We start from the raw sequence: 248099 nt of genomic DNA, 5'->3' as shown, positions 1-248099 counted from the left end.
ATATAGTTGGGTAATGTTAGTGTAGTGATGATACTGCTGTACCCAAAGACTTTGGATGACTTCTCCCACTAGTTTCATACAAACCTTAAGAGAGTAGGAGAGAGACCAACCCCCTATAGAATCTGACATTGCAGAAACCACTACAATTCCCCTCCTTCCCCCACCATAAACTAAAATCACCCAGTGAAGAAGGAGCAGTTTATATTGTAAAACAGTATTGGAAACTCTTTTATTCCATTTATTTTCTTTTCAGGGTAGGTTTTTAATCAGTTTCCCTGAACAGAAATATCTATTTCTTGTAAATAAACTCAGATGTGCATGTCACAGTTAAAACCAGAATATTAAAAAAAAGTCTTTCTATAGAATGAGAACTGTAAAAACAACTAACCCAAAGAACCCCTTCATACCGTCTTTCAGATAATAGTTTTTCTTTTGTGTTTTTTCAGATGCTTTGTTTGATAGAACCTTTCCATTGTTCAGATTTTGTCTTGATAACCTTTCAGATTCTACTATACAGAATCAGCTTACTACGTAGTCTCTCCTAAAGATAAGACATGTAATTTCAGAATCATACTTTAAGCATGCTTTCTCACAGTAAAGTTTATACCAAAAGTAACATCGCTGAGAAAATGAGAACAAAAGAGCGAATTTTACAAAATCCCCATCAAGAAGGTTACATCTTTTTTTTTAAATGAAGGCTCAACTGTGTATAACTGAATAATCTTTGAATAATCAGCTATGAATAACTTTTAAGACACCATCGAACCCACCAGCAACCTTCTTTGAGGGCATGGCTCAATACTCCTGATCTTCGGTTGACTTTCATAGCAGGAACATTCACTCCAGGTTAGGAAAAAGGTTCATAAAGCTGTTGGCATATTTTTGTCCTTTCTTATCCTTGTTCATTCTTTCTATTTTTATAAACTTTAGGCGTTGCCAGATTTTGTTTGGATTTTTAATTGGTGCCTCTGCTATTTATCCTTTGGGACAATCCTCTTCTCCCATCTACCCCCTTTCCTAGTTAGTTCTGTTTAAGAATAGTCATAGTTTGTATTTTGAGACACAATTATTTGGTGGATTATTTGGTTTCATCAGATTTTTGGCGGTTGCTGTTACTGATATAACTGCATTTAGATTTTTTCCCTAATTTCCGCATACTTTTTATTTCCTTGACTGTATTACACCCAATGAAGGTCTCACCACAAGCTGTTTTCATTATTATTGTTTTCACTGCAAGAAGTATAGGACTGAATAACAAATAGAAAATAGTAAAAAGAAAAATGGAAAATTGATCATTTATAAAATGGTTACTCATTGAAATATAATTTCAGTAATAGTAATTTTTACTGATTTTAGACATCATCTGTGCATTTGCAAAAATAATATCCACAAGCTTTTTTCATATCTATTTAATATATAGTATATATATAATCATATATCCTAAGCAATATCCCAATTGAACAGAGATGAAATTAAGCTTGCGTGATTGTCTTAGACACATTTCACAGGGTTCAATCCTTCACACTGTTAGTGAGTTAGATCACTATCCTGCCAATTATGGTTCTCCACACTCAAGGGAAACCACAGCTTTAGCATTGCGTATATTTGTATTATGCATTTGGTGCAAACACTACTTTAAATTACATCCGCATGCATTTGCCATCATATCTTTACCTTTTTGTCATACTTTTGATTTAGTGAAATACTAAAGAAGATCTCACTTCAGCAGAGCTTGTATTCAGTTTATATAAACACTTGTATAAGTATAAAAGCAATTTGTAGAGTTTTCAGGGACTTCCAAGGTAAGGAAGTCCTTCACAGATGAAGACATGAACTCAATACAATTTTAAAAAATTAAGTTGGGTGAAATGAAAAAAACTCTTTTCTGCCAACCTTTAATTTGTACATTTCAAGGTAGAGTACATAATGTTTTCCCCCATAACAACCACCCTATGAGGTGGGACTGGGCTGAGAGAAAGTGGCTGGCAAAGTCCGAAGCTAGCTTTCATGCCTGAAGGAGGGCAAGAGGTCCTGGTCTCCAGATTTAAGTGCTGCACCCAATTGGCTCTTGTATATGAGGGTTATATGAGATGAACAGGCCCCATCCTCTTAGTTTTTCCCTCCCAAAGTTCTTTTAGTTCAAGATTCCTTCAAGGCAACTGCAATTTTGAGGTAACATTTTGGCTATTCCATCACAGCCAACAGCGTTCCATTACAGATTGAAATGGAAAGAAGAATAATACAGGTAGTCCTCAACGTACGACAGCAATTGAACCCAAAATATATGTTGCTAAGTGAGAAGTTTGTTAAGTGACTTTTTCCCCATTTTACGACATTTTTTGCCACATTTTACCAAATTTCTTGCCATATTTGATAAGTGAATCACTGCAGTTGTTAAATTAGTAATATGGTTGTTAAATTAATCTGGTTTCCCTATTGACTTTGCTTGTCGGAAGGCCCCCAAAAGGGGATCACATGACCTTGGGACACTGCAACCGTCATAAATGTGAGTCAGTTGTCAAGCATCTGAATGTAAATCGCATGACCATGGGGGATGCTGCAACAGTCATAAATGTGAAAAATTGTCATAAGTTTTTTTTCAGTGCCATTGTAACGGTCACTAAATGACCTGTTGTAAGTTGAGGACTACCTGTATTGGCTTGTATGACAGAAATGTTTTAAATATAGAGAAACAAAGCTCAATAAAGACATCATGTTGATCTTGAACTAAAAACTTCAGGCCGTGCCGGAGGTTTTTCTTTTAGAGTTAAAGATGCCTGAAAACCAGATTATGATACTGGAAAATCCTACTGATAAATTGCTCTCTGTAGCAGAAAGTGCCTCCGTGTGTGCACAAAAAGCTAACCTGCACCCTCTGCAGGCCATCCTTGTCCAGATCGTATTAAGTTGGTAGTTATTTATGTTGGACTTTTGCTTTGTGCTCATACAACAAAACTATATACCCTGGAACCTAATTGGAAGATGAACTCCAAAACCCTTCCAGTTGCATTCTCTTTGCCTGCTCCTACACTTTCTTCTGCATAGCCCCATTTAGGAGTGCTGCTCCTTTGTCAATCAAAGCAGGAACAACTGGTAGGAGGAATTCAACCTTGTGTATGCCCACCAGGGCAAGCATTTTCAGAGTTGGTGAATTCAGGCTGCCTTAGAATATGCTTGTATGTATCTGAACAGAATGGAATTCTACATTTGGAGATTGGCAAGGTTTCCTTTGATTGTCAGGATCCAGTGGAATTGTCAATGAAAGATGAGATTCAAGCTACATGGGGAAATTCCCAATAATATGTGAGTCATGAGCAAGAAGAAATAACAGGCTATATACGGGGATTTCCTGGAGAGCCAGTCCTATTTTGAGTCAAAGCTTATAGCTTGAATTTGGCTATGAAGTTATGAGAGTTCTCTATGTTTGGCTACTGTGCTGTGGAAAAGGAAAGGGCATAAACTCCATCTAGATTCTCATTTTTATCTCGACTATAATTGTTCTGAGTTATTGTTATTTAGTTAGCTTTATATATCATCCATCTCTTAGGACAGCGGTCCCCAACCTTTGCAGCTTAGTGGCCCGGGGGCGGGGGGGGGAGAAGAGAACTGAGTTCTGTGTGTAGCGGGCCGGTGCACACAACTCAACTTGCATGAGGGCTGGGCCGGTGTGTACATGCATGTGCCTGCAGCTCCACTTGTGCAAATTGAGCAAGCCGGCTCGCCACTCACACGTTAAGCTGTGCACGCACCAGCCTGCCACTCACAGGGCCTGGTTCCAAACAGGCCACAGCCAGTGGTGGTATTCAGCCAGTTTGCACCACGTCGGGAGAACCAGTTGTTAACTTTCTGAGCAGTTTGGCAAACTGGTTGTTGGAAGAAATCATTAGGGTAGAAAACCGGTTATTGAATTATTTTAATCCCACCACTGGCCACAGCCCAGTGGTTCGGGACCCCTGTTTTATGAGACTGAGAATCCCCACTGTTGCTATTAACTGAAAGCAACACAAAGTTACATTATATAAACTATCCCCAGTATTTTTCCAAAAGTAATATGGTCAAAGTATTTTATGAGAGTTAGTACTAAAAGGAAAAGTTAGAGTCCAGCAGGAGGTTGAAATAAATCAGCATTTAGACAGCCAGTCTAAAGATAAAAAGATAAAGTAAAAGTTCAAAAAGTGAAGTTAAAGCCCAGGCATGCTTAAAAAACCCGAAATGTCGAAAAAAAGATAGATGCCCATGATTTTCTGACTGCTCCCAAAGAGAACTGATATCTTCAAGACTTCCCTTCCCAGTGATCCACGTCTGTCCAAAAGTCATCACAGATCATTCCTAAATGCTCCCATTCAAATACAGGAAGCAGTATTGCCAGAAAACCAGCTTTGGCAGCAAAATCAGCAGATTGTTAAGCAAGAGAGAAAAAGCCTCTTACCATTCACCACTCCACTTGGGGAGGAGTTTCCAATAGGCTTTTTTTTTTTTTTTTGGCCAGAAACTGGAAGTAAATGCTGAAAACCAGCAAAATAAATAAATAAATAAATAAATAAATTGAACATCGCAGCCAGGTGACTATAGGATGTTACAAATGGCTGTTTAGGTGATCCTCTTGCCAAACACCCAAAATGTAATCATGTCACTGAGGAAGATTGGGGCATGAATTTATTACACTTAATTGGAAACCACTTCTACCTGGACTTTGCTGGGAAGATAGACTGATTGTGGAGATTGAATGTATTATATTTAACTAGACAATAATTGATAAGAGGCATGAAGAAACAAACATCGATATTTGATCCAGGACGAATAACTCTTAAAACTCTTGGGATGATTTGGGATAGATAAGAAGCTGTGGCAAACTTCCTACAAATTGATTATAAAAGAATTTAACAGAGGGTTTTGAAAATTTAATTTTGTCCTTTTTATTATTATTGTTCTTCCTGTTAACTATTTTGTCATTAATATAGCGTATAGATGACAGGTCAATAATTTGCAAATAGATTTACTAGTTTAAAACATTGGGGAGGGCTGTTTGGCAGTGGGTGAGAACCAATATTGCAGTACTGTAATGTATTAATCAGTGTTCAGCTAGGGGGGATAATATGTGTATATGTACTGGGTTTTTTCTTTTTAATGCTCTTTTTTAATGTCTTGTTTGTTTTATATTTTTTCTCTGTTCTTGTTTTGGGGTGTGGAGTTTTTTGAGGTTTGTACCTTAACCTTTTTTCCAAATAAAATAAAAATGCCTGGATAAAATGGACTTGCTTAAGGACTGTTGTGTTCACTTAACAAATGCTGCAGAAAAGGTCATAAAATCAGATGCAGACAAATGGTGATCTGCTTAACAATCACAACAACTTACGATTGTAATTCCAGTTGTAAGTTGAGGACTGCCTGTAGTGATTTACAAAATAGTGGTGACATTAACCCAATAAGCTAAGCCAACACCAAGCTATTTATATTATGGCTTAGCACAATTCTATTTATTTGTTATTTGAAATTTGTGTTATTTATCTGTTAATGTCCAACAGCTTGAGCCAGTTTTTGTGAAGTTCTCCCTTAATTTGATCTGCAGAACAATTGAGTGAGAGAGAACATCCCAATGCTGAGGCAGCCGCAAGTTAAAAACCAGAGTTTCAATTGCACCACTGCAGTCACCATTCTGACTTTTGAAACCACAGTTTGTGGACACCCTGACTCAAAGTTACTTAGTGAATTTCCATTTCTGAACCCCGTCCTAGTTCAGCCCTTAAATAGTACACCACAAATATGTAGTGAATGAAGCCAGTATTTCAATAAAATCTATTTCCTCAAGCAAGAATTAGTTGATATAATAGAAATCTGCTAAATTACTGGCTAAAGAGCTTTCTCAGACATAATCCAGCAAACAAGACCTCTTTATGTGATAGCCTTTAAAACATGAGGCGCCCTTCTCCCTCTGTGAACCTCTCTGATTCACAGGAAAGATGCTTGCATTGCCTCCTGGGTGAATCCCTGGCTCTGGAATTAATTTCCTAAAAAAATTTAAAGCATGCCAAACATTTGCGAAGATGGTTAGAAACCACCCCCTTCATCAAGTTTTTTAATGGTTAATTATTTAATACTGATTGTAATTTCTCTTTTAACTGTATTAATGCTTTGCTGCAAATGGCTATGGATTTTAAATAAACAGAAAAGTGCAACTTTTATTCAATAAGGCAATAACAAATGAGTATGCCGATCATAAACCATGGCGGGATTTATACACAACTCCTACATCAGAAGCAAACTATGTTTTGGATTTGTGTGATGTGTAATCCCCAGCTCAATGTCACAGAAGGTTTTGTTCATTTCAGAAAGCTGAAGATGCTGCATCTCTCAGATTAAATAGGCTTATGAAACAATATAAAAGCCTATTAAATTTGGGAGGTGAGGAATAGGGTGTTGTATTTAATCTACAGACGATCCTGTCTCAATCTTCTGTTCTGAGAAAGCTGTTTAGTATAAGAAAGGCAGAGATGAAAGAGACAATTGTTTAAACATGAGCCAGTAGTGTGCAGCAGGAGCCAAAAAAGCCAATACAATCCTTGGTTGTATAAACAGATGCATAGAATCAAAATCATGTGAAGGATTAATAACGCTTTATAAATCCTTACTGCATACAGTTTTGGTCACCACATTACAAAAAAGATGTTGAGACTTTGGAAAAAGTGCAAAGAAGAGCAACTAAGATGATTAAAAGCATATGAAGAACGGATGCAATTCTTTTCTTTAGTCTAAAGAAAAGAAAGATTAGGGGTGACATGATAACAGTATTCCAATATTTGAGGGACTGCCACAAAAAAATAGGTCAACTTATTTTCCAAAGCACCAGAAGGCAAAACAAGAAACAATGGATGGAAACTAATTGAGGAGAGAAGCATCCTGGAATTAAGGAGAAACTTCCTAGTGAGAACGATTAACCAGTGGAACAGTTTGCCTTCAGCAGTTGTAGGTACTTCATCACTGGACATTTTAAAGAAAAGACTAGATACCACCTATCTGAAATGATACTGCTTGAGCAGAGGGTTGGACTAGAAGATCTCCAAGATCCCTTCCTTCTCTATTCTGATTTAAGTGTGGCATGGAAAGAAGTAAAGATTAAAAGGGGAGAATTTATAAAGCAAGCAGCAATACAGTTTTGCATAGAGATCAAAAGGAAGGTTAATATAAAAGTTTATATAGACATCGTGAGAAGAAAGTTCGAATCGAGATAGGTCATCTAAAGAAAACATAGGGCGCGTTTCTTGGAGCAAAAGCAGAGCTTATTTCAACAGCATAATGTGCAGTACAGCAACTGAAGGTTGCAACAGAGCAGGGGTGAAATCCAGCAGGTTCTGACAGGTTCTGGAGAACTGGTAGCGGAAATTTTGAGTAGTTCGGAGAACCGGCAAATACCTCTGGCTGGCCCCAGAGTGGGGTGGGAATGGAGATTTTGCAATATCCTTACCCTGGAGTGGGGTGGGAGTGGAGATTTTGCCACACCCACAAAACCGGTAATAAAAAATTTTGGATTTCACCACTGCAACAGAGTTACGGTTTTCAAGTAATTACTTTTATACAGTACCTTTCCTCTCAAGAGGTAGAGCTGTCCTTTAGGAATTATTGGAAACTTTAACTAGCTGAATGGCCAAAGTGGGGCAGTTAGCGGTTAGGCACCCTGCTGAGAGGGAGGGGCTTTTCCACTCATTTACCGTATTAACTGGTTTCCTGCTTAATTAGAACTGCAGCTGGAAGAGGCAATCACATAGAGGAAAGGATTTTTTTTTTCTTTATTAAGAGGCATGCTATGTGGTATTTACCTGAATGGCCTTGCAACCCTGGGCCAACATCTTTGTGTGTGTAAAGGATTTCCATGTCCTGACAGATGAAAAACAACAAAAGAGCCATAACAGATCATGCTCCTTTTTAATTTTCTTTTCGAAAGATGTCTGCATCTATCTGCATTACTGCAATGCAGTCTATGCCTTTGAAAAGCCGTCAAATACTGCCATTGATACCAAATTAGGCAGCTCGTTCATTAAAGTTGCTCTAATGATGTAACCACAGTTTGATGGGTGCTGCAGAAATGACCAAGAGCCTTCTAGGTATAATTCAAAAGGCTGGATTTGGCCTATCAAGTCCTAAATGGCTTGATGCTGAGACTGTTTTCTCCCCATCCAAGGCACACTTGCTATCAACAACTTTTAACAGTGAAGGTGAACACTATTTGCAGGACATGATGTTCAATTTGAACATACAGGTAGTCCTTAGTTAACAAACATAACTGTGTGAGAAGCCCCCCCCCAAAGAATGAAATATTTTGGGGAATACAGTATTAAAAGAGGTAGAATATTATATTTTCTCAAAGGCGAAATGAAGAAACATGCTCTTAGAGGCAGTCTTTTTTAATAGCCTATAGCAGATGCCCATAAAGAAATCCTGGACCAGCCTATTCCCAAACAAAATACCTTCACCTCCAGTGATGGGATTAAAATTTACATACTTCTTCGCCCAAATTCTGAGAACAGGACATGACCTTTAGGACATAATAGGACCTTGCGGTTTTAATTTGTAATTGGTTTTAATTGGGTTATTTTAAATTGATGGCCAAAATTATTTAATGTCTTTTAAACTGTTTTTAAATTTTATATGTTGTGTTTTACTGTGGCTGTTCACCGCCCTGTGTCCTGTTGGAGAAGGGCGGCATATAAATTAAATAAATAAATTATTAATAATAATAATAATAATAATCCTTTAGGATTAACCCACCACCATTAGAATAGCAAAAGACACAGAGCTCACTACATTGCACAAACTCTAGGGGCATTTCAGATATTGCACAACCCCCAGCACCATTTCAGAAACTGTATAAAAATCCTTGCACTCATCAAGCTAATTTGTCAGCTGTCCCAGAACTGCACACTGTGGTTCCTTTATCAATAAATGGACCTTCGTTCCAATCAGCCTCCATTTTATTTCCAGCACCTTTCTCCCAGCTTGGAATGAACCAGATGGATTTTTCTACCATCACTAAATAATGTGGTCATAAAGTGAAAAATTACATGACTGCAGCAATTTATGACAGCAATTTTGGCAGTTCTTCTTGCAGTTATTAAGCTAATTGCACATAGTTATTAAGTACAATATCATGTGACTGTGACTTTCGATTTTCTGCTGGCTTCCCCACTGACTTTGCTTGTTGGAAGCCAGTTGTGAAGGTTGCAAATGCTGATCATGTGACTGAGGAGATGCTGCAACACAATTTCAAGGGCTGACATCTCCTTGTTCTGCACTGTCATAACTTTGAACAGTTGCTGGACAAATGGTCATTAAGCGAGAACTACCTATGTTATATATAGTCTCTGGAAATTAAGAGTGGCAACTTCACTGTTGGCCTTTCAGAAGTTATTGAAGGCAGACCTATTCTGGAGGGCTCTTGGGAATGTCCTTATTATATTATAGTAATTTGTGCTTTTATTGGTTTGTATGGTTTCTGATCAAAATAATGATGTATAGGTAGTCCTCGACTCACAACAGTTCATTTAGTGACCTTTCAACGTTACAATGGTACTGAAAAAAGTGACATGACCATTTTTCACACATGACCATTGCAGCATCCCCATGGTCATGTGATTTACATTCAGATGCTTGACAACTGGTTTATAGTTATGATGCTTCCAGTGTCCCAGGGTCATATGATCACATTTACGATCTTCTGACAAGCAAAATCAATGGGGAAGCCAGATTCACTTAACAACTGCATTACTAATTTAACAACAGCACTGATTCACTTAAGAAATGTGACAAGAAAAGTCATAAAATGGAGAAAACTCACTTAACAAATGTTTCACTTAGCAACAGAAATTCTGGGCTCACTTTTGGTCACAAGTTGAGGATTACCTGTAGTTTTAAAATTTCTGGGAGTTGTTCTTGGAATCTGGAAGTATATAAACACAAATAAATAAATAGTTCTGATGCTTGTATTTGACAGCCAGTTTGGTGTGGAAGTGGTTAAGGCTAAAAATCTGGAGACCATACATGTATAAATATATGTGTATATGTTTTATATGTATATAAAAAAGCAGGAGAGTATATATTGATGATTTGTGAAAAATAAACAATTATTTATTATTATTATTATAGGGAGTAACTTTTTCTTTCCCTTTTAACCCCTATGAAAACCTGTACATTCTCTTCTTTTGTCTTATTAAAGAGTTTTTGCAAATACTTAGATATTGGTTCTAATATCTAGTGGCTAACCCTGAATCAGGAAATTGAAAAATTGGTTTATAGTTTATTTACTTTTGACAAGTCATCACTGTGTAGTTTCATGCTTATGAGTGTTCAAAGTTGATGTGGATAATTTTATCCAATGTCTTTAAGCAGCTTCCATTTGCATTAGCAAATACTTTCTGCTTATTATGACTCAAATTTCATTATCCTGTTGAGGGCAGTTGGAAAATAAACTAAGTAGAACTTATTGTAAATTCTTGTAACTGGAATGCAGAGATGTGATGTACATTTTAAAAATATGCCTGCTGATGTTTTCTTCATCTCATCCTCAGTCTGCCATAAAGTCAGCTTTAGGTGATATTTCATGTTCAAGTTTTAAAGTTGAGCTCTTCCTCTTCTCCCAAAATATTTTTAGCTGTGAATATGACTAAGACACTTCCCCAAAACAGTGGTGATAAAGCTAGCAGTGGCAGCAATCTGTCACCATATTTTGGACCAGCTTTAGTTTCTGAGTGGTTTCCAAAGGCAGCCCCATACAGAGTACATTGCAGTAGTCCATTTGAGAGGTGATGTTTAGGATATCGGTGTCTGAAGGGTTTCTCCATAACCTGAAGTTCTGAGGATGTTGGGAGGCAGCCTCCAAGCAGTCGTTTTTCTCCCTGGATTTTTGTCTTTGATAGTGCTTTGTTTCCCAAGTTTCTTTGAAAAACCTGTTTTTCAAAACTGAACTCTTTCCAAGCTTTCAACAAGTTGGATAACAGCAGATCTAGTTTTAGTTATGGGAGAAAAGAATGGATGGATGGATGGATGGATGGATGGATAGATGTGTGAGTGTGTAAATGAGTTTACACACAGACAGGTATATATGCATGTAAACTCATTTACACTTTAAAACTGTCAGTATTGAGAAGAACTATATCACCTACATGATCAGTCCTATCTTCTTATGCCACTGAGACTATTTATATTTGGTACAAGCAGCCTGGTTTTTTAAATGTTTGTGCACACCTTTTTTTCAATTATTAAATAGGTACTGTAGTTTGTTAACCATGAGTTATTGATTCAAAGGTCAATTGTATGCTTTAAGTGATTGGCCTCAAAATATCTGCAACCTTCTGGCAGGGCACAATGTGAGAATCAGTAACAAATCACTTGCATGAACCACAATTAACCCAACAGATCAACCTAGCATATTACAGTTAGCATTTCTTCAATTAAATCCTCATAGTTTTGCAACCATTGTCCATTTAGGAATGAAAATCAGTCTCATTAACCATGTTTCCTGGTTAAGCTGGTAGATCCACACAGCTGGGGTCCAACTGAGTATAATGTAAATCCTCTGGGATCTGTAAGCAGAATTAAAAATGTTTAGCCTGGTGAAAGGTCACTTCTAAAGGGATAGACATAAGACAGTTTTCTGCATGATAGTGTCATTCTCTCTCCAAGAAAAACCTGCTTAATTTTGATTACTGCATGTTTAAACATTTATTGAAGACAGCCCTCTGAGTGGTGCAGTGGCCTAACCTCACAATCAGGAGGCTATGGGTTCGATCCTAGGTAGAGGCAGATATTTCTCTCTCTGGGCACCATGAGAATTGAATATATAATATAATATGCTGAATATAACTCCGCATTGGCGACAGGAAGGGAATCCGGCCAGTAAACACTCAGTTCCATTCACTTACCCAGACTCCATCCCGCAAGGGATTATGGGATGATGATTGAAGCCAGCCCTCTAAAACTAGATACCCTCTTAGGTGCCACATCCATCATCCTCAGTCAGGAGAATGACAGTCCAACACCTCTGGAGGAGGACACCACACTAGGTAAGGCAAATCTATGCTATTCCTTTCCATTATTTTATTATATTGCTTCCAGGTAGTGTTTGCTGTTGTTATTCCAGGGTTGTCTACTATTTTAATAAAGATGGATATTGTCGTCATCATCATCATGTTTCAGTTGCTGCTGGACGATCTTCCAAAATTAAAAGGGATGAATACACACCTGGGACCAAATCTTTCCGAGCTGTTATTCCTCCATTTAAATCTCAGCTGGTGATTTTTATTTAAACTAACGCTTTCAACAATTTGGCAACTTTTAAGAAGTGTGGATTTCAACTTCCAGAATTCCCCAGTATCACGACGTCGGCCGGGGAACTCTGGGAGTTGAAGTCCTGGCTTCTTCAAACCGCTGTAGAGTAGACGTTGAACTTCGGAGCTGCGCCTTCACTGGACCACGCCTTCCTTAGCCCCGCCCAGTCCCGCTGTAACCATGGCAGTCAAGAAACATCCCCCACCCACTCACCCAACCTGCCTGTCCTCTAAGGCTAAGCGGAAGTGACTCTTCATGCACTTCCTGCGAACACCGGTTGACGTGTCTGGAGAAGCCGGAAGTAGCCGCCGAGGAGGCTCGGAGCGTCGGGGGGCCGCGGGGTTTTGTTTTGTTTTGGCTTCCTCTCCGTCCTCGTCTGGGTCGCCATGGCGGTCGCGCGGCTGTTGCTGCTTTCCGCACTCCAGGCGGTTCTTCCGCCCTTCGCCTCCTCTTTCTACCTGCCCGGCCTGGCTCCCGTTAACTTTTGCGAGAAGTCGAATACGATCTCGGAATGCAAGGTCTGTGGCTGAGGAGGAGGAGGAGGAGGAGGGTCCCTTGGCTGGGAGAGGGGCGGGTCGGGACGGGGCTGGGAGGATCGGGACGGGCGAGCTATCCTCCCCAAGTTCTCTGCCTCTGGGGCGGTTGCTGGTGATAATAGAAGGTCGGCTTGGCGGGTGGCTCCCTTCCTTAGCCATTATCCTCAAGGGCTTTGCAGTCCTGGGATTTTTTTTCCCAATCAACAACACTGTCAAATAATTTACTAAGATTATTACTATTGTATTACTGTATTATTATTATTACTAATAATTATTACTATTATTATTCTCTTCCTTACTAGTATCTATCTCTTCCCACTTACTACTATGACTATGTTGCTTGTATCTTTCAATTTATATATATATATACATACATACATACATACATATTTATATATTTTGCTTTAATTTATATGCTGCACTTCTCCGGAGACTCAGGGCAGCTTACAATGCGTTAAACAATAGCCTTCATACTTTTGTATATTTATACAAAGTCAGCTTATTGCCCCCACAATCTGGGTCCTCATTTTACCTACCTTCGAAAGGATGGAAGGCTGAGTCAACCTTGAGCCTGGTGAGAGTTGAACTTGCAGTAATTGCAAGCAGCAGATGTTAATAACAGTGCTTTAGTCCACTGTACTATCAGGCTCTTACATATTGTTTGTATTGTTATTTATTTATATTGTTATTTATATTTATATTGATAGCTTATTAGTAACCTTGACTATCACTAAGTGTTGTATCTTTTTATTCTCGATGAGTGTATTTTATTCTCCTTATGTACACTGAGAGCATATACACCAAAGACAAATTCCTCGTGTGTCCAATCACACTTGGCCAATAAAGAATTCTATCTCATAGTGTCTGCTAAGATCTGTTCATCTGCCATCCAGATAGACAGACCGACTGACAGATCAGGTCTCAGCCTACTTAGCATCATCTTTTCCTTCTCCTCCTGCCAAAGGCGACTAAAAGGGCTATTCCCTGTTGCAAAAATCAAAAAGTTAAAACGCCCTCCCCCTCTTCATTGACTTCTTGAATGGGTCACATTGTTTTCTTTGACCACAATTACCAAAGTGTGATTTGCCATTTGCTGCTTCTGGTTTGTTTGGTTGGGCTTTTGACCTTCCTGACCTTGGCCATCGACCTGGCACTTCTCTCAAGTGTCTACTGTCCTTTAGAATTCGAATAGTTGAAGAGGAAGTTTTTTTAAAAAAAGTTTATTATCCAGTCTTAATTTGTATTTTGCCAACATGAAGGCGAACACAAGGGAGTAGCCACCCCACCCCCTTTCCAATTTGAATGGGTGGATGGGCTTTTTAAAGAAAGAAATCTGGTTTTGATTTGAGAGTGATGTTTCAAACACAAATGTATTGTGGCTCATCTGTTCTCTGATCTCACCTGTAATTGCCACTTGTCATTATCTTGAGAATTGATCCACCAGTAAGGTTTTTTTCTGAACCAATTTCATTGATGTCCTGCTGTTTGAATCACCAAATGACTGTGGTAGACAATGCATATTGAAGCTTCATGGAAAAAGAGTGTTTTTCTTAAAATTTTGCTATTGATGATTAGTAAAGCTTAATTATGGTTTAGAATTATGTGCATAGCTGTAGATATTTAATAAATGGTTAGAGGAACCAAGGCTTAGCACATTCTGTAAACTTAACCATTATTTACATTAAATAAATTTTAAGTTCCTTCTGGAGCCTTCTAGATGAATGGAAAATTTATTAGTGCGTGATTTGAGAAGAGGAAAAGCATCTTAATTAGTCCAGTTTTCCTTTCTGTTCCTAGAGATGTCTTTTACATATTTTATATATTGCCAGGATATGTGAATCCAGCCACTGATATTTATTTTTCAAAGTATGGTTTATGACAGGGGTGGGCAAATGTGGCCCTTTTACAACCTGTGGACTTCAAGGAATTCTGGGAGTTAAAATCCACAGGTTGTAAAAGGGCCACATTTGCCCACCCCTGGTTTATGGCTTAGCTCTTGGTGAATCATGTGTTTGACATCATGGCATGTGGAATAAATTAATTAAATTTCAATTAAAGTAAGTTAAGTTAAATTACTATAGTATATTAGTAAAAGTAAAAGTAAAGTAAAGTTAAGAAATGCCATTCTCAGACTGGCATTTTCCTCACATTCCTTTGTGGCAATTGTACTATTTTGACAGTCCTAAATAAATAAATATAAATCTATCCATTAATTGTCATTTATCTCCAGAATGCAGATAAATGAAATCACTTTTGTATACATTGGATAATCAATATAATTATTACAAAAATTAATTATGGCCCCCTGTTTTTTGTGCCTTTAGAAAAGATCACTTAGAACTCTAGAAATAGATGTCTGTCTGGTGCCATCTGCCATTATAATCATCATATTCAGGGCCAGAATGCTGAGGAGAGGGAATAAGAAACCTATTGAATTTGTGTTTTATCTGTTTGCATAGAGCTATTTGGAAGGTCATTGTCAGATACAAAAAATTAAAGAATCTGATCTCATTGGAAAAACTATAATAATACATCATGTTAATTAATTATTTTTAATGATATGTGTTTTCCATGTTGGGAAGTTTATTTTATACTATCAATCCTACTATATATATTTCTTCCCATGGGCTACATGCATTGAAAGTTGTAACCTTGTGTACCAACTTCCTAATTTGTTTTAGGAGCTGTCAGCATCCACATGCATCAGATGTAGGAAACATGATTTTCCTAAAGAGAGTGAAAAATTCCTATTACTAACTAGATCTATTTGCCGTTGGAAAACAGAATTCAATAAAAGCACATTTACTTTAGACTTTAGTTGTTCTAAATAAAGTACTATGTTCAAAATACTTTAATTACATTGTCTATAGCTAAGAAAATCAATATGGGTTAATTTAATTATCTCTAATAATGTTTTCTTGCTGTTTGCAGTCTGCGATAGAACTATTTGTGAATAGACTGGATTCTGTGGAATCAGTCCTTCCTTACGAATATACTGCGTAAGTATATTAAATCTTATTCCTAATTCGGTTTGTAACATTGAACTACTAGTACTATAGCTATCCCAATTCAGCCACGGTGGAAAATTACCTTTGCCCTTTGGATTAGTTGCTTGGTGCAATATGTGACTTGCTAAATCCTATTCTAAGCATTTGTCCTGAGGACAGTATTGCATTGATTTGCTAAGTTGTAGAAATTAATTTTATAATTTATCTCTACTATTCTAAATAAACATGGGGCATCATTTTCTTCCATAGTATAGATGTGATCATAATGCATATCTAATAAAGGTTATTTTAGTTGTGTTCTATTGTATTTTAGAATCTCATAACTAAAAATGTTCAAATTGCTAAAGTAATTAATTTTAAATATCAGTATTTATTAATTTCCTGTACATCTTAATGCACAAATACAATTCTTTTGGAAAATATAATATTTTTTCCCAAGCATAAATTTTAAACATTAAAGATGGAAAAATTATGAGATCTTACACAAGAATGCAGATCTCATAAGATATGACACTCATAATATTTTGGGTTATTTTTACATTTAAAAAGCTTAAAATGTTTTTCCTTTTGTCTTATTATTTTTTTTGAACAAAGGTTGTCATTTAGTATTATGTGAGGTAACATGGTGCTTGATAATGTTGTAACCCTAACCCTAAACTCTTAGCAACCACATAAATAGAACTTCTCCATGACAAACATTTCTTATCTTGTCCTTTAAGTCTTCCAATGGTGCACCCTTCACCAGTACATCTACCAAGCTACCCACCATCTTTTTCTCTTCCACCTTTTCCCAAATTAGATCCTTTTCCAGAGAACTAGGCCTTTGCATAATGCGTCTGAAATATAGTAACCTAAGCTTGGTGTTTCTTAAGTGAAAAATTGGGTTGATTTATTCAGTGATCCATTTGTTTATTTTTTGCCTGTCCATGGTATTCTCAAGATTTTTCATCAACAGCAAAGTTCAAAAATGTCAAAACTTTATCCTGTTTCTTTTAAATCCAACTTTCATTTTGATAGAGTATCAGAGGGAATATAATTAGTGTTTTGCTAGTGGCCCTCAATGTAAGGCTGGGAGAATATTAGGTATAACCACACTAGATTTGAAGGCTTGATTCCTCTGACATTAGTAGATAATTGCAATGCGAGATGGAAGAGTCTGAATATTAATAGAGAAGTTCCATTTTTATTATTTTCTAAGGCCATTTTTTTCTGGGCATGGAAAGGCAGTCAGACCAAAATATATTTTAAGTATTTGATTCATGCTTCTTTAGGTCTGAAGATACTTAAATTTTATCCCAATTTCCAAGCTAAGAAGTTCTCTAACATTAGCTTGGTCTACTGTCCTACCATTGACTGTATTTGGAAGGCAGATATAAGAAAATACCCTATACTTTCTAACTGTGCCCCTGCAACACAGGCATTATAAAATCCACTGCCCATCTCTTACGCATTCATTAAATTTGAATGGATGCCAATTTCACAAAAAGCAACTCTGGGCAATGTCAACAATCCAATAAGTACATACATATAAGTATGAAATCTATAAAAATATAAAAATGCACATTAAAAGATAAATATTATAAAAATAAATATGTAAACCCTATGCAAAGAGAGGATAAGAATAGCTACCTCAGCAATGGAGCCATCTAAGCATGTCTCCAGGTCCCTGGGACCCCGGGCCTGATAACATAACCAGGTCTTGAGGGGCTTCCAGTATATCAAAAGGGATGAATAAATCCCTTATTATATTAGAGGATTTATAGAGAGTCTGGAACTTGCTCTATCTATCACGTAGAAAAATATCCAAGGATATTGATTCTTTCTGCGTGCAGTTTCTTCCATCTGACTAGTTGAACTCTTGTTTCTTTGAATCTTGCCAAGTTTGGTTATACTACCATCAAAATAAAGTGGGAATGGACATATTCACAGACTGAAAAACATAAACAAATGGATGATAAGGAATTCTGTTGCTATGTAACCTAGAGGGTGTACGCTTCCTCCTTGACTACAGGCAATAGTTTTAAATTCAGAACTTTGGTGACATCAATATATTTTCTCAGATTCCAATTTTTAGCTTTTGTTAACTGTATAGTTTTAAACAATATGTTTTTAGCTTTACGATATCAGCTTTGGTATTAACATGTTAAAATATTAATATACATTAATCATATATTTGTGTATAGGATGTCACCTAAGATGATATTCTCTGATGTATTATTTTATGTCTTCTTTGCTTGACTGCCTCTGTTTTATTTGGGTCGTTGACTAAAATGAAGGATTGACTTTCTGACTAGTTCTTGTTGGTGAGATATATTAAAATAAAACAATCCCAAAATATGATTGAAAGTGTTAATTTCTGAAAACTTATAAACTACTTAAAATTAATTTAAGTAAAAAGTGATGTGCAGAGGGATATAAATAAAGTAAAATAAAATATTTTAACTCATATTGAGATGTTGGAATTTTATAAATCTGTATTCTTCCATAGATTTGATTTTTGCCAAGCAGAGGGAGGAAAACGACCTTCTGAAAACCTTGGTCAAGTATTGTTTGGTGAGAGGATTGAACCATCTCCCTACAAGGTATAATCCTCATTTGAACAACTGAACAAATGTAAAATTGCAAAACAGAAAGCATGAATCTCACCAAGATGAAAACCCGAGTGGAATTGTTGCATGGGAAGTACCAGTATGTAGCATTCTTGGGCCAATTTTAGAGACTTGGGAGGAACCTACAGATGCTAAAGCCTGCTCTGATTTTTTTTCTTTTTCTTTTTTTCTTGCTGCTGCTAGAATTCTAATCTAAACAACATTCTAATTCAGTTTAATGATATGGCCTCATTTTGCATTTTTCACAGTACAAATTCCTGATGGAGATATTGCATTAAAACTAATTTTCTGGTATCGTTATGGTCATTGTCATGTTGCAAGGTTTACTTTTATTTAAGCTTCACTCCTCCACTCTTCCAATGGTCTCATATTGTCCTCAAGCACCTTCTGGTACAATGAAGAATTCCTAATTGATTCTATGATGCTGAGCTTCCAGACCCTGATGCAGCAAAGTAGCCCCAAATCATAACATTTCCAACACTAGTTGGTATCTGATGAATGTTTCTTCTGGTGAAATGTTTCAATAAACATGTCTTCTAGTACTGTGGCCAAATAATCCTATATTTGTCTTATTTATTCAGAGCACATTATTCCAGAAGTCCTGGTTTTGCTTTGCTGATAATGAGCAAACTTTAATCTTGCCCTGGTGTTTTGTTTTTTTGGATGGCAAAGGTATCCTTCTGACATACCTCTTATTTAGATTTAATTTGTGCAGCTCTTCTCTAAAAGGTAGATTCATCCATTTTGACTCAGGTATGGTGAGAACTACCTATAGGTCACATGATGAAATTCTGAGTTCTTAAAGAGACTTGTTTCAGCATCTGCTCTGAGATTGAAGTTGCCTGGCCTAGGCAAGTTGGCAGTTGAAATCTTCACCATTTGTAGGTGAAACAATGGGCTACAAAATAGAAGTGATGCATTATATTTGTTATATCCCATTTATCAATATTATTGACGTGAAGATCAAATATCTGTATGTTGAAATATATTGAACACTTTTCAGTGAGGATATATATCTCTTCAGTGTCCAATTTATGTTTTATGGCTGTAAGCTGCTCAAATAGTGAGAGAACAGTTTGTGCTGTGAGGAGACATTGTTTTGCCATAAACTCAGTTGAACTTTCCCTTGGTACCTCTCTATGTTCTGATTTTTCTCATTATTTTTGGACTTTGTTTCAGCTCCCTGAAGCAGATACCTAAATTGGTTATTTGTAAAGGTGACTGGCTATCATTTTGCTCTTCCCCAAGAAATGAGGAAAGGCCTAATAGTTATTGTTTTGCCAGCTCTGTTTGATGGTCCCATTCCAGTGCTGCAAATTTGTTAGATTTGGGGGTGGATGGGATTTGTTTTACTTGCAGTTCTCTGTCCTGCGAAGTGCTCCTCAATTCTTGGCTGTTTTACAGATTTCAAAGGAGGGAGATGTCCTGGGCTAATACCATGGGGTTTCTTTCTTTTCCCCATAACTATCAATTCTGGGCAAAATCTGTTATCTTTGTATTTGTCTTCACTATCGTCTCATCCAAACAAAGTTAGTTAAGTAAAAAAATAAGTCCAGCAAAAGTACTAAAAAATTAATTATATAATAAAACTGAGCAGAGCTGCTGTAAATGTTTGTTGCAGTTCAGATTCCTCTCCCAGTAGGGTTATATTTTTTTCGCACGACTAGCTATGCTGCTGAATCCATTTCCATCAGTCATCACTTGTCTTATCAGCATACTGAACTGTTGTATGCCTTTGGTCAGCCCTGGTACTGCTTATTGCCTGACTCAGTCTGTTTCTGTTTTTTTTAGGCATATAATTTATCTGGGCAGACACTGCTTTCTGTGATTAGCCAGAAGGCAACATGCAGCACAAGCAGATCCGAGGAGAGGTGGTTTTAGGCAATAAAGTGGAAAAAGCCCAACTTTTAAAACAGCCAAGTTTTCAAAAAAACTTTTTTCCATCTTAACAAAGTTGTTTGGCTGCATAAGAATTGTAGATTGGAGTTATAGGCTAATTTATTAATTTAGGAATGCTTGGAGGTTACCGGTAGTTTGTCTTCTTGTATATGTATATCATATACAAGAAGATTCTTGTTAAGTTAGATTGTTTTTTTTTCATTGGGCAATTTTAGGCCACAACTGCCACATGAATTACCAGGGCAGTTTTGCAGACTCAGTGTGGAGTTACGTTTTTAGCATAATTTAAAATATAATGAGTGTTTCTTTTCATTGAGGTATAGTGTTTCTTTTTGCAAAACTTTCTCACTAAAATGCTCCTGACAGATACAGCAGATGTATTATTGTGTTAAGGCTGATCATATAACATTTATGTGTTCACCTAGACCAGCTGTTCTCAACCTGGGGGTCACGACCCCTTTGGGGGTCGAACGGCCATTTCACAGGGGTCGCCAAAGCCCTCTCTCGACCCCCCCACGCCTTCACTCACCCTCACCCTCTGCCTCTGTTGGATCGCCGTTCGCCGTTCGCTTACCCCGCCCACTCCCAATCTATTGCTGCCTCCGGAGTCCCAGCTGATGGCTAGAGGGAAACAAACCGTTTAAATTCTTGCCGCGGAGCTTCAAAGGGCCCTACAGCTAATCAGTGTTAAAAGAAAACAAATGAGAAGACCAGTGCCTGCAAAAATAGAAAAAAACAGCCCTTTTCAGCTTCAGCATAGGTTAATTACCATAAGTTGATTTGCTCAGCCTCCGGACTCTCAGCTGATTTGCTCTCAGCTGTTTTGCGGAAGGGCTCCGTTGCTAGCTGCAAAGAGAGGAGCAGATTTTTTTCCCCTATGCTGAAAAACGAAACTGAAAGTAAAACAGGGTCTTTGCTGCAACGTGACAAAATGAGGCAGAGAGAGATTTCTTTTTCTTTTTCTTTTTCCTCTCCAAAAAAGGTAGGTGCAAAACTGCAAACAATGGGAAATTTAGGGCAAAAGAGGAGGTTCAAGATTTTAAAACACAAAAGAAAAAAAGCTCTATTTAACTAGGGAATTGTAATAATTGAGATACTATTAATTGTATATTGTGTTGAAAGCAGAAATGGTTAAGTTGTGGTTTGGAGGAATATATGGGGGAAATTATTTGGTTTATTATTATTGGTAAATATAATTAATTGATTTGTAAGAAATTGGATTGCATGGAAATAATTGGAATATTCATGTTCATATTGATTGATATACAAAAAAGATAGTTATATAATTAATTGATTTATATTAAAATGTTGAATTTGTATTAAACAACTGTATTACATAATTACATAATTAACCAATGTGAGGATGGATATAAAAATAGATGACAATGGGAAGGGGTATAATATAGAATAGAAGGGAAAAATTGAATTTGATTAAGATTAGAGATGAGGATGAAGGGTAATATTGGTTTTTTAAAAAAAATAGATGAGGAATAAATATGGCAAAAAGAAAATATAGAAATTGTAAATATAATTGAAATGACTAAACACTGGTTAAATTTGTGAACCGGCCAAATACTCTGTTCAAAGAAAATACATTGTATGTTTGTATGTGTGCTTCTAATTATTGCTATTTATTCATATTTGTTCTCTTTTATTCTTTAAAGTTTAACAATTCATCTTAATATCTTTATATTTGTTTGGGGTTGGTTTTCTTCCCTTTCATCTTTTTTATTGTACAGCAATCTTTCTCCTCAAATCTACCACCTCTCTCTTTTCTTTCTTTCTTACTTTCTCTTTCCGCCCTCTTCTTCCCCTCCCTACTTCCTCTTCCTTTCTCCTCCTCCTCCTCTCTTCCTCCCTCTCTTACCCTCACTCCTACTCTAATTTCCCTTCCCTTCCTTCATCCCTCTCTATTGCTGTATCCTTTTATGCATCTGGACTACTCAGAGGGCTGAAAAAGTTATTTTTGACTGGTCCTCGCACTTTTGACCAGTCCTCGAACTTACGACTGTCCTCACATTTTACGTTTTTGCCCTAGCTTGTCACCATGGTGAAGAGAAGCAGTTGTGAAATGAGTGACACGGTTGTTAAGAATGCTACAATGGGCATAAATGATGACCAGTCATAAGTGCGAAGTCCGGTCAAAAGTGCAAGGACCTGTCAGAAATCACATTTTTCAGCCCTCTGGGTAGTCCTTTTGTGCACATGGACTACTCAGAGGGCTGAAAAAGTTATTTTTGACTGGTCCTCGCACTTTTGACCAGTCCTCGAATTTACAACTGTTCTCACATTTTACGTTTTTTGCCCTATCTTATCACCATGGTGAAGAGAAGCAGTTGTGAAATGAGTGACATGGTTATTAAGAATGCTACACGGGCATAAATGTGAGGATGGTCATAAGTGTGAGGACCAGTCAAAAGTGCGAGGATCTGTCAGAAATGACTTTTTTCAGCCCTCTGAGTAGTCCCTATACACATAGCCATGGCCACCCGGTCACATGACCAGCTAGCCACGCCCACCCAGTCACATGACCTCCAAGCCACACCCACATAATAAGCCACGCCCACAGAACCAATAGTAAAAAAATTTAGAACCCACCCCTTATTGGGGGTCACCACAACATGAGGAACTGTATTAATGGGTCGCAGCATTAAGAAGGTTGAGAACCACTGACCTAGACCTTTCTTTTGCAGACTCTATGTCACTGAGTACATTTTTTTCCTCTAACCTGATGCTTTCTAGATACGGTGAAATACAATTTCTATTATCTCAAGTAGCCCTTCTGATAGGAATCATGATGCAATATGTCTGAAAGGTTGTGCTAGAATTACTCTGTACAGCCATCCTGATATTACCTTCTGTTTTTAACATTGATTTTATTATCTGACTTTTGCTTTGGTCTTGATGGGACAACAGATTTCATTAAATGTCAACTGATATTTGGTGCTTACTGCGGCCCTTCCAAAATAGAGAAGCCTAGGTATGAAAATGCTCCTCAGGTTTCATTATTGTCATGTGTTTGCAATTCTATCAGCCTGTTTTTGGAGGAATCTACCTTATAGAAATAGGGACGCGGTAGCTCAGTGGCTAAGACACTAAGCTTGTCGATCGAAAGGTCGGCAGTTCAGCGGTTTGAATCCCTAGTGCCGTGTAACGGGGTGAGCTCCTGTTAGTTGTCCCAGTTTCTGCCAACCTAGCAGTTCGAAAGCACATAAAAAATGCAAGTAGAAAAATAGGGACCACCTTTGGTGGGAAGGTAACAGCGTTCCATGCGCCTTTGGCATTTAGTCATGCTGGCCACGTGACCACAGAGACATCTTCGGACAGCACTGGCTCTTCGGCTTTGAAACGGAGATGAGCACTGCCCCCTAGAATTGGGAACGACTAGCACATATGTGCGAGGGGAACCTTTACCTTTACCCTATAGAAAAGTGTAACTTAGCTGTTAAACTGTAAAATGAATCCTTCTGAATTGGAAATCTGATTTCTTTTTCCATATAGATTCAAGAAAGGTTCATATTCTTGTTTAAGAGAAACAAATGGTCATAGAATAGTTGGACTACAGTCTTATTTGGCTTAAACTAACAATTGCATTAGAAATATGAATTTATACAGAAGAGATAATGCCACTTTTAATGATACTTTGATTACATGCATTGATTCAACAATAGTATGAATCCGCAGCTGTCAACTAGTCTATTTGTATAAAGTTTCTGTCTTAACTTTGCTATAGATTTTAAGATAGAATTCCTCATAACCTGAATATTTTTCATTTTTCACAGTTCATCTTTAACCACAAAGATACTTGCAGACATGTTTGTACAAAAGAATATGATCTTAATAAACCTGAACAAAGGCAAAAATTACAATTTCTGAAAAAAAGTATGTTGTTAAACTATCAGCATCATTGGTGAGTTTACAATTTTAATGTATGTGGTTTAAATTTTAGCAGAAATGAAATTATTTTATGGTAAATGGCAGTTAAAATAGAAGCAGTGTTTTTTTTATGTTAAATGCTGTGGATTGACACACAACTGTCAATCCACAGTTAAAACCTTACTTAGCTAAAATAAAAGACCACTGTATAAACAACTCTTACGGCACTCTAAAGAATAATTTTTATAATGTAAATGCATCAGAAATTCATGCATATTTTTTTTTGTTAAACAGCCAGAAGATTCTTCATTGGGTTTTTTGGCTACAAAGTTCTATTTGGTTAATCCCCTGAATTATTTAAAATATGCAATTTGATATATTGACAATCAAAATACAAGTAAAAAATAAATAAAATTTATATTATTTGTTCACCTCAAACTGCAAACTGCTTAGTTTGGGAGCCCGCCCTACCCCACCTCGGTGTTTCCTAGTTAGGAATGTCCTCTATTGGTCTGGAGTCTAGTTTGTAATATTTTTCAATGTGAATTTTTTGCCTTGGACCTTTAAATATTTATATTTATATTTATATTTAAATATTTATTATTTAGCTTTAATGTTGTTTCCTGAAGCATTTCCTGAAGTACTTTTATTTTTTTTATAGGATTGTGGATAATATGCCAGTAACATGGTGTTACGAGGTTGAGGACAATCAGAAATTTTGCAATCCTGGATTTCCCATTGGTTGCTATGTTACAAAAGATGGACATGCCAGAGGTGCCTGTGTGATAAGTGTAAGTTCCTTGAAAGTTCACCTTGAGCCATGCCAATCTGTCTACATTTTGACACCACAATCTGCAAACGTTTGAACTGTGACTAAGTTGCTTATTTTTGTCTCTAATTGAGTGAAGACTTTATCAGGGCCTTTATTAATAGGTTACTGTTTGGTTTAAACAGCTGACATTAAACTTATCAATGTAAGGATTGCCCCACATATCTTTTAAACATAATAGGTTTTTATTTCACGTGTTTGGTTTTTCTTACATAAGAAGGCATCTTGTGTGCTTTGATTTAATTCTGAGTCTTTACAGATGAGTAGAGCAGGATGAGGAAGGCATTCAAAGAATAGTTCTAATCACAGCAAGGCAGTCAGTTTAGAATTATGTCAGTTAGTCTGATAGTTATCTGTGGCCTGCTAAGATTGCACAGTATAACTAAACATTGAATTATTTTTTGTATTTTACACCTATTATCACAGTTAATTTATAAGTAAAATGATAAGGAGAACTTGGGTTTTCAGAGGAAGAAAACTTGCTTTTAAAACATGAGATATAATTCATCTTTACAATTTATTTTGCCTGATTTTGAAACAATTTTGTTTAGCACCATAATTATTTCCTTGTTCTAGAAAACAAGACTTTTAAATGTTCCTAGCAATTTTAATAATTTGTATCAAAATAAATGCAATTAGATACTGGTAGTTAATTGTACAGATATTCCTTGCTTAATGTCTACTCATTTAGCAACTGTTTGAAGTTACAATGGCGCTAAACAAGGACAATTTACAATGGATCCTCATAGTTCTGGATGTTTCAGCATCCGTACAGTCATATTATCATATTTCAGGCACTCAGCAACTGACTCGAAATTACAGTGTCACAATGTCAGTCATGTGGTTGCCATTTGCAATTTTCATTGCTGGCTTCCGACAAGCAATGGGGAAGCTTTCATGAAATCACAAATGGTAATCACACGACTCTGTGGGCTTTGCCTAACAATGACAAGTGGAACTGCCAGAGCTGCTGTTGTAAGTCAGCATAGTTATATAAAGTTACTCCTTAAACCAGCATTGCTCAGTGATGGAGTTCCCAGTCCCACTTATCCTTGGTAAGTGAGGATTACCTCTAATTTAAACATTTAAAATTGATTTTATTTGATAAGGGTACTTTGTTTAAGATGTATCCTAAATTTGTAAGTAATTTAGCTTGATTTTTTAATTCTTTATTAACAGTAAAATGTAGCTCTAGACTTTCCTATTGATGACATGCTATGTATTTTATGCTCTAATTTATTTTATGCATTAAAAAGCAGCACTGACAAACAGTACCTGAACAGTTTATGAGCTAAGAGTGAAACTGTGAATTAGAAAGCACCTTATTACTTGACTTTATTCAATTATAATAGTAAACAATACAGTTAGTTCACATATCGGGCACAGACTTAATACTGATAATAAATTTATGCCCTTGTGGTTCCATCTGCGAGTAGGTGTATAACTGGTAGCTAACAAATCATCTGCAGCTTGGATAGCAAACTTGTTAACATGACATATGAAGATGGGAATGAAGTGAACAAAGCCAGAATCTTGCCTCTCTATTAACAAGAGATTTGTGAGTGGGCCTGTTCATAGCACTTACAGCTTAGTGTTAGGAATTGTGGTAAGCACTGGGTTTGTGTTTTCCTTTCCTTTGAAGGTAGAGAGTTTTCCAGTTTTCCTTTCTGTTGACCAGTCCTCAGGAATGATACATTATTAAATTATTGGAAAGTTGCTAACAGTACTTAAGAATGATTCTCAGCAAGAAATCCAAACATCTGAATCAGACCCAGTCTGATTTGATAGTAGTTCTTCAGTTTGTCATCTTAAGAAATCTTCAAGTCTTGCTTTTGGTAATGGTTTAACTGGAAACAGATGTGAAGCCCATTATGGTGGTATTTGCATGTAGGAGATAGCACATAATCTAGAACAGGCCTAGTTTCTTCAATTTAAAAATAATATCCACATTCTAATTTACTTGTTCATTTTTTTCTTTAGTCAGAATTCCATGATGCAGATACTTTCTATATATTCAACCATGTGGATATTAAAATAGTCTATCATGTTGTGGAAAATGAAGCACCAAGGGCAAGACTTGTTGCTGCTAAACTTGAACCAAAAAGGTGAATATTGAGTTTTATGTAAGAGAACGCAAGATTATGTGGGATGCATGATGCAAATGAGATTTTTGATAATTAAAACAAACTAAGGAAACTTAATGTGCCATCCATTTTTTTATAACTTGGCCAGATAGCTGAAGCCAAAGAAAATGTGTACATAAACAAAAAAATATATAATATTTATTGTTGCATTTATGCTCAAGTTTTGTCAGAGAGTTTGAGGTGATTTAATGGGTCTCCTTCCATTAATTTGATTCCCATCGTAACAGTTCTATGAGGTACAGTTATGATTGTGAGAGAGTGACTGGCCCAAAATCTCTTGGGAAGTCATTCATTCATTCATTCGTTCGTTTGTTCATTCATTCATTCATTCGTTTTGATTTGGCATCTCCTGACTCCAGAGTGGCTCTGGACAGACCACAGTAAAATTTAACAGAATCAACAATAATACAGTAAAAACCTCTTCAGCCACATGAGGACTTGAACCTGGTTTTCACCATTCAAATCAACATCTTGATTACTGTGTTACAGTAGAAATAAAATACAGTATATATTGGTGAACTCTGTGATTGCATCTTTATTCTGCTAAATCCTTATATATTGTATGCCGCCTTTTAAAGAAATGTTCTTAGGAGTTAGTAGCCATAATGGATTGAGTAGAATCTTACATTGTAACAGTGATTCTGCTTGAACGATGATAGTTTTGACTTTGTAGTGTATCCATTCTTTCTTATTTTTATTTAACTATTTCAGGCTGTTTGAAGTTTTATTTTTTCTCTGGACAAATGTATATAAATCCATGGCCAAGACTTCCCATCTAGGTCTTTTACTTTCTATGTAGTCATGCTCTCTTCTACCTTTCTTTTGTTGATATAATTAAAGTTGTCTCTTCATAAGTTAGGTTTCTAATGTTATGATTACAAAATATTCTATTTTGGGCTTTGATGTTAAAACATGGTTAAGATTGAACGTGCATATTGTGATTCTACCTATAATTTGCTTCTTTTTTTCTTAGTTTCAGGCACACAAATATTGACAAACCAGACTGCTCAGGACTACCTATGGACTTAAAGAACACTGTTAATGATGGAATTGTCAAAATTGCTTATACATATTCAATTAGTTTTGAGGTTAGTACAGATACATCTTTCCTCTTGTGGCAGGGAAATCAAATTATGAGTATGTGGTCACAACATATTTAAGTGAAATAAGATGTTAACTCTGATTAAGCTGTTTATTCATCCAAGGCATCAAACAGCATGGCAAACTAATCAGCTGTGATTTGATGGCTATACTCTGTTGGGGGTGCTCTATTGTTGGAAATCTTCCACAGATTGGACAGTCATTTGTCTGGGATGGCATAAAGTCTACTGATCTAGGCAAGGGGTTGGATACCTTCAAGGTCCCTTTCAGCCCTGTGATTCTATGTCTATGTCTATTTAGTCAGCAGGCTAAATAACAGTAGAATAGAGTTGAACCTTCCCCTGTCATATTTGGGTCCCCTTTTCACTTTCTCTAAGAGGGGGCAGTGGAGTTGGAACAGCCTCAGATGCTGGAATGGGAAAAAGTACAAGTTGGCTCCCATTCATTCTTGGATATCACATATCATGATCCACATAAGTTACTGTAGAATAACTCATGAAAAGAAATCGTGGTTACGGTGCTCAGCCATAATTAATTATGGTTTTGGTCCAGATAGTACACCAGCCTAGCCACATTATGACTTAGGAGACAATATATTTTATCCTTGAATTTTGTACATACTCTGTTTCTGTCTTAATTTATATACAGGTAATTCTCGATTTATGAGCACAATTGAGGCCAAAATGTCATTGCTAAGTGAGATAGTTGTTAAATGAATTTTGCTCCATTTTACGACCTTTCTTGCCATGGTTGTTCAGTGACTCACTTAAGATGTTAAGTTAGTAACACAGTTGTCAAATGAATCTGGCTTCACCGTTGACTTTGCTTGTCAGAAGGTTCCAAAATGTGATCACATGACCCTGGGACAACCATCTATATAAATATAACCAGTTGCCAAGCATCTGAATTTTGATCACATGACCGTGGGAATCCTGCAATGGTCATAAGTGTGAAAAACAGTCACACAGTACTGTTTTTCAGTGCTGTTGTAACTTCAAACAGTCACTAAACAAATGATTGTAAGTCGAGGACTACCTGTAGTTTATTTATGTGGTCACCAAACTCGCAAATTGTGACTCCGGATGCTAAGATTAGACTGAAATCAAAACCAACCAGCAATGTAAAATCAATAGAGAAAAAATACAAGGCATAAACATTTTAGCTGTTGCAAGCAGGCTCACCCAGTGAATTGGCTCAATAGCTGGAGGAAAAGTCGGATCTTCAAGACTATATAAAAGGCCAGCAGGATTAGAACATTCAACATCTCTAGGGTATTCTGCACTATGACACTTCCTGGGATTCTCCAAGTAAATAGTTTTATACAAGGGGCCCAGAGCATACCCATCCAGTCAAATCTTATGGGATGGGCAGAAATAGTAAGCAATACATGTGCCATGAAAGGCTTTATATATGGTAACCAGCACTTTGAATTGCAACTAAAAGCTTTCTAGGGGGTAGGCAGCTCACAAAGTAGTGGTGTGCCTATTAATTGGCTGCACTGCTGCATTCTCAGCTATTTGCAGCTTCCAATGATCTTCAAGAGCATCCCTGTGTAGAGCATTTTATAGTAGTCAAACCAGGGAGTGACCAAGGTATGAATGACCGTGAGTAGGACTGCCTGATCCAGGATTAGTTTACAAGATGGATTTGTATAAATAAGGGAGATCAAACAGGAGAAGAGACGCCTGAAGGGCAGTGAATGGTTTATCTGATTAAGTGCCATTCATTCATTCACTCACTGGTGGCTCAGCAGACTAAAAAGCATTGTGATTAACACCAGCTGTCTGCAATTACTGTAAGTTCGAATCTCACCAGGCTCAAGGTTGACTCAGCCTTCCATCCTTTCTAAGGTAGGTTAAATGAGGACCCAGTTTGTGGGGGCAATAAGCTGACATTGTATAAATATACAAAAGTATGAAGGCTATTGCTTAACGCATTGTAAGCCGTCCTGAGTCTCCGGAGAAGGGCGGCATATAAATCAAATTAAAAAAAATATTCATTCATTCATTCATCCATCAGTTTGTTCATTCACTCAATCGATCTCTATGGCTGCCCATCTCAGAAATTAGAACCATAACCCTATTTTGTGATAATAAGGACAATAAAACCTCAATATTTTTCTGTCTTTGTGTCCTTGATACATCCACATTATATTTTGCTTTGCAAATTGTGCTGCTTCCAATGTACTTCTGGAACAATTTAAGATACTGGCTGTTATCTATAAAACCTTTTATGGCACCGGCTGGTCTGTTTAGAAATGGGTCTTTAATGGTTTGGACCAGCATGAATTCTGACAGAATTTTGGGAGTGACAAAGATTAAAACCTACTAGTAGGTAAAGTTTTTGAAATCCTGAAAAAAATGATTTTCATTTGTTCTTTTGCTATGTCCAATATTTTCTATTCTCTGAAAACCCGGAAATCTATTTCTAAAATTTTAAGATGGATAACTTATTTTTTCAGGAAAATAAGGAAATCAGGTGGGCATCCAGATGGGATTACATTTTAGAATCCATGTCCCACACGCACATACAGTGGTTCAGGTACGGCCTACTTTAATTTAGGTAATTTAAAAAAAAATTATAATTCAAAACAATTTTATAGATAGATATAAAAATGAAGAATTCTAATAGCAGGTTGCCTTGTTTTCCAGTATAATGAATTCACTGGTGATTGTCCTTTTCCTCTCTGGAATGGTAGCTATGATTATGCTAAGAACTCTGCATAAGGACATTGCAAGATATAACCAAATGGATTCTACAGTAAGTATACAATTGTTTTGAAAAATTCCTTCCTTCCTTCCTTCCTTCCTTCCTTCCTTCCTTCCTTCCTTCCTTCCTTCCTTCCTTCCTTCCCTCCCTCCCTCCCTCCCTCCCTCCATCTCTTTGTGAGAAATTTTAAAGCAGCAAGGTCTCACATTGTATATTAGGTATTTAATTTATTTTCATAGCTGAAGGACAAATGACGACTTGTTGAAATAATCCAAGTGGATGCAACCACATTTTTTTACAGGGATTACCAAGTGTTGTTGTTATTGTTAGTTGCGAAGTTGAGTCCAACCCATCGCGACCCATGGGCAACATTCCTCCAGGCCTTCCTGTCTACCATCCTCTGGAGTCCATTTAAGCTCACGCCTATTGCTTCAGTGACTCCATCCAGCCATTTCATTCTCTGATGTTCCGTTCTTCTTTTGCCCTCAATCTTTCCCAGCATTAGGCTCTTCTCCAGTGAATCAAAGTGTACAAAGTCTACAAAGTGTAGCATTAAATCAGATTAGTGTTTTTTTCAGAGATGGGTGTCTGCTTTGGTGTGTAAGGCTTAAACAAAAGCTTTTTGTTTTTCTACCCCAAACACCAGGAAATTGTATTACTGTTTCTCAGTTATTTATTGTTGAAATTTAATGATGTGCTTTCTGAAAGCTGCAAAAAAGGGGCTTTAGGGTTAACCACCCTGATAGATTAGATGACATACAATAGCATGTTATACATTTAATACTCCTAATTAATAGTTCTAACATAATATGAGTGCTTTTTCCTCGGTGAGACTCTGTTCTTCATAAATATATTTGCAATCACACTGTTATGTGGACTATGTCCAATTAACTTCATTTTAGGTCAGCTCAGTTGTATAGAGGCAAATAATGTTGATTGTATTGTAGCTGTTCTCAAATTGCATAAATGCACTTGTTTAAAGTAAACTTTAGTAATAGAATTTTGTGTAATATTTAATTCTTAAAGAAAAATAGTAATACAGATTCTTCCGTGGGTGTGATTCAGTTTCAAAACTTATTAATAGCAGATATTAATAGAGAATATATTGTTTGTTGCACCATCATCCCCTTCAGCTGTGAAAAAAACACGGCAGGATGTGTCAGTTGGAAACATCTTTCTTCTCTCCTGTACCTTTTGGTTACTTTTTGTCATAGATATAATTTTTAAGAAATGAAATTAGTCATTTGAAGAACAATCTTCTTTTTTGCTATGCTTATTAAATAATATCTGAGAGTTAGTTTATGGTTATGTTGTGTCCACAATTTAGGGAAACTGGTGGGCCCATTTGAAAGGTTGAAATTCAACCACCATGGAGAATGTGACCAGTTTACCAGAAGACAAACTCAAATGAAGCTAACAATTTCCCAATTGTTAACGATTTCTGCTTGTAAGGAAATAGAAATGAGGTCTGGGCTCCGAAAATCAAATCTCATATTTGTGCATATATAAGCAGACATATTCCTAAATGAAACAGGTTTCTTGACTGTTGTTTGAGTATAAAACCAGATACAAATGGAATATTTAACAGTAAGAATGCAACCTGGATATACTCATAGAAGCGCATCTCCTCCCAAACACAAGCAAAAGTGTAAATCTTGCATGCTGGAAACAAACAGTCTGTAATGGTATGTGGGAATGATTCTGGGAGACTGAAGAAATGTTGCCTAGTGAATGGTCAGATACAAGAGAGCATAGCCCAGCGGTCCCCAACCTTTGCAGCCCAGCAGAGGGGGGCGAGGAGGGAACTGGGCCACGCAAGCAGCGGGCTGGTGCATGCACCCAGCTCTTGCGTGAGTGGTGGGCCAGCACACAGGTGCACAGCTTGACTTGAATGAGTGGCAGGCTGCCACACACATGTGCAATTGCCTGCCAGCTAGCAAAGCAACTCAACACAAGTTGTGCATGCATGCAGATGTGCTCAGCTAACCACACATGCGGCCCAATTCCAAATGGGCATGGCTTGGTAGTGGGCCATGGCCTAGTGTTGGGAACCCCTGGCGTAGTCCACAGTTGTATAGTGGGTGAGTGGCTTAGAAGGGACCTCCCTAAGTTATTTGAGCTGCAAATGTGAGAGCAGGAGAATTGTACTTGATAGAATTGTACAAATCAGATTTCATATGCAAATCAGGAAAAAGGAGAAAAAGTACATGGAATAGGATTCCTGTGTGGGCTGAAGAACATATTTGCAGATACACAGAAGTCCACCATCCTTGGGCACCTCAAATTGTTTATTTATTGATTTGATTGATTGCTATAACCACTCATCTCAACAAGTGACTCAGGGTGGCGTACATCATTAAAAATTGTGATTCTGGAATGAGGCCAAACACATGCTGAGTATCAGTGCTAGGGGAAAGTACAGTGATTTGTGTCCCAGGTTTAGCTGTTTACTGTGGAAAGTCACATTCTTGCTTGTAGGACAAGTTGAAAATTTTTATCTTTACAGGTTAATAGAAAAGAAGTCTGAGATTCATATATGATAGGTTTCTGATGCATGCTTTTGAATGCTTGGAGAAGCTTGTATTTCCCATCATTTTGGAAGATTATGTGAAATGATTAGGATGGTTTTATTTATAGCACTCATTGAATAAATTGAAACATTATTGAGACTGAATAAATAAAATATTGCATATCTGAAAAGGATAGATTAATAAAGTATAATAAATAACAGAGTTGGGAAACCTATAATTACATGAATCAGCTAGATCATTGTCATATGCTAATCTCATTATTTCCTTTTCAGGAAGATGCTCAGGAGGAATTTGGCTGGAAATTGGTTCACGGTGACATATTTAGACCCCCACGAAAAGGAATGCTGCTTTCTGTCTTTCTGGGTTCTGGAACTCAGATTTTAATTATGACATTTGTTACATTATGTAAGTGCAGTATGAATACTGTTAAAATATAGATTCATTTCTGAAATCTAAATTTTTTAAGCAGGATTTCAAGAATGCTCTCTGTTCTTAAGCTCTTCTTTCTCCTTGAAAGTAGACGTTTTCTACTATCACCCTTCCACCAATTTTAAAAACAACTACATTTAGAACTGTAAAAAAAAATCATGTCATCTTTTTCCCCAAATAATTGCTTTCAACTAATTTGCAAAGCTAGCAATCTCTCTTTGGTGCTAAGGATTACTAGTAACACTCCTTGTGCCACGAAAGACCTGGTCTTGTGCAGAAGGCCGAGGTGGGGGAATTGTAGGTGCTTCCATATATTTGCTAATATTTAGAAACCAGATCCTTTTGTCTCTTATTCCTGAATTTTGTACAAGTCAGCTAATCATTCTGAGAATGTAACAAAACACTATAACCTTTTAAAATACTTAACTTGTGTGCCACCCATCTTGCCCTTTTTCCTTGCCATCTCTCCTCCCTTTTTTTTCTTGATATGTGTGCTAAGCTGTAGTCACATAAGCAATGTTTCTTAACATGGACATCTTTTAAATTTATGAACTTCAATTCCAGAATTCTCAGCAATTGCTGTGCTAGGTAGTTGCCAGGGTTAAAAAAACAACACTGTTTTATGGACTGATTATCTTTCTGGGAGGTTTTTAGCTGTAGATCTGGAAAAAATTCTGTTTTACAAATGGTTCCATTACGTGCAGCCATTCTGCCCAGTAGGTGTGGTTCAGGAAACTGGGCTGAATATTCCAATTTTAATCACCTTTCAAATGTATGTCTACTTTTAACAGTTTTTGCTTGTCTGGGATTTTTATCCCCTGCAAATCGGGGTGCATTAATGACTTGTGCCGTGGTCTTGTGGGTGCTTCTTGGAACTCCGGCAGGTTATGTTGCTGCCAGGTTCTACAAATGTAAGTTTAAAATTTTATTTAATCTGACAGCGCTTAAATTCATTAATATAAATTATCATCACAGCAGCAGCGTTTTCTTCTCTAATGTTTGCCTTCTGGCAAGATGGAGAAATGTTTAAGACTGAAGGCTGTATGCCACTTTACATCGTTCTGCTAGCAAACTTTCAGGTTGGCTGGTTATTTTGTAGAAATTCTCTGTCAGTTGTTCTCATTTTGATGTATTTGAAAGGAAGGGAAAGCTGTGGAAAGTGACCACTATTAGGTATGAAAATGAAGTTGTTGATGGTTTTTGAAGTTGCACTATGTTTGACACGCGATGCTTACATTGTTCTGTTGTTTTCTTTAGTGTGGTGTCACTTGAAAAGAAGCAAAATACCATATTCACTTTATACTTTATGACACTTTGCTGAGGTTCTTGATCAGTGATTATTTTTATTTTAGTAGATACGCTATGGAAGGAGTACATTGTGCTTGTAAGCCATTTTATTGAAAACAGTTGAGACTGAATTTCACTATCCACAAATAAAAAATTAAGAGTTATTTAAATTATTTATTTATTCATTCATTCAATTTCTATAGCTGCCCAACACAACCAAGTGACTTTGGGTGGCTTACAATTATAAAATTATAAAACAATAAAAACATCCATAAAATAAATAAGTACAAACAGCAGCTGTGATGATTAACCAACTAATAGAAATAAAGTTTAATAATTTTAAGTAGAAATATTAAATACTGGATGTGATGTTGAAATTTTCTTCTTTCTCTTTCTTGCTATGTTATAAGCTGGGCTTTAAAATATAATTTTCTCTGGCAAGTAAATTAGCCCTTTGAATTGCTAAAATTGGAGAATAGGATAAGAAAATGATTCTTTCCTTAAAGTCATAATAATTCAATTTTTAATTAACGTATTCAGATGTATTTGAGCATACCTCCAAACTAGGTTTAACTGGTATTTCTCCTTGTTGGCTTCATTTTTGTATAGCTTTTGGGGGAGAGAAATGGAAGACAAACGTTCTCCTAACAGCTTTCCTTTGTCCTGGGTAAGCAAATGCCAATCATTAATGTTAAATTATACATAAAATAAGCTCACCTTAAATGTGTCAGTCCTCAAAAACATAAACAATATATCTGCATATCATAATACACCAGAGCTGTGTATATTTTTTTTCTTTTCTAAAAAAGTCTTGTTTAGTTTGTACCAGGGAAATGTTGATTAACAATATCAACCTGGAGAAATACTTTATAAGACAATCTTGTTCCTCACTGACCCTTGGTTCTACTCCTTAGGCTGCTTTTCAGATCTCAGGATAGTTGGCCTTATGTATTGTCATACACTATACAGCTCCTATATTCCATCTTTTGGCTTAATCACAGCAAGCAGTTGTCCCCTGAAGTGCAGAGATGACAGACAGACATTTGAAGCTATTTAGCTGAAATGTCAACTCCTGCTGGAGTTCAGTTCTATTCCATTAAGAGAAGTAGACTTTCTTGACCTATTTGCCTGATCTGTTCTGCCTGTGAATGTGGCTTAACATTACATTAGACAAACTGTAATATGATTTCAGTAACATAGAACTCCCATCAGCTTTAAAATCTTCTCTCTTTTAGCATTGTGTTTGCAGATTTCTTCATCATGAATCTCATTCTTTGGGGAGAAGGGTCCTCAGCCGCCATTCCATTTGGCACTTTGGTTGCTGTTCTGGCACTTTGGTTTTGCATATCAGTACCACTGACTTTCATTGGGGCTTACTTTGGTTTTACAAAGAATGTAAGTGGCTTTACCCGAGTACATTTTGTATCTTTGACTTGTTTGCAAATTAAGTGCTGAGCCTCATCTCTCAAGAACATGTTGCCTCTAAATGAAAGGCTTTAATATATAATAGACACACACACACACACACACACCCCAGTACATACACACACACACACACACACACACACACACACATACACACGTGTGTGTGTGTGTGTGTGTGTATGCAGGGTTTCTTCAGGAGTGATCTCACCTCAATGGGACTGAGACCAATTGTTCCAGCGGAAGAGGCCTACTTTACATCCTTTCTGCCAAAGAATTTGGGCTGGCAATATCCAGGAAAAGAGCCTTTTCTACTGTTGCCTCGGCCCCTGGAATATTCTCCCACTGGAGGTGAGGTCCACCCCCACACTCCTGGCCTTCTAGAAGAGCCTGAAAACGTGGCTCTGCTACATGGCCTGGACCCTGACACGGGTGTGTTATGTTGAGGTTGGCTGACAGGGTGGAGAAGATCCCCATGCTCAGACCACCCATTGTCTTGCTTTTAAGTTTTCTATTTATCTGTCACCCAGAGCCACTGAATCAGTGAGATTGGTGGCATAAAAAATTAATAAAATAAATAAATATAAAGCATGATCAGATTTCAGATTTCTGTGACAGATACTTAGATTTCACTTGACAAGGCTATTTTGAACATGATCAATTTTATTACATAAATTGTGTTGGAATTCTGGTTTCAATTTACTTTCTATTGTATTTTGAATGTATACAATTGTAACTAGCTTTAAACAGATTGTTGCTCTAGATCAGGGTTGTCAAACTCCTGGCCCGATGTGTCGTGTGCTGGCATGCCCACACCTGGTTTAGCGAAGGGGGGGAAAGTCCCAATACATCACGTGATGCCGCTGTGATAACGTGTTCTGCCCCAGCTATGGATCCCAAAGAACACAGCACACACAAACTCTGAACAAAACTTAGTTTACTCAAATAATACAGTTTTAGCAAATGCTGGCTGTTATTAAGCATTCTTAGCAGCCTGCCAGAATTCCACAGATAAGATAGTCAGAGTCTTACTGGAGTTGGCAGAAAGCCCAGGAGCAAAGTTGCAGAGAAATCCCAATGCGATGATTAGTGAACTAAAGTTGTTTCTTGCAGCTTGTTGCAAGCTGTGTTCTTTCTCAAGTAGGCTAAGGGAGTGGCCAATTAGCCCCAAGCCTTACTCTCGAGGAGACCTCCTCCTGAGAAACCACTCCTGCCTTTTGGCAGCTCTGCGTGCCTGTGCATTGAGAAGAGGCTCCTCCTCTTCATCTTCTTCACTTAAAGGAGCCTCTGAAGGTTCTGAAGGCCCTGACTGAATCCCTGCCTCTGGCACCATATCTTCTTCAGCCTCCTCACTGTCTGACTCGAGTGCCAGCTGCACAGGCTGCTGGCGCAGCACCACACCAGCCTCCTCGTCGTCAGGATCAGCAACAATCCGCGCAGGCCGCTGGCGGGCCACAACATAACATGAGTTTGACACCCCTGCTCTAAGATCAATCTTTCTCAAGCTTAGTGATTTGAAAATGAATGAACTTCAACTTCCAGAATTCCCCAGCCAGCATACTAGTTGGAGATTTCTGGCAGTTGAACTCCACATATCTTCAAACTGTTGAGGCTGAGAAACATTACTTTAGATTGTGTGAAATACAGCTGAAATTATTGAAAACCAATTCCTCCCCCCCCCCTTTTTTTTTTTAAATACCTCTAAAGGCCATAGAACATCCAGTCCGTACGAATCAGATTCCTCGCCAGATTCCAGAACAATCATTTTATACAAAACCACTTCCTGGGATTGTTATGGGAGGCATTCTGCCCTTTGGATGCATCTTCATTCAGCTTTTTTTCATTCTTAATAGCATATGGTGAGTTTTGAATACATTGTAGTGCATAACTATTTTTTTTGTTTGTTTTAGGTTTGCACCTCTCTCTTGCAATTTTCTGTTGGGTCTGGTGGGCAAAGAAAACTGTTGTGAACATGTTACTCATACAGATATGTTTGCTATATAGTGATAACTTGAAGGACTGATTCATATAAAAGAATCTGTTGGAGACCCTGAATGTTACAATACACCTGGTTCCCAGTGGTTTGAATGTTCTGATGTGATGCAAATCTAACTTATCTGAGTGTTTTTATATTTGTGCATTTTAAAATTCGTAGACATTTACTTAATTTACAAATCAGTGCCATTTTAATGGATGCAGATAATTAGAGCAGCGGTAGATGATCTTCCTAGAACCGAATAAATGAGGCTTGTTCCTTGTTTTTGCAGCACTTTAAATAGAGTGGCATTGTAGGAATTAGTATAAACTGATTTTCTTATGAATTGCCCATCAGCTATGGTCTTAGTCAGAACCACCATCACAGGATCAAGTGCTATCAGAGCAGTGGTGGCGCAGTGGTTAGAATGCAGTACTGCAGGCTATTTCTGCTGACTGCCAGCTGCCAGCAGTTCAATAATTTGATTCCCACTGGCTCAAGGTTGACTCAGCCTTCCATCCTTCCGAGGTTGGTAAAATGAGGACCCAGTGAAGCAGTGTATAAGTCTAAGTGCTATTGCTATCGCTATCAACATTTGTTGAATGTTGATACGTTTAACTACACATACCCCAAAACAATGCATGTTACTTTATTAAAACAATCTAGAAAAACTTATTCTAAGGCTTTAAGGTCTCTGCAGGATGATGTTCTGCCTTCTTCTAAACAGAAAAAGAAATAAATTGGTGTCTTTGAATCTTTGTCCAGTAACTGCTTAGACAAGTGTTTTTGTTTTTTTTTTGGAATGGTTTGCTATTGCCTGCTTCCTAAGGCTGAAAGAGAATGTCTGGCCTAAAGTCACCCAGCTGGCTTTGTGCCTAGAGTAGGATTAGACCTTATGATCCCCAGTTTCTAGTCCAGTTTAACCATGAAATAGTTACAATGATCATGGGGAAGATTCTTCCAGTCAGAATCCCTAGACCAGTAAATTGCAAGTAAGTTTCAAAAAGTGCTTATATAATCAGAAACAACCTGTTGAAATGCTTTTCACCCAACAGCAGGTGTCCATAATATATATAATAAATTTATATATTTACAAGGCTATAACTAATATCAGTCCCCACCCCTTGTTGCATAATATCATTTATTATTAGTTTGATTTATATGCCGCCCTTCTCCGGAGACTCAGGGCGGCTTACAATGCATTAAGCAATAGCCTTCATACTTTTGTATATACCTGCTTAGTAGGGCTTTTTTGGGCCCCCCCTAAGCGGTGTTCTATTTTATACAAAGTCAGCTTATTGCCCCCACAAACCGGGCCCTCATTTTACCTTCCTTGGATGGAAGGCTGAGTCAACCTTGAGCCTGGTGAGAATTGAACTCGCAGTAATTGCAGGCAGCTGGCAGCTAAATGCTACTTTTAACAGTAGTTTAGTCTGCTGCGCCACCAGGCTCCTATCATGATGTAACGATATTCTAATCAGTTTGAAATAATAATGGATGTGATTATAACTTTGAACATACAGGGAAATAAGTGAACCAGTTTGACAAACAGAACTTGTTCACCCAAAGTAGATACTGGAATGTATCACATCCACAAGAAAGAGAAAACATAGGGGCATAGGTATACCCCAAAGAGGTAAAATGTAAGAAAGATAAATGAAAATCAAAAGAAATACGGAATAAAACAAAAAGTTACTGTTAGTTGGATAAAATATCATGTAGCATGTAAATCTAATAAAGCAAAGCATGATTGAAAGTCCAAGCTTTACAGATGGAAACTGGGAAAAATGGCAAAGCTCCCAAGCAGAAAGAGCATGTGGCTACTCTTTGTGAGGCTTGTATACCTTAATGGTTAGGCTTGTGGGTTGCTAGCCACAAGAGATAAAGGAAAAACTATACTTCAACCAACCACTTAAATCAGCATAGCTCAAAAAGAACAGAGAAAGCAAACACAAGACACCAGAAACAAGAATGACAGCATTCTGTAGAATCAAATGTGATAATATTGTACAAAAAACAACAACAACAAAGGCAAGTCAGCTAAGGAACTGAATACAAAGCAAAGTCAAAGCTATAACAGATTAAACAACAACCAGATCACCTGGATGAAACGCCTGTTATCTCATCAGGAGAGGCCAAAAGCAAAGTCACATTCATCAGGAAGTTCAGATGTCAAAGGCCAAGAGCTTGCCTGTCACAGTATGGATCCTATTTAATTTAAACTTCTGTTTTCCAGGTCTCATCAGATGTATTACATGTTTGGCTTCTTGTTTCTGGTGTTCATTATTTTGGTTATTACATGTTCTGAAGCTACTATTCTACTTTGCTATTTCCATTTATGTGCAGAGGTAAGTTTCCCAAATAGGTTGTCACAAGGTAATCTATGTTTTGCTGTGTTTAATTAAAATAAGATAAGAAAAGAGGACGCATTTTCTACTGATTGTCTCCCAGAAGGAGAATTTAAAGACTTACCATAGGGACAGTGTTGTGGGGTTAGAAAAAATTAACAAGGATTGATTGATTGATTGATTGATTGATTGATTGATTGGATTTGTATGCCACCCTTCTCCCAAAGGACTTAGGGCAGCTCTCACCAATAAGAAACAGAAAATACAAAAGTTAAAAGACAAATTAAAGCAGAATATCCAATAAATAGGATTAAACGTTGGAATACAAATTCAAATTTAAGATTTAAGAATTTTAAAAGCTACAAAATCAGTTTAGAGATGGGGGGAAGGGAAAAATATTTCCCAAGTACCAAGAAGTTTGTTCTTAGCAGCTGGAAAAAATATCTGCAGAATGAATGCTTAATCACTGAACTTGAATACTGTATTCCACGGATATAAAAGAATCGTTTTAGTTTGGCTTTGTTCAAACATCCTAAACCAGATTTTATTACGGCTTGGTGAGATTAATACAATCTGGTTTGCACATAACACTAAAACACTCCTAGATTCACATATCAAACCAGAAACAAACCACATTAGATTTGTAAACCAGATTTAGATTTGTGTATGAACCATACCTTTTATGATCTTACTAGAACAGAAGAACAGAGAATCAGAAATTGTCTGTCATAGTTGAAACTGTTTAATAAATAACATCCAAGATATATTTTGTTTTGTTTTGCCAATTAAACCAAGAACCCCAAATACAGATTAGCAAAGTATTATATAGAAGAGGATATATTCTCAATCATGGATTACATTTTCACAGGCAGGAAAAGCTTCTAACTCTATGTCATGAATAATCACTCATTCTTGCTTTCATCTCTGATCAACATTCCTTCACTGTTATAGAAGTATTCTAAAATGTTCACCCCTTTAATGCTACATTTAGCTATAACGGAGAACGTGTCTTAACACGATAATTGCAGATGGTGGTGTCCTCTTAAAAAGTTCTAAACAGAGGCGTATTCAGCATAACATGAAATGGAATGTGATATATAAAATAGATTTAACTGCACCCGAGAGCTCTGTATTTTTAGAAGCATTTCTAACCTGTTTCCCTCTTTATTGTAGGACTACCACTGGCAGTGGCGCTCCTTTCTTACGAGTGGTTTTACTGCTGTTTATTTTCTAATATATGCAGTGCATTACTTCTTTTCTAAGCTTCAGATTACGGGTACAGCAAGCACCATTTTGTACTTTGGCTACACCATGATAATGGTCCTGATCTTCTTCCTTTTTACAGGTAATGTTGCTTGATATACAAAATGCCTGCAGAAACACTAAACTGGTAACTAATTTGAAACGAAGGATGTGATGAAGCCAGACACTGTGTATCAAACATTTTTATTTCATTTAAAGCCCTATGTGTAATCTAGAAATTCTGCATACTTGTGCTGGGGATCACATCTTCTGAAATCAGGCCAGGGATAAATTAGTATTTATGTTTTTAAGTTTAGATTCTCAAGATTTTTAATTTGGCTGTCAAATAGCCACTTTTCATTTTTGTTCTTGTTTTACAGTCTGGGCTGTATCACACAATACATGTAATAGCTGTCATGTCTAAAGTTATGAAATATTTTAAATAATTTTTGTTCCATTAAAGAAGAACCCCTAAAAACACAATAGCTTGATAATTTCTGTGTGGGAATGGTTCCTCAAATCTCCTGCAATACAGGTAGTCCTCGAATTACGACCCCAGTTGAGCCCAACATTTCTGTTGCTAAACAAAACATTTGTTAAGTGATTTCCTCCCCCCTCCCCCATTTTACGACCTTTCTTGCAACAGTTAAGTAAATCACTGCAGTTGTTAAGTTACTAATACAGTTAAGTGAATCTGGCTTCCCCAATGACTTTCCTTAAAAGAAGGTCGCAAAAGGGAATCACATGACTCCAGGATCCTACAACCATCATAAACGAGTGAGTTGCCAAGTGGCCGAATTTTGATCACATGACCATGGAGATCCTCAAATGGTTGTAACTGTGAATAAGTCATAACTATTTTTAGTGCCATTGTAACTTTGAACAGTCACTAAATGAACTGTTGTAAGTTGAGGACTACCTGTAGTGTTAGGATATCTTCCATTGTAGTTAATATGCTTTAGTGTTCATACCTTGACTTGCTTCTGTACTGTATTGCATCTGCTCTGTTAGTTGCTATGTGCAGGCAATTCTTGAAAGGTAAGTTAATGCTATCGCTTTAACTTTTGACTTGGTAAATGTAAATTCCTTTTCTCTTACAGTGTAGCATACTCCCAAACTTTATTTTTAGAGTTACGAATACTTGAAAGTAAACTGATAATATGTCCTGTATTTAAATGGATACACACTGCTTTACAAAAGGCATTATTAAAATGTAATTTTGCCAGCAAATGTAATGTAATAATAATGTAAAAGAAGCTAATTTGACTCCCTTAGAAGGGGGAAAAAATCTTTTTTTCAGATTTTATGTTGAGTCTTTGCTCAAGCTAAGGGTATCTGTAGAGTATGGTAAACTAAAAAGTCAAGATGGCAATATGGCGGTGTGATTGAAGCTTTGCCTGTTTTCTATGGGTGATGCACATAAAAAATGGGCCAAATTTTGATTACATTATGGGGTTGCTTTTTGCCTCTTTCGATTACACCTGTGGACACCCTTTTGCTTTTGTACCACAAGAGACTTGGCAACAGTGAATCTTCTGCTATTTCACCATACTGAATTAAATACCAATTCATATAATGGAATTTTTGCTCCCACAACCCACCTGCAATTGTTCATGAGGAAAAAAGGTTGTATATCAAAAAGCACATCATAAATTTCACAAGGCTAAAATGAAACATCCTAGGATATTCAGTCCTAGAGGCATTTTAAGTTCCTGTCAAGTTGATATAAAAGCCAAACCGAGGACCTCCTAATTGCTGTATCCAAATGATTATATTGCTGCTTACTCATCTGTTTAAAATGGTCAGCCTCAAGAAGGGTTTTGATGGTGCCCTGCTGTCACGGCAGTAGAGCACATGCTTGGGGCATTTGCTTCTCATATGGCATTCTGGGTCATTGATCTGACACAGCAAGCAAGTTGCTGGAAGCTACGCGACAAATCCGATTCACAGCTAGGTCCACAACTGTGTCTTTGACATAGTAAATGAATCTGTTCAACATCAGTGGCTGAGCTAATATGAAAAAAAAAATCAATGCGATATCATTCAGTTTTTGGTGAAATATTTATAATGCGTAAAACTATTGTGAATTTTCAAACCCTCCAAACTGCCGTTAAACGTATATGACACATGAGGCCTTTCAGGAACAAAAGGAAATGGTGCTTGTCCTTAATCATCTTATTCTGAAATTAATAATTTACTCATTATTCTCTGCTATATGAAACAGGATTTAGAATTTGTACATATTCTGCGAAGGAGATCTGAAATGCACAGAAATGTATATTGGCATCTTTTAACTATTTAGCAGCTTGTATTTCAAAGAGTTCTTTGATACTTTAAACCAGTAGTAGTTTACCTGAGCAGCTGGTTATTTTTTCAACCATGAACAGCTATCAAATGTTGTTTCTCTCTAGAATAGCTTTTTGTTTCAAGAACTGGTCAGTGATATGCATTATAGTAGATTTAAAATCAGCCAAAAATTGTGAAATCAGGAACCAAACCATGCATATATTTATCCACAATTCTTTTAAAAGCCAGGACCATCTCTTTGCCTCTTTTCCAAATTTCATTTTCTCTGCAGAGATGATCTTATTTCATTAGGGTTTTTGTCAGTGGTGGGATTCAGTCAGTTTGCACCACTTCGGGAGACCCGGTTGTTAACTTTCTGAGCAGTTGGGCAAACTGGTTGTTGGAAGAAATCATTAGGGCAGAGAACTGGTTGTTAAATTACTTGAATCCCACCACTGGTTTTTGTACCAGAGATGAAATAGTTCTATTTTTGTATGTTACGTTTTTTTTCAGGCAAGCTGACTCTAAGCAAGGCCGTTCCACCCTTCTGAGTATTTGGGCTAGCTTTTCTGTGGTGCTTTACCAATTTTACAGAATTTTGCACAGCAACATAAATTTTCTTTCATTTTTTTTGAATACATGACAAATGGCTTCTTCCCAAATTCAGTGGGTGCTGATACTTTAAAACAGTAACCAAGGACACATTGGATGCAAGCACCTGTAAATTTAGGAGATCTTAATTCTGAAGAAATAGGGATAGATTGACACTTTGGGGTGTGGTTATGACAACAACTATATATTGCACTTTCCAACTTCAAAAGTTAAAATGTAAGAAGGTAGCTTTAGTAAAGATAAATCAGGACCCGAGGATAAAGCTGCCAAGTTACAAGAATATTTACAAAAGAAAGTATGATGCTTCTAACTAACAATAAGAGATGCAATTTAATATTTCAGGCTATAAATAATATGAAAACCTGCCTATAGATAGCTTTTTTTTCTTTTTACTATTTTCTCTTTTTTCCTCTTGTTCTGTTAAATGAACATTTTTTTAAAAAAGAGTGGAAAAAGGATTGTTTTCATGCTCAGGCAGAAGAATGTATGGAAAGCTGAGGGTACATATTCAGTTTTCTAATCTATACATGGAAATGCACCACAGAAAGAAGAAAAGTCATTAATGCACATTCCTATCTATATGGTTATTTTTTTCCAAAGCAAAAATCCCTGTGCTATCTTTACCTCGTCCTTCTCCAGATGTGAGGAGAGGTTTAACTTTAATGACAGATGGTCTGCATTCTTGCTCCACAAAACTTTCTCTTTCAGGAAATGCAGATAGAGCTCAGCTTATATGGCAGGGGTGTCAAACTCACGGCCCGCAGACCGGTTGCATCATGTGCTCCGCCTGGTTTAGCGAAGGGGGAAAAAGTCCCGATACGTCACGTGACACCGCAAGTTTGACACCTCTGCTATATGGCAAGCAAGCTGTCTTTGGCACTGTGCCAATTTAATGTTGTGGCTCTAAATATGATTCCTGAAAAAGTAATTACGATGTACTGTAAGAGAGAAAGCATTAAAATAGACACACTAATGTGCAAAATTATAGATTTTTGTGGCCTATTTTATTAATGTAAGATGACCAGGTATGAATATTGATGCAGTTTTGTGTTTATTTGCAGGAACAATTGGATTTTTCGCTTGCTTTTGGTTTGTGACCAAGATATACAGTGTGGTAAAAGTTGATTGAAGATACTCAATGCAGACACTATCAAATTAATTTAAGTACATGATTTTGGAAAAGAATGTAAGCTTTATCGAAAGTACTTAGTACTTTCTGAATGATAAATATACATTTTCTCTCATTCAAATATTTGTATTTTGCAATCTGTTTTCACTTCGTATTCTTAATGAAGACTGAATATAAATGTATGCATTTGTAAATATTGTTATATTGGGACTTTTAAATTCTAATGACTGGTTATAAGTGCTGCCTTGCAGGATTTAATAATTCTTCTGAAAGAATAGTTGTAAATAAAGTTTTCTAGGTTTGCTGAATGGGATTGATTATTTTTTCAAAGTAAAGAACTTATTTCTATCATGCTTCTGAAGATTGACTCAGTGTATTGCTTGTAATTTGAATGTTTTTGTTTCATATGAAGCCATGGCCATAAATCCATCTCCCCCCCTCTCCCCCCCCCCCCCCCCGTGATTCTGTTTGGTTCTAGTGGTGTTGGCCTTTGAGATTCTGTGCCTCCTAAGTTATGCAACCTAAACAATTCATAATAAATGAGCTATGTTCAGTTGATTATTACCCATTATAAATAAATAAATAAAACCCTGTAAATAGAAATATATTGATAAGTTTTAAATATGTAGATTGGGTTATGTTTTTTGAGTAAATCATGCTACATAAATGTAATATTCATGCACTACTTAAAAATGACATTTCATAACTATACTATAGTCTCTCTCTTAATCCACTACATAACTAAATTAAGAGTGGATAATATGATGGAAAAATCTGCAAGATGTATTACCAATTGTGTTCCCTGCAGATTTTAATGATACATATTATGCAGAATGGACTATGGATTTTTTTTAAAAAATAGAACTATTTGCTTCAATTAAAGAAGTAAATTTGTTAGATGAATTAAAATTAATCCACTTGCATCTCTGAAAATTGCAGTGGAAACTTGTTTACTGTGTTGAGTTGTCTGAGTTGAGCAATTTACCTGTTAATAATCTCTGCATGTTTTCTAGAAGAGCACACCTGTTGCCATGTAATTGCATGTTTCAACAGATCACTCTAAGTTTTTTTTTCTAGTATTTCTAAAGAGTATAAACTGATGTGTGAATATTAAAATCCAATAAAATATCTTTTGTTAATAACCTGAATTTTTAATTTGGTCCTGTAAGCTTCCATTTACACAAATGTTCAATCCAGAATACCTTACAGATTTTAACAAGCCATGCCAACGTTCCTCAGATTTTTTAACAGCCAGTCTAAATATTTGCTAAATAATTGTTATTGCAGCTTGGGTCCTCTTTTAGTAAAATTATTTGTGTAGTTATACCAGGGCTGGATGTTGGTTTTAGCTGCTATAAAAGTGAAGCAGCATCCTTGATTGAGAATGCTAGCATAAAGTATCTGGCTTAAAGAATTCCTTTAATATATTCAAATTTGTATGTCAGGTTTCCGTGGAGTCAGAGAATAATTTTAAATGGAAGACTCCTCTGGCAGAATAGATCTCTTGACTACAGGTAGTCCTTGATTTACAACAGTTCATTTAGTGACCATTTAAATTTACAATGGCATTGAAAAAAGTGATATGACCATTTTTCAGTTACAACTGTTGCAGCATCTCGATGGTCACATGATCAAAATACACATGCTTGGCAATTGACTCACATTTATGACGGTTGCAGTGTCCTTGGTCATGTGATCACCTTTTGCAACCTCCTGACAAGCAAAGTCAATGAGGAAGCCAGATTCACTTAACTGCGTTACTAACTTAATAACTACAGCAATTCACTTAACAAATGTGGCAAGATCGTAAAATGGGGCAAAATTCACTTAGTCTCACTTAGCAACAAAAAATTTGGGCTCAATTATGGTCGTAAGTTGAGGACTACCTGTGCTTGTTTTTTGTTCTTGTTTTGATTTTTTATTTTATTTTTTATTTTTTGCTTACCCTCCCTCAAACTCTTTATATGAATGAGTGAGTGAAGCAAAGGGAAATGCAGGAAGCTATTGTAGTTGGAGGCCCTTGAACAAGGGAAGGTCCTTTTATATTTATGCAGGACTTAAGATATTTCTTTCATTTCTCAAGGAGGCTTCCAGTAAAAATGCTATGCAGGAGAAAAAAAAGAGACATGCAAAGCATCTCTATCAAGCACGAAGTGCCTCAGTTTGAATTTCAAGTAGGCTGTTCCAGCCGTGTTGAAAGCATGCAAATTTTTGAAACAGGGCCGATCTTGTATCTTAAAAAGCAGCAGTTCTCAACCAGGAGATATGGTTCCTTGTGTACTCTAGAAAATTTCAAGAGGGTAGCAGGTGAAACGTGGGCCCTAGCATGTGCCAGGAAGCCACAGAAAAGTCATCTTCTTGTGCCATATCCGTCATTGGAGGTTGGTGATCATGTTGGCAATCCTATTTTTGTCAACAGCCGCATGAAAAAGTGCTGCTGAGTTTTGTCCAAACCAGTCCCTTAGGTTTTGAAGCCATGATGTTCTTCTTCTGCCTGGACCTCATTTGCCTTCAATCTTTCCCTGGAGGATTAAGTGAAGGATGCCGTATTTTTCTGGGTGTTGCAACACATGTCCAAAATATTTTTTAACTTTCGCTTTTTAATGGCTGATGATTTCCCTTTGCTTTCTCAGGTGGCTTATTACCTCATTTGTGATTTTGTCAACCCAGCTTATACGTAACAGCCGTCTGTAAATCCACATTTCAAATGCTTCTAGTTTCTTCAAGTGGTTTTCTGTCAGAGACCAACTCATTACTCTGTAGAGCAGGATAGAAAAGATGTCTTAAAAGACAGAAAATCTGACAAGCCTGATTTTCACTCTTAGGCTTATGTCGTGACTGCAGAAGACCTTTTTCATTTTGAAGAATGCTGTTCGAGCTTTCTCTATCCTTGTCTTTACTTCACTGAACATGTCCCAGCTGAAAAGAAGTATACTGCATTGCAAAAAAGAGCCTGGTGGCGCAGCAGACTAATAGCCTGTTATTATCATTCAGCTGCCTGCAATTACTGCTGGTTCGAATCTCCCCAGGCTCAAGGTTGACTCAGCCTTCCATCCTTTCTAAGGTAGGTAAATTGAGGACCCAGTTTGTGGGGGCAATAAGCTGACTTTGTATAAATATACAAAAGTATGAAGGCTATTGCTTAACGCATTGTAAGCTGCCCTGAGTCTCCGGAGAAGGGCGGCATATAAATCAAATCAAATCAAATCAAAATACTATTTTGCCAATACCAGATAACGCACTAGTTACTGTTCTATATCTGTATCTGGTAATGGAACCTACAGATGGGCCACAGGAGAAAAACAAGTTTGGAAGAGCAGCATGGGCAAAAAACCTTGAACGCTGTACAGGTAGTCCTTGACTTACAACAGTTTGTTTAGTGACCATTCAAAGTTACAACAGCACTGAAAAAAGTGACTTATGACTATTTTTCACACTTATGACCATTGCAGCATCCCCACGGTCACATGATCAAAATTCAGGTGCTTGGCAACTGGTTCATATTTACGACGGTTGCGGTGTCCTGGAGTAATGTGATCCCCTTTTGTGACCTTCTGACAAGGAAAGTCAATGGTGAAGCCAGATTCACTTAACCACCAAATTACTAACTTAGCAACTGCAGTGATTCACTTAAAAACTGTGGCAAGAAAGGTCGTAAAATCAGGCAAAACTTACTTAACAAATGTGTCACTTAACAACAGAAATTTTGGGCTCAATTGTAGTCTTAAGTCGAGAACTACCTGTATTATATCATATGGCAAGGGAGATGGAAATGAAGGAAAATACTTGAAAACCTTATTCTAAAGGAACTTGTTTCATTTTAAAGTATTTGTACTCTTCCTGATAAAATACAAAAAATATTTGATGAAAAAATGTACGTTTTTCAGATCTGAAAGAAAAATAGTTCTTTCCCTTTATCATTTGGTAGACATGTTAGAAATTTATAAAATTTATATAACTGCCCATTTCAATACTTGCCATCCACAACAGCTTACAAAGTTAACAGCAAAAACAATACAAAAACCAAAATAAGCGCCATCAAAACAATAACTATTAAAAAACCATAAAACCTGCTGACATTTCTTTCCTAACATGCAATCAATTTGCAGGCTTTCCACCAACGTCACCAGATCTCCAAGGTAAGATAGCAAGACCACATCTTCAAGTGCCAATAAAGCCAACATGGTTAGTGCAAGTCTACCCTGGAGTGGGTGGGAATGATGTTACAAAAAGCAGGCACTGCAGCACGAAAAACTGGGTGTTAGGAGCAGAGAGTGTATTTAAAGTCTGTGGCACCCTACATAGTAGGGACTGAGGGTGGGATCTCTCCTGTCTCAACACCAACTGAAACTGGTCACAAATCAATTTAAGATAGGGCTGAAGTTGTAAAGGATGTGGATTTGTTTAGCTATAAATTGTAATAGTATGTGGGAGTAACCTTGGGAGTTTCTGCCAAGGGAATAGTTAAGTGGCAGAATAGCTTAAAGGCAGATAGTGGGTCTAAGCAGTTGTGGGATTCAGCCAGTTCGCACCACTTCAGGAGAACCGGTTGTTAACTTTCTGAGCAGTTTCCAACTGGTTGTTGGAAGAAATCATTAGGGTAGAGAACTGATTGTTAAATTACTTGAATCCCACCACTGGGTCTAAGGTTGTAAAAGGGAGGGAACTGAACTTTTGTCTCATAAGATTTTGCCACTTTAGCTTTACAATGAAGTTGTACAATTAGTTGATCTGGTTGTGTTTCTTACCTGGAATGCTCTGCAAGGCCAACAAACATTTTCCACACAATTTAGTGACATCTGCTTTTGAACCATCAAGTTTAGGAATTACCAAATCCTTAAGTATCTGTTAACCTACAAGAATGTCCTTCGCTCAATATCTTAGTTAAGATTTAATGGCAGATTTCCTACTCTCCCTGCAATCATGATTATGGGATAAGGCTGCTACCTTTATGGCTAGTTTGCACACTGGTAAACTGGGGCTTAAATGCTTTGGATGAATGCCATAGTGTGGTCAGTGAACAGTTCCAGGCACGAGTTAATTCAGTCAACCACAATATGAGATGCGTTTCTGCAAATGCAACCTGCGGGATTAAGGCATCAGATTCGATCGTGAGTTCTAATCCCACTTTAGTATATAAAGCCAGCCAGGTGACCATGGGTTAGTTACTCAACCCGAGAAAGTAGACTCTGGCAAACCGCTTCTGGGGGTGGGGGTGTGTGTGTGTGACGACATTGCCAAGAAAAACTGCAGGGTTTTGTCCCGATAGCCTCGAGAACGGGACATAATTGAATTGGTGGAAAGGAAAAGCCAGGACGATCCTCCTTCCCTATCCAACAACGAAAAGATTAAAGAGAAAATAATCTGTTTTATTTTTACTCCTAACGTCACCGCCCCAGCCAGGCCCTCTTTTAATTTTGCAAAAAAAAAAAAAAAAATTAATTAGTAATTGATTAGTAATTATCAGAAAGGGAGCTCCTTTTGATGTTTTTTTTTCTTCCTTTTTATGCGCCGCAAATACTCATTGCTTAGTTCTCGCTTTTTTTCACGCCTTTCCCTAATGCATTTTTTGCAGTTATTCTCGCAGGGGTTAAGTACTTAGGAGATAACCTCGGGCGTTGCCGTGCATCTTTATCACGGAATAAGCCTCGTTGACCTCGTTGATGGTTTCTATTAAAACTTGCCCGCAATTCTTATTCTCCCCTGCAACTCTTCTGCAATGCACGCAGTTGCGAGTTTATTCAGAGCAAACAAATTCCCTTTTGTTTAGCACGGCCGAGTCACTATCAGGATCTGTCCCGCGGCTGTTCTGGCACGGAAGATTCACGTGCAGACGAGCTTCGGCGACACGCCTCCTTCCTTAGTTCCTCGAAGGGGCGGGGCAAACAAAAGGGGCCGGATTTTCCGCGCCTGCGTATCTCACAGGTGGCGACAGAACTTCTCCACCAATAGGAGAAGACGAGGGCGGGGCCAGGGCGAGACGAAGGACGGGAATGATGGCGTCTGCGGGAATGGGACTACGGCGGCTCCTGGTGGCCGGTTCGAAAGCGAGCAGGAGGCGAGTGTGAGTGTCGCGATGGAGGGGATTGCGCGTGCGCTTTCCGAGAACGGCACGGGAGGTGGCGGGCTTTTCCCCCCCGTTGTCCTCTTTTCCGTTGCCACTTCTTAAAGCCGTCTCCAAGGCAGCTGATTCCTGATGTTGCGGAGCTGCTCGGGATAGTTTTGCTACCCCTTTAAACTGTGGGAATGCACAACGCCTTTAAACTGGGTGGACTTCGACTCCCAGAATTCCCCAGAGCCAGCATGAGAGTTAAAGTCCACCCAACTTAAAGGGGCTGGGACTGAGAAAGCCTCAAATGTAATTACGGTGCATATGTTCCAGAGAGTCGATCTTGACTGATTTTGCAATAGCTGAGCAGCATCCAGCCTGGTTTGTCCTTGGAGGGGAAACCCATCTGGAAGCCCCTGGTTTTACAATTAGATTGGGAAGTCACACTGGAAGAAGATGGTGGCGGATGACTTGCATACTGCTGCCAAGAAAACAAGATGGACAACAGTCCTTTCATGCTGCATATCCTTGGATCACCAGGAACTGAGTTCAACTAGTGGGGACACTTTATCTTATCATCATTGTGTGGAGATTATTTAAAAACGGTCACCTGGTCCCTCTAGTTTTCTTCGGTTTTTATTATTATTATTATTGTGCCTTGGAGTCAGTGTTGACTTCTGACAACTTCGTAAACAAATTCCCTACAATTTCTTGGCAAGGTTTTCTGGAAGTGGCTTGCCATTGCTTCTTTCTTAGGGCTGAGAGAGATTGACTGGTCCAAGGCCACCCATCTGGCTTAGTGCCTAAAGTGGGACTGGAACTCATGATCTCCCAGGCTCAAGCCCGGTACTTTAACCACTCTACCGGTCTGGCTCTGCAATTCTTAGGATTCTAGATCCCATAATCTTCAAACAGCATAGTCTAAGCTTGAGGAAGGTGGGGTGAAGAATGACAAGAGCTGTCCATGCTTACTTAGAAGTGAGGCCATGAATTCAAAACACCACACTGTGATACAGATCAGAGGAATAATAATAGTAATGAAAGTACATGCCGCCTGATTCCCAATGACTCTGGGCAGTTTACAATTGCTAAAAACATTTAAAAGCAAAGAGCAGCTGGCCATAAAAGGCAGGGAATTGGATTTCTAGGGAATAGAGAAGCAGAGAGGAATGCATTATTAGGGCAGATCTTGACAAAATCAGTGGCTTGCTCAGTGAGATAGGACTTTTGACAAACTAAGTAGTGGCATTTACACCCCTCTGTCCTTCCTGGTGTGTTAATGTGAGAAAGAATTATTTTTTCTTCCATGAATGTCCTTCGTTTAAATTAAGGCAGTCCTATATCATGGGTATTTAGCATGAGCGTGCTGGTTGGGGAGTTCTAGAAGTTGAAGCCCATACAGCTTGCCGAAGCTGAGAAACACTATAGTGGAGAGTCCAGCTGTCTTGGAATCTGCTGGTTGCTGAACTATTTTACACAGATTTTGCTGATGTGACACCTGACTTCAGCCTTTTTTCAGTGGAGACATTCTGTCTAATGTCCGTCAGGCTGGTCTTTACAGTTGGAAATAAGCATTTTTGACAGACTTCATTTTGCTCTTTTGTAATTTGTGTTATAGGCAAAGATAAATGGTGGGGACAAAAAATATTTCAACTTTAGCCAAATTTCTCCTTATCTTAATTAATAGACTGGCCCTGAAAAAACTTTTTACATTGATTACCACTTATCTATGAGTTGCTTTTTCTGAACACTAGATGGAGCTAATGTAATGAATGCTGAAAAAATATTATGACCAGTTAATCAGACTGAGAAAAAAATTCTTGTCTTACAATATTTTAGCAAACACAATTTTTAACAAATCTAAAATATAAATGACCAATAATATTGTATCTTTCAAAATGTTGCCAATTGCTTTTTAATATGTAAATTGAGTAATCTCTTGCTTTTTTGTTTTAATTGGAAAATTAATTGAAAAAAATATTTCTAATTGGAAAAATGGAATCTTAATACACCAAAAATTATTTGAGTAAAATGTTGTTTCTATAAGATTTGAGGTTTTTGAAGTTTTCATCTAAGTTGCTTTTATCCATGCCTGTGTCAAATGTTTTTGAATGTTTTGCTTTTGTATTATTCGTATTGCTTTGCTTAAACTTTTAATTAAAATGCTTGTATTTGCTGAAAATGATAACGATACTTAGTTGCTAATTGGATTTTGGCATCACCCAAATCTTAGCACAAACCAAATTCGGTCTTAAGAAAATTGGTTTTACAGAATGAACTCAATTGTCAGTTTCTTAAGTATCTTGCTTGTTAATGAATTGGGACTGGCTTGGACATAAAACCAGAAATTAGAATCAGTTTCTGCCATTTGCACTGAGTGCTAGAAGATATATGGTTGATTGTTATGCTGTGATATCATATTGGAAAGTGGTGGGAATGGGAAGACAATATAATTATAAAATTATACTGTAAAAGTTATGAGGTAGATGCTCCAGTTCCTGGCTTACCTGAACGAGGATGAGCCTGTTCTTCTGTGGCTTGCAGTGTTGGGTGTGCTTATTTAAATGCTACAAAAAAGCATTCTTAGCCCGCTCATAAAGTTCTGAGGATTTTTATGGGGGGTAATTTGATGGTTGAGGGTTGATGGAAAGCTAGTTGCGTTTTAACACTAAAAAAATCTTTTCTTAGATTGTGAAAGGCTTTCCTTAAGATTGAAGATAGTGAAGTTCTTTTGTTGCAAATTGAGAATTTATTTATGTATTTATTATTTTTATAAACAGCTCAAGGCGGTGAACATATCTAATATTCCTTCCCCCTCCTATTTTCCCCACAACAACAACAACCCTGTGAGGTCAGCTGAACTGTGTTGGCTTTCATGCCTAAGGTGGTAGTACTAGACCATGTAAATTTAACAAATAAATAAATAACCTTCTTGGTGCCTTAATAGCAATAGCAGTTAGACTTATATACCGCTTTACAGTGCTTTACAGCCCTCTCTAAGCTGCTTTATGGAGTCAGCCTCTTGCCCCCAACAATTTGGCTCCTCATTTTACCCACCTCGAAAGGATGGAAGGCTGAGTCAACCTTAAGCCTGGTGAGATTTGAACTGCCAAATTGCAGGAGCCGGCAAGCAGCAGAAGTAGTCTGCAGTACTGCACTCTTAACCACTGCACCACCATGGCTCAACCACTAGACCAGCTACAGGTAATTTTTGGTTAAGGAATGCCCTCTTTAACAACCATTCAACATTATGACCATGCTGTAAAAATAGTTTTAGTGGTCCTCACATTTAAAACCTTCACAATGTCCTGTGATTGTCGTTTGCAAGATTCACAGCTGGCTTCTGAAAACAAAAATCAATGGAAAAGCTGACGGTTGCAATCCCATGATGTCTCACTTATGACGAGTGGAACTGATGTAAGTCTAGCACAGTTACATGTTTTGCTTAATGACTGTTGTTTAGTGACAGATTTGCCCATCTCAATTGTGGTCATTTAGTAAGGACTACCTGTATTCTGATAAGCAGATAGTCTGCTTTTTAAGTGATTCTCATTAAATCTGATTCTGGAATATAGTCTTTGAATAATTTCTATAATGGTTGGTGGGGGAGGGTAGATAGAAACAAGTGATAAAGCATGGTTACGACATCATGGAGCGAAACCTGTGATTTGTGTCAGATGCTGGGATGTAAGTACATAAGCAGACACGACATCTGTATCCCCAGGCCACTGTTTTGATGTAATCAAAGTTTGCAGCAGATGGTTTGACTGGGGTGGGTGGAACGTAAATCTGACCATTCTTCTTTCTCCCTCTGCCCCACTTACTAACTTTCTTCAACCTGGTGCTCTTCACTTGAGAGTACATTACAGTGCTCATCATTTTCAGGACACTGTCTCCTTCCTCCTAAGAAGTAGGAGAATGGAGTTAAGGGAAGCGTTTCTTGAACAAAAATAGGATACCACATAGTTATATCTATGAGATTTATTTTCATAATCCTGGAAGGCCTTTTTGAGGTCTTTATTTCTGCTTCCTTTTTTTATATGAATTGATTGTTATAGAAATAAGTGTCTTGCTTCTTGGTAAAATGACTGTTCACTTTTGTATAAGTATATTGTATAAGTCTCTTATACAATAAAAAAAAAACAAGAGAAGAAACTCAGAAGCCTACGACAGGCCAAGCCTGCTTTATAAAATATAGGATCCCGATTGTAGTTAAACATTTTAAGAGAGACATTTTATCCTGAGCTTTCAGGTGAGCTAATTTCCCCAGGTACTGTAAATTTAGTTTTTTTACATCTGCACCTAATTTGTAAAACAGACTTAATGAGAAACTTCAAATAGTTTAAACATCAGTTACAATGATGGCAAGGTTTTAGAGGTCCAGTAATCTGTCCATGTTGGTCATTGAAATGTGATCCCAGCTGGATATAATTAAGGACAGATGTCATTCCAAGACTTGAAAATGAGGGCTTTACAGTTGATGCTAGGAAGCTACTAGGCTGATTGTTATTACTCTTCATTTGCTGTGCAAGAGTACAGTTATTAATTTCACATAACGTGGATAAAGTTTTCAAACAATGATACATCTGCATCTCCTCAAAATGGCTTATAAAAGGTTTAGTATTGTTATTAATTGCCATTATTCACAGTGAACGTAAAAAGATGATTTTATGGATTGTTGGAATGTCGAATAAAGTTACTAGAACGGAAAAAAGGGAATGGGCAGCATATCATGCAAATACAGGTAATTCTAAACTGATAGCCACAATTGAGCCCAAAGTTTCTGTTGCTAAGCAAGACAGTTGTTAAGTAAGTTTACCTCATTTTTACAACCTTTCTTGCCACAGTTGTTAAGCAAATCATTTTATTTAACCCGGTTTGTTAAATGGATCTGGCTTCCTCCTTGACTTTGCTTGTCAGAAGGTTGCAAACGATGACCACACGACCCCAGAACACGGCTACTGATTTGAATTTTGATCATGTGACCATGGGGATGCTGCATTGGTTGTAACTGTGAAAAACCGTCATAAGTCGCTTTTTTCAATGCTATTATAACTTTGAACAGTCATTAAATGAACTATTGTAAATCGAGGACTAACTGTGTTTAACATTTCTACCGGCTTCTCTTTTTATTTGAGCATGTGTAGTTGCTGATTTTTAACTAAAACAAAAGCTCATTAGCAGTATTATGGGCATGTTACAAGTCATTAGATTTGAAATATGTATAGTCCACAAAGAGTTTTGCGATGAAGAACATTGTTCTGAAGAGCTCTTCACCTAAATGAAAGATTTCAAGGGTTGCTTGTACAGAGCAATTGAAACGATTGCATTTGTTCTTTATGTTTTTAGTATTATGCACATATGAGAGGGCAAATATCTTTTGTGTTGTAACATTTCCCCTCAGTTTTAGGCAAGTAGACCTGAAAAAAAGGGGGGAAACACCTTATTTTGTGCTGAATAGTTTAATGAGTTCTTTCCTTGAAGATGACAGCATGTCCTGATCTGTTTTCACTTCTGGATAATTTTGCTATTTGATGTAGTCCTATTCTAGTGATTTTGGGGCTCAGGACTTTATTTTGAGAAAATTTGATGCAGTACTGAAGAAGCAGATAGGAAAATTCCGCCATCCAGAGGTGGGATTCTACTAGTGGTGGGTTTCAAAATTTTTTACTACCGGTCCTGTGGGTATGGCTTGGTGGGCATGGCTTGGTGGGCATGGCAGGCGAAGGATACTGTAAAATCTCCATTCCCACCTCACTCCAGGGGAAAGATACTGTAAAATCTCCATTCCCTCCCACCCCACTCCAGGGGAGAAGGATACTGTAAAATCTCCATTCCCACCCCACTACAGAGGAAGGATACTGCAAAATCCCCATTTCCTCCCAATCAGCTGGGAATTGTGAGGAAGAGAATAGATGGGGGTGGGGCCAGTCAGAATTTTTACTACCGGTTCTCCAAACTACTCAAAATTTCTGCTACTGGTCTCCAGAACTGGTCAGAATCTGCTGGAACTCACCTCTGGATTTTACCGGTTCGGACTGGTTCGGGCAAACCGGTAGCTCCGACGATCAGCTGGGAGTGAACTGGTTCATTCCGATGATCGGCTGGGCCCGCCTCCCCGCCCCTGTGCTTTACTTTTATCTTCGCAGCTGAGTAGCATGGCAGAGTAGATTGCTGCACCTCAACTGTTTTAATTCCCTAGCAGTAATGCAGAAGGTGATTTTTCATTCAATTATGCACATGCGTGCAGCAAAGCGTTCGATCACCAAACCGGTTGTTAAACCGGAAGGATCCCACCACTATCCCCATTCCCGGGAAGCTCAAAAGAACAAAGTTGAATTTCCCTACTGCTTCGCCGGGGAGCTTGTTTCAGGATGATATTAAAAATATAGTGGGATTCTTTTTATATGAGCTGAGCCCTTTAGGGACATTGAGAATTTGGTTTAGCGGTTCCCAATTCTATCAGATGTTGAAAGGTGCTATTTACAACCCAAGACTGTCTACCAGAAAGCAATTCAGGTTTGCAGATTTAAATTCTATCCCTGCGGGAGTCCAAACTTGTATAGCTTTTATCAGCTATAAATGATGCAGTGTGCAGTTTTTAAGGCAAATAGGAGAAGCTGGGAAACATCTGCCTGGTTAAAGTAAACAGCATTTCCCTTTATTCCACTGTCTTTGATGATACAACAGTGTCTTTCATGAAAAATGCATACAAAACTCTGAGCTGCAATTTTGTGAGGTATTTTAGCATGATCTTGTTCCAGTGGAGTTAAATAATATTTCCTTGAAAGTTTTCCAGGTAATTCAACAATAAGATATATTTTGTTCACAAGGGAAAGCGGGGTATAAATTAGTTGCAGTAATAAAGAACCCATAGTCATGGCTTACAAACATTTGCTTTGGAATCACAAAGAGGAAGATGTTATTTCTAGAATAGTTTTCCACATTCCAATTTGACCTTATTTCCTTCATCTTCTCAAGAAGGCATTATAGTCTGAGAAGTACTAAAGTGTTTTTAGTAACAGATTTCTGATCCAGTAAACAGGAATATGAACCTAATGTCCAAGCCATAATTCATCTGCTGGTCTCTCTCTCTCTCCTTCTCCCTCTCCCCCTCCCTCCCTCTCTCTCCCCCTCCCTCCCTCTCTCCCTCCCTCCCTCCTTCTCTCTCCCTCTCTTTCTCTCCCTCCCACTCTCTTAATATTTTTATTCAACATTTTTAACCTTTAAAATCACAATTACACTATTACAGCTTTCCGTTATCGGAATTTTTTCTTAATTTCAATTTATTTACAGACCTATTGTTTTATACGTATACATTCTTATTTCATAGTTTCTCTCTCTCTCTCTCTCTCACTCACACACACACACACACACACACACACACACACAGAGAGAGAGAGAGAGAGAGAGAGAGAGAGAGAGAGAGAGAGAGAGAGACACCAAGCAGCAATATAATTATTAGGGAGTAAAATTACATGAAACTTTCCATCTTATTCCCAATATCACATGGTCCTACAAATGGTTTGGCTTTCACAACTTTTTCAAGAACAGTCCTCAACTTACTACAGCAGCACTGAAAAAAGTGACTTATGACCGTTTTTCACACTTATGATCCTTGCAGCATCCCCAAGGTCGCATGATCAAAATTCAGACACTTGGAAGCTGACTCATATTTATGACGGTTGTAGTGTTCTGGGGTCATGTGATCATCTTTTGTGACCTTCTGACAAGCAAAGTAAATGGGGAAGCCAGATTCACTTAACAACTGTGTTACACAGTTAGTAACTTAACAACTGCAAGATTCGCTTAACAACCATGGCAAGACTGGTTGTAAAATGGGGCAAAATTCCTGGAACAAATGTATCACTGAGCAGAAATGTTGGACTCAATTATGGTCGTACGTTGAGGACTAACTTCCTGAGCTCATGGCTACAATGGAGCCTGCCTGTTGTGATCAGAAGTCATGCCAGCTCTTAAGTAACCACCTCACTTATGACCCCTGCATCCCTGCTCTCCCCAATGTGGTTGTTAAACAAAGCACGAGGTACCTCAAGGGCCCCGGGGGACACCTTGGGAGGTCTAGCACAGGCCCTGCCTCATTCTTTCCCCGCCCACCCCCGAGGCACCCCATCTCCACTTCCTGCCCCTCGAGGCAGTCACTCAGAAAATGGTAGCCACTTCCGGAATTGCACCATGCAGCCCAGCAACCGTGTAACCTGTCCTCATTCCCTAATCTGAGCTCTAGAGAGCTTTGAAGGGTAAGTGCGCAATGGGTGACACAGGGTGAGGAGGAAGGTACGGGGTCTGCTGCATGGGAAGGCAGCCCAAAGCCTGCGGGACCCAGTGGGGGATGAGTAAGCGGAAGGCACCACAGTGTTCCTGCATTCAGTCCTAGAGATGAACATCTACAAGGCGCTGCAGCGGCATAACTTTGGCACCGTGTTGTAAGAAGCTTTGGGGGGGAGGACCTTTTATGAAGTTTCTGTAATTTCCCGAAGGTAGGACTGAATGAGTGGTTGTGTTCAATTACCTGAGCAATGCTATGGTGCAGAAATGACTAATATCAGGCTTTATTTTTCATGACCTGCGGAAATGCATTTCTAACCTTGAAATTCTCAGCTTCTGCGTTCGACAGATATATAATTTTAGTCTTCATGAGTTGTCAGCCTAAATTTAATAATCTGGTGGCAATGTGCAAGAATAGAGCAGAATAGTCAGTTATTTAAAAAAAAAAATTCATATTTGCCCTTTAATCCTGTTACTTCATAACATAGCCATATTGATTGTTTGTGACTTCATCTGTGAGACCTGCATACAGGCCCAAATTAAGTAGCTAGCAAAATACATACAGAGATTACTTTGTATTGTGTAATGTTCATGCAAATTGCACCTATGTTTTGTATGTACAGTAACAGGAAACTGAAAAATACATATTTGACACAGCTTTCAGATTTGTGATTTTCCTGACGTTCGCCTGTTTCTGAAGTAAGAGCAAATATGAAAATTTCAAAATTTCCTTCAATCTCTTTTTTTTTAATTTTTAAAAGAATGGAAATATTTGTGCATCGGTAATCTAATAATAATAACAGAATAGCAGAGTTTGAAGGTCTCCTAGTCCAGCCCTGTGCTCAAGCAGGAGGGCCTAAGCAGGCATAATGTGGTCCAAACTTTCCCATTCTGGGACCTCCAGAGGTCTGTGGCTTTGACTCCCACATTTCCCAGATGGTCAGGAAATGACATTTGATATGTCTCTGGATCTCTGGGGATTCTTCGAGACTCTTTCTGATACCCATAAAATGCAAGTTATTTGCCCGCCTGTGTTGAAAATTAATATTAAATCCTATCAAACAATTGTGAGAAGTAATTGTGGAATTGTTGCTGTATGAGTTGTTGCTGAAATCTTTGTCTAGTGCAGGGGTCAGCAACCTGCGGCTCTGGAGCCGCATGTGGCTCTTTCACCCCTCTGCTGCAGCTCTCTGTCACTCAAAATATGCGTCACAATCACCAATGTGTGACACCCGTCAGCACACAATTTATTGAGCTTTTCAACCGCCAGTAGGCCAACCATGGATAAATTCAAGAAAAGAAAAGTTTCAGAAGAAAACTGAATGTTTAATTCAACTACATATGCTAGTTTTGTGGCTGCTCAAGAAATAGTCAGGCACGGGAAGGGTTTTGTGCAGGGGTGAAATTCAATTTTTTTTCCTACCGGTTCTGGGGGCGTGGCTTGGGTGTGGCAGGGGAAGGATATTGCAAAATCTCCATTCCCACCCCACTCTGGATCCAACCAGAGGTGGTATTTGCCGGTTCTCTGAACTACTCAAAATTTCCACTACCGGTTCTCCAGAACCTGTTAGAACCTGCTGGATTTCACCCCTGGTTTTGTGGCTCCCGGTGTTTTCTTTTCTGTGGGAAACAGGTCCAAAAGGCTCTTTTGAGTATTTAAGGTTGCAGACCCCTGGTCTAGTGCCACCTTTAAAGATAGTCCTTGACTTATGACTGAAATGGACTTGCCCATTACAGTCATGAGTTGTGTTGGTTATAAAGTGAATCATCCATGTGACCAGTCTAATTTTACAAACTTTTTTGTGATGGTCATTAAGCAAATGCCATGGTTGATTAGTGAACACCACACCACAGTTGTGAAGCGAAACCATTGTTCACTGTGGGGCAGTTTTCAGCAAAAAAGTCACAAATTGTAATTATGTGACCGCGGGATGCTCCAGACAGCCATAAATGCAGGTCAGTTTCCGAGTGTTCAAAATACAGTCACATGACCATAGGGGGAGGAGCAGCCATCAGAATTTCAGAACCAGGTGGTAAGTATCTTTTGAGGAGTCCATCATAAATTCGAATGATTGGTAAGTGATTGGTTGTAAGTCAAGGACTTTCTATACACACAGCAGCAAATCTGAAGACTGACACGGCATTAAGCATTTCATTTCTGGCTTTACATATTCACAACATTCTCAGTCTGCCATGTTGGGACATGAATATTTAAAGAGTAGCTGAATTTTCATAATGGAGTCAAGGCTGGAGTTGGTGTGTTGCATGAAAGCAAAGGACCAAGAATTTTAGTTTTAACCTGAAACACTGTAGATTTAAAGTAACCCATAGTGGTCAACCATGTCATGTGAATGCCGAATGATGATGATTGTGTAATTGTATAATTTCATTATGAGAATGCTTTTATTGTTTTGAGCACCCAAAGTCATGTGCAATATTGTCCCTTATTATGGATCTAAATAGTTAAATGAGTAAACTAAATAAATTGCTTATTGACTAAGTCATGGCTTGTACAGTTCTGTCCCCTTATGAAGTTATATTGATTATTACTGAACAATTAATTTTTTTAAAAAATGTAGTTCAGTCCTTTGACAGATACTTTCAGAGTTAGGGTTAGGGTTAGGGTTAGGGTCATCTAACTGGCTTTCATGCCTAAGGCAAGACTAGAACTCACCGTCTCCTCGTTCTCCACTACACCAAATTGGCTGTTTTGATCTGTTTTCCAAAATGTATCTTCCAAATTGTATTGGCTTCATTCCCTTTTTTTTCCCTTTGGTTCCTGCACCCAACATTTATCTCTTAATGAATATGTCGCCTTTTTATAAATGTTTGTGCATGCAATTATAAATGAATACTTTGTTAGATACATTGCTCTGCATAGTTGGGATTGTTCGATATCCACAAACAATTCTTGAAACAGCTTGGTTTGTCTTTGATGCTCAGCACTTGTAATGAGAAGTCATTTACTATAGGTGAGGGGTGTCAAACTCAATGCCCACTGGCCAAATGCAGCCTGCAATATGGTCGGATCCATCCTGCAGGGCCATCCTGGTCTACCCAATGCAAAGAGGAAAGATCAGGCCAGCATGGCTTCGGCCCAGTCTACCCAATACGAAGATGAAACATGCCAGCAGTTTAGGGAGTGGTGTCAATCTGGCCATGCCCACCCAATTGGCCACACCCACCCATTTGGCCACATCCACTCAGTTGCCCAAGGTCAATCACAGCCCTGATGCAGCCCTCAATGAAATTGAGTTTGACACCCCTGCTGTAGGTGAATATAATGCAAACTTGTCAGAGTTTCTTGCAAAAATCAAATCCAGAAACACACACAGATAAACTGATTCAGCAGGATTCATTAACTTCTTTATATTCCCAATAATATATGAAGTAAATTTACAATACCAATAGTTGATTCTTCTTCAACATACTACCAGTTACAACACAAGGCAGGAGAGAACAGTTAGTTTCATTTTCATCAGAGCATGCACACACACGGTTTCAGTTTTGTTTCTCTGCACAGAATCAGAAGCTGCAGACTAAGACACGCCCTGGCTCCAGTCTGTCTCAGCTCCCAATCGGCTGATTTAGCCCTATTTAGTGGCTGACCTTGTTACCATGTCTTCCCTGTCATGAATATTCTGACAAAACTGGAAAGCATATTCCCTGAACCTATAATTAGTTTATAAATTATTGCTTCATTCCTACAACCAGCTCTGCATGCGAAGCCTTTGTATCATTCCAAATGTTTGGTGTTTGCTTTTAGAGTCAAAGTGATGCTTGGAGTTGCAGTACAGAAATGTTTTTCTTCCAGTAAGATATGGATAGAGACTTTTCAGCCTGAGCTGCTTCCCATAGTTGGCTTTTGGGCTCTCAAATAAATGTGAACTTCTCCAATTGAATTTGACTCCAGTTGAATATGGTGGACAATTTATGGATAGCCAAACAGGAGGTGGGGTTGCCTTTGCTTTACCATTTTCCAGAATGCTTTAAATAATAACCACACCCTTACCCAAGTACTTGACCTTCTACATCCTGAAATGCTTGAGGAACTACCGTACTTACTTTGTAGTAAGCCTAAAGATGGTTTGTTTGATTCTGGCCTAAAGTATTTTGCAGACCGACTTGTGTCAACCATGCTTTATCCTTAGCATCCATACTGTCAGCTTCAGCTGTTGTTGGTTTTTTTGTGTGTGTGTTATTTTTATTATTCTCATTCTGTAGGCATCATTAATGTAGCCGATTTTATATTTTATTCTTAGAGACACAAGAGTGCATGAATCTCTTACGAAGTATAAAGAAAACAGACATATAATTTGGCTTGCATTTCAAATGTTTTAACATTTCTCAATAGTGCAGTACCTACTGTACATGTTGTATTTTATATACCAGGTCCTCATAAATTGAGTTAGAGGTCTGATAATATTATTCTCTAGGTCCCCAGACAAAGAAAGCAAGAAAGAAAATTAATCTTGGGAAGGATTTGAAACATACTGTTTCTGCTTTACTTCCATCTGGAATATAAAAAATATTCCTTTCTCCGTAAGACTTTGGTGCAAAGACAGAAGCCTCTTTTTATGTTGAAAGTTATTAGAGGCCTTTTGATGTGCACTGTGTGAATACACACATATACTCACATGAGTGTAATTTTTTTTTTTTTTTGGAGAACTACCTGTTTGGTTCAGCCTGTGATAGCAAAATCTGTCTGAGCTCTTTTCTATACCCAAAAACAGCAAATCTGAAGACTGGCATGGCATAATGCATGTAGTTTCTGGCTTTACTTAGAAGCAAAATCAAAGGATTTCTGAATAATGGCATTTAAAATTGAAGTGCACGGGAGTATTTCTCTTATTTTTTTTTCCCCCTTAACTTTTTAAAGGCAGCAAGTAAGAGCTCTCCATTCTGTTGTTTGTGTGCTGTGCTGTCGCCCAATTATCCATTTCCTTGCAGAAAAGGTTTCATAGACTTGCTGCCTTTGGTGAGGTCTATGGACGCTATTCTTTCATGAGAAGCTAACAGGCCTGAACTTTCCATACAGGATTGAGACGATCATCGGCCTCTGCGGTAGGAAGGGCTGTCCAATTACCAAGTATCATTAATAGGCTTTGACACAGAGTAGGTGGCATTAGAGTGGACACAAAAGTTCTGGGCGGCCAGAGTCATTTTCCACAGGTATGGATAAAACAAGACTGCATCGTAGTGTTGGGAGCAGTTGTATCTGCAATATCACTGAAAGCCGAAAGCTTGAAACGGTTGGAAGCTGATCATCACTCCCTTTGTGTCATCTGAAACCCAGCGCCATTTAAATTCATTGGGAGTCTTCCTGCTAGACAGAGTGCCGATATTGCAATGCTTGGCTATACAGGGTACATTTTTAATAGTCAATGGAAATGCCAACTTGCACCCCATTCACAACAAACATGAAAGTCTAAAACGTGATGCCAACCCCTAATTGGCAAGAAGTTCAATATGTTTAAGGGGCCTTTGTTTTTCCTATTTGCTTTTGGAAAAACATGGGCCTAATAACGAGAGGCGTAAACCAGTCTGTGATTTTCTTACAGAACATTAAGCCTCTCTCCCCCCCCCCCCCAATCCCCCAATACATTCACTGGTTGTTGAGCTCTTTGAGAGTCTTTTATCTTTTGAAGTTCAGATGTATCCAAAAAATATTCTTGCTGGGGGGGAAAAACAGCAAAGCAAAAGACTGATTACCATTAATTACCACCAAGCATTAATTCTGCGGGACTTAATTCAGTATTAAACTAAAGAGGGAAGTGATGTTAGTGATATGAACCATTTATGGGAAAAAAAGGTTATCATTATTATATTCCTTTCAGATTAGGTAAAAATGGAAATTCAGGAGGGTAGGCCTATCAATAAACATGGTGCCTCTTGTAGCCTTTGTATTCAAAAAGCCACTTTGATTTTCCAAGCCTCACTTTCTTCTCTAGCAGTCTTGAAAAGAGACAGTTTGGGATTTAGTAAAACATTTGGTATTCTGTTTGGTGTAGTGGTTAAGCCATCAGGTTAGAAACCTGGCAACCACGAGTGCCTTGGGCACAAAGCCAGCTGGGTGACTTTGGGCCAATCAATTTCTCTCAGCCCTAGGAAGGAGGCAATGGCAAACCACTTCCGAAAAACCTTGCCAAGAAAACTGCAGGACTTTCTAGGGAGTCTTTGGGAATTAAACACAGTTGAATAGAAGAAAGAAAAAGAAAAATGAGTATATTTTTAAATTCTTGATGTAGTTTTAAAAAATAAGGATGAAATAGAGGAAGTCTACCAAATTGTAGCAAATGGCTATGTCCTAGTTCTGGATTTTGCAAGATTGATCATGAAATGTCACGTTGCTTTTTCATACCTACCCTTAAGCAACCTTGAATAAGCTTTCCATCTGATGCATTTTCGATGGGTGGACTTAAACTCCTATAATTCCTAGAAAGCATAAGGAAAAGACTTTTTGATTAGTATTTGCCTAAGATGCATATTTTGTTCTAGTTCTTATATTGGCACATATACATTTTATCCAGACTCAATAGTCTACTGATACTTTGTGTGATTTGATTTCTTTACACACACACACACACACACACACACACACACACACACACACACAGTCCACAATTAACATACCGGTAGTTTATGACACTTTTCCATGCTGATTTTCTAGGCAATTGTGATTAGGTTGTACATTATGTCAGTTCTTGGATCTATATATAATTGATCTTGTCGTTTTGACTAATAAAATACTATAATAAAGTACTTTTTCAAAGAAGCCTTTAGAAAGTCTGCTAGTAATTGCACCGGGTGCCAGATTTTAATTACTGTTGGCATTTCTGTGTGTATTGCTGGCAATGGAACCAGTCTTACTGAAAAAAGGCATAAATTTTGACACTGGCAATATGGGAGCTCAGCGTAAGAGACTGTAAGCCGGGTACTGTTCTGCTTTAATGTACCGATTAAAATATTCAGTGTTAAGTGCAAAACTGTGCTAATCTCAGGCTTCAGTTGTGTAATGATTCAGATTGTTAGAAAGCAGCATATGTAATAGCTTCAAATAAGGATTTTAAGAGGAGAAAAATAGGATGCTACATCGTAAGAAATATGGTTGGCATCTACCAGGTTTTCCATTAAGTTCCAGGTCACAGACAAATAAAGGAAGCATGTTAAGGGAGGGGGGAAAATCCCCTTTTAAAAAATAATTAGGGAGATGTCTGTTTTGTTCACCAGATGGAAAATCAGTACTTGTGGGTGGTCTGTGCTGGATGGGGCATCTCACAATTGGCAGAAGTATGCCTTTAACTTTTAAAGTCCTGGGACAAAATGGAAAAGTAATTGACTGCTGGAAACACTCCTTTTCTGGATACATTTCGGTCTTTTTATACTTGAAGGCTGATGGAGTTTCTGTCATTTCTCATATGAATTCCCTGACTTCCAGTTCTTTCATTCACGCCTGGCTTTTATTTCGTGGGATTGATTAGGAAGCAGTTTGGCTCAAGTCTTTCAGATCCAAAAGCTTTATAATGGCTGCCCACACATTCATCTTGGTCCTCTTTGAAGCAGCTTTACAAGCCTCCACTCTAGGTTATAGTTTTTAAACTTTAAAAACTGAAAGACTTTTCTCAATCACAAATGTTATCAAGTATTTCAGAAAGCATAACTTGTCTTATATTCTTATGAGGAATAAAACAATATTTAAGTAAATGTATAATTATAAAATTATGGAAATAGACCTGTGTTAATCAAAATTTAGAATAAAGCTATGGATTCCAGTGAGTGTTAAAGCTGTGCTTGTTTAATGAAAAGCTTCTGTATATGTGAGTTTTATATATTTGAAAAAGATATTGCCTTTTTTCCCATTAAAGAATGGCCAATCAAGTGAAGAGCCAGTGATCTTAAGTATACTTGAAGTCTGCAGGATCTAATCTGATCTAGTCAGTCACCAGGACCAGAGGTTTTAGCCTCCCAAGCTTTCAGTCTTGTGCTAGAGTCCATTCTCGGAGAACTTCTCTTTCACCAGAATGTTCACCATGTTTGAAGTCTCTTTTGCCTTGTCTTCTCCAGTTGGAAATTCTAATTATTTATTCCATAAGATTGAATTTAGAAAGTAAGACAGTTGAACAATTGTCAACAGTTTTCTCATTCAAACTGCTTCCAGGACTAAACAAAAATAACTAGTTTCTCCCACACTTCATCATATCAGTGTGGAGAACTATGAACAAATCAGCAATATTAAAGTAGTCCTGGGATCAAGAATAATAATAACCAGTAAAGCAATGTTTTCAAACTTTATACCCTCTATGAGTATCAAACTCCCATAAGTACAACTCCCATAAGATTTGGACATTATAAACATGGTAATCCACAACATCTGTCTGACAGAGGATGACTGCCCTAAGGGAAATTCTTCATGGGGCTGACTTGTCCTATAAATCAGTGCTGCCATCCTGGATTGCATTGATTATACATTGCCCTGAGGCTGGAGAATCAGTGATCCTCTCTATATTCCTAAACTACAAATCCCAGCATTCCTCTCCATTGTTGGACCTGCTTGATGTGATGATTCATGTCAGACTTGATGATAAAAAAGACAATAAAACAAAGATAAAAGATAGCATTTTCTTAAACATCTAGAAAAAAAAAGTCATAACTACTGTAGAAGCCAGCATGGGTTTGTTAAAAACCAATCATGTCAATCAATCTTATTTGGCACTTTGGCAAAGTGACTAAATTAGTAGACCAGTGAAATGCTGTGGCCATGGTATATTTATATTTCAGTAAAGCATTTGACAAAATAGGCCACAACCTACTTCTTGGTAAACTAGAAAAATGTGGGATAGACAGAATCACCACCAGATGGATTTGTAAGTGGCTGACAAACTATACTCAACAAGTAGTCCTTAATGGTACTACATTGAGGGAATTAAGCAGTGGGGTACCACAAGGTTCCATCTTAGGCCCAGTACTCTTCAATATCTTCATAAAAAATTAAATAAGGTAATAGAAGGGAACCTCATCAAATTTGCAGAAGACACTAAGCTGGCAGGAGTAGCCAACATCCCAGAAGACAAGCTCAGGATCCAAAAGTATGTTGACAGACTTGAACACTGGGCCCTATCCAATAAAATAAAATTTAATGTAGAGAAAAGCAAGGTTTTACACTTAGGCAGGAAAAACCAAAAGTACAGATTAGGAAAAACCTGGCTCAAAAAATGTAAATATGAGAGGGACCTTGGAGTTCTAGTGGATAATCACTTAAATATGAGTCAGCAGTGTGGTAATACAATCCTTGGTTGAATAAACAAAGGCATAGAATCTTAGTGAACCATACCTGTAATATTGCATCCAATTTTGGTCCCCACATTACAAAAAAGATGTTGAGACTTTGGAAAAAGTGCAAAGAATGGCAACTAAGACAATTAAGGGTATGGAAATAAAAATATATGAAGAATTTGTGCTTGGCTAGTTTGGGGGGGGGAAGGAGTAGAGTTGATATGATAGCAGTATTTCAGTATTTGAGGGGCTGCCACAAAGAAGAGGGGATCATCTTATTTTCCAAAGCACCAGAGGTCAAGAAACAATGGATGGAAACTAATCAAGGAGAGAAACAACCTGGAATTGAGGAGAAACTTCCTAACAGTGAGAACAATTCACCAGTAGAGCAGCTTGCCTTCAGAAGCTGTGGGTGCTTCATCACTGGAAGTTTTTAAGAGCCACTTGTTTGAAATGGTATAGGGCTCTGATAACTGAAAACATGAGGGTTTTTTTGTCACTGCCTTCTTCCTAGATGGTTCTCCTCCCTTTTTTTTTTTTTTTTAACTTCTCAGACTGGTCCATATCTCTGGAATTTCGAGATGATTTTCATCTAAGAACTAAGATGTGTTGAAACCCTGCTTAGTTTCCAAGATGCAATGAGTTTAGATCAAGTTGATGGTGCCATAGGCATAATATGTGCATATCCCTACATTGTTGACATCTTTGACTGAAAGCGCCCCTCCCCTCAACGGATAAACTCAGCATCTCCAAATCTGATGCTCTCTAGAGGTATTGGACCAAGGACTCCCAGAATTTGCAGTCTTTGGCCCCTAATCTGAAGATCTCTTTATTGCCTTAGCTGGAGAAAGTTATCTTAACCTTTTCAACCATGAAACAGACCAAGGATTGTCTTGTAAGGTAGGTGTTAATATATTTGTTTATGGTCGCTGTGTTTAATGTAGTCATTGAAATTTGAATTTTTAATCAAAATTAGGCTGTGCTGAAATACTTTGGCAATAAAATTAAATAATAAAAATGTTTAATTTGTTACTCTGTGCCATTCTAAAAGTGTAATTGATCTTATTACCAAATAAAAATAACCAGTAACAAAAATACTAGGGAAACTATTTCTGTTATGTGGAAGAAAAATGTTAATTAACAAAGCATTCATAAGTGTTCTTAGAACAGATCTATTGAAATTATTTCCACCAATCGTAAGTCATAATATTTTTGCTAGAAATAGCTAATATCTTTCAAGATCTGCCCTAATATTTTTATAAGATAATCATACAATGGAGAGGAGGGGAAAAGATTTGCAAATTGGTAGCTGATTCATATTTAACTTTTGATCTTTATTTATGTAATTGTATTTACTAAAGGTTTCTTGTATTAATATATACAAAAACTTACTTAATTTTTAATTTTTATGCCAAAGCACTATGTATTAAAAAATAAAATAGCTAATATTTTATTTCTGTTTGAACTGAAGTCTTCAAATCAAGAAAGAATATAATGTAGTATCCAGGTCAAGGAGCAATATTTCTGATTCCTTCCATCTCAACTATACTTCATTTATTAAAAATGCAATTATTTGACGGTTCCATATTCTCTCACTCTTTCCCTGTTTTCTCCCCTTCCATTCCCCCTCCCAATATCACAGATGCTTCACAGTCTGTCCTCCTTCCTTCTGGGCACAGCATACGGATTTTTTCAAAATAAAACTCAATTTTTTGATGTGTGTGTTGTACTATTAAAAGCATAATTTAGACACTCATGATGGTTCACTACCAGCAAAAGACAATGGTGTGCTTGGAAGTAACCAAGACTGTGAAAATGTTATTTAACAACTTTTACAAGATACGGAACAAAAAAAAAACATTTTGTGCTTTTTTTTAAAAAAAAACAAGAAGCAACTCTGGATTTACTGTTACAATACCTTCCCCCTCCCCCCAAAAAAGTAGGTATGAATATATTTAAATTAAAATAGAGATTAGATTTAATTGAAAATCTGTGGTCTCCGTGCCCCCTTGGAAGCTTGGGAGAAGGAAAACTAGTAAAATGTAAAAACATAAGGCATAAAATGCAAGCAACAATTCTCAGAAAAAGTAGACTATAGGTGAAATGGATAAATAATTCACCAAACCTCAAAAACAGAAGAAAATGGAATATTAAAGAAACACTGAACTGATTGGTTCAGACTGTCATTCTGGTAGTGGAAGGTATTTCTTGCATACACTTTCTTTGTGTTACCTTGTTAATTCCTTTGTGTACTGTATTCTGTAAGACAGGAAGTCTTCAATTAATGGTCCTCTGTTACATCTCCACTGAAAAACTATGTGATTAGATTTAGGACAGGGAGGATCCTAAACCATAATTTGATTTCTGAAGGCTCTAACTTGTTCCAAGTATGATAGATCTTGGAGGTCTTCTAGTCCAACCTTATGATCAGAGCATATCAATCCAAACAAATGGCTGCCCAAATTTTGCTTGAAAATCTTGAATTATATAACAGCCACAACCCTAGGCTATTCTACTGCTTAATAGCATTTATGTTCAGGATATCCTCCTCAATTTGAGGACGGATTTCTCTGTAATGCTTCTACCCACTGGTTTTTGTCCTACATTTGGGCACTATGGAGAATAATTCACATTCTCTTCTCTGTGACAACCCTTCAACTATTGTAAGGCTACTATCTGTTCTTTCCTTAATGGAATAGTTTAATCATGACCAATCCCTTTCCAAGCAAATCCAATCCACAGCTTGCATTGTTGAAAGATGGACATATAGTTCTAGCTAAATTCTGTTTTCCATATGAACACAAATGTAGCATGCAATCCTTTGGCTTTTGTATTCTTTAAAACTGGCAAAGTTTGTTCTAAATAAAGTAAATATTCTTTAATTTGGTATTAGTAACACTGCAACATGTATAATTTACTTCTGTGATTCAACATTGCAAACTGAACTCATTTTCATATAACCTAACGCCTTTTGAAAGCACTGGTTTCTACAACTGAGTAAGATCATAAAACGACAGAAACCACAGTAATTAAATGCATGTGTAAATTGACCCTGTTTATTGGTATTAATGGGATTTGCTGGGCTTAAATCCAATTCTACGGCTTTTAATGAGCTGGAAGCCAGTCATATACACACTTGTTCAGAAATAGCAAAATATCCATAGTTTTAGAATAGATGGTTAGTGCTGTTTCACTTTCTGCAATATATGCATTTTCATCAGTATACTTGTGTGTGCAAGAAAGTCATTTATTAACAAAAAAAAAAAAACCCATGTACTTTTCAACACTTGCCCATATGCACTGTGTAGTCTATTGAATTTCTGAAGAAAGGGATACTGACAGAAAATCTTGGAATATACAGTTATTGACTTTGCTTATGTGTTACTTGAACTATACCTGCCTTTTCAAAGATAGCAAGATAGTTTTATTCTATTCAGTGAGACTGTCTCAAACATTAAGCTGGTCCAGTCCTCTGGTTGTTTGTTAAGTGCAAGAACATTCATTGGATGACTTGATCACAAATAAGGTGTAATTTGCTCTTCAATGTAAAGGAGATGTAAAGTGACAGCAGCAGTTTCAATTTCTACTGTTGGGAGTACTTGGAAACATGAATCTGACTGGTCTTTCATTGATTTATCTGATACAGGAAGACAAAGGTTCTATGATTATCCTTTACTGCTATGCTGAAATGTTGGGAATAAGTAGGGGAAAGGTTCAGATTAAACCCTAACTAGGCAGAATTCATTTCAGTTATAGAACTGTGCTACTAATGAGTCAAATATAGATGAGTTACTTCTGTTACCAGGATCATTCTAGATATGGTGATGACCTATATCACACATGGATGATGATGAGTTTCATTATCTCTTGACACAAGAGAGAAAGAAGTTGATCAGTGTCCATCCATCTGAAGAATTCCCAATTCGGAGATGTTTTTAGCTCATCAGGTGCACTTGTCTAGATCTAATGCACAATTAATTCCAAGTCCACACAACCTCATCTTAACTCAAGATTATTTGATTTTGACAGTCTTCGTTCAAGAAAACAACATTCAGGCCCGGCAGATAGTGTTTAGTCTTTCCTATGATTCAAAGAAAACAAATGAGAAAAAGCTTTTATAATCTCTTTTAAGGAGACTTAGTAGAAGAGATATCATCAGCCTACTCAAGCCGCATGCTGAGGATGACTCTAAAGGATGTGAGAACCAGCCAGCATCCGTTCTGCATCCACAGGGGGACAGAGTTAGGCTCCTTTCCCCAACTAAAGCCAGATAATGTATCACCCTTCTGTTCTGATATTGATAGTTCTTTTTCCCTCCTAGAAGATTCACTTTAATACTTGTACAAATGTGTCTTTGGAATAATATAAACTTGTGTAGATCCTTCAAAATAACTAGGGCTGTATTATGTGAAACTAAGATGCAATCTTAAAAAGGGATGTGGTGGCTCAGTGGCTAAGACGCTGAGCTTGTCGATTGAAAGGTTGACAGTTCAGCGGTTCGAATCCCTAGTGCCACGTAACAGGGTGAGCTCCCGTTACTTGTCCCAGCTTCTGCCAACCTAGCAGTTCGAAAGCACGTAAAAACTGCAAGTAGAAAAATAGGGACCACCTTTGGTGGGAAGGTAACAGCGTTCCGTGCCCCTTTGGCATTTAGTCATGCCAGCCACATGCCCATGGAGACGTCTTCAGACAGCGCTGGCTCTTTGGCTTTGAAACGGAGATGAGCACCACCCCCTAGAGTCAGGAACGACTAGCACATATGTGCGAGGGGAACCTTTACCTAAGATGCAATATTATCAATTTGATGAAAGGGCACTATATTATAATGTGTAAACATGAAACATATCTAGCTAATGTAAAAATGAATTGTATAGCAAATAAGTAGCTAATACTGTTTAACCTGAAAGGAATTCCACTTCTTTTTCCTTTGACAGTTACTGTATGTTTAGGTTGCCACTAAGACTGGAAGACTTCCAAACAATTCTTATAAAATGAACAAAACAACAGGAATCAACCGGAACAATAATTGCAAGAACATCCAGCAACTCAACAATAGTGTTTTGATTTGTTTTTAAACATGAATAAAGGTACTTAGGTCTTTGCTAACGACCTGCAAAAAAGAAACTCTTCTAAACTCTTGATGGAGCTTTATCCTTGTAATGAGTTCTTAAGAAAGTCTGTCAAAGACATGCATTTGAGAAGAAACGCTGGCAGCAATATAGAGATATTTTAGAATGGCCTCATTTTTGGGCAAAGCATTTTTCTCACAAAGAAAATCCAAAGAGTTTGTTGATCATCTAAATCAGATTTGGGACATTGGTGGAACCGAAAGATAATGCAAACTGATAGGGATGTCTACAAAAAAGGGGAAGGAAAAAAATCAAGATGGAGGCCGAACCACATGATGAAATTCTGCCCCATTTTTAATGTGCATTTTAGTCTCAGATGAAGCCTTTTGAAAGAAATGTAATTGGTAGGTTTACAAAATTAGCAGTAATCATAATTTTATAAGTATCCACTAGATGGCAGTCACACCTTTTCATAAAAGCTGGATTGGAAACCAAAAATTCTGGGAAAGCTTTGATGCTTTTGGTCTTTAACAACAACTATCCATTGACTTTTACTACACATTGACTTTTTTTTAAAAAAAATCTATTTTTTCCCTTTGAATAAATGGAATGCAAAAATAACAAAACATTCTTTCTCACTGTGTTAGTGTGAAAAATCGTATTTTGAATAAAAGTGAATATTTTGATGCAATTATTCAGTAGTTGATATAGGCAAAGAATCATTTGCTTCCTTTTCGATATCAGTAAATTAGAAATAAACAAATAAAGAGGTGTCAGTGAAGAGTAAATTTACTTTCTATTATTTAGCATACGTATTTTGCAATGAAATGTAAAATGGGAATCTTAACAATCAGGTACATGATTAATTGCTGAAGTGGTGTTACCATTCATGCATATTAGTACCAAATTGAGAAGTCTTATGAAGATTCTCTGGTATTTGTATGGTTAAGGATAGTTCAGATATGTAAAGAATTAGAAACCCCTCTGTGATTGTTGAATATTGTGTTTCTGCAAAGGATTTTAGAGATATTTGCTTCTTCCTAGTCCAGCACCACCCAGACATCAGATAGGATTTCACAGCATGTTGTTTCATCATGTTTATTTGAGAAAGTGATGCCAAAATAAAGCAAGCCTTAATTTATCATAAAAGGAAAATGTTGTTTGTGATATCCGTATCCTTCATAGCATATTGGCTTTTATAAATGCTAAAATAAGACTGTCTCTGTACAGGCTGCGAGCAATGGGGCAAATTTCCCTACTGTTGCAATTATTGTAATTCATTTCTACTTGTATCAAATGAGTTGAACTTCTCTATTGCCCACTAACATATTCATAACCCTGCAAGAGAACCGACTTTCTCCTGGAGTTCTTGCTGTAATAAGGAAATCAAATATAATTTGATTGTTGTAATTTCATATTTTATTAAGAAAGCCTGAGAATGAAATTTTGGCCTCTAGTTACTTGAGAATAAACTTGATTAATAAAAGATGGTCTTTGCCTCCTCCTCCTCCTCTTCCTCTTGTGAAACACAGCATATATATAAACCTAATTCAGTTCTGTGTTTCTTAGCTGTGATAGCAGCCTTCCATGCCCGATTGCAAAGGTTAACCTGTGCACTGCATAAGGATAACAGATGGAAATGTTCTGCCATTGTGTGTACGTTGTCTCTCTCCCTCCCTGCCACACACACTCACTCTCTCTCACACACACACACCCTCATTCCAAAGGGAAAAAGGATCTTGTACTTCTGTGTTTAAACCTTTGATCTTCTTTCACATTTAAGGGGAAGAGTCCTCCTTTTCACAGGAGACACATGGCCATACATCTGTAAAAACACAGCTGTGTGTAGCAAAACAACAAACCTAGCTTTTAAAAGAAAAGACAAAGGCTTTGCTCTGCCAATTCAAGTATTCATATTAGAACTTTTTTTTTTTATATAGCAGTGTGTTGGTCCTTTGGATTTACACCAGGATTTGCTACCACTCCCTAAAGCAGGTTTTAAAAATCATAGCATTGGTTAACATGGGGTTCAGCTGCTGTTGTGTGGTTTTTTTAAACTAGGTGGGCAGGTAAAACTAACTCTTCCTAAATGAGTGGAGTGAAGCCACACAAGCATGGTCAAAAACTCTGACAAAGGAGTAAGATTGTGACTGTGTTTTGTTTTTGTTTTTTTTATCCTCAGAGGATTTTTGGGATCTTTCCAGAAGATCCTTGTAATCTCATTAGGCCTATATACTGCACATAGGGCTTTCTTATGCATGCACTTCTCCTCTGCTTTTGAGACATCTCCATCTTCCTTGATCACTTTTGGCTTACTTTCCTTTCGGGGGCAGTTGTACTTTTCGCTATGGCTTTAGATGGAATCTGGTCAGTGCTCAGTGGCAGAGCAGATTCTTTGCACCCAGCAGATCTTGGGAGTAGATCCTTCTGTATTCAGGTCGGGTCTTGATGGATCAAGGACTCAAGCTCAATTCAGCACAGCTTCATATGATCATATACCTGCTGTATTTGTTTCTTAGGGCAAGATCGGTATGCCATTATTTTGTTTCCGCAAGGCACCACTCTTACTCTTCCTTTTTAAAAAGGCTGGCATTTCATGAATAACTCATATTTTGTCCTTGATTGTAATTTCGGCTTCTGTCTGTTTCCTTCTGCATTCTTGTGAGACTGTTTCCCAATACGTATTGTTCCGCCTCAATCCATGGCAGTAAAGAGCCTTACAATATTATCCCTTTATATTTTTTAGATACATAATTTTATCCTTATCTTGTATGAATCAATATTTTATTCAATGTCCATCATAACTTGTCGTGCCCATTATTTGATTTGTTCTCTTATAATCAGATGATTAGTTGTTTGATTTACAAATTTTTTTTGTTTTAATTTGCATTTTTATGTTTTTGATTTTATCTGTCATTACCAGATAACAAGTAAGCCCAAAAGGTATCTAACATGCTTTTTACAAAGACAGGCATAAATTTCTAAAAACGGTTTTTCATTAGAGCTGCTTCAGACTGCTGCTGTTGAAAATATTTAATTTTGAATTTTCGTTCGATATTTTGTATGGTCCTTGGGAAATCATCTATATTATTCTTTCCCAATTATTAATCTTTAAAATAGAAAATACTGTTTTTATTGGCCTCACTGAGTTGCATATTTCCTATATTTCCTCACACAGGGTGTATGTGTATGCCTGTGTGTAAGGTACTTGTGTATTTGTGTGTTGTAGAGCCTTACAGATGGGAGTTGGTTTGACAGAAAACATTTTGATATTGAATAAATCCAGCCAGAATTTTATAATGTGCACAAACCGCAGGGTAGGAAATGAAAAGGGAGACAGCAGAAGGCTGTTCATTGTAATCTTGCGTGCTATAGATATTTTTAATTTTCTCAGAAGAAAACAAATTGGGGAGGGGGCTGCTAGCATGTGAATTCCTCCTCCCACCACCTACTGCCTCCTACGTCTCTCCAGTAATAATGGCAGCTTCATTAGCAAGCTGGCAAAAAAAAAAAAAAAAGAGGGAGAGGGGATTTTATTCATAATAATCCAAATAAGTAAATAAAGAAACGAAGGCAGCAGGACAACAAGTTGGGTCTTTGCATCAAGCAGAAAGTTTCTCCTTTGAAGTGGCTTATTTCTCTCCTCACCCTCTGGGATGGAAGGGGGAAAAACAACAACCGTAAAGATCTAAAGCAACCCGAGGAATGCTGAAGTGATGCCGCCTCCCCGCCCCCTCCCCTTCCCCCACTCCCAAGCATTGAGATGAGAAGAAGGCTTAAGGGACTTTGGAGAGCAAGAGTGCCCTTGGGCTGCAGTCTCTGAGGATGGCCAGTAGGTGGCAGTATTGACACAGAAACTAGCCAAGGAGATGTTTATGAATTGCCAGAGAGAGAGAGAAAAAAAATGCACCCGAGATCCAGAGTTGGTCCCTATGCATTTTGTTCTAGGAACAGTCACCCTTCAGCCCCTGTTGGGAGGACCATGCAAAGCTTTCAGAGCAGGGGCTCTTCTTCTTCTTTTTTAATCAGGTGGACCCTGAAATAAAGCTTCCATTTAGAAATGGGGAAAAAAATGAGGGGTGTATGCAAAGTGTAGTCAAAAAGATCAAAATGGTGGCCACTGCATCACCGTTCTATCCATTTTCATATACATTGCACATTAAAAAAAAAAAAGTGTAGAGCATCATTTGCCCTCATGGACTCCATCCTGACTTTCGTGACTATGCCCTGTGGAAAATGCCGTTCATATTTCATGAAGAAGAAGAAGAAAAAGATTCACAGTTTTCACTTCATTAAGTTTTGAGAGTTAAATGTTTGGCGCTTTTTAAAAAAAAAATTCAAAAGAGAGTTCTTGTGGAAAAAAGAGCCTGTTTCCATATGTAACATAGTCCTATTTTAATGGATTTTTTTTAAAAAAGTATATTTTTTGCTCTCATCTTCTTTAAAGAAAATATTTGTGCGGTTCATTACTGGCTTTGTGCTTAATCTTGTGTAGCTTTCGCAATATATATACATACTGTCTCCCCTCACAATGCTCTTTTGATCTATTTTTCTGTAACAATCGACCCAGAGTTTGTATGATCACACTGTAGTTTGGGAGCTTCCAAAGGGTTCTGCTTTGACTGGATTGTGTCCGTTGTCATTCTGGGATAATTAGCTGCCAAGAATTACAGCCCAATCCTGTACCTTTTTTTCCCTCAAAAAGAAGTCCCACTGTGTTCTGTGGCACTGAGTACCAAGTAAACGTTCATAAAATATGTGTCGCTTTTCTTTCTCATCCCATACTAAATGTTTATCTCCGTTCGCTTTTCCCATGAAGTGGGAATTTTGCAAGGTTTCAAATAAAACCCACTGCCCCTTTCTCCCCCACCCGCTCCCCAAAAACCTCATTGAGATGCACAGCTATGTTAAGAAGTAAGAAGACTCTTCAGTTTCACTGGATATGTTAAAAGCACAGCTTGACTTTCTCCACCGTTTGTTAATCGCATCCTGTTCTCCACTGTTTTGTTGTTTGGTGGTGAGGAATGTTAATTTATTTGAAGTGAAGAGTGCTGATGTTTCCCTTTTTTTTTTTTTAGAATGAAGCATGGCCCCCTTTTAAACATACCTGGTCTACCTATGGATCTTTATTGCAACAACCTGCATGAATACAAATGCTTAGCAAACAGTTATTATCACATGACAACTGAAAGATCAACTCCTCTTCAGTGTACGGTAGTGGAAATCTAGAGAGTATAATTGGGAGCTTGTATATGAAGCATTTTATTACTCTGCCCTTTGTCTTTTGTAGAGGGGGGGAAAAAAGACAGAAGAATAACAAGTTCCCATAAATCACATATTCTTTATAAACCTGAAATTAACACAGAGACGGTTGAGCATAATCGGCGTGCTTTGAATGAGAAGTGGGAGGTGATTCCTCTAGTTTGAGAATACGAGACTTCTGAAAACTAAATTATTTATAAAAGTGTACTAGCTGTAAGAAATGATTTTATGAAAGAAGAATGGAGAACAGAACTTATGAGGTTGTTATGGCAACTGAACTACTTACCCTGGGATGTGTACATCTTGAATATAACAAATCAGTACAAAGTCACTGCATTTTCTAGTTTGAGGGAAATAAATTAGAATGGGGAAGCCTGCCCCTTTTGGTCATTTTATTTATGATTACTGCATCATTAATCTGTGTTTTCATGGAGGAAAACTATGAGGTTGCTAAGAGTCAACAACTATTTGATAGTTAATAAAAATAGTATAAATAATATTCATAATATGTTTTGTAGCATCTGTCTTAAATCCAACTTTATGGAAGCAGTACCTTATATATTTTTCTGCTATCATTTGTATGATAGCATAATCCTAGAGGTTTTAACTTGGATTATTATTCAAGATTTTTGTTTATTATGGAAAATTGAAGACAGATTACACTGTTAAAAGCTCCAACAATGTTTGAATTATAACTCTCAATTTTGCTTACAAAATCAGGTTTAATTTTATGAATTAAATCCATAGAACTGTCAACTACCTAAGATTTTGTACCTTGATTTGAGAGTAAGTTCTTTTACTTAGTGGTTCTTCCATGTAATATGATTTATGAGGACATTCATCTATATAAAAGGCAGTATCATCCGTGGGACCGAAATCCATGGGATTAAAAGGCACCTTTTCAGTCAGATGATTATTTATTTAAAAATACCAATTCAATATTTAGAAAACAGCAGAGTTCTCTAACAAAAATAATTCATTGCCCCAATCCATAAGAAATGTATTTGCAAATGGTTGAGTTCCCAAATGTCATTCAAGTTCTATTTGTATCTATGTAAATGAGGTATTTATATTCATGCAGTGTGTGTGTGTGAGAGAGAGAGATTATTTTCTCTTATCATGAGTTTTAAAACATTTAGTACTAAAACTTTGTGATTAGGAACAGTAAGCTTTTTTTCCACACAGTGAACTTATTTTCTTGACACATAGTTGAAAGTTTTCCTACTTTATTGCACAAAATTACTTGATATTATTTAATTGGACATGAGGGTGTATTGCAGGAATTTCCTCTTTTTGATGGATTAATTGTTTTCCTAATACTTAAAAGGCTGAGATCCAAATATTTTCCTTTCTGTTGCAAAATTAACTGCAATAAATCTGTCAGACCCAATTTATTCATGGAGCATTTCCCTTTGATTAAGTCTGCACATTTGTGTGTGTCTGAAAGAAGCTGTGAAAGGGAAGGAGAGAAGTAGAGGAGCATAGACAGGCTCAATCATATTTACATTTATTTGGGCATTGTAAAGTGATATAGGAGTCCAAAAATATATGGCTGAAAGGGTCAAAGACAGAGTAGAGATGGCTTCAGCCCACCTTGTAGCTAAAACAAAGTTCATGAGTTTACGAGGGTGATCCTTTTGTGCTTGTGCACGTACAATTTTTATTTTTGCAGGGTCTTCTAGTAGATTGTTAATGTTTTCAAGGTCCCTAAACAAAGTCATATGTGTTAACAGTCTTATTAACAATGTTAAAATGGAATTAACAGCTTGTGGATACCCCTAGAGTACAATAGCATGTCAGCCTTCGCTGCCCCCTTATAAATTGTGTCCTGCTGTTTTTCCTTTTGTTTCTTGTCCAATCAGCAAACTCAACTCCTGTTGAAGCCTCCAGCAATTCAAGTGTGTTTTGCTCCATGCAAAGGGTGGAGCTAATGTGGAATTGATCACGGAGTCCATCCCAACACGCAGGTTAAGAGATGACCTCCACCTTCTGAAGAGCAGCGCTCTTGTTCTGCTGGCTGTCTGACCTCTGCCTTGCCACTTGGTCAGTTTTAAAAGGCTTTTTCCTCTGTTGTAGTTTACTTTTGTAGTTCTTTCAGCGAAGGAACAAAAAGGTTTTCTTTATTCCGAGATGCGTTTTAATTTAAATTTCTATTAATCTTCATGATTTCAGAAAGCCTACTCTCCTGATATGAGCTTGATAACTCAGCTGGAAAAAAGAGCACTGTTAAAGAAAGAATTGTTTTGAAAGAAAGGGTTTCTCCCTTTTCTTTAACTTTAACAAGTTGTTAAAACACACACCAATCTTGAATTGATTTTGCTGTCCCCCACCCATTTCAGAGGGAAGAAATTCCTGCTTCCAAGGTTGTTTTGTGTTTCAGCATTTCAAGCTATATTGGGATACAAGATGAGGAAAAAAATGTATATGAAAGAGAATGTGTACGAGTGTGCATCTCTGTGTGTGTTTTAATATTTTTTCTCACTTTTGTTGTTGAGATCTCAAGGAAATGCCGCCAAACCCCCCCCCCCATGAAAGAGTTTAAAATTTTATTCTGTTTTGTTAGCAAAAGCTGATATTAGTCATTTGAGTAAGTCACTAACATTGTACATACAGTTGAAGATCCTTACCTTGATCTTAAAAATAAACATTGCTTGTGGAATTATGTATTTTAATGAATTTGGAGCAGCTTTGGTGCAATATTCTGTGCAATTTTTCACTTGTCAGTAAAGTTCTATGGCACTTACTATAATAAAACTTATCAAGCTCTAAAATGCAAAGAAACATTAGACACTTTCAATAAGAGATATGCAAGAAGGAAAGGGAGAATTTGCTACCTTTAAGGAGTCTGGCTCCCCCCCCCCCCGGCCTTTTAATTGAAATGATTCTGAAATGTTGCAGAACTTTTATATGAAAGTTACACCTTTATCAGCTCCTTGGAATCTGTCTTATTCGAAAGCAATTGTTCTTAACAAAACAGTGCTAAACTAAACTTGCATGCATTTTACCCTGCATGGGCTGAGAGCACAAATTTTTAAGTATCTTTTCTCTCACATGAGAACATTTTTCACCCCCTAGTTTTTTAAAAATTTTAGTTGGAAGACATTGTCTTTGTTCTCTCTGCGGAAAGGTTAAGTTTTTGCAGCAGCGGAAGCTTTCTACAGAGACTCTTCTTTTGGAGGGTGCCCCGCAGTCAGGAAATTCTCTTCCAAAGAAGACAATTTTATCATCGTTTTCTATTTTCTATAAACCTTTATGATTTTTAGTACACAATTTTCATTTGGCTACCTTTGAAGCTTTGCTCTAGAAATGCCTAATTTCAAAATTGTGCTCTCGGAGACCAACAAGACATTTTTTCTGATTAAGCATCGGGAGGACTAACTCAGTTTTGTGGTTTCTTATTAGATGCCTAAGTGACTTTGAATAGAAAGATAAACTAAGACTCCTCCCTCAAAAAAGTCCATAAAATAAATATTTTTTGTTAATAATATGTATTTATTGAAGGCATCAAGTGTATATTGATATCCTGAATATTCAAGATAAGTATATACTGATAACTGCAGTGTATATCTTGTGACTATTTTATTTAATATGACTGTGTTTATTGTTTTACACTTTTGTCATTGTTGCTATTGTTGTATGTGCCCAGAGTCACTTAGTGTGATATGGAGAGCCATATAAATTTGATAAACAAATAAACAAACAAAATATTCATGTCATTTAAAATATAAGGGGTTCCACTGAGAAGGAAGTTAGACATATTAAAAATAGTGAGAAATAAATCACTATTGAGTAACTTGTTGATATTTTAAAGAGACTAAACCATAAATAACTTCTGCTGGATCTAAACTAGTATAATTTTAAAATAATTTTTAACATGTAAATTCAGGTTGTTATAGAATGGAGACATTTGTATGGAATTAAACATATTGCAAAAAAAAGAGGCAACAGCTTTTAAAAGCCAGTGAACAGAGATGAGATTTATTAACGTAAGTGGCTTAAATGTAGAGCTTGGATGTGCTCTAAAAATGCATAGCCTATGAATTAAAAGACAAAGACATCTCTACACAAAATGAGAGATTTATTTTGATGAAATGATTGCTCTGTGCATACATACACAACTATTTTTAAATGAAATATTTTTGCCTGCTTTTCTTAATGATTCATTATGTAGAATAGTAAAACATGTATTGTGAAATTCAGACATTTATATGATTGTGTGGGTGTTTTATGGGTGTGCTTCTGAGAGTTTCTTTTTTATCCTGCATAAAAGTCAAGCAAACAAACAAACGAATAAATATTCTATTGCAAAATAACTCTGTGGCTATAAAACTCTTTATTTCTGAGTGGGAGTAGGCCACACATTATTTATTGTTGTTATTTATTTATATACTGCCTAATTCCCAAGATGTTGTTAGCCAGCTTAATCTTTGAGTAGAGAGCACGGCTTAACTTTTCTCATTTTCTATGTACATACAAAGTAAATCTATTTCTCTTTTAATGTTTGATTAATGAAACTGTTTTTATACATAGCAGATCACATTTTCATTTGTATGACAGTTGTATACCATTCAAGGATGGTACACCCCAAAACCATATTTAGCTGGGCACTTTTTAATTTTATTGATTTATTAATCAAATTTATATGGCTGCCCAACTCATACATAGGTGACTCCGGGCAGCTTACAACATTAAAACTCCACAACTTAAAAACCCATAAAACTCTGCACCGTTTTTTTTTTTTTTTTTTTTGCATGTTGTATTGCTGCTGTTTTTTAAACGTTCATTAATCCTGAGACTAATTCTGAAGGTTTTCTCTGAAGATTTTCATAATTTAAATGTTTGGTCGCCACTTTCAACATGAAACCTGCCTTTTGGAATCACTGGCTCTCAATGGGCTTCGACATTAATTGCATGTAGCCTGGTGGGAATTGTAAACTTCTTTTGGCAAAATGTTGAAATTTGCATCCAGTAAACCATAACTGAATAGCAATGAATTATCTGTTTTCCTGCACTTCTCTTATTGCTGTGCAGCATGGAAAAGCAGATAACAGAAAAAGCTTGATATCTTTGCATTGATGAGAATGTTTTGTGGGTACAGCTGAAGAGTACAGCTGTTGAGGGAGTCAAACTATTCTCCAAAGCGCCTGAGGGCCGGACAAAAAGCAACGGATGGAAACTAATCAAGGAGAGAAGCAATGTAGAACTAAGGAGAAGTTTCCTTACAATAAATCAGTGGAACAACTTGCCTCCAGAGGTTGTGAATGCTCCAGCACTGGAAGTTTTTAAGAAGAGATTGGATAACCATTTATCTGAAATAGTATAGGGTTTCCTGCCTAAGCAAGGGTTTGGACTAAAAGATCTCCAAGGTCCCTTCCAACTCTGTTATTCTAAACTCACCAGGGCAGAGAAAGGAGGATATATTATTGGGGCATGTGTTTGAACCAGTGGTGAAATGTAAAATTAGTTACTACCGGTTCTGTGGGCGTGGCTTGGGGGGGTAATATGACTGAGTGGGTGTGGCCAACCTTTTTTTTTTTAACTTTTAAAACCATTTTTTCTACAACCTCTTCGGCCGAAGAGGTTGTTTAAAAATGCTTTTAAAGCCTCTGACAATCCCAGCTGACTTGCCTGATCGGCAGAGGCTTTCTTTTTTTTTAAAAAAAAAGCCTCTGACGATCCCAACTGACTTGCCTGATTGGCAGAGGCTTTTTTTTTTAAAGCCTCTGACGATCCCAGCTGACTTGCCTGATCGGCAGAGGCTTTTTTTTTTAAAGCCTCTGACGATCCCAACTGACTTGCCTGATCAGCAGAGGCTCTTTTTTTTTTTTAAGCCTCTGACGATCCCAGCTGACTTGCCTGCCTGCGCAGCCATGAAGCAGGATCTGCCTGGCCGGTTCTTGCCTGCAGCATTCCAGCGAGGATCAGATCAGAGCTGCTGCCACTGCCGCCCAAGATCAGCAGACCAGATTCAGTGAGCTGGACGCATCACTGCCACTCGGGAGAAGAGAGAGAGGAGGCGCTGCGAGAAAGCCCATTTCTGCTGTTCTTCTCCTCCTGAGCGGCAGCAGCATGTTCATCTCCCCGAATCAGGGTTGGTGATCTCGGCCCATGAGGGGTAGTGGCAGGGGTGGAGGGGTGGGGAGGTGGAGAAGTGAGAATTCTGCGTCTCGCCAAAACCCCAGATCTCCTGTTTGCCCTGCAGGCTCTTCAAGAGGAAGGCAATCGAGCTTTTGCAATCCAAGGCAGCGCTTCTTCTTCTGCTCCCCTTTCCTCCCCTCTGGAGCCGAAGCAGAGAACAAAAGGATGGCTGGGAAGAGTTTAAAAGAGAAAATCCAAGGTGCTGGTTCTCAAGTTACATACTGCTGGGGGAAGGGAGGAAAGGGGAGCAGGAAAAGAAGCCCTAGCCCCCCACCCAGCGGTGTGTAACTTGAGAACTAGCACCTTGGATTCTCTCTTTTAAACTCTTCACAACCATCCTTTTGTTCTCATGCAGCGCCTCCTCTCTCTTCTCCCGAGTGGCAGTGATGTGTCTGGCTCACCCAATCTGGCCTGCTGATCTCGGATGGCGGCGGCAGCGGCTCTGACCTGATTCTCGCTGGCAATGCTGCAGGCAAGAACTGGCCATACGGATCCTGCTTCATGGTTGCGCAGACAGCCCACACCGGCCACTACTTGGAGCTCTGGCGCCAGTACTCCTCCCCCCAGGTCGACAGGGCTAGGGCTGGCAAGAGCTTGTTTGCGGCCGCCACTAAGAGAAGGGGCACACAAGCTACAATTTGCGGGAGCGGCCTCCGCAAGACCGTTCCGGGTGGATGGCAGGTGTGTTTGGGGCATGTTCCCCCACCGTTGGCCCCCCGCCTCACCTCACCTCGTGCTGTTTGCACAGGAAGCAAATTAAAAGCTGCCACGATTGCTGGAGGCAGCGGCCTGAGCGGAACCGGCAAAGCAGCTGGTCGGCGCTCCAGTACCAGTCTCTCTGCAGCGGGCCTATGTTTAGGGGCCTCCTGCACCTGAAAAATAATAAGATCCTCCCCTCCCCCCCCGATAATAAGGCCAAGGCCATATTTCGGGAGTCAAAAGAAAATAAGACCCTGTCTTATTTTGGGGGAAACACGGTACTAGATCTTTCTTAATGGTGCACTAACATTGATATTTCACTACCACTATATCCCAAAGGTGCTTTTTCAAGAGGCAACTGGACTTTCTGGTTTTTCTTCGAAGGCATTTCACTTCTCATCCAAGAAGCTTTTTCCAGTTGCCTCTTGAAAAAGCACTTTTGGGACAACCGTGACCTGGATGACTGAGAATCTCCATAGCCATTACCACTATAATTTCAGCCAATATGCTGCACATAATTCATATAGCAACAAAATAATAACACGGGCAGAATCTTCTGGATAGGTAGTGTTGCACCTTTTAAAACTTGATAAATTGATTATGGGATGGATACCAATATTAGCACATAACCAAATAAATAAAATAACTCAGCATGCTACCATGTAAATTAGAAATCAGCCCTCTGGGGACTCATTTCTTGTTCTCATCTGTGCATGTACCTACAGTTGCTATTCATGGCCAACAGAACATTGGACGCACTGAAAGAATTAGGCCTTTACCATTTTAGATGGAGTCAAAACTACCCAAATCATGGCTAGATGGTGGGTAATATTCGGGAGAAAATCGGAAACATGGACCTGGGAACCATGATCAATGCCCAATAGGAATCCACAGCCAGCTAGGATTGGTTGACTATAAGTACAATGCCAGTTTATGTCCTCAAGTTCCTAATTTAATTCCTGATATTTTATTTTCTTGATGTAACTTCATTAACGGTGGTTCTAATGCCAAAAATAAAATAAAATAATAAAATAAAATAAAATAAAATAAAATAATAAAGTTTTATTGTGTCCTTCAGCATAGTGCATTGTTGTAACAAAAAGCATTTACTATTATTTCGGCTTTTTATTCTATATAAATATTCTGTATTCTTGAAAAAAAATGAGACACAACTCATCTTTTTCTAAACGAATAAAGGGACATTCCAGATCAGGGGTGTCAAACTCACGTCGTCATGGCGGCATGTGACATATCAGGACTTTTCCCCCTTTCGCTAAACTGGGCGTGGGCATGGCCAGTGCGTGATGCATCTGGCCCACGAGCTGGGAGTTTGACAGCTCTTTTCTAGATTGTAAAAAGGCTTTTCCTTTATCAAGAAAGATCAGAGCTGCTTTTTTGTTGTTTGATTTCCCTTATTGATAATACTTGATTTTTTTTTCCAAAAGTTTTGCTTCCTGAAAAACTTTTGGTGATTATGATAGACCCCTTCAAACTGAACACAAATATAATTTCAGAATGACTGTATTATGTAGGAAACTTGAGAAATGTGAAATATTGATTTGTAATAACAATAGTGCATTTAATCGTAAATGTTTCTGACACACTGCATTAGTTCAGCAAGGCTAAAAGTACAACAGTACTTGGTATATCCAAGCTGCATTCCAAACCCACAGAGCCATTCCAATTGCACTTGGCATACTAGATGTGTTTCAGCATCAGTTCCATGTTTTTGTATATTTTTTTCATGTGTGCAGCATAGTCAACAGGTACTGAAAGGTATACAATGCAGTAGTGGCCAAAATTGTGGAAACCTTTTTGGAAAAGGGTATTTTCTAAAACTAGTTAATAACACCACTTTTTTTTTTTTTTGGAGTAGTACCATAAAATTATATATCAATGGAAAGATAATTTAATCAAGAATGTAATACAATAACTTTTATGAAGGATTTGCTATTAGAATAGCAGTTATAATATAAAGAAGAAAAGTGAAACACGTAGAAAAAAAATGAGATATACAAAAATTATCACCCTAGAAAAAATGAGATATACAAAAATTATCACGTCAATTAATACTTAGTTGGGTAGCCTTTAGCATGAATTACGGCCTTACAATGTTTTCCCATGGAATGAACCAAGTCTTTTAGTTCTGCAGCTGTTATAATGTGAAAACAAGATTGAATGATTGCTTCTATTAACTGGGTTTTATTGCTGGCTCGCTTCTGACTAACAAATTTCTTTAGTCGGTTCCATAGACTTTCAATTGGGTTAAGGTCTAGGCTATTCCCAGGCCATTCCAGCAGTGGAATATGATTATCTTGAAACTCCCCCCACCCAAAAAAAAGTGGTGTTATTAGCCATCAAACCTCAAAAATACACTTTTCCCAAAAGGTTTCCACTACTGTACATTACCTTTGTGTAACAAGACAGCCACGAGGCTTAGCACTGATGAATGAACAAAAAATATGCCATTCTAATGGGTCATACTCACAACCCAAAGCTGTGAACAAACTATAAATGTCTGCACAGAAAATGAAGTTGTCAACCTATGCAAAGAAATTTGTTAAATCATCTTTGCAATTTCAAACGTTAGAAATATTTGTATTTGATATTCGTTTTTGATTTTGAGAAACTTAAATCCCTCACTAGTCATTTAATTCTGACTGTGTTATGAGATGAAGTTTACCAGATATACACAGTTCAAAATCTGGATTATTGTCACTGTCCATGCCTGTCTGGTGCACTGCAAGCATCTTCATTTGTTTCATCTAAACTCCATTTCTCTGGTGGCTTCATTATTGGCAGATTGTCATCATGTGAGCTGGTCTCATGGCTAAAATCAGATCAGGTTATTTAATTGAATTTGTTGTGGCTCCGATCCCCGAGCCCATCTTATCGGAGGAAGAAGGCTCCGAACATGAAGGAGAGGAGCCGGCCAGGCCTCCCTCTTCAGGCCCCTCCTCTCTGGCAATGCTTCAGGTGTCTGCCGAGGGAGAGGAGATTGACCAGGAGCCAGGTGTCTCCGATGACAGCGATGAGGGGGATAAGTCGTTCCTGGATCCACGCCAATGAAGGCGAGATAAACGTTTGCAGCAGATGAGGAGGCATGCCAGGGATTAAGCTGAGTCACTGGACCACACCCCACAGGCTATATAAGAGAGTGTGGTGGCCATTTAGACTCTGTGACGGACAAAGCTAACTTCTGGCTAGTCACTTTGTACAACACCTGATCTGCTGAAGGTTTCATGTTTGAGCTGGACTGTTTTGAAAACTGTGTGTATTAGTTGGTGATATCTGGTGGAGGAACACTCCCTCTTCTTGAAGTAAAGCACTTGGCAGATGGTTATCGTATTGCTGCCAAGTTCCTGATAACGAACCTTGTGTGTGCCGAGTACTTCTTTAACCCCCGGCTGGCTATTTGTGTGTGTGTGTGGGGACGGGGACAGAACAGAATTCCTATTTTTAACAGAGAAACGAGCAAAATTAATCAGAACTAACAGTATGTCACACAATCATTCTGTTCTCGCCATATCATTGGGACAACAAATGGCATTGACTTCCTAGTTCCTCTGAGCCAAACTCTAAGTTCAATAGCTCATCTTGCACAACAAATATGAGGAGCCCAGGCGTTGCCTTGATCAGCAGTCCTAAGTACAGCTCATACACTTTCTTAACAAGCCCAACCATGGTGAGTCTTTGAGGCTTAAGCGTGTACTTGCACATATGTAGCAGAACATATCAGGCTGTTCTGACATTGGCAAGACATTTCTGCTGTCACCAATCATCCTATAGCAAGTCTAAAACTTACTTACTTGCTATATAAATTTCATGTACACAGGCAATACTATGCCTTGAAACAATTGCATCAGAATACATAGAAACTGATATTAATGAAATGAAAGGCATCTGTGCATGTAAGCTGCTTTTATAGCCTTTCCAGGCAGCATCCACCTAGCCTAAACATGCCTTTTTGTTGTTGTTGTTAGTTGTGAAGTCGTGTCTGACCCATCACGACCCCATGGGCAACATTCCTCCAGGCCTTCCTTTCCTCTACCATTCTCTGGAGTTCATTTAAGCTCAGGCCTACTGCTTCAGTGACTCCATTCAGCCACCTCATTCTCTGTCATCTCATTCTTCTTTTGCCCTCAATCTTTACCAGCATTAGGCTCTTCTCCAGTGAGTCCTTCTCATTAGGTGGCCAAAGTATTTGAGTTTCATCTTCAGGATCTGGCCTTCTAAAGAGCAGTCAGAGTTGATCTCCTCTAGGACTGACCAGTTGGATTGCCTTGCAGTCCAAGGGACTCGCAGGAGTCTTCTCCAGCACCATAGTTCAAAGACCTCAATTCTTTGGCACTCAGCCTTTTTTATGGTCCAACTTTCACAGCCAAGTCTAAACTGTACCAGTTCCATCAACTTTTCAATCCTGATGTCAGCAAAAAGTCCATAAACAGTTGCTAGAACATTGTGTAAAAACAAATTTATTTTCATTTTGATCAAATATACCAACTTTATATTTCTTCCTTTTATTGTTAATGGTCTTAATATTTTATTCAATCAAATATTATAATAGAATTTGATTTTTCATCAATTCTGTATCCTGTCACATAGGTTTCTTAAAGAGATTAACAAATCTCTTTTGTAGGTTCAATAAAAAACATTTCCCACGTCATTCTCGCAGCTTACCATTTATATTTTATTTTTAATTTTTAAAACTTTAGCCAATTTCTTTTGTATATCCAAAAAAGCATCCTTTTCAAATCATTCTCTTGGTCTGTCATTTCTGGTACCATATTCTACACTTTCTTTATCTTGTCAGATTTTTTCACCCATGTCTACCATTTCTTCATTAACATTTTTTGATGTGATCTGTCCATAGAAGTGGACTTCATTACTGACATTGATATTGTAGTTACTCGTTTGTTGCCATTCTGCAAAGATCTCCTTTAATATTTCCAATCTCATAAGATCTTGTGTCATTTTGTAAGTTCTAGTATTAATTGACATCAAAAACAGGCTTGTATTTTTTTCTTCCGCCTAAAATCTTTCATCCCCCTTTAATATCCAGTTTCTTAAATTATCACTTACCTTTTTTATTACTTGCAAGAACCAGGAGAGGTAACATAAGTTTGTTTCCCATGAGAAGTTCTTAACTTTTTATAGTTGATTCCAAAATCTTACAGCAAAAATAAGATTTTAATCCATTTATAACTTTCTTAGATCAAATCTTATTAAGCTTTTTGTTGTTTATTTCAATTTTTTAACATTCTTAAGCTTATAATTAATTTTGTTCAAAGTTGAACATAAACTCACCCGATGAAGACTTTTCAAACTGGTTGTTCTGAAGATCTCTAATAGCTTTAAGATGGTTAATAGGCAATTTCAGAAAATCATTAGAAAGTGAGATTTGCGAACTTAGTGTCTTTTAAAAAGCTCCACCACTGTTGTGAGCAAGATGGCTTTCCTTAGATCCCATTATCTCCTGGGATTCAAACCTACAATAAACCACTGTCTTGCAGTCTCCTTGCGCAGAGTAGCTATTTGGACCACATGTCACCAATCTCTCATCCTCTCCTTAACTGCAGAGATTCCAAGAAACCAAGCTACTCATTGGTTCCTTAGTCTGCCACCGTAGTCAGCTCTGCTTTCTCAGAGCAACTTCAATTCACCATACCTCTCCCAGGAAAATATTTATGTCAATGTGTCTAATGTCTCTTGAATATCTCCTCAGAGCATATTCAATCTGATCAGAATGTATCATTTCAATTTTTAAAAAATATCTCTCTGTATTTCTGTGAAAAGCTTATAAAATATATGGCTTCTATGGTGAGTTGGATTGTTTTTCTTCTTTATTAATTAAAGAGAGAAAGCTGTTTTCTTTGTTGAAGGAAGTTGTTTGTGTTCCTGACTCTTATTCACTACTTAAATTAAAGGTTTAAACACATTTCTCGGAAAGTGTTATGGTATGTTGCAGAAATGGTGTCAAATTTTAGAGCTTTATTTAATTTCAGTTTTTTTTATTGCCTTGTTAGTTTCATCTTTGATTATGGGTTGATAACAACTTTTTATTGATCTGTGAATTTAGTACTTAAGTAATATGGGATTCAAATGTTTAAAAATCTTTTCTGGAACAGATGGCTGTTTAGAATTAGTCTAAATTATTATTCTAATTTAAAATAATAGTTAACAAATTGCTCCATTATCTCTTTCATTGTAAAAGCATGTTTTGTTGTATCCCAAATAGATATAATAAATCTTTTATGCTGTTCCTTATGGAATTGATAAGCCAACAATCTGTTAAATAAATTTCAGTTTCTAATACCTCTGATTAACTACCAATAAAGCTAGTTGATTCCATATTGCTCTAATCTGTTGTTCTGTATCTATACCTGGATTAAGTTTATGCCTTGATTCTAATTCTGTTTCAGATCAGGTAGCAATATATTTTTCTGTTTCTGTATTGATTTCTTTCTAATTGATGACAAAGAGATGAATAAACCTCTCTTTAAATATTTTGCTAGCATTCCATACTTATAATTATTCAACCAGTGTAACAACCGGTTCTCTGGGCGCTCGCTTTGCACACAGGCAGTGCAATTAAAAAAAGCTCTAAAACATGACTTCTACTTCAGCCCTGATGAGTGAAATAGCTGAGGCACAGCAATCCGCTCTACCATGCCGATCAGCTGGGTTTCAAACACAGGAAATAAAGGTCAGTATAGAACAGGGACGGGCGGGCCCACTTGATCATCGAAGAGAATTGGTTCGCTCTCAGCTGATCATCGGAGCTACCAGTACGCCCGAACCGGTGCGAACCGGTAGAATCCCACCACTGGGTTGGGTATGTTATTGGGTGGTGGTTTTAAAGTATTAATTACTATTAGCATTGTTGGCATGTGATTGCCTCTGAAGGGAGGCAAGTGAGCTTCTTCGTACAATTGATTGGCCACTTTGAAAAGAGGCTCCTGGACTAGATGGGCCAAGGGTCCAATCCAGCAGGGCTTAATGTTCTTATCCTAAGTTGCTTAGGTCTTTATAGACCAGTGTTAGTATACTGAGTTTGTCTTGGGAGTTCACTGGCAACAAATACAATGCTTTATGAATCAGTAATATACATTTTCCAGAATGAGGGAGACTGGTATAAATGAAAAAGCAGCAGTTTAAAGATATCTAACAACATCTAGTTTCTATCCAAGTGTTAAAATAATTATGACGATCATGTTAAAACAAATCTAAAGAAAGCGAAATGAAAGAAAGAAAAAAAATTTAAAAAACGGTTTGTGAAAATTCAGATTGGATTTATGGAAACTTGTCAATGAGGAGATGGACTTTTCCCCTCCTGTTATATAAAATGGCTAAAGTGTCTGATTGATTCATTTTTAGATAAAACAGATGGGACTCTCAGATCATGCACTGTTAAGCCTTTCTTTGGAATTGGTGCCACTGTGACCAGAAAGTCCAGATGGTGCTTAAATCTGTTGTTTTTTAACAACCCTACTTTTTTTATTGTTATACCCAAACACATTGAGCAATTCTTAGTCATGAATTACTGATCCAGTTCTGTCGGTTGGTACTATGGCTTACCAAAACGCACCCCAAAGAAACGAAGCAATGTGAGAAGCTTGGGAACATGAATCAAAGCCAGGGGGGGGGGGCAAAAATGCTTCACACCTAATAACACTTCCTAAGAGCTGTTTCAACTTTGCAGACTGCATTAGAACAATAGTGGCCTCATCGGAACCAGAAAGTACAGCACATGTCACAAGAACTTTATAAAATGCAATTTGTGGGAACAAGAGAGAGCAGCAGGTAACGAAGGACACGAAATGGATTTACGTTGCAGCTAAAATATTTCAGGGGTTTTAATCTGCTGTTTTCTGTGCCAGACTGTGGTCTAATCAGTGTCATTGTGGCTTGTGAAGTCAGTGCTTGCTCAGTTGATTTCTGTCTTGGAAGATCAACCCGACCGAGCAAAGAATAAAAGTGGTGCATAATTCTTATGAGAGGCCACAGCAGATTGCAGGTTATGACTTGTCAAATCAAAATCAACTACACTCTGACTTGAAACTATTTATGTTTCCATGGGTTAGCCACAATTTTGTTTTTTTTTCTAAATATTCGAATTTAAATTACCAGCTTCTGGATGGAAAATCCAATTTCCTATATTATACCCTGTTTTCCTGAAAATAAGACATCCCCTGATAATAAGCCCAATTGGGCTTTTGAGCGCATGCGCTAAAATAAGCCCCCCCCTGAAAATATGCCCTCCCCGAAAATATTTAAACGCATGCGCAGCCAATCCCTGCCATTTCCTCTGGTTTCCTCCATGCACCCCAAAATAATGACCTCCCTGAAAATAAGGCCAAACGCTTATTTTGGGGTTCAAAAAAATATAAGATAGGGTCCTATTTTCAGGGAAACACGGTATTAATTTTAAAACATTGTGGGCATTGAAGGAACCAGAAATTATAATAAATATTATGGCTTGTAATACCAGGCTTTGAATGATGTATAATGATATAAATAAATAATAGGGCCTGGGCGCTACTATTTTCATTGATGCTTCTCTTAGTGTGAAGTTGCACTAAAATATTTCTCCTATACCAGCCAGTCGCCAGAACAACAGTTCACAATGTCAGCTATTTTTCTGGCTTTTGCTTAATTTAAAAGACTATTAAAGAGAACTTAATAAGATGCACTGCGCTGAAACTTTTTCTGCTTGGTTCCACAGAGAAAGGCTACAGTATATCATGGAGGAAGGAGAAAACAAGCTACATCAAAGCTGTTTTCAATAAAACTATGGCTTGTGATCTTACATATCAATTAATACTTTTCTTGTTGATTCTATACAGGTAATCCTTGACTGACAGCCACAATTGAGGCCAAAATTTTTATTGTTAAGTGAGACATTTGTTAACTGAGTTTTGTCCCATTTTACGACCTTTATTCAGTGGTAAAATTCAAAAATTTCCCGTACTGGTTCTGTGGGCTTGGTGGGTGTGGCTTGGGGGTCATGTGACCAGGTGGGCGTGGCTGCAAAGCTGACTCACACACAATGCAAAAGCAGCTGGACTTCACACAAAATGGCCCCTGCAACAAGCAGGAACCTCACAGAGTCACAGAGAGCTCAAAAATCAACTATCACACTTTACACACAAAAAAAAATTATTATTATTTTTATCTTGATTTATATGCCGCCCTTCTCCAGAGACTCAGGGCGGCTTACAAGGCGTTAAGCAATAGCCTTCATACTTTCGTATATTTTATACAAAGTCAGCTTATTGCCCCCACAAACCGGGTCCTCATTTTACCTACCTTAGAAAGGATGGAAGGCTGAGTCAACCTTGAGCCTGGTGAGAATTGAACTCGCAGTAATTGCAGGCAGCTGGAAGCTAAATACTACCTTTAACAGTAGTATTAGTCTGCATTAGTCTGCTGCGCCACTCAGGCTCTTTCCATAAATTATTTTTCCACAAAAATAACACAAAAGCTACCCAACTGACTCACACACAATGCAAAAGCAGCTGGACTTCACACAAAATGGCCCCTGTAACAAGCAGGAACCTCACAGATAATCAGGCACAGCTGATTTTCTCACAGCTGATTGGTAGTAAAAAAATGCTAAAAAAAAAAGTTTTAAAAAAAGAGTCCTGACATTGTCCAGCACAGCTGATTGTCACACAGCTGATTTTTGGAACCTTTTAAAAACTTTTTTTAGCATTTTTTACTACGGTTTGGGCGAATAGGTAGTAAAAAAAATGCTAAAAAAAAGTTTTAAAAAAAGTTCCAAAGATTGCGCGTCACAGCTGATTGTTGTACTTTTTAAAGCATTTTTTTACTACCAGTTCGGGCAAATGGTAGCAATTATTACTACTGGTTCGGGAAAACCGGCCCGAACCAGTAGCATTTCACCCCTGCCTTTATTGCCATAATTGTTAAGTGAATCACCACAGTTGATAAGTTAGTAACCTGGTTGTTAAGTGAATCTGGCTTTCCCATTGAGTTTGTTTGCGAGAAGGTCGCAATAATATGACGTAATATTTACAGTCATAAATATGAACCAGTTTTCAAGCATCTGAATTTTGACCACACATGATCATGGGGATGCTACAAAAGTCGTAACTGTGAAAAACAATCATAAGTCACATTCTTCAGTGCCATTGTAACTTTGGTCACTGAACAAACTGTTGAAAGGTGAGGACTATCTGTAGCTTTGCTCCACAGTAAGGAACCTATTTTCTGGACTGAGCCTGTGTTCAGAAGGACCTTTTCTTTGCAAGGGTATCTTCCCACAGCACACCCCAGATTTTCACTATTGGAGTAAGTCCTCATGCCTGCACTTTCCATGGCTTCCTAAGGAACTCTTTGTATTGCATGGGGAAACTCAATAGCAATGTTTGGGTTTCTGTGGAAACTTTACAGATCCACCAGGAAAGCAGAGGTGGTTGATTAATTAAGAGGTAATCCCACCTCTCTCTCTCCCCGTGTATCTGGCTTTCTTCTTTCCCATCTTGGGACCATGATTTTATTTTTTATTGTATTGTTATTTTACTAGGTTAGCAATATTTATTTCTGATGCTTTTATTGTTTTTATGCGGTAAGAGCTGCTTTGAAATGAAATGGGCAGCAAATAAATTTAATAAATGAAAATAGCATTGAATGCTACTTTCAATGAGCGTTCAAAGTAGCATCGAATGATATGGTTGCTTCAGTGAAGAAGCCACTGGGGAAGATACAGTTGGTGTTGTTTTCCATCATACTATAAATTATGAATAGCAAATGGTGTGTTAATCAAGACTAGCTTGTCCTGAAAAAAACCTTTAACTTTAACATTGAGGAGAAAAACAAATATGAAGGAAGAAATAATCATTGCATACCAAAGATCAATGTGCCTATTCGAGACACCCTTCCAGTTTCAATTTACAACTCCTTACAAAATCTGGCTTTTGTAAGATTTTGGTCATCTTTTCCTTTCTATAATTCCACTCACATCTCCTTCCTCAATTTTTCTCCCTTCAGGATGCTGTGATCATAACTGAAAGGAAACAATTTTATCCTGAATTGGTCTGTAAACTCTCCCATAATATATTTCCAAGCGAGTTTTTTTGGTTATAGATATTAATGCTTGTGTATTTGCAATTTCTTTGGCAAACTGCCTTGAGGAGGGAAGATAGAGGATTTTCTTGGAACATTGCCCAGTGTAATTTCACAAAAAGATTGCACCTATATTTGTTGGAGAGTTGTAGTTGATGTAACGGCGTTGATTCATATTCTGATTTATGGTAGTTTTTCACATATTCCTTTGATGAGGAGCTTTGATGAATGAACTATGGTACTGACTCTCTGAAAAAGAAGAAAGACCCTAAAATAGGTCACTTACCCACAATCCATAGAATACACCCAAATATCTTGCTGTTGTGAATGATATTGGGTAACCTTTAGTCACTCAACCTGGATGTCTTCCAGACAGGTTGTCTGAAGGTCTCAGAATTCTCTAAGGGCTATGATGAACTGACACCTCTATAAGGGAGATTAATCCAATGCCATATAGACCTGATCTACTTTTATGGTAACAGCTATGATAACAGAATCTTGCAAGTTTGAATGTGGTCCCCACCTCCCTCACTTTATCTTCATGTGAAGTAGAGAGAGGCCAAGAGATTTTCTCAAATTACTTCCTTGGAATGATCTCAAACAAATTTTTGAAGTGGTATTTTTAAGAAAATAAGGAAGCGAATCTTTAAGATCGTGGGCATTTATAATCTCCAAATTATGTCTGAATTTATGCCTGAAATTCTGCACAGTTTAGGATTCCTATTTTTTCAAGACTCGCCAATGCCCAAAAAAATTAAGCTATCAGTCCAGAAACCAAATAAGAATAATTCTTTGCTTAGTTCTTGAAAATGGAAATGATAGAATTCCTGTTCTTGCTTGTTTTTTTGTATTTGCAGTAAGAAAGCTGAGCCTTTGTGTGACATCCCTAATAATGCATCCTAACCTTAAACCTTATATTCCCATTTCTTGCCCTTCCGGATATTAAGACAACACAACAGCTTTAACTTAAACTGTATTAAACTGCAAATATATTTAACTCATAGTCTTGATATTCTGATATAGAAACAAGTTGATTTGTCACACCTTTGATTATTCTATCCTTTAACTATGCGTAGGAATTAGGATGGTAACAGCTATCAATGACTACCAAGCTTGTTTCTTTTTCACTTGATCAAAAGATGTGGACCTTAGAAACTGCTCTGCAAAGTTTAGTTCTAGGAGATCTTTGACAGATTTCTAGTGCACAGATACTTTTTTCCTGTGTCAAAAGATTGTACAAAGATGCTGCTCACTGCATTTTAACAAGATATGGTGCCATCTACAAAACGGTTTTCTCTCCATATAACCACCATAGAAATAGTACATTTTTGGTTCTTAAAGTCAGAAATTCTTATTTTAAAAGTTTAATTATGGAGGAAACTTCAACATATTGCTGAGAAGATTAGATTGCATCCCCAGAGGTGAGATAAAAGACATTTTAATTTTAATCTAATTCACACCAATTAAAAGATGCAAAAGAATGTTGTACCAATCAGTTGTTAATTATGCATCACTTTTACTTTCCCTGGGAGAAAAAAATAAGCAACTTTTGTTTAGGATATAAACAAGTAATTACATACTAATAATTATTGGGGCAACACCTCCCCCGCATGTTACTATAAATATCCCAGATGGAGGAATGGGGTTCAAGAGGTATTTGCTATAGAGTAAGTTTCTTCCTTGAGTTCTTGTTGCTCTCTTCAATCTTTTTTCCAGCAAGAAACCCCAGTTTTATCACTTCAGAAAGGCTTATTCCTGAATCTTGGGGGAAAAATGTCAGAAGTGTAACTTAGCACCAAAAAATTCAATTTATAAAGTACCCAATACGCTACAAGGCGCTACAAACATAAGAAACAAGAAACAATAATATGTATAGTTCATATGCTTACGTATAATTAGCAATTACTAACTGTGGACATTGAATAACACATTTGTTTAAAGATAACACTCTCAGAAGATCAAAAATTAGATTTATGGATAGGAGTGTCTGGATTGTATGAAAGATGAGTGAAATGAGAATTAATTACAAAGGCTGTGAATTAAGATGACCGGGATGTTTTTCTGATTTATAAAAAGTGAGGATGTTAATGATAAATAGTGGCAAAGTTACCAAAAGATGTAAAATAAACAAAGACTTTATGCTAATTTTAAGAAGGGGGGGGGAAAGATCTATACATTTTTAAGACTTCCGTATTTATATTATATTGCACATCAGATAAAAATACAAACCAGAAAAAGAAGAAACACAGAGGCTTCGGTTTTATTTTATTTTTTTAAGAAGGGCAGTGCTGGCATATGGTTAACTTTCTCAACTAAATCAGTTGATTATTTTTTCTAGTTTCTAGACAGATTTTTCTCCCTGGCGATCCGAGAAGAACTTGGGTGGCTGTGTACATACTGTATTCTGTAGAATCAAGTTAAAATCAGAGCATTATCTATCTAGAATTCCCTTGGGGTCACTAGTGAGTATATATTCTGCAATTTGGCTTATGCTGTGCTCTATCTTTTGCCTAAGGTTCTTTCAAATTCGCCATTGATTAAAATGATAGGAAAGGAGAAACTCAATTTTTCCACCAAGAAAGGAAGAATATGGAGATTCTGTTGCTTTGAAATCCCAATATAAAGAAGACCAGTCAATCAATCAATCAATCAATCAATCAATCAATCAATCAATCAGAATAGAGCTGGAAGGAATCTTGGAGCCTTCTAGTCCAACCCCCTGCTCAGGCAGGAGACTTTATACCATTCCAGACAAGCAACTGTCTAGTCTCTTCTTAAAACCTCCAGTGATGAAGCACCCACAAGTTCTGACGGCAAACTGTTCCACTGATTAATTGTCCTCGCTATTAGGAAGCTTCTCCTTAATTTCAGGTTGCTTCTCTCCTTGATTAGTTTCCATCCATTGTTTCTTGACTTGCCTTCTGGTGTTTTGAAAAAGAAATTGTAATAACTTCTTTTGTGGTAGCCTCTCAAATACTGGAATACTGCTATCATGTCCCGTCCCATCCACCCCAGTTCTTCTTTTCTTTAGACTAGCCAAATCCAATTCCTGCAACCATTATTCGTATCTTTTAATCTCCAGGCCTGTGATCATCTTACTTGCTCTTCTTTGCACTTTTTCCAAAGTCTCAACATCTTTTTTGTAATGTGACCCAAACTGGATGCAGTATTGCAGGTGTGGTCTTACTAAGGAAGCGGTAGTAATACTTCCTGTGATTTTGATTCTATGCTTCTGTTTATACAACCGAGGATTGTATTAGCTTTTTTGGCTGCTGCCACACACTGCTGGCTCATGTTTAAGTGATTGTCCACTAAGACTCCAATGTCCCTCTCACAGTTACTGTTTTTGAGCCAGGTTTTTGCCTAATTTGTACTTGTGCCTTTGGTTTTTCCTGCCTAAGTATAAGTTTTTCTCCGCACTAAATTTCATTGTTTTGGATAGGGCCCATTGTTCAAGTCTGTCAAGATCTTTTTGGATCCTGAGCTTGTCTTCTGGTGTATTGGCTATTCGTGCCAGCTTAATGTCATCTGCAAATTTGATGAGTTCCCCTTAGTTGAATGAAAAGTAATGCATATGACATTACAAGTCACCAACAGAAGAAAATACTGATATGCTAGAAGTTCTGACATATTCTTTAGCATCTATTCTTTCACTTCATTTGGAAGGGAGTTGCTGTGAAAAAAAGTTTGGATTACTATTGTTTGTGGAATAGAAATCTGCAGTGAGTACTCATCAGTGTGCTTTTACCAAAATCCCGTGATTGAATTTTTGACTTTCAGAAGAGTTCAAAGCACACTTGAAATCCACTGCTGAATATAAGTTGTTTAAGAAAGAATTGGTTGATGTGAATACTGTGCATTGCTGGGCCAAAAAATGTAAAAGGGTGTGATCAAAAGCAAAATGGATGGTTTTTGACAACAACTAATCACAGGAAAAAGCTTGGTAAGTTAATTAGAGATTGTCAGGTCACTCAATGGGAAATTGCTGTCAAGGTTGGCATTTCACAGGAATACACTGTGTGCACAATTATTAAGCAAGCTGTATTCTGGAGGATTAATTTTATTATTGAACAACTACAGTGCTCTCGGTCAATCCAAAATGTTAATAAACCTCAAACCTGAGTATTTAAGGAAGAAAAAGTGAGGTTATGGCTTTCTTAGGAGAATATCTATGTGTGCACAATTATCTGGCAACTATTAGTGTGCAACTGAATGAAAAATGAAAATTTTCCAATCTCATTTATTCATCTGTTAAAGTGAGAATAATAAACAAACAACTCAATATTTACAAATAAACATTTCTGACAGTTCAAAAAAAAAAATCAGTGACCAAAATAGCCACCCTTCTTTTCAATAACAGTCATAAGCCTTCCAATCATGGAGTCTGTCAGTTTCTTGATCTGTTGACGATCAACTTTTTGTGCAGCAGCAACCACAGCCTCCCAGACACTGTTCAGAGAGGTGTACTGTTTTCCTTCACCATAAATCTCCCATTTAAGAAGGGCCCACAAGTTCTCAATAGGGTTTAGGTCAGGTGAAGAAGGAGGCCATGTCATTATTCTTTCATCTTTAAGGCCTTTACTGGCTAGCCACACAGTGGAGTACTTTCATGCATGTGATGGAGCATTGTCCTGCATAAAAATAATGGTCTTCTTGAAAGATGCAGACGTTTTGCTGTACCACTGCTTGAAGAAAGTGTCTTCTAAAAACTGTCAGTAGGTATGAGAGGTGATTTTGAGTCCATCTTCAACCCAAAGAGGTCCAACTAGCTCATCTTTCATAATACCAGACGAAAGCAGTACCCTACCTCCACTTTGCTGGTGTCTGAGTCGAAGTGGAGTTCTGTGCCTGTTACTGATCCAGCCACGGCCCCATCCATCTGGTCCATCAAGAGTCACTCTCATCTCATCAATCCATACAACCTTTGAAAAATCTGTCTTCAGATATTTCTTGGCCCAGTCTTGCCGTTTCAACTTATGTGTCTTGTTCAGTGGTGGTCGGATTTCAGTCTTCATTACCTTGGCCATGTCTCTGAGCAATGGACACCTTGTACTTCTGGGCACTCCAGGTAGGTTGCAGTTCTGAAATATGACAGCACTGGAAGATAATGGGATTGTTGTGACCCAGGCCCATGTAGTTGATATTAAATGCAAAACAGTTCCAAAAAAACAAACAGATTTTATTAAAACAGCTGAGAATTAACTCATTCTCAGCGTATTCTAAATTAAATGAAAGCAAAGTCCTCAAAACACCAGTCTTTAGTTTATCTCTGACCTTGGGATAATTAGGCAAACTGCCAAAGACTTTTCTTGGCAACAGTTCAGGAATAGAAGAAATAACTACAGCCAAACAAGAAGCAATTATCTCAACGGTTGTTTTCCTGCAAAGAGGCCAAGAGCCGTTGCTGGTCTTTTAGCCTTATGGGAGGGGCCAATCATCTCTTGGCCCTACTCCGAGTTGTCCTCTCTGCTTTAGCTGCTTCTGCCTTCTGGCAGCTCTTCTCATACATGCACTAGGAACAGGCTCCTCCTGTTCCTCTGCCTCTCTACTGTCAGCCTCTGGAGGCTCCGAAGTCCCTGATGGCCTTGGCCCCATCTCTGCCTCCGACGCAGAGCCCTCATCCGGGCCTTCCCAGCCTCCACGACTGGCCCATGTTCTTCCTCAGCCTCATCGCTGTCCGACTCCGCTGCCAGCTCCACAGGCTGCTGGCGGACCACAATAGTGCATCTTTTTTTCTCAACACGTTTCTTGCAACCCTGTTGACTATTTGTAACAAAACATTTGATGGTTCTGTGATCACGCCCCAATATAATAGCAATTTCAAGAGTTTTGCATCGCTGTGAAATACTTTTTACAATTTTTGACTTTTCAGAGTCAGTTAAATCTCTTTTTTAGCCCGTTTTGCCTGAGGAAAAGGAGCTGTCTAATAATTATGCACACCTTGATATAGGATGTTGATCTCCTTAGGCCACATCCTCCCTCATTACACAAATACACATCACCTGATCTGCTTATATCCACTAAGTATTTAAGTTTATACAGCTTGGAGGTGGAAAATATGCATACAAAGGATGATATGGTCAAAACTCTCAGTTGTCTAATAATTGTGCACATGGTGTATATTGACATGTTTGATGGCAGAGATGAAAACTTCAAGGGTTAAAATTTACCAAGCAATTGTCACACCACCGGAATGAAAATGAAAAATTTCTTCATAGCATTAGGACAGCCAGTGAAACATGGGTTCATCATAATGACTCAGAAACAAAGGGTCTATCTATGAAATATTATTACAATGCTTCACCTACAGGGAAAAAAATTAGAATCCAGGTTTTGGCAGGAAATCTCATAGTGGTAGTTATTCATATAGCCTTAGGACCACTATCAGCTAAGCAACATGCATTGCAACACCGAAAACTTTGAAAAAGTAATTAAGTAGAGTTCAGGCGTACAAGAAGGAAATTTTGCTGCAGCACAAAAACTAAGTCTCACACTTCATAAGCCGCTCAAGAGGCAGTTGTGAACTTGGATCTTATAATTTAGATTTGTGCCATGTGATTTCTACCTTTTTCCAAAACTAAAGAAATATTTTCATGAGCATCTGTTTGATTGAAATGAAAAGGTGGAAAGGACTCTCAGAACCTGACTGAGGAGTTGTTTAGATCTTTTGTGACAATGGATGGTGGTGACAATGTGGAAAATTAAATGTAGGTAACAAAAGAGCTCATTTCAAGAATTATTTTCCATCTATTTTCATCTATGTATTAAAATATTTATAAGTAAAGTTACAGAGGTGGAGGCAATATTTTTCATAACAATTCTTGTGGAAGCTTGACTGATCTTGAAAAATTTGAATGGCTTGGATGAGAAACCACTAGGACAAGGCTGTCAAACTTGTGGCCCGTGGGCCAGATGGGTCACACGTTGGCCAAGCCCACACCTGGTTTAGCGAAGGGGGAAAAAGTCGCGATACGACACATGATGATGCCATGATGACGCGACTTTGACACCCCTGCACTAGGAGATCCCAGAGTTGTAGGCTAGATTGGAAGTTGAAAAAGCCTCCCAGAAGAAAGCAATACCAAATTACTTCTGTATTATTATTTTAATTACCTTTTAATTTGGAAGCACAAAAATCTAGTTGTCTAGTTGGTTTTGTATATATTATATATATAAAAAATGCAGATTTACAATTTTAAATAGATTTTGATTCTTGTACCACCCTAAAGAAAATATATTCTTTTTCATCTCTGATCTACAAACTATTTTTAAGCGAAAACAGGTTTTCGCTTGAACTTGTCATTCTGGGGAACTTGTGGCTCTGTTGATGTTGATGATCTTCAATTTGCACAATGTCTCTCACTCTCCCTGATTGGTTCGGGCTGCTGGAAGTTGTAGCTCAGCAACATCTGGAGAATCACAAGATCCCTATTCCTCGTCTAAAGATAATCTCAAGTGGCTCCATTACTTTTTATTCCTTGAAGCATTTTTTGATAATTTGATAATCCAAGGGAAGAGTACAAGACATTTACAAAGTCATTAACATGTAAACAAAGAATTCTCTTTTCAACCTGTATCATAAGGATTCTCTTGAATGAGCTCTTTTCTCCCCTATTTTATCCATTTTCTATTTGGAAAGCAATTTTAGGGGGTCGGGTCATAGTTCACATTAAGTTATACTTTACCACTCCCTGTTCTAGACCCCGGCCATGACTAATGGAGTCCCACAGAGAGGTTAGATGAAGAATATTGCTGACATATTCTTTTCAGCAGGCATTTTAATGATAAATTTAATTTGCATCTCAGTGTACGTGTCTAACCTGCTTTACAGCCTCAGTGGAAGACAGAATTGTACTCAGTATCCCAGTTTTTTTTTTTTTTAAATTGATTTATATGCCGCCCTTCTCCGGAGACTCAGGGCGGCTTACAATGCATTAAGCAATAGCCTTCATACTTTTGTATATTTATACAAAGTCAGCTTATTGCCCCCACAAACTGGGTCCTCAATTTACCTACCTTAGAAAGGATGGAAGGCTGAGTCAACCTTGAGCCTGGTGAGATTCGAACTTACAGTAATTGCAGACAGCTGGTGTTAATCACAATGCTTTTAGTCTGCTGAGCCACCAGGCCCTTGAAACAGATATGGCACTACCCAGTAAACACTGTATAGGAAGCAGACTAGGATTGTTCTTTGCTTTGCCCTATATTCCTTGTCTCTTTTAAGGTTTTTTTCCCCAGTCCATTTTTCCATTCATTGTGTTACAATGCAAGAAGATTGAAACACTCACAAATAATCTGGTTCATCTCAGATCACAATTGCATAACTGAATTCCAGCTTTGCCTACAAAAGTTTCCAGGTCCAGTCCCTGCATTTTCAGGTAGACTAGAAAAAATGCATTTTTGAAATGCCAGAAGCCTGTGGCTATTCCTTACAACAAAGCTAAAGTATTCATATGTGTGAAGGGGCAGAAAACCCTTGTCCCAAACAAGATCTAATTAGACACAGGTCCAGAACTGTTCCAGAAATGCACTACAGCTGTTTTTAAAAATGAAAATCTCTAGGGAATTGTTTGTTGAAATAGCCAAAGCAGAGAGAGTCTTCTCTAGTTCATGTGTTACTATATAGCCCCCAGAGTTGGAAAACAGCTTAGCATGGTTTGGTGTGTACAAGAAAAGAAACTAACCTGAAGTACCAGATACTCCTACTGCTCAAGATAGAATGGCCCCAGGAGACAATTGCAGAGAGGCTGGAAGTGTGGGACACTTCATTCACTTCAGTCCAAAGTGATGGTCAGGCCAGTTAATGCCAGGCCAGCCTCACTCCACATGGGGGCACCTGATTACATCACTGAATGGTTGATGGAGCATGTGAAGTTGCACCCAGGGTAAGACTACTATGGTTGTTGCCTGCTTAAAGTTAGCATTCTACTTTAATGCTCTAATGCAGGGGTGTCAACCTCGATTTCATTTGAGGGCCGGATCAGGGTTGTCTTTGACCTCGGAGGGCCGGGGTTGGGGGTAGGCATGATCACAGTGGGCATGTCCATGGTGGATATGGCTGGGGTGGGCATGTCCATGGTGGGTGTGATACCGGACTCATGTCGGGGGCACCTGTGTTGGCCAAGTGCTAATGCAGGACTTCCCTGAGACCCTCCCTCACTCTTATTATAATCTCCTTCCTTCCTTCCTTCCTTCCTTCCTTCCTTCCTTCCTTCCTTCCTTCCTTCCTTCCTTCCTCCCTTCCTCCCTTCCTTCCTTCCCTTTCCTTTCCTTTCCTTTCCTTTCCTTCCTTCGTTCTCCCCACAAGCCCCGTTTTCAGTGGCAGAAGGCTGCAGGAAGCCATCACGGCCAAAAATGGGGCACGGCCCATGCCCCGTTTTCACTGGCAAAGGTCTACAGAAGGCCCCCCCTCCCCAAGCTCCATTCTCGCTGGCAGAGGCACCGCAGACCGGTCCTTTGCTGTTTCCAGGCTGACCCCGCAGGCTGGATCAAAGCACCCAACGGGCTGGATCCAGCCCATGGGCCTTCAGTTTGATAACCCTGCTCTAATGGCTACAGATGCCTTTAAAGCCTATCAAGGTAGTAAGGAGAGAAGAGAAAGGCATTGTGTGGACATGTTTATGTTGTGGGTAGCACAAGAGGGAAAAGGTAAAGAATTGCTTGACAGAGAGATGGGTAGCAGATACATTTAATGAATAAATAATAAAAGGCTCACTATTGCTTTAGGGTAAAAGTACTGGCTCAGTTTAAAAGGCATTGATTGGGAGCATTTTTCAACTGTGAACCAACTGCAAAGACTGAGTCTTAAACCATTTCCTTAGTCAAAAGGCATAAGGATCAATTTGGGAGGTATTCTTTGTTTATCTTGATTGAGAACTTTAAAAACTGAGATTGTTTTGCAGGACAGAAAATGATAGCTGAATTATCATATGTGTTACTTATCATACTGTACGTATCCTTGTTCATCCCATGTTGTTGATGTGCTGAAAAAAGTGCCTGAGGTTTTTAACCATGGAAAACTAGCTTGGCATTGTGTTCATTAGCATGCATTGTAGACATTTGATCAATCATTCTTGAAAAGCAGATGCAATCACGTACATATAATCTACCCTCCTTCGTTTAGTTCTTCAACCTCTCTTGACCCTCTTATTGAAGCAGAGATTTATTCTGAAGTGTCAAAATGATGCATGGAGATTTAGCTGTGTGATGCCCATTAAAGTCAGTAGGAGCTGCGTATGTAAAGCTGAATACAACCTGCAAAACTTATTCCTGGTGTGGTTGTAAGAAGTGGTTTAATTTTCCAGACTTGGCAGTAGAATGCTGTGTTTATCTATACGAATGAATTTTAGACATGACTATGGATTAATAATATAAATCCCAAGTTCTTCGGGAGAAGGGCGGTATATAAATATTATATATATATATATATATATATCCACTACTTTGGTAGAAAAAGTGTTGTGGCCCCGCCCTCTGAGCCTATCTCATCAGAGGAAGAAGGCTCCGTACATGAGGGAGAGGAGTCAGCCAGACCTCCCTCTCCAGGCCCCTCCCCTCTGGGGAGATTAGCCAGGAGCCAGGTGTCTCTGATGAGAGCGAGGAAGGAGAGCTGTCGTTCCTGGATGCACGCCAATGAAGGCATGATAAACGGTTGCAGCAGTTAAGGAGGCGTGCTAGGGATTATAACTGAGTCACTGGACCACACCCCAGAGACTATATAAGAGAGGGTGGTGGCTGGTAAAACTCTGTGACGAACAAAAACTAACTCTGGCTAGTCACTTGAACAACGGCTGAAGCTGCCGAAGGGATATTGTTTTGCTGGACTATTTACACTGCGTCTGTAATTTTATGTTATCTGTTGAAGTAAAGCTCTTGGCAGACGGTGCTTATATTGTTGCCAAGTTTGATATAACGATCTGTGTGCGTGCCAAGTGCTTGTGTGTGTGTGGAGACGAGGACAGAACAAAAAGAGAATTGATCTTAAAATTGATTAATCAAGCCAATATATTTAAAAACATACATAAAACGATAGAGAATCCAGACTATTTTCAAGCCAGAAATAGATACCGTGTTTCCCTGAAAATAAGACCCTGTCTTATAGTTTTTTGAACCCTGAAATAAGTGCTTGGCCTTAATGCCATATTGTCAGGGAATGTCTTATTTTGGGGGAAACAGGGTATAATAGATTAGCATCATAATACTAGATAGCATAATAGATAGCATCATTAATACATGTAAAAAAACAAAGTTATCTGTGTCTCTCTGCCTCTTACCCTACCATTCCTTTCCCAAATTCCTTGCCAGGACAGAATAAATCTAGCATTGGGTATCACAACAACCCTGTGTTGCTGATCTTTTTCCTACTCAGTTTCCTTCATTGCATTTCCCTTAGAATATGACAGATAGGAAGCTGTTATAACAGTGTAAGATATGTACAAATGGAGCAGTATTTATCTTTAATGCCCTATCTGGCTTGCAACTGAATATCTGAAAGCGGGCCTCTCCCAGTTGCAAGCTGTCTGGTTCTTAAGATCATGATTGGAGAATCCTGTCCAATAAAGAGAAGGAGATAAGAAAGACCATTTGTTGGCAAAGGAAGATCATACTCACTAGGTATCACAGCCCATTTCTCTGGGTTCTGGATGCTGCAGTACAAGGGAAGCATCTATGTGCTGATTGGTGAAATAGTATGAGAGAAAGACCTTGGGAGATGGATGAAGAGATGCTGCCTAGGGAATGGTCAGATTACAGGAACTGGGTATATCTAATCTAGAGGAAAAAAAGGACTTGGTGTGACATGACAGTAGTGCTCCCATATTTGAGGGGCTTCCGCAAAGAAGAGGGAGTCAACTGTTTTCCAAAGCACCTGAAGGCAAGATAAGAAACAGTGGCGGGAAACTAACTAAGGAGAGAAGCAACCTAGAGCTAAGGAGAATTTTCCAAACAGTGAGAGCAATTAGCCAGTGGAATGGCTTGCCTCCAGAAGTTGTGGGTGCTCCATCACTGGAGGCTTTTAAGATGACACTGGACACCCATATGTCTGGGACGGTATAGGGTCTCCTGCTTAAGCAGGAGGTTGGACTAGAAGATTCCCAAAGTCCCTTCTGTTACTCTGTTATCCTCAGTGCCTACATTTCTCTAAGTACTTTTGGTGCATAATATTTCAACTAAGAAAGGTGCTTTCTCTGTTGAAGTATCCTGTTCATAAACCCTTTATCATTGGTAGCTGGTGAAGCCGAGATAAAGATAGCAACCTCAGAGAAGCCACACAGGATATGTATGTATGAAAGTCAAGATGGTAGGTATGATCATGTCTACTTTATATATATACATATATATATATACAGCCCTGCCCAGGGGTGGGTTCTACTTACCTTTACTACCGGTTCGCAACGGGATCGCATGCACAGATCGCCGATGACGACATCCGGGGCGGTGGGCAGGGGCTCCCAATGGTTTTACTACCAGTTCTTGCGAACCGGTCCAAACCAGGGGCAACCCACCACTGGCCCTGCTCCATGCAACCATCCCTCCCTAACTTTGTGCGGGATCAGGATTCACAAACAAATTTCAAGGTGAAACCATTCAAAATACTGTACTGTACGTCAATTAGAAAACAGGGGAAGAATTTAATTCATACAAGAATATGAAATCCATCCCTTTGTTGATGGGGTATCTCCAACATCAAATAACAAAGGCTGTCATGTGAGGATATATTTTTCAGCTATTTCCCACTGCATAAAAAGGCAAAGCGAGACCAATAAATAGGCTGAGATAATGCATATAAAGTAGGAAGGGATAATGGATCGTTTCTGCCCTCATTTTTTCTGCTCTTAAGTCCCCCTAATCCATTTCAGAAACAAGACAAACTGAGGAATAAATTTGTTAAGGAGGTAATCTGCTTTTAGGAGGTGGCTGCTCCTTTTATTTTCCTTCTTTTGCCTCCAGAAATCCAGAAGTAATAGAAATAAAAAGAAGCAACCTCATACTCTGGTTGTGGATGTTTTGAAGGGCTGCCCTACGAACGACAAAGAAATGTCTGGGTTCTGATTGGTTCTGAAGGATTAGAAGTGTGTGTGTGGGGGCCTCTGTGTCTGGCTGTCTGCATGAATTTGGCTCAATTAGAACCAAATACGGAAACCGAACAATAGGACCCATATAAGAAGAGACGAGAACTGATCATGCTCACAACTGGACTACGTGTTATCCTCCGATGAAGATCAGGAGAAGGCGACAAGCAATTAGAATGACTGTCGCTTTTCTGAGACAAGAAAGAGGATGCATCTATTTGATAGATCATTTTTCCCCTGCCCATTCCAACCTTAATAAAATATTTTCCTTGTTTCCCAGTCAGGATGGCCTGATTGGTACATGCATTCCATCTTATTGGTGCCAGTTTAAAATCCTTTTTGGCATTTTCAATGAATTAATCTTGGATTAGTTGTCCGGTGAATCAATTTACTGTATTTCTTAGTGTTTCTAATGTTATGGATGTTGCTTTCTTCTTTTCTTCAAGATATTAATATTATATATTAAAAGGGTATAAAATGTTTTAAATCTTTTATTTTTATTGAAAGAAAAATAGTAAATGAAAATAATATACAGTATATAATTAATCTATTCCCAGTAAACATTCAACATTTTTCAAACATTTAGAACATGGTCTTCCCCGCTTCCCTCTGGTGTCCATCATTCTCTGTGTGTACATGAAAAGGATTGTCAAAACTTTATTTAAATAAAGCTTTCTCATAAAATAGGAAAGGGTTAAACCTGTTAAATCTCATGCCTTTGCATATCAGCAATACAGTGAAATCAACACTCGAGTAAATGTGCATTTTGTGTGTGTAAATCCTAAATATGTGGTGTTTTATTTAATTCGTTTTGACTAATGTTTGTGAGCTATTTTTTAAATTTTCAATATAATAACTTTTATATACAGTAATTAAAGGATAAAAAACCCAAATAATAACAATAATGAACCTAGCGTAATCAGAAGTGTAGGGTGCAAATTTTATTTCCAGTGAATCTTGTAGTCCTGTCGGCATACGGCATTTTTTAGTGTCAAGATATTCAAAATGGGCATCAAGATTTTATTTTTCATTGCCCTAAATCCTGATAGTTTCTCTGAAGAGATTATATATTGATGTTAAAAACTTGATGTTAAAAACTGTGCTGCCAGCCAAATGTATACCTGTCAACTTGTTATATCTTTCTTAAATTCCTTTCGTTATAATGTGCCACAAAAGGATACCCTTTTAATACAACATTTAAAGAGAGCAGCTCAAATGCTCCACCAGGCAATCTGAATTCCATCCCTTCCTCAAAATTTTTCTCCATGAGCACCAAACCATGGCACAATCATGAGCTGGCAACCTCTTCTTTTGGCTATCTCCCCAGGACATGGACTTCATCTCATCCCACACCCATAAGTGAGGCACTCTTGAGTGTATATAGTATAGTTTATTGAATAGCCCGAAGGCCTTTTCAAACAAAACAGAAAAGAAAAAGGGAAAAAGATAAAACAGTTACAAAAATAGCAATCTAAAAATATATGATAGATGACATTAAAATTTTACAATATCAAATTTCAATAGCTAAGTTGCTCTAATACTCTTGAGTCATCTCTAGCCAGATTTAATTCTCCTTCTTATTTGGTATAGAACACAGGTATCAAACTCACGTTGTCACGGTGTCGTCACGTGACATATCACGACTTTTTCCCCCTTCACTAAACCAGGCAGGGGCATGGCTGGCGCATGATGCATCTGGCCCGTGAGCTGCAAGTTTGACAGCCCTGGTATAGAATCTCTGCAGTTTTATCAACTATTATGTTGGGTCTGTGATGGCTTTGGGCCCATCACAGCCAACTTACCTCACACGGTTCTTATGAGGAAAAATAAAATGGAGTGAACACTGTTTTAAAATGATCTCATTTGGAAGGTCTTATTTATTTGTTTATTAAATTTGTATGCCACCCATCTCGCTATCCAAAGTGATTTGGAGGGCCGTAACATGTTCTAGATTAAATAGCATGTTCTTAGTCAAGATTTCATTCTTCTTAATTATAACGCTTCACGTCAAATATATGTTATATGGCATGGTAAAGTTTAAACTGAGCAGTTCATGGCCTTTAACTAGGTAAGCATTTATTTCCAATTGATCGCCAGTAGGAGATACCATAAGTGATCTGTAGAAGGTGAAAAGGCAATTAATGCAGTAATAAATTTGCAATCTAAGTAAGGGTCATGACAGCAGTTAGATTGTTCAAAACGAAAGTGATCAGCCTTCTCCTATATCATGCACAGATTTTTTTCCCCCCATTTATAAGGTCTTAGAATCAGCTCAAATCAAATTTCTGAGAACTCTGTTATATGTCTCCAAAGTAGCAAAGATAGTCTTCCATCTAGTGCTTTGGCAGAGGCCCGATTAAAATTATGCTGGTTGAAATATTGATCGGAAGAAGTATTGAAGCACAAGTCCTTGACTCAGATTATTCTGGCTAATAAATGCAGCTCCTCTTAGAACAGTGTTTCTCAACCTTGGAAGCTTGAAGGTGGGTGGACTTCAACTCCCAGAATCCCCCAGCCAGCAGCGCTGGCTGGGGGATTCTGGGAGTTGAAGTCCACCCACCTTCAAGCTTCCAAGGTTGAGAAACACTGTCTTAGAAGATATGAATTCAAAGCTTCCAAACTCCGTCAGTGGAACAGAAGTTGCCTTCAGAAGTTGTGGCTGTTTCCTTAAGAAAAGATTGGACAGCCATTTACCTGAAATGATATACGGTCTCCTGCTTGAATAGGGAGTTGTACTAGAAGACCTCAAAGGTCCTTTATTATTCTGTTAAACTACAGATAGTCTTCAACTTACATCAGTTCATTTAGTGACCGTTCAAAGTTATAACGACACTGAAGAAAGTGACTTATGACCATTTTCCACACTCATGACCTTTGTAGCATCCCCATGATCATGTGATAAAAAATTCATCTGCTTGGCACCTGGTTCATACTTACGACCGTTGCTGTGTCCAAGGGATCACGGGATCACCTCTTGCAGCCATCTCCTAAGCAAAGTCAATGGGGAAGCCGGATTCACTTAACAACCGTATTACTATCAACTGCAGTGGTTCACTTAACAACTGTGGCAAGAAAGATCGAAAAATGGGGCAAAACTCCTTAACAAATGTCTCATTTAAGAACCAAAATTTTGGGCTCAATTGTCGTCGTAAGTGGAGGACTACTTGTAATTTAACAGTGGATTCTCAATTATACTTTAATTATGCTGAGTGTAGAAAAGGGCAGATTTGAGATGAAACAGAGGGAGCATAACACCTCGAGAATGAGAGAGATGAAACATCCCATTATTGTTATATTGCTAAGGATTGCAGTTCATATCTTTACAAGCTGTCCCTCTGCCACCATTGCTTGCATGGTGCTTGACACGCAGAGCTAATCTCTCAGTCAGATATTGTGTTTTCCTATTAAAAATATGAGTCCAAGAAAATTCCCTTGAAAGTCACAATTGTTGTTAAAGTATTTAATGGAACAGAATAAATAGCTACATAAAAGAAAAGAGGAAGAAAATAGAAGAACATGGCGGGCAAATAATAAAATATCAGCAAATAAACAAAGAGTTTGCTATTATCTCAAAATTAAAATTCATTATTTCATCATTCATTCATTAAATGTATAGAACTAAGTTCATTATGTCATGTTAAGAGTAGAAATCTCTATAAAACTCTGAACATGATATTGATATCACCATATTTGTCATTGTTCTGAGGATAAATGTACAAAATCATATAAATGGAAATGGAGGAAAAATGAAGAAGAAAAATTTCCCCTCACAAAATGTTATTCCAATGCAGTTGCAATTAGAAGTCATCAGTAGGCGGTTTTTTAAAAACCCGCCTACAATAACTACATGGTTTTCAAAGCTTGATAAATTCCCTCTTTTCCCCTTATCTTTTTTTAATATTCACTATCAATCCCCTGCTATGAAATATATATTAGGATTATTTCCTCTTCTGCTGAGTAAAGTTGGACTTTTCTTGACTAACCTGACAAATGTTGAATATTATAAGCTGCTATTCACTTGCCATGCACAACTGCTATAGATTGTCATGCAAATGAAAGTGAATTATGAAATATAAATCTTACACGTTGTGTAGTGTCAAGCTTCTCCTGGAACTCCAGAAATTCTCATATTCAAGAGACTTATTTGGATTGACCCAGCCAGAACATGCATCATAATCTTAAATGCTACATCATAATAATTTGAAAATGCCTATTTTGTGACTCTGTCATCTTTAAAGTGACTTAGAGAGACCATTAGAAAAAATCACATCTATACAGCAAAAGAGAAGGATTAAATTAGTTCCAGGGAGACTTAGAGAGAGAAAAGAGGATGAATATGCTCCTTGTAACTGACAAGTGAGAAAGAGCTGTATAGTGTAAAGTCAGATTTCCCCACTTCACTTGCTTGAGCCTTGACTAACTGCTTCTTGAATCACAGTTCATGGAGATATAGAGCTTGTTTTTAAAATATGCATTCAGTGCTTATTACTCAGTTGGGCATTTTGGTATTAGATATGTTGGGTTTAATGTATCACCTCAAAATTCTAATGAACTTTTGTGCGAGGCTTCTGAGCCTATGAACAATGCAGTTGGAATTGCCCCCTAATGGTGAGGAATGGAGCCCAGATGGCCCTTTAAAGGTGATAATTAGGAAATACAGCATATTTGAACGTTAGAAGAGAAATTTGTTAAAGGCAGTCAATCTGTCTAAAGCATTCATATTTTCTTAATTGTTTGTGTGAGCCTTAATTTGTTTTGAATGTTAAGAGTCATATATTTTTAATATTAAAACTAAAACCCGCTGATTTTCTCTGTTCTGATTTATATTTGTTTTAATTTCGTCCTTGGTATCTTGTCTCCAGAACATGTGGGTGGAATAATAAGTATATAGATTTGGGTTTATCTGCTGGGCCATATTTACTATCTGAGCTCAGCGTCAAAATGTTATTAAGGCCAGAATGTTTGAATGAAAATCAGTTGAGTTTCGTACCGATCACTCAGACTACATTTCTGGAGTTGTTAAATGTGTTTTTGCACTAAATATCAAGTGTGAAATTTCATGTAATATACAAATGGAAATAGTATATGCCCCATCTTATTTTTAAAATGCAAACAATTCTTTATTAAGTGGCTGAAAAGTATGGAGTTGTGAAAATTTGTTAGCATTGCTTTAGCGTGTTACCTAGTCCTCTAATTTTACATAGCTGCTGTGTTCCCTGCTTAAAAAATAAATCTTTGATCTTTGATTTAATTAGAAGAAGAACAATAAATCTATTCTTTTTCTCACCAAATTAGAAAGCAGAGAATGCTGGTATGGAAATGATTTTCTCAAGCAGTCCTTGATATGCTTGCCATGGGGTGTCACCAGGCCACCTGGTGGTTAAGAAAGCACTGGAGAGAAAAGTAGGAAGATATATGATTATGGCAAGATTTTAGGAACCAGTCTGCCCCATTTTGGACTCTGGTAAGCTCCACTACACTCTCTAAAAAACACAGTTGCCTCCAAATCAGATCAATTTTCTTCTGTTTTTTTATTATGCATTTAAGGGTTCAAAATGGATATCTTTAGCGTCTTAAAATCTCACCAAAGCCAAGAAATACCAAGAAGAAAAAAGGACATTAGCTCTATTTACTTGGATGACCTTCCTCTTTGATTTGCACTTGTACACGAACTTGTGCAAAAAAAGAGAAAAGACTGGTAAACTCCTAAATCAAGAATTTTGTGCCTTCCTCTGATTAAGAACCAAAAAAAAAAAAACCAACGTTTAATGAGGAGGGAAATTCTGCCTTTACCAAAGTGTTACCAAAAAATAATAAAGGAAACTTTAAAAATAAAATAAGAAAATATAGAAAGGGGCTGGCAGGCCTCACCTACAGCCTTAGATAAGTTGTGTTTGGCTAGATAGATAAAGTTAGTTGGTGATGCCATGGAAGCCAAGCAGTAGAATCAGGGTTTAATCAGATTAAACTGTCGGCCCGCGGACAAGATGCATCACGCACAGGCCAGACCCACCCTAGCTCCACGAAGGGGGAAAATGTCAGGTAACAGCAAGGTGACGCAGCGAGTTTGACACCTGTGTAATAGATAGAAATGTAACTGCATCTTTACTTTTAGGACAGTGATTCCTACAGAGAGAGTATTATATGCACAAAAAATGAAAAGATTCCGCATTACCTACATGGAGGAATAAAATTGACAGAACTGACTTCTTTGACTAGGGAAAGATCATTATTGACATTAATCAATGAAATTGAAAAAAATGGAATTAGTAAATCTAATGTGCTGTCAATAAAACCTCAAGGGCATGTCAACATAACCAACAGAAGCCAAACTATAAGAGTCTTACCTTTCCTTCTTTTAATCTCGGCATTCTCCATAATCAGGCAATAGTTCTTTTAATTAGATTAATGCTCACTTGTCCATGTCTAATGATTTCTGAAGGCCTCCCTCCAACATATGAACATTTCCATGCCCATTTCACAGAGTATGAGAAGGTTCAATAAGAAGATTTCAAGTACTTCCCATCTTTATTTGCTGGTCTTGTAGTTTGCTTTTCAAAACAAACTGTAACCTTTTCAGCCTTAAACTTTAAGCCAAGTAGTTCATGAGCAAACTCACAGAATAATGCAGAGGAAAAAAATGTTTGGATAATCAGATTTTATATTCAAACTATATTATTTTATATTCTTGCATTGCATCAAGACCACTGCATTTCCCCCCTTCCAGTATGAAACGCAAGGCAGAAAATGTTGATTTGAAAAAAAATCATTCATGATCTTCTGTATAAATAGCTGAAGAATGATTTTAAGGGGAAAAAAAGAGAACTGGAACTGGATAAAGATTTTTATGTTGTGCTTTTTAAAAATATATCTTATTAAAAATGTTAAGAACGCTGATAATAATAATAAGAACCACATCAAACTAAATTAGAACGGAAAAAGTGAAGAGGAAAGAAATAACAAAAAGCTAAAAGTGTAATAAGAAAAGAAAATAGAAGAAAATAGAAAAAAAGAACAACATATAAAGAACACATATAAAGAAAGATATAAAGAAGTGACTTCCAATATTCCTCAGAGTAGTTACAAATACAATTATATTTCAACCTTTTTTTCTAAAGTTACATTATAGCTCTCTTCTTTTCATTATCTATCCTATCTAATCATTGTAAAAATGATTGTAAAATGAAATTGTAAAAAAAGAGAATTAGGGTTCAATAAAAAGTCTAAATTAAATTAATGTATTTAGCCTGAAAATAAAACTGATGACTTCTAACAGATTTCTCATATTTAAAATCATGATGCATAGTGCTAATTTATTACATTCACTGTAAGGCCTTAAAATAAAAAAGAATAAAACCTGAGGAATTGGACAATAAAAAAGCAAACCATGTTCTAGGAAAAAGCTTTTATGTTTCAGTTCTTTATTTTTATCTGTTCTATGGTTTACTATTTTAATTCATTTCTTGTTCTATGTGGGTTTTTAAAACCTATTTCTTCTGCATGAGTATACAAGGTGTCAGATATACGATGTTAAAATGGCATATTTAAAGGTATTAGTGCAAGCTGACAATTTGAAAGAAAGGATATAACAAGTCAATTTAATTTTGCAGAATTTATAGGACAAGTCAGAATTGGGCAGTGACTTTGTTCTGGACTGAAAAAGTTATTGCTGCACATTTGCAATAAAGGTTTGGGGAAAATTAAATTATGTTAACAGCAACACATAATTCTGTGCTGATATTATTTGATGTATTTGGATCCCTATTTGGACTGTGTAACTATAATCCCATGGGACTTCCAAAGAATTAATACCAATTTTGCTTGTAAAATTCCAAGCTCAGTTTCTTGAACACAGTTGTTCTTTTGTTTAAATTGAATTTATAAAACAAACTCATATGTTTCTGACAGTTTCCTTCTGTGTCAGGATAGAAGGAGGGGAATGAAGCCAAACACTTGGAAATAGATTATTACTTCAGATTTTATTATCCTTCTGAATCTCTTCTTAGCTTCCATTGGCATATAGCCCATTTACAATGCATTAAAGCTGTATGTGGTTACTTTAATACACAAATTCAGCATTGACAGATTTATTTACTTATTTAATTTATATCCCATTTTTATTTCAGTACAGTCTCAGATGGCATAGCTGATGCTCTCACCTCTTATTCCCTCCGCAACAATATTCCTAAGGAATAGACTTTAGGATTGAGAGAAAAACTGGCCCCAAATCATTTCATACCTAACACGACTAGAATTCCTGATCTCATGGATACTAGCCCAATACTTCAAGAACTTCTCCAAACCAAATTTCATATATCATATCCTTCTGGTATTCTAAAGGAGCAGTCTCCAACCTTTGCAGCTTGGTGGCTCGGCTGGGGGAGGAGAGGGGAACCGGGCCCCACAAGTGGCGGCCCGGTGCTCATGTGTGCACAGCTCAACTTGTGCGAGTGATGGGCTGGCACACATGTGTGCAGCTCAGCTTGCACAAGTTGAGCTGTGTGTGCGTGTGTGCACAAGTGCATGCCAGTCCAATGCTTGCACAAGTCAAGCTGTGCAACGTGCACATGCGCCGGCCCACTGCTCTCACGGCCCAGTTCCGAACAGGCCACAGCCCGGTAGTGGGCTCGGGGATTGGGGACCCCTGTTCTAAAGCTCATGATATAGGAAGGACCTAGGACTTTTGTTTATTAGTAGAAGGTTACTTCAAATCAATTTATTTACTGTAGTAAATTGAATTTCATTCAATTATAATAACTTCAAGTGATGCCTTTCCTTTCTATTTATTGTGACCCTCAAGGCAGGGGTGAAATGCTACTGGTTCGCTCCAGTTCAGGCAAACCGGTAGTGATAAAAACTACCAGTTCGGGTGAACCAGTAGTAAAAAAAATGCTTTAAAAAGTAAAAAAAATGTTCTGATGATCACAGCTGTGCCATGCAATCCTCGGAACCTTTTTTTTAACTTTTAAAAAGCATTTTTTTACTACTGGTTCGGGCGAATAGGTAGTAAAAAATGCTTTAAAAAGTTAAAAAAAAAAAGTTGGCCATGCCCACCCAGTCACATGACCCCCACCACCAAGCCACGCCCACCAAGCCACGCCCACAGAACCGGTAGCAAAAAAAATTGCATTTCACCACTGCCTCAAGGCATCTTATAATAATAAACCATGCATTCTATAAAACATAGCAAAAGAAAAAACAGTGTTAAAATAAATCCAAAGTGACTGTGCAAAATAATTTCAGAAAGATAACAGGGATGCCTATCAGTCTGGAAATAATTACAAGACTATTTCTAAACCTCTTTCCCAGCTGGCACTGCCTGTCAGAGAGCCTGGGATGAGATGGGGTGGGGTGGGATGGGATGGGATAGGATAGAAGAAGTGGTGGCTTCTAAAGACCCGGTTCTGTCCGGGTCTTTAGAACCGGTAGTAAAAAAGGCGGGAGGCTCCGCCCACTTGCCAGGAAGTCATAATTTACAATCTGTGCATGCACAGAAGTGCGCATTCCTGTTGCAAACCGGTAGTAAAGGTAAGTAGAACTCAGCCCTGGATAGAAGGGACCTTTGAGGTCTTCTAGTCCAGCCCCCTGCTGAAGCAGGAGAGCCCATGCCATTTCAGGCGTGGCTGTCTAGTCTCTTCTTAAAAACCTCCAGTGATGAAGCACCTACAACTTCTTTTTCACTGGTTAATAGGCCTCACTCCTTAATACAGGTTGCTTCTCTCTTTGATTAGTTTCCATCCATTGAAGAAGAGAAAAAAGGTCTTAATTCTAATGTCAATATTAATTAGATAAATGCTAAATAAAGCCAACATTGCTACATTGCCTATTACAAATGGCAGGGAAGGGATGACAACTCAGGCTCATCTCTTTTCCTTAACATCTGGGTTTCCCCTCCCAACAGGAAAGTAATTCAACTCTTTGCACCCTGGAACAGTAGAGTACTGAGAGAATTTTCTCAGTATTGCAGTAGCTGGCTCTGAGGTTTCCTACTTTTACTACATTTTTCTGACATATTATGAATGATTGTACCATGACTAGTGTAGCAGTCTTAAAGAAGATTGTTTTTGGAATTCCAGAAATCTTAGATCAGTTTTTAACCTCTACTTTGGATTCAGGAACAGGAAGAATATGCCAACTTAACACTGGTGTCTATTTCTGTGGTCGCAATTGTGAACTTTGTACAGGATGGCTAAAACTTAATATTTTAAGTTTTAATAAGCTTAAAGCAGCAATTTTAAAGCCAGTTACAATATATTTGACTCAGGCTCAGCAGTGAGTTCTAACATCCTTTTTGCTTTGGATTTTAAAGTTGGAACCAACCTACAGTGAATTAGCTTCCTTTGATGCTATAGTATAGTATTGACTGAGGGGAGGGACAGACAGAACAAAAGTCCTAATTGCCTAAATTTACAATAGGTTCCCAGCAGCAGCTGTCACAAAAGAAATGTTAATGCAGTAAAAAAAAGGTAAATGGAAGGAAGCTAAATCCAACTTAGGGACAATTTAAACCCTACATTGAGTTATTTTAAAGTCCTTCCTGCACATTGTAGGTACTTCATTTGTCATGCCCAGGTTTTCTCTCCTTCCTCCCCCCATCCTCAAATTAGTCACCACTCTTCTTGTCCTACAGTACTTTCAAATTAAAATCAGAATGGGCAAAGGGCACACATGGTGCCCATTATTTTGGTTCAGCTTCCTTGAAAAAAGGTTCGATGCAACAATCAATTTCTTCTGCATGTTTCTTGCGGCTTTTAGAGGAGCATTGTTGTTATTTTCCTACAGATAAAGATTGGAATATCTGCAAATATAACAGATGGCCATCATTTTTTCATGCTTCAGCCATGAAGCAGGGGGCTAGGTGTCATCCAATGAGATTCCACCCAGCCATCTATCCAACCGCATCAGAGTAGTTATCACTTTTATGCTTGCTCAATTTTTTTTTCTTCCAGTACCATGTACAGACATAATTTCTCTTCTGTGCACAATCATCTCTCCTGTATTCCTTTTTATAACTGCAGCTCCCAAGTTTGATGTTGTAATTAGTTAAAGCATCCTATAAAATTAAATTTGTTTTTCAGGAAACATGTGAAGAACCCATTTCAAGCTGTGAGGATCTCCCTTTAATTAAACACATTTTAAGTGTGGGGTTTTTTTTAATCTCTTCCATACGTACTAAATACTGTAGTATTACATTTTATGATAATCAGTGCAACTGGGAATTGCTGTTTCGGCTATTCAGACTGATTTGCACAGAGTTCTTTGATTTCATGTTTATGTTTAGTGTGTAGGGTGCAATCCATAAAAACTGCTAATTTTTTTTTTATCTGGATCCAAATCAGAAATGGGTGTGTCTGATTAAAGTCACTTCTGGGGCTGAGCAGATTCATGATGAGAAAGAATATAGAGCCTAACAGCTAAATATGTCTTTTTTGGCAGCTGTAGCCCAGCAAAGTATGTATTTGTTACTGTTTGTTTATGTGACGATGTGAACTCATGTATGATGAATGAAGAAATGAAGGGTGTGAAATACATAGCAGCTGATTTATGCATTGTTCTTCAGTGAAGCGAAGAATAACTACCTCTAAGAAACTCAGACAACCATCTTCAAATATAGGCTTTAATTTAACAAGGGCAGAGGTTACAAAATAAAAAAGAGCTTCTACATAGAAAGAGAGAGGGAGGGAAGGAGGTGTGTGTGTGTGTTTGTGCATATATGTATATGTATATATTTCTCTTTTTGCTTATTGTGTATTTATGTGGAATGCTGCCACACTGTTTGAGTTGGGCCGCCTTCTTAATCTTGAAATAAATAAATTAATACGATTCACTTCAGTGCTTTTAATAGCCCTATAATAGAAGCAACAACAAAAAAGAACTTACTGAGGCTGCCATTTGCTAAAGAAGAAGATGAAGGATAGGAATGGAAAGGAAAGACTTGCTATGGGACTGGAAGCCAAGCTGAGGAATTAGTGGCATGCCGAAAGAAAATGGAAAATTGAAGAGAAAGAAATAGATACATAACTGGCTGTGATTGTTTTATATTGTTGTATGTTCGTTATATTTATATCCCTCTTTTCCTCTCAAATTCAAGCCGGCTTATTGGGGAGGGGCTCTCCTATACTTTTTACTTGCAACAACTGTGAAATATGTTGGGCTGAGAACCTGTGCATCTGTGGGGCAGGGGATCAAAACATTCAAGATAGGGAGCATTATGATTAATTGGCCCCTCCCTATTGTATATAGTCCTCAACTTATGACCAGCATGTCCATTGTTAAGCAAGCAAGCAAAGCAACTGGACAGCAGATACCTACATGAACAATTCAGGCAGAATGGGTACCCACAAGCATTTATCACAAGATGACTATGCAACATGCAAGAGAAAGAAAGGAAGAAAGAAGGTACAAGACTAACTATATGGTACACCCTGCCATACATCAAAAACGTTTGGAAGCAGTAGAATACAGCTTCCGAGATCTGTAAGTGGGCATCACCCATCGCTCAGAGGCTACCATATGAGGACAAATCATTCAACACAAAAATCATTTGGAGGTGGAAGAAATTTCTAATGTAATCTACTAGATTCCCTGCATGAATTGCCACTGTGACTATGTAGGAGAGATGGGACGGAAGCTAACCACCAGACTAAGAGAACACGAGCAAGCAGTTAGACGAGGAGACCCGAACTCATTGGCAACCTCCACTGCAGTGAACAAAGACATGCATTTAATTTCGCAGCTACTATGATTGTTGGCTGAGCAGGGACAAAAATAGCCAGAGAAATAATTGAAGCCTGGGAAAGGAGCTCCTTGTCAGTGAACAGGAGTTCTGATTTACCACCAGCTTATCAGGTGCTTAGGAGCTGAGGGCACAAGAGGCACAAGAAACAACAATCGAGGACTTAATAGCCAGCCATCAACACCCTAATTAACAACTAAAAGCAACACACAACCAGGCACTATATAAATACCATATGTACTGTAGAACAGCCGAGTGCAGATATTCTGGAAAGACAGAGGTTTCCTGATAATGGGCTCTAGAATGAGCCTGAAAGCTTGGAAAAATAAGCCTATGGTCCCAGTGACTGACTCAGATTGGATCCTGGAGAAAAAAAACCCACCACTGTTTCTGAAAGTCTTTCAACTTTAAAACTTTAAAATGTTATTTTTGAGGTGCTTCCAAAAGAACCGCTTGCGGCCTATCAAATAAAGTTGCATTTTAGATTTTTGTGAGTGCAAACCAATATTGGGCATCTTATTTTCAAATCTTTTCCTAATGTCAATCAAAGGGGAACTGCTGTCCCTGGTCTATCTACCAGAGCTCCAAGATCAGTTTTCTGATTAGCCATGACTCCGTCAGTCTCCATCGGCTTATACTTTACAAACCTTTGGTGGGTTGCTTTTTGTACAATCTTTCCTTATGAGAACTGATGATCGAGTCTTTCATTTTGTTTTCTTTAACAGAATAATGGAATAATAGAGTTGGAAGGGACTTTGGAGGTCTTCTAGTCCAACCCCCTGCTCAAGCAGGAGACCTATACTGTTTCAGACAAATGCTCTTCTAGAGTCTCAACATCTTTCTTATCTCTTGGCCACCAACTTTAACTAAACAGTGATTCAAAAAAAGAATTTCCTTACTCCGACAGTTGCTAAATTTGCTTAAGAGTCTTTTGGGGAGGCAATTCGTAAAAAATTAGATACCAGTGAACAAAGAATATCAAATTATCCCTATCTTATGCTTGCTAAATCTCTGAAGGAACTGTACAAATGTAGTGAGACAGAAATTACTTTTTATTTATTCATTAAATTTATATTGTGAGATATATGCTATCTCACAATAGAGCACGGGTGTCAAACTTGCTGTGTCACGTTGCCGTCATGTAACATATCGCAATGTTTTTTTCCTTTCGCGGAGCAGGGGTGGGCGTGGCCTGCACGTAACGCATCCAATCTGTGGGCTACCAGTTTGACACCCCTGCAATAGAGTAATACTGGGAGGCTTTTAAAGAAAATGTTGATTTCACTTCAGGAATCTTAACCTTCTGTATAATTGGTATCTGTAACAAACCTCTTCACAAATTTAAATGGTTAGAATATAAGCTAATCAGCTGGTTATTTTCTTGGAGCCCCCTTCCTTCACCCTTGGCTTTCTTTTTTGGCCAAGAAGCCAACACTTAGTGTAATGTTAATTATATAGCTTGAGGATTCCTGTTTGAAAGGTGAATAGCATACATATTGAAGCCTTGGCCAGCAAAGCCATTTCTTTCATTGTAAAGACCTGTTTTGAAAAGTGACAGCAGGAAACCATATTGGTTTAATGCTGGAAAGAGCAGAATAATAATCTCTCTCTCTGGAACCAGCCAAATTACTTCAGTATGGATGCTTTCAGATTGAGTGCTCCTACACTATCAATCAAAAACAAAGATGTTTGGCCTCCTCTAAAACTTCCACATTTGAGGCAGGTAATTATGGAGTCCTTGGTGTTCTCTGAGCTTAGTTATTTTTCTACAGATGTTTTATTATCAAAGTAGATAGCATCTTGGAGGCAGAAGGGAGTGGGGTTTGCTCTCAGAGGTAACTGAAGATGTTACCTAGTTGGGTAATGAATTGTCTGCAATTAAATAACCAAGCTCAGAGAGCACCAAGGACTCCACGGTTCAATCCTGAGCTACAAATATTTTCTTTCATTGGCAAGTAATTATGGACAAGCTCTCATAAAGAAACACATCATTTTAACGGAGCTCGGCTCAGTGGAGGCATCTAAAGCTTCAACATGTTTCTTTAGCTATGCATCCATGTAGAAATGGTTTGCGGTAGCTCTGCACATCTATTACACATATTTATACAACAATAGGCATAATAGATGCACAGACCTATTGCCAACCATTTCTAGAGGGATGGACTGTTTTGCATATAGTTATTTTATATCTCAGAATTGCATTTTTATAAGTTCACGTTCAAAAGTGACTTCTAAAGGCATTTTATACATTTACCTTATGGATATAAAATAAAATATGGAGTCTTCTTTCACATTAGTCAAAATGGGTAATCTTTGGCAACCTCAGGATGATCATCTAGGTCTGTAATGGTGAACCTATGGCACGAGTGCCACAGGTGGCACGCGGAGCCATATCTGTGGGCACGTGAGCATTGCCCTAGCTCAGCTCCAGCGCGCAGCGGCCACCTAATTTTCGGGCCTTCCAGGCCCACCGGAAGTTGGAAAACTGGCTGTTTCTGACCTCCGGAAGGCCTCGGGGGGTGTGGGGAAGGCTGTTTTTGCCCACCCCAGGCTCCAAAAAAGCCTCTGGAGCCTGGGGAGGGCGAAAAAACAGGCTAAAAGTGGGAGAACACGGGGTCGCATGCGGGGGGCAGGGCGCATTGAATTTTGGGTGTGGGCACACAAGCGTGCGAGCCCCGCATTCTCCCTACTTTGGGCACCCGACGGCAAAAAGGTTAGCCATCCCCGATCTAGGTCTTCAGTGGCTTTGCTATCATCATAGATGGCAGAACATATGGTAAAATTATTTACTTCATTGTGGTTCTTTTTCTAGTCATATATCTGATTTGGCTCAATAAAAACACACTAACAAAAAATAGTTTATTCATATTGGATGGATTCACCTTTCATATTTGGGGCAGATACGCTGGCAGTGCTGAATGGCCAATTTAGATTATCCTTTTATTTTTATTTATTTATTTATTTTATTTTGTCGAGTACATATTAGATGATAATATATATAAGTATAAGCATGAATTAAATACATAAAATGAATAAAAATTAAAGGGAACATTAAGACAGGGACGGTAGGCACGCTGGTGCTCTTATGCATGCCCCTGGATCATTTCTGATTCTACAGTTGTTGGAACGTAACCTCGCCACAGACAACAGGATTTTTCTTTCAAGATATATTAGGTGTTCGTCAGCTGCTTATATTTCATTCATGATAGGCTGCTATGTCACCTTGAATGATGTTGCTAAATTGCAGTTCAACGGGCTGTGGTCTAGTTATGACAAGTCAGAGGTTAAATGATTTGGGAATAAAATGTCATTTCACAGAAGACAAATTAATCCCCTGAGGCTTGCAGAAACTCTTAGTTTCTTTTCAGTTGTAGGTTTAGAGTTTACTAATTTTATTAACTGAGGAAAAGAAATAAACATGGTTTGTTCACGTTTCCATCTTAAATACAAATGTTATTATCTGCTGCATTTAATTTTTTTTTTAAAATGATTAGCTTCAGCCACAAATACAATAGCATTGGAGGTGTTGTTTCCTTCCGCAAGTGTCATTTAAAATACTGCATGGGTGGTTGAAAAGATTAATTACTGTTTGCTGTAGAGAAGGCAAGTGTTTTAATATGTTTTATATACTCAGTTTGCCATCCTCGTAAAAGTTCTGTACCTCAAGTGTGGCCCTTTTTTTTTTTTTCACCGTCTGCAAGGTTCACATTTTATAGTGTATCACCAAATGTGTTAATGTGTATTCCAGTCGGTGCTTTAATGTTTAGAAACGTGTCATTCACAAAATAACCCTGATGATCTTGGAAGCTATGGTTTGGAAAACCCGAATCCTTCTGACTCATTGAGACATTTTGTAGGAACAGAAAATGCCTTTAATTAAAACAGTGCTGGTGCACGTTGTACTATTAAGGACATGAATTATGCATCAAGTATTCTTTTGCACATCATGTGTAGGCGCGTATGTATACATACACATTCTTGTTAGCTACCTTAAAATATTCTGTGCTTCTGGGTGCTCAAAGTATTTCAGATATGTTACGTCCATAATCTGTTACGTCATCTTCATTGGCAGGTCATTATTATCCATTGCAGGAATTTAGAAAAGGCTGAGAGGTGATGGATTATTACCGATCTCATGAACTTAATGTTTTACAACTGTAAATTATAGAGGCAAAGCATATATGATAATTACTTCAGCCTGATTTGCATTTATATAAAAAAAAAATTTGCTCCTATCAATGATTTTTTCCCAGGGAAAGTCTTATGGTGGCAGACACTTATTTAAGAATAATTTAATTTAATAATTTAAGAAATATTTAAGAATAAAATGAATAGAATAAATAAAGAATAAAATAAAAGGGCATATGCTGAGATATCCTGAGGAATAGGTATGAGAAGTGAAAGGTATCCATTGTCTGCAGTGGCTAATTGCTCTTCAGAATCATATGAAATAATGAATTTGCTATAGATTAAAGCTTCTATATGCAGAAGTCTCTCAGTTTAAAAAAATGAAGCATTCCCTATTATTATAAAGCTGAGGAATCATCAGTCTTCAAATTATATCCAGCATTTTAGGATCCCAGTTGGTCTTGGTGAATCAGGAAACTATTTTTGATCTTTCAGCAGTGGTGAGTTCCTCCCGGTTCCGTCCGGTTCGGCCGAGCCAGTAGCGGTGACGATATGATGTCACCGAACTGGTTCTCCCCCCCCGCCCCTCACCCCCCATGTTATTCTTACCTTTTATTTGGTCCCACCCCCAATCTATTGCTGCCTCCTGAGTCCCAGCTGATGACTAGAGGGAAAAAAAACTGTTTAAACTCTTGCCGCGGGGCTTCAAAGGGCCGTCCTACAGCTGATCAGTGTTAAAAGCAAACAAATGAGTCGGGTCGTAAGTGCGAGAACTGGTCGTAAGTGCAAGGACCTTCCAGAAATGACTCTGACCAGCTAGCCATGCCCACCTAGTCACATGACCTCCAAGCCACACTCACAAAATAAGCCAGGCCCCCAGAACTGGTAGTAAAAAAATTTAGAACCCACCCCTGTCTTTCAGGGTGGAATTCAGGTAGTCCTCAATTTACAACAATAATGGAGCCTGTTCATTACTGTCAAAGGTCAAGTTGTACCTAAATGAAATGCATAATTAATGATCTCCCCATCCCTGCTTTCTCCAATGCATTCATTAAGCAAATGCACCCGTCGTTAAGTAGAACTTAAGGTGACTCCGGGGTGGAAGAGACCATGGGAGTTCTAGTGCAGGCACAGGTGCACCCGGAAGACCTCCCAAGGCTTTCCCCTTGAGATATCTCATGCTCTTCTTCCTACCCCTTGGGTTCCCAAAATCCCTAAGTGTCTCATCTATACCCCACCCCATATCAATCACACACTTAGCTTTTGAGGGTATCCAGAGCTCAGGACAATGGAGTAGGGAAGACCACTCCATTGCTGGGGCCACGTGGCACAACAGAGGAGAAGAAATGTTGCTGCTTTTGCTCCCCTCGCAAAAGCAGTTGCGTTGTGGAGGAATGAATTGCAAGGGGAGCAAAATCAGCAATATTCCTTCTCCTCGACTGGAGGCCTTCTGGAGGCCGGAAACAGGCCCGTTTCCGGCCTTCCCGAACTTCCGGTAGGCCCATTTTTTGCCCTCCCCAAGCCAAAATGGGCCGCATGGGGACTCCTGGGCGGGGCAGGTGGGGTGAGCCAGCCAGGAGTGGGATTTGGCGGTTCTCCAAACTGCAGAGAATTTTAGCTAGAGGTTCTACCGAACCCCTGCGAGCCCCCAGCAGCCTCATTCATGGCTCATTCATGTCTTCTCTCAGACTCTTCCATGTCTTCCTTAAATGCTCTCATATGCTCCAGGACAACTTTGGGAGATCAAGGCCAAAGTACAGCACAGTCGTAATCAATTTATATCAACCTGTCAAATTTTATGTCCTTACTCCTATGTTTAACAGGTTAGACCGCTTTCATAGCCACATTAGCTAATATGGCTAAACAGAACAGCAAAAAAGAGCCTAAATGATCCATATGGAAGCCATATCCAAACAGCACATTTGGCCACATAATTTGTGACACGGAGTAGGTGGTTTTGAATAGGTAACCTGGAAAGAGGAGAGTATATGGCTAGAAATTGGCAGGTGCTAAATATTCTAAAAATTGAGATTGATCCTGCTTTGAATAATGTCTAATTCTTTTTAGATAAGGGGGGGGGAAAGGAAATTGGAAAAAAGTTAATCAATATTAAAAAACAATAATGAACAAATATTTTATTGAGGAATGTATATCAGACTGCTTGTCTAATATGTAAGATTTATATACCACCTATGTTGCTGTGTGGGATGACTCTAAACCCCAACTATATAACTATATGTATAAAAATGGAATTAGATTTTCATGTGTCATATTGTAATACATAACAATCATATCAAGAGATCATGCAGTAGTATTTATTGAATTTCCAGTTCTTCCCTCATTATATTTTATCATACTGTACACCCTTTTGTTTCTTGGAAGAATAGAAAGAGAAATACAGTTCTGTTAAAGAGCTTTTGTTTTTATTCAGTTAATTGATTCCATATGTATGTATGTGAGGATGTTTTTATTCTTTAGCCGAAATTCAGGTATAGAGGGAAAATCTGAAGCATAATCCATTTAGCCTTTCTCTCTGAAAAGTGCTCTTGGTACTCTGATTTGAGACATGGAAAGAATCTATTTTGCATATAAAAGTTTTAAGAAACCAAGTTATGAAGTTGGTATTTTTTAAACATCATTTTAGTAATTCTACACTAAAGCTGAAATCAGAGTAACAAATCTGGTATTCGAATTAAGTATTTGTACAGCTCAGTAAAGTTTAAATCATAATCCACCAGTCACTTACTGTCTAAATCCATTAAGTGGATTTGTGCATCTCATTTTCATACAGCTGCTCCAAGCATAACACAAATAACTATTCAAGCATGCACTCGCCTTACACAATATGTACAATGCAGGAGGAAGAAGGGAGATTGAAAAACCATGGCCTTCCTTCCGGAATGCCATTTTTTACCCACTGGGAACAGAAGTCTGATTTTATATGAGAAGTTGGTAAGGGAAAAGCAATTGATAGGAATAATAATAATAATAATAATAATAATAATAATAACAACAACAACAACAACAACAACAACAACAACAATAATAATAATTGCAATGAAACAATAAGAATTGGTAAAATAGAAAAAGTCATAGGAAATGAAGAAGCTAAATACTATTAATATTACTACTACTACTACTACTACTAAAACAAAATTTGTGGTTTGCAAATTGAAGTTGAGCAATTATGGAAGAAGAAATCAATGGTGGTACCAATAGTAATAGGAGCCCTTGGGCCAATACCCAAAGGGCTGCCTAGATATACAGAAATTGCCTTAAAATCCTTTTTTGCTTGGATAGTTATCCTAAGTATAAAATATAAATCTTTAGTGGCCAAGTGTGATTGGACACACAAGGAATTTGTTTCTGATACGTAAGCTCTCAGTGTACATACAAGCAACAAGTGATAAATCATGATCATAATCATAAATACAATAATCAAAAATCATAAGATACAACATTCAGTGATAGTCATAGAATACTAAATAATCAGTATAAATCATAATAGGATACTAAATAAAAGCAATCAACATAAATCATGAGATACAAGCAAAGTTATAGTCATAATAAGCTAAGGAAATAGGTAATAGGAAAGATGAGAAGGATAATAGTAATAGTAATACAGCCCTACTACGTGGTTTGACAACCCAGGGCATAAGTCAGTGTTGTGGGAATTAGTTTAGCAGAGTGTTACCATTGAGGGGAAACTGCCAGAGGTGGGTTTCAGCAGGTTCTGACCAGTTCTGGAGAACCGGTAGCAGAAATTTTGAGTAGTTCGGAGAACCGGTAAATACCACCTCTCCCTGGCCCCACCCATATCTATTCTCTGCCTCCCGAGTCCCAGCTGATCGGGAGGAAATGGAGATTTTGCAGTATCCTTCCCCTACCATGTCCACCAAGCCACGTCCATCAAGCCATGCCACGTCCACCAAGCCACAGCCACAGAACCAGTAGTAAAAAATTTTGAAACCCACCACTGTAAACTGCCTTTGTGTCTGGTTGTTTTGGTGTGCAATGCCCTGTCTTATAGAGTCGTCTTGAGGGAAGAAATTGAAACAATTTATGTTCAGGATGGGAGGGGTCTGTAGATATTTTCACAGCCCTATTTCTGGCTCATGCAATATACAGGTCCTCAATGGAAGGAAGGCTAGTTGCAATTTTTTTTTTTTTTGCAATCCTAACTATCTGTTTAAATCTGTGTCTGTCTTCTTATGCTGTGCCAAACCAGACAGTTATAGAGTGCAAATGAGAGATTCAATTATTCCTTTCTAGAAGTGTATCAGTAACTCTGTACTAATTACTAATTATACCAACTAATAATACTAACTCCTTACTAATAATCCTTACTCCTTAGATTTCTATTCTAAGTAATCACTTCTTGTCCCTCCGGTGTCATTTTCTGCTTGTTTTAAGATTGAATTCTAGATCCAGTGAGTTGCATTGGTCTAATGTTTTATAGTCACCGAAGGATCATTCTATGGGTAAGAAGCAGGGAGTATTGGATGATTTAAAACATTATGATGGACCCAACAGCTTTATTAATCTGACACAGAGAAACATCTCAGTCTAGTTCAAATGTATACATATACATCAGGGGTGGGTTCTAAATTTTTTTACTACCGGTTCTGTGGGCGTGGCTTATTTTGTGGGTGTGGCTTGGAGATCATGTGACTAGGTGGGCGTGGCTAGCTGGTCAGAGTCATTTCTGGAAGGTCCGCGCACTTACGACCAGTCCTCACACTTACGACCTGACTCATTTGTTTACTTTTAACACTGATCAGCTGTAGGATGGCCCTTTGAAGCCCCACGGCAAGAGTTTAAACAGTTTTTTCCCTCTAGTCATCAGCTGGGACTCAGGAGGCAGCAATAGATTGGGGGTGGGACCAAATAAAAGGTAAGAATAACATGGGGGGTGGGGGGTGGGAGGGTGGGAGGGAGAACCGGTTCGGTGACGTCATATCGTCACCGCTACTGGCTCGGCCGAACCGGACCGAACCGGGAGGAACCCACCACTGATATACATGGCGAAAAAAATAATCCTGCGAATTTACAAGACGGATGGTATAAGTCTCAAACCTGATACAGAATCTAGTAGTCCAGCTATAGATACTTCCCCAGAGGGGAGCAACAGAAACAGGCCATGAAGTGGGTATGTGGGGTCTGTAACAATGCTTCGAGCTCTAAGCATATAGTGCCTATAAGCAGTATCCTGAATAATGGGAAGTGAGCTTCCTATAATCTTCTCAGCTGTCCTTACCACTCTGTGTATGGACCTTCTACCTGAGTCACTGTTGCCACCAAACCAAACAATGAGGCAGTTTGTTAAAACGCTCTCAATTATGCCTCTGTAAAAAGTGGCCAGGATAGAGTGGAAAGTGTTCTCCCTAGAGGCACCTATCACAAATAATCCATGTTCTTCAGTACTCGGTGTCTAAACAGTGATATATTTTAGGCATCTTTTAAAGCTTCACATTTTTAGTTGCCTTTCCTAATCACTTACTCTCATTAGCAATTCCCCTTTAATTGATTTTTTTTACAAAAATAATTCTGCTTTTTATTGGGTTTTTTTAAATTGGATAATGCAAAGGATTCTTTGCATTAAGAACAATTCATACTTCAGTCAATCAATTAATCCATTAAGACTTTCAAGCCAGGTTATGATTAGAAAACAGCATTATATCCATCCACTCTTTCCATGATATGCCAAGACCTGAAAGCTAAACTTGAGAGATCTTTGAAACTTGAGAACTGTTTGGAGAATGCATATCTTAAAATGGCACCTCTATGAGTTGCTGTTCAATTCCATGATTGTTAGATGTATTTGCATTCCAACAGATACGGGTAAATGTGTGGATGCTGTTGTTAGCAGCATTATAAAATTAGATTTAGTATCCATGTAGTTTAACAACAGAAGAAAATTAGTTGCGTAATATTTGTATTTAAATAATTCTGTTGAAGTTCTAAGAAATCATTCTATAGTATAGCAACAGTTTATGGCTAATATTGTTTATGCTTCTGTTTGGGGAAAATATATGTATCTTGCTATGTATGAACAAACCGACTGGAAAAGGAATGATGGTTTTCGAAATTCTTTTGTGGTGCAAAGCATCTGCCCTGATATTATTTTTTGTAGGAGCAATATGAGCAAAGGAAAAGATATTCCAAGTGCATTTTTTCTTCACTGCCATGAAGTTGCAAGAATCTTTATAAGTGGAATGTTGATCACCCATTTAAACCTGTAAATTGCGATTTTTCCACATCTCTCTTCAATTTGCAAATGTTTTGCCTACTCCAATGAGAAGATGCTCCTAATTAAACAAGATCATTGTTATTATGCATCCTGCCAAATTGATTGTGATGTCATTCAGTAACTTTTGGTAGATTACACATAATGCATGATCCCTGATTGTTCCACAAAGTAGGAAAGAATTCTTCAGGAAAATTCTCACCAGCAGAGCTCCACTTCTCGATTAGACCATGCTCTTGAGAAAAACTATTTTTCCAACATACACTGGATCTTTAAACTTTTGTTCACAAACTTCTATATTAAAGGTCAATATTAGAATATACATGGCCACCAAAGCATCTGAAGCATCTTTTGATGATATCAGTGACTCTCATAAAAGGCCAAATTAATGCAAGGAGCCATGAGTCATGAGCTTTCAGTGTTCTTATATGAAATTTCAAGTAATAATTTTCAGTGTTTCACAGGCAGTCATATTAAATCTTGAGGGTAAGTTATTGAAGTTTTCATTTCATATATATTTAAAAGGAGGTTTAAAGGAGGTTTAATCATCTTCTCTGCAGTCATATTTTAATTCCAGTTTTGTGTTTTGGAAACTGGTGGCAGAGAGTAACTGGTTAATAAGCTCCTCATGTTGAATATCCCTGTATAAACCATTTCTATTCTTCGAAATCTTATCACAAAAGGTAAAGTTTATTCTTTAATGAAACGGCTTGAAGAACCACAGGAAATGTCACCTCCTTGATTGTATTCTTTAACAGGTTGTACTTTTGGACTGTTTCTCTCTTCTGCAACTGAAATGCAAGATGTTAGGGAGTTCTCATGCCAGTATGATGCAAACAAGGTGAATGGAGCAGCATTGTTCAAGAGCTGACTTTCCACAAATGCTGGCCACAGATATGGTTCAGAAATTTTATATTTAAAGTGGCTAGGGCTTTCATTGGGGCCTCTTGGTTTCAGCAAGCCTATTGCTCTCTCTTCAATAAATGTCATATGGTGTCACAGGTTGAAGTTAGTTGGGAGAGAAATAAGTCATTCTACCAGGAAAGTTTTAAATGCAACCTGGTGCAGTTGTGTATTTAAGACCAAGAGCCTTGGTAGTACAGTGGTCTAAGGCACCCTGTTATTAAGCTGGTTATTAAGACCAGCTGCCTGCAATTACTGCAGGTTCGAATCTCGCCAAGGCTCAAGGTTGACTCAGCCTTCCATCCTTTCTAAGGTAGGTAAATTGAGGACCCAGTTGTGGGGGCAATAAGTTGACTTTGTATAAATATACAAAAGGATGAAGGCTATTGCTGAGCACATTGTAAGCCGCCCTGAGTCTCCGGAGAAGGGCGGCATATAAATCAAATTAAAAATATATACATATATATTGAGCTCATTTTTTCTAACTCGCTCTTCTAGTAAATGAATTGAAACATTTTGAAGATGCCTTTAAAAAAAGCGTTAAGGCATGAATTCATAGAATCTTTCTCTAGTAGAAAATTAATTAAAATAGGTTTACAAATGGTAATGCAAACTGAAAGCAAGAGCAATCAAGTTAAAATGTAAAATCTGAAATATTGGAACGAGACAACTTGCTGCAACCATGGACAACTTGCCCCAGGATAATTCGCTGCAGAACAATTCAACTATTCAATTTAATCATTTAAAATAATTTTAAAAATATTTTATTTTTTGACATTCACGTTTCATTTTATCCCTCCTTTGGCATCCTTTCTTTAATGATTTTATTCCATAATTTTTTCAATATTAGTGTAATTCTTGTCCCTGGGTGAGTTGTCCCACAGTGAGTTGGCCATAGCAAGTTGGCTGTGGTGTGTTGTCATAGACTCCTGAAACATATGCTGGTCATCTGAAGCACTTCAGTCTATAAGGGCTTTGAAAAGGAAGGGGTGATGCTAGAGATGCTTTCTGAGAGAGGACATTAGTTGAGAATAATTGAAATATCTATGCTTCTTTTGTCCATCAACCTCACAAGTGATACTAATGGATATGAGCAACTCATCATTGCTGATCATGCCCAGGACAGGTTCATGCAAATAATTAAAAACGCTGATTCCAAGCCATTGACAGTTTTGAAACTTAGCACAATTTACTTTTGCCTAGAAACAGGGCCAGCAGCAATTAAATCCAACTAAATAGGATTTCACAGGCTTCATAATCTATCAGGTAGCTATTTTCTACATTAGCTGAAGATACCATTTTCACTAGCATCTGAGATATCACAGCAAGCCCAAAATGTCAACCTCCATGCAGTGGCATTATTATGGAAATACTGGCACTAGTACCTATGTCATGGTGGCCATGTGTCATTATTTGCTTCTTTTGACCATGCCTCCAGATACCCATACCTGAATGGTCCAAAGTTATCCAATGAGTTTCCATGGCTAAAGATGGACTCGAAGTAGATCTACCTGATGCTGTTCTAGCATCTTAACCACGACACGCACTAGCTCTCCAAGGCAGCATGGCTCCAAATACCACGTGCAGGAGAATAATGGCAAAGTCTTGATCTCCTGCTTGCAAGCACCAAGAACAACTGGTTGACCACTGTGAGAAACAGAAGTCTGAACTAAAATTGTCTTTGGCCTGACCCAGCAGGGTTCTCCTTATGTTCTCCTTATGTTTTATGCATTCCTACAGTTAAATGGTTAAGAAGGGAGAGAACCCCATTGTAAAGTAAATTTGGGATGTTGGGCAGAGTAGAATTATTGTATAGCTATGTTATGGACGCAACAACAATGTCTAATCCCATTCATGTCTTTTTGTCTAAAAACAATTGCTTGACGGTGTACCAAGAGGGGAATCTCTATTGAATCCAGTGGGATTTGCATCAATATGAATGTGCATGAAAATCACAGTTGTACCATATATCTAGGGATTGAGCAGCATGTTCAACAGAATCTTTTGGTGCCTGTAATGTTAAATTGTGCCAGGCCAGTGGGGGTTTGCTTTTCTGAATGATCTGCCTAGACTCTATTGTTTTCAAAAAGAAGTAGACTAGACACCTTTTCAGCGTGCTAATTTATTATATGCAGATAGGGAGGAGAGCAGTTGCTAATATTTAGGAATATTTCAAGACGAACTTCTATTCCAGAGTGGGTCATCTGAAGACCAGCTGATGCTTTGGACTGTAATTCCCACCTGCTTAGCTAGGATGGGCAACGGTCAGAAACCATATAATTTCAGAATGTAATCTAATTCTTGTCTATAAAATAACTACTGTATGAATGAATAAAGGAGCCCAGCTTGCAGAGATTCTGTGCTTTGCTTCCCCAACCTTTTTGGCTTTGCGGACCAGCATGGGGTAGGGTAGGGGGATGGTTCTATGTGAGTGGCTGGCAAGTGAGCATGCACACATGTGCAACTTTATTTGCACACGTGTATGCGTTCGCTCACTGCTCATGCAAGTGGGAATGAGCATGCACATGCCCTCGCCCGCTGTTTCTGCGGCCCAGTTGCAAACAGCTCACAGCCCACTAGTGGGCCTCTGCCCAGAGCTTGAGGACCCATGCCTTAGAAAACTGAAAGTGTTTTATTATACTTTTCTAAACTATTAATTAAATTTGTTTCTTAAGATTAATATATTAATATATATTAATATATATTAATATATTGCTGAGCACATTGTAAGCCGCCCTGAGTCTCCGGAGAAGGGCGGCATATAAATAAAATATATATATATATATAAAATGGTACATTTTCTAACTTGCTAATCCCAACACAGCTTCTCAACCAAATATTGGGCTTACTGTTTACTTGCTAATCCATGTATTTGTTCAGCAATTGGGTGTTTCTCTTCTTAAGAAGGTCGGCATGTTTCTCTGTCTGTCTATCTCACTCCTCCCCCAAATATGCTTAAAGGTAGTAAGGTAAAGGTTCCCCTCGCACATATGTGTTAGTCGTTCCCAACTCTAGGGGATGGTGCTCATCTCCGTTTCAAAGACAGAGAGCCAGTGCTGTCCGAAGATGTCTCCGTGGTCATGTGGCTGGCATGACTAAATGCCAAAGGTGCACAGAACACTGTTACCTTCCCACCAAAGGTGGTCCCTATTTTTCTACTTGCATTTTTTACATGCTTTCGAACTGCTAGGTTGGCAGAAGCTGGGACAAGTAAGGAGAGCTCACCCCGTTACGCAGCAATAGGGTAGTAGTTTACGGTAAAAGAAGCATTTTTGTGGCTGAAGGGTGACTTGAAGCTAGATCCTGTAGGAGGTAATGTGCCTCTTAACCACGGCCCCTGTTGTAGTCCATAGCAAGTAGCACAACCAGGCAGCATTATTGAAATCTAAGTAGGCTGTTGATCCCTATGTTGCTATTGCTTGTTTTAGCTCTGGGTCCCTAGAGATGTGGAGGCTTGCTCTGTATAGTATTGGGTGAAACAATCTGTCAAGAGGGGCACTGGGGGCAAGCAAAATTTATGGTTCTCAGCAAGCATAATGGCAGGGCCTTCAGAGTCAACCAATGAAGGAAGCCTAGAGTATCTTTGAAGAGATAAAGGAGTGAAAGGATAATGGAGTCCTTTAACTGCCTCACGTAGTTTGAAGGACGAAGGTGGATTGATGAGTTGTTCGCATAACATTTTTGCTGGTGGTTTAATACATGACATCCCTACTAAAAGAAAAGACTGAGCCACTCAGAGGACAAGACCCCGGACTGAAGTTATTATTTCTTTCTGTTTTTAAGGAAAGCAATTCTTAGTTGAGATATAGCTGCAGGCAATGGTTTTACATTTTATGTCAGCTTTCTTTTGTCAAGAATTCAGTATTGATGCTGTACTCTCCGTTTTAATTCACACTTCCCTGCTAATCAATTACAGCGTTTATCCATTAATCAGGTATCCTGACAGGGTCAATAACTGCTCTTCAGTTCGGTTGGCTGCTGCATGTTCTCAAGCTAGTAGCAACAAAGCAACAGTCAATAGTTTAGTTTAGAGCACCATTGTATTTGCAGGCGAGGGAACATCTGGATGGGTAAACAAGGTCTCACAAGCTTTCCAACAATTACCCTGTTCTCCTACTGCCTTACCAATTTTTTTTTTTTTGCTTTGTTGCAAAAAGCCACTTGTGTTAGGAAAACATCTCTTGAATCGTATGTTCGTTCTTCATTCCAAGTTAGCTATGCATATATACCTTCTCACATATGCCTGTTGAAATTTATAATTGATAGCCAATTCTAATATGGCAAATTAACAGAGAAGTTAAAAGTTTTTTTTTTCTTTTAGAGAGCGGTGTAGATAAGAGGAGGCAACCTTTAATTGGAGAGCTACAATTTTGGTAGTTAAATTGCTCTCCATAATGCTGGTAACAGGTTTCAATTATCCTTTTTATGACAGATGTACCAACATTTAATTGTTTCTCATCAAGTGTGGAGAGCGAAGGCACTTCTGTAGATTTTTCCATTCTTCGACATGTCACTTAGCTGTCTACACCATTCTTTGAGCTTTTTTCTCTCATCCCTTTGGCTGCAATGAGTTGTGTCATTCCCTCATGATCAGCACTTTTGTTGTCTTTGTGTTTTGCTGCACCTCAGAAGTTCATCTTTTCTTTCATCTCCTTCCCATTCATGCATGAGGGAACAGTTCTGCTCTGTTGTGGGGATGTTCCGCTGGATTTCAAACAGTGGGGTTTCCTTTTATTCTCTTCTAAGTAGTACAATGGGGCTGAATGTCTGTTGCAGAATGCCCACACTAATATGCTGGGTTATTTGGTTTTTAAGAAGTCAATAAAAATGGTGCCTTTGGTTGCAATGCTTGGCTTGGTTTTTTTCAGTTACGCCTTTCCATCTTTGGTTATAAATCTGTTTGTTTGTTTCTGGTTATATAAAATGCAATCTTCCAAATTAAAACCAAGCATGGAATCAACAAACATTTCGGGAAGGAAAAAATATCCAACAACCCAGGTTACTGGCAGTGGAATATTTTCACACTCGCTGATTTGGCAGTCTCTGATAAGGAAGTGAAAATTCTGCCAGCTCTAATTAATGGGAACTATTAACAGGAAGGATAACATAGGGAATGATGGAGTCTGGAGTCGATTTTGGCAAAAACCAAACCTCTTGGAGACTTTACAAGGCTCTTCATTTAGAGAATGGAAAGAAAACAACTTTAGGGGATATATTTTCATCCTAGATTATTTCTCCAGGACTGTGTATGCTTTCCAAACATCTCTTCAAAATCCAGCAGTGGAGAGGAAACTTAAGGATCCCAGCAATATAGTGTTCAGAGACTTTATTTTAATATTCAGAAACAATCTTCAAAATCCTTCTTAATAATGTCATAAAAGGGAAAAAATGAACAAGTATTACTTGTGTACCTCTCTAAGACATGACACTGAGGTCACTTACCATTTGGTTATCCCATTTGAAAAGGGATTGGAATAGTTCAATCAAGCATTACATTAAGAGAGAGACTTTGATGAATTCCTTCTTTTCTCCATTGTGTTGCAGATATTTTGGGTAAGTTTGGGAGATTTTCTTCTTAGTCAGAGTTGACGGTTTAAAGTTCTTGATGTGTCATGCTGGCTGTTCACTTTTATTAGGCCCTTTTAATTCGAGGAAAGAGAAGTGTAGGCTGTAAACAGCCTTCGGTAATCTTGGACCAGTGAAGCCATTCCTTCAAGCAGGACAGTTACCTCAGAACATTTGAAGGGAACTCTTCAACATTGGCCATGGGGATAAATGCGGCATTAAAAGTGGGAGCTAAAAAAAAACAGTAAGTAGGAAAATAATTAAGAGGGGCATTCATTTGAGCATTAGTCTCAGATTTGTCAGGCAATTCAATAAAAACAGTAAAGGCAAAATAAAAAACCATCCAACTGCTTATAATCCTTGGTTTTGTTTTAGAAGGAGAAATGGAATCTGGATTAAAATGTAGTCCATGACTGATATTGAACGCTAATGTGCTGCTTGTTTAATATGAACTAAGTATCAATTTGTTTTTTTATTTTTAAATTGCCTGCATTTAAAATGCTTTTTTTTAAAAAAAAAATGGATTTATTATTCCTAAAACTCTGAAGGTTTCTTACAAGTTTTTAAACTTCTTTAACTTTGCATGTTTTCACATCAGAAATGCATTCACTGCTTAGGAAAGTTTTTGTTTTTCCCCTCATTTTCTCCAAAGTCCTTGTTTTTGTTTTGAAACTATGCATTATTTACTCTAGAGACTGAGTACTATTAGATATACACATATATGGATGCTTTTTTAAAAGTGGGGTTTTGACCTATGGACCGTAACGGCTCCCAGGGTACCTCTATGGTCATTGTATAAATCTGTCTAGTATTCATTTTACTTACTTGATTTACCGTAACGGCTCCTAGACCTGTAATAGACCATTGTGTTAATCCAGATGCTATGTATGCATGTACTAAAATGAAGGGAAAAAAAGAGATGGAAAATTTAAAAGATTTTTTTTTTTTTGCATGATTACAGTTCATTCTTAGAATTCTTTCTCCTTTTCTAACTGAAAAAGAACAGCATTTCCTTTTATGAAATAAATGTAATTTAAAATTATATGTAAAGAGCCTTGGTAGTACAGTGGTCTAAGGCACCCTGTTATTAAGCTGGTTATTAAGACCAGCTGCCTGCAATTACTGCAGGTTCAAATCTCGCCAAGGCTCAAGGTTGACTCAGCCTTCCATCCTTTCTAAGGTAGGTAAATTGAGGACCCAGTTTGTGGGGGCAATAAGCTGACTTTGTATAAATATACAAAAGGAGGAAGGCTATTGCTGAGCACATTGTAAGCCGCCCTGAGTCTCCGGAGAAGGGCGGCATATAAATCAAATAAATAAATAAATAAATAAATAAATAAATAAATAAATAAATAAATAAATAAATAAATAAATAAATAAATAAATAAATAAATAAATAACTAGGGATTCCAGAAAATTCTCTATCCTGGGATTCTTGATAATCTTCCACCCACTTACTAACTAGATATGAACTTGCTTACTTGCTGATCCCCAAAAGACCAGCCAACTACTGCCATTCACCGAAGCCTATGAGATGATCCACAAGTAGATAGGATTTATTCAAAATCAAATGAATTAGGATTGTGATATCTGATATTTGAACCAATGAGCGCAGCCAAATGTTAGGGTTGGTCAAGTTATGAGCTCCAAATCCAATAGGGTTACACCTATAGTGTATATCTTGAGAAATATGACCAGCAACTCCTATAAACTGTCAGTGAAAGAATTAGCAGTGCTCTGGCCAGACAGAACCATTATGTAAGCATTGAGTATGGTAGGAACTCTAAAACACAAGGCTGGGAAGTAAATTGTCCAAAGTCTGTCATCTTCACCGGGTGAGAGGGTAAACCATAGGAGTTAAATTCTGGGGCTAAATATACAGCAGTGTCTCCAAGGTGGGTAAGGAGAAGGGGTTAAATGATAAAGACAACATCACAGCATTGCAGTACAAGCCCTGCCCCTTGTCTCTGTGCATCATAGTGTCACACCAGCGCTCGAAACGGAGAGAGTGCATAGGTTTGATTTCTCTTTTCTGAAGTGGGTAGATTTTCTGCATAGAGATAATTTCTTTTTTGCCTGCAGTAAAACTTACCTACCCATGCCAAATTTGAGCAGCTTTGAGAAACTCAACCTCACATTTGAATGTGAGGTTGAGTTTCTGAAGAGTGTAGCTCTATTAATCTTTCTATATAAAGTTTGACAAACAATAGTGACATTCTCTGATATTCTTCCGTTTTGTTTTGTTTTTTTAATTCACACAGATAAGTGAATATATATTTTCTTTGTTAGGTTAGTGCCTGAAATTTGCCTTTTATATAAACTAAAAACAAAAATAAACCAGAATTATTTGCAATTTTAACAGCTTTTTAAAATCTTTTTTTTAAAAAAAATCAAATTGGCAAATCCATCTTACATTAATCATAAAAAGAGCGTGCACGCAAAAGCTTCATTTGCGCTTGTGCAGGATTTAGGTTGTGCATGCAAAACTACGCCCCTGCCACTGAAGCCGCCACCACTACCGTATCACAGGACCAAAAAAGTTGTGGACCCCTGGTATACATGACTATATAGGAGGAAGCCTATACTTAAAGCTAGTAAGAATGTATAGTCATAATATAGTAGAATAGAATACAATAGAATAGAATTCTTTATTGGCCAAGTATGATCAGACACACAAGGAATTTGTCTCCGGTGCATTAGCTCACAGTGCACCTATAAACAGCAAGTAATAGCAAATTCATAGGACATAATCTTAGTTACAATCATTAATCATAAATTACAAATAACAATTGATAAATCATAAGAAACCAATAGGAGAAGATGAGAAAAAAATGAGAAATGAGACAGTGCTGTGGGAATTAAGTGTTCAACAAAATGATGGCACGGGGGGATTTTTCTTTGTGTCTAGCTGTTTTGGCATGCTATGCTCTATAGTGGCGTCCTAAGGGGAGAAGTTGAAATAGATTATATCCAGGATATGAGGGGTCTGTAGATACTTTCTCAACCCTCTTTCTGGTTCGTGCAGTATATAGGTCCTCAGTGGAAGGAAGGCTGGTTGCTATTGTTTTTTCTGCAGTCTTAACTATGCGCTGAAGTCTGTACCTGTCCTGTTTGGTTGCTGTGCCAAACCAGACAGTTATAGAGGTACAAATGACAGACTCAATAATTCCTCTGTAGAACTGTATCAGCAGATCCTTGTGCAATCGGAGCTTTTTGAGTTGACGCAGGAAGATCATTCTTTGTTGTGACTTTTTAATGACGGTTCTAATGTTAGGTGTCCATTTCAAGTCTTGGTAGAATAGGAGAGCCTCTTCTAAAATCTATTATCATCTCTATAATTTTAAGAGTGTTCAGCTCCAGATTGTTCCAGCTGCACCACAGGGCCAGTTGATCTACCTCTCGTCTATATGCAGACTCATCATCCTCCCGAATGAGACCGATCACTGTTCTATCATCTGCAAACTTCAGTACTTTAACAGAGAGATCCTTCAAGATGCAATCATTGGTATAGAGAGAGAAGAGTAATGAGGAAAGCACACAGTCCTGGGAGGCTCCTGTACTAACTGAGCGGGTGTTTGATGTGATTTTCCCTAGCTAATAATAATGTAATGTCTACCATTATATCTATTAAATTACAATTACTCACAAATTATCACAAGCAATATTTGAATTTTTATGGTTTCTTTTTTATTGTGGATTTTTAAATGTTATCAGCCACCTGTAATCACCTATGTATGAGTTGGACAGCCACAAAAAAAAAAAAAAAAAATAGATATTTTTCTCCTAAATTATTGCTATTTATCATGCACATTGCCTGTTTTTGTCACAGAGAGCACAGGCTGTTACCAAATAATTAAATTAGTATCTATTTGTGGAATTTAAGAATTAATTTCTAAACTTGTACAATTCACTTGTTTGCAGACTGATCTCATTACATCATCAATAGTTAAAAATACTTGAAGGAGGGTTTTTTTAAAAAAATGTATTCATTATTGAAATCCCACCTTTCTGTTCAAAAGCGAACTGAATGGCATGATATTTGTATAAATACCTATATATTTCTTGAGTTCTGGAACATTCTGTTTTAAAGTAATTGTTATTGGTTTAAATGAGGAGATAGTTACAATCACAATTCCGAAAAGCAGGTGGTTTGTCCATTCTATGTATCCTTTAGACTCAGTCACATCTGGATTCAATGATGAGACCAAACATTTGGAATGCTATTACAGGTAGTCTTCGACTTACAACCGTTTGTTTAGTGACTGTTCGAAGTTACAAAGGTGCTGAAAAAATGACTGATGACCAATTTTCACACTTATGACCGTTGCAGCATCCCCAAGGATCAAATTCAGAAGCTTGGCAACAGGTTCATATTTATGATAGCTGCAGTTCCTAGAGTTCTGTGATCAGCTTTTGTGGCCATCTGTCAAGCAAAGTCAATGGGGAAATTAGATTCACTTAACAACAGTGTTACTAATTTAACAACTGCAGTGATTCACTTAACAACTGTGGCAAGAAAGGTCATAAAACGGGCAAAACTCACTTAACAAATGTCTCACTTAGCAGCATGAATTTTGGGCTCAATTGTGATCATAGGTTGAGGACTATCTGTACATCAGACATCTCTAAACATAAAGCTATTAGTCAAATAAAGTCAAATAAAACTTGTTAGAACTAAGCCATTGTATATTATCGGGGTAATATTAATTAAAGAAGAAAACAGTGATATCACCGTATATGTGTATTTAGAAATAAGTTCTTTTGTGTTGTATATAACATTGCAGTTGCTAATCTAAACTGTCAAGGGTCAACTGAGCCAAGATAATGGTGAGAGAAAGTAATCTGTATCCTAATCCTTAGCAGTCATAGGGTGGCTGAAGAATTGGAACTAGGATTTTAAAAGATTAACTGAAAATAATTATCTAGGTGTAAGAAACTGCTATATCCATTGGAGATAGAAATAGATAGCAACTCAAGGAATGTAAGAGTAGAAATCATATGCAGAACAGAACAGAACAGAACAGAACAGAACAGAACAGAACAGAACAGAACAGAACAGAATACTTTATTGGCTGAGTGTGATCAGACACAAAAGGAATTTATCTCTAGTACATAAGCTCTCAGTATACATATAAACAGCAGGTAATAGGTCATAGATCATAGGTCATATAAAAATGCAAATCAAAGTACTATACAACAAATAATGTATGAAACATTGGGGAAAATGACCCTAGTTTTTATATAAAAAATACAGGCATTTTAGAAGTTAATATAACTTGTGTTTGCATTTGGTTTATTCTCATATATTTTGCATTTATTAGCTATATATGTAATGGGTCTATTTACATACACTATGAGTATTCTTCAATTAATACTGAAGGTAGATGACACATCCCTGTGTATGGAGAACTTTGCATCCATCTATTAAATTTGAAAATGTCTTCATTGTGTATAACCATTATTTTCTGAACTTATCCTTTAAAACATTGGGAAATCCTACCAGTGACTTGAAAGAGCTGGACTAAAAACAGTCCTGAGACACTGATCATAGCAGCAGAAGAAGAGGCACTAAGCACCAGATCCATAGAAACAAAAGTCTACCTCACTAGACAGGAGCTGAAGTGCAGACTATGAGGAGGGGCCTCAAAGACAGTTCAACACAGGATGTAAGATGCAGGCAATGTTTACTGAGTGATGCAACCACGTAGCTGGCATTGTGTGCAGAAGCATCTGAACAGTGTGTGGGCCCTCTCAAGTCCAAATGGGAAATTCCATAGTAAGTCTTGGAGAAGAGCAGGGCAAAGGTCCTGTGGGACTTCTAGATCCAGATGGACGGGCAGGTACTGGCCATTCAACCACACCTCATAGCAGGAGGCAAAGATCACTTTTGCAGGACATTTAAGTACAGATTCATAAACCTTCAGATATTCACCTGAACTTGTGAGTACTTGAAAGTACATAAAAGATGAGGAGTGAACATTTAGCCATTTCATCAGTGACTTTCATGCATTCAGCAAAAGGCTTTGTTTCCTCGGAGCCCCAGATCACAGAGAATAATGCTCATATACAAGCAAGCACAAGCCCAGATCCCTTCCAGACATCCTCTGAATGTGTGGAAGTTATAAAGATTGAGGAACTTCCATCCACTTTGAAGTTCACACACACATTCAAAAAAGGCTTGAAAAGAACTGTAGTCAGTTTCAGTCTTGAATTACCTTGGAGATGATTACTGAAATAGTAATAGTTATTGTGACCGTGTAAAAATTGAGATTTTGGATGGGATTCGTATTTACATCTTTCTACATACCAATTACATGGGATATTTGGTTCCACTTCCACATTTTTGAAAATCAATTTAGGTACATTACCATGTTTTAGAAATAAAATTAATATTTTATGAACAGTAATAATCGTGAACAGTAGACAATTAGTAATATATATTGTACAGTTGATAATATTTTCTTATTTCCTTTGATTTTGTCATGGAAGACAAGTTATAATTATGCTTTATGATTTAGGAAAGCAGAATAGAAATGCCTCAAAATAAATAACTAATACTCCTATTTATTCCTATAGTCCTCTAACTGGTCTAACAAAATAACACTGAAGTACAGGTAGTCCTCGATTTATGACAATTGAGCCCATAATTTATGTTGCTAAGTGAAACATTTGTTAAGTGAGTTTTGACCCCTTTTATGACCTTTCTTGCCACAGTTGTTAAGTGAATCATTGCAGTTGTTAAGTGAGTAACATGGTTGTTAAGTGAATCTGGCTTTCCTATTGACTCTGCTTGTCAGAAGGTCACAAAAGGTGATCACATGATGTTGTAAATATGAACCAGTTGCCAAAAGTCCAAATTTTGATCATCTGACCATGGGGATGTTTACAACAGTTCTAAGTGTGAAAAATAGTCATAAGTCACTTTTTTCAGTGTCATTGTAACTTTGAATGATCACTAAATGAACTTTTGAAATTCAAGAACTACCTGTATTGACAAGTGTTCCTGATTAGTAAATCCACTCTATCGGTAAATAAATTAAAATGAATATTCCGTTTTCTAGATTAAAATCTAAATAGTAAAGATTTATGTCACCTTAAATGCAAGCTAAGCATTTTTTTTTCAAATAGTAGATTGTAGATTACATGCTTGAGCTTTGAAGCGTATTTGCTATTTGTCATCTTCTTTCATACAAAAGATCATTGCAGTCTCTACTATCTTCACAATATAAAGGGTGCAATTATATTTTTCCCAATTAATCATCATTACTAGGCATGCTGACTTTGATTTAATCTAAAGGTCTTTGGGAGAAGCAGATTCCAGATTGCTAGATAGTGATGCCACATTCAACCTGTTTGTTGCTTCCATAATTGCCTGTTCCTGACAATAAGTTGAGTCCCAGCACATGAGTAAAATAATGTCATAATCACAGATGAAGTGAGACCAAATCCCTCAGCAGTGAGATGCTTGGGGTTCAGCATCTGTACCGACTGAGGAATTGGAACATAGCATTCAATCATTAACAGCAAAAAAAAAAAAAAAAAAGTCTCTCATTATGAGAGAAATTTACACTCATGCCAAAAAGTACTCAAAATTGGTTTATCAAGTTTGATAATCCTTTTGTGGAAGCTAGAGAAAACCCGTAGCATCAGTGCGAACAAAGAATTGAATGTCTGTCTTAACTTCTGAGAGAATTGTTTCTTCTTTTCTGAAGAACAACTTATAAATAAGATCCTCTTTGTGGTGTGTGGGTGTGGGTGTGGATGTGTGCATACATATTTCAATCTTTTCATAATAGTAGCTAAGACAATAACAACTGTCCCTTTTCACAACCCATAAAGGCACATTTAAATAGCATGTTATATTTTCAAATTATTTTTCCTTCAAGCAAACATTAGAATGTTTTCTGCTGAAATTGCTCCAAGGACAACCCTTCTTTCTTCACTGATATCCTTTAGTTAGTAAGCAAAAATATAGATTATTTTTGGGGAAAAATAGAAGAGGCGGAGAGAGAGGGAGAGAAAAAGAGGGAGAGAATCAGAAAAGAATTTCTTTCCTCACTGATATCCTCTAGTAAGAAAAAATGTAGATTATTTTTTGGGAGAAATAGAATAGTTATATAATACGGTATGTGTCATGGTGGTCTTGGTCAGGTGTAAAATGTTGTGAATGAATTAGGGCAGATGATGATAAAAAAACCTTTCCCGGAATTGATAGCCCTGAATTGTGATAAGAATTTTGAACAATTCTTTAGATGTGAGTGTTGTCTAACTTTTGCATAATTACCGTAAACACTTAGAATCCTGATCACAATGGCCAGGAATCTAAGAATTGAGCATTGTATTAGGAAAACTGTTCAGTGCCTATGGACAAAAAGGAAAAATATATGTCATAAAAATAAATAAATATTCTAGTAAGGACAGATGCTTTCCATGATGGAAGTTCCAGTGAATTTCCCTGGAATTAGGCTGCAGTTTCAATCATAGTAGACAATGTTGATCTGAATAAAAGAGCTTCTTTGATTCCTTGGCTTTAAGCCTGATGAAAATGTGTGCCAATCCAATGATAGGTGAATCTTCTACAACTCCACATTCCCCAGGCCTTATCAGAAAGTTCTTTGGCAGCTCTTTCACATATCAAAAACCTGAGCTGTTCATTTCAAAAACTTCATCCCAAAGCCCCCTGAAGCCAGTCTGTCCGTTTGCTTGAGGCCCTGGAATTTACTTCCCTGCTGAAATCATGGATTTTGTTTCCAAGGACTTCAGAAATACTGGGGGGGGGGGAAGGGGGGCATCAGTAGCGAGATTGGAGTTGAATAGCTGCCAGTCGCCTTGTGTTCTTTCTGCCCCTTTTCTTATTCATCTGTTAGCCATTGCCACCCTTTGCCCACGCAGAGAGTGACAGCGACTGCCTGAAATGCCTCTGCCCTGGAGAGCGAAGAGGGGACCTTTTCACAATTTTCATGGGCCAAATAGTTGTATCTTCAGTGTAATTATGCTCATCTCTGTCTTCTTGACTCCCAGCCTCTGTGAAACATTGTGCAGAAGAGAAGGTTGGCTTTGCAGATCTGCCTGTTAAAAAAAAAAAAAACTGAAATAATAAACAAACAAATAAACAAACCAATAAATAAACAAGGCACCTGTGGTGCTGGAAGATGCTGATGTTGAAATTCTCCCCCTAGATTAAAGTTTTTCAAAGGGAAAGAGAGAGGATTCCAGGAAACCGAGGCCTGCTGAGAACAGCACACCTTTGGTTCTTAAGTTTCAAGTTTCAAATGGTTTTATTGTATTGCTCTGTTGCCCAAATGGATGTGGCTGGCGGCAATCACAGCCATATAAGTTAATGGCACCTGTGAAAGATAGATAAGAAACTCCTACTGTGTGCACACGCGTGTACTTTGTAAACTGATACGCAAAATGGCTTCTGGGAGCAGGTTGGCCTTTTTAACTGTTTAGTTTTATTTTAAAAATAATTGTGCACAGAAACAGTATTTATTTATCTACTCTGGATTAAAAGCACGGGGAGAATTTTTAATTTGTTCATTAAGCGTTTTTAAAAAATCAGGAGGCATTTATCTTTATGATTGTCCCTTTAACTGACCAAAGCTATGTTTAAGGTTAGTTTTAGCATTAATCCCAAAGCAGAAACTACAAGCTCTTAGCTTGGAAAATACTTTTTTAAAAGGCTGTTAGGCTCTGTTACAGGTTTACCATTGCTTACCATTGCTTAAGTCGGTGTAGATTGAATTGTAAATGCTGAATGCTGATTGTAAGGTCTTATTTTCTCAGGTGCATCATCTGAGTTGAGAAAAGCTGTTGATCTACTTACAGGGTATTTCTGAAGGATTGAAAATGGATGATGATGATGATGATGATGATGATGATGATGATGATGATGATACCATTTAGGTTCTCAGTGCCTCACTACTAGTCTAACTGGAATTTAGAGTTCTTAATGCTGCATGCTCCTTTAGAAATCCTAAAGGAGCATTGAGCCGAGGTGGCACAGTGGTTAGAGTGCAGTACTGCAGCTACTTCAGCTGACTGCTAGTTCAGCAGATCAGCGGATCAAATCTCACCGGCTCAAGGTTGACTCAGCCTTCCATCCTTCTGAGGTGGGTAAAATGAGGACCCAGATTGTTGGGGGCAATATGCTATTTAGTATACTGTCTTTGGTGTAAGCCGCCCAGAGTCCTCGGAGAGTGGGCGGCGTAGAAATATGACTAATAAAAATAAAATAAATAAATAAATAAAGGAGAGAAGAAATTGGAAGTATCATTTAAGTTGTGAGAGAGAGAAAGAGAGAGAGAGAAGGGGGGTTTGCCATAGAAATCCAAGATAAAGTATTCCTAACAAGTGTCATTGAGCCTGTGATTGAATAGATGTAGGTGTAAAGGTAAAGTTAAAGGTAAAGGTTTCCCCTGTCCAGTCATATCCAACTCTAGGTGGTAGTATTCATCTCCGTTTATGTCAGACCTGCCCCAGCTAGGTCCCTAGGAAAGAAAGACCCTCGATTCCATTTGGTTAAAGTGCTAGGTTCTTTTACTAAGGATTAGTGGTTGCAGCAAAAGCAAGGCTAGATCTGAATATTCCTGAGGTGCAATGAACACTGTTACCTTCCTACCAAAGTGGTACCTATTTATCTACCTGCATTTACATGCTTTTGAACTCTTAGATTGACAGGAGCTGGGGCAAGAACGGAAGCTCATCCTGTCATGCAATGCTCAAGTCTCAAAACTAGGCTGTCAGCTTTCCAGCCGACAAGCTCAGCTACTTAACCATTGAGCCATTGCCCCACCCAATTCCCCAGATATAGATAAATATAAAACCATGATTTCATGTTCTTGTATTTTAATAGTTCCACTAAAAATTTAGTCCTTTGATATAAAACTTTTGTTGTCTTGATCTGATTTCTTCCGATTCTGATGATGAACAAGAAGACATAGGCTGACTTTAGTTCAATTTGAAACCAGGCTTAGTGAAACTTAGAACATAAATTCATATATCACATTAAAGTGTGGCTTTTTAACTATGGTTTATTAAATAAGCCCATTTGGTTTACTTAACTTATTAAGACAAACCATGCTTTATAAGCCACAGTGGCTAGCTTCACACATGAGAAAAAATTAAACTGGAATCAAACTAATTGCATCAGATCAGTTATTTTGATGGATTTGTACTCTAAATATAAGATCCAAGGTGGATTGGATCTAATCCACACAGAGCCTATTTCTCCTGATTATTTACACTTGATGCTTTGTTATTCAGTGTTTGCGGATGTTTTTACATTTATAATTTCATTTCTACATCAACCTTAAATTAATATTAAACATTAAAATATTTCTTCTCATGCTGGGCATAATTTAGTTATTTAGCTGATTTTATCTTGAGCAAATTGAACATTCCAGTTTTGGGTTGTTTTGAAAAAGCAATTGTCTGCATTCTGGGTCTTTAGTGAGAAAAGTAAGGATAAGAATCATGGCCCAATCATGCTGCCAATCATGGCAGCAGCAATTACTCTAAAAATGGAATAAAATCATAGAAAATAAACCAAAGATGGTGATGAACCAGCAGAAAATTATTTGAAAGCACAATAGCACTAAAAGTGCCTCTTAATTCAGAGTTAAAATAATGCAATTTAAAAGTCCATTTAAAGCAATTATAAACAACAGAACTAAAATAATACTTAATAAGTCTTCACTGGATCTAAATAAAGAACCACTATTGCTTCAGTCTTAGAAAATAGAGGCAATGTTTTCATCCCTTTCTCAAGAGGAATTCAACAGATTTAAAAATATATCTCAGTTTATCAGAAATCAGTTAATTAATGGATAAAATATTTTAAAAACTACAAGGATGAAGTATGACCTTAATGAAGTAAAACAAAAAAAACACCATAGAAATCTATGTAAAGTTGTCTTTCATAAATACCAGACCGAAATTTATACATATTTGGAATACAATTAATTCAACTTGCTCTCTAGGATATTCCATATATTAAAATGCTTGTTTTATGATAATCATGGTTACATGTTTATTTATATTCTACTTTTATTTTAAGCAAACATAACTTGCGTTTACTAAATATGGACAAGTTCTTAATATTTGCAATCAAAGTAAGAATTATAGTGATAACCTATTTAATGAATTAATGAAAAGTGTTAATGCTTTTAGGAGTGTTAATGCTCATTTGATAGAATGAGCCTATTTATCTGTAATAATAGTTCATTATTCAATGCTTGAGCCATATTCTTTTACAAATGTATCAATTACATTTTGGTTTTTGTGTTCATATATGACTTTGAAAATATTTTCTTTTTCCTCTCTGGCATTTATTTTGAATTGTTTTTACTATGGCATTAAGAGAAGAAATACTTGAAAGATCGCTCTGAACAAATGTATGTGTAATTAGATGTCCTTTTTAAATTAGAAAATTTAAGATGAATTAAAATGCAATCGAGAGGTTGCAATAATGCCACAAAATATTAATAAGATTAGATGATGTCTTTGATGAATTAATACAATTACTTTTCAGTGTAGGCATTCGCCTATTATGTTATATACCTGTTAAAGAACATGATATCCATGAATGTCTAATGCAGACATTTCAAATGCTATTCTCAGGTATGATACAATCCACCTTAGCTATTGATTGTAGATCATCTCTCCCCCTCCTCCTTCTTTTGGCTTTTCTAGCAGGCGGTTGCTCAGCTACCTACTCTAGTCTCTTCCTTTGAGAGCCAAGACCTGATGTCATTCATTTGATTATTTAAACAGTATTGTTAGTTCTTTTCACTCTTCTAGTGTGAGCTGTTCACACTGAGTATTTTCCCAAGAGCCTTGTAATTTGAACTGAGACAGCTTGAAATAGAGACACTGTCCTTAGTGCTGATTTGACTTGCAATAGGCTCAACCTGGGTTTCTCCACCACCTTTTTGAGTGTGAATCTTTATACAAACTTAAACGTGATCAAAATTGGAGCTTATATGAAGGATAGAAATTTGTGTTTCCAAAGTTCTACTTCTTTGAAAGTTTAAAAGCTCTTAGAACCAATTGTGGATTTATCAAGCAATCCAAATATTGCACATTCAGCGATTTGTGGTTTTTCTTAAATATCATGGTAAACATTTAATTAAAAAAATCAATGTACAGATTGTATTGGATGTCTAGACTGGCATGATTGCCGTTCAACTTAATTTACTTTTCCTGCACTTACTTGAATCAACTTCTGAAAGTGTGAATTGTGTGATTCATTAATTTGAATTCCAGCCATTTATGGCCTTGAAATTAGCTGTTAAAAGTAGTGGAACAGTATTTAAGAAAATCTCTTTCAGGATTAGGAGTAGATGTAGAAGAACAACAATAATCCTTTAGACAAGAAGAGATGCTTTTCTGCATTTTTCGTATGATAATAGTTCCTTTATTCCAAAAGTAAAAACAAACAAACATCATATTCTAAATAAAAGGGATGATTCATCTTGATGTTAGTTTTTGATTATTGGAAGTGACTGAACTCTTCTTTAAAACACCAGCTTCTCTGCTGTTCTTGATATTTTTATTTCCCTTTCATGTAGATGTTTGTAAATTCTTGTCACTTCAAACAGTAGAACACCCTCCTCTATTCTTTTGCTTTACAATACACACTAGGAGATGGGGCTCTTCGGACACCCCTCTTTTCTTCTTCTTCTTCTTCTCTCCCTTTCTCTCTCTCTCTCTTTGCATTTTCCTCCTCTTGATCTATATGATACTGTAGCTGATCAGGTTTAAAACACTACAGTATTTAGGATCCCTGGAGTGTCGTTTTATGTATTAGTACCAAGAATATGCCTCAGGCAAATAACCACCTGAATTTCTTTTAATTATACAATATAGCTGCATTTACTTCAGGTTCTTTTTGACTAAAGCTATAAGGCAATTGTAACCATGGATGATGGGATTAAGTGCCTCTTGAAGTGACTTTAGCTCCTTGTGTGAACAAAGGGAATGAAGAGAACACTTAGCCCCTTTATGGGTAAGAAGCTTTTTCCTCCCCTCCACCAGGGTACAAAAGAAGTACAATTAACAAACATTATCCCCAGAGGTAAATTGAAATGTGCATGGGGACAAATGTATATGCAATTAGACATATATGATCTGGGCTATTTTAGCCATTCATCATTGCTAATGCTGTGAAAAACAGCCGAATGATGTAAAATGTTACATCAATAACTGGGATTGCAAGAACAATCCAGATGTTTTGCAGCTGTATCAATGAACGAGGAAAAGTACATTTGGATTTTTATTTTATTCATTCATTTGTAGAGCCAGTTGTGTTTGTTCAAGCTCCAGTTGTTTATGGAGAATGTCATTCTTTTCACGAGAGAGGATATTTAATGGGATTTTGTCATTTCAAAATCATACCATCGTTATCTGTAAAATCTGTCCAAGCAAGAGGGAGGGGTGGCACTAACGCCAAGGATACGCATTATTTAAAATCGGCAAATGTGCTTAATTTGAACGATTGCTACAGGTTGTAGAAGTCATTCTGGAGAATATTTGGTATATTAGAATGTTGTCATCATTGACATTAATATGGTCCTCATAGATGCAACTCTTTTCACATAATTGAATGACAGGAAGCAGCTCAGATAGTGGTTTGGAATTCAAGAATAAGATTTCATGAGGACCTCCAAGACAACAGAGATTGTCCCTTATGGACTTTTTGCTGACACCAGAATTGTAAAGCTGATGTTTTATGGATTTGCTTATAGATTATGGATGGGTTATGGAATGAAGAGATATCTGTTTAACCTTATAGGAGATGAAGACTTACTAAATTTATTCATTTTTATTAAATATATATTCCAAGGTCATTCTTGGATAGTTTATACTTCTTGTGATGAAGGTTGGAAATCATTTCCTTATATATTTCTTTTCTTTTTTATTATGTTCTTTCCTTTTCTTCTTTTTCTCTTTTTTTTACTACCAACCTGCCTTCCTTTGAGGACCTGTATACTGCATGAGTCAAAAAGAGGGCTGTGAAAATATTTACAGACCCATCGCATCCTGGACATAAACTGTTTCAACTCCTACCCTCAAATGACACTATAGAGCACTGCACACCAGAACAACTAGACACAAGAACAGTTTTTTCCCGAACGCCATCACTCTGCTAAACAAATAATTCCCTCAACATTGTCAAACTATTTACTAAGTCTGCACTACTATTCATCTTCTCATCTTCTCATCGTTCCCATCACCCATCTCCTTCCACTTATGACTGTATGACTGTAACCTTGTTGCTGGTATCCTTAAGATTTATATTGACTGTTTCCCTATGACTATCATTAAGTGCTGTACCTTATGATTCTTGACGAATATATCTTTTCTTTTATGTACTCCAAGAGTGTATGCACCAAGGAAAATTCCTTGTGTGTCCAATCATACTTGGCCAATAACGAATTCTATTTTATTCTATTCTATTCTTGTATTTTTTATTCTTTCTTTCTTTCCATTCTCTTTTCTTTTTTAACTTTAGTTTGCATTAGTTTTTACTACTGCAATTAAAATTCTTAATTAAAAAATTATATTTTAAAAAATAGGAACCGAGAGAATGATAGCAGCTCTCCTGATATAATTTTTCTTTCACCTCTAGGAATTAGCTCTGATCAACTTATTGTCCAAATTGCACATTAATGTTCCAAGCCAATGTTACCACAGATCTTTTTATTTTCAAAAAAAAATTCCCAATTACATCAGACATTTTGGCTTGAGATTGAAAAAGGGGAAAGTATGAAGTAACTTGAAATCACTCAGCAGGAGGGACATCTGTTTTATAGCTTTAGAAGGAAGATGGGCAACTTCCCAGAGCAAAAGATATGTAGGTACTATGTCTGGTACTGAGAAAGGGATGCTTTCGAAGGTATGGTCAAGAAGGAATTCTCTGGTGGGAATTTCAGAGACACCTGGTTGACTGTTGAAGGAATAGAATGCTCAACTGACCAAGTCTTGGGTTTCATTCTTGTAAGATCTTGCCAGACTTATGCAATGTTCTTTGAAAAGTGGAATTTGAATAATGAGATTTAAGCTTTATCACTAAATAAAGCAAGCACCCTAGCCATTTAAGAAGAAAAAAAGTTGCTTAATACTGTCAGTCAACTAGCCAGTGCAATTTTTAACCCCACTTTTTTTCCCATTCTGCTGTTAAAGACCCTCCTGCCGTGTCAATGTTTGCTTTCCAAAGGATTGTTTTGAGCTCTATTTTTTATTGTGAATAATTGTTGGTCTTTAGCATTATTGTGAACTGCTTTGGGATTCTGTGGGGTGAGCAGCAATATATTCCATATAGATCAATAACTGGAAAACTCTTTTTTACAGGGCCACTTCTCTCCTACCTGTAGCTTGTCCCAGGGTTCACTATCATGTGACACCATCTTGTAACTACATACCCCGGAGAGCTGTTCTCTATGTGCCTGCAGATGATGTAAGAAAGATACAGAAGATCCCAACTCTCAACGTTGATTGTGCAGTGCTAGATTGTGAAGATGGTGTTGCTCTAAATAGAAAGGTAATGAACATGTTATCTGTTGAGTTTGATGAAATTAATATGTCACTGTGAGGTATAATACAATGTAATGAAACCATGAATTGAAGCCAAGTTGGGATCACTATACTCTGTGCGTTTCTTCTGCCAATCTCTTCTGCAAATAAAGGATGAAATTCAGGGGTGGGTTCTACTTACCTTTACTACCGGTTCGCAACGGAATCGTGCATGCTGGCTTTGCTCGTGCACATGCCTTGCTTCGCATGTGCAGAAGCTTCTGCGTATGTGCAGATCACCGATGACGACATCCGGGGTGGTGGGCGGGGCCTCCCGCCAGTTTTACTACCGGCTCTTGCGAGCCAGTCCAAACACCACTGATGAAAGTACCACAGCAGTTCAGTACAAATTTCACAAAGCAGCCACATAGTATTTTTCCTCTCCTCCTGTATAAAAGTGAAGTACATAACATCTTCCCCTAAGAACCTCTTCTCCCTAGTGTTCCTTGCAAGTTGGACTCAATTATAGAACGGGAGTCCAACGGGAGCGCACCCGTTACGCAGCACTAGAGATTCGAACTGCTGAACTGCCGACCTTTTGATCGACAAGCTCAGCATCCTAGCCACCTAGCCACCACGTCCCTACATTAATATATTAATATTAATATACATGAATATATAGTGAATTGAATATACAAGCACTTTCTGGGAAATATGTGTATGTTTGTATTAAAGTAGCCATAATATTAATATGATTGTAATTTTGAATACTTGATGATTCAGATGCAAGGGAGCGGGGGATTTTTAGACTTTGTCCTCATACTAAATGAAAAGAGACTTTTCTTGCCAATTGCCAAGTAGATCATTGTCAATGCTTTCTGCTTGCTTTCTTCTTCCAAAATGGACTCAACGGAGACTTCATTGTTCATGCCTTTAGGAATCAAACCATCACATCTTTGAGAATGCTTACTTTTTTAGGACAATTTCTTCCTTTTATTTATTATTTATTATTATTGCGATTTATATGCCGCCTTTCTCCCTGGGGACTCAAGGCGGCTTACAAAATGACAAATTCCAATACAAATCACAATGAAATAAAATTAAAATCAGCAACCCTATTAAAAACAGTTTAAAATTATGACAGTGTACACAGTGACAGTGTACTTTTGTTCTAGTTGAGTCCTTTAAAGAAGTAAAATCTTATTTAGCAGGTCCTGTATAAGGCCACATAGCAAAAAATATCTAGGAAGTTAAAAATAGGCCTGTGACATTATAGCCCTGTTTGGTTATTTCAGTAAGCTATAAGCAAATACCGTAATTCCCAGAATTAGTAAACACAACTGCTTTTGGAATGGGGGTTACGATGACGTGGAACTCTGCAGACTGATGATGTTAAATGGCTGGAAGATAAATCAGTAACAGACAACTGTAAAATAATAGCTGTCACTTCCTTTAGAATAGATTCCTTCCATCCATTGTCTCAGCAATGTAGCATGTTCTTTATATGGAAAAGTTCCCAATCTGTAGATCATCAAGAAAGGGAGAGAAATGCCTTTTCGGAAACCTGGAGGACTAAATTGTATAACCTGTGGCCCCATGATCATTTATAGTTTTGGGTATAACCCTCAAAGACTTTCCAAAACCACCAGCAAATGGCCATGTGTAAAGGACCTAACTTTTAATTGTCCTTTATTTAATTCTAGATTGTGTCCTAGCTCAGCTGTCCCCAACCTTTCTAGCTTTCTGGATTGGCAGCAGAAGCAGCAGTAAGGGGGGGTGGGGATGGCTTTATGCATGCTACCTAGCTACACATATGCACAAATGAAACTTCACACTCTTGCTAGCTGATGGCACAGACCGGTTCCCAACAGGCCGCAGATTGGTACCACCAGGCTATGGCCTGGGGATTGGGGATCCTTGTCCTAGCCCCATTCCTGTAGTCCCAAGGATACCACCCCAAATGTGGCCTTCAGCCAAAAAAATCGTTGTGCTCCCACACTGGATAATACTAAACGAGAGGAACCAATTGTCTTGTCTGATGTACAGCAATTACAGATGTTTCTTTTGGCTTGATGTCACGGGCATATTTAAGATGCATCCTCCCCCGCCTTTTTTTTTAAAGAGAAACAAGAATTATACAATTAAGTACCAGCATAATTGAACATGACATCTATATATCATGCAGGCGAACAGGTTTATTTCTCAATTGTGCAGCAACGGTATAGTGACATGAAATGTTCATTTTGGACAGCAGCCTTGCAGTTAGTTCTTATCTCCCAGAATAATCAGGAGTTTTCAAACTACCTTTTTGTGCAACTTCAGATCTCAAGATCTTGTCAAATGACTCAGGTCCTTGCCAGTGAACAGTACTTATTAATTTCAGGCAAGATAAAAACTATTAAATGCATGCGAGGTAATCCTCCTCCCTGTATTTAATTAATTCCATGTAATGCCAAATAATGCAGCCTGTGGAGAGCTGCAAAACAAAATATGAGGGTGCTAAACTTCTGCCTTTATTCTCCCCATTATATTAATGTGAGGTTTTCAATAGGATTCAAATTTGATTTTTATTTATTTATTTATTTATAATTAAATTTATATACCGTCCTACTCCTGAAGGACTCAGGGCGGTGAACAGCCAAAAAAGTAAAATATACATAATACAAACGTTAAAAACCATTTTAAAATACATTAAATACTTTGGCCAGATTTAAAACACCCCAATGATAAAATCAATTTAAAAGCAATTAAAAAGGGAGGTTAGGGCAGACAAGCCTGCTGGAATAAGAATGTTTTGAGGGCGCAGCGGAAAGTGCGCAGATCTGGGATCCTCCGTATCTCAGGAGGGAGCTCATTCCAGATGGCGGGTGCCCCGACAGAGAAGGCTCTCCCCCTGGGGGCTGCCAGTCGACATTGTTTGACTGACGGCACTCTGAGAAGACCCTCTCTATGGGAGCGTACTGGTCAGTGAGAGGCTATTGGTGGCAGAAGGTACCCCAGTCCTAAGCCATTCAAGTGGAATGAAATTTAGTTTGGAAGTAAGCATGGTCTCTAGCAGGTCATTCTAAGATGGCAGCCATTACCTAGAAATGATGCTAGAGACATTGTCTTCTTGGGTCCAGGATCTACTCCACAATCCTTGTGAACCAGCTTTCCCATTTGAGCTTTTCTTTGGAATTTGAGATCTGAAACATCTCATGTCAATAGATGGGAGCAAATCATGATTAAAGATAGAGCTACATTGAGTGCTTCTTCAGATGCAAGTTGCCCTGAGCTATCAGAATGTGGCAGATTTGTCCACAAATTATCTGCAAACTGTTTTATTGACATTGCTTTAATTAAAATCAAATTGGCTACTTCTGGAAAGAATGACATAAAATGTTTATGTAGTTTCATGAAGAATTGGGGGACATATCTCAGTACACTCAGTATCTTTTGTGAGCCCCTTGGTCAAAGCAGGGTCTCTGTTCTCAGGGTCTCAGTCATATAGGGCAGTGTTTCTCAACCTTGGCTACTTGAAGATGTATGGACTTCACCTCCCAAAAGGTGAAGTCCATACATCATCCTTTTGGGAGATGAAGTCCACATATCTTCAAGTGACCAAGATTGGGGACCTTTGATATAGTGTCTAGGAGCTGGCCCTGTTGGAACATATGTATTTATTGATTACAGGACCAGCGGCTAAAGCTTCTATTGGGCTTTGCAAATATTTGGATACACTTATCAAAGTCATTTTCTTGTGTAATCTGATGATTTATCACAAAACCAAATGCTTGTTTATTTGTCTATATGAGGTATTTTTCTTAACTTATTGTAAGAATTTCAGCAAGGAGAGAGAATAATGAATTTTTACAAGACTTTTGTTTTATTTGTTTTCTCTTTGTTGTAATATCTAAGGAAAATATAATTAATGATTAATCATATGTATGCCCATGGTCGAATCTCAGCTCTTCAAAAGATACAGAACACTGCAAAGAAAGTACTATTTTCTTAGGCATCTTACCATTATTCAAAGGTTCTGTAGCCTGGGGAAAAGTCTTCCGTCAGATTTGACAGATCCAAGCATCAATCTGTTAAAGCAGAAACAAGGTGATCTGTACCATCTCTGCAGGGCATCTCTTATCCAAGAAGACAGCTGGAGTATACAGGTTTTCATAAAGACTAGTATTTCTACTGCATTATTAATCTACGTGTGGCTATAGACATCCTGCTACTTCTGAATGGCAATACTAACAATAAATGTGACAGTTTATGGAGTTTCCAAGGTCAGAATTTTATTCTTAATTAATTCCAGAATAATCTACTTAATTCTAGGGTGCTTTGTTTTAAGGGAGAAACTCATGTTACAGATTTTTTTTTCAATATGACCTTCTTAGAGTGATTGAAAAATCCATTGATGGGGATTCAGTCAAAAAGATTACTTGGAATGTCATGAATAAAATGCCTAAGTACGTTTAATAAGCCATTCTTGTGGACAACCAGCTCTTTAAATGCATTCTTCTGTTATTGTGTGTTAGATTTTTTATGAAACAAAAGTGTAGAAAACCCATGATGACACAAGCTTAAACACAACCACTTGCCACATATTATATCTGAGCCAGTTACCTTTAGCAGGAGAAACATCTTTTCTGTTTAGCCTTTTGAGGAATGGCTGTCAGTCAGTTCAGATTACAGTTGGGAAAGCTTTGTCCATATTACTTGCAGAACAACATGTTCAGCATTTGTCACAATTGGCCATGTTGGCTGCAGCTACTGAGAATTGTTCATTAGAAGGTCACAGATTCCTGCTTCCATGGGGTCAACTCCATGTTAACAGACCAATGGCTTGACTTGATGCAAGTCTCTATGTTGATGACCATGCCCATGTGCTTTTGATCATTTGGGGGTATAAGATGCGATATGGTCTTCCCCAGGCTGAATAATTGTCAAGCACCAATACGTGATTCATGGACAGCAGCTGACTTTCAAATTTGGCCATCTTGCTAGACCAACATGTTCCATGTTCTTTAAGCTCCAAAGGGATGGAAAGGGGCTTACATTGTTGATCATACTGAAGTTATATTAGCAGAAAATAAAGATTAAACTGTGCCCTTAAATTTAAGTTTTTTTTAATGAGTTTATTTATTTATTTATTGGTTCGATTTATTTGCCGCCCTTCTCCGGAGACTCAGGGCGGCTTACAATGCGTTAAGCAATAGACTTCATACTTTTGTATATACCTGCTTAGTAGGGCTTTCGCCCCCCCCAAGCGGTGTTCTTTTTATACAAAGTCAGTTTATTGCCCCCACAATCCAGGTCCTCATTTTACCTACCTGGGAAGGATGGAAGGCTGAGTCAACCTTAAGCCTGGTGAGATTTGAACTTGCAGTAATTGCTGGCAGCTGGCAGCTAAGTGCTACTTAACAGCACTTTAGTCCACTGTGCCACCAAGGCAGTTAATGAATGCCCATATAGTAAATGTCTCTAGGCATCTTGCACAAGATAAGGAAGCTGAGAGATGGAGAGAGAATATTGGGTCTGAGTGAGTGGGAATTAGCCAATCAATATTTGCATACCTGCAGATACACTTTTGATTATCTTTACTCTTAAAATCTTATCATTCTGTTCTTAAACTCATGCTTATTCCCAAAATAACATGCCTTGCATTAGGACAGCAGAGTAAGCAACTGTTTATCCTTGTAATTTTGAGGCTGGTATGATTTGAGAATTTAAAATGAAAACTTGAAGTTACAGGGTTTGTTTGTTTTTAAATACCAACAACAGCTGGCAAACAATTATTTTCTCATTTTTTCCCCAACATACCAGAACTATGATAGTAGTAATGGAGCTTACACAGCAAAGCAGTGGAGGAAGAAGCATTAAATTTTGTCATACCTGAAAAAAATACATTAGTGGAACTTTCTGCAAAGCTAATTAAATTAGAGATTTAAATTATGGTCCCTTTTTTTCAAATTGTTTTAATACTGTATGCTGTTTAAGTTATTTTGGCACCTGAAGCAGAAAATCAAGAAGCATTTTGATTTAGGTTCCTCACCTCCATCTTTCAGAAGTAAAATCCTAAAGCCAAAGTCATAACAGATTGGGATCGCCTGTAAATCTCATAAATATTTGTTATTTGTTTAATTTTTGCAGCAGCTGCTCCACAGTGCCTAATGGCAGAACCTTGGATACAGACAAAGAGCCTGACTGGAAGAAGGGAATATTTTCTGTTTCTGCAACTTCATGATCTTGTCCTTCCTTTTAAAGCAAAGTTAACTTACTTCAGCAGAGGCAAACACGTAATTCATTATATCAAAAGCCTCAACTTTGAACAATAGTAATACATTTGCTCTCTGAAAATAAGAAAAAAACATTTATTTTTAAAAGACTTTATTTTAGTGAGGCTTCATTCACACCCATCATTTCTCTGTGTTAAAGCAGACAAAGCCACTGCTGTCTACTTGGTTATATAGTCTTGTGGTGGGTACTTAGGTATTGCAGTGATTTAGTACTTCAAAACAACAGAGCAGAGAGTAATACAAGGTTATTGTATGTAATGCTGTAGTGCTTTCTATGTCTCGGGTCATGCAAGTTTTGGAATAAGTTGAAGATATACAAGAAAGAGATTCTATTTGGAATTCAGGGCATGTAGTAAATTGGATCTCTAATTTAATTACAGCTTGGATGTTATTTGCTTTTTTTTGGTAATTTCCAGGAGTTCACAAACCTACACCATAATTAAAATCACATGAAGTATTAATACCATGTTATAAATCCTTTTTAAGAACACACCTGGAATACTGCATCCAGTTTTGGTCACCACATTACAAAAAAAGATGTTGAGACTTTGGAAAAAGTGCAAAGAAGAGCAACTAAGATTATTATTAAAGGCCTGGAGACAAAAGCATATGAAGAAAGGTTGCAGAAATTGGGTATGGCTTGTCTAGAGGGGAAAAAAAGATCTAGGGATGACATGATAGCAGTATTTGAGGGGCCGCCACTAAGAATAGGGGGTCAACAAATTTTCCAAATGGATGGAAACTAATCAAGGAGAGAAGCAACTTGGAATTAAGGAGAAACTTCCTAACAGTGAGAACAATTAACCAGTGGAACGGCTTGCCTCCAGAAATTGTAGGTGCTCCATCACTGCAAGTTTTTAAGAAAAGACTGGACAGCCATCTGTCTGAAATGGTATAGGACAGGGGTCTCTAAACTTGGCAGCTTTAAGACTTGTGGACTTCAACTCCCAGAATTCTCCAGCCAGCATAGGACATGGTATAGGACAGGGGTCTCTAAACTTGGCAGCTTTAAGACTTGTGGACTTCAACTCCCAGAATTCTCCAGCCAGCATAGGACATGGTATAGGACAGGGGTCTCTAAACTTGGCAGCTTTAAGACTTGTGGACTTCAACTCCCAGAATTCTCCAGCCAGCTATGCTGGCTGGAGAATTCTGGGAGTTGAAGTCCACAAGTCTTAAAGCTGCCAAGTTTGAAGACCTCTGGTATAGGGTCTCCTGATTGAGCAGAGGGTTGGACTAGAAAACCTCCAAGCTCTATTCTGATTGATTGACCCTGTTAAATATGTAGCATCGCCATCCTGTTCAACCAACACATGTACAAATCCACTGCCAGACCACCTGACAAGGCCGGGGATGTGGGGACCACCAAATCCATTTTTCCTATTTGGCCATGATGTCTGTTCAGGCTGAACAGCTGAGACTGCAGCCCTCCAGTTTTCATCTTTTTACATATCATCCCACTCTGTTCCTTTCTGCAGGTTTGTGTACTTTTAATTTAATTGTATTTAATTTATTAAATACAAATTTAATGGAGATCAATGCAGAGAAGTGTGTTGCGGTATTAGGAGAAGTACAAAATCTGTCCCTGGCCCAACCCTGCCTGATTCACAGGTTACTCCAGAAGTGGGGCTCAGGACTTATTCTTTTATAAGAATGCCCAAAGATAGGGCTCCTCAACAAGCCTAGAATCCACTAATGCTTTTTTCACTTTTTTGAAGGAAATGTTTTGATGAGCTGCACCTCTAAATATGTGAAGGCTGCCAGCCATTGCTTTTGTCCAAGTATTAAGTGGGGAAATTACAGCCTAACTCTCTTCCTGTTTATTGTAAACAACGTGGCCAGCCTAGCAATGGAGTCTGATTAGTCCTTTGCACCTTTTGTGAAAGGATCAAGAGAACCCTACTGTTTTCGGTGTTTGACTCCAATTTGCATCTTTAAGGAGGCTTGACTGCATTAGGATCCAGATTTCAATTTCTTGAATGCTGGACATAGTTGGTACAATGCATCATACAATTAACCGAGATCCCCATTGTAATACACTTCTTTTAATGCAAGCGCATATTCATGCTATTTTTTGTGATGGCACTTTGAAAAAGAATAGACCACCCGTCCCTCCAAGAAGTTTTCTGGGTTTTGGTTGTGGGGGGGATATATCTGTGCCAGGAGAAAGCATTTTGAAGAGAGAGTGAGGTGGGATGGGTAGAGGGGTGCTTCTTTCTGAAAAACTACCTTTGTATTTACCGTGCGTCAGGATTACATACAGCTTTTGGATTCATACTTGGTTTAGCATAAATTGAGCCAATCCTGAAAGTTTGGCTTGCAGGGAAGAAAGATTTCCCTTCCTCGATTTGAGGTGGCTTTTACTGATCCTAGGGCAGAATGGAGATTATGTGTGCCAGAAATAACAAGATATGTTGGTTGTTCAAATTGACTTCCTTTGACTTTGGGGTGGGGAGGAGTGGGTGGGGTGCCTTCAAGTCGGTGTTGACTTCTTATGACTGCCTGGACTAATCCAATTTTCTTGGCAAGGCTTTTGGGCAGAGGTCTTCAAACTTGGCAGCTTTAAGACTTGTGGACTTCAACTCCCAGAATTCTCCAGCCAGCTGGCTGGAGAATTCTGGGAGTTGAAGTCCACAAGTCTTAAAGCTGCCAAGTTTGAAGACCTCTGCTTTTGGGAGTGGCTTGCCGTTGCCTGCTTCCCATGGTAGAGAGACTGTGACTGGTTCAAAGTCACACAACTGACTTTGTGCCTATGGTGGAACTAGAACTCATGGTCTCCCAGTTTATAATCCAGTGCCGTAACCACTACACCAAAATCTCTTTCCTTTTATGAATACAGGGTATAGCTTATGCTATCCTGCTTCGTTCCTGTTCTGTCTCAGTAGTAGCACTACAATGAGGAGCATTTTCTCTTTTGTTTTCCATGAGCTGACCTCATTATGGATTTGTTTTGTTTCAAGCCCTTTCTTTCTCCTCCATTATATCACCTTAAAATTGTTGGTTTTCTTTGGGAAGCAACTCAGGCACCATCCTGGTAGTTCCAGATCTATGGCCTTTGACTCAAAAGCCTTCAGATGTGCTGTCTGTGTTTGGGAGAAGGACTTCGTAGGATACATCTTTCTATCAAACTGGCAACCAAATTAACATTAATCAGAATTTTTCACGGATTTACAGACCTTTTTTTAGATATGAGCAGTAAACTTATGGTTATAAGACTGATTTTCCAAAAAGTTTTCAGAATTGATATCATCAAATAAATAAGAAAATACATATTATCTAGCTACTAAGTACCTAGAAAAAAATATCAGCAAGCAAATACTGTGTTTTCATAAAGGGGAGGCACAATATATGAAATGCAAGCAAAAGAAATATTATATGCTGCAGCAGCTGCTAATTAGTATGTAAAAGGTATACCCTAATTCTGCAATTAGTATGTAACTTCCTGAGGTTACAGTGGTATAATAATTTAAGGCAAAAAATGATGAGATGCTTGAGTGTCTGATCGGTTCTTCCTACAGAGAGAATATGTCACTTTTTAAACCATGCCCCAATCTGGTTCTTGTGGTTTAGCTTGAGGGACTCTATAATAAAAGCACTCCCTTGAAGCCCCTTGTGGAGTTTATTATTGCTGTCATTTGGAAATAATGGATTCTCCCCCCATAGTGATGAAATATTAGCTTAGAACACACACGGCAAATCTCTTTGGGTGAGTTATGAGATCCTCAATGTCAAAAGGTTTCCTGGGACCTATCATGGTCACTCTTCTGATACCTCTTCAAGGCCCACAGAATCTCCACAGCCCCTCCATTTCTGGATCTCTCTGTGCTCTTAGTAAAGAGGAAGACCCCAGCAAAGCACTTACTGGAGAAACCGGTTAGCCCATTAGTTGAATTCTTAGGTCATATAGAAAAAGGTGTGTGTTTTATATATAGGAGTGTATAGAAAAGTACATACCGTATTTTTTGCACTATAAGATGCTCCAGATTATAAGACGCACCTAGCTTTTGGGGAGGAAAACAAGACAAAAGAAATCTGCCTCTGCCTCCCAGCAATTTGCTGAGGTGACAGGCGGTGGCAGCGGCGATCCCTGCCGCTTGGAACAGGATGCACAAAGGCAGAAAATGGGGCGTGCAGAGGCGGAGATGGACGGCGGCGGCAATCCCTGCAGCCTGGAACAGCTGATTGACGGTATTCCAGGAGGCTGATCCAACTGCCAATCAGCTGCTCGTGGTAAATCAGCCTGTGCAGAAGCTGACCAGGCTGTTTGCTGTTTGTTGCAAGGAGGCAAATTGCTGGAAGGCAGAGGCCAAAGGGCGGGTGGGCGGGGCTTCGGCAACATTCGCTCTATAAGATGCACAGACATTTCCATCCACTTTTTTTGGGGGGGGGAGTGCATCTTACAGTGTGAAAAATACAGTATATAGAACTGATGGTTGTAGGAATTCAGCATTGCATCAGCCCATCCCAGCGGAGGTATGTTGCAGACCCTGTCAGTTAAAGAACTCTGGCTGGCGGGATATAGAAGGGGGCCTTTTTTGCTGTTAACTGTGTAATGTGGAATATTCTTCTCTAAATATTCTTTTGAAAGGCCCTCACTCTCTTGGCCTTCTGAAAAGGAGTTAAAACATGGCTCTGCAGCCTGGCATGGGAACTCCAGGGAAGCATGCAGCCATGGACTGGTTAGTCCGCTGAGAGCCCTCCCTTCGCCTTTTTACTAATTTTAATTTTTTGCCTCCTTTTAAATTTTTTAATGTTTATATATACTGTTTTATATTTTAACATTTTGTGGTACACTGCCCAGAGTCTCTCTTGGAGGGAGATGGGCAGTTCAGAAATGTGAAAAATAAATAAAAATGAAATTCTGCTTTTAATAAATAGCAGTTTGCAGAAAGTTTCTGAAAAGCTGCCATCAAACAGCTGCCTGAGCAACAAGAGTCACACAAGTGTGATGAGTGGTGTAGAAATTTGGTAACATAAATACATAATCATCTCCCATCATGTATCTCCCATTTCTACTGTTCAGAGATACTACCTCTGCCTTGGTAGTTTCATTTACCTAATTATCATCAGCAGACCTATATTCCATTGGTTAATTCCAGTGAATTATTATATACCTTTCTTTTAAAAAAATGTTAGAATATATATTCCATTAATAAGATATTCTAAACTAGGAAACACTACTACTACTAGTGTAGTAACGGTGGATCTTTTTTTAGTGAGCTCTCCTAATTTACTTCTCTGTAAATACAGGAACCTTTCTCTCCTCTTTAATCTCTGTTCTTTTCTCTGAATATGTTTCTTTAACCTATTTCATTTTTCTTCTAATTAGACAATAAATTCTCAAAGTGTTCAGTGGGAATATTTGATGGGGAAGTAATTCTTCACTTTTGCCTCTTTTCTAGCTTTAAACTGAAAGTACTATAAAATTAGTGAATTTATCCAATTTAAAAATTTACACAAATACACAAATTTATTGAGGTTATTCATGAATATTATTCCATACTAAGGATATAACTCAATTTTTTTCATTCACATCTTAAAAAGAGAATCAGGTCTTATTAATCCTAAACGCTTGTCATTCCTCTCAGTCATTGTGTACTGTGACATAGGACTAAATGTTATGCAAAAAGATTTAACTTTTCAGCAGATGATTTATCCTAGAGAATCCCTCGCCTAGGCAAAGTACTTTTTAAGAGATAGGAGTTGAGTTTTTAATCCAATTTAATATGCCTATTGTAAATTCAGTTTCACTTCTTAATTTTGGATCTTTTCTTGCTGTTCAGGTTTATCATTTCTGACTTGGATAATTTGGCAAAGGTTTTGCAGGAAATGAGTGATATTGGATTACATTTTGCACGTTTAGTGTTTTTTTAATAATAGAAATCCGTGGCCCTTCAAGGCAAAATCCAGGATCTTTTAAAATCCATGGAAATTTTACTGTTGACTTCAAAAAGAGAGTGAGTTGTAATTTGAGTTCTTTAATGTATTATCTGAGTGGGGGAGAAGAATGCAAAATCTCTGTTATTAAGTCTTTCTATTTTAACTAATGCTCAGACACAATTCAAGAATTGCAAACACACACAAAAACAAGGTCATATATAAATCAACATTAAAAATATATTAAATATACAAGCAGAAAATTTCATGCAGCAGTTGAAATGCTGGACCAAAAAAAAAGCATTAATGAAGGTATTTATGTACTTACTTACTTACTTATTTATTTATTTATTTATTTATTTATTTGATCCACTTATGTTGCCACACATCAGGGGTGGTATTTAATTACCTTTGCTACCAGTTTGCAAATGTGTATGCGTGCAATCTGCGCATGCGCAGAGCGTCAAAAATGTGGATAAATGGGACGTGATTAGGTCCGGGCGGGTGGGCAGAGCCACCCACAGCCACCACTACCAGTTTGCCCGAACCGGATAGAACTGGCTGAATACCACCACTGCCACACATGTATATGGTGGTGAATATTCATAACAATAAAACAAATACATGTACAAAAATTAAAATACACAGCAGCCAAGAAAACCAGCCATCATCCACAGAGTCAAGAGAACAGATATCTTCATAGCACAGAAGGTCTTTGAGACCTTATAGAAGGCCAGGAGGGTCAGAGTCAACCTAATCTCTGGAGGGAGAATGTTCCAAAGGGTGGGTGCAGTGGCAGAAAAGGCTCTTCTTCTAGACCCCACCAGTCTGCACGGCTTAGCCAATAGGACCTAGGGTATGCCCATTCTGCCAAACCAGATGCAACAGGCAGAAACAACTGGGAAGGAACAGTCCCTTAAGTAGGGGTGTTACATGTACTGAATAGCAGGAGCCATTAACTACCTTTGCTACTGCATTCTGCACCAGATGAAGCTTTCAAATGCTCTTCAAAGGCACACCTTTGTAGAATGTTTTGCAGCAGTTCAGATAGGAGATAATGAGGGCATGAATGACGAAGAGCAGGTCTTCCCAATTCAGTTCCAGGTGCAAACAGCACTAATAGAAAGCTGTGCAAAGACCCTTCTAGTCAGAACTATCACCTGGTCTTAATGCAAGAACCATGAGCCCAGGTGGACTCCCAGATTGCACACTAGGTCTGTCTGAGAAAGTGCCACCCCATCCAAAACCAAAGATGGAAAGTCACTGGCACCAGGAGGTCCAAACCCCCAAAGCCATTCAGTGTTGTTTGGGTTGAGCCAAAGCCTATTGTGCCCATCCAGGCCTTCACAGCCTCCAGGCATTGGGATAAAACACTCACAGCATCCCTCAGATGGCCTGAGGTGTAGATATAAAGCTAAGTATCATCAGCATACCAGTGATACTATACCCCAAACTTTTAGATGATCTCACCCAGGTTATCATGTAGATGTTAAACAGGAAGGTAGAAAAAATTGAGGCCTGCTGCCAGATCTTCTCACTCCTCATCAATACCTACTGGAACCAGCTCTGTAGGGAGAAGGAGAACCAGCACAATACAGTGCCTCCTACCTCCAACTCCCAGAGTCAGCCCAAAAGAATACCCCGATCAATGGTATCAAAAAGTTCAAGAAGAGCCAGGATGGATGCAGTGCCTACATCCCACTTTAGAGGTCAGCCAAAAGTGTGATCAGTGCCACCTCAATCCCATACCCTAGCCTGAGATCCAACTGAAAGAGGTCCAGGTAAATCAATTTATTCCAAAAACCACTGAGCTGCTGTGCAGCCATCTTTTCTACAACTTTCCCTAAAAATGGAAGATTGGAAACTGAATGAAAGTTGTCCAGACTAATTGGCTTGCATGATGAATAACAGTTGTTGTGACATCAAGTTTTTATTGATGGGACAAATAAGATAATGTACGTCATATATTTTATGTAAAGCACTCCTGAAGATAAATTTATGAACATGTCAAACAAGCCTTCCTTGTTTCAAAAAAGAAAGTAGTTTCTGCAAAATTAACATATTTTATTAAACTAGATTTCCAAAAACACTAACAAATTCATAAATAGGATGACACACGAGGAACTTTGTACTCTCAAAAATTAGAAGTGTCTTGGTCAGGTTTGCAAAACAATAGCCATGTAATAACAGAATTGGTTGTCTTTTGGACAAGCAATTCATTGAAGAGCAGAAAGTAGAATGATAGAAACAAATGGCTTTTCACAATAAAAGAATATTATTCATCCATACTTTGTAGTAATGCAACCATTTTTAAAATAAATGAATTTAAAGGAAAACAAACGTGGCAATGGTTAATCAGATTACCCAGGATGGGATGGAAAATCAAAAACAATTCCAGAAAGATTACAGAAGGCTGTATGAATGGATATTAAAAAGGACAGGTGCAGTTGGCTATAAGCATAAAGTAATTCATAGGGCAGAACTTCCCAAATTTTTCCTTCATTATCCCAAACTATTTATCAGATTTGAGGACTAGTCATAAATCCATTTCTTCTGCACCATCATAACTTTGAGCAATCATTTAACAAATGGTTGTAATTTGAGGACCACCTGTATTATAAAAACAATATTATTGAATTATCTTTATGTCACTTCCAACAAATTACCCATGGCAATTTCATCTATTTTAGTCTTAATAAGAATGTTGTAGGAGATCTTCAAATATAGTTTAGTACATGTGGCAATCTTTAAGTCAATTTATTTATTTATTTTGAAAATTTATATAATTTGCTCACAGCAACTCTAGGTGGCTTACAAAAAATAAAAACACAATGTAGAAGGAATAAAAATAATAATAAATAATAAAATAATAACCCCCATTGCCCTGGGCAATACCACACATTCATATTGGCCATTTAATGGGCTCCATCCCACTCTGGGTTTCCCAGACCCACTGACAAAACCACGTCTTTCAGGGCCTTCCTAAAGAGTGTCAGAGTGGGAGCCAGCCTAATTTCTGGAGGGATGATGTTGCAAAAGGAGGGGGCCACCATGGAGAAGGCTCTTCTTCGGGGTCCTGCCAGATGTTCGTCCCAATGGGTTCATGCGTCATAAAAGTATGTCAAAAAAACCACACTACTTTTAACCAGTTTAGGGTAATTACCCAGCTTTGGGGAGGGATGACATAGGGGATCAAAATGTCTTAATTTTACCTATGTCATGATAAAGTTCAGGTTAATGCAGGGGTGAAATGCTCCCGGTTCGGACCACATCGCCAGATCCGGTAGCGATGGAGGCGGGTGGTTCGGAGAACCGGTAGCAAAAATCCCTGCCCCTCCCCCATGGGCAGCTGAGCCGCACGATCATCAAAGGCTTTTTTTTTTTTACTTTTAAAAACATTTTTTTCTACAATCTTTTCAGCTGAAAAAATGCTTTTAAGTGTTAAAAAAAAAGCCTCTGATGATTGTGCAGCTCAACTGGGATCGTCAGAGGCTTTTAAACGCATTTTTTCTACAACCTCTTCGGTCGAAGAGATTGTAGAAAAAATGCTTTTAAAAGCCTCTGACGATCCCAGCTGAGTTGCCTGATCATCAGAGGCTTTTAAAAGCATTTTTTTCTGCAACCTCTTAAGGTTGTAGAAAAAATGCTTTTAAAAGTAAAAAAAAAAAAAGTTGGCCACGCCCACCCAGTCACATTACACCCCCCACCAAGCCACGCCCACAGAACCAGTAGTAACAAATTTTACATTTCACCACTGGATTAATGTTGTAGTGCAGTGGTTCTCAACCTTCCTAATGCTGCGACCCTTTAATACAGTTCCTCATGTTGTGGTGACCCCCAACCATAAAATTATTCCTAAAACCATTGAAAAAATGTGTTTTCCGATGGTCTTAGGCGACCCCTGTGAAAGGGTCATTCGACCCCCAAAGGGGTCCCGACCCACAGGTTGAGAACCACTGTTGTAGTGAAATGGTCAACCACATGCAAATGTTGATTGAACAATAAAACTGCCAAAATGTCTCTATGTTACCTGTGAAGCAACTATTTCCAGAATATGATGCAGGTTCTGGTTCATGTGCCTTAACAATATGCATACACAAGTACACAAAGAGGGAAAAACCAAAACAAGGACTGGAGCAACTTTCCTATAAGATGGTCAGCTTTTTCATTTGAAACATGATTTGAAGGAAACGATACTATAGTGTGGAGAAATAGAGAAATGTTTCCTCAGAATTATTTGATGCAGCTGAACGATACGAAATCCAGAACAGGAAAAATGCTTCCTCACACAATCCGTACTTAAACTATAATATTTTCTTCCATGAAAGCCTCCAACTTAAATGGCTTCTGATCCTCACCACCAGATGTTGCAGTAGTAGCGGTAGCCTGATCCCAAATGCTAATTGCTGGGGTACTTAAGGTAAAATACAGCTATTGACCCATCTCTGCTTCTCAGAAACACAGCTAATTCCAATAACAGGCCACTTACTTTGGGGTTTGAAATTCATCTGCTACTGAGGCAAAAATAGGCCCAGAAATGTGGACCTTACTATAAGCCAAATGAATGATGTGGACAGCCATGCTAAGCTTGTGTGCAAATCCTTCAGTGATACAAGATTTCCATTCTTTATCTCCAAAATGTTTACATCAATGACTCTTTTGAAGGCACCTTCCTTGTCTTCCCTCCCCTCCCTCCCTCCCTCCCTCTCTTCTGCCCTTGCTATTCATGCTGTGCTTTGAGGTGACGATATAAAGGAGGACTCATTTGTTTGTACGGCTTGGCTTTATCTATTAATTTTCAGGAGGGAGAATTCTACTTTAATCAGAACCGATAATTTTCTCTTGGCAAGTAAAAACTGTTAATAGTTAGAAAGTTATGTTTTTAGTGAAGATGGTTAGTCAAGCACGCCTCTTCCTGCCAAAATCATCCCGTCCAATTATCAGCAATCCTCCCCTGCTTCGCACTCCCTCGGCATGAGTTTTCTTCTCAGAGAACCAGAGTCACTGCTGGCTGTTTTGTTCAGCGATTCTGTCAAAAAATATTTTCTGCATCTCTAATTTCATTAAGATACGCTTGACTGAAATAATCAAACTCACTAGGAGAGGAAGATTTATTTCGAAATTTCTTTTGGCTCATATTGTAAGCGGTTGAACAACCCGAAAGAAAAGCATCTGAGAATTATGTCATTCTGGTTATTATGAGTATGCAAGAAACGGGGGGAAAGCTTCTTACTTATTGCGGAATATAATTGGTTAGCAGATGAATGTTTGTGAATGTCAGGGTGTTAAGATTTGGCTTGTTCGCTTTGACTAGGGTTTTATGGCTGCCAACTTCCAGGCTCCTAGGGTTTCTCACAGATGAAGGAAGAGAAAGAGACTTCAGGTTGTTGGAAACATGAAGAGTTTGAATTCAAAGTCAGCTGGTCTGGATAATGAAAGCCATGTATCTCATCCAAACTTTTCACAAGAATTTGATTTACAGGTTATATACCATTTTTTTGCCCAGCCAAGGATACATGGAAGCTAAATACAGATTACACTAGCATAAGGTCTTATTGATACACAAAGTATATTACATACCGGTATGTTCTTCCCATGCTAAATTACCGTGGAAGATTTGGAGAGTTGCAGATAAAATTAGTGTTTAAGGCATCAGGCTAGAAATGAGAGACTCTGAGTTCTACTCCTGCCTTGGCATGAAAAGAAGTTGGATGATCTTGGGTTAGTCACTTTTTCTCAGCCCGACTCACCTCACAAGATTGTTGTTGTGGAGAAAATAAGAGGAGGAGAGTGTTGGATATGTTCACCTCCTTGAGATATTTGTAAAAAAAAAAAAAAAAGTAAAGGTAAAGGTTTACAGGTGGGATACAAATAAATAGGTAAAGGTAAATGTTCCCCTCGCACATATGTGCTAGTCGTTCCCGACTCGAGGGGGCAATGCTCATCTCCATTTCAAAGCCGAAGAACCAGCGCTGTCCAAAGACATCTCCGTGGTCATATAGCCGGCATGACTAAACGCCAAAGGCGCAGGGAATACTGTTACCTTCCCACCAAAGGTGGTCCCTATTTTTCTACTTGCATTTTTACGTGCTTTTGAACTGCTAGGTTGGCAGAAGCTGGGACAACTAACAGGAGCTCACCCCGTTACGCGGCACTAGGGATTCGAACCGCTGAACTGCCGACCTTTCGATCGACAAGCTCAGCGACTTACCTACTTACCCACCGCGTCCTTTACAAATAAATAATAAAATAATAAAATAAAATAAATTGCAGAACATTTTCTTTTTTCACAACTGCAGACTAAACTTGGGATTTCAATCCTGAAAATTTTTTGTTAGAGCCAATCTTATCGTACCTCTATGTATCCAGCAAACAATTCCCAGATGAAAGTATAAATTGCCTATAATTAAAAACAATGTTTTCAGCCCAGGTCTCTTCTTCTGTGAGTGGAAAGCTACTTCTGCTCATGGGAAAGCTGCTTGCAGCCTAGCAAAACTTAGCTGTGAGGGGGAAAAGTGGAATAAAATCCATGTTTTTCTAATTGTACAAATCCTTGCTTAGTTCTTTAGACAGGATGACCTAACAATTTTTCTAAGGGTTTTCTTTAACTGTTCATAATTAAAACTGTGCATACACACACACACACACACACACACACACACACACACACACACACACGGAGCTTTCTCATCAGAGCAGCTCAAAGCACCAGTCCATCAAACTAAGTGCACCAATTTATTACTTGGCCTGGAAATAAATGGCTTATAATGTATTTTCACATCCAGTTAAGACAGTTATTGTGGTAATTCTGGATGACCTGAAATTCCCAGGTACAGTATTTTTCAGGAGCAAATTCATCACAGCCACATAATTATAGTTATTTAGAGATCCCAAAGAAGAGACAGAGAAAGGTACACATAGATCACATATATACAATGTGTTTGATGTGAACATCTTTCATGGATTCTAAATATAGTATCATAAATGAATACTGCCTCCTTTTTCAGTGTTTATCATTTCCCCTCATATCCACATACAAACAGAGAATGTAGTAGGCTAAAAATACCCTGTAAATCTGTGGCAAATATGCCCAGCACTGGTAGCTCTGTAAAATGTATACAAATATATATACAATTACATCTCTTTATGAAGAATTGACCGCATGCATGAAAGCAGTTGGAAAGCAAGTGAGATGTGTCACATAAAATTATGGAAGCACAATCACAAGCTTGGTGGCTTGATGGCAAATAGGTAACATCTATACACAAACAGAAAGCCCAAGAGTTTAAAAAGAGCCATGTGTATTGATCCTGCAAGATAGTCCAGACAAAAGGTACCAGCTTAATTTTTATTGTAAGATTATATTAACAGAATTTTGCAAGACTGAAAGTACTTCTCCCTTCCTTTCTTTTTACTCTCCAGAAATCCCTTGTAAAACTTTTCCCACACCCTTCCTCCTTCCGTGGGCTGAGATATTTTCACATCAGTTGTCCGGTTTGTGGCTCTGTCTCCCAAGGCCATTCCCACAGACTGTGGAATTAGATCAAAGGCCCGTGGGTTCCAGCATTCTTTGCATATAGTGGCCTCTTGTATGATTCAAATCTAAAGCACAAAAAAATCCCAAAAAACCTTCCTGTTTCCCAACAAATTTATAGTAGGATATGTTTGTAGCTGAGGTAATACACAGCAATCAAATCTAGTAGCCATTTCATGATCTCTGAGACCATATCACAGATGACTAAGAGTAAAAAAAAAAAATGCTAGATAAGGACTTATCTTCCTTACATAAAACATACAACAATAAGGAACTTCGAATTCTATCAAGAAAAGGACTAAGTCCGGTGATACCTTATAACTGAATTATGTAATGCTGATAATTCATCTCTAATCCTGTACATCCCTTGTGCTATATGCAGACTAGCAAGACATTGGGACTTTTATTTATTTTTTTATAATCAAAAATATAAATGAAAACAGGATAGTTGAAAGATTCACAAGTTTGTGTCTTTTATATTTCTTGAATATTATCAACACAGTAATCTTTCTTTTTAAAGTTTTTTATTGATTTTACAACCCAACACAACGTATATAACACACATATGTGTTTCTTTTTACATATCAGTTTCGTTCCTCTTACTTTCTACTTTATACATTCCCCATTTTCCCCATCCTTTATTATCATTATCTTTATCGTCCCTTTATATCTAATTTTATTCATTGAGAATATTTTACACATTTGTCACATTCTCCTCTCCATCATTTATTCACGTTTACTTTCCCTAATCTCGAACCAATCATACCACTTATTCCATACTTGATAGTATTCTGTATCTTCCTTTTCTTTTATTTCTTTCGTTAATTTGTCCATCTCTGCACAATCCAGAATTTTCTTAATTATTTCTTCCTCTGTTGGTACATTTTCATTTTTCCAGGACTGTGCGTAGACTATCCTTGCAGCTGTAATTATATGCAAAATACATCTCCGATCATGCTTTGCTCGCACAAGCACGAAGACGAAGACACCAGCCTGAAGATGATGAGTGGGACCTTGTTGAAATGTCGCCAAGATACTCTCAATCTTACATGGGAAAAGACCTGAATACGCCAAGACTTGCGGGTGTTTGTATGTAGGTCTTTGGTTATTCGGGTTTTCTCACACGTAAAATTGGAAGTGTCTTGGCCAAGTGTAAGATTGAGAGCACTTTGGCAAAGTTTCGGCAGAATCTCAACTGCCATCATCAGGCTTATGCAAGGGATCTTCTGCAGCAACTGCCGTTACTATTTCAAATCTGGTGCTGGTAGTCTGCTTTGCTGAGATGGCTCCACCTCTTCGTTCTGACATGTCACCACCACACATCCACGCAAAAAGCAAACCAAAACCCCCACCGATGATGAGGCATGACCACAAACCAGAAGCCAGACCACAGCTGCATCATTAGCCACTTTAAACTCCTCCAATCCATACATGAAGCAAACTGACACCCACCAGAAAGATGTGGCACAACCATGAATGCGAAGCCAAACAACTGCAACGCAGCTCACCAGCTCAAATCCCCCTGCAACTCAGACTAACCCGAGTACAACCAAGCCCCCACCCGAACAAAACACCCCCCCGTCCAATCAGAACACAGCCAACCCCCATCCAATTAGAGCACAGCCAAGCCTCCAACCAATCAGAACACACCTCCACCCAATCAGAACACAGCCAAGCTCCCACCCAATCAGTTCACACCCCCACTGGCAGTTAAAAGGAAGAAACAGCTGCGATCACACATTGCTCCTAGAAGCATGAAGCTTCTATACAATTTATAGAATTTATAATTATATATAAAATATAATCAACACAGTAATCTTTGATTTGATTGCTATAAAGAAAAAAAACATGTTATCTTGGAGGAATAATTTGCCCAGTCTTCATCACCAGCAGAGGTGATTTATGCAGATGATAATCTAATAGATCCTGGATAGTTCTGCAGACTAAGCACTGTAATTTAACACCAGCTGTCTGCAATTAAAGTAAGTTCGAATCTTGCCAGGCTCAAGGTTGACTCAGCCTTCCATCCTTTCTAAGGTAGGTAAATTGAGGACCCAGTTTGTGGGGGCAATAAGCTGACATTGTATAAAATATACAAAAGTATGAAGGCTATTGCTTAACGCACTGTAAGCCGCCCTGAGTCTCCGGAGAAGGGCAGCATATAAATCCAATTAAAAAAAAATAATGTAAGAAACAAATTTAGTGGCCTGGTTTTCTGCTGAATTAGAAGAAGCTCAGGTAACTTTGAGGCACATCATTTCTCCAGTCAGGGCAGTTTTGGGTCATAAAAATTATACTTAATCCATGCAAACATAAAGCATATGCTAATTTCTCTTATGGCTAGCAGGAATAATAGTTTTCTACAATTCTGCAAGTCAGTCCATTTCCGATGAAAGGGAGGTTGAGTAGATTTAATATATAATGCCAAGCATTCTCATTTATTAAGACCCCTTTGCATTTTGACACCCTGTTTTTGTAAGGCAAGTCTAAAATAAGGCAAAACTGTGAATGAGGCTCTGAGAAGATCTCCATATGGGTCTTGCCGTCTCAAATTCCTGCAGATGTTCCCAATGGCTTTTGGTAGGGAAAACAATAGAGTTACAATGGACCATCAAAGATGGACTTTTTGAAGCTGGGGCTCAAGGATCTTTGCCAAGTCCATCTACCTTCCAGCCGAGTTGACATGGATATACAATTTGCCTGTCAGTCCTCTTCAGTCCTGTTCTCAATCAACTGGAGGATAATGATGCAAAGCCTTTGAATTTTGCCCCAAAGACTGACTCAATGGGTTATGTCTAGATTTCTCACAAGCCCTGCCAGCTCAAAGACAAGACTGACTTTAGCAATGGAAATCAAATGGTGGTGGGGGGTTTTGCTGCGTGATTGGGCAGTATATATATATATATATGAACAGCGTGTGATGTTCTAAATATTGTATATGTTTGGTTTTCCCAACATTGGGTGGATTTGTTTCATTTGCTCCTGCCTCTTTCTACCAACGGCATGGGTACACAGAGAGCACTTGTTGATCGTCCAGTGACCTAGAGGTGGTGGGTTTTGAGGTTTTGGCCGTGTCATTCTCATGCTTGCATCACTTTTGGTTGAACACAAACCTCCTACTGTGTTTGAAAAAAATGTATTACTTGTTACCTGAATTTATAGTTTGAATAAAGCATAAGGATATTTTCATTTTTCAGATTTACATTTCAGTTCCAATATGTTATGATAGAGAATTGGGAGCTTTTCACTGTTGGCTTCTTCTTCAGGCAATGCAGATCAGAAGTCTGAGGTTAAAGTACTATTCAGACAGATAAAAAAGAATTTAAGACGGTGAAGAGAAGATCACCACGCTGATGAAAATATATATCTAGTATTTCTACAGACCTTTTTATCTGTCTAATTCAGCTGCAGCACAAATCTTACAACCTTGTTTAAGCTGATAGCAAAGCTGAGCTATGGAATTTTATCTAAAAATTAACGTTTGGTAGAGGCATCAGCATCAATCTTGTATTGGAAGCAAGTCCCTTCTTGGCAGGTTTCTCAAGAGAACAGAAAGAAGACAAAAGAGTGAAAACCCCAAGAGGGATTGTGACACTGGTGAAAGCAACATTAGAAATTATGTTTATTAAGAAAAACATTGCTTAGAGCAGTGCGTCATTTGCTACAGACACAAGGCAAGTAGAGATCGGATCTTTTCATTCTGTTTTCAAGGACACAGAAGCATTCCTCCCACTTGCACTTAGTAAACTAATTCCTACTGGTAGTAGCCATAACATAGTTCTACTAAACAATCTAATAGTGTAAACCTCTTCCCATAGATAGTATTCTGTTTAATCAAAAAAGCGAGATTATTCTTTTTATATGTTTAAAACAAGATAGAGATAGTCCTCAACCTATGACCATTAGTTCAGTGAACATTCAAAGCTACAAAGCTGAACAAATGGTGGTTATGATTGGTCTTCGAAGTTCTGCCCAGCCCAGCACATACAGTTACATTATCATAATCAGAGCACTTGGCAACTGTTTGGAATTATGACTGATTGCCATGCCCTACAAATCACATGATTGCCATTTGTAACTTTGGCTGCCAGCTTTCCCAGAAAATCAGTGGGGAAACCAGCAGGGAAGATTGCAAATTGCTGCGATAAGCGTCCTACCTATGCCCTCTGCACCTGTGCTGTGCCAAACACTCACAGTCAGACTCTCTCTGACTGTGTTACAACCTTGTACAGCTTCTCCGACCCATGCTGCGGTCTTGTCCATTCTTCTTTGACCATTACATATCTTCCTGAACTCTCACCCAACCTTCACCGTGCCTCACTCGACCGCCCCACACACACACTCATTCCCCCCCTGTATTCTCCCCAACTGTATTGCATCCCTGGGCAATTTCTCTGATCTGTACTGCATTCTTGTGCATCTTTCAATGATCCTTGTTGTGCCTCTCATTTACCTCCTCACACCCTCATGCACCTTCCCCAACCCCCACCATGCCTCTCTCAAACTTCCATGCACCCTGTCACTCTCTCCCCCACTTGGCGGCAGCCGCTTACCTGCCTGCCAGTCTGAGACTTGCAACTGACTTTGGTTGTGGGAAGCCAGCAAGAAGTTGCCTCACTTAATGACCATGAGATTTGGTTACCTATGGCAACTGAGACTACAGGGATTACCATCGCTAAGCAATGGTCACACTTTGCGATTGCATCATTTAGCTATGGCAGTTGTGTCAAACTCAAGGCCCGCAGCCTGCATCCGGCCTGCCTGGTAATATCAAAGGACCAGCCCGTTTTTAGCCGGCAGAGTGCTGCTGGAGGCCGAGGAGGCAGAAAACAGGCCACTTGGGGGCCTCAGGAGGCCTCTGCATGACCCATTTTTGGCCAGCAGAGTGCTACTGGAGGCCATGAAGGGAGAAAATGAGGCCCGGGGGGGCACACATAGCCCCTCCATGCCCTGTTTTGGCCGGCATGGTGCTGCAGGAGTGTCCATCCCGTCTCTCCCCCATTCCCTGTCCCTCAGCCCGTGGAGAACTACAATGGTGATCTGACCCTCGAAGAAATCCAGTTTGACACCTGAGCTATGAAAATTCTGGTCTCAATAAGTCAAGGACTACCTGTATGCTCTGAAAAATTATGAAAGGATAATGATCTATGCATACAAAGAAAACAACATTCAACATTTCTTAAATTACAGAAATTAGACATTAGGTGTGAACAACAGAATGTTAATGTTACTTCTAAGCAGAAAACAGCAAAATAAAACAGTGTAATTAAAAAAAACCTGTTGGAGAGCAACAGACTTGCTATGCTTTTTGCCAATATGTTGAAATCAAGCAAGCTCCATTTGGAAAAATATAGCACAGAAGTTAAGCAACAAACAACTTTATGGATTTTTAATCATAATAGAATTTATTAAATACCTCTTTAATATCAAGGCAACTATGTTAAAATTTAACCAGAAACAATAAGATTTAATCAAGAGAGTAGGAAGAGCATGTGAATTCCATAATCAGTAGTAATTCAATGTTAGATTAAATCTGTAGCATCCTTGAGAAGAATTCATCAAATCTTTAAAATAGATTTTGAAGAGATACACGTTGAAGATTAGTGTATCGTATGTACTGTCTTGCCATTGGAGAAAAGTCTGCTACGTTTGACATTTGGTGAGCATTTTAACAGTGATGATGGTTCCATGATTTTTCACTTTATAGTCTGATCCTCAAATTATGAATGGAATGTGTAAACTAGTTCTAGAATAGTAATAATATTAACCATTATTTAGTACAGCACTACTAGAAAAATGAATATAGGAATCTGATTGTATGCATGAAAAAAATGTATTCGGTGCCATTTGGAGGTCTTTTAGTCCAATCCCCTGCTCAGGCAGAAAGCACTATACCAGGTCTGTCAACCTAGTGGCCCATAGGCCGAATGCATCACACACACGCCACACCCACTTCAGCTCCTCAAAAGCAAAAACGTCACGATACGTCACGTGACGCTATCGAGTTTGACACCGGTGGCCTATACCATTTCAGACAAATGGTTGTCCAATCTCTTCTTTAAAAACCTTCACAAATTCACAAATTAGAGCCTTGGTAGTACAGTGGTTTAATGCACCCTGTTATTAACACAGCTGCCTGCAATTTCTGCAGGTTCGAATCTTACCAGACTCAAGGTTGACTCAGCCTTCCATCTTTTCTAAGGTAGGTTAAATGAGGACCCAGTTTGTGGGGGCAATAAGCTGACTTTGTATAAATATACAAAAGTATGAAGGCTATTGCTTAACGCACTGTAAGCCGCCCTGAGTCTCCGGAGAAGGGCGGCATATAAATCAAATAAAAAAAAATAAATCACAAATTCTGAAGGCAAGTTGTTTCACTGATTAGTGATTGTTTCACTAACTGTCAGGGAATTTCTCCTTTGTTCTAGTCTCTCCTTGATTAGTTCCTTGTCCTACCTTTAGGTGCTTTGGAGAATGGTTGACCCCCTCTTCTTTATGGCAGCCCTTTAGATATTGGAGCACTGCTATCATGTCACCCCCTAGTCCATTAAACTAGACATAACCAATATCCTGTAATCGTTCTTCATATGTTTATGCCTCCAGTCAACTAATCGACTTTGTTGTTCTTTTCTGCACTCTTTCTAGGGTCTCAACAATTTTTTAATATCATGGCAATACAATATTAACCGAAGGGGCTCATTTCCTGAGGAAAAATAGCAATGCTACATCTTGACTTCACTGTCAACATTATGTTGCACCAAGACAATAGTAATTTCCTCTATACTTATTTCTGGTCTTTTCTGTGATGACACATCACAGAAGAACAGCAAAATTTGCTTGCAAAATGTCCAAATTACAATAATATCACCCCCACTCAAGACCATAACACTGGCAGATGGACAGAGGAAGACGTGTATATGTAGTCTCATTTTCTGCCATTGTAACACAGGCCTTTTCAGATTGTAGCAAGCAATTTGCCATCTGCAAATTGCAGTTTTTTAATTTCTGTGGAGGCACCGATTCAAGATTTGTAATCTTCCAAAAATTCTTGCTGTTGTATGATCATTAAAAAGAAATAAATCTAAAATCTGCCAAATGAATGTTTCTTCCAGCCTCATCTTCAGAGTCCTTTCTGCAACTATCTGGTATCATTACTAGTCACAGAACTGTAACAGGCAAGGAGAGCCAAAAATCACTGTTGTAGCTCATTCGGTTTCTGTAATTCCATTTGCCGGTTGGGACCGCAACTCCAGAATTGTAGCCTATAATGGTTTTGGTGGTTGGGAATTCTGGGAACGCAGTGAATATATACAGACAATGAACCTCTGGAAATAGGTTTTATATTCTTTTTAAATTTAGGTTTGCAGCCAATGTCACATTTTTATTTTCATGTTTATTAACCAGATATTGAAATTGGCTTGGAACACTGGAATCATGAGGGCATTATTAAAACTGTTTACCTTGTATCATTCAAGATAATGGTATAGGGAGCTTTTCATTGCAACATTATCTACATATGGCTTAGTGTTATAATGGTTTATGAAGAGTGTGTTGTGATTCTTAGAATTGACAGACAAAAGACAGCATGAAATACTTTCTTGTAAACTAGGTCAATTTTTCTCTTCTTATTTATAGCATATCAAGCATAGAAACCCATTAGTTTTTCTATGAGATTGACCCTCTCTGTCAGATAATTATCCCAGTAACATTCAGCTATTTATATTATTTTATTTTTATTTTATTTATTAAATTTATATGCTGCCCATCTCACCAGTATGATAACTCTGGGTGACTCACAAATGATAAAAATATAAATATAAAAACATTTAAAATTTAAAAGTTATATAAGAACTAAGACTAAGGAGACAGATCTCATGTCTTTTTCTTGTTTCACCAGTATCTCCAGCCAAACCCAGATTTTTAAGGCCTCTCCAAAGGCCAGAAGGGTAGGAGCAGATGGGTCTACAACAATTCACCACAGCCAACTCACCATGGCCATTTCGCTGCAGCCAACTTGCTGCGGCTAACTTGTTGCAGCCAACTCGCCACGACCAACTCGATACAGAACAACTCACCGCAGGACAAGAGTTACACTAATATTGAAGAAATAGTCAAATGGAATAATTAAAGAAAGGATGCCAAAAGAGGAACAAAATAAAATGTGAGTGACAAAAATTAAAATATTTTTTACAATTATTTAAAAAATAAAATGGAATTGTTGAATTGTCCTGCAGCAAGTTGTCCCATGGTGAGAACGCCATAGTGAGTTGTCTTGTGGTAAGTTGGCTGTGGCAATTTGACCGTGGCGAGTTGGCCAAAGCGAGTTGACTGTGGAGAGTTGGCTGTTGTGAGTCGGCTGAGGCGAGTTGTCCCATTCCAGGAGCAGATCTCCCCTCCAATGATAAAATGTTCTACAGAGTGTGACAGCAGCAGAGGCTATTCTCCTCAATCCCACGAGCCAAAGTAGTTTAGCAGATGGGGTCTGCAGTAAGCACTTTCTAAAATACTTTTAGAGAATCAACATAGTATAGTGAATAGGATGAGACGAGTTTAAGACCACCTTAAACTGAAGACAGCAAACTTTCTGAGGCATCCCCCCTCTCTTAGTCTACTTTACCTCACAGGGCTGTTGGAGGTAGGAATGCTATGTTGGCCAACTAGTTTTCCTAGAAGAAAGGGGAAACTGCATGGATGAAGAAGATTCCCATCCAAGTCCACCTGCTTCACTTTTGCACCAGGTGAGGGTTCTACTTACCTTTACTACCGGTTCACAATGGGAGCGCAGATTGTCCATTATGACGTCCAGGCGGGTAGGTAGAGCATCCCGCTGCTTTTACTACCGGTTCGCAAGAACCGGACAGAACCAGGAGCAACCCACCACTGTTTTGCACCTAAGTAATATAAATAAGTAACATATATAATGCGTAATAGTTTTTCAACAATGTAAATGTAGACTTACAGCTTTAAAGAAACCTAAAAAATCAATAAAGCACAACAGGACACTCATTGTTCATTTTTCTACTATGACTTAGTCTTGCTTTCAACAGTTTTTAAAAGCTAGACCTCATACTCTGAACTGTATTTTTCACTTATTATTACTTCAAAACTTTATAATTTTGCATTGTTCAAAATATTATTAGTTCGCCATCTCAGCTTGATTGAATATTCTTAGCAGTTCACACCTTCTGTTTGTTAGTTTGTTAGGATAACCTCATTTGTGTTTGTGCATGCATAATGAAGTAAGCAGCTGAATGTTTACAGCCTTGATGCCTTAGTGGCACAAATGCTGGGTTTAGATGGAGAATATGAAAAACGCTGTATTTTTATCTGTTTATTTAACCTTATGGTGTATGTGTGCTATGAGTGACCTCTGTACAAGGTTCTAGACCAACTGGTAGGGTCAAAGCCTAACTGAGTTTCTATGTAGGGGCATAACATAGTTGGGGCTGTTTTAATTACAGTTGTTATGGGTGGCTTGAAGCTGACAGTTTGAAACAATTCAATGGAGAAAGGTCAATTAGTGGCACATGATTGTCAATTGAAGAAGGACTGAAGGCACAAATCTTAGAAAATGGGTGAAACAAAATTGGCAGTGAGAGAAACAGAAACTTTGCTGTTGGATTGTTCAGACAGTGTGCTTGGTAACAAAAGGCTTCAGGCAGAGAACTGGCCTTGGGAGATCTTAACTCTTGAGACATCTGAATGACTCTGAAAACCAGAAGCAGTAGAAACAACCTGAGATAGAGATAGTGACTGCTACTCATTTTTGTTTCTGTGGATGAGGAATTCTCATTGTTCTTACAACTAGCCAGGTTTAGAGTGAGAACTGTATATTTAGGAATTTTGAGGTTCTACTACTTGACCATATCATTTTTTATGGAAAACAACTCTTTTAATGATTATCTTAATTTTGGAAACCATTGTCTCAAACAACGGCAGTATTCTCCTGCCTGTCTTGAGGGTAGTAACACTGTTTTTCTATTAAGAAAAAAGCATATTGATTGGGTGGATTACTTCCTGTGTTCTCCTGACATTTACCTTTGAAGGGATAGAGCAGCAATACTGCGTCATGGTTAAGAATAACTATTACTCAGTCATTTTTGCTAGCCTTTGGTACTTATCATCAAAATGTCTCAACCATTTGCAGTATGCATCTTAGACTTTGTCAAAAAATGTCTGAAGAAGATGCATTTTTATGAATATTGTTTTATTAAAAGAAGTCATTACAAAGATTTTAAAAACCTACAAAAACATAGAAGAAAGAAAAAGGGGTTAAAAGAAAAAGTGAAGAATAACAAAAAAAAACAAGAAAAATAAAGATATCTAAAGAAGCAGCTGAAGAAGATGCATTTGAACCATCCAGATGGATTTGCCACATGGAGAAGTATTTGCTTGTTTTAGCAATCTGCATTAAGTTTTTGGGGGAGAACATTAGACCAATGAGGTAGCTCATAATAAAAGAAAAGAAAAGTATGGACCAATTAAATGATTAAAAACTCTACCCATCGTTCAAACACCAATATCAAGTTGATGTTAAAATGTCAGCAGCATTCAGATGTAAATTCAAATTTAAATTTTACATTTGCAAATTCAACAACCATGCTAAATAAATATACAAAACTTGTTTGGGAATGCTAAAAATAAAGGAAGCTGATGGACATATTAGAGAAGGAAGTTCTAAATGACAAGGACCAAACAAATTAAAAAAGCTCCATCATCTAACTTTTGATGGCTGCACATTTGGCATGGTTAGGTTGATCTCTCATCAAAAGAAGATTATGTCTACTGTTCCTAAGTCCACTAAAACAATGATGTGTATTGTTTTAAGTGTTTTTGAGTGTGAAGAGACTAAACAGAGAAGTCACAATTCCATTTATAGCTGCTAGCATCCAAGCAATTAGGAAGCAACTGACAGAAGTACTGTCAGAAATGGATGGTCCTTTTCAAATGATTTCCGTACTTACATCTTTTTAAAAAAGATGGACCTCAAAGTAAATTGATTTGCTAATTTTAAAAACATCATGGTTATTTTTCTTGTGGTAACTCTACCTTGTGATAGAACAAGCATTTTTATTTTATTTCCTCCACTGACACTGATGAAGAAAAGTAAGAAGCAACATTAACTCCCAGGTTACAGTTGTGCTCATAAGTTTACATACCCTGGCAGAATTTATGATTTCCTGGCCATTTTTCAGAGAATATGAATGATAACACGAAAACCTTTCTTTCACTCATGGTTAGTGTTTGGCTGAAGCCATTTATTATCAGTCAACTGTGTTTACTCTTTTTCAATCATAATGACAACAGAAACTACCCAAATGACCCTGATCACAAGTTTACATACCCTGGTGATTGTGGCCTGATAACATGCACACAGGTTGACACAAAGGGGTGTGAATGGCTATTAAAGGTAACCATCCTCACCTGTGATCTGTTTGCATGTAATTAGTGTGTGTGTATAAAAGGTCAATGAGTTTCTGGCCTCCTGACAAACCCTTGCATCCTTCATCCAGTGCTGCACTGATGTTTCTGGATTCTGAGTCATGGAGAAAGCAAAAGAGCCTTGGTAGTACAGTGGTCTAAAGCACCCTGTTATTAAGACCAGCTGCCTGCAATTACTGCAGGTTCGAATCTCGCCAGGCTCAAGGTTGACTCAGCCTTCCATCCTTTCTAAGGTAGGTAAATTGAGGACCCAGTTTGTGGGGGCAATTAGCTGACTTTGTATAAATATATAAAAGGATGAAGGCTATTGCTGAGCACATTGTAAGCCGCCTTGAGTCTCCGGAGAAGGGCGGCATATAAATCAAATTAAAAAAAAAAAAAAGAATTGTCAAAGGATCTGCAGGAAAAGGTAGTTGAACTGTATAAAACAGGAAAGGGATATAAAAAGATATCCAAGAAATTGAGAATGCTAATCAGCAGTGTTCAAACTCTAATCAAGAAGTGGAAAATGAGGGGTTCTGTTGAAACCAAACCACGGTCAGGTAGACCAACTAAACTTTCAGCCACAACTGCCAGAAAAATTGTTCGGGATGCAAAGAAAAACCCACAAATAACTTCAGGTGAAATACAGGACTCTCTGAAAACATGTGGTGTGGCTGTTGCAAGATGCACAATAAGGAGGCACTTGATTGAAAAAGAATAAACACAGTTGATTGATAATAAATGGCTTCAGCCAAACACTAACCATAAGTGAAAGAAAAGTTTTTGTGTTATCTTCATATTCTCTGAAAAATGACCAAGAAATCATAAATTCTGCCAGGGTATGTAAACTTATGAGCACAACTGTATGAGAGGAGGAAAGGGTCAGAGAAGGAGAAAAGGCAAAGGGCTACTATCTGGACAAGGTAGATGAATCACAGGTAGGTGAAGAAGACTCTACGTTTTATCTCACAGCTTGGTCTGTATCTTTGCATACCATAAACACAAGATCAGCTCAAGTCATTTTAGAAAGTACCTGGGAGAAGAAAAGTATGGCACTCATGGAAAAAGCAAAATGGAGCCACTTATTTTATTAGAGCAGGAAGAACTCTTGATATGTTTGTGCAGGACAGAGGTTGGGGCTTGGAAGCCAGCTGAAGGAAACTACTGAAAGAATTCTTGATGCACTCGATGTGGTTGGGATATTTTAAATCCTGGTTCTCTAGCAACAGAATATCATTTTGGGAGCTTTTTTTTTTTTTGCAAACTGTTTAGTGTTCATGTGTCACTATCACGGCTGTGCCAGCTTGCACCTGGCATCAATATAAACAAAGCTTTGGCAAAGGCTCTTTCCTTTGGGATGGAGACATCTGATTTTCAAGCTGAAAACATGTCATTGTTGCAAGACACTCCAAATAGCCTGCTTTTTTTAAAACCAGTATAGTAAATTAACCCGCCTAGTGTCGTGTTAAATGCTTTGCAAACACCGACTGCAGGCAAGGAGGAAAATGGCAAAAACAAACAAAAACACTTCAGTAAATGGTTGGCCTGGCCTTGCCGAAATAGCAGAAGCTGAAATAGGATGTGGGAGCTGGTGAAGAATACAAAAGACAGAATGGCACAATTGAAAGGCGTCGTCTTTGAGCTTCTGCTGGTTTTCCCATATCCCAGAACTAAAGACATTCAGTAGAGCAAGGCTGGATTTAATCAATTCTGCAAAAGGAGGAACAGGAGATGTTCTGACAAGGGGTCCAAACCTTAACAAGCAACTGAAAATTAAATTGATGTCATAACTGGTGCCCCAGCACGTAATTAATGGTGTGGCTCTTACAAATGTTATAAACCTGTAAGAACAGCAACCCAGGAAGCATGAAATGGATGGAGCTCGAGTGGAGCTTTTAGGTCAGCTGGAAAATGCAGTCAGAATAGATTGCAAATCTGTGGGATAGAAGGGGGTTTCCTCTCTTCCAACAGTCTTCTCTTATACAGCAATATAAAAATGCTGCAAAGAGAATAAACAATGTTGAAGTGTTGAAGTATAAGCATTGTGTTCTTAGCATCCCTGTACTAATAGTGATATTGATCTTAGGTTCAGAATACATAGAGTTCCTAGTCTAAGATTGTTACTGTTTTCAGATCCTGCCTTGTGCATTCGGGCTTGAAAAGTGAATGAAAAATGCCTATTGAAATCTCTACTATGAGCCTGGTTTTGCAGCTCACCAGAGGAGCGTATAAATTGACAAGATGAATATGGGTGGAGACGTTAAACATAGCTGCTCCATTCCTACTGCAATAGTGAGTCACATGAAAAAATACACCAATATAATCACAAAAAATCAATAGACTAAAGACCAAAAAGCCAGTTAAACAAAAGAGAGAAACAACCTTACAACTTAATATACAGTACATCTTAAATATTGTGGGTATCAGCTATTATATGGCTGGTAACATCGTCAGCCAGATGTCTAGACCGGATTCGGCATTTTTACCCAGCTATTGTGTCCTTCCCAAGGACCTGGCATAGGCAATGCTGTTGTTTGATGGAGATAAAGGTATTGTGGCAGAATGTAAGTTGTTCCTAGTAAAGTAAAATCACTGATGGTGATTTTGCCAATATTGATGGTGTTCAATGGTGCTCCAGACGTTTTGGGATTGAACCCAGGGCTCCTGTTACTATTGTATTGGTATTATCTTTGCTTTCTTTTGCCATAGTCATCCTATTTACAGGTGTTTGTATTTTCTACCTGTTCTGCTTTAGATACAACCACAGCCACTATCCAGACTTTTCTTTGTCTTTCTCATTGACAGTTAAGTCTGGGGTCTTGTGTAGCAGATGTTTGTCTGTTTCAGTTCTAAAGTCCCAGAGCACTTTGGCTTCTTTCATTTTTGATTCTAGGTCTTTGTATTTTGTTATCTTCTCCAACTCCTTCTTTTCTATTCTGCTGTCTTCAGATACTGCCACATTCACTATCCAGACTTTTTTGTTTTTCTTATCAACAGTTGTTAAATCTGGGGTGTTATGTGGCAGGTGCCTGCCTGTTTGAATTCTAAAGTCCCAGAATTCTTTCTTTTTTGATTACTTCACCTTTCTTTTGTGACTCTCACCAGTTCTCGCTTGCAGACAAATGGCATTGCTTGCAGATATTTCAAGGCACCATTGTTGCTACTTGGTCATGCCATTGTTTGTAGTCAGTGTGAGTGATCTTCTTGCAGCCACTAACTAGATGGTCCACCATCTAATTAAGTGATCTACTTCAGCTTCTTTGCAGAAGCAGCATTTATTGCTGTTTTTTCAATTATTCTTATTCTTGTTATTAATTCTAGAAAGCAAAAAGTAGCGCTAAATAAATAAGGTAAAGGTAAAGGAGTCCCTGCAGATTTTTCTCCGTTAGTCGTTGCCAACTATAGAGAATGGTGCTCATCTCCGTTTAAGGTCATTGAGCCAGCGCTGTCTGAAAACATTTCCGCAGTTGTATGGCCAGCATGATAACACAGTGTTGTTACAAAAGTGCTACCTGTTTATCTACTCACATGTGCATGCTTTTGAACTGCTAGGGTAGCAGGAGCTGGAGTGAAAACAGAAGCTCACCCTGTCATATGGTGCTCGGGTCTCAAACCTGGGCTGCCGGCTTTCCAGCCAACAAGTCCAGTATCTTAATTACTGAGCCACCATGCTGCCAAGCACTAAATAAATGCCTGAAGATAATTTATGGTGATGATTTTAATGTTTAAAACCTAACACGTCATAAAGGCTGACTAGCCGGTCTCAATCTGAACCTGCCTGGACTTTAATTCAGCTGAGAAGACTCTTGAAAGACCGCCATTTGTTGAGCTGAAATGCTCTGGCCTGTGCTTTGTCTAGAACAGATCTGAACTTTCTATTTTTTCACTTTCAGAAAATAAGTAAATACGGTCATCTTCAGCCAGGCCTCTTTGACTGCAGTAGCAAATATTTTAGTAGTTTTGTTTTAATTTTCATTCATATTGGTACATTTAATCCTTGACATTCAACCAAAATTGGGATCAGAATTCCATCATTAAGTCAGTGTGGTTGTAAAAAGAGTCAGCACGTGTCCAGATCTGATATTATAATCATTTTTACCATGGTCATTAAATAAATCACACAGTCATTATATGAATTGTGTGGTCGTTAAACAAATCTGACTTTCCCAATTGAATTTTTTTGGTCATAAACCAGCTGAGGTTTCACGATTACATACGCAGAAGATGCTACAACCACTGTAAAAGCATGCCATTCGCCAAACTTTGTAATTTCATGACCACAGGGGTAGTGCGATGACTGTAATTTTTAGGACAGGTTGTAAGTTACTTTTTCCAAGGCTGTCATATCTGTGAACCATTGTTAAACATATGGTTATCAGTGGAAGACAACCTGTAGCCATTCTGAGAACATGGCTTTTAAAAAAGGGATATAAATAACATGGTAAATAAATACATGGATAAACGTGTGATTATATGAACAGTCAAAATAGGGAACCACTACCAAGGTTTGTGTAATGTGTCAGAACTGGGGTCCTTGGTTTGTTGTTGTTGTCCAAGCATTGGACTATGTTGGGTAGTGAGTCAAATCTTATCCATAGAAAGCCAGATTCCTTTTGAATTTGGAAGTAATGTGTTACATTGATTAATCAGTATCACTGATTATAATTATGTATTCTCTCCTCATTTAGTACTAACAATAGTTGGTTGTTAAGCAAAATGGTTGCTAAGCAAACAGGAGATAGAGGGGGGAGGGAGGAGAGAGAGAGAGAGAGAGAGAGAGAGAGAGAGAGAGAGAGAGAGGGAGGGAGAGATGCTGGTTGCTGCTGTTTCATTCAGATAAAGTTCTTTCTTACAGTGTCCTTGCCTGACTTGTTTTTTTTTCCTCTTCTTTTCTTTTCTTCTTTTTTTGCTCTCTGTAAGGGCAGAGAGATTGCTGAAGCAAACTATCTCTGCCTGAGTTGCTTTTCTCCACAACACAATGCTTCCCTAAAAGGTGCTAACCACAACTTAACAAGTTCAGCTCTCTGACATTGATTAGTTGATTAGAAACCTTCCACTGGCTCTTGCTGCTTCCTGAAACTGACCAGACCTTAATCAGTTTCACACTAAAGGCTTTTGTTGTAAGGCATGTGAAATTTGGTTGTAAATGCAATCATTGCTTGGAAAATTTTATTGTTACTTTCTATTACCATTGTATTTGTGAACCAGGGTACCCAAAGATGCTTTTTTTCAAGAAGCAACTGGACTTCTTTGTTTTTCTTTGAAAACATTTCGCTTCTCATCCAAGAAGCTTCTTCAGCCCTGACTGACTGGTGGGGAATGGAAAGATTTATATTCCTTGCAGAGAGCTGGTCATATGCATTTTTTTAGAGAGTCATTGAGGCCACTTGGAGATTTATCTGTGTCCTCAGGGTCACCTGAGTAGTACAAACAGGTGTGGAGCCTACTTGGAACTGCTGAAAGGACTGTGTTGTAAACTGGAGATAGATGATGTCATATCCCTCCCTCTCTGTTGAGAAGGAGCTGTTCAGTTTTGACATCAATGGTCTCTTTGACCCCTCTTTCAAACCAGCAGTTATCTCTGTCCAAAATGTGGGCTTTCTGTCTTCAAAAGAGTGCCCTTTGACTTTTAAATGCAGATGGACTGCTGAATCTTGTCCTGATGGGTTTGTTCTCTTATGTTGTACCATTTGTTTATGAAGTGATTGTTTTGTTTCCCCATTCTTGGAGGATGGCTTTGTCTATGTTACTATCCAATAAAAGTTTTGAAACATATTGACTCTTGGATCTCCTGAGCCCCTCGACATTGATTTGGAAAATGCAAATAATATTTCCAATCTCTCTTGTCATTGAAAAAGTCCGTTTTTTGTTTTTGTTTTTGTTGCCATGTATTTTGAAAGTCTACAGAATAGACTGGCTGCCAGCAGTTGCTAGTTCATTTAGTTCAGGCTATTGTGCTAACTAGGGTGCACCATGAGGAGTAAACTGTCAGAAAACGCTCATATACAAATGTAAGAAAATAAGCTGGACAGCCAGGATCAGAATGAAGGCATATGCAATCCAGCTGTCTGTCACAGTAGCCAACTCATTGCTTCAATAAGCCCAAAATTAGGATATAAATGATTAACAGCTTTTTAATTATGATCCCCAACAACTAGCATTGAAACATATTGAAACAAACATATTTAACCATCATAATAATCAAAGTCTTATCATCAGGAAGTTAAAAAATTAAAATATGACATGAAAAATTTTCCAACAAGAGAGAAAAAGAGCACATATTACAACAAATACATCTGGTGAATAGATAGACTTTCAACCAGTGCTTTAGAAAAAAGCATTAGCGAAACATGTTGAGAATATATCCAAGGCATTCCCAGTTTTTTAGATAATCTACCCAGAAAACTTTGGTAATTAGGTGACTTTAAAATACCATCAACATCATCGACATTACCTTAACAACTCTTAGGTCCTTGGTTAGGACTTGAACTGTTAAGTTTTTACCAGTCCCAGACTGTGAATCGAAGATTAAATCAATAATCATAATCATAATCATACAATTTATTGATATCGCTGTACCAGGAGTTGCAAGAGTCAAAGAAAAAGAACTGGAAAAAAAATCATGAAATATCGCAACCTGGCCATCAAAACTATGTGTTGATGGATGAAACATGTAACAGTGATACCCATTGTCATCGGGGCACTTGGTACCATGTCCAAGAATTTTACAAAATACATCAAGAAACTGCAACTTCCTGCTATAATACCAGTGGAACTGCAAAAAACTGTGCTACTCGGAACATCATACATTTTAAGATGATACTTGGTTAATACCTAGGATGCTGGCTGCAACCCGTATCAACCATCAGCGCTGGTCAATGGTATTTGTGATACATTTTTAAATGTTCAGTTGAGTTTCATGTTTAATGAATAAAAGAGATAATAATAATAATAGTTGGAGTCCCACACTAGAAGTCTTTTTTTTTTTTTATAATAACCACCCACCTCAATCTGTCTGGTGGAAAATAGATGGATCAAACAGGAGTCTATGAAGGAAGCTAATAATCCAAATAACCCAATCAGGGTTTTAGAAGTTAAAACCAGCATTTTATAATACTATGATATTTTGGAGAATATCAAAGTTGGAAAATGAAAAGCGTTAACATACACAGATGAAAAGTTTGCTCAAGATGTGCAATACAATTCCCTAATGTCTCTTCCAGGTAAGAGTTGCTCTATGATGGAGAGGGGCAGTTCCTAAATATGAGAGGGAGAGAGGGAGGGGGAGAGAAAGATGGAGAGAAATGCATGTTAGAATAAGAGATTACAAATAAGAGGTTCAGAATTGTAGTCTGTATGGAACAACAAGGTTGTTCTAAAAAAATGTTGGTTTGGTTTGAATAGCTGCCCATCTTAGTAGCATAACCCTGGGCAGTTCACAAACAAAATACTGGAAGGAAGATTCAAGAATGGTGATAAAATAGTAAATCAATATGTGTGATACTTATGCAACTTTGAGACAAGCACAGAGTAAAATCACCGTATCATTATTATCTTTCAGTCACCATTAGTTAAATTTTAAAGAATAAATGTTTTAAATTATTGGAAGTACAGGCTGCTAAATACTATTCATATTTAATTTAATATTTAATTGGTATCTAATTTGTTTTGAATTATTAGAAATCAATCAGGATATTATGTGTCAAATGCTCTAGAATCTCTCCTCGTACCAGCACAAAAAATTAAGTTCCTTTGTTAAGGATTTTTTTAGTGGTGGCAATGATTATACAACATATTGGAAGACTTTCCTTCCATGTTGCAATGGCTACAAAACATTGCCGAGACAGATTAATTTTGTTTGAAAAAGGACATAATTAAGGGTGTGAAGAGGCCTTTTGAATGGAAGTCACAATTGCTATGTTTTTTTTCTGATTACAAACTGTGCAAATTAAATATTGCATTGTAAAACTACAAAAACTAATTTCAAAAATAAACTCAGTATGAAGCAATACTCAGTGGTTAGAATCGGACTACGTGCTTTTGCTAAACAGCCCAATGAAACTAAGCTAAACATGTTTCAAACTTCAACAGCATCTCTAAAAGTGGCAATGAAATTCAGGATTGGCCTGTGGTTTTTCATGGAAAGACACTGCATATATACACATTTTAGAGCTTGGGTTCCTTTGTGGAAGGTAGTACTTTTCTTTGGATGAAGCAGCATTCGAACACAGAAACAGCCCCACTTGCAGAAATCTACAGGTAGATTTCACAATGAACTGGGGTTTCTGTAACTCTCGGCTTGGGTTTTATGGACTAAAATTAAGCATCTGTGAATCCCTTTAATCCAACTGATACACAAGCTGAACTACAATTACAATTCCATGATGGAGTTTCTGGGCTACTTGCATTTATGGCAACTATTTCATTTTGGAAACATATGGAGACGAAGTGCATTGAAATATTACAGAAATTGATATCAGCACCTCTCAAAGCTATTGAAGAGACAATTTAAAAAACCCCAAATAAAAAATACCATCTTCCCGAAGTACTAAAATTATTTTGTGAGGGGTTTTTTTGTTTTTGTTTTTTGCTTATGACAGTGATTTGCTTACATGCCTGAATTAGCTAAATATACAGAAAAGCATGTACTGCAGGCAGAATGTGAAAAACATCTCTGTAGGAGAATCCAAATGGCTGTAGGAGATGCCAAATATAACAGTGTATTTGCATGCTTGAGGATGAGCTTGTGTGTTGTCAAGAGAGAGCAAGTGCTTGCTAGGGTTACCATATGTCCATTGCTTTCCTAGAGATGCCTCCATTTTGATGCTTAAAGCTCTACCCAGCTGGATTTTTTTCCACATAACTTTAAAAAATATATGGTTCTGAATGCCAACTGTTCCAGTTTCTTGGATTGGTGCCTCAATCCAAGCTGGTTGATGTGGTGGCTATTGCAGCAAGATAGCAGGATCACAAGAAACTTGGGGGGGACTGTTTGCAGAGAAAGTACTCCCCAGCTGGGCTGGGCATGTTGCAATTACTGTCCTTGGCCACTATACCAAGACTGTGAAGATGCCTCTCTTTGCAAGCTCTCTAGCTGAGCTCTGGAACTAGCAGGGCATATCAGAGTGACTGGAATTAATCCACCTCAGGGCAATGGCCAAGCAGAAGATACTGGGAGAGAAAGAACCAAGATCAGACTCTTCAGAAGAGCCTTATAGTCCAGAAGTTGGTCCTTGCAGATTTTGCAGCCACTTGGAAATACCACAGATCCTGCCAACTCTACCACCAGAAGCACTGGCAGCAGTGTTAAGATGAGTCACCTTAATTAAGCAGATTAACTTTATCAATGATTTGTAAAAATTTGAGGCTTGGAGGGGTATTGTAAGAATCCCACCAAAGGAGATGCAGAAAAAGGAACACCATAGGGTCTGTTCGTTTTGCAATAGCAATAGCAGACTTATATACCACTTCATCATGCTTGACAGCCCTTTCTAAGCAGTTTACACAGTCAACGTATTGCCCCCACAACAACCTGGGTCCTCGTTTTACCGACCTCGGAAGGATGGAAGTCTGTGACAGCCTTGAGCCAGTGAGAATCAAACCGCTGGCAGTGGGCAGAATTAGCCTGCAATACTGCATTCTAACCACTGCGCCACCACGGCTCTTAATCTTTTAACATTTTAATCTTTAGTCGAATGAATTAATTCTTACAAAAATAATCCTGGGGCTATCATACCGGTAGTATTAGGTGCCTAATTTATTTTTTTACCTTGTTGCATTCATGAAGAGACAGATGTGAAATAAAAAGTGGGAAGATATAATGTATATAGTTGATGGGTACACATCAATAGGATGCCATAGTCTTTATTCTGTAATTAATTACATTCGGAAGGCCCCCAAACATTTCTTTGCCATGTTAATTATTCCCATTTGTGGAGATGGATTTTTAGGAGAAAAAAACATATAGATATATTAGCTGGAGGTATTTATGTGATATGTCTTTGATGTGGTTATTTAATTAGTCATTTTTCTGGTTTCACATAACACATTAACCCATAAACTAGCTAAGCTTGCTAGTTGCAAACAGAAAGAAAAGAAAAAGACTTATGTCAGTTAGCAGCCACTCATTATTTGGACACATATCTTGGTCTGTGATAATTCAACACTGGTAATTCATGTCTTTTCCTGTTGTATCTGTCCTTTTAGGACTTGAAATAAATAATGAGTGTGAGCTGGGAGTGAACAGGCCGTAGAGATAAATAAATGTTGTGTCCACCTGAACTACAGAAAGGATATTGAGTCGAAGAATCCCATCTCCAAAAATCCTGATAACCTTAACTGTTCCCAAAATTAAAATCTTGAGATTAAATGCTATATTTCAAAAAAGACAAAATTGCCTCTGAAAATAAATCCTAATGTTATTATATCTAATGTTTCTATTTCTGGTAAAGTAGTGATGTGGGGGGGGGGGGCGGAGAAGGGAGGATTTTAAAAAATAAAGGTGCTGTCCATAATACATATAAAGAGGGGGGGGCATCAAACATGTGATTGTGATCTTTTAACCCCATGGAGGTGGTGACTTTATATTAGAGAGGGACCTAGGCTCCACTTCTACTCAGTTTTTAGTCTCAGTTGGGTTACAGGATTTTAAAAAGAAAAAAAAAATACATATTCAGAAAAGTTTTTTTTAATTAATTGGACAACTGTAATTTAAATATGAGAGAAATAAGATGGGTTGTTTTAATTGGAATATGGAAGGCTTCCTTAAATCCTTCCATGCTTACAAATGTTGCATATGTAGCTTTGGATGAAATGCAGGGCTGATGTCTGTTTTTCATTTGTTAAAAAAGGAGGAGTAATCTAACAAAAGGAATGGATAATCCTGCCTTTCTATTCTTTGCTGGAAAAGTGGGGTTATTCATGCAATAAATACATCATTTATTTTATTTGGGGCAGAATCTCCAGATTCAATTTTGACTGCTTCCTTAATATGTTTTTTAGCTTTGGAGAATAGGAAAGAGCCATTACAAACTACATTTCAAGATGCTTTTTTTAGAACAAAAGTGGTAGCTAAATTGTTCTCATTATTTGCCTTCACCCACCTATTCCTTTTGCTTTAAAAAAAAAACAACAGTAATGTGATTATTTGTCCCAGTCACATTCTCAGCAGGGAAATGGGAAAGAAAATGACCAGGCTGTTTAGACATGGCATTTCTAGAGAAGGGGCATCAGTTTGTTAAATAAGTTTTGCTCTTGGCACCAAGTAATCCTGCAGGACTAATGGCCTCCTTAAGAAATATGTAGGTTGCTTTTGACAAAGAAAAGCTGAAATCCAGAGTATGGTGACTCTTGGTATAGACAAGAGACAAAAGCCTCAGCAGTGTCAGGCTGAATAAACAAACCACTACAGGGGCTAACATTAAATCATAATTGCATGTTTTATCATGTCAGTCCTGTCACAAAACAGCTAACTCTAGCTGCGACTACAGTAATTAATTTTCTACTGCCATCTGAAATATATGGAGTTACCCTTAACTATCAGGCAGAAGCTACAATCTGCTTGCCAGTATACCAGATCAGATTTTTTAACATTTCATGCACTGAAAGGTACTGTAATTAAACAGTCTTCTTGGGGTGCTGCTTTGCACAGCCATTCCAGCTCACATACCCGAACAAAGCTCGATTCCAATCTATGCCTCTTTGTTATATTTAGCACCATTAATTTGTCCATTACTTTCTGATGTTTACTGGCATTTACCTCTGCAAAAGCCGCATGTCATAGAACAATGATTTTTTCCCCCTTCTTCCCCCCACCCTATGGCAATAGCAAGGAAAAAGGATGGGGGGGAAGGAGTCTGCCAGCATTTGGACTACAGTGTGGATGGTCAACTCCTCCCGGTACTAACAAAGAACCACTATCACTATTATTGCCGGTCCAGTAAAAAAAAGAATATATTTACCAAAACAGTTTTTATCCTTGCAACCTCAAGGCTGAAAAAAACAAAAATGAATCTTTTTTTTTTTCCACATCTAGGAAAAATGATCAATAAAGACATTGTTACTGGCATACTGCTTTTCTTTTCGTTTTCCAGTTCTGGGCCCATTTCTCTGATTTCAAAGGGGAGGACACGTCTATGCTAAAATCAGTAGTGTGACTTCTTGCTTAGGATGCTAATTCAGATATTGTGCGATCGTGCTGTTAGTTTAAAGCACGAGTAAGTGCTTTAAAGCAAAAGTAAGGCATTTGTTTTAGGGTGTTTATATTTGATAGTTTTATAAATAAGCCTATGAGGCTTCATCTTCAACGTCCTTTTATTCCCCAGTCTGTCTTATCCTATCTGACTGTAGAACTGAGATCACTTTAATCCCTGAAAGTTTGGAACTAATGAAATAACTGCTGAGCTGCTGCCACTGAGCCTGGTCCCAAGCTATACTGTACTTCACACTCGATTTATTCTCCAGATGGCAAAGTCTGTGAAGTCCCGCTGTGAGGACCCACCTCGTCCATTGGAGTGTAAAAGTAGATGGATGTTGTTTTCTTTGCAGATGATTCAGAACTAGTAACTTGTGAAGATGCTGGTTATTAGCATTAATGGTTGCCAATTGAACCAAATGCATGTATATTCCTTAATTTCAATCTCTGTTTATTGTGGTGATGCTTGATTCATCAGCAGTGCATAGGTAGGGAAAATGGCTACATTTCTACCGTGTAGTAAGAGACATCACTGTGAACATTAGGTCAGAGATAAATATTAAAAGGATATGATTAATAGCAAACGCTTGCATTTTTAAAATATATCTCTGAGCATTTTGTGCTTAAAACAGATGTATTCATCAAGGTGTTATCATACTATTATTAGAGTTTACCGCATACTTTTTCATCTATCTCCATACAGTCAACATAGAATCTAGATGTTAATGTTCACTTTTGGATTATTCGTTGCTTGAGCAAGTGACAATTCAAACTCTAAAAGACATTTGAGTTATACTACTGTAGTAGGAGCTGAAGGAGCTTTAAAATAAAGACATGCTAAGCAGAAAAACATTCCTGTAGCATAGAGAGGGGAAAGGAAAGCTTAATTGAGAACTAAAACTTAAGTGCATATGATATATTGTTATGAGTGGCATATCCTGACTAAAGCTGCAGAGGGAAAGAGGAATAATTATATGTTTGTACACATACATTTTATTAAATGCAAAAAAATGTTTGCATGAACCATTGCATAACATTGATTCCAAATCGCGGTAGTAGGGTCCCATGAGCTTAGCATACATAAGACTGGGCCTAATCAGTGCTGAGAAGATAGACTGGCCTTATGCCTTCAGGGGAAAAATGGTGAGATAGACCATAATGAACAAATAGTGAAGTAAATGGGAAATAATAATAATATATTGAATTAATAAATCCCTAGAACAGTTACTATTTCAAAAGAAATCTTAAAGACAAGGTTTTTGCAGGAGGCTGGGGTGATGGGGTCTGATTGACAAAAGCAGCATTGCAACCTTGAAATGTAGCTCCACATTGTACATTGCAATTCACAGCATTCTGCAGTTATCACTCCTTGAAGAGGCTTGATGTAGCCCGACCCAAGCATCAAAAGTGCAAAATGGTTTATTATTTATATTGGTTATTTTGTGTGTGTACGTACTAATTTTCGCTTTACAAGGGGGTCCCTTAGACAGATCTAAAACGTCTTCTTCTTCAAGCAAATTTGAAGAACATTTATAGCATCCCTGGGGCAGGGCGGGGGGGGGGGGGAAGCAAATAGCAAAACATGAATTGTAATGTTACAATGCAAACTCCATCCTTTATGCCCTGTCTGTGGCATCAAATGTAAGTAAAAAAGGACAGAGCTCGTGATATTACAATACACTTTTTATCACCTTGGTATCCTTGTTGTGAATGAGAGAAAATGTTAAACATCTCTCTAGTTTTTCCAGGGATCCCAATCCTAAACATTCAAGAAATGAGTTGCATTGATTTTTGTGGCATGTATTTCCAAGTAAATGTGTTGATTTGACACCACTTAGGGGGGCCCGAAAGCCCTACTAAGCAGGTATATACAAAAGTATGAAGGCTATTGCTTAACGCATTGTAAGCTGCCCTGAGTCTCCAGAGAAGGGCGGCATATAAATCGAACCAATAAATAAATAAATAAATAAATAAATAAATAAATAAATAAATAAATAAATAAATAAATAGATTGCTTCCTTTCTGTATTAAGCTCAACTTAGTCTAGAATTCGGCAGACATTCAATTTGTAAGCAAAGCTCATTCATCTCTGCGGGGTCTTTCTTGTGGCAAACAAAGGGGCTATTTTACATGGTCAATGTAGTCCAGGGGTCTCCAACCTTGGCAACTTTAAGCCCGGCGGATTTCAACTCCCAGAATTCCCCAGCCAGCTTTGCTTTGCTGACTGGGGAATTCTGGGAGTTGAAGTCCGCCAGGCTTAAAGTTGCCAAGGTTGGAGATCCCTGATGTAGACTCTTGTCATAGAATGTAGGTTTTCATGAGTAAATAGGTTTTCATGAGTAAAACATATATTCACTGGGCCTTGATGTGGAGTTAATAGCCAAAGTATGCAGTTTTCCTCTGAAATATCTTTCACAAAAGCCCCTTGTGGTAACTGAATAAAAACAGTTCTACTGCTATAGATTGGTAAACGTGAATGGCCAAGATGGTTTCTTTAGACTTGATTATCTTTCACGAATGAAGGTGAATATATTTGTCCCAGGATAATGTTGCAGGATCCAATCTGGGTGAGTCACCAGGACCAGAGGTTTAGTCTTCCGAGCGTTCGGATTCATGCTAGACTAGAGCCCATCTTCAGAGAACTAGCAGTGTATGCTTTGCACTATTCTGTGTATTTGATTATCTTTCATTATCTTTTACTCACAAAGATTACCTTTCCAAGGAGCTCCTAGCACAGGGAGAAGCAACTAAGATTAAAAACCCTTGTAAAGATTGAATACCAACACTGGATTACAGGAAGAGATGAGAAAAAAATGTTTTGATGTAATGCATCACACAATATTGTCAACTAAATTATTTTCATTCCATTGCTTTATATTGTTCTTTTGTATGGATGTAAATAATTCAGCATTTACTAATGGGCTCAAGTAGATTCACGTTCATACTCTACCACAAAAAATTCACTTGGAACTTTGGGCCAGTTACACTCCTTCAGTCCCTGCCTATTTCACTGGTTATTGCTGTGGGGATACAATGAAGAGAAATTCTCATGCGAGTCACCCTGTGATTTTAGACGAAAGACAGAAACCAAATACATAAACATAAATGTTGGGTTGTATGATAGGAGAAAACAGATATTGAATAAAACTCTGTGTTTTTATATACTACACTTTGGTCTCCAGAGATGGTAACACCCAGCTGGCTTTTTACCTGTTTATAATTACGCAGGTTTAAGCCTGATTAAATATTTGGATGGGATTCTTCCAGATAATACCAAAACTAGAGGCTAGAAGAAGGCTAAGCATTGTTGCCAGAAAATTAGGCAGACAGCTGTGTCACTGAAGTTGTGAGAAGACAGAAGTTACATTTTTTCAAATTAAGGACCTAAAACATTCCAGTAATTGAAATGATAGGAATGGCAGGAACACTTCTTTATTCCTCCTCCATTTTTAGCTGGAGCTAAAAAGAAGTTCTATAATTTGTTAAATAAAGAGAAGGATACTATTTCATGGTCTTGCTAAAGAATCGTATTTCCTTTAAAACGGACAATACTAGAATGCAATGGTTCTATGAAATATCTATCCTGCACCCAACAGATGGCATGAGTATAAAATCTCTCACAGTAACACATTTTTCTGTTGAAATATAGTGAAGAACAGTAATTTCATTGCTGGTTGCTTATTTTGAGCTGTGTTATAGAAAAGGAACATATTTGAAGATTACCAACAGCAACAGACTGATGGACAAGTTCTCAGTGAGGTGGTTAATCTGTGTCCAAGCTTTATCACTTGTGATTTCTGGTGGGTGGACAGGGTTCATCCCTAGTTGACGCTTCTTTGTAAAAGTAATTATTTCTATATAGAAGACAGGTAGTTCAGCAGCATTTAATTGCTTATGTAGTCCAATACTTCCAAGCTTAAAACCTATCTTTGATTAACAATACAGGCAGGCAGGCAGACACAAAAGGAGAACAACTCACTCAGGCTGTTTTCCACCTTTTTCTCCATCTTCTCCAAAACCCTTTCAGAGCTGGGGCTTTTATGGACAGTATGGACAGTAGGAGAATGGAGGTAAGTATACAAAATGGTAGCACCCTTTTTTAGTTCATCACCTTTGCTATCTTGGCTTTTTTTTATCCATTCCAAGTGGACAACACTGCATCAGAACATTGGAGAAGCCCATCAAATGCTTCCACTGTTTCTCTGGGAGTAGGAAATCATCCTCTATTGGCAGAGGCCCCTGGAGAAAATATTTTGCCTATGTCTGTTAAATCCTGCAATTTGGCTTCATGTGGGGACCTAATACTTCATTTGTGGATCAATTATGTTTATATTGCAAAGTAGAGTATTACCTGCTTGAAGCTGTTGAAATCTAGCCCTAGATAGCAGAATTAACTTTTGCAGTGTTTATTGAAGAGTGATTGAAGGCTCCTTGGGGGTCCCCCTAGATCAGCGGTCACCAACTGGTGGTCCGTGGACCACTGCTGGTCCACAAGAAAATTTGCTCCATTTGCGGGAGCAGCAGGGGTTCGTGCATGCTGCACGCACAAATGGAGCTGCGTGCACACGTGCTTGCCAGTTGCACCTGTGGAACCTTCCTTCCCCCCCACCCCCCGCTGGTTTCCAAAACTGGAAACGCTGGAGAACTCTGCTCTAAGCGGTCTACAAAATCAAATATTTTAGTTTGCAAAAGTTTAAAACAATTGGCACTCATTATTTTTTGTTAAAAATCATTTTAAATAAAAAATATGTTAACATTTAATCAATTTAATATTGTTATTTTTGCGATTCTATAAATAAATAATTTTTTCATATGATCAATTTAATCAATATGCTAAATATTGATCAATGCAACCCATACAAACAAAATCCTCCATAATTTAAAAAAGTGGCTAGGGGTCCTGAGAGCAACATTTTAAGAAACGATGGTCTGTTGTCCCGTTCCTTAAAGTACAATAAATTTTTCAGTTTAAGAAGGGGAAAAAAACACCATCTCATAATAATTTTGCAAGAATTCCTTATGTCCCACATCCCTCTGTGCTGGGAGAGTGAGGATACTGTTCAAAGGAGACCCCAGTGGAAGTTTGAAAGAAAATCTCCCAGTCCCAGGAAACCACAAAAAAGTGCTCCTAATTCACTAAGAAAGTGCCTAGAAATCTCCCCATCTAAGGCATATTGAAGTAACACAGATAAAGGGATGGTAAATCTCATCTGATGATTGTTTGTAGAGTCATTAACCTTCTTCCTTTTTCACACTTTCTGACGAGGGGCATTGCTTTCTCCTCTCTAAACTTACATTTGTGCCAATATTTGCTCTCATAAATCAGTGCATCCTAACAGCTGTTTTATACCAGTCTTGTGAATCTTATCCTGATCAGTCCTGACAACTGTAAACTTCTGTTTTCTCAGACTCTTTAATGCAAAACACATTTTAAAATCTTTTCTGTCTCCATTGCCAAGGCTGGGTTTAAGTCTTGTTTCAACCTTAATATTTTATGCTGTATTTTTTAATTGTTTTGCCCTAGATACTAATAAAACACATGAGAATTTACTGACCCTATATCTCCAATAATTAATTATTTTTTTATGCCACCCATCTCTCCAATAAGGAGACTTAGTGCCTTATAGTGCCAGCTGGCTTAGTGCCTGAGGCAGGACTAAAACTTTGATCTCTTGGTTTCTAGCCTGATGCCTTAACCACTACACCAAACTGGCTCTGAATAATATATTACCCTGTTTCCCCCCAAAATAAGACATCCCCTGATAATAAGCCCAATTGGGCTTTTGAGCGCATGGCAATAAGGCCAAGCGCTTATTTCAGGGTTAAAAAAAATATAAGACAGGGTCTTATTTTCGGGAAAACACGGTATTAGTGTATCTAACATAGTATAATGTGAGAAATGTTCTGTTAACTGTAAACATGATTAATCGTTTCATGATTGACATTCAGTTATTGGGATTATATGTTAGCTAGTGGACCAAGTTAGTTCCTCTGTCCTTGAATTACATTTCCCATCAGTACTTGGCCAAAGTTAATGAATAATGAAGATCAATCGTGTATGTGCAGAGCTGCTTTTCCACTTCTGGACCCAATCATATTTTTTATTAGATCAGTAATTATCATGATCCCTTTATAAAAAAGAAAATCTCTTTCAAGATGATTTTGACCTCTGGTCACTCTGTACACACACACACACACACACACACACACACACACATTTATATTTCACTGATAAAGAAATAAAGGGAGAGTAGTATAGATCTATTTCAAGCTATTCAGCTCTCATCAGCTAGCCATACCCTTACTTATATATAAATTTTTATGATAACACTATGGAAATAGCCATCTATTTATTTTATATATGTATTTATTAAATTTATATGGCTTCCCATCTCTTGAAAAGTGACTCTGTGCAGTATAAGCAATAAAACTACATATTAAAAACACACAGATACAACAAATACAAAAATCACATTTAAAGTATCATAAAAACAAAGATTCTAAGTTTTTTGGGGAGGGGGGAGGGAATTATTTTCCACCTTACTGTATAGCTTTAGGCTAGAGGGCCAGTTTGGTCTAGTGGCTAAGGAACCACGATAGAAACCTGGAGACTGAGAGTTCTAGTCTCGCTATAGGCATGAAAGTCACTCTCTCTCTCTGAGCCCATGAGTTCAAGCTCAGGTGACAAGCCAGTCGTCAATCAATTCCTGTTGCAACCAAATGGATCGATACTCAGTTGATCTTTCAAAAGTGGAACCTGCACTTGTGAGAAAATGCTAGGAAGAAAAAAAATATATAGCCTTAGGATTCTTCAATGGAATTGTCTCATCCAAATGCCAATCAGATCCAACCCTGTTCAAGTTAAAGTGCTCTAGGTGCTACCATCTGCTATGACTCACAAATAGTTGATTAAACACATTAAATTGTGGCTAAGCCTAATTGCTTTTATTTTAAAAAGAATAGCACCTGAGCAGGTGTGTCCACAACGTATGGTCAAAAAGATCAAGATAGCATATACAATGCACGGGGGGGGGGGGGACTGAATTTCATCATCTTGACTTTTTTGACCACATCCCAGGCATACCCTTGCAATTATGTGACCTAGCCCAATCTTACTATATCATGATCTGTAATGCAGGTGAATTTCCCCATTGTTCACTTAATTAAACTTCATTTTTAAAAAGTTAGTTCTCAGTAAAACAATGCATTTGGTTTCTCTTTATCTTTTTCAAAAAAAAAAATAGGCAGAAGCTAGAATAAAAACTGTGGAAGCCCTTGAGAACTTTGACTTTGGTCAGACGGAGAAGTGTGTTAGGATCAATTCAGTGTCTAGTGGTCTTGCAGAAGAAGATATGAAGGTCATTTTGAAATCCAAGATTCTTCCTACTAGCCTGATGCTCCTGAAGGTTGACAACGTAGAAGAAATAAAATGGGTGAGTTTTATCTGCCATTACCTCAGATAAAGACTTGCGTCCAATTTCAGAAGGGAAGAAACAAAGTGATACCATGAAACAAATATGAAATACTTCTGCTGTTAGTATTTGATTCAGTTCATCTACTGTATAATTTACCCTTTTTGTTTTGGAATATCAAAAAGTAATTTATCTTCTCTTAAGCAAAAACTAAATCAGATTTGAGAATTGTGATGGTTGTCCTATGCAGTTCTAAGATATTGAACATAGTAGACTTTCTTAGCAGGGGAGAACCAAATCACATGAATACATTTAAAACTCTATTTTCAAGACCCACAGGACAAAGAGAATAGTTTGTAACCGCAGATGCATTATGTATGTATAAAAAGAGGTAGATTTAGAAATGCAATATTGATATATTAAGATTCAGTTTGGACAAAGTAAAATGAAACAAAAACTGTTAAGAATCAATGCTTCTGTTCATTATACTTGAAGCCTAACAGTCATGACATAGAATGTATTCTCCGTGTTAGAATATTTTGGTGGATGGAGGAAGCATTTTACCAACATGTGAAGAAATTATGGTGGAGATAGAAGGAAAGGTCACTCCCAAGGGCAGCCCAAAGAACAAACAGGAAGCTTTTAACTAGTGTTTTTAATTAGGAAAGATATTATTTCCTGTCCAGCCCTCTATGTCTTCCTTTTAAATTGCTGGCAGGTGTGTTTGTTTTTCATGACTGGCTTTTCAGCCAATAGAATCTGGAGATTGTAAATGATTAGTCTGTCAAATTGCATAAGAAAATGCTGAAACGGGCCTAATTATGCTATAATTGTGTTTACTATTGAAGAAGAATTTTCATTTCATTTTACCATATTATTTCTTGAGAATATTATTGAAGTCAATCAAGCTTCATTTTACTTTGTTTTCTGAGCCTGGTATAGGGATGAAGACAAGCACACATTAAATATAAAATCCATAAAGGAAAAATATGGGGACAAATAGATTCTGAAGTTCAATCACGTGTCCTCACCTAGTCTTCTATATCCACTAGTATTAAGTGGCCATAGGTTCTTTATAATTCTTGCCCAGTCAGCAAGTCAGGAGAGTATTATCCAGTAATTGAGTCTACTTCTTAATCGAATATCAGTGAAAGAAAACATTCCAACATTCATCAAACCTAATGTCCAGTATGTTCAAGCATACTCACAAGGAATCATTTCATTATTTTATCAGATTCAGTGGCTCTTTCAGACAGCAAGATTTACATTTATAATTGTATTTAACAACTGCTATAAAGAAGATTGAAAACTAATTCTATCTATTTTTCTTGCTTTTCTATTTTAACTTTTTTTCCTTTCTTGCAATTTTAGCTTTCTCTTTGATTTCTTTTTCTGTTCATTTTCTTTCTTTACATTAGTTTGTGTTAATATACTGGTGTACACACACACACACATACACACACACATATATATATAAAGTTTGTACTCTATATTTAAATAAACAAAAAATGTATTTTGTAGATATATAAAAGGCATATGTAAAAAGACAGCAGAATCTAAAGGCCTTTTGTTGATTGAACAAACAGCAGACTAACGCATCTGAGAGTTGGCTATGCATATTCATATTTCCACTCTATCCAAGGTTTTAGAATGGTTCAATAAACATTCTCTTGGTGTGAGTGGACTGGAGCCTCAACCTTGCCTTTTCCTGGAAGCAGAGCCCATCTTTCCTTCCCCAGCTCTTTCCTACAGGCGCTCCTCTTACTTTGCTTTTAAGATGGCTATTGCTATGGAAAGCTTTTGGCTGTTTATTTTTGTCCTTCATTTTGATTTATGCGAAGCCTAAAACCTGGAGACTGATGCACAACTAAAAGACGGGCTTACTTGTTTCCTTTTGTGTGAGAATCTCTTGCTCTCTCTTTGTCCTTCAGATGGGTACTTGTTTGACTGGCATGGCTTATTGGACTATAACAAGCCTAACTCTGGCTCTTTTGTTGTGGGACAATCCGCCCACAAATCCTGAACAGTGGGCATTCTTCCCAACACACTATCGGGTGTGCACTGGAATTGAAAGAATGGCTAAAGCCTGTGCCTTCATCCCCTCCCCAATCTTTGTTTTCTGTCTCCCCCCTTTCCTTTTTTCCAGCCCTCTCACTGAAATGAACACTTTACCAAGCCGGAAACATTTAATTGTCTCCTTTTGAAAAAAATTAATTGAAACTTCTCCACTAGTTGCCTTTTGTATTTGGTGCTAATAGTACTTAAAAGGGGAAAAAAGGAAGGAAGGAGGAAGACAAAAATAATTAAAATGGGAAAAAGAAACATTATAGGATCCAAACGTTACCTGATGGTCCCAAAATGCAAGACATAAAGATTTCAGCAGATACATAAAAGTAGCTCAGGGGAAGGGGGGGGGGGGCGCTTCCATTTTTTTAACCATTTAGCTTACAAAGAAGCTCCAATGTAAAATTTAAATTTTGAGTATGAACCAATTCTTGCCTGTGAAGTTATTAGCTATTAGCTATTAGTTATTAGCTTTGTTTGATTATCACACTGTTGGGTCTAGCATCAGATTGTGGCTGTGTCCATTTAATTGGAAATCAGGCCATTGGCCCTTACTTCTGAGTAGGGAGGTTGATAGAGGGTTGGGCTTCCTTCTTATTCCTTTTCTTGACTTTCTCCCCTTAATTCCTTACATTTTGGGGTTTACAAGCTTAGTGTGAAAAGATCGGAAAAGCAGTGGCAGTGGTGACAATGATGACTGTGCATGAAAAAGAGGGAAGGATGGAGAATATGCAGAAAGAATGTTTTGGTTTATTTTGACCTAATGTAAAGTTACTGCAAAGTGCTTAGAACCCTTTTCAAGATGCTGTGGTTCTATTTTCCTTTTGTTTTGGGGAGGGGTGAAATTTGGGGGGGTGGGGGAAGAGAAGCGCTAAAAGGGGAAATAACACCTCTAATCCAGTTTCTGGTAAATAGGCTGCCAGGTTTCAAAATGAGTTTCCTTTATATTAGTCAGAATATTATGCTAAGCCTTAAGCATTAGTTTTTTATGTTGCCATAGCAGCCTTATTCCTGCAGGGTTGTGACCTGTGATGATTACAGTACAAAGCTTATAGGGACTTGAAACCCCCTTTGAAGATGAAAAGTCTTTGATGGTTTATATTTATGCAAATCTCTTAGATATGATTTACCCAACTGAGACTGAATGGAGAGATGATTAAAATTCCCTTTCCCTTTGATACCCATTAATGGTTAAATATTCCTTAAATATAAAAATGATGCGAGATTTTTTTCCCCTCCTGTCTTTATTGACTAAAATTTACTTAGCATACCTGTGATATGTTTATCTTCCCACACATTGCTAGATCTGGACAGACATAATAGATTTACAATATACTGAGGTAGTTTCTCCCCCACCTTCTCTTTTGAAAAGGGAAAAAGAGAAAAAAAGAAATCTGTACAAGAGCTTTTGTATGTTCCCAGATGATAGATTTTGGAATCAGGGGTACCCCACCGGCAGCTCAGAGCTAGCTGTGAACTGCTCTCATGGAAAAAATTGGAAAGCTTTGGTCTTCAAAGAATTAAACTTCCTTTTTAAGGCCCTTCCTAGGTAAGCTAAAAAAATATGAAGAAAAGGCCTCCAGGACAAAGGGTAACAGGGCCGTGATGAATAATGTGGATGCCACTTTGGAAGGCTGGAAAAAATACACAGGCATGTCAGTGTCAGACATGAAAGAAAACAGAATGTCAGGTATATCAATCCTTCCTTGTTTTACAGATCCTGCTTATTTGCATTTAACAAAGGCAGGGTGATGATAGGTGTTAGGCAAATATGTGTGCAGCTAAACCTGTAGTGCTGAAAACAAAAGAGTAATGCCAGCATTCTTCAAGATAGGCCTATAACAACAGACTCAAAACACAGGGGCAGAGAATTGGGGCTAGCAATCTGGACTCTGGATTGCCTGCTTGGCTGGTCTGCAATTTTGTGCAAAGAAATTACAGACCATTTTTGTAGAGGTTTTAAAAAGCCCAGGCCTTAATATTATGTCCTCTCTGTAATGTTCCTAGTTTATAGAGAACTGTGCGTGGCATTTACAAGGCCGAACACTCATAGAGCCGATCAATTTCATTCCTTTTGTGGAAACTGCAATGGGCTTGCTCAATTTTAAGGTAAGAACGATCTGTTTAATTTAGCATGCGTGAATACAGTCCTAGGCTTATAGATTATACGTTCCGTTAAAGAAATAAATAACACCATCATAAATAGAAATGGGAAAGAAGCAAACTATTACGTTTTAAAAATTATATTGCTTTCATATTTTATATAAATCCATTCATTAGCCCTAATTATTCAGCTTTACATGACATAGCTGCATCTGGCATAACTGCTTTCTTCTGTACTGCTGCAATTACTTTAAGCTTATATTAATATACTGAATAAAAGACACGCAAGTCTCAAAAATAGCCCCAAATAGTTAAGAGTGTTTCTAAATATTCTAACAACTCTCATGATTTATTTTCTCTCATTTGCCTTTGAATTTTAGGTATCATATTAAATATTTTAAAAGCATTTTAAAATGTAATTGAAAGAATATTGGAGATTTATTTTTCTCCAATATTCTTTCTTAGATTTTTTTTTTAATGTACATGCTCAACTGGCCCTAACAGTTAAAAAAAAATACATGAAAATTTCCAGGATGTAATATCTGCATGACATGACTCTGTGCACAATCTCTTTCTCTTCTTGGCCCCAGAAATCCATTTTCTACCTCCTCCCCCATCTCAATGGTGATGAATGCATGCAGATAACCTATTTTTGGCATCCGGCCTGCAGTTTTCTGTGGAAGAAAGATATTAATGCTGAAATTGAGTGCAGCCCAGTCAGGCCAAGATTTTTTGTAAAAGTTTGGTGTTATTCGAAGGAGCTGCTGGGAGGCCCTTGTGATTAGTGTGTTAATATAAATCCCAGTTTCAGAAATTTCTTTTTCAATATAGGCTAAAGAAATACTAATTATACATCTTAATGCAAAAAGTTTAAGTACTTCCTCCTCTCTTTTAATTAATATTATGCCTTTCCTCAAAAGTGAAACCCAAAGGAAAAGAACAATTAAATTCTGCCCTGAAAAAATATCAACTATGATTTCCTATGCTTAGGAGTTGTAGAGATTAAAGTAGCATCACAGGTACTGATTATGTCTGCTTAACGTATTGCTTAAAATAATAAATACAAACAACTGAACTTATTTTAGCACTGGTAATTCACAAGAAGATCCTTGCCAGAATTGCATTATTGCTGTCTACCAAATTATATTTCTAAATAAATAAATATTTTATTATTCAAAGCTTGCAATGATACTGGGATTGGTGCATTTGGAAAATCCCCAAGGTATCATTTGCTTTTCATTTTCTATGCTACTTGTTGCATTTTATATCTCCTGTAATTATATTAATTTGAAGATATCCAAGGAGCATCAGTTGATAACATACCATATGCTGCCTATTAAATTGTGAGTAGTTGCAATCTCCATCTGCAGTGTATTAAACCAAATATGCTTCAGTTGTGTTTCTCTGCAGTGCTAAATATTTTGGAATCTTTTAAAAAGTTCCATACTGTAAACACCATGTAGTGGTTTTTATTTTTTTTATTGCTTTATTAAATCCAAAAGTAGTTGCCACATTGGAAAACTTTATCAGAAAAACTAACAGGGAAATAAAATACTGTATTCTGCATTTTAATTTTAATTATACGGCATTTTTGCATCCAGAATATGTATTTTTTTTAATTTGTGTGTGGCTATCATTTGTTATTATTTTAGGATAAGGAATATAGTAAAAAGTATATTTTTTATTACAAAACTAATTTTTGAAATGCTGCTTCTTGTATTAATATTTGTGTTGCACTTACAGGCTGTTTGTGAAGAAACTCTGAGAAGAGAACCACAGGTTGGCCTTCATTTAGACGCTGTGGTATTTGGAGGCGAGGATTTTCGTGCCAGTATAGGTATTTCCTTTTTAAAGGAATATGTTAATTCAGTGGTAGTTATGATACTGTGCTCCATTCAGTTTTCATAAACCTACTTAAACCTACAGTAAATATATTTGACTATATCTGATTGTAATTCTATGATAAATGTTTGCATTATCTTTATAGGCTAAAGAGTACCAGAATTTTGTAATTTTTGAAAAAAAAAAAGAAAATAGAAAATTCTGTTTACTGGCTCATAAAAAATAATGTAAGATTTTATGGGGGAAGTTAATAATGAAACCATCTCTTTATATGCACATTTAACATTTTTTTTAAAAAATTCTCGAAGTAATATTAGTGTGTATATGATGTAATATTTTGGTGTACGAACTATGAACTATTCTTAATATTTTAGCAATCTGTCTTTATTTGCATGTCTATTTTATTGCACGCATCTTAACATATGTGCTTGCTGCCTGGGGATACAAGAATTGTAAACCAAGACATATGGAGGGTACCAGATTAAAAAAAAAAGCCATGGGCAAATAATTTATTTTTATTGCCTCTGTATCTTCAGATGCTGTTTATCATTTTTCAAAAAGTAAACAAGGTCAGCAGCTTTTCTTTTTACTATTCACTTATGGCAGGTGCCTAAGTGTGAACTGTATTGCCTAATAAGAACTCGTGGATTATCTTCCCACAATGCAGGATTCCATATTTAATTGACTATAGCTTGGGGAATTAACTCAATTTCCTAGATCCATACTGAGTTATAAATTTATCATGTTGGGTGCTTTCCACACACACTAAGCCACAGACTAGACAGTCATATTCTAGTCTGACATGTGGACCCAACCTCTGATCACAATGCAGTTTAGAATCAGTCCTTCCAAAAGAAAGGAATTCAATATATAATGATGAATAATAAGATCTTCAGCAGATTTCTTGTGAATCCTACAAAACAGATCTCAAATATTCCACAAGGTATTACATATAAACATTCTTCCCAAGTTAAAATTTTAAATTTGAATAAATTATAAGAGAAATTAGTATACTTACATAAGTGTAATGTATTTAACCAAAACGTTTCTTTATGATATCAAAAAAAGAAATTTTAGATGCATTTAGTGGCACTACTCTGGATTAAATGAGTTCAGCAACATTTAAGGATATTTTCTTAATGTTTGTTTATGTTTTATTATATTCATAACTTTGTAGTGGGCCTTTTTAACAAATAAAAATAGATGATAGCAAAACTAAATGAAAATTATTAAAAAGAGATGTAGCAAGAAGCTTTTGCAGAAAGCAAGTGTCTGTGAGTTGAATAATATTCTTTGAACCATGTCTTTAAAATTGTGATCACATAACAAATATCTTATTGTCTTTCTTTTGCAAATGAAAAATAAATGTATTCTTAACTAAAGCTCTGTTGCAAACATTTGTAATATAAGAATTAAATTTATATCCACAATGTGGTTTTTTGTTTCAGGTTCAACAAGTAGTAAAGACACTCATGATATTCTTTATGCACGGCAAAAAATTATCGTCACAGCGAAGGCTTTTGGCTTGCAGGCCATAGACCTTGTCTATATAGACTTCCAGGATGATGATGGGCTACGTCAGCAATCAAAAGAGGGTGCCTCAATGGGTTTTACTGGTATGCCTTTTAGTTAATATTTCAAATATGTTAATCTTCTTCTTAATCCTAGACTAGATACGATACTGGAGTTTGCTTCGTAAATTAAGCCTACTTGGTGGATGGTCAAAGAAGTCTAAACACTATAAACTTTTCAGAATTTATGCTTGTAAAACAGCAGATGAAAGACTCAAGGTGGAAAAATTAAGCCCTTAAAATTCTTTCAACGTATCACACCCTGGTGTCATTCTTTTATTAGCAAAAGTACAATATAAACAATGCGTAGTCTCCTGCCCTTACCATTCAGGCGAGACATAATCTTGGCCAAAAATCTGGGCACATTCCGTTTTCCCATTCAGCGAGCCTGCAGGCATACTTTCATGCTCAAAAATTGTTCCCACCGCACTTTGAATGTCAGAGGTTTTAAAAGTCTTTAGCTGATTTGACCAAAACTTTCTCCTATATACAAATAGCTATTATAGATTCAATTGAATAAGTGGGGGGAAATGTTGAGAGCCAGCGTTTTAATATATGAGAAGCCCCCACCCCCACCCCGTATGCTAATTCAGCTTTGATAGCTATTTTCTTGTCAGTCTTCTCTGAGCTGCTGTCCTGTATTCTGACTTGTTTCCCAGTAATTGCCTGTTCACCTGATGACACCTACGGGAACTGGCAAGACTGCACAATCAAGCAAGCTTCTTACAGCCAGCCACTGTAACCTAGGCATTTCACCCATGATTGGTACACTAGATCATACAAGCACCCCTGTGAGATGCGACACATAACAAAGATTGCAGCTTCGTGATAAAAATCAGCTACTTAGCTCACACATGCAGTCTTTAATGTGCTTTGAAAAATAACAGCACCAACATTGCAGCGATATATTTCATTTGTTTTAGATAGAAGATATGCAGGTTTTAATACCAGGGAGTTCTTAATCTAATAAGAGGCAAGTTTTAAATGAAAAGATCTGATTCCAAACATGATATCTTGCTGGCTTCTGGGGAAATTAAAACTGAAAGAACTGCCTGAATTGCTAGGTGGCATGGAGAATACTTATCCTGAAAAATACAGACACAAACACACACACTCACACAAGCTAGTTGGATTTGTTTTCCATTCTTCTAAATAAGAACTTACAAAAAGAATCAACCAATGAATTGATTAACAGCAAAATTTGTGCATGTTTCCCAGTCGCTTGATTAAAATTTTTTTGCTAATATTATTTTATAGCAAAAAGATAAAATCTCCCTCAAATTGAATTTGACTTCTATGTCTGTCTTGTTCTCTTGACAACATAGAAGTGGTTTCTCATTGCCTCCTTCCAATCTGTGCTCCAACTTTCTAAGCTCTGATGGTCGCCATTAATTAGAACTTCTGAATATTTCAAGATTGGTCCCAGTGACCTAAGGATCTACTTACTCTTAACAAAAGAAAATCTTTCCTTGAAAAATTGTTTGGAAAAAGACCTTTTCACCTGCATTAAAGCTAGCTCAGTGATAACTAATCTAATTTTTTTAAAAAAAAATCATAGGAGTGGCCCATCGCAATGTTTTTTTAAAATTTCATTTTTGTGCTACCATTAGCATTTGCTGTTACTGATGTATATCTTTTTAACACATGATGAGTATTTCCTATTGATATTATTAGGTTTAAAGTTGGTCAGCAGCATTACAGCTTGCTTTGCTTGTTGCTGTGTTATAACACAGCAGCTATAGAATTTTCCCCATGTAGTTTAAAGTATTTCAGCTTGACCCTACAAACCTTATTCCATTATCATATTTGCTTATAGCCAAATTACAACCTTTTATCAAACAAACAGTTTTATAAAAATGAGTTCAATGATTGTTTAGAAGAAGGTTGGATCTTCTAAATAAGATCCTATCTTATTTGAGAGTCCACTCAGAAGCTCGTTAGCTACTTTAAAGAGTTCTGCTATATGACCAGGATTGAATTTTTAAAGAATAAAATGCTCTTCCTAATTCAGTGGTATCCTGTACGTGATTTACAGGCACAATGGCTTAGGTTATCAACATATCATTTTTAATCGTGTGAGCATTTTCTCAAAAAAGAAAGAGCTTCATCAGTTTTAAAATTCAGCTGAAGAGAAGGTTGGTTTTGTCAACCTGGTCAAATGGGAAATGGGAAATTAAGTATGGAGGTGAAGGCCGGAGGAAAATTCTGCAACCCATCTAGCCAACGGATCTTTACTTTCCAGAAGAAGGAAATAACAAACCAATTTTTATTGTTGCCTATCTGTAAGAACGTGGCTGAAGCATTCAAACAAGTTCCAGGTATATATTATGGATTGAATGATGATGAATGATTAGTGTCACTTAGAAACCTGAATAAAAGTGCCAGGATGCTATGATCTGGAGAACATGCAGCCAGAAAGAAAAGATTCAGTACACTTACCTTTGAAAACAATTGGAAGGCAAAACTGAAGGGAGATGGGATCCCAAAATTTTAAAGACAATAATAGCTGTCAGAACAACAACTTTCCTTAAAACTGAAAAAAATTGGAGAATGGGAAGATCAATATCTAACTTTAAATGCCAAGAAGAAAGAATAAAAGAATAAATACTTTGATCAAGAATATCACCAAGCAGAGGGAAAGAGAAACACGAGACGTAGTTTTAAGAAAATCTTGAGAAATCATAGGAAAAAGTAAGGAATATTAATTACAGTAGAGATCTATTACAGCAAATAAAGCTGAAAAGGATGTACTGAACCCTTATATAAATTAAAGTACAAAATGATAATGACAAAAATATGCTTATTTGAGACAGAGAGCACTGGAAAGACACCAGCCTAGAAACTGGAAATAATTGGAGGTTACACGGAACTGAAGAAATAAAAAGGAATGTACAAATTTCTGACTTATTGTACTGATTCCTCACACCAAAAAATTTTAGCTTATGAACTTAGAAAAAAACAATAATACCAAATATGGAAAGAGAATAAAGCCAAATGAACTATCAAGTATCAAAAAAGGCAGAGACACAAGGTCAGAAAGTGAATACTGTAGAACGTATATACTAGATGGAAGAAATGAATACAGTAAGGAAGTAGAGCTTGCTTCATTGTACAACGCAAGGTTATAGATTGTAAAAAAAGGATATTATCCCAATTCTATTTAATTTACAATGATTATTGTGATAATTTACAGTCATTGTGTGTGAGTATTTGGGACTCTAATATGGATTGTAGACTTGGAAATTATGTTATCTATATCAGAGTCCCAAACACTAACTATTAGAGATATGACATTATTGTTTAAGCCAAAAGTAAGCAAGACTTAGAAAAACTTATTATGAAAATAAAAAAAGAGAAAGTGAAGAATCAGACTTAAGGTATAATATTGCATATGCTGTTAGTGTCAACCAGCCTACCTAATTATATGTTCACTTAAACCTAACAGCGAAGAAGTGAATTTTGTTGAAGAAAAGATGATGAAGAACAAGGATATTTCTATCACAGCAAAGAACAAGACAGTTAAAGCACTGGTCTTCCCAGTGGCTCCTGGCTATGAAAGGTTGCACATTAAGAAAGAATGAAAGAAGATGTTTTCAAATTATCAATCTAGAGATATTTTCTGAGGGTACCATGGAATGCAAGAAAAACTCCACATCAAATGAAAACTGATAGTTCTCTTGAAGTAGGAACAGCAAGCAGAAATTCACATACTTTGGACCTGTGATTCAAGCTGATAGATAAGGGACTAGAAAAATCAACTATGCCTCGCAAGTTTGAGAAGACAACAGATAATAAAGAAGATGGATGAATCAAAGAAATTACAGATCTGTCCCTGGAAGAGCTACAAGTTGTGACTAAAGGCAGATCAAAATATCAAGCATTTGTCCACATAAGTACCATAAATTTAAAACTTGATAACACATAGCTAACTGGAGAATTAACACTAATGGCAGGCAGGTCCAGATGATATTAAATTTCTAATACATTCCTTTATACAATCCTTTATAATACATTCTCAAGATGGCCACTTTACCTCAACTTTACCACTGTTGGTTCAGAACCTTGAAATGATTAACCAACCAGCCATCTGTTGGAGAATCAAAATCAAATAAATTACCCTCAATATTTGTTAGCATGTACCTCCAAGTATCAGTTTACTATTTTATCCCCAAATAAAGGTTATATAATAATAATCCTATCTGGTTCTGTATAGGATTGGGCTAAGTATTAATATACAGGTATAGACTTGGTCAATTTCACAATGGATTTTGCAGATTTCTAAACACTTACCCATTCAAGATAAATATGAAATCTTAAGACAATTATGTTTCGTATTTCTATAGGTGGGCAGAGAGCAAGATGTTGACAATAGTTGATTTGTAGAGCAAATTGAGCCTAATCTAGAATTTCATAACTCCATGCTATTTCCCATTTGAGGTTTCTCTGAGTTATGGGCCTCATGTAAAATATATAGAACCCAAATTCAGATTCTGAAATGTTTCTTACACAACCTGGCAATTTTTCTTCAAATTCAAAAAGTCCTAGCTTTCAGCTTTTGTTGCTTTGTTTGATAAAACCATTTCAGGATATTTTTGAATGCAGAAGTAGATAGATGAGGATATGACACCAGGATAATTTCTGGAAAATATTGAAGAAGAGCTGAGATGGTTTGCTATCATCTAACTTTCTCATCTAATATACTGTTTAAAATTTTGTTTCTTCCAGCTTCCTCTTTAACTTTACACTGACAGCATAAAAAAAGCAGAAAACAACAAATTTGCATATTAGCATCTACTTGACACAACTTCTTCTATTTAAAACTACACTTGGAGCAATATTATCAGAAAAGTGTGATAGCTTTTACCATGGCTATCAATAATGTTGGCTAAGAATGACTTTGATAGGAAGGATCCATATGCAGTCATATACGGGAGAAGGAGTATCAACAAAGTTAAGATGACAATTTCAGCTGTATGATCAAAGCCTTGTTCCTTTATTGGAAGAAACTAAAACAAAATCTCTTATCATTGAACTAGTGCATGAATACATCCCTCAAGGCTTTTTGCCTTCATGTAATAAAAAGTATGCATATACACATATTTTTTAAAAAATGTTGACATTTAATATAATTTTAGAACCCATAATTTCTCATACAGTTTTAATTTTTTAATATATTTTTATTAAAAGTTTTAAGAACTAATAAGAACTACAACAAATGAAATTAGAAAGAAAAAGTGAAAAATAAAAAAGGAACATAAAAAGCTAAAAGTGCAATAAGTCGATAGACATTTCCAGTCACCAATAAATGTGGATATTGTCTTTTCGCTAATGAAAGATGCTACTTTATCCATCTCAGTAAGTTTTGTCAATTTCACTAGTCATTCCTCCATAGTGGGTAGCACCAACCACTAGTCATCTACTGTCCTTAATGATAATCTGTATTTCTTCACAATATAAAATGTATTATTGACTCTTTATCCATTTAAAATCTTCCTGAATCAAATCTTGTTCATTCCCAGAAAAAGACAACTCACCAAGAGTCTTGAGAATTTTTGATCTTCTCTCCTGTTCGGAATATCTCTCTTAGATTGTAAATTACTAAATTATATGTCTGTAAAGGCTGCTTAGTTGTTAAAGTCATGCTGATAATCTCTTGACTCCTAAATCGCTCAACTTGCAATCTGCCACAAGAAACTCAATTCCTGTGGTCTCCTTGTGAGGAGAAGCTCTGCTAGGGCAGAAGTGGACAATCCTCCAAACTCTTCTTCTTTTTGAAAGATTTTTGCAAGCCAGAACCTGGCTCCTGGCCGCTAATTTCACTGTGTGGATGTCTGTGCTCATGGAGCCACTCATAGGGACATCTAACTTACCATAGGTCCTCATCTGGAAGTCGAATTTCTTCAATTTCTTCAATTCCAGTTAAAACGTTCTTATGAAAAACATTCATAATGAACTTTTCAGAACTACTATGGTGAAAGAAATGTAACATGACTTCCAGTTTTATTTTCATATTCATTCAGTAATAAATAAAAAAATTAATTTCATACAAATATACAAAGTACAACTGATCACTGACTCATAGTACCTCTCTGTTTTGTAATTCTGCATGCCCCCTCCAAATTTATTTGATACCAAAAATATTTGTTTTTTAAAAATATCACTGTTAGTTCCTACCAAAGGTTCTTAAATTCCTTCTTTTACCTTAAAACTTTTACTGTATAAATAGTATGAATTAAGTATAAATCCCATATTAGTCTTTGTCCTGGATTGCCCTAGCTATGAAATAGATATAAGATCCCTATGTGTATAGCTTTTATATGCATTGTATATTATACATATTTAATCAACATTCTGAAATGCATTGTAGTTTTTTAAGGCCATATTTGATAACTTTATTTTTATTTTCATTTTATATCCAATTTATATACCGCCCTTCTCCCTGAGGACTCAGGGCGGTGTACAACCGAATAAAAACATAAATTACAAACATTAAAATAGTATTAAAAGAATATATATAAATTTGGCCCCGTAATTTAAGAACAATAACAAACCCATTTAAAACATTTAAAAAATTAAGAAAAAAAGTTAAGCCAGCCCGGCTTGCTGAAAAAAGAAGGTTTTAAGGGCACGACGGAAGGCACCGAGGTCTTGGATTCTCCTTATCTCTGGGGGCAGTTGGTTCCAGAGGGTGGGTGCCCCCACAGAGAAGGCCCTCCCCCTGGGGGTCACCAGCCCACATTGTTTGGCTGATGGCACCCCAAGGAGGCCCTCTCTGTGGGAGCGCACAGGTCGATGGGAGGCCGTCGGTAGCAGCAGGTACTATTAATCTTTAGAGCCTAGAGATTTATATTAAGACCTTGGGTTTAATTCAGATTTGGCCATACTAACAGGAAACCATTTAAGATCAATGAAGTCTATGTTAGTCGTGACTGTCTCCAGCGAATTCTGTTGGACACTTAAGAACACAAGGTATTTGGATATACAAGGAACAATAACATGCAATTGCAGCTTTTTAGTGTTTTGCTGATCTTAAAAGATTGAAGGCCTTTTGCCCTGTATATAATTTTAAAATTCCACCCACATTTTATTAAAAAAAGTCTCAATTTAAAATTTTGAATTAAAATTTAATTTAACAATAATTTTGAGATTCCTGTTTTCAAAAACAATGCTTCTTTTGAAATATATTTTATTGGGGCTTTCATCATGAAATATTTGTGCAAAATTGTTCTGAAATTATAATTTAATTGCTTACAAGTATAATAGAGTGCAAATTCAGTACGTCAGTATGTTGTTCATTCTTGTGACATAACTTCAAATATCTTAATTTGGAAAAATCAAAATTTGAGCAGGACACTAATGTTTTTAGAGCAATCATTTGTTTTACAACGTAGCCATAGAACAGCTGAAAATAAATACCTGAAAGTTATGGAGCAGCTGAATCTCACATTACAAATACCTCAATTATAAGTGATAACATAATTAAAATCTGAAAAAAATAATGTAAATTGTGGTTTCTAAAGGGTATCTTTAGCTTAAAACAGATCTCTATATTAATACATTCCTGTAGACATGGACAAAATTGACCCTAAATCTTTTAAAAGTGGAAGCAAATCATTAAAAATAGTTTTCTTTCCCCTTAGAATTTCTAAAATAAAATAAATAATAATCTGCACTCTACATATAAAATTATGACTATATACTATGGATAAAATTAAGCACTATACTATTGAAATTCAAAATACTGAAAGAATTATATATTTCTTCCTGATGAATAATTTGTCATGTACTTCTTGAAAGTACATGATGTCATTTAATTATTTTTAATTGTTTTTCTTGTTCAAGAAATATATTTCAATCATTTTTCAGTATTTCCAAGTACTGTATACAGAAGATACTTTTTTAAAAAAATGAAACACACGCTATATTGTAATTACAAAATTGTGAAGAAAAAATGTAAAATGTTAATTCGTTGAGCACTTTCAGTTAATTTTTATGTACAGTAGTTTGTCTTGGCTGGCCAAGCAAGAGCAAAATGGTAATCATATTAGAAAAAATATAATCCATGTTGTATCATTTCATTAAGAAAGAGAACATTTGCATGGATCCTGTCTAATATTTGTGAAGTCTTCGTTTTGATATGGAACAAGCTATAAATAAAATAAATCGCCATAAGTCTGTATTGATATTAACTACATAAGGAATATTTTCAATGAACTTATTTAGAATTATAAAGTATTACCCTGTGCTTTATGTTTAGGTATAGAAGTTCATTTCAGAATTAATTTAAATTCTGGTTTGAATAAAAATTTGCCAAACAGGTTAATTTCAAAAGGGAGCTAATTTTAAGATGATGATGATGATGATGATGATGATGATGATGATGATGATGATGATGATGATAGTTCTAGTGGTAATAATAATAGTAATGGGAAACTGTTAAACATGCATATGCATGCAGAACTAGCAATTACAACATTTTGCTAGAACATCTGCTTGTTAATGCTGACTCTATGGTTATTAATCCTGTTTGTAGGTAAGCAGGTGATCCACCCTAATCAAGTTGCCATTGTCCAGGAACAATTCTCCCCAAGCCTTGAAAAAATAAAGTGGGCACAGGAACTGATTACAGCTTTTGAAGAACATCAGCATGTAGGAAAGGTAAAAGGTTTTCTTCAAGACTTAGAATGTGGATTCAAATGAAAATCAGTGTCAAGTGTTCCTTGGGGGGATTTAGATGAATCTGTTAAAAGATACAGTAATACATATATAGAATACATTGAATAATAGTATTTTTATCCAGGACACAGTTGTTGGGAAACAGGGTTGTGTCAAAATTTATGCCATTTTGGCTTTAAATAAAAACAATCTTCCTGAAATCATTGAATTTCTAATCTTTTAAATAAATGTAGATTACGTATTTATCCTCCAGTTAGTTCATTCCACTAAGGTTATACTGGGTTTTATCTTACAAAGATATTTGTTAAGGTCGTAATTGAAAATCAGTGCTTCTTTCTTTACAGTGAGGGATTCTTTGCAGTCTTTCAGTCAAATTTAAAGGGCAGCCTTACAAAATACCCTACTAATTTCAAGAGCATTATTTAATTATACACACTTGTTTTAGGTTTTTTTAATTACCTGCTCTGCCCAAATAGCAGGTACCAGTTATTTTTCTAGTCACAAACTACAGTGTTCCTGACAAGGTGGAGGCACTTTTATTGCAAAGTGAAGTCAGAATACATGAAAACCTTTTTTTTTTGTCTGAAGGTTCTTTTAATATTAAAGACGGCATACTAGCACTCATATATGATTGTTCCTAATTTAGTGCATCATTGAATCTCGTGTTGCCTGCTCTGTGGGTTTCTGCTATGTAAACATTGTGGTGATAAAGCACAATCTGTCTTCACTTTGTGCCAGTAACACTTAAATTAGGGGTCGCCTGAAGGAAAATTTTATGCTAGCTACAGCATTGTCAGCTAATTATCTTAAAGGTTGTTTGCTAGAACGTAGTTTACCACTTGGGGGGGGGGGAGTTGAAATTAAATGTGCTTCTTTTAGAAAGAGCCAAATCTGACATGCTTATCAAGCCAGCAAAGTTGTCCAGAAGTGCAGAAGAAAAAGTGTGATCCTTTTGGTGCAATTTACCCAATATTTGATTGCCAAAATACAATATTCTTAGTAAAGCCAAGTACACACATACAGAGCCACACAGAAAACCTCACAAGTGCATATGGATTGCTGGCTGCCTCTTATAAAGCCCATTAACACTAAGCTGAGCTATGAAAATATATAGTGTGCTGAATAGGAATTGCATTTTTATGTCTTCTGTTCTCTGTTTTAAAGAAATACTTAGAACTCATAAGCTATTGACGTTTTATACTCTTTTGTATTGTTGAAATGTGGACATATTCAATATCAAACTCTTCCGGAGCTATGGCTTAAACCACCACAGTATCATTGCTAGCATTCTAGGATGCTAGGATAACTAGCATTCTCATAAATAAAACATTATCAAGTAATTCCAAAGATATTTTAGCTACAGGTCCCTTCAAACTATTGGTGTATTTAACACTGCAACTTACTTAGCATGATTTTGAAATAAATTGAGATAAATTATCTACAATTAAGGACAGATAAAGACTCTTTTACAGAGTATCTTACCTACTTTGCAACTGCCTATAAAATGTAGTCATGGAAATTGAAGGTTCTGTGTGACCTGCTATTAACACTGAATATTATAAATATGGCACTGGATATTCATTCTGGATTAAATGCCGACCTCATTAAAGAAAGTGAGAGGGTTAGCACTGACTTCGGTAACAGCCTAGCGTCATTCAGTGGGTTGAAGCAAAATGCTGTTTAAGCAGTGCTTCCTGGAAATCTTTAATCAAAATTGGAAAGTACAAGGCGTAAAAATCTGACTCTTGAAAAACCAGCCCAAATCTGACTACTTAATTTCTCCAAAGAACTGCCTTTCACTTATGGAGATGGCACTAATATTTTCATCACAATTTTCATCACAACTTAATTTTGAAATGTTCCATTTTAACATAGATAACTAAATATCTTAAACTGAAATTGTGAGTGTTGTCCTTAATTGTATTAATATATTACTTATTTTCTTTGTAAATTTACACACTAATATTAAAATGCCAGCTTTTCCACTTTGTTTCGTCCTATTTTTTTTATTAAGCTAAAGCTTTAAATTTCAGTGAAGCAGGAACAGAACTTTAGTTTGATACTGTTAAGCCTTGCATGAGGAGAAAAATGTGAACATGTTTATATATGTGTGTGTGCATTAATCAAAACTGAAAGCCTGGAAAAAAATGAAACACAAAGAATTAGAAGACTAGTCTGCTCTCCGATAAATTGCTAATCTTCAACCACTGAAATTACAGCTTGTTGTTAATTGGAAATTCTTAGCAAACTAAGTTTGATGCCAACACTGGACAATAGTTTATATTCACACGAAGCAAACAGTTCCCGTTATTTGTCATAATCTGGAGAGTATAGAAATATTTGCTTTGAGGGAATCTGAAATATGATAGGATATTTTAACTAAGGCATTCTAACATTATGATCGTTTTGAAATTTTAGACATCCAATAAAATCAAAATGTTTTTGTTTTATTAAAAAAAATTGCTAGTAAAAACATTCAAAAAGAGTAATAAAGTAAGGCATATTTTATTTAAATAGTATGCTATATATCTTCTCTTCATACAACTCTTCATACAACTATAAAAAGCTGAATTAATCAACATTTAACTGAGATTCTTCAGTTATGTTTTTGCTAAGTTTTCATTCATAAGAAATAAATATTTAAGTAGAATTCTTTCAAAACATATTCTAAAGAAGCATATATTTATTACACTGTTTCTTGAGATTTAAATAATACAATAACTACCTACTACAATTTAAAAAAATTAAATCTGCACAATTTTTATCATTTTCTAAAATATTCTCAAAGCAATTCACAGTAAAATATAAGTATAATGTGATTAATTTGCTCCATATTAGCACATTATTAGTGCATTAAACTTTCATCTTTATTTTATAACATTTTAAAATAATATTGATCTTCAGCATCAGTTTTGAAATACATTTTAATGGATTTAACTTTAAATAATTTGTTAGTAATTTAAGCAGAAAACAGAAATATCTTTACTAGCTAAGAGGAAGATACTAGAAGTAAGAGCTTTTGTGTGTTGTACAAAGAGCCACTTCGTGTATAAGAATCATTACAGCCATAAAACAGCTAAATACCAAAATGAAATTTTTCAGTCTATCATCATTGTACATCTTTAACTGCGTCATTTGTTCTGATAGCTGTTTAATGTGATCTTGCATAATATGCTAGTACTTTATTTTATAGAGACATGTTAAATGATAGAATATTGTCAATCTTCTACTGGTATTGCATCTTTTCTAACATTCCCTTTACAATTGATGATTAAACCTGCTTTGGGTTTCTCATTTTCATCTTGCTACTAATAGTAGGAAGGTGCTGATCTTTAAAGTTGAAGGGATCTTGTTGTTACTGTTATCATTATTTTTTTAAAAAAATATATTTTATTAGTTTTAAAAGTAAAACAATGGACATTGCTCAACTTCTTTGGTTTCTAACATTTGCGTCTAAATCAAGTTAATAAGTAATCTATTTGTTGATCTATATACAAATTTACAGATCTCCTATTTCAAATGTTATCGTTATTATACAATATTTGACATAATAGTTGGGCACATTACTATATGCTCTGAATATAACCGCCTGAAAATTTAAGGTTACCAGTTCTCATGATTGCAAGATTTGCTTGAAAATATCTGGAGAATAGCTAATAAAATTGTCTAAATAGAATTGTGTGTATCAACCAATTCTTTAGTGCTCTGGGAAATAAATTGTAGTTGATCCAAAATAAATTCTGCAAATTAGTAAAATAATGCAGAATTACCTTTTTCTTGTTAAAGTAAGACTTTTAAAAGTGTAAAGATCTTTGGATATAAACTATTGATCAAAGGTTGATCGGAAAAACATGGAATTCAATCCCATCTCCACCAGGGATTCTTATCTTAAGGCCTGAATATATATTAGCAAATAATCTACATCACAGTGCTACAGGATCAGTCACCTAATATGCAATATAATCTTAGCAGGTCCTTTATAAATTTTGCTGCTACATTTTCAAAGGGTCAGAGGTTGCCCAACTGTTTACTTCAACAGCAAATTGGAGCTATTAAAAATGAAATAATTTCATTTAACTGCATAATTAAAACATAAATTTTCACATGCATATCCCTAGAGGATTGCAGTGCAGTCTGAAATAGGAAATGAATTCTTGTTTCTACAGCTGAGCTGGTGTTTATTTGAAACCCTGAGAAAGGAAAAACGTAAAAGGGTATGTGCATATGTATATTTTGCTTTCCTAAGAAGAAACAGACATTTTGAACATATGTTATATGCAACTATTTCAACATTGTTTTCTGAATCATCACAGATTTGAAGTAGCCTAATGGGATTCTGAAAAAATTAAGAGGAAATATAATCAAAGGAAAACAAATACTTCTTGTCTAATAATGGAATATTTCAAAACATTTCCTCAAATTAGAGTACGTGTGCATAAGAATGTGCTGGTGGTATGATAAACCTCAATGTGGAGCCAATATTTTTCACTAGAAAGGGAAAATATGAAGCTTCAGGAGCTTGAGTGTGAAGGAAATAACGGTAAAATGGGGCGGGGCATTAGGATTGAGAAGATCAAGATGTGGCTTCAGTTTATAAACTGTGACTGCCTTAACTAATTACTCCAATGCAAATAATTTTCACTACAATTAGGTCTTGGGCCATGTTTGGGAAATACATACTTCGATTGAAACTGTTATGCAGAATATCAAATTATCAATTTTTTTAAAGACCATTTCTTTCTCCCTTCAAAGAATAAGATTTAATCCCTGGTGACTATTCATACAGTCTGCTGTGCAGTATTTTGCTTTCAAAAATGATTTTTTTTTTAAAAAAAAAACTTCCTTACAGTTTTGAAATTCTCCAGTGATCTCCCTTCCAAGTTCTAAGCAGGTCAGGTCAAAGCCACTGAGAAGCCAAAATCAGCCAAGGTTGACTAGATGCTTCTACCTGTGGAGGTTCCTCTCACTACACTCTGATAAGCACTGATCAAGAAGGGAATATTTTTCACACTAACAAATACCAGGAAACTGAAGCTTTAATTGGCTCAGGGAGTATTTCTGTAGAGTACTTAGCCTAATCGTTCATTCAGCCTCTGGTCACCAAAGTGTAACCTGAAGTTGCCTCATATCAACTCAAGCTAATGGTTAGACTGGGGAAAGATTTTTTTGAAGAATTGAATAAAATGGTGCTAAAATATATTATCTTGAGTACTTAGGCATATCTGAGACATCCTTCCCTGCTTATACAAAGATAGTGTATGAAAACAATCACTTTTTTATATCTGATGTTATTTGATCTATCCTGCCCCCATCAAATTTTCAGATATATGAAAAGATGGGCAGAAGGTTGAAAAATTGTGTCCTTCAGATCCAACTCAAGGCATCACACGCCACCACAGAGCATGATAGGATGCAAGAAGACCTTGTAGCAAGAAGACCACAAAGCCATATCTTCCAAATCTTACCTGGTGCTCCCCCACCTTTGGGGCTCCAGGTGTAATGGGGCTCAGCTGCCTTCTTTCTTCTCCAGAGCAGGGCAGAGCAAAAGAGCTAATGTTCTGGCCAATATGGTCATCTCGGGGTAAACCAAGAGCATTCAAAGGAAAGCTGTACCACCTAGATATCATTTCAATTTATTGAAGTGGCAGCAGTCCCACATTTTGTTTCATTGTATTTGGCAGCGATTTTGCTAGAATTAAACCGCTAAAGCTTGGCTGAAAATTATTCATTTTATCCCATTCAGTCTATAGGTAAGATACATGAAGAAAGAGAGACATTTGACATTGTCAATGTAATTTTACTTCCTTCACATCCTTCCTGGCTTACTTAATTCTTTAGCAACGATATCTCCATGAACCTCCTTATCCTGCAGCTTGACCAAGGCCATGGTCTTTAAGAAAGTACAATACACCTCTATGACCGAAAAAAACCTTAAATTTGTTTACTCAGAAGTAATTTCAATTTATTTCAGTTGTGCTTATTTTGAAGTAAAATAGGTTGAGGCCCAGCAATATCAGCATCAAAAGATTTGTCATTCTTTCACATATTACACGATGTTGGCATTAAATTTCCCAGAATAAATATACCTTCTTTGGAGCATACTATACTAAGATAAGCAATATTAACAGGTTAGGGTAGAATACTGCTGGAAATGTTAACTGAAATAAGCATTTTTACATGTCATGTTTTTTTTTTTAATTTAGCAAGGGCTGAATTAAATATTTAATTTGGAATATATATATATTATGTCAATGGTATCAGAAGTTGTGGGTGCTCTAACACTGGGGTTTTCTAAGAAGAGATTGGACAACCATTTGTATAGGGTTTCCTGCTTGAGCAGGAGGATTCTGGCACCAGCTTGAACAAAGCTGAACTATCTTTCCAATGGCATCTTCATTTTCATACTTTAACAGAATAACAATAAAAAGTGAAAGGAGGTCTTCTAGTCCAAGCCTCTGCTCAGGCAGGAAACTTTATACCATTTTAGCAAATGGTTTATCCAAACTCTTCTTAAAAACCTCCAGTGTTGGAGCGTTCACAACTTCTGGAGGCAAGTTGTTCCACTGATTAATTGTTCTGTCAGGAAATTTCTCCTTAGTTTTACGTTGCTTCTTTCTTTGATTAGTTTCCATCCATTGTTTCTTGTCCTACCTTCAGCTACTTTGGAGAATAGGTTGACCTTCTCTTCTTTGTGACAGTCCCTCAAATATTGAAACAGTGCTATTATGTCACTCCTAGTCCTTCTTTTCATTAAACTAGACATGCCCAATTCTTGCAACTGTTCTTCATGTTTTAGCCTCCAGTCTCCTAATCTCCTTGTTGCTCTTCTCTGTAATCCTTCTAGAGTCTAAACTTCTTTTTTATATCATGGCAACCAAAACTAGATGCAGTATTCCAAGTGTGGTGTTTTCAAGGCATTATAAAGTGGTACCAGCTTCCCTGTTAATTAAGTAAGACAATCCCATAGCAGCTGGATTTACAACTCCCAATTATAGCAAGATGTAATCAGGACATTCAGCTATTTTTTTTCTGAAAACAAAATAAAATATTCTTTGGAACATCCAACCCTCTAAGATAAGATCTGCCCCCATTTTGTACAAGAGCATGAAGACCTGGCTCTGCCAGTTGGATTGGGGACAAGATGGGGGTTTGTGAAGGTAAAGGTGGCTGCTGAATTGATGGCAGATTCCACCTCCCCCTTGCTCTCTGCTCTTCACCCATCCATCTTTTTTTTAATTCTATTGATGTATTCTCTTTGTGTTCTTTTTCATTTATTTTATTGTTCTATTACAGTATTTTACTTCTGTTCTATTTGTACTCTTTTCATTTCTTCCTTTTCATTGTTGTAAGCAACCTAGAGTAGCCCATGACAAATGTAAGCTACAATCCTGCACATATTCATTTCGAGTCAATGGGATTATGTTTTAGTAAATAAATATGCATAAAGAAGCTGCTTCTTACATGTTGTCCATGACCTTGCGAACTTTGAGGATGCATCAATGTGGTTTTCCTGGATGGAGACAATGTAGAACTGCTTTGATATTTTGGTCCATGCTAGCCACCAGTCCTAGCATTGCTGGGTGTCTCACATCCAACTACTAACCAAGGTTTACACTGCTTAGCTTCTAAGCCTAATCAAAGTCAGCCAGGAGCTGCCACCTGAGACAAATAGGCAAGGGATTGTGGTATAAATAAAATTAATAGAAGCAGTAGAAACAAAATTCATTAATAACATAAATATTTTACATGAGCTATGGAAATATTGGCCTATTTGTCAATGTAACACTACAGATTAATGGTTGGAACAGCATACAGGTCATCTCAATAAAAATCAAAACTCATCAGCTAAAGTAGATATATATTTATTTATTTATATTTATCCTCATTTGTAATTTCAGAGGTATTTTATACACCAGATTCCTCCTTTAAGTTTCCAACTAATTGTTTTTGCAGTACAATTCCAATCTGCTTTTGGCATTGTTATTACTATTATCTAATTTTCACTGTCCTCGTGCAAACAAATGGTTATAACATCTCTTCCCATCTCTGCTACTGGAGTGAGGCTCTTCAGCTAAATTGACCTAATTATAAGCAGTATTATACAAGTGAAAATTTAAGCACTTTGTTTTCTTTGTATTACTAGTCCTAATAATATCAGGATATTTTTTGTCATTGCATTAGCCTTCTTCAATATACTGTAACATGAACCACTTCTCGATTATATTTCTCTCGATACAGTATGTTTGTAAGACTTTTTTTACCATTTGTTCTTTTTCGAACAATCCTAAATTTTGCTATTGGGAGTGGCAATTGGTCTTTTTATTTTTTACTCTTCAAAAACCTTTGTATAATCTTACCCACGGTTTTCTAAACCACATCAGAGATTCTCCAATGCTGGTTAGAAACGTGACCAATTTCTCTGGTCTAGTTTATCTATCACTGTTGTCATTTTTTCCAGTAACAGAAAGAAGTGCATATGTGGATCTTTTGGATAAGATTCTGTTCTAATATTCAAAATTGCTAGAATCCAGCACTCATCCTCTTCTGTAGATGGACCTTCTTCTATCAACGGAAACTAAAGAAGGCCAGCTCCATCTTCTCTCCCCTGCATACAACCTTAAATTTTGCTTCACACTGTTCTCAGAACACAACACAAACCCTATTGGGGATGAGTTTTAATAGGTTTTATAGTAATACTGCTTACTCAAGACTGTGATTTAGCAAAAAGAAAATATTCCTTGTGGATACCGGTATTATAGTGCCAAACAACTGGAACCTGGCAAACTTGTTATAAGTGCAAAATGAATTGTTAGGCCCACTCTCCGTAACATTACTTTCATTCATGCAGCTCAGGTTACGTCTTCTTATGTCTTTTCTGGGAGCAGAGAGGAAGAATATTTTGTCTGAGAGAAAAAAGTTAACATTTCTCTGGTTTGAGCTTGATTCCTGATAACAAGGACATAGACAGATTGCTTTTTTGGCAGCAACATAGAAGTAGTTGGCAATTGTCTTCAGGGCTTTTTTTTTTCAAGTTCACATTCTACTTCACAGTCCTGGAATTCTCTGAATTCCCATTCAAGACCAAGCCTGACCTGACCTTGCTTAGCTTCTGCATTTCTTTTTCTCTTTTTAATTATTTTATCATTGTACCCCTGGGCTCTTTCTAAAACAGGTAGAAGATATTTCTGATTCATGTGGGATGTAATGATTCTTGGCTAACAAACTAAGTATTATGACTAACTATAGCCTGAAATTTTATTTTCCCAAGATCTCTTTTGAGAATTTTCTTTTTTTCTTTGCAGGGCGCCTTCACGTTCCATGGCAGCATGATAGACATGCCGTTACTGAAACAGGCCCAAAATATTGTTACACTTGCTACTGCCATCAAGAAAAAATAATCTGCTAAATAAACTTTTCCCCGAAGAGTGATTCCAGGAGCTTCTTCAAGAAAAATTACATAACACTGAGAGAAAGGACAGTGCAATGCTTCACATTTCAGTCAAATTCAGAATACATGTCCAACAACTTTGATCTATTTTTCTTACTGAATGTCAATGAGAATGGTAAGATTGGAGCCTGTTTCCTATGACAAATGAGTTGTGACAGACCTGAAAGCAAAACTGTTTTCTTTGGAAAAGTGACCAATTAAAATCAATCAGTGATGTGGACAAACAGGCTTCAATTAATATTTGACTCAGAAAATTTTCTGTGAACAGCAGAGTTGCCAAAGGAGGAAAAAGTTCCTTATCTTTCAGGGGTATGTAGAAAAGGGGCCCTTGGGAAGCATATTTTGTTATGCAAAAAAGAAAAGAGCTGCTCTTTGCTTAAAATTCTACACAAGTAGTCTTAATAGAGGTTTTCCAGAGTTTCAAAGACTTGACACATACAGTATTGAAGGGATCCATAGACATTCCTTCCTCAACTTCTGTTCCTGTTACTTTAAGAGTTATACTGAAAGCAAACATTCCAAACTCATTTTTTTTCCAGCTGAAGATAATAAAATACACTTCTGGCACTGTTCTGTGTGACTTTTAAAGGTAGAACCTCCTCTCTGACTAGATTTCCAGCTTAGCTTCTTTCAGTCTGAAGATGCATTGCTTTTAGAATATGTAATCTAAATTAACAACTGTGGCCCAATGGATTTTGCTGCCTGCAGTAGAAAGTGCAAGCTCGAAACCATTTAATATGGCTTAGTTAACGTCTCAAGAAGTTTGTAGTTAAACATTTGTATGCATCAATTAGGAGCTCAAACCATCTTCTGTAACTTTTTTCATATGTTTTAGAAAATTAAATAATTAGAAGTTTTCCCATTTCACTGTGCAAAAACAACTGTCATGTGGACCTCTTCCCACCTAAATGAATACCTCTTATTTTTTTTTCCAAGTGCAATTGGATATGTGATTTATAAATATGTGCAGTTTGGTAAATCCCTGTAATCCAAGTGCCTATGGAGAAGGGATTTGTCAAAACTGCTTTTTTTAAAAAAAGCATCTCACTGTTGAATCAGACCACTAGTTTTTCTTCAACATGCTCTGCACTGCTTTTAGTATCATCACAAAGGGTGACAGCAGAGGAATTATAGATTATAAATTTCAGGAAGCTTAATTTTTTTCTTTAACACTCAATGATAGTGCTACTTGAATCCCTGCAGATAGCCATATTACAGCATTTTCAGCCCTGCAGAAATCAGTTTTGAACATGACCTTAAAGAAGGGGTTAGTTACCATGCCTTTTATGAGCATATTAATAAAGTCTGGTTTTAAATTATAATGAGAAGAAAACTGGATGTACCGTAATTCCGCAGAATGATTAATCCAAAATTGCAGCTTGTGTATGTACTTAGAAGGATTCATGGCAGAATTATAGGTCCATAGACCAAATAGATACATGATTTTTTTTCAGCCTCAAATTGTCCTCATGCACTGGTGACCCATTTCCATTCTCTTCATAAAAGATCGTTCCAGCTCAACTACCAGAGATATTTCTAGCAGAACTGAACATAGAAAGAGATTTATCTAATTGACAATGAACAGCCTTTGGTCCAGTCCTGGGCATGTCTGGGAAAGATTCCCCTTGTGAAACTAAGAGAAACTATACTGTTGAAATATACCAAGATAATATACTGTTGAGATGACTTGGTATTTGGATATGGTGTTTCTTTCTATTTATATCAAAGAAGTCCTTCATTCATCTACTCCTCTTATATTAATCTATTTAATCTACTTCACTTTCCATGGTGCCACTTAAAACCAGGGGAGACAGCTTTCTGGACTGGTGGTGGGCATCTTTAAAATGTTGAGGCCATGTTGTGAGCACTTTTATAAATTGGCTCACCTATTTGCAGTAAAGCTGCACTTATAGCCATGTCTTATGATAAAAAGACCCATTTAACAAACCAGTGTCTCCTTCCAGTCTCCACCGGGGGCTCTCTACATCACAGTTTATTGTGTTGTTTTTCCCAAAGCACAATGATGCATTTTCAAACAAAGCCCTGGGTGGAAACCAATAAATATTCCCCTCTTTTTTCTTTTCTTTTTTTTTCTTTTTTTTTGAGAAGTCCTATAGGACCCAGGACCCAATCTGCAAAACATATGTTAGGTGACTGCTTCTCTACAGCTTCAGCCAAGATGATGATGATGATGATGATGATGATGATGATGATGATGATTCCCTAAAAGAGTATACTGTTATTGCAGAGACAAATATGTTAGAGACAATAACTATCTTCACATATTTACCTGTCCTAATTCACTTGAGATCATTTTGGGGTTTATGTATCAAGCTGAATCTTAGACTAAGCATGGATCCCACCACATGTGATTGGCCAGTAGCAGTTCTGCGGCTCATGCAAACACAGCTAAGGAGTTAGTAAAATAGGATACAGGGACATTCACAGGGAGGGAGGGAGTAATGATGACTGATTTAACTACACAATTGGAAGTCCTGCTTAACTCACATAAAGAGGAATGGAACTTCAATCACACCATTGCAGCCATCTTGACTTTGCCGAATACATACATATACCTTGTGGATGCCCCCAATGGCATAGTAAATCCTGCAGGATATGGCTTAGGACTCAGATATACACCCTGTCATTGGTTATATGATATCCTGATTAATATGACTCTGAAAAGCCATCTGACTCAAATTAAAGCATATTGCATTATGTCACCCATTATGTACTTTTCTACCACAGGTTTTCAGCCTGTATTCACATCTCACACTAAATCACAATTTACTAAAGAAATCCCATCTGGATGGGCTCCCGGAATATGCTACTCCATCCTCCCATTCAGCGTCTTTCAGCCCAGCTGAATTAGCATCAATCCTCTTTTTTTTTTGCTTCCGATGATCAAGCCTTCCTCTTTTTTTAATGGACTGCTTTGGAATGGGTGAGCTTGGTCCCTGTTGAAACTGAAAGCAATTTTCTTTTCCTGTTTTATCTGAATGATGGGCATCTCTGCTGGTCAACTATCTTGTCTAGCGAAGTGAATAGGGCAGGATTTATTTCCGCAATGGATGGAGAGTGGTTTGACTTCCAGCTGCACACAGGCTGCCCCTTGGCATAAATTCAGTGGGGTGGGAGAGGGTGGCCTCGGGAAGACTCGTTTGCATGACAGTGGCCATGAGGCAGCAGCAGCTCATCTGGGCTGGGCAGCTAACGGGCTTAACCCGGCTGTTTGGGAGAGGTTAACCCAACTTGTAGGCAGGGTAAATAAACAGAACAAGCTGTCTTTGTCCTCTATTCAGACCAGCCTCTCCTCCAAAAGCACGCTGCATTGAAGGCACAGAGTTCAGCTTGTGGCTGCCAGAGGGACTCCCAAGGCAGTTGTGAGCGCCAACAATCAGCCAGTTTGTTTCTTTTCCTCATTAAATCATCGCCTTTTGTGCGGGGGCCCGCAACTTGTGTTTCTTAAGAAATTAACAGAATGCGGAGTTGCAAACCGGGCCTCAACCTTTTCGTGACCTACAAGATGCTCTTAGACGGGCACCCCAGGAAATCAGCACTGTTTACTTAAATGGGTAAATAGAAAACACTTGTGGGAGGTGAGAGAGACAAGGAGTCATTTAAGCCATCCTCTTAATAAAATGTAAGTGTTTGGATCCTTATACCATGGAAATGAAAGCTCTTTTTGAGCACCAGAAGTGGAGTTTAGTAACAAAGGTCAACCCTGAATTATGCAAACATTTCCGGCCAAGTACAGAAATCTTTTCAGTAATCAATGCCTAGATCTTTAAATTAAGCGGTGGGAATTTCAGGGGTGGAGGTGGAGCCAAAAAACTGCCCCAAGATAATCCTCTGACTTGTTAAATCTGGAGGTTACTTGCATGCAGTCTTAGACATTCCCCTCACCGCCCCCAATTGCATTCCATGTGAATCCAAGTTATTCTGTTGAACAGAAATGTGTGATCTGGCTCTCAAACTCCTCATCTCACTAAATTAGCCACCCACTTTTGCCTTATTCAAGATAAAAAACCTATACACTAACTTTCCCATTATCTCCAGTCCTCACATTATCTAGATAATGGAGACTGTAGTTTAACACAGGGAGAGGGCAAAATGGAAGGTTAGAAGTCAATACTTGCATCAGGTTACCCAGTTTGGAATAATGATCAAGTCCTGTTTTTGAATTCTCAAACAATTGCTAATTCCAGAAGTTATTATTTTTGTTAGATTTCTTTCTCCATACATGTGTATAAAATAGATGCATGAATGATGTGAAAGTTCACAAAAATAAGCATCCAACTTTCAAATAAAAGAGATGTTGGCTTTTCTTAAGAGATTCGATTCATTACTTTAAAGTTTTTTTTTTCATTTCTATTTTTTTAATACAGTTTTATGTGCAGACAAAACCCTAATCCTGTTTGTTTAAGCCAGGACATTTATTTCTGGAAAAAAAAGGCCAGCCTATTCAAGCGCAGAGTCCAGTCTACAGCATGCGCCAAGCAACACCTTCCAACATTACCACAACCATTACTCACGGTTTACAAATCACAGTGGCTAAAAAGCCAAACCAAATAAGCTCCTTATCAGGCCAACCCCCTCAGCAATAATACAATTGGTTTATTTTGCTGAGCATACTGGGGTTTTCCTATTGCTGGTTTTAGCGTGATCTCCAAACAGCAGCCGTGCATGGGGCAGGGTATTATATAACTAAATGTACCTCCTGGCTAAGAAAGCCCTGCACATGGAAAACTAGTAGGCCAAGCAAAGCTAGGCTAGATGCCAAGTACAACATAGAAAAATCACTTTTTCAAACCAAAATTCAGATTTCTTGCTACATTAGGTCTTAGATTAGGGGGTAAGTCCTACTAATACTTCACTTGAGGTGATGGGAGTCATCTTCCATCTATTTGGAAGCACCACTTTGGTAGGACCACACCTAGGAGATGGCACAACTTGACTCAGATTTTGAACCAAGCTCTTTGCGGACAGGACTGCCCTTAAATGGACAGGAGCTCATCCACTCCGGTCAGATGTTCTGTCTCAGCTCCACTCAATCATGAGAGTAAAGGCCATCCCTTAAGCAGGCTTGGCTCCCTGGAAGCTGCCAGCACTGAAATTCTCCTTCAAATCCAACTCTCTCCTCCTCTCTTCCTGGACAAGCCCATGTAGTTTTCTTCACAATGGGAGGGAAGGGTTTTGCCACTGCCTCTTTCCAGCAATGTTTTAACTCCTCTGGCAAGTCTTATCTGGATCTGTTATACTTAACTTCCAAGCTCAGACAAGTTCTACCCAGAGAGAAAAAAATAAAAAAGAAAGCATTGCTCCCAACTTTGGTTAGTCCAAGCAGCTGAAGTGATCAGTCTGACAGGCCACTAGGAAGCAGTGTAATGCCCGCTCCTTTCCTTCCCATTGCAGACTGCAGGGTAAGAGACCCCAGGGATGGAAAATTAAAATAGATTTCTCTATTCCCCCCCCCTCCCGATTTATTTCCATTATTCTTCATTGTACCCTGGGAATAAGGATTCTTGTCTTATCTTAATCCTTGGCCTGGAGGGGTTTTTCAACCATAATGTCTTCATTGTTTTATGGGGAATTTAATGACAATCAAGAATAGCCCTGGTTTAATTGCTGAAGCAAAGATGGTGAAAGAGTCATCCTGGAATCATGGTCAAGTGGAATTTGAGGAAGGGGAGGGAATTTAGCCTTAGTCTGGGCTGTCCAGTTTTGTCTTCCTTCACAGCAAGACCTGCACTTTTACTTATGGGAAATCCTAGCTGAGGGTTTATCTCCCTTTTGGGGGGGCGAGGGGGTTTAAAACATAACTAAAGTCTTAGTGACAGGACTGGCCTGAATATGAAGCATTTGAATCCCTTTTTCTCCCCAAATTCTTTCTCTTAGTAGGACATTGAATATATGTATTTCTGAGTGGGAAAATATACCAAACATGGAATGGGAGAGAACAAAATCTTTCCCAAACTCTTTACAGGTTTACTTAATATATTCCCAGGACTTGGGTTATATTTGAAATATCAATATATACGATTGTGATTCTAAATTCTTTATTTCTAACAGATTTCAACAGGAAAAGTGTTAAGCGTTGTTTTTTTTTTCTTTTATCTGTTTGGATTTGTTAGTTAACCAGTGTTTTTTATTCCAACCTTTCAGTATGTCATTGTAAGTGGGTCCAGAATGATTTTTTTTTCTTCTTCTCTAGGGGTGACCCTTTCTGAAGATGACTCAATAGGCAAGTGGCATTACATCTGTATAGCGTCGGTTGTTAAAAGGGATACAACCAATCCAGCTGGTGAACCTGAGCAGATTGCAGAACTGAACTTTATCTTTTAGTGAGGTTCACCTCAATAGCTGGAGGACAGCGGAGAGACTGCCCCCATCTTTCTAAGCGACTCAACATTAAACATCTTCTCCACTAAGACATTTGGCAGGTTGCTTGTCAACTAAATTAAAAGCCGATCTGTGGCGGCTGATCTCTTCCTAAAGCGGGCACTTTAATTCTCCTTAAAGTTTCTTCTCCCCATTGCCGATGGGGGCGAACGCTGCCCTCGACACATTGAGAAGGAGGAGGGGGAAAAAATCATTAAAGCAAACGCGCCCCCCCCCATTCCCGCCCCATCCCGCTTCCCATCTAGGCCGCTTTCGTCCTTGCCGAGCCTGAACAGGTCGACTTCAGGAAAGGTGGAAGGGAAACCCGTCGGCGAGTGAGGCCGCTTCCACGCAGCCCGCCCGGATCTGAGTTTGCGAGACTTTCAGAAGAGAAACGCTTCAGCCCGGCTTGTCGAAGGCGGCAAATCCTTGCAGTCGATGAAGAAGCGGAGGACGCGGGAGGGAAGACCTAAAGATCCCAAGACTCGCCGCCTCTGTTTTCCTCGCAAATGTCTTACCGTTAAACCACGCGGACCGTGCAACAAGCCCAACTGTAGAGCCCGCCAACCGGTGCAGCCACAGCAGTCGCTTCGGCTGCCGAGAAAGCCGGCAAATGAGGCCCTGCCAGAGAGGCGGGAGGCGGGGTCCTCTTTTCCGGCGGTTCCCGCCGAAGCGGGGGGAAAAGTTTCCCTTCGCTCGGCGGCAGTTCGGCTGGTCCCTCCAGCCCCGACCCGTATCCCGCTGCATCACAAAGAGGCTCGGGTGACCGCTCGACAGGCGGTGGCAGCTGGCGCGGCCTGGCGGAAAGCAAGCGCCGAAGCCGTCCGGAGTGGGCCGCCTTCGGTGGGGCTGTCCGCTTGAGACCGTCGGTGTTGCTACTCCGAGGCCTTTCGGTGGGTTCCTGTCCCCCTCCGCCTGTCGAGCCTGCCTGGGATCCTTCCCGTGCAAAAAAAAAAAAAAAAAGGCTGGGTACGGAAAGTCCTCAGCAAAGCCCGGTTTCCCTGGTGCCCAGCCGGGCTTTCTCCGGGGGCAGCATTTCGCCAGCCAGGGACCCCCGTTGCCCTTTTCTCCCCGGGGTCTCTGGCTGGCTGGCTGCTCACATCAGAGAGTACAAACACCCATCCTTCTCCAAGCAGATGCTCTCCAGACGGCCGGGTATACAATTTCCATCATTCCCAGCCTAGCTCACAAATTGGAGGATGGGGACACAGTAAGGGACCTGGAGTGCAACCGGGCTTTCTCCCACACAACATTTCACCAGCCAGGGACCCCCGTTGCCCTTTTCACACACAGACACACACACACACACCCCGGGGTCTCCAGCTGGCTTGCTGTTTCCATCAGGGAGTACAAATACCCATCCTTCTCCAAGCAGATACTCTCCAAACAACTGGATCTAAAATTTCCATCATTCCCAGCCTAGCTCACAAATTGGAGGATGGGGACACAGTAAGGGACCTGGAGTGCAACCGGGCTTTCTCCCACACAACATTTCACCAGCCAGGGACCCCCGTTGCCCTTTTCACACACAGACACACACACACACACCCCGGGGTCTCCAGCTGGCTTGCTGTTTCCATCAGGGAGTACAAATACCCATCCTTCTCCAAGCAGATACTCTCCAAACAACTGGATCTAAAATTTCCATCATTCCCAGCCTAGCTCACAAATTGGAGGATGGGGACACAGTAAGGGACCTGGAGTGCAACCGGGCTTTCTCCCACACAACATTTCACCAGCCAGGGACCCCTGTTGCCCTTTTCACACACAGACACACACACACACACACACACACACACACACCGGGGTCTCCAGCTGGCTTGCTGTTTCCATCAGGGAGTACAAATACCCATCCTTCTCCAAGCAGATACTCTCCAAACAACTGAATCTAAAATTTCCATCATTCCCAGCCTAGCTCACAAATTGGAGGATGGGGACACAGTAAGGGACCTGGAGTGCAACCGGGCTTTCTCCCACACAACATTTCACCAGCCAGGGACCCCTGTTGCCCTTTTCACACACAGACACACACACACACACACACACACACCCCGGGGTCTCCAGCTGGCTTGCTGTTTCCATCAGGGAGTACAAATACCCATCCTTCTCCAAGCAGATACTCTCCAAACAACTGGATCTAAAATTTCCATCATTCCCAGCCTAGCTCACAAATTGGAGGATGGGGACACAGTAAGGGACCTGGAGTGCAACCGGGCTTTCTCCCACACAACATTTCACCAGCCAGGGACCCCTGTTGCCCTTTTCACACACAGACACACACACACACACACACACACACACCCCGGGGTCTCCAGCTGGCTTGCTGTTTCCATCAGGGAGTACAAATACCCATCCTTCTCCAAGCAGATACTCTCCAAACAACTGAATCTAAAATTTCCATCATTCCCAGCCCAGCCCAAAAATTGGGGTTGGGGACACAGTAACGAGCTGCCCGTTCACTTGCTGAAGACCTCAGATTGGCCTGAAGGTCACTTAAAGGAGCTCACATAGATGGCACCCTCACTCAGCCCCGTCTCCTCCTCCACAGGGATGTTGTGGAGGTAAAAGAAGAGGAGATCCAGTGGGTGCTGCTCGGGGCTATGAAGGGAAAAGGTGCCTAGCAATATAGGTAGTCCTCAACTTATGACCACAATTAAGCCCAGAATTTCTGTTGCTAAGGGAAACATTTGTTGAGCTAATATTGATCTAGTACAAGAAAGGAAAATTCTGGAGTTGGATGCACATTCATAATCCTTTTCTAAGGGTTTAGGTATACCACGGCTCAAAATTGAGTAGAATTGTTACTTCTATTCCCTTGTCCTGCAATGGGAATTAGATATAGGAATTAGGAATTTGGCTTTCCCCAAAACTATTTTTTATTCAAGAGAACGCTAGCTTATTTTGAAAGAGACAATTTCCTGGGTACAGAAATAGAGGTAGTCCTTGACTTATGACCACAACTGAACCCAAAATTTCCACTGCTAAGCAATACAATTGTTAAGCGAGTTTTGCCCCCTTTTACGATTTTTCTTGCCACAGTTGTTAAGCGAATCGCTGCAGTTAGTAAATTAGTAACACGGTTGTTAAGTGAAACTGATTTCCCCTTTGACCTTGCTTGTCAGACAGTCACAAAATGGGACACTGGACACTGCAACCGTCATAAATATGAGTCCGTTGCCAAGCATCTGGATTTTGATCATGTGACCATGGAGATGCTGCGATGGTCGTAAGTGTGAAAAACGCTCCTAAGTCACTTTTTTCAATGATGTAACTTTGAATGGTCACTAAATGAACTGTTATAAATCGAGGACTACCTGTAAACTCGTCAAATGCACTTTTTCCTTCACAACCGAATCCTACTGGTTTTAAAGGCCTTAAGCTTCAGCGACGCGGTGCTCAGAAGGTCGGGTTTATTTGAATTGGCGCCTCCTAGTTCGGTTCTCTAGGTAGATGAAAAATACCCACCGGAGGAGCGGTATGACGAAAGGCCACGCGCGAACTGGCCTTTATTCTGCAGCGGAGATTTGAACCTGTGCAGATCGGATAAGTCTGTGCTCGGGGAAAGCGGAGCTCGTGCTTTCTCTTTTTCTAGCTCGGGGTCCAGCGAAGTCGAGCCCCCTCCCCGACTTCAGCGGAAAGCGCCGAAGCTCTCGTGAAATCCCCGAAGCTTAGCGAGCCCGCCTGGCTTCGCCTCTCCACCCGCATCCTCCAGCACTGCCGCGCGGGGAAGGCGAGGACGCTCGTGGTTCTGGAAACAGCCGCCCGCGTAGCTAAGGGGAGGAAGGGGCTTGGGGTCGAGACAGAAGCCGAGAGAAAAGCCTGTGGAAACAAGGAGACCGCTTCTTTCCAGGCTACGATGTCCACCCGAGTCTTTCCTCAGACTTCCCGCGTGACCGTGAAAGAAAGCAAAGGGGTTTGTGCGACGATCACCGGTCCAGGGTCAAAATGGGGACAATCAGAAGCTTAACCGCGCAACTAACACCAGATTAGCCTTTGGATTTAATTTAATAAATGGATCCCACAAAACCCTGTAAGACTGGCTGGGTGTATCTTAAAAGCCAGGGATTGAAAAGGTTGCATCAGGACTGAGCTGACCAGACTTAAATCAGGACTAACTGGTCCCACTGATTTCACTGAGAACTAAATTTTGACGAGAAATTCCTAAATTCTGTAGGGAATGAATCCTACAGAAGCCAATGGGTTCACTTTTGAAGAGATATGAAGAGGATTCTGCTCATCCCATCTTTTGTGTCAAGACTTGTGTGCAAGAGTTCAAAAAGCAGTAATTTTTTTTAAAAATGCCAGGAAGCTCTAGTAAGTGCCAGACAGGACCCACACCTTAAGCAGTGATCATGATATTACAGCTCTCTTTCTTTTTCCCCTCTCAAGCCAAGTAACACATTTAATGTTTACTACTTTAAGGTCAAATTCAGGCCTCCTCAGGCATACAACTACAATAATAGTCTTCCAGGTTCCTGGCACATAAAAAGCTGGCTTGTAACTCAGGCCATCTAGCCTCTAGTTTGGTATTGTTGAGCTAAGTGTCATTGGCTCTCAACAGTTTCAGGGTGCAGCTTTTCACCTCCCTCGTTACACATTTCCACAAAAACACCCAAATATTAACCTGTTTTTTTTTCCCAAAAGAAGGAAAACTGTACTTTGCAATGAAGTACTTAAAAGACAAAACTGTGTCCTACTGAGAATAATGTCCTTGCTTTGCTTTTTCACAATATATTCTTTTTTTTTTCAACAGGAACTTATTTTTTTTCCCTAGACATTGCTGCAAGAGAACCAGATTAAGTCTATAGTAGCCAAAAATATCAAAGAGTTTGATATTGCCTTTTCTGATTTATCAAAAGGAGCTGAAAATGTGCTACCAGATTCCTTCTGATCATTAGCTTTTTAAAACATAGATCTAACTGTACTGGTGTTCTTCGTTAATTTTTAATTTAAAGTGTTGATCAAAATGAGATGGAAATAGCTTGCAATTCCCCTAACGTGAGTAGTATTTAGTTAGCATATTTAAATAAGTTATAATGGTTTATACTTGCTTTACAAAATAGTAATTTTAAAAATACATATTTAAAGGATATTGAGTGTGGGTATGTGATTTGAGGTGGTCCAAAGTTTATTGCAAAATAGCTTCAATTTTTTAAAATCTTTCCTATGTTTTTATACATTGTGCACAATACTTGATAGTACTTTAAACTTAGAGGAAGTGTTGAGCTGATGAGAAGAAGTATGATTTATGATACTCTCAACTTTAGCAAGTTTAAAATGGGTGCACTTCAGCTGTCAGAAATCCCCAGCACATGCTGCTCTAATGCTTATTGTGAAGGACACAAGACTCCTAATATTACTTTAATATATTTTGGCTTATATGGATCTAGTACAAGTAAGGAAAATTCTGGAGTTGATGCAATTTAAAGTAATCACATTCAGAATTCTTTTCTAAGGGTTTAGGTATACCACGGCTCAAAATATATTTGAGTAGAATTGTTACTTCTATTCCCTCTCCTGCAGTGGGAATTAGATATAGGAATTAGGAATTTGGCTTTCCTAAAACTGAGCATTAAGAGAATGCTAGGTTACTTTGAAAGAGACAATTTGCTGGGTACAGAAATATAGGTAGTCCTTGACTAATGACCACAATTGAGCCCAAAATTTCCATTGCTAAACAAGACAATTGTTAAGCGAGTTTTGCCCCCTTAGAAAAGAATTTTTCTTGCCACAGTTGTTAAGTGAATCACTGCAGTTGTTAAATTAGTAACACAGTTGTTAAGTGAATCTGGCTTCTCCATTGACTTTCCTTGTTAAAAGGTCACAAAAGGTGATCACGTGACCCTAGGTCACTGCAATCGTCATAAATATATGCCAGTTGCCAAACATCCGAATTTTGATCACGTGACCGTGTGGATGTTGCAACAGTCCTGACTCTGAGAATCAGTCATAAATCATTTACTTCAGTGCCATTGTAACTTTGAATGGTCAGTAAATGAATGGTTGTAAATTGAGGACTACCTATACATAAGATTAATGTTCTATCTGCCTAATCTAATACAATGTTTAGGCTAACTTTACATGCATTCAGATGGCTAGTCTGGCAAATGTGAGGGACTGAATGTGATCTGAAGGCCAAATTCAACCCTTACTTGGCTGAAGGGTATCAGGGAGGGGAAGGAAAGCTCACCTCTTGACATACCCATTTTCTCCATGCAGCATGATCTCTTTCTGTCTCTTTCACTGAAAAAGTTTCTACATTCAGGATAAAGCAGGGAGCCCAAGCTTACAAACCTCTTGTAAACTCCAGAGATCTGACTCAAACAGTAATTCAGTGCCTCCTTCCCATTGACTCTAGCATCTTTTCCCTTTCTCAAAGACATTGTCATTTGAGAATGACAGGGTGGAAAGCAAGAGTACCTGCAAAGCAAAGGCCAGAGAGCAACACCATAGGAAAAGAACTATGGAGCATAGTAGTCTCCCCAAGGAGCAAGGCTGAAAGAGAAGTCCTAGGCATTCAGAAGGACTACATGTCTCCAAGTAAAAGGATCCTGTAGCAAGTGGTGGGAAAGACATCAGCCTAAGATTAGGCAGAAGCCCTGCCAATCATCTCTAAATAAATATATCTTGCTCAAATGGAACATCTGTGCTTTAATTTATATTTATGGTTCTTTCCTCTCTACTTCTATAAGGACCTTCCTCCAGGACCTTCTCAGCTGCCCAGAACAATAAAGGAAGTAGGTTATTGTAAAGGTTCTAAATAGATAGATAGATAGATAGATAGATAGATAGATAGATAGATAACATAATTGTTATTTCATTCCCATTTCAAGAACTTTGACCAAGGGCAGATGAGGGCGAGGACATAACCAAAAAGAAAAAGGAAGGTTATGCATTGACATGGCACGATGGAAGGAGAAGAGGGTTGTCCTCTTCTCACCCATCCATGTAGCTGGTGTACCTTCTGGGGGCTCATCTTCTGGGCAGCCAATGCTGCCTTCATCGCACAAGTGCCAGTGGCCTCCATCTATCTGCTTGTCTCCGTCTTGAGGGTAATGGTGGGTAGATCAAAGGCAGTCCCTGCCCCTGCAGAGCCAAGAACAATCCAACCACTTTTGTGTGCTGTTGCTAGGAGCCCAGAAAACTGAAAGAAAGGCTGGGAGCACTTTAATCAGACTCGTTACAGTACAACAATAATGTCTCTCTCCCGTGACATACTCTACCCCTATCCCAAAGTCGGGTAATGCACCCTTGGGTTGGTTAGGAGATGTTCTCCAGACCGGCGCCAAGCAGCCCTACCTTTTACCTTATACCCCCTCACTTCCCAATGTGGTAGTCCCCATGTAAAAGATCATATATCACATTGCTTTAGACTGTCCACCTGCACTGACTGACTCGTTCACTAACACAGATTCCGTTTATAAACACATTAACAAGCAGGAAATACCACCCTTTCATTACAGGTTAGCAGTTTTATTGCATGGACGTTTGCAGGAGTGATGGGAATACATCAACAAGGAACACGGCAGGCCTATGGTCATAAATGAATGCTATTACAAATTCTAGGACAAAATTATTTAGAATAAGAGTGTGATTCAATTGTCTGTCTTTGAATCAGCTTTGGGAAACCAAGACCAGACACTATGATTCTGTCAAAAATCCAAATTATTAATTCATTAGGTCTTTACTGATAAATAAATATGCTTGTGTTTTAAAACATCTTATATAATATTTATTCATTTATTTTATCCTGTAAACTGTGTTATCTTGTGCCAATTTTTTAATTATATCTGTATTTTGCTATTCATGTCTTTTGCCTATAAATAGAAATAGTTATTGAATAAATTTCTTAATTTCAGGAGTAGTTTACATATAATATATATTGTGCATCTACTAAAAGCAGCTATCTAAAATATGTATTTTAAATATTTAAAATGTGAAAAATTATGTATATATTTGGTTAGTAGCTTCCCTC

General features: G+C 37.8%; 2 protein-coding genes across 3 annotated transcripts; both read left to right on the top strand.

Moving 5' to 3' along the window:
- The first annotated feature begins 12610 nt into the window (after positions 1–12610).
- TM9SF2 (transmembrane 9 superfamily member 2) lies at positions 12611–47432 on the top strand. The gene is made up of 17 exons (XM_070943219.1): positions 12611–12836; positions 15786–15853; positions 18351–18444; positions 24153–24280; positions 24908–25037; positions 27056–27180; positions 28193–28307; positions 30782–30861; positions 30972–31080; positions 33833–33965; positions 34781–34900; positions 35886–35943; positions 36512–36671; positions 38406–38557; positions 40910–41021; positions 42195–42366; positions 46223–47432. The coding sequence occupies exons 1-17, from the start codon at positions 12705–12707 to the stop codon at positions 46288–46290; spliced, it is 1956 nt and encodes a 651-aa protein (XP_070799320.1). The 5' UTR covers positions 12611–12704; the 3' UTR covers positions 46291–47432.
- A 4839-nt stretch (positions 47433–52271) lies between these two features.
- On the top strand, positions 52272–235902 carry CLYBL (citramalyl-CoA lyase). 2 transcript variants are annotated; one of them, XR_011600369.1, is made up of 9 exons: positions 52272–52354; positions 157160–157349; positions 207872–208060; positions 212111–212212; positions 213950–214043; positions 215497–215664; positions 224153–224277; positions 233598–233858; positions 235853–235902. XR_011600369.1 is itself a non-coding variant. In XM_070943211.1 (8 exons), the coding sequence occupies exons 1-8, from the start codon at positions 52284–52286 to the stop codon at positions 233691–233693; spliced, it is 1035 nt and encodes a 344-aa protein (XP_070799312.1). In that variant the 5' UTR covers positions 52272–52283; the 3' UTR covers positions 233694–233965. The 2 variants fall into 2 exon arrangements, 1 of the variants encoding a protein (XP_070799312.1); XM_070943211.1 differs by lacking the exon at positions 235853–235902 and having other exon boundaries at positions 233598–233965.
- Positions 235903–248099: the final 12197 nt, after the last annotated feature.

The sequence above is a fragment of the Pituophis catenifer genome, unplaced genomic scaffold, assembly GCF_029215685.1.
Source record: "Pituophis catenifer annectens isolate HBS135680 unplaced genomic scaffold, rPitCat1.0.hap2 SCAF_4, whole genome shotgun sequence".
In the NCBI taxonomy this organism is placed as follows: domain Eukaryota; kingdom Metazoa; phylum Chordata; class Lepidosauria; order Squamata; family Colubridae; genus Pituophis; species Pituophis catenifer.
The sequence above is the reverse complement of the archived record's forward strand: the minus strand, read 5'-3'. Positions and strand labels throughout refer to the sequence as shown.

Excerpts from the sequence above, each read along its gene's own strand:
- CLYBL (XM_070943211.1), top strand. The coding sequence starts at position 52,284 with ATGATGGCGTCTGCGGGAATGGGACTACGGCGGCTCCTGGTGGCCGGT. Across the intron at positions 157,350-207,871 it reads GTGTTGCTCTAAATAGAAAG|GCAGAAGCTAGAATAAAAAC; the intron begins GTAATGAACATG and ends AAAAAAAAATAG. Across the intron at positions 212,213-213,949 it reads TGGGCTTGCTCAATTTTAAG|GCTGTTTGTGAAGAAACTCT; the intron begins GTAAGAACGATC and ends TTGCACTTACAG.
- TM9SF2 (XM_070943219.1), top strand. The coding sequence starts at position 12,705 with ATGGCGGTCGCGCGGCTGTTGCTGCTTTCCGCACTCCAGGCGGTTCTT. Across the intron at positions 28,308-30,781 it reads CATATTCAATTAGTTTTGAG|GAAAATAAGGAAATCAGGTG; the intron begins GTTAGTACAGAT and ends TTATTTTTTCAG. Across the intron at positions 42,367-46,222 it reads GATCTTCTTCCTTTTTACAG|GAACAATTGGATTTTTCGCT; the intron begins GTAATGTTGCTT and ends GTTTATTTGCAG.